General features: G+C 54.7%; 5 protein-coding genes, 2 long non-coding RNA genes and 1 pseudogene across 11 annotated transcripts; 5 read left to right on the top strand and 3 right to left on the bottom strand.

Moving 5' to 3' along the window:
- Positions 1-3,703: 3,703 nt before the first annotated feature.
- LOC114206277 (uncharacterized) lies at positions 3,704-8,884 on the top strand. Its single transcript, XR_003608589.2, has 3 exons — positions 3,704-3,823; positions 7,986-8,047; positions 8,369-8,884. It is a non-coding gene; the product is annotated as an uncharacterized LOC114206277 (long non-coding RNA).
- Positions 8,885-25,232: 16,348 nt separating this feature from the next.
- On the top strand, positions 25,233-26,094 carry LOC114206571 (ribosome production factor 1 pseudogene; annotated as a pseudogene).
- A 4,383-nt stretch (positions 26,095-30,477) lies between these two features.
- On the top strand, positions 30,478-42,220 carry CYP11A1 (cytochrome P450 family 11 subfamily A member 1). The gene is made up of 9 exons (XM_028099922.2): positions 30,478-30,746; positions 33,647-33,802; positions 35,416-35,615; positions 36,500-36,703; positions 37,353-37,510; positions 40,429-40,595; positions 40,836-40,914; positions 41,416-41,613; positions 42,089-42,220. Exons 1-9 carry the CDS (start codon positions 30,478-30,480, stop codon positions 42,218-42,220), a joined length of 1,563 nt encoding a protein of 520 aa, XP_027955723.2.
- A 1,957-nt stretch (positions 42,221-44,177) lies between these two features.
- On the bottom strand, positions 44,178-128,558 carry CCDC33 (coiled-coil domain containing 33). The gene is made up of 20 exons (XM_088025142.1): positions 128,538-128,558; positions 123,762-123,925; positions 112,029-112,162; positions 107,659-107,768; positions 105,979-106,095; positions 102,754-102,845; positions 101,477-101,597; positions 95,353-95,482; positions 94,590-94,723; positions 93,550-93,621; positions 81,585-81,779; positions 48,509-48,680; positions 48,175-48,263; positions 47,843-47,974; positions 47,643-47,733; positions 46,507-46,673; positions 46,007-46,108; positions 45,372-45,458; positions 44,939-45,052; positions 44,178-44,285 (listed from the first exon to the last, which is right to left on the bottom strand). Exons 1-20 carry the CDS (start codon positions 128,556-128,558, stop codon positions 44,178-44,180), a joined length of 2,352 nt encoding a protein of 783 aa, XP_087881268.1.
- On the top strand, positions 76,985-109,894 carry LOC148163963 (uncharacterized). The gene is made up of 4 exons (XR_015768641.1): positions 76,985-77,158; positions 106,309-106,431; positions 107,447-107,552; positions 109,441-109,894. It is a non-coding gene; the product is annotated as an uncharacterized LOC148163963 (long non-coding RNA).
- Positions 128,559-152,585: 24,027 nt separating the features above from the next.
- STRA6 (signaling receptor and transporter of retinol STRA6) lies at positions 152,586-179,118 on the top strand. 5 transcript variants are annotated; one of them, XM_028100347.2, is made up of 19 exons: positions 152,586-152,671; positions 159,327-159,448; positions 162,897-162,963; positions 163,276-163,373; positions 164,555-164,694; positions 165,288-165,311; positions 165,489-165,655; positions 167,002-167,124; positions 169,393-169,460; positions 169,574-169,650; positions 169,922-169,983; positions 170,904-171,066; positions 174,299-174,374; positions 175,446-175,579; positions 176,743-176,860; positions 176,944-177,045; positions 177,800-177,963; positions 178,197-178,346; positions 178,949-179,118. In XM_028100347.2, the coding sequence occupies exons 1-19, from the start codon at positions 152,666-152,668 to the stop codon at positions 179,116-179,118; spliced, it is 2,031 nt and encodes a 676-aa protein (XP_027956148.1). In that variant the 5' UTR covers positions 152,586-152,665. The 5 variants fall into 5 exon arrangements, with proteins under 5 accessions (XP_027956148.1, XP_027956149.1, XP_087881267.1 ...); XM_028100348.1 differs by lacking the exon at positions 152,586-152,671 and adding an exon at positions 159,150-159,188; XM_088025141.1 differs by lacking the exon at positions 152,586-152,671 and having other exon boundaries at positions 159,342-159,448.
- A 3,900-nt stretch (positions 179,119-183,018) lies between these two features.
- On the bottom strand, positions 183,019-184,349 carry ISLR (immunoglobulin superfamily containing leucine rich repeat). Its single transcript, XM_028100457.2, has one exon. The coding sequence runs from the start codon at positions 184,347-184,349 to the stop codon at positions 183,039-183,041; it is 1,311 nt and encodes a 436-aa protein (XP_027956258.1). The 3' UTR covers positions 183,019-183,038.
- Positions 184,350-211,946: 27,597 nt separating this feature from the next.
- On the bottom strand, positions 211,947-216,951 carry ISLR2 (immunoglobulin superfamily containing leucine rich repeat 2). The gene is made up of 2 exons (XM_028100307.2): positions 216,847-216,951; positions 211,947-215,443 (listed from the first exon to the last, which is right to left on the bottom strand). The coding sequence occupies exon 2, from the start codon at positions 215,433-215,435 to the stop codon at positions 213,192-213,194; it is 2,244 nt and encodes a 747-aa protein (XP_027956108.1). The 5' UTR covers positions 215,436-215,443; positions 216,847-216,951; the 3' UTR covers positions 211,947-213,191.
- Positions 216,952-228,598: the final 11,647 nt, after the last annotated feature.

Below are 228,598 nucleotides of genomic sequence, written 5' to 3'. Positions count from 1 at the left end.
CTCTTTTCTGAAAATTAGAACTACCTCTTAATTTGGGGGAAAAGGAACTAACCTTTGCTGTGTGGCCCTCCCCTACACACACACACACACACACACACACACACACACACACACACACACACACACACACACACACACACACACACACACACACACACAGCAGGTGCCAGGCCTGGAGTGTTATTATTCACCTGATAGGAAAAGGCCTCACAGGGAGGACATTGTTGTTTTTCCTTCTTGACAAGTGGGGACTCTGAGGCCGTGCGAGGCTGAGCGACTCACGCAAGGCCAAGCTGTGTGGTGATGCAGAGGGCACTGACAGGGCGGTGCGGAGAGGCCTGGCCGTGGTGTTATCTGTCCCCTGCACATGGCCGGCTGGACACTCCAGGTAGCCGGGTGAATCTCTAATCCTCCCTCTTATCTCGGGTGCTGGTTTCCTGGATGCCTGGGGTTCCTGACGCTCTCACGGACACATGAGAGAGTTCTGTCACCTCTGGTGAGAGGCCCAAGGGGCCTGAGAGGGTGCTTGGACCTCTCCCCTCAGTCCCTAGGGCACCCCACTGGGGACTGGGGATTGGCTTCTAAGGGGGCTGGTGGTCAGGGCTTGGGGTCCCCACATGCTGGCTAGATCTAGCTCTCCTGTTGTGACCCACAGAGGCTGGCTCTCTGCTTGTCCCTTGCCTCCCACAAATGCCCCCCACTTTTCTCTGCCTGTTCAAGTGCAAAGAGCACAGGCTCAGGGCTCAGAGGTGAGGATCTGTAGCACCTGTGTGACCTTGGGCAAGGTCTGTACACTCTTGGAACCTTTCTTTCCTCATCGGCAACAAAGGGGTGCTAACAATGACAATGTCCCCAGAGGGTTCCTGAGGATTAGGGGAGACGGTTCCAGAACCTAGCTCACAGGAGGTGCTCAGTAAGTACTACTTCCTTTCCCCAGGCCCCCAGTCTCCTGGGACGACTCCCACTGTCAGTTGCTAGGTGAGGGGCCCGAGGCAGCTCGGGAATGAAATAGGGAGTGGCGCTTTAGGACTTGGCCTCTGCTTCAGGGAGCTGATGGTCCAGCCTGGGAATTTGGGGTTCATGTCCCTTCCAGGGCATCCCGGAGGAAGGAGGCCGTGAGCTTCAGAGCAAGAATGAGGAAGCGCATGGTGGTGGTGTGGGACCCTGCATGTAGTGCCTCTGCTAGGCCCACCCCTAACAGCTGTGGGGCTCAGGGCAGACGTACAAGCAGAGGCCCACATAACGTATGTCTAGATAGTTCAGTTATAAATCCAGCTAACAAATTGATAAATAGGATACACTCTAGCCTCCCACGTGGATAAACATTCCTTGAGAACCACCTAGAAGGCCAGATTGCATTTGGAATTCTTGGACTCTTGGGGTCTGGTTGCTGGAATGTGGCGGCATGGGGAGAGCCCATCCTCAGCCCTCCGGCCATGTTTCATTCACAGATGAGGCAATAGCTGCCCTTGACCACCCCTTAGGCCCGGGATGTGCATACAAGCTGCAGGGCTGTGGGAAAGACCCATGCAGACTGTGGGGTGGGGAATTCTGGGGTTCTGCATTAGGAGAAGGGGCATGGGCCTTGGGTAGGCCTGAAGCCAGAGGAGGGACAGAGTGGGTTCCTCTAGAGTGTGGGGTCCAGGGTAGGGGCCCTTCTTGCCTGGGTCCAAGTTCGAGGCTGTCTTGGGGCACCCCCAGGATCCGGCTCCGGAGTGCATGTGCCCACCCTGCTTGCATCCCAGCACTTGAGCCGCACTGGACCAGGGTGATGCAGGCCACTGTGCTTTGCTGAGCTCTGGGTCTAGGGAGCTGACCCTCCCCCTCCCCCTGGACATCAGGGCTCCTCTCCAGCACCAGCCTCTCTCTTCCTACCTAGTGGGCCTCACTTTCCTCTTGCGGGATTGGGGAGGGGTGTCTGCTGTCACCTGTCCCCCACCTCTCTGGGACCATGATCTTAGGCTGCCTCATCTGGTTCTGCGGACCACTGCATCCTGGACCCTGCAGGCGGTTGGGCAGCCCTTCCTCGCTTGTGCCAGAAAGTGGGGCACCAACTCTACTTTAGCCCATGTTTCTCACTCACTCAGCTGAAAAGCCACAGCTTCCCTGAGGCTCCTAACCCTCACTTCTCTGAATCTATGTGACAGGCCCGACCGCCGGGCTCCCGCACCTGTCCTGCTGCCCTGATACCCGCTGCCTCCCTCACGGTGGGGTGGGAGCCGCAGGGTTCTCGGTGTCTAAGCACTACCCCCCAATGATGCTGCCTGCCTTTGGGGCTCAGCACGGCCCTTTCTGGGCTCCCTTGTTAATGAACATTCCCCCTCCCACCCCAGAGGGGGTGGTGGGGTGCCCAGAGAGGGCAAGAGACAGTGGCGGTGGCGAACACACCCTGCTATCAGGGTTCAGAGGCTATTCAGAGACCTGTTTCATTGGGAGAGGAGGGCCCTTGGCAGGGATTTTCCAGGAAGGCTGAAGTACACCCTGAGCTGTGGCCATGGGGGGCCTACACCAGCCCTGCTTCCCAGGCTGCGATCCAGAACACGCTGGACTGAATGCTCGGGGAGAGGCGATCTTGTGCCTCCTCCCCCAGATACGCAGCCGGTGATGCCGGCCACCAGCTCAGGAACTGTTCCTGCACACACAGCCCCCTTCCCGTCTCCCTTTGTTCAGCGATAGCCTTGTTCTTGCCGTGTCAGCATCATGCTGTCCTCGGCCAGACGAGCTGCTGTCCTGCAGCCAACGCAGCGCCCCTGGGGTGCGGGCTCCCTGTCGGTGGGGACCAGGTCTGGGGCTGGGTGAAGGGGGTGCCCACCTCATCCCACCAGGGAATGGAGGGAGGGAGAGGCACCCGTAGTCCCCAGGGCATCTGTGGTCCACCCTGGGAGGCCTCTACCTCTTTCTTATCCTGGTGGGACATACCTTCCTCCTCTGGGAAGGTCACAGGAAGCAACTGAGGATCTGACCTCATGTTTGCATTAACCCAGCCCTGTCTGGTGCCACCAGATGTGCCAGGAGCTTCTGCCGGGAAGGGGGGAGCGGGCAGGAGATGGGCCTGTGGAGATGAGAGGCTGGACCTGACCCCAGCCCCTCTTGGGATGAAGATGTCCTCCATTCTAGCAGGGGTCCCAAGTTGGGGAGCAGCCCTGGCTATACAGCTAGGCTGCCCGTGCCTCTTTGCCCAGAACTAGAGGTTTGCAGGGAAAACAAAAATCTACCCAGTGGAGACCAGCCCTCAAAGCCACCCGAAGCCCAGCAGCTGTGAGGAGGCGGGTTTGGGGCTGCAGCCAGCATGAGCAGGGGGCCGCCAACAGGAGGCTGACTTCAGCTGGGCCCCCTATGAGGACAGGACAGCAGGCCACCTGCGAGGCTCTGAGCCTCAGGCCCTGGAGACAGGAGCCTCTGGGGCATTGTGGCCTCTGGGAACATCACTAAACTGAGCTGGTGGGACAAGCGGAAGGACCAGTTACTTCCTCTTTCCTGACCACACCTTTCTAATGAGATCACCTTCTACTTCACTGCCTGGCATACCCGGCTGCTGCAGGAGCAAATGAGGTGATGCAGAGACTGAAAAGCATAAAGGTGGTATTATTATTAGCAGGAGTCATATTTGACTTGCTAATTAGCTTCCTAAAAATAGTCACATTTATTATAGTGCGGGGAGAACCCTAAGCCGGAGCTGGCACCCTGGATTCTTGGTGTAGCTCTGTGGCAGCCTTGCTGTGTGACCTTGGGCTGGGCCCTGACCCTCTCTGGGCAACTGATTCTAGCTGGGACTCCTCCAGTTGGGAGGCTGGGTTCTGGAGGACTGGCTTCCTCTGAGTCGGTAGGTCATGGCAATTGGTGTCACTGAGGCTCTCCCTGGCACCTGCTGGGGAATTTACAGGGGTCTTCAGTCTGACGTTGATCTTGGGGTCTGGGGGCACACTGCCCAGTCCCCACCCAGAGCCCAACCAGTAGGAGGCTCCAGGGATCGTGGATGACCAGGGTTACCGAGAGGAGCTGGGGCCTGGTGAGGTGGGAGGTGAGGGGCTGCAGATGCCCCATGGGACATCCCTTCATTCGGTGCATGTTCACTGAGTGCCTGGCACTCAGCCACATGCTATGGAGACAACGGAGGCCACACTAGACCCAGTTCTGACCTCGTGGCGGACACAGGTGCTCATCACGGACCATAGGATTAAACCTCGTAACATATACTCAGCTCCTGCCAGGGCTCCAGAGAAGGGTACATGGTGCCAGGAGGGCCTGACTTAGTTGGGGGGGGGGGGGTCAGGGAAGGCTTCTAGGAGGAGAACCTGAAGGCAAAGTATGGGGTGGGAGGGGCTGAGGAAGAGAGCGCTAGGGTGGGGGACAGACTCTGACAACAGCATGAGGCAGCAGGAGGGTCACCGTGATTCCCGGAAATGCTGGCCTGGATGTGCACCTGGGAGAACAAAGCTGCAGGATGTGTGTCCCTCCCTCCCGCGCTTCCCCGTCTGGGCGCTCCCTGTCTGGTTTCGCCTTGGGAGGAAATGCCCCTCTGGGTCCCTGTGAGTCACCAGCCCTTCTGTGGTGCAAGCCTGCCACCTGCCAGGACGCTGCCCCCCGCCCTGGTCCCCATCTCCATGTTTCTTGCCTGCTGTGGACCCACAGCCCCCCTGCCCACTTTTTGGGCAAAGGAGCCAGTCAGCTCATGAGGATTGTAGGGTTGGGGGTGAGACTCCTGGCCTTTATGGGAGGCTTCCCGCAGACTGTGCCTGGACGGGGGTATGTGGGAACAGCAGTGGGAACTCAAGGACCGTGATGCTGGAAGGGGCCCGAGAGACCATCTGGTCTGTCCCCCACCAGGCACAGCCAGGCTGGGTGCTGAAGACCAGAGAGGGTACGGCTTACCATAGGAAAGCACAGCTCACCTGGATGACATTCTCCAGCCTCCTAGGCATTTTAAATCTCAGTGGGGGGAGGCAGGGCTGGGGGTTCTTTCTGACCTGGGGATCTCAATATCCTCAGGGCCCCAGATCTCGCTTTGCCTTCTGTCCTGGGACTTTTGCCCCTAGAAGTTGGACCTCTGGGACTTTGAGAGGAGGCCTCAGGAGATATAGTGAGCTCTCAGTCAGAGCAGAGATTCCTGCTGTGACCAGATTCTAGAAGACTGGTCATAGGAAACCTCACCAGTGGGAAGGGTCGTAGGCTGTTGGGGGTAACATGGGGAGCCCTCTCACAATGGGCCGATTGCCCTGTACTGGGATCTCTTCTGGGGCCTGGATTGGCTTATCACCCCCACTGCCCTCCCTCAACTGTCCTGGGGAAAATTCTCTCCCCTCACCTAAGAGGGGCCGGAGACAGAGGCAGCAACATCTAGCGCCTCCCTCCCCACAGCAGTCTGATCATCCTTCTTGCCCCCCAGAGTAGGATTTCGGTAAAAGGACAGTTGGGGACACTCTGTGGAGACCTCCTTAGGTCTAGCCTCTTTTCAAGAGTTCTATACAGGGCTGCAGCCTAGGATGCATTCTCTTTTCCAGAGAGCAGAGGTTGGATGGAGCTGGGTATATTTCCAAAACCTTCTCTAAGCTGGTGGGCATGTAAGGAGGGGGAAAAAGTCTGATTTTCCCCCAGTGCACAGCTGGGGAAACTGGACCCTTTGGCGGGAAGCGACAGGTGTCAGGACTAGCCCAGGGATCCTGATTTTCAGCCCTGCATGCTCTTCCTGCTCCTGGGAACTCTGTTCACCCCTTCCCTGCCTCTGCCCTGGGACCTTGGGGTAGACCTGGAGAGGTGGCTGGGAGCCTGGGAGCTTTCACTGTGGGACAGCACCACCCTCTGCTGGCCACCCAGAGAGGCCAGAAAGTTCACCAGTGCCGGCTGGTCCGCCCACTGAGAGCTGCTGCGGCCCCAGAGGGGCTGCATCCTCAGTTCTCCCCAAGGCCAAGCTGGGCGTGCCCTGGGACAGGGCCTCAGTCAGGCCTGCCTCTCCACCAGCACCCCCCACTCCTCCGGCCAGTTCAGGATACCCTGGGTAGAGGTGGGGCCCCAGCCTAAAGGACAGGTCCCAGCTCAGCCTCTGACAGGCTGAGTGACCTTATTATGCAAGTTTTTATTCCTACCTGGGCCTCAGTTTCCCCATCTGTGCAATAATCAGGCGGGCCTCAAGGAGGTTTCCCGCAGACCTCAGCTTGAATAGCCTCTCTCTCAGCCTACCTCCCGGCCCTTCCCCGCCCCTCTTGTTGGCATCTGGCCGGCCTCGGCTCTGGGCACCCCTCCACCTGTCTGTGACCCCTCTCCCACCTGCAGGGCCCACTGGCTTCAGGAGCAACCCTTAGCCTCCCTCCTACCCAGGCACTAACTATCCGAACAGGGCCCTGACGGGGTGTGTAACAGGACCATTGCTTATTGTGCCTGTAAAATGGGATAATGACCCCCAACTCCCAGGGCTGTTATGAGAATTAATTAACAAGCTAATAATACGTTTGCGAAAGAGCTTCGTAGGTGGCGGATGTGAGGTCGCTCTTCCCCAGACCCCTGCCTCCAAGGCCATGCCCACACAACGGCACCCGCGGGCCGTGGGCCCACCCTCCCAGGTTGGGATTCAGCTTGTCCTGTCCCGGTCCCTTGTGGTGAGAGAGGCAGGGCTGTGCCCGGCAGAGCTCCATCACTTACTAGTTCTAGCGCCAATGCGGGGGCTGCGGCCAAGGCAGGGCAGGCTCTCAGCTTCTGCAGGAGAGGAGGTAGGACATCCCTTGGGCACCGTCTCAGATCAAAATCGGTGGGAGATTTTATTTTGAAGGCTCTCCACTCATCTCCGGAGCAAGTTCGTGGGCCTCTTAGTTGAACACAGACGTTTTCAGAGACCCGGTTCCTGTGCCCTCTGCCTCATTTTAGGCCTCCTTGTCCCCGTCCCCTACTGGCCACTCCGGATTCCTCGGGAACCATCCTGCTCACAGGCACCGAGGAGACAGATACCAGCACTAAGAGAAGGAAGCACAGAGATGCTAAGTAGCTCGCTCAAGGCCTGGGGCCCAGCTAGGAGCGGAGGAGCCAGTGATGGGACCCTCGGGGCCATGCACCTGATTTCCAGGCTCCGCTGCCTCTTGGGACTCAGCGGGGAGACCAGCTAGGGCCCTTGCGAGGTTCTAGGTGACCGAGGACGGTGGCCTGAGTGGGGCAGGACCAGGGGTCTTGGAGGAGAGGGATGGTATCTGGATATACTTGGGAGAAGGAAGCGCTGGAGTTTGAGGCTGTGAGGACTGAATACAAAGAGGGCAGGGCAGGGGAAGTTTGTGGGGTCAGCTTGGGGTGGGTGTGGGCCTGCGGGCCGCCCGGGATGGCCTCATTGTGGGAGGTGGCAGGAGGCAATGGTCAGGGACTCAAGCTGGGAGCCACTTGGGGGTTGTCCGCCCGATGCCAGGGACTGGATGTGGGCACCCAGGAGCACGTGTCCAGGGAGAAGCCCCGGGGAGCCACAAATCAGGGTCCTCTCAGAAACTGGTTGGGCGGAGTTGCCAGGCAAGGTTCAGGGGCAGACACCTGCCTGGGAGATGACCAGCCTCCATCGAGACCCCCAGGACGGAGGGAACAGCAGCCCCAAGGGGTTGAGTTGGGACCCGTGGGTAGGAATTGCACAGAAGGAGACTTCTCTTTCTCATATGTGGAGCTCTCAAAAAGAAGGCAGGCTTCTTCTTGGGGTCCTCTTGGGGTCCTGAGTTCCCTGTCAGAGCAGGCATGTGAGGCAGGGCTGCTCGGCCCCTCTGCAGGGGGAGGGCTGTTTCTGAGGGGGTTTTGCATTGGGTGGTGATGGCATGAGGCCAGAGAATCTGCATCTAGTCGAGGGGCCTTGCTTCCTAAACGTTCAACAGCCTCCTTCCCTGGCTCAGGCTCTGACTTGGCAGTGGTCGGGCCAACGCACCAGCTGCGTACATGGAGGCCTCCTGCCTCTGGCCCTGCCAGGGCCTCGAGCCCTGCTTTTGGGGGTGCTTCCCCTGCCTCCCCTCACCCTGCGCCCATTCCAGGGCAGGCCTCTGAACCAGCGCTTCCTGCGTGGTCTGGCGTGAAGGGAGCTGTGGAGGACGAGGTAAGTCCGGCAGCAGCTGCTAGCCTGCCCACCCCCCCATTTCTGGTTGGCCTGGGGCTGCAGCTGGTGGGCTGGCCCCGGGAAGGGGGCTCCTGAGACACCTCCTTAGACATGTAATTGGGGTTGCACGGCTTGGTAATTAGGAGACGCAGCACACTGTTCTCTAAATGACTATAATTAAAGCTACTTTCTGCAGCCAAACCAGGAGTTTCGGGCATCACCTGGGGGAACTGGGTGGAGGGGGGGGGAAGGGAAGAGAGGCAAAGACTTGGCTGCAGAGGGTGTCCTGCGGGCCGGCCCCTCTTCCTCACCCCTCTCTAGGCCCCTCCACAGACTCCTGGGGGCTCTAGACAGCCAACAGGCCTGGAGACCATCTGGCTCAAGGCCCCGGTCTGACAGAAGGAAGATGCCTGGAGAAGGGAGGACATTTGCTCCAAGTGACAGAGGTGTCAACGGCAGAACCTGCACAGGAGCCCAGCCTTCCCCTCAGCAGGACTAGCCTCCTGCACTGGTTTCTAGTGCATGCCAAGCACTTTCTCCTCTCCTGGTCTTTGGCCAGCACTCCCTTCAGCCTGGCACACTCCCCACCCCTCTCTGGGATCCTTACTCTTCCCTCAAGATTTCTGTGTGACAACACCTCCTCCAGGAAGCCCTCTTTGAACCCCTGGGTAGGGTCAGTGCCTCCTCAGGTTCTCCACGGCCCCGCTCTGGCCCCAGCTGATGACCCACCCTGGGTGGGCCCATCTTCCTTACTTAGCTAGTATGATCTCGGGGTCATGGACCACATCTGATTCCTAGTGGGGCACTGGGGCTGGCTGGCAGTGGCTTTTGAGAGCTGGTGGTTGAATTTTTAGGAATTTTCTGAACTGGTTGTTAAACTCAGCCATTGTTAATAATCAAATTTTATAAACTTACAATTAAACACATTTTTTTTAAAAGATTTTATTTATTTATTTGACAGAGAGACACAGCGAGAGAGGGAACACAAGCAGGGGGAGTGGGAGAGGGAGAAGCAGGCTTCCCGCAGAGCAGGGGGTCCAACGCAGGGCTCAATCCCAGGACCCTGGGACCATTACCTGAGCCAAAGGCAGACGCTTAACGATTGAGCCACCCAGGCGCCCTCTAAACACATTTTCTTAAAAAGGGAAATACACACTAAAAACGTTATCACTTCCCAATTATTTTTACTGTTATCTAAACTAAGCTTATTTACGGCTACTGTGTCTGGGGGTGGACACACTATATAAAGGTGGGCACCAACTCGGCAATCATCGACATCACACCGACGCCTTGATCCCCGCCACGGGAGGAATGCGGACGCCACAGACATAAGCAGGGCCTCTCACCCCAGCCCAAGGATCTGGGTGTAAAACATCTTGCGGCGCACCACTGAGCTCACCTCTGACCTGCTGGCCCTTCCAGCAGGGCGAGGGGCACAGCAGCGCTTCATGAAGGCCACCAAACAAGGAGAGAAAGAATGCAGTGTTTGCCTTGGGAAGCAGGATTATTGACTTGCAACAACTGCCACCAGGTGCCGGCTCTACCCCTGCCCCATTTTCGTCCTGGGGCTTTCATGGGGGCACGGGGAAGGCCCACGGCTGGGGCGTCTGTGGGCGCTGGGGTGGAGGGGAGCCAGCTCTCCCAGGCCAGGGCTGAGGGGCCCCGGAGAGGCGGTAGGTGTGGGCGGCCTTGGCAGGGCGCACAGAGAATGGGGCCCAGGGGAGATCCTGCTGCTTCCTCTCCCAAACGGTCCTGGGCAGCGTGCCACCCTCTTGCGCCCCTCCCAGCCTGGCCACCGCAGTGGGGTGGGGGTGGGGGTGGGGGGGCAGGCAGAAAGGCCATGCAGCTGGGCTGGCTTCAGAGAAGGTGCCTGAAGAGCTCCCCTCCCTTAGAACTTGGGGTAAGAATTGGCCTTTTCATGTTCTTTTTTTTTTTTTTTTAAGATTTTATTTATTTATTTGAGAGAGAGAATGAGATAGAGAGAGAGAGCATGAGAGGGGGGAGGGTCAGAGGGAGAAGCAGACTCCCTGCTGAGCAGGGAGCCTAATGCGGGACTCGATCCTGGGACTCCAGGATCATGACCTAAGCCAAAGGCAGTCGCTTAACCAACTGAGCCACCCAAGTGCCCTTTCAGGGTCTTTCTTAAAAGTGACATCCCCGTCCCCTCTGTGGGTAGCAGGCCCTTTAGAATCCCAGAAGGTCAGGGATGAGGAAGAAGATGGAGGCTGAGTGCTTCCTGCCCATTGCCTCATTTAACTGTACAGCAGGCAGCCCTGCTCTGCCCTCACGGGACAGGAGGGGACTCCGATGATTGCAGTTCACCTAGCCCAGGGACTTCCTGCAGCTCTTCTACAATGTTTCTCTTCTTTTTTGAGAGAGAATGTGTGCATGCGTGCGTGTGTGCTCGCGCGTGCAAGACAAGGAAGCAGCAGAGGGAGAGGGAGAGAATCTTAAGATCATGACCTGAGCTGAAATCAAGAGTCAGATGCCTAACCAACTGAGCCCCCCAGGCGCCCCTCTTCTGCAATATTTCTGAGCCCCCAGGGCACATTTGTCGATCTCTGGAGACATTATTTTACTGTCACAACCGGGAGTGGGGGCGCTACCGGCATCTAGTGGGGAGAGGCCATGGATGTTGATAAACATCCTACAGTGCCCACGACGGGCCCCCACAAGAAAGAACGATCCAGGCTAAAACATCAACAGTGCCACGGCTGAGAAACCCTGATCTAGAGAGATGTACTTGGACATACGAACACAATGTCTGTCCCCAGTTAAGAACCCCTGGTCTCCCAGCTGGTAGTTCATGGAAGAGGAGCGAACAGAAGGCAGGGTGGATAAATGGCTTGTTTCAGGGTACCCAGCGAGATCCCCTGGCAACCGGTGCGGTGAGCACAGCGCTTGCACACAGTGGCAGCTCAGCAGGGATGAAAACCAAGAAAGGCCCAGGTTCTGGGCTACAACGCCTCTCAAGGCTGTCCTGGACAAGATTCTCAGCAATGTCTTCTTGAGGTTTGTTGGACCCCAGCCTCTCTGACCAGCCCCTTCTTGACTGCAGTGAGGAGGCCTGAGCCGGGCCCATGGTGGGGGTGGGGGGGTGGGGGCTGCTTAAGGGATGAGGGAGACAGTGGGTTGAAGCCAACTTCACACGTCTAAGCCTGAGAGGCCATGGCGGTTGGAAAGGTACACCACGGTGGTGGGCACTGGAGGGCGGGGTCCAGGTGCTGGTGATGGGGTGGACTGGTGCCACTTCCCCATGGCTATATCCCTGGTGAGGCAGGTGGGGTATCTGTGGTGGGAAGCTCAGATGTTCTGACCTTACTTGACAGAGGACTTGAGGTCCTCGATTAGCTGAAAGCCCTTGTCTGGTGCCTGCTTCTGCAACTGGCCTTGAAGAGCCCACTGGGGTTATGTCTGCAAGGGCCTCAGCTGCCTCCTCCTGTTCTCCATCCTGTCCACCCTCTTCTCAGGAAGCAGAATTGCATGGTGTGAGGCATGCAGGCTCTACAGCTCCACTTCAGGGTTCATATGTGGCATGTACTTACTGGCTGTGTGTCCTTAGGCAAATTACTTAGCCTCTCTGTTCCCTCATCTGTTGAATGGACCCCCCTCCCCCGCATAGGGTTGGTGGGAGGATCAAATGAGGTAATTTTTTATAAAGCCTTTAGAAGGATGCCTGGCCTAAAGTAACTACTCAATAAATGTGAACTATTATTGGTATTGTTTCTATTCGGCTACTCATGCCCTCTGGAGTGGGTGTGAACTAATAATCCAGGGCTCTTCTCTCTAGCATCTCCAGCTCTCTGCCGCTCTCTAGTGGACGCTGGCTGCATTGTCCTGAGGGGACACTTGGTGTATCCACAGAGGTAATTTCTTCCTTCAGATTTCAAAGGAAATTTGCCATGTAAGGAAAGCTTATGGTTGATTCCTGGATAGAGTCAGACAACGAATTTCCTCCCCTTCCTCCCAAAGAGAAGTCACTTTTGGGTTGGTATTTGCATGTTGGTTTGATGGAGCTGCAGCACCCTGTTGTAGTGGAAAAGCTACACGGGGGCAATTTTTCTTCTTGATATCGATGTTAATTGATCATTTTCAGTTTTTACAGGTGTGATTACCTTTAACCCCAACACATTTCTGCAAACCTACTCATTCCACTGTTGAAGCCAAACATTATCACCCACACCCCAGCGTGGAGATAACCTGTCCGTTTTCTCAAGTTGTTTCTTCTTCTTCGTCCAACAGTCTGCGTGGACCCTGGGGTACAGCAGAGACTGTGTCTGTTTCGCTCACAGCTTTATCTCTGGTGCCCATTACAGGGTCTGGCACATGTACCTGTCTGTGGAATGAGGAATGCACTCATGACAACCATGTGGCCTTGTGGCTCCCTGCCCCTCCTTCCTCCTATTGAAAAGGCCACCACAGAAGGGTGGGGGATCTACTGAGGCATTACGGGGGGCGGGCGGGCTCTGTGCTGAGCGCTAATGGACTCTGGGAGGAGACTTATTTAAAGGGAAAGACGAAGGCATAGCTGTTGGTGAGAAGGGGCGAGGGAGTTGGAAAAGATCTGTACACCTACCTGGTTTGGCCGGAGGGAGGTCAGTTAGACCACGGGGAGGGGCAGCAAGAGTCCTGGATTCAGGCTGTCCCGGAGGCTCCCCAGGGGGGAGCCTGGAACTTGGTCTCCCGCCGCACACCTGTGCCTGGGGACAACATGGCCGACGCTTACCCCAGACGCCGCATCAGGTCTGTAGCTCACGCTCCGGCCGGAAAAGGAACGCGCCACACCTGCGCCAAGGTCTGCGCACTTTCCCCACGTATTCTTTATTCAGGTTTTTACGGCTCTCAGCTCCGCCCTTGGCCCCGCCCCTCACCCCCCAGCCAATCCGAGAACCCCAGCAACCCCCACGTCCAATGCGGAGCCTCCCGGCCCGAGCCCCGCCCCGCCGCCTCCACCTGCAGCAGCGGCGTGTGGACGCGTTCCGCGGCTGGGTCACCTGCGCTTGTCCGCGGAATCCTGGGCCCCCGCTCCGCTCTTGCAGGTGCTGGAAGGGACAGCGGCCCGGGTGCCTGTCCCGGGGCCAAGCGTGTACCTGGCCAGGGCCCGCTCCCGGGATCGCCCTATCCGGAGGCGGCACCTTCTTCACGTGCTCGCCCCCCCCCCCCCGCCACTGTCCTCTCTGAGACCGTTTAACCTTTACGGCTAAGGCAGACTTTGTAGGTCCAATAAGTCCACTCTGAGCTGGGGCCGGCTGTCCCGCCCCCTCCTGGCCCCGTTGTAGGGCCGAGACTTAGCCCATTTCTCCCTTAGTCCTCTGCCTCCCGAGCCCACCATCCTCTTCAACCCGGGCGGCCGATTGCCGTTGCTGTGGGCTTTGGCTCCACCTAGTGGCGCAATGTTTAACGTCCGAGGCCCAGGCAGGCTGGCGAAAGCGGCGGCAGGTATGCGGGCGGATACCTGGATACACCGCAGTGACCTTGAAGTGAGCCAAAAGTGGCCTTTCTCTGCCTCTGCCCAGCCCCTCCCTCTGGTTCCGAGGGGAGCCTGGGGTGCTGGGGAGTTACAGATGCCCGTTCGGACCCCTCTGCCTCCAGAAGGCTTTGGTGACTTAACTCTCAGAGGAATTGGTGCCCCTGAACTCCCATCCCTGGCCTGACCTTGACACCAGCTGTTGCCGCTGCTGTCCCAGGGTTCCCACAATCCCAAGAGATGCTTCCCTTCCCCTGAGTACTGGCACCCAGCCCCCTTCCCGCTTTACTCCCTGCCCTCATTTGGGCTTCTTCTCAGCCATTTGCTCTCCCCACCCCCTTGCTCGCCCTCCCTTCCTCCCTCTCTGCCCTGTCATCACCACCCTCTGTGTGTCCAACTGTGAGTCTGTCTGTGTCGCTGTGTCAGCCTTTCCCGCCCTCCTGGTGGGGCACTGCCCTGGTGACACGGAAAGCCTCTCCCAGCCCTCCAGCTGCCGTATCTACCCACCTCTGTTGTCCGCACGTAGGTTTGCACAACTGCTGTGAAAATCAGGGGAAGTGGTCCCTTCTGGGGACCTTCAGAGTCCCCTCCTTAGGAGGGAAGAAGTGTCTGTGCCAACCTCTGAGGCCGGCTTGTCTCAGACTCTGTGCCCTCAGCAGCTCCTGCCACTGGTTGCAGTAAAATGTCCTTTCTTACATGATGGGACATGACAGGACATCGCTTCCCTCCCTGCTCTTAACTGGCCCGATTGTCTTCCCCATCTGCAGCCGGGCTCTGCCTCCCCAGTCCAGCAAGGCGATGATTGTCCTTAGGCGTGCGTGTGCGTGTGCGTGCGCGTGCGTGTGCGTGCGTGTGTGTGTGTGAAGGTGTGTATGCTTTGGGTGGAAGATAGGGAAGACCTACGGGTCCAGGTTACTTCTGTGTTACCCATGAGAGGAACCCATGCCCCGAGCCCCCGAAGGGGACCATGTGAATATTTGACAGCTGAAACCAAATGATTGACTCTAAAATAAGAACACTGCGAAATTGAAATCAATAAATTCTTAATCAAAGGTCCGACTGTAACATTATATCAACCTCATTAATTGTTAAATTTAGGATTCATAAAATTTTCATTACATTTGAAGGAATGTGTGGGCTAGGTTTTACAAGAATTCCCAATTGTGATTTAAATCAGTTACTCCTAGCCAAATGATTTCAAGAGCAAAATTATAAATATCGTTTCAAAAATTTTACAGCAGATTTTTAATATTTTAATATGTTTGCACTGATATGGGGTGAAGCTGTCAAAAATAAAGATGCCAGGGCTTACAGAGGTCCTAAAAACAGCTCTTTGTCTTAGGGTGAGGCAGGAGGCAGGAAATCAGTGAGGATGAGGGGGTGGGGTTGGTGATGGGGCACAGGAAAGTCTCAGGGGACAGGGTGGAGACAGCGATGGTGAAGGGGAGAGGGAGGAGTCATGTACTTTTGCTTCTTCAGGGAGCTCTACTCAACCCCTCAAGTTGGGGTGTAGAGGCTCCTCTGGACGTACAGGGGTCTGGAGTCTTATTGGAGCAGGGAGGGGCCACAGGGTCGCTGAGTGAAGACTAGGGTTCAGGCTTACTCTCCCCCATGGGAAGTCCATATGGGGGCTTGGCCCAAGGGGAGCAAATTCTTATAGGAGGGCTGTGATGGGAGGCATCTGGGGCCAGCCCTCAGAGGTGCCTTTTGCAGGGACCCCCAAACTGGGAATGCTCCTTTGCTAAGGGCTCTGGGCCCTTGGCATCCAGGTCCTATCTTCTCCCCTCCCCCACCTGACTTTACTTCCATCCCCAAAAGTTCTGTCAACTCAGTCTCATATTCTCCTTCATTTCACTCTCTCTGGCTAGAAGGAATAGACAAGGATCCATTAAAAGTTCCCCAACTGGGATCCCCTTTCCTCCAGAGCACAAGCACTCAGGCTTTATAAACCCTGGTTATGTGATAGCCAGCCTGGGTGGGGGGGACAGATGTCATTTCTTCCTGGGAAGGTGTCGCCACTGGCAAATGGCCACATGACTTCCTGGCAGTCTGCCCCAGTCTGAAGTTGGGCATGTGAAAAGAAACAAGGAAAGAATCAGAATTTTCCTGTATGGTGTTTATATCCTAACCTAACGAGGGGGTGGCAGGGGGTGGGCATTAAATGCGGGGAAGTTGGCTAGGCTACTCTGAGAACCCACACATTTTCTGAGTGCCTCGTTATCTTCATCCTTGCAACAATCCTGAAAAGCAGGTGTGATGCCCTATTTTAAAGTCTCTGGTCTGCCCAATATTCTCTGCCTTTGGATACTGTCTTTCCCCCATCCTTTGTGGTTCCCGAGGCCCCCACCAACCCCAGAGGCTGCTGGCCCCTGGCTGCAGGGCTGGGTACCTGTCCACTCGGTACTGGACTGAAGGCTGGCCAGTCAGAATTCCTCTGTGAGATCTGCGGATGTTGGAAGGTGGGATGGAGGGACACTCCCTCTATCCTGAAAAGATGAGCTTCTGGGGCCCTGGAGTCTGGAGTGGCCTGGCTTCTTTCTTGCCATGCGCAGAGGACTGTAGGAACGTGTAGCCAGCGAGCAAGAAAGGAGAAGCAAGAGACAGGGAGAGTGACAGAGTGTGCGAGCCTTGGAACAGTATTCGATCGCCAGCCTTTAGCCTGACTTTTCAAATTTATGTCAATGAATTTTTACTTATTTCTGTATGTATTTTTGTTTCAGCCAATTTGAGCTGGGTTTTTGCCCTTTGCCCCTGCAAGAGTTCTGGTTGATATTACTCTGCAACATGAAGCTCTTCCCTCCTGGAAAGGAAGGGGCAACTGGGAGAGTTGTAGTTCTTGATGGAAAGCAACAGAAACCCAGCTGGAGTTGGGTGATACAGGGGGGTTTACCAGAGGCAAGGAGATGCCGCTGGGCCTCTGGGGGCTCTGGGAACAGGAGCGAAGTCCCGGCTGTGACTCGTGTGCTTTGTGGTGCTCTTCTCTGAGTTGCTCTGGCTCTGGCTCTGGCTTCCTTCTCTCTATTGGCTTTTTCCCTCTGGGTGGACAGAACATGGCCTTACATCTCAGCATTTGGTCGCCACAGAAGGACTGATGATGTCTCCTCACATGAATTTCAGAAGGTTCTGGAAGGGCCCATGAGTGGGCCAGTCTGGGTCAACTGATACTCAGGTAGAACCGTCATCTGTAGCCAGAGGGGAGGGTTACTTGCGACCCACCTCTGTGTTTTGAGGGTCTTTCCCAGAGAAGAGGGGCTTATCATGGGACAGAGAAATCCCTTCCAGAGTGTCTACCATAGGAATGAGAGTACTGTGTCCGGCACTGTACTAGAGGCTTTCTGGGGTCCCAGGTACATTCCTGCCCCCTGAAAATTTTGTAGGGATTGAATAATAGAGCCAGATGTCAGACAGGGTCAGATTCTCAGCTTCATTCTTGGTGAAACCAGATGGAAGGACTAGGCTCCCTTGCCATTCTTTTCTGACTTAGCCTAACTTACTGTGGCTAAGACTGCTAGCTGGCCATGTTGCCAGCAAAGTGAAAACTGCCTTTCCCAGTCTCCCCCTAGCTAGGTGCATGCATGCAGTCGGGTTCTGCCAATGAGATGTAACTGGGCCTGTGCGGCACCTTGAGGAAGACCCCTTCGGTGGAGCTCCTCAGCAGGGAGGGCCCTTTTTGTGTTCTTTAGCTCTTCTTTCTTCTTGCCTGTGGCACGGTTAGAGCTCCAGCAGCATCTTGGGCTGGGATGCGGCCAAGGAGATGCAAGCCAGGTACTGACATGAGTGGAGCAGGAAGACAGAACTTGAGTTTCAGTAGGGCTGACGCACCAGCTCCAGACTGCCCAGTTCTGAGCTCCCTTTCAGTTGGAGAGAATAGGCTCCTATCCTGGGTAGCCTGTACTTTGGATTTGCTGTTTATCCATCTGAATCTGATCCCAGTCAATCTGATCACCATCTCGGTCACAGGCAACATTCTAGATGGACCTAAGCATCTACTAGCTCCACTCTGAGAACTACAGGGTAGTTACGGAATGCAGGAGGCAAGAGGAGGAGAAGGGGATGTGGGCTTTGTAAGCACTGGCCAGCCCTCCTGAGAGAGCCAGAAAGGACCCAGGCATGCCCGCTCACTAGTCCAGCCTCATCCATCAGAGAAATAAAACCCTTTTCCATCATGAAGGGCTTGGTGAGGGTGGAACCTGACTGTGATCGCTTTTGAGAGGGCGAAAGCTTCAGTTTGGGCGCTGGCAAGAACAGAGAGAGGGGGAGGAAAAATTATATATGTACGTTTATTTATTTATTTAAAGATTTATTTATTTATTTTTGAGAGAGAGAGAAAGAGCGTGAGAAGGGCCAGAGGGAGAGAGAATCCCGAGCTGACTCCACGCTGAATTTGGAGCCCAGCATGGGGCTCGATCTCACGATCTTGAGATCACAACCCCAGCCGAAACCAAGAGTTGCATGCTCAGCTGATTATACCACCCAGGCGTCTCTAGGTATGTATATATTATGTGTATAGAGAGATAGGTAGATGAGAAAACAGTGTATGATTCCATTATTTCCTGCAATAGTCCGGTGAGGTGGGTGCTAATTTTTCCATGAGCAGATGAGGAGCCTGAGCATTTGTCGAGGGCCCCACAGCTAGTAGGGGGTAGATATGAAACTTGACCACAGATTTGTCAGATTCTTAAAATTGTTGATGCTTTTTCCACTGCCTGTGGGTGTTTGTCTGAGTTGGGGGTGGAAGGCTTAGGAAAGCGTATCCGGAACGACCTTTGGTAGTATGGAGGGTGTTAGGACCCATTAAAGCCTGAGTACACGGATCTGGTCTCATTTCTGGGACCCAACTCATGTGTCTCCTGGACTTTGGTTTGATCTCAAAAATCTGACATTTGAGCCTTCTCTCTGGGAAACAAAATGAGAAAATGCCAGATGTGTAACTGTCTTAGAGTGTGTTCTAAACTGAGTCTCCTCATCAGATGGAGGGCTCGCCTACACTGCTTGTCACTTAGGTAAGAGCCTGCTGGCCCCTCTGCTCAGGACAGCTTCATAAGCGGGTGGGCCGTGTCCTGGATCCCCCCCAGGCAGTGGGTACACTTGCCCTTATAATCCACCATGGGTTATTAGACCATGTGACTCAGTGCTATCTTCTTCATTTCAGAAGGGGATCAGAAGATATTTGATTCCAAGCAGCAGAAATCCCAACTCAAACTGGCTCAAACTAGGAAGAGGATTCATCAGCTTATGTACCAGAAAGTCTCACAGTAGGCCTGGTTTAGGGCTGCTTTAATCCAATATCTCTGCAGTAGCATCAAGGGCCTGGTTTCTTTACATCTTTCTAAAAACTGGCTCCCCTTTGTAATTGCAAGATGGCTGCCCCAAATCCCTGGGGCTGTAAGCTTCCTCAGTGCAGATGAAGATACGTCCGCAAATTCCTTGACACCTCCTTTAAAAGTTGGAGCCAAATTCCCTGCTCCTTGAATGTTCTTCCAAGTGATGGCACAGCTTCAGAGACTAGGGCATGAAAGAGAATGAAGCTTTCAGCTTGTTCTTGCTTGAATCACTTGCTCTGAGGAAAATCAGCTGCCATGTTATGAGGATGGTCAGGCAGCCTTGGAAGAGGCCCATGAGGTGAAACACTGAGGCCTCCAACCAACAGCCAGGGAGAACTGAGTCACCTGCAGGTAGCCACTGAAAGGTCTGGAAGTCGGGCCACTTTAATCCAATGAGCTCGGGAGTTGGTTCCCAGCACCAGCCAGACCTCAGGTGACAGCAGCCCCTCATGAGAAACCACGAGCTAGAGCCCCCCAGCAAAGCTGTCCCTGGATTCCTGACCCATAGAAACTGAAGTAAGGCACATTTGTTGTTTTAAGCCACTATTTTGGAATAATTTGTTAAGCAGCAATATTCAGTGTGTCCAGGGAAAACGATGTGCTTCTAGAAGATCTTCCAGAAAAGTGAAGAAGCCTCTGTCCCAGAAGCCTCCGCAAACCCTTCCTCATGTCTCATTGGCCCAGGCTTATCATAGGCCTGTCCTTCAACCAACAACTGGCCAGGGGGGCGGAATGAAGCTAATAACCTTGGCCTGGGCCTCTCCCCGGGGGTCAGTGCCCTGAGACACATGGGCTGAGGGGCAGGTGTGGAGGGAGGCCTGACTAAATTTGGGGTGCTGCCCAGAAGAGGACCACAGGTCTTCCATACCAGGCCAATCAGAGCTCCTCCCAGGGAGGAAGAAGTTTTGGTGGGGGGGGGGTGGTGGCGCTTAAAACCAAGTGCTTGGCTTTCAGTCAGGAATTTATGAATTTTACCTTGGTTCTGTGATTCTGTGAAGGAAAACAAGTTGACTGCTTTTCTCTGGGGAAGCTCATTGCCCCAGTACTGCCTGTGAGACATGGCCTTCCCCTGCTGATGTCATTCCAGCCTCGAGGTCAGCAGTGAGGCAAAACAGCTCCCTCCAAACTCTCTTTATCAGAAGGTCTGTGCCTGGAAGGGCCTGGAAGTGGTCACACCTCCAGCGAGAGCAATAATCACTCTGGAGAAGTGCAAATATGCGTATATATCTATTTTCCCCCCTAAAAAACTGCTGCTTTAAATTTTTTGGAAATGGTCCAACACTATTTGAATCCTGGGTCAGGTGGCTGTATGGGGACAGCATTCAGTATGGATGAATCTGTGGGCCGATAAACACAACAGAAGGGGTCAAGAGGTTGTCAGCTTGTGTGTGTGTGTGTGTGTGTGTGTGTGTGTGTGTGGTAACAGCTCTCTTGAGCTCTGATTCACATGCCACACGATTCACCCATTTAAACTGTACAATTCAATATTTTTTAGTACATTATAGACAACAGTCATCACAATCAATTCTAGAATATTTTCATGTTCATCATTCCAAAAAGAAACTCCATACCTTTTATTTATCTTTATTTTTGGTATTTTTAAAAAGATTTATTTATTTATTTGAGAGAGAGAGAGCACAAGAGGGGGAAGGGACAGGAGAGAGAGAGACAGAATCTCAAGCAGACTCCCCACTGAGCGCGGGGCTTGATCCCACGACCCCAAGATCATGACCTGAGCCAAAATCAAGAGTAAGACACCCAACCGACTGAGGCACCCAGGTGCCCTAAAACTCCGTAACTTTTAGATACCATCCCCTCAGCCCTAAGCAACCACCACTCTACTTTCTGTCTCTTATAGATGTGTTTTCAATATATCCTTTGTTTGCCAGCAGACAAGAGTCTGAAAAAAATGGAGAGAAATCATTTTGTCCAATGTGAAACATAAGGTGTAGTGTGGATTATTGTCATGAAATGTTCTCCATGGCGTGTGTGTGCTTTCTGACATACACACCTTTATCAAGTGAGCTGTAGTTTTGCCAAAATTCTGTTATGATTGATCTTTGTTGTCTGGGAAGGTGTTGGGGGTAGGAAGGATGTGTAGGGGGCTGACCTTGGCGGGGATGGGTTTGGGGGCGTGGTATAGTGGTAGGGGTATGGTGGTAGGGGTTGTGGAGACAGACCAGAGAGCTTGGTGTGGACAGGAGAAGGTGACTTCCCAGTTTGGGTGGTGACCTGATTTGCCAAGATCTTGGAGTAAGTCCAGAGTGGCCTGACCACAGACCTCACTCAAGGGACCCAGGGCTCCTTCTGAGTCAGCCATGTTGAATCTTGGCTCCAGATCAGGGCCAGCTGAGGAAGGATGACGAGGATTGGGGTTCAAGGTGAAATTCCTTTGTTTCAAGTTTCTTCAAGGCCTGGCGGATGAAGGTCTTCTCATTCCTCCTCTTCCTCCTCTGGACTTCCCATCTATCATCAGCCAGGTGCCAACGCTCTGCAAGTCTGCAGTGATTGCTGGGTTGGCCTCATGCAGGACAGGCTGTGGGGAGGAAATGGCTATGCCTCTCCAAATGGCCACTCTTGATTTGGGCCTCTGTGGCTCTTTGGGTCTCAAGGCCTGGCTTCAGGCCTGCCTCGGTTCCTGCTTTGCTCTAGTGACTCAGGGCAGATCTCTGCCCCTCTCTGGATCTCAGTATTCTCATCTATGTAATGGGAGACCGAAGAAGTGATACCTAAGGGCCTTTCCATGTCTCTCAGCCTGTGAGAACTAGCTCAGTTTAGGGGAATTGGTCATTGGCTTATAGTATGCAGAGTGTTCATTATTTGTCCTCCTTCGGTGCCCTCAGGCCTTCTCAACAGCATGGCAAGGGGACTGAGAGCTGAGGCCTGGGAGAGGGACCACCTGGGACTTTTTTTTTTTTTAAGTAGGCTCCACACCCAACATGGGGCTTGAACTTACCATCCTGAGATCAAGAGTCATATGCTCCACTGACTGAGCCAGCCAGGAGCCCCAAGGGACCACCTGGATTTTAATCCTAGATCTGTCACTGGTTAGTTCTGTGACTTCAGGCAAATGCCCATCCTGTCTACACCTTGGTTTCCTCATTTCTGAAACAGGGAAAGTATTAGGACCTACCTCGTGGCACGGTGACGATTAAGTGGAATAATGCATGTAAGGTCTCTTGCACATAGGAAATGTCCATTCTGTTTTAGGATGTGGACATGGGAAGTCATGGGGCTTGCCCAACGACAGAAATGGAAAACCAGGATCTTCTCAATGTTCCCAAATCCAGATGCTTGGGAGGCAGGTGGCCTGGAGCATACTTCTCTACTTCTGTTGAGGGCTGGTCAGGTTTGCCCCACTTTGGCAGTGTGTTGAAGGGGGCTGGGGTAGATTCTGGAGTAGTGGGCCAGGAGGCTGGCCTGAGCGAGGGATGCGGGTGGCCTGTGGACTGAGCTTCGGACATTGGACAAGGCCATATCCTGCTCACTGGGGGCCAAGTTCTTCACTCTTGTCGGGGTGGAGTGTGTTGAGGGTGGGGCCCCAGCTGGAGACACAATGCCCATTTTCCTTCTGTTTCTCCCCTCCCTCATCCCAAGCCCTGCTCATCATTGCCAGGCATGGTGTGACCCAGAAAGGACTTTTTGTGGAGCTGATTGCCCTCCTGTCCCCGCCGGCCTTGCCCCCGCTCCCTCAGTCCCCTTCTACCCAGGCTCTGGGCCTGCTCCTGTGCTCTCCTGGACCTGTCTCCTACCTGGCCTCTCCTTCTCCCTGCACAGGCCCCTCTAATTTTGCCCAGGAAGATGGAAATAAAAGGCATCCTGACTTGACCTGTCTGCCCCATCTGGGTACTGTCAAGGATCCTTCCCCCATCCCCGCGCTCCTCCTGGGGGAAGTCCACAGCCAGGATCCATGGAGTGCAAGATCTGTGCACAGGGTTCCAAGGACAGTGTCCTCCAACTTCCAGGGGCCTCTCGGATAACTCTTTGGACAGAGGTGAACTCTCAGAGAAGATGCATCAGTGTCTCAGGACCTCCAACTTGTAAGAGGCCGGTTTCCTTCCCAGGCCGTGGTCTAACTCCTCCTGTTCTGTGTCTCGTTTCTTCTCTGGAATTGCTCCTTCGACAGCTGCCTTGGGGAGGAGGGCATGGGCAAGAGACCAGCCGGCTGTTGCTGGTGCCCTCAGCTAGCCTCGGTGGAGCAGTTCAGTGCGCAGAACACAGACGGCACAGAAGCTCACGAGAGTGAGAAGGGCCAATGCCGGCTGACCCAGCGCCACGGCCTCTCCCTCGGAGGCTTTCAGAAGCTTATCTGCTCTCCTCTTGAAATTTGGCCCTCTCCTGGTCCTCGCCAGCCTCTGTGAGGGCTCCTTCTTTGTCCTCGAAGGAGTCTCATCTTCTTCTGCTCCCACCTGTGGGGACCACTGAGCCCCAGCCTACAAATCCTGCTTCATCCTTCCCCTCAGAGGCCAGAAGCCTCCTAGTGTCCTCAATTTCGGGCTGCTTCCCTGGACTGTGCCCTCCCCGAGGCCAGAGCCCATGTGTCCCTCCCCTCTATGCTGTCCCCTAGCCCAGTGCCTAGAATAGAGATGTGGAAGGCTGCAGGTGTGGGAATAAATCAATACACCTGTCCCCCCACCCCTTGGCTGTTACCCAGCATGGCCTGGACCTTCCTAACCACCCAAGGTGAACTCAGAACCTTAGAGTTTTGAACATAAAAGAATGAGGCAGAGATAAGCACAATCATAGAATGTGATATGGCTTTTCCAAGAGATAGTTCAGGAGCATTTCGTAATAAGAAAAATGTTTATGACAATTTGGGTGAAAACGCAGTAGCGCACAAAATTGCACGAACCCGATGACCTTGGCTGTGTGCACAGACCGCCTGAAGGGCTTCTGGGTCAACACGGTGGGGTCTGCTTTCTGGATTCATTGAACCATAGTGAGGCAAGTGAGGGGTCCCATACTGAAAATGTAGATTGTTCCTCAGGGAAGATGAGCAGCCGACGTGAAAACTCAGGTGGCTGCTGACCTTGGTGATCTGTCAGAGTCCTCCCTGATGAAACCCTGCACTGCCCCCACAGCTGGACAAGTCCCGCCAACATGCTCCAAGCTGGCCAGCTTCTTGGGTTCTGACTCCTAAATTTGGCAGGACGTCTAGCGGACTGCCCCAAATCTGTAGACACTTGTGGAAACCTCTAACACGAAAGGCAGGAACCAAAACAAACAGAAAAAGGATCTCAGAGGAACAGGGACAACATAGAGAGCAAAAGAAAACAAGCAAAACAACCCAAAGAACCCAAACAACTAAACAACTGTGTGATTAATATCTTGGAGAGTTTTGAGGAGCCGTTGTGTCTATATTGTGTCCATATCCAGATATGGGAAGGGGCCCGAGGAAATTAAAAAAGAAAAACCGTGGAAATAAAAATTGCAATAGAGAGGTTGGAAGCGGAAGTAGGGAATCTCTCAGTAGGTGGGATGAGAAGACAATGTAATATGGGAGATAAAGAAAAATGATCGGTACCAGATAGATCCAGGAGGTTCCTAGAAGAAAAGTAAGCATTCCAGAAATAGAGAAAAGAGGAGGTGGCGGGAGAAATTATGAAATAAATTATACAAGAAAGTGTCCAGAAGTTTGAGGCCTTGAGTTTCCAGATGAGAAGGGCTTACCAAGTACCCAGCCCAAGAACTGACACGGCAAGTTGGCGTGTGAAACATGAAGCAGCCAAAAGACAGAGCAGGTCCTGAGAGTGACTGGAGGTGGGGGGAAGCACAAATGCAAGGAAGGGTTCAGGAATCAGAGAGCCTTTGGATTTCTCAACAGCAGTTCCACAGAGTGGAAGACCATGGAGCTATGCTTTCAAACATTATTATTATTTTTTTTTATTTATTTATTTGAGAGAGAGAATAAGAGATAGAGAGCACGAGAGGGAAGAGGGTCAGAGGGAGAAGCAGACTCCCCGCCGAGCAGGGAGCCCGACGTGGGACTCGATCCCGAGACTCCAGGATCATGACCCGAGCCGAAGGCAGTCGCCCAACCAACTGAGCCACCCAGGCGCCCCTATTATTATTTTTTTTAATCAAAAATTGTTCCCAACCTAGGGGCGCCTGGATGGCTCAGTCGGTTGAGCATCTGACTCTTGGTTTTGGCTCAGGTCATGATCTCACGATTGTGAGATCGAGCCTGGGGTCAGGCTCTGCACTCAGTGGGGAGTCTGCTTGAGATTCTCTCTCCCTCTGCCCCTACCCCCACCCCTCTCTCTCAAATAAATAAATAAATCTTTAAAAAAATTATTCCCGACAGACGCCTAGAAGCAAACACCGTGGTGAAGGCCGGGGATAAGAGCGGCAACTGAGGGAAGAAAGGCCTGGAACGGAAGGTGACTGCCGAAGAACCTCAGGACACTTAATGTCCAAGCGGTGGAAACAGCAGCAGCGTGAGAAAAAGTTGGCAATTAAGAAAAAACTTAGGAGAGAGAAGCTCTTGGTGATAAGGCTCCACCAAAGCCTATTCCAAAGACCATCGACAACCAGAGGGTATATGATGAAACTGCAGTAGACCCTAATGATGAAGAGATTGCTTATGATGAAGCTACAGATGAATTTGCTTCTTACTTCAACAAGCTTCTCCTAAGATTCTCATCACAACATCAGATAGAGCTCCTGGCAGAACAGTACGACTCTGTGAACAGCTTCCACAGTTAACACCAAACTCACATGTTTATTACAGAAGAGGACTGGCTCTGAAAAAAATTATTCCACAGCACATTTCAAGAGATTTCACAGATCTGATCATTATTAATGAAGATCGTAAAACACCAAACGGATTAATTCTAAGTCACTTGCCCAATGACCCAACTGCTCATTTAAAAATGACCAGTGTTTGTTTGTGTAAAGAAATTAAGAGAAGAGGCAAGGACCCTACAGAACACATACCGGAAATAATTTTGAATAACTTTACAACAAGACTGAGTCATTCTGTTGGACGTATGTTTGCATCTCTCTTTCCCCATAATCCTCAGTTTATTGGGAGGCAAATTGCCACATTCCACGATCAATGGGACTACATCTTCCTCAGATTTCATAGGTATATATTCAAGAGTGAAAAGAAAGTGGGAATTCAGGAACTTGGACCACGTTTTACCTTAAAATTAAGATCTCTTCAGAAAGGAAACTTTGATTCTAAATATGGAGAATATGAATGGGTCTATAAGCCCCGGGAAATGGACACAAGTAGAAGAAAATTCCATTTATAAAATACTGAAGGAATAGTATTGAATTGTGCTAAACAGTCCTATCTTGGATTTATGACAGAAACCCTTTTCAAAATGTCATTTACTGGTTTCATAAACCTTTTCATGTCTGGATAAAATATCAAGTGCCATGAATTACCATTCATGGTATCATCTATTTGTATGTGGCACATACAAATGCTGAACTCTCAATCTGTGAGGGTAGAATAAAGAAACTGTTAGGCAAGCAAGCTCTTTAATTTTTTTCAAAGATTTTATTTATTTATTTGAGAGAGAGAGAATGAGAGATAGAGAGCACGAGAGGGAAGAGGGTCAAGGGAGAAGCAGACTCCCCGCCGAGCAGGGAGCCCGATGTGGGACTCGATTCTGGGACTCCAGGATCATGACCTGAGCCGGAGGCAGTCACCCAACCAACTGAGCCACCCAGGTGCCCCTAGGCAAGCAAGGTCTTAACATTTTACCTTTCATGCACTCTTTCTTTCTTTTTCTTAGAGAGAGAGAGAGAGAGAGAGCATGTGTGGCTGGGGAGCACGGGGTACGGGAGGCAGAGGGAGAGGTCCCTGGATGACAGATGTCATGGCTCAGAGATAAGCAGTGTGGATGGGGGAAAGTGAGCGCGTGTCAGGCCCCAGGAGGGATGCTTCCAAGAAGAAGCAGAGATGGATGGGAACCCAATGAGTTTGATTATGTTGAGAAGAGAGTTCGACCCCCCTCTGGGAAGTGGCATCAAGGGTCAGGAGGGCTGGAGCAGAGGGTTGCCATTTTTCCTTATAAGCTTAGTAGTAATGTGATAGTCACTTGGAGATGTTAGCTTAGCTAGGCTCCAGTCCTGTTATTCAAGCACTGAGCTGGGTGTTGCTGTGAAGGCAGTTTGTAGATGTGACGAATCCATAGTCAGTTGACTTGATTGAAGTAAAGAAGATTATTCCAGACAATCTGGGTGGGTCTGATTCAAGCAGTCCAAGGGCCTTAGGAGCAGAGCTGAGATTCCCCTGAAGGAGAAGAAATTGCACGTGGGAGGCGGCTTCCACTGGCGCCAAGCGTCCAGCCTACCCTTCTGACAGGTGGCCGGTGAACTTCACACTTGCCCAGCCGGCGGCCCCACGTTGCACAGCCAATCCCTAGAACCCCTCTAGTTCTGCTTCTCTGGTTGGACCCGGACTCGTACATCTGCTAATTGAATTTTTAAACCACTCTATGGATTATTTGGATAAAACTATACATTGAAGGAAAAATAAATACAATTTCAACCCCTCAGAAAAAGAAAGAGGAAAACAGAAAAGAACTCGAAAAGCACTGGAAGGAAACACAGGAACATGTTTTTAACCAGGGTTTGTGTTTATCTGAGGGTGGTGGGGTCACAGGCATTACAGTTGGTGGTCCCCATAACAAACCTTTGGCGTCCCCTCTTTCCAGGGAACACAGCTGTGCCATGAGACTTTCTCTCTTTGGTTCTCCGAATGTCCGCTTATTGAGTTCAAGCCTGTATGGGGCATAAATTAAAAGTAGAATGGTTCAAAATGTTCCAACTTGGCCATATTAATTTAGGTGCAGATGACTGAAATGTAGGAGTGTGACAGATTTTTAGCAATTTAATTGTTTACTCTTGTATCATTCAGAGTTCCTCATCATCGAGAACAGAGTTCACTCCAGCTAATATTTCCCAGGGAAGGGTTTATCGAGAGACACTACAGAGTTCACAAAATCTCCGGGAGGGTGGATAATCAGGCTTGGATGCCGAGGTGCCAGGAATGTCACCTGAATCACATCCCAGGGCTGCCTCCGTGGCCACCCACTGACCCCCACGGGGCTCCCCCGCTTCAGCTGGTCTGGGCCGGAGGTCCCTGCCACCACACTTGCCACAGTAGGGTTCATGTGGTGCTCGCCTCTTCCTGCCACCACCTTCTCAACCAATATTTCCTGAGGGGGCGTCTGATTGGGGGAGTCCAAGCTATCTTCCTGCATCCCAGTCACAAGGGACACTGGAAAAGGGAGTTTCTGGCTTCTGCCTTGAGACTGAGCATAGAGTCCTTCATTGGAGAGTCTCCAAAAAACCCAATCTAGGAGCATTTGTTTCTGGGCAGCCCCATTCTGGACACCCAGCAGGTGTTGATGGAAGCTGGGACCACATTCATCTGCCCCCTATACAGGGAGAGGCCACTGGCCGCCACCTGGGCCAGTGGGCGATGTTCGGGGGTGGTGATGCCGTCACCCTTGCTGGGACCCACTGGGCAAACTGCTGCCCCTTCCCAGCCAGGTGGCAGTGCCCCGCACAGCTTCTCGGGGCCAAGGCTTCTAGTACCCTTCTCTGTTCTCTGTGCGGGGGTCTGGGGGGCCCATGCTCTGCCCCTAGTGACTATTTGCTCTCCCTTGACCCAGGGGACTTCCCTCTCCTACCTTATTTTAGGAAGAGGGAGCGACACCAGAGCTTGAGCTGGGTTTAACTCCTACTTGGTGAGGCCGTGTCCTCTTTGTAAAGGTCCATTGTTTTTAATAGGAAAAAGAGTCTGTTAGAAAAAGAGGGATTTTTTTTTTTTTTCATTTTATTGCAGTAACTTATATTCCATAAAATGCAAATATTACAAGTGTATAGGTCAGGTGAATTTTTACATATGTAAACGCACAGATCAAGACAGAGAACATTTCCAGCACCCCAGTAAGTTCTCTCATGCCCTTCCCCCATCCATTACCCCACAAGAGAAAAGTTTCTTTTCTTTTTTTTTAAAGACATGGAGGAAACTTTTTGAAAAAGATTTATTTATTTATTTGAGAGAGAGAGAGAGCTCACATGAGCAGGGAGAGGGACAGAGGGAAAGAATCCCAAGCAGACTCCCCACTGGGCTCAATGCGGAGCCTCGATTTCAGGACCCTGAGATCATGACCTGAGCTCAAATCAAGAGTCAGACACCTAACCAACTGAGCCCCCCAGGAGCCCCAAGAGGAGCGCTTCTAACACCACACATTCATTTCACCAGTTCTCACACTTCACTGGAGCAGAGTCCGACAGCACCCGCTCTCCGATGTCGTGTTCTTTCACTCAATGTTAAAGTCTTGGGAGATTTTGATTTTTCTTGTTGGTCCTTTTCCTTAGTGTTCTATAATGAGCAACCTTGACTGTAATTTAGTTTATTTCTTATAATAGTAGCATCTTTAAAAATAATGGTAACAGTACCTGTCAATTATAACATTTTCAGAAAATACAGGTTTTTTTTTTTTCAAGCAGAAAAAGTAGAATCTTAAAAATTGGAGAACTGACCCTATGGCCCAGCAATTGTATTGTTGGGTATTTACCCCAAAGATACAAATGTAGTGATCCAAAAGGGCACCTGCACCCCAATGTTTATAGCAGCAATGTCCACAATAGCCAAACTGTGGAAAAAGCCTAGATGTCCATCAACAGATGAATGGGTAAAGAAGATATGGTATATATATACAATGGAATATTATGCAGCCATCAAAAGGAATGAAATCTTCCCATTTGCAACAATGTGGATGGAACTGGAGGGTATTATGCTGAGCAAAATAAGTCAGTCAGAGAAAGACAATTATCGTATGATCTCACTGATATATGGAATTTAAGAAACAAAACAGAGGAGCATGGGGGAAGAGAGGAAAAAATAAAACAAGCCGAAACCAGAGAGGGAGACAAACCATAAGAGACTCTTAATCATAGGAAACAAGCTGAGGGTTGTTGGAAGGGAGGGAGGTGGGGGGATGGGGTAACTGGGTGACGGACGTTAAGGAGGGCACATGATGTGATGAGCACTGGGTGTTATATAAGACTGATGAATCACTGAACTCTACTTCTGAAACCAATAATACATTATATGTTAATTAATTGAATTTAAATTTAAAAAAATCGGGGAACTGTACAAAAACAGTTTATAATTATCTCTATCTCTATCTCTATGTATCTATGTATCTATCATCTATTATAAATAAGGGCTGCAGGGTGGCTCTCACCTCCTCCTGGGTCCCTCATAAGCACCCCCAACCCCAGGTTGTCCACATGTCCTGAGCGTTGTCTGCCAGGGGCTGGGTCCCACTGCAGGGGGCAGCAGGAGGTCCCAGCAGAGGAAAGGCACAAACCTGGCCATTTCAGGGGCCTGTTAGGGCTGATAGTGAGGACACAGACAGGGGGGTCTCCTTGTGTCTTGGGAAGACTTTCTGGCTGCAGAAATCCCAGACTGAGACTTGGCACCCCAAGTCTGGGAGGGGCTGTGTGTGGGTTGGAGCCAATAAGAGAAGGAGGGAGGCTGACCACTCTGTCAGCTCGCTTAGCCTTGAGCTGTTGCTTATAAGCTGGACGGCAGGGGCCCAGGGCCGGAGTCATTCTGGCAGGCCCACGGCAGTGCGAGCAGGGACCGTAGCCGCCGTGGGGACAGCATGCTGGCCAAAGGGCTTCCTCTTCGCTCAGTCCTGGTCAAAGGCTGCCAGCCCGTCCTGACCACCGTGCGGGAGGGTCCTGGGCATCTCAGGGCGCCCACTGGGGAGGGGGCCAGTATCTCCACTCAGATTCCTCGCCCCTTCAGTGAGATCCCCACCCCTGGAAACAATGGCTGGCTAAATCTGTACAATTTCTGGAGGGGGATGGGCTCACAGAAAATCCACTACCACCAGGTCCAGAACTTCCAGAAGTATGGCCCCATTTACAGGTAAGCCTGGCAGTGTGGGGCTGGTGGGATAGGGAGGTAGAGGGGCCTGGGAAGCTTGCCGGACTTCCCTTCCCCAAAAGTTCTATCCTCCATTCCAGGCGCTTATCTACTTTTTTTTTTTTTTTTTTACAGGGGGGTGGGTAGGGGCAGAGGCAGAGGGAGAATCTTAAGCAGGCTCTGTGCCCAGCATGGAGCCCAACGCAGGGCTCGGTCTCACGACCTGAGCCGAAATCAAGAGTTGGACACTTAACTGACGGCGCCACCCAGGTGCCCCTGCTCTTATCTACTTCTGACTTTACTCCTTCCATGCCTGAGGATGGTGGCAGAAGGGAGAATGCTTCCCAGACAGTGGGTTCTGTTCCCAGCCCTGAGGCCTCAATGCGGCTCAGGTCCTACACACTTTGAAACTTTCCTGGGGGCAGGTGGTAAGGGAGCAAGCTCTGTTAACTGCCTCCCTACAGCCATTATCCTCGAGACACCTTGGAAGGTCAAGCTCTCATCCCCATTGTCGGAGGCAACTGAAGCTCAGAGGGGTGAGCATTCTTGTCCTGGTCACCCAGTAAGAGCCCTGTCCCGCTGGGTTGCTGGCCTCCCCCCTCAGCCCTGTGCAGATCTGGAGCAGCTGATTTTGTCCCCTCCTGGCTAGAGTTTCTCAGTCTCCAAGCATCTGCCTTGGTTTCTGCCAGGAGGAAGGGTCTTTGGTCTTTTAGCCTCTGAATGTGCTCCGCCCTGCCCCTAGGGGCTGCCCTTGGTGGGAGGCCTCGCCTGTTCTGATTTGACAGCTTCTAAGGTGCATAGCCTTCCAGCCACACCTGGGTTCTGTTCTGAGCAGATACTTAAGGGGGATAGGGGGTTGTGGAGGTGCCAGTTGGGGGCCAGGAGGGGACACCAGGGGGGACAGTGCATTTTACTTTAAGTGAAAAGGTCAAAGTGGGAAAGGGCATTGATAGGATGTGTTGGCTGGCTTGATGGTGGGCTTGGGGTGGGAGGGCAGGTGTGTTTGCCTAGGGGTCCAGCTGCTCATTCCTCAGCGTTCCTGACTCCCCTTCCCACAAAGGCTTTTGAAGTCCAAAGCGCTTTCTATAGCTGGTTGGAGGCAGGGAGCCCCGGGGCTGAGTGCCAGGTTTGGGAGAAGGTTGCTCCTCACTTCGGGGAGATGGTTCGTTATTCCTGCTTCCTTCCTTCCGCCTCTTGCCTTGCTTCCTCTCCCTCTGGTAGGAACTCCTTCTTTTATCAAGCCCCTTTCTGTTTTCTGAGTCGCTATCATCTGAGCCCCTTGACACATCCTTGAATTTGATGTTACTACTCAAGTTTTACAGGTAAAGAAACTGAGGCCGGGAAGGAGAAGGGTCTTGCCAAGGTCACACAGCTCATCAGGGCAAAGCCAGGACTGTCTTTGGAACCCCAGTTGTCTGAATCCTAGTTTGGTGTCCCCGTTCTGTTCTAACTTATGGCCCAGAAATGATAAACTTCTGAATACATGTGATTCAACAATTCAAAAAATATAGGCAAGCACAAATGGAAATTGCAATCAGATATAATCCCAATGTTAATAATATTTATGTAGTATTAACAATGTGAATATATTATGTATGCTGTTGGGTGGCGTACCACAACAACATCTGGATGACTTCTTTCCTCTTTTTTCTCTTTAATAAGATTTTAAAAGGCAGCACAGTAGTCCATAGTGTGGATAAGCCACTTGATTGAAGCCAGTTCTGTAAAGTGGGCATCTAGTCCTCTCTGGGCTATTTTGCTATTAGATGCAATGCTTATCCATTAGGCATCATTGTCACGCATCAGATCACTGCCTTGGGCTCGATTCCCAGAGTTGGAATTGGTAATAATAATAGCAGTTCAAGGATTTTGCTGAGCTGGGGTGGGGGGATGGAGATAGTGGTGTGAGGACACTTGGTAGCTGGAAAAACACTGAGGGGGTTTTCTGGGAGGCCAGGGACAAAGCCCAAGGAGCCTTGGGAAGGTAGGCTGGGGCTTAAATGGGTCAGTGGTTAAAGAGCACTCTCCCTCTCCCCTCCTCCCCTCCCCTCTCCTCCCTTCCCCTCTTCCCGCCTCCCTCCCTCCCTCCCTTTGAGGAAGGGGGAGGGGAGAGAACTTGGCTTGTACCTGTGTGTTTTTATATTTTGCCTTATAATATATCTTGAATTAACTTTCTTATGCAAAAAGCAGATGCACATGAGAAGTGGACTTTTCTGCTGCTTCCCCACAGAGACCACCTACTTTGTGACATATATCTGCCCTTGAGGCCTGGTGTTTTTCCCTGATTTTATTTGAATAGAGACAAAGTGCTTTGTTGGAATCCAAGGAGAGGCAGGGTGGCCACTCCCAGCATTCCAATCCTAGAGCCTCAAAGGGACTGGCTGGCCAGGTGTCTGGGCTGCCTACCCAGCAGGCTACACTCCAGTGATGACGTGACCATGCTGTTTCTGAGCTCTGCAGTGGGGGTGATGGGGGGACAGTGCTGAGGGTGTGGACACGCAGGAAGAAAAGCATGGCAGCGAGGACTTGATGGTCCTGGGGGGGGCAGGACATGCCCTGGTATGGCAGCTACTACTGTGATGATGAGCATAAAGCTGTCACTTACAGAATGCCTAGCAGGATCACATGCATAGACTTTATCTAATCTAGTCCTTCAGCAACCCTGTGAGACAGGTACTGTATCCCTATTTTATAAAAAAGGGAACTGGGACTCAGAGAGGGTGAGCGCCTTGCCTCAGGTCACACAGCCGAGGAGGTTGTGGAATGGGGATCCACTCCCAGGACTGTTTGCTCTGTGCTCGAGGCCCCGAGGCGGTTATAGATGAGCTGAGCCCCGTCTGATTGCCCAGGGCCCCCTTGGCTTTCCTGGAATCCTCTATAGCCCGTCTCATCCGTTCCTCCAGGGAGAAGCTGGGCAGCATGGAATCGGTTTATATCATCGACCCCGAAGATGTGGCCCTTCTCTTTAAGTTCGAGGGTCCTACTCCAGAACGATTTTGCATCCCGCCCTGGGTGGCCTATCGCCAGTATTACCAGAGACCCCTTGGCGTCCTGTTAAAGTGAGTCCTGGGCCGTCTGCCGGGGGCTGGAGGGAGATGACAGAGAGCTGTGGCAGGGCCACAGCTGGGCCATGCTTGCCCTGCCCTTCCTGGCTGGGGCCTCCAGGCAAATCCCTGGCATCTTCCTGTCTACATAAAGCAGCTGATGGCGAGAACCACACTGCCAGCCTTCAGGGAAGTGCTCAGGTTGAAGATCGGAACGAGTAAATAAAGCCCTAGAGAAGTCCTCACTGATTGGTTCATTCATTAAGTCCCATCTTACTGAGCACCTACTATGTACCAGGCTCTGGGGTACAGTGACACGTGGGGCAGGGACCCGCCACCGTGAGTCTACAGGGAGAAACATTGAAAGAAACAATACTTGTCCTACAGTGAGAAACGCAGACAAGTCAGTGTATTTAAGTGTAATGGACACCATATTCCACCAAATCGCTCATCAAAAATTTAAAGTGTGCATGTCTGGTGTTGCTGAGGATACAGAGACGAGAGCTCTCGTAGCTTGCTGATGGGAGTGAACACTTGGTGCCACCATTTCAGAGAATGGTTGGCCATTCCCTCCTGCACTTGGATGTTCACCTACCTATGAGACAGCAGTTCCGTGCTCAGGGATAGACTCCAAAGAATGGAGTCCCGAGGGGACGTGAGCTAGAATGTTTGCAGCAGTGCTGTTCCTAACAACCAAGCCCAGGAAACCAATTAAATGCCCAACGGGAGTGAGAATGAGTGGGCAGGGGCCCACACCAGTCAAAGTGGATGGACTCAGTGACCAGCAACAATCCAGATAATAGTTAGAAATGTAAAGTGGAGTGGATAAAGCAAATCATGACAGCCTTTTTACGAAGTTGAAAACAAATGTAGTTTTTTTAAAAGTACGTGTTGGAATAGCTTTAGATGGAATAAAACTATATACAAAACAAGCAAGGGCGTCAGGCTGGTAGCCCTCTTAGCCAGGGAGGGGGGCAGCAGGTGAGAAGACCTGGCGGGGGGCGCACATCTAAGTTACTGTCAAGTTCTAGTTTTCGTGTTGCCTGGTGAGTTTGTAATAACACCCTTATAAACAAGCAAAGCCCTAAAACTATAAAAAGGGTTTTGCATGGATCTATTTTTGAGTATGGGCCACAAGCTGAGGTTTATTATTAACCCAATTTTCAGGACACCTGAGATCCTCCACCAACGTTAGTAATGGGACACGTTGGGGGTGGGGAGGAGGAGAGCTTGGTCACTTGCGTCTGTGCAGAGGTCAGAAAAGGTAACATAGAGGGGCACTTGAATAGCAGGAGTTGAGCATCGGCCAGGAGGAAGGGGAGGGCATGCCTGCAGTGAGGCAAACAGTAGAGGATTTGGAAGTTACTTTGAGGCTCTAAGCATAGGAGTTGCTGGCCACAGCAGCAACAGAGGGAGTGGAGGAGGGTGGGGGTTTTGTTCTCCTTTGCCCTCTTTCTTCCTATCCCCTCCCCCAGGCCAGGCAGCAGCTGGGAGATGGGAGGCCCAGGGTGTTGGGGGTGGAAGTGAGTGCGGGGCTCTGAGCTGTGGCTCAGCCACGTCAGCCCCCTCTGGTTCTGCCAGGCGTGGGTTTTGTGACCATCAGGGCCTGAGGGCCTGTGTTTTCCCAGGAAGTCAGGAGCTTGGAAGAAAGACCGGCTGGCCCTGAACCAGGAGGTGATGGCTCCAGAGGCCATAAAGAACTTCATTCCCCTGCTGGACCCAGTGTCTCAGGACTTTGTCAAAGTCCTACACAGGCGCATCAAGCAGCAGGGCTCTGGAAAGTTCTCAGGGGACATCAGTGACGACCTGTTTCGCTTCGCCTTTGAGTGTAAGGGGCTTGTATCTACCTGGCGATGGTCCCCTGGGTGGGAGAACCCAGCCTCCTACCTTAAGACCCAGCATAGACCTTGAAGAAGCATTGGGATTGGCTTCTGGGATGAGCTGCTGGACACATCCTCTACCTCTCTCTCTCCTGGGACATTCACCTTCGAGGTCTGGGAGGGGATGGGAGGGTTGGGTGGTTAATCTAAACTGGGTATTTGAGGATGTGTAGGAGTTTTACAGATAGGGTAAGGAGGTCAGGCAGCAAGGGCAGAGGGAACAGTGCATGCAAAGGCCTCATGGCTTGATGGGGACCATGTGATCACTGAAGGGGATTTGGGATGCCCAGAGTTTGGAATGAAATCAACATTCAAATTCCTGACCCAGTAGGCAGGAAACATTGGGGTGGTTGTGACTTCTTAGGTCCAGCCAGGTGGTCGTGAATGGTCAATTACCAGGGATTTGTGTCCCCTAGTCTCTTGTCTGACCCGTTTCAGGAAATAGCCAATTTGGTCAATTATGGATGAGAAATCTATCTTTCTTCCCAGGAGGAAAGCCCGGAGGCTGCTTAGGGTGCTGGTGGAGGGTTGGGGGGAGTAGTCTCAGTCCCTCTCTGGCCCTTTCCCCACTCTGCTGGAGACTCTGCTTCCCACCACGCTTTGTAGGGTCTTCCACGTGCCCCTCTGAAGGATCCCAGTGGTTGCCAGAAGGCAGTTTTCCTCAGCCCTGCAATTTCAGCCTTTGGGGACTCAGGCCTCAGTTTCTTTACTGAAGGATTCTGAGGCTGGGTGCGGGAGATCCTATGTGTTGGCGGGGGTGGTGGTGGGGTTCCTGGGGCCTGAGGCCCTCATATGGCCCGGTTGGAAGGGGCTCTCCTGCATCCCTCTGCAGCCATCACCAACGTCATATTCGGGGAGCGCCTGGGGATGCTGGAAGAGAGAGTGGACCCTGAGGCCCAGCGGTTCATCGACGCCGTCTACCAGATGTTCCACACCAGTGTCCCCATGCTCAACTTCCCCCCAGACCTGTTCCGTCTATTCAAGACCAAGACCTGGAGAGACCACGTGGCTGCATGGGATGTGATTTTCAATAAAGGTGAAGGCTGCGTCCTGGGTAGCCAAGTCTGGGGGCCAGAAGAGCCCTGTCCACTTCAGAGGGTGGGAAACTGAGGCCTGGGATTGGGGAGAGACAGAGGTAAGTCCTCTAGTGGGCAGGGAGGGGAGGCAGGGAGGCTCCAGAACCCCTGGCCATGGTGGGCTAAAGGCTAGCTATTGGAGATGGTTAGGTTTTTCTCAAGATGGAGGATCAGAGACGTTCCTCATATTCTTCCAGAGGAGCCCAGGATCCCCAGAGGGTTAAGGACCCGTGCTTCAGACACAGCTGTGCTCAGTGACAGATTAGGACTTCGGTGGGAGAGATGGGTAAGGCAGGGTGGAGAAGGATGACTGGGTGTGGTGCTGACGCCAGACCTGGAGTCAAGTCCACTCTGCCCCTGACACCCCCATGACCTTGGGCAAGTCACTACCCTCTAGGACTTCTGTTTCCTTATCTGTAAATGGGGATGGCATCACTCACCCCCTAGAGCTGTGGTCAGGAATTAGCTGGCTGTGAGGAGCTCCGTGGAGAGCGTGTGCTCAGTACAGGGGCCGCTAGAACACTGGGCTCCTGAACCCCCAGCCCTCGGTACCGCCTCTCACCTCCCCTCCCACCTGCAGAGAGCTCACTTCTTTTCCCTCCTGCACAGCCGAGGTCTACACCCAGAACTTCTACTGGGACCTGAGGCAGAAGAGAGACGTCAACCATTACCTGGGCATCCTCCACTGCCTCCTAAAAAATAACAAGCTGCTCTTTGAGGATGTCAAGGCCAATATTACGGAGATGTTGGCGGGGGGTGTGGACACGGTGAGGAGGACCTCAGCACGTCCTGTCTCTTCCTGGGCCCCGTGCCCCTTCCCTGCCACTCCACCCTGTCGCCTGAAACCCTACCCACGTGGGGTGGGTCTCCCTTTCCTGGCTGCATTTCTTAAATACTGATCTCCTAGAAGGGTGAGGTCATATCCGGCCCCCGTGGAGCATGCCTTGAGGCCGATCCGCCATTTTTTCTTTGCCTGTGAGAAGGGAGGGACTAGGTGTAGGTGGCGGGGTTGTGCGTGGGGTCTGTAAGGGAGAAGCCCTCCAATCACAGGTGGAGGGCACAGCACACTGGATTCAGGAAGGCAGGCGGGGCCCCCCCCGCCCCCAAGAGCTGGGAGCCAGTGGAATTTGCCCCGGGGTCTGTTGCTGTCTCCCATCCTCCCCCTTCCAGACCTCAGTCCCCCAAGGCACCCCTAATGCCTGAAGGCATGCTCTGTGGTGCCTCCCTCAGGTCCTCCCCCCCAGCAGGACAGTACCCCAGAAACTTCTGGAATGTCAAAATGTCTCTGGCCTGTGTACCTCTCTTTCCCCAATATCATGTTGCTGTGAGAGTGAGGGTTAATTATTTAGTTTATTGATTATTAGTTGGGATTCAGGCACCGAGACTATAAAGATGAATATGAGAGACCTCGAATGTCCCAAATGGCTCAGAGAGGAAGGGCATATTAGTGCGCTGGGGCTGTCATAACAAAGTACCACACACCAGGTGGCTTAAAAAACAGAAGTTTATTCTCTTGAAGTTCTGGAGCTGGAAGCCAAGATCCAGGTGGTTGGGTGGGTTCCTTCTGAGGCCTCTCCATGGCTTGTGGATGGCTGTCTTCTCCGTGTCTTCACAGGGTCTGTGTCCGAATCTCTCCTTCTTATACACATACCAGTCCTATTCATTAGGGCCCCCCCGTAGCGCCTCATTTTACCTTACTTTGCTCTGTAACGGGTCCTATCTCCTGATACAGTCACGTTGTGAGGTCCTGGGGTGGGTAGGACTTCAACATGTGAGCTTGGTGGGGACATGACTCATCCCGTGACAAGGAGGCAGCACGTGCACAGAGGACCACTGCATGATGGTGTAGGGCCAGACAGCCAGGCAAGGGCCGGGGACCAAGGGCTCTGAGAAGAGGGGAGAGAGAACGTGGCCGTGTAGGACAGGGAGAGTGCGCCATACAGGAACTGAAATTCAGCTTGTGTCTTGAAGGCTGTTGCTGGGAGGAGAGAGGAGCTGGAGAGTTTCGGGACCAGGAAGAAGCGGGTGTCAAAGCCCCCATTTTTTTTTTTTTTTAAAGATTTTATTTATTTATTTGAGAGAGAGAATGAGAGAGAGCACGAGAGGGAAGAGGGTCAGAGGGAGAAGCGGACTCCCCGCTGAGCAGGGAGCCCGATGCAGGACTCGATCCCGGGACTCCAGGATCATGACCTGAGCCGAAGGCAGTCGCTCAACCAACTGAGCCACCCAGGCGCCCCAAAGCCCCCATGTTAATAACGTTCCTTCCCGGGTGTCATCTTTATGCTGTGCTCCAATAGAGGAGGGTTGGTCTACGGGACAGGCTGTAGACGAGCCTTTGAGCATATTTTAAACATTGGCAGTTATGTAGAAGACATGTCCCAAACCACTCGCCTGCACCAAATCACCTATCCTTAGGTGACATTTATTAAGCCTGTCCTATATGGCAGGCAGGGGCCTAAGCTTTTCACATGTATTAACTCATTGAGTATTCACAAACAACACTGGGAGATATGCTACTATTATCCCTCAATTTTAGGTGAGGAAACTGGGACACAGAGAGGTTAAGTCACTTGGTCAAGGTCACACAGCCAGAAACTTATTTGACTACTTTATTAAACAAATATCTCCTGAGTACCCACTCTGTGTCAGGCCTTGGAGGTAATAGGACAAATATACAGGTGTGCTCCGAGCCTTAAAGAAAGAGTACACCCTTGCTTCTTAGTTTGGGGAGGAGGATTCTAGAAAGAGGAAACAGCGTGAGGAAGATTTCTGGGCTTCAGGAGCTGCATGTAGCTTGGTGCAGCTAGAGCTTGAGGTGCATGTTGGAAAGAGGTAGCAGTGGGGCTGGGAATGGTAGGCAGGTGTTGGGGGGCACTGTGGGTCAGGCATGAGCTTCTGGGGCCAGGTAAGGGTTTTAAGCTGAGAGGTGACTACATGGCATTTTTTTCCCAAGTGCTCCTGCTGGGAGGAAGAAGGAGAGTGTCCAAACCTCTTGGACAAAAAAATGATCCTTGGTAAGAGGACATGTCCTGACCATAGGAGGGAGGCAGCTTCAGCCCGGGGTCCCACCACTGAAGAATCTGGGGCTGTGGGGCTTGATGAGTGACCCTCATACCTCCAGCATAGGGCTGATGGTCACTGCCTCTGGCTAATAGCCAGATGACCTGGTTCGTCTCGGGATATGCACACGCTAATTGCGACACTGTTGGGAAACAGGTGTGGCTGTTCTGGTTTCAGTATCTTTGGGCCTCACTTTATTTTATGCTCCCACAGGCAAATGCTGAGGTTTGGGGAAGGGCTAGAGGGAGGGGGTGGAATGGCAGTCGTTTGGGAGTACCACCGTTACAGAAGTAGGGTTTGGCTTCCAAAGCCCTCTGGGTCTTCTGGAAGAAGGCATTGGCTGTATAGGTGACTCTCCTGGCTGGGGAAACAGGTGGGCTCTGGTGACATCAGGGACGAGGACAGGGACAAGTGCTGCCCCAGACATGCCTGCCCTCGGGGGCTGAGGAAGGCTTTTTTGGACCTTTGCCTTTAGAACTGTGTTTTGCTTTTGCAGATAGTGGTCTCTGGATACAGGGATAAGGGTGGGCAGAGATTCTTGGAAATGAAAATTTAGCCTGGGTTTAGAGGCCTCAGGAGTGATAGGTCCTCCTTGTCTTCTGCTGCCCCCCCCACCCCCTGCCAGACGTCCATGACTCTGCAGTGGCACCTCTACGAGATGGCACGCAGCCTGAGGGTGCAGGAGATGCTACGGGAGGAGGTCCTGGCGGCCCGGCGCCAGGCCCAGGGAAACTTGAGCACGATGCTGCAGCTGGTCCCGCTCCTCAAAGCTAGCATCAAGGAGACACTGAGGCAAGCCCGACCCTCCCTGCCCTGCCCGCCTCATCCCCCAGATCCCTGGCCAGGGCACGAAGGAGGGGCTTGGTAGCAGGAAGCGAGAAGTCCAGGCAGACAGCTGGGAATGGGGAGGGAGGAAATAAGAGTTCGGGTCCTGTCTCCAGAATCCCCCTGGGGTGCAGTAGCTGGGGCTGAGCCACCATGTGAGGTGTCCAGGTCTCAGGGCATCAGCTCCTGAATGCCTTCCTCTGGCAGACTCCACCCCATCTCCGTGACCCTGCAGAGATACCTTGAAAATGACTTGGTTCTTCGGAATTACAGGATTCCTGCCAAGGTAGGTGCAGCGTGGGGCGGGGGAGGGCTGCCAGCTCTGCCAGTCAGACAGAGGAGGCTGGGGGCGGACTGTAGTTGCACACAGACGGTGGCAATGGGGGTTTCTGTCCCATCTTTCTTCCTGGAGCTGGCTGGTATGGTCCTTGACAGCACCAGTCCAAGTGTGAACGAAGGGCATAGTGGGTGACGATCTCTGGAAGGTTGCCTGAGTCCAGGGTTAGGAGGGAGGCCCCACGGCCTGCCTGGGTCTCGGGAGCCCCCTGGGACTGAGCAAAAGGCAGACAATCCCGGGGGCCATCCCCGGCCTTGAGTCTTCAGTCATGTCCACATGATGGGCGAGGCTCAGGGAGGGCTGGGGCCTTTTTCAAAGTCGAGCAGCAGGGAGTGTCCCGTGCCGGGAGGCGGGACAGCCTGGCTGCGGGTGGGAGCGGGGAGCTGAGTCATGCTCCAGGCTGTGAATAGATGAGGCCTATACTCAGGCCTCTGCCCACCTTGTTGCCAGACGTTGGTGCAGGTGTCCACCTATGCCATGGGCCAGGACCCCACCTTCTTCTTCAATCCGGGCAAGTTTGACCCAACCCGATGGCTGGGTAAAGATAAGGACCTCATCCACTTCCGGAACCTGGGCTTTGGCTGGGGTGTGCGGCAGTGTGTGGGCCGGCGGATCGCTGAGCTCGAGATGACGCTCTTCCTCATCCACGTGAGTCCAGCCGGGGACATCGGGGCAGCCCGGGCTGGCCGTGGACCGAATGAAGGCACTGACCCTCCGACCCCTACTTCTGTCCGCAGCCCGGGGAGTACAGGGCTGGGGACATCTGTCTCCCATGACTTGCCCTCCTCCTCCTCCACAATTTTGGGCTAATCTGCTGTCTCCTTTTTTGGGCTAATTTGCTTATTACCCATTGGTGTCCCCTGGCCATCTGTTCCCTCCAAGTGGTGCCAGGATGGGTGTGGGGTTCCCGGGATGAGGTTTTGTAGAAGCTAAGGTGAATTAAGGGGACAAAACACTAGGGGTGTATTTTCACACACTGTGCCAGGTAAATAGGAGCTGGCTGTTGACACCTTGGAACTCCTTGAGTCAGGTGAAACAGGCAAGACCTACAGGTGAATGAGCCTGGCCCCGGGGGAGACAGCCCCTCCCCATCTCTCCCCTAAGCCCACCACCTCTTTCTCAGATTCTGGAGAACTTCAGAGTTGAAATGCAACATCTCAGTGACGTGGGCACCACATTCAACCTCATCCTGACGCCCGACAAGCCCATCTTCTTCACCTTCAGGCCCTTCAACCAGGACCCACCCCAGGTGTGATTAGAGAGGGTGGACACTGCCTCTGCCACCCATCAAGCCAGCAGGGGTGCTGGAGGGAGGCCCGAGGGGGTGGCACCCCTGGTGGTGTCTGCTTGTCAGCCCTCGGTCCCCCTCCCCTGCTCCTTTTGGACTAGCTCTGAGAAGAGAGAGTTGGTGCTCCGTGGTCAGCTGCCCCAGCTCAGCCAGGGCACCCCTCTTTCCTGCCACCTCTTTCCCCTCTCCGCCTGCCCCAGGGAGGCAATAAATGGCTGAACTACGTGAAGTGTTTTCATTTCTATCTGACCCCCAAGGTAGCCATCGCTCCTGTGGAGATGCTCCCTGGCCTGGGTCAACAGTGGGATCTGAGCATGAATGGGGGACCCGAGGCAGCTGCGCTTGAAGCTCTCTCTGCTGGGACCCCCCCACACACACCTACAGCAGCTCAGGGGCCAGTAGGGTCGCCCTCCTTGCTGCCTGGGGTGGGGGTGAGGCAGAGAAGGCAGGCGGCGGGCTATTGCCACGGTGCGGGGAGCTACTCAAGCAGTAGGCAGAGGGATAAAGGACCTGGTTTCTGTTGAGGAAACAGGGTGGCCTGAGAGGTGTGGGCCAATCCTGACTTCTGGGCCACCTAGCAGAAGTGAGGCTCTTGCCAGGCTCTGACTGGCTGATCCCTGGGTGGGAGTTCCCGATGGGGTCTTGAGGACTCCCTGCTAAGGCCCAGCGAGAGATTTGGGGGAAGCTAGGGCCGAAGCCTGTGAGTGAGGGTCTGGTGTGAGGTGACTGACCTAGAGAATAAGAGGCCAGCATGCTTTCTTTATCCCACCTGACCTTTCTCTGGGCTTCCCCAGGCCTCAGCTTCCTGTTCTAGGGGGATGTGTCCACTTGCCCAGGCTCTAGGCAAGAAGACTGTGGCTGAGTTTGGTACATTATTTGGACTGTCGGACACTGGTCCCAATTTCAGCCCTCTTAACCCCTTCTGAGTCCATAATTCCTGATCTGACCGGGTGCCTGATCCTTCCTGGCCCTCTGCTAGCCAGGTCTAAGTCCTGCAGGCAGACAGGGGAGCTAATCCTGCTCAGGACAGTGGCCCTGCAGCCTTGGTCTCTTCTACCAGCACCTGTAGGCTCTGAGTCCACTTTTGGAGACTTTCTGCTTTTCCCTACCATACAATCCTCTTTCTTGTTGGCTTTCTCTCTCCTTCCTGCTTCCTTTCTCTTCTCTGGGCCCAAGTTTTCTTTGACTCAGAAGTGTTAGAGCTGGAAAGGGGCTTACCATCAAAGAAGGCAAGCTCTGCATGGGATAGATGGGGAAATGGAAGCCCAGAGAGGTTGCTAGAGTCACTCAAGGTCACACAGCATGCTTGCAGCTAGAATTCAGGCCTCCTGATTCTCAGCGGAGGGCTCCTTCCCTGGGCCCCATCTGCTTTCCTGTCCCTGGCTGTATTTGGACACAACATTGCCAGCTCAGCCTAGCCCGGTAAATGGGGGTATTTCACACTAATATGTAATTGATTGCCACGGGCAGGCTTTAAGTCTTTCCTTTCCTGAGAAACAGATAAACCAAACTTGGAAGAAGGGATTTCAGATATGAGATGTTTGGGGGCAAGTGGAAAGTCCCAGCCTCCCTCACATTTTCCAACAGAGCTGGACTCTGGTCATCTCATTTCTTCTGGAGGTCTGGAAGGGTTCCTGCTTTGGAAGGCCTCTTCTCCCCCACCTTCCTGGGTCCACTATGGCCCCTGACTCTCCCAAAATGGTAGTTTCTGGGATAGGCAGGAGACTATAGGGCTGCAGTGGAGGGCCTGGGTTCAGAGTGGGGTCTGGCAGGAGGAAGCTGGGTCCCCTTGGCTGCCCTATTCCAGGAAAGAGGTAAATGCTCACTGACCTATGGCATTTAATACAGTCATCTGGGGGGTGGAATGAGACTCCCCAGCACACAGAGAGGGAGGCCTGCTCCAGCTACTCAGGTCTGCTAAGACTCAGGTCTTTCCGGAGTTTGAGGGCTTGTTGAGCTTAGTCTCCGAGCTGGGCATCAGAGGGTCCAGCTTCGAGGGTCGCCTGTGGTCCTTGGCGTGGGCCAAGGAGTCCTGTGGTATGCAAAGCAAAGGGTGGTGAGTATGCCCCTGCCCCCGGTGAGGGGACCCATCAGAGAGCGCATCTTGCCTGGCAAGCCAGGCCTCAGAGGATCCAAATACAGCGGGCCCTGCCTTCACAAAGGATTCCAAACGTGTTTCGCCTGGGGCCGAGCTTGAGGGGCAGTTGTGAACAGGCCTGTTTGTGCGGACGAAGCCAGCAGCCTTTCTCTCTGGCACCGTGTGCCCCCACCACCAGAAGGTGGGCAGCGTTGAAGGGCCCAAGAGGATGCGCTCCCGGGAGAGCCTTCGGGGCTCTGGACTTGGGTGGGGGCCACAGCTACTCTGCCTGGGCGCAAACCCAGTGCTAAAGTACAGCCAGTGCCAAAACATTCCAGAAATGCCTGCAGGGGCAACCCTCATCCATGGCCATGTCCCCTTGATTCTCACCACCACCCTTGGGAAAGGGTGGTCTCGGGGGGCTCTCTATTCCCCTTGGGCAAGTGGGGCATGGTGACCAGGCCAGGGCTCCTGATGGTAACAGGGCAGGAGCTGAGCGCAGGTCTTCTGGACAGTCCTTCTCAGGGCCCAGGAACTCGGGGTCGGGGGTGGCAGCTGCCAGCCGCGCTGCCTGCACCCCACGGATCTTGTCCAGAGAGATCACTCACAGGCAGGTCAGTGACGACGGAGTTTGAGGGGCGGCCCAAGCCATATTCTTGCTCCTGCAGCCGTGTGGCCAAGTCCTGCCTCTCACGTCCCCAGCGTCGGGCCGAGTCCTCTAACTGCAGCCATGGAGAGGGACAGATAGGGACCTGCTGGGCAGCAGGGCCCATCCCTGCAAGCAGGACAACCAGAGCCCGGGCAACGTGGGCCCACTACCTTCTGGAGACAGCGGGCATGCCAGGGGTGGGTGGGGAGGGGCCAAATGACAGTCCGATTAAGGCAAGGATGGGCCCTCCTTGAGTTCCAACAACATACTGGGCCCTGCCCTTGGGCACACACTGAGCCACAACCCTGGTCACACTTGGAGCCTGACTCTGGTCAAGGGTTGCTGAGTGGTGAGCCTGCGCAGGCTGACTGACGCCAGCCTGGCTCGCCTACCTGGCTTTCCAGGGATAGGATCCGGCTCTGAGCTCGTTCTAGCTTGGCCAGAAGGTTGAACTTGTCTGAGGTACTGGCAAGGAGATCCTGTGGGCAAAACAGAAGCTCACACCTGGCTCCCACTGGGGACTGCAGCCACGTGGGCTCAGGAGGCCGTGAGCTACTGAGGCAGAAACCAGCCAGGTGTGAGTTCCCAGCTCAGCTCCCCGACGCAGAGCCTCAGACCCAGGGCCAAACCCTCTTTCCCAAGGTTGACCTGAGATGGCAGCTGCTTTTTTCACCGCTGTTCTCCCCACAGATTTTGGTTATATGGAGTTTCTATACATCACTTTCTAAATGTAAAATGTACTAGGCAGAGTAGCGCACAGAAAGGACTCTTGAACAGGGAGTCTTTGTAAAGTGAGGGCTCCCCGTCCCCGCACTTTACCCAGACGTCCACGCACCAGGGGAATGTTCAAACAGAACTCATCTCCTGTAAGTCCTGGGATGAAGAGAAAAACCCTCCTGTGTCCCCTGCCCACCCCTCTTCTGTAATTCCAAATGTCTTGTCTTTGGGTTTGCGTAAAGCAGGGGTGCCTGCAGCAGCCTTGGAGATGGAGCGGGGCCGGGGCACTTCCGGGGCCAGGGGCACCCACCTGTGCGGGCAGGGCCTCTGTGCCCTTGGAGTGGCCTGGGCCATCTGCCTCTTGTAGTCTCTCTGCCAGGTCTCCTCCTGCTCCCAACTCCCTGGGGTCCACCTGGGATGGGGGGAAAAGGGCTCTCTCTCCAAGGCTGTACCAATCCCAGGAAATGTTCCAGGACGGAACTCAGAGAGGCTTGTGTGGAGTCCCAAGTGCAGGCCAGCCAGGTGGCAGAAAGGGGTCAGGGATCAAAGGTCAAGGGCCATTAGGGGCTTGCTTTCTCCCAGGCTGCAAGAGGAGGGCAAAGGCGGAGCTTTCAGACCCATGTGTGTCCCCCAGGAGGAAAGAGGCGGGCCTGAGAGTTGGCACTCCAGGAGTCTCCAGGCACATGGGGGACCCTGGGAAGCCTCGCTCGGCATCATGGTCTTCAGCTTGGATTGGGCTGGGCACGGTTGCCGAGTGCCCGGCGGCCGGCACAGACAGGCCCAGGCCCCCCGCGTGGGGGCGGCTCTTACCGGCAGCGCCTGCTGCTGCAGGATGATGGGCGCCGACTGGTGGCGGTTCTTCTCCAGCTCTGCCCGCAGCCTGGAGTTTTCCGCCAGCAGGACTGAGTACAGGTCCACAGGCAGGTTCTCTCCTGTCGGCCCCGGGGGAAGACCAGAGGCGGAGAGCACGGGGAAGGCTGCAGACGTGGCCACAGCTCTTCGTGAGACAGGCTTTCCTGTCGGCCTGTCCCCAGCCTGATCTGCCCCAGCATTTTGCTCCATTCTGCCCCTCCTCTGCTCCCAAGCCTTCAATGGCTCCCTGCTGCCAGGGGAATCAGATCCACATGCCTCAGCCCATCATTCTAGGCTCTTTTAGAATCTGACCCCCGTGTTCTCCATAACCACTCCCCGGCCTTTGGTCCTGGGTCGATTTTAGCTCTTCACCTCTCTCTCTCCTCCCTTCTCTGCTCCTGCCATTGTCACTCCCTGGGCCTTTGCCCGCCCTAGACTGCCTTCCCCTCTCTCATCCCACTCTGGGATGACCTCGGGGTTCCTGAAAGGCAGCCCCAGCTTGCACAGTTTTCCAAAGGCCTTCTGAAATGCAGCCGCCCCCCGCCCCCCCACACACACCCCCTTGCAGTGAAGGCTGCCACAGGGCTGGGCACATGGGGCTTCCCGGCTGGCAAGGCTGCACACATGGCTCAGGGAAATCCTCTGCCCGGGGCCGGCCCAGTACGGCTGGACCTGGTTCTCCCCCACCTCCCCCAGAGCCACCTCAGACTGGCCCTTCTAGGTGGCTCTGGTTAACGTCAGCGGAGGAAACAAACAAGGGCCGTTTGTTTTGTAGAAGCAGACTCTGAAGACAATGGGGAGATGAGGAAGTTCCAGAAGGGCCCGGGCAGCCCCTGCCTGCTCACTCCAGTCTGCGGGGCCTCTCTGTGGCTCTGAGCAGGGCCCGCTGTCTTTCTAGCCTGGGTCACACACTGTCCCCATGTGTCCCGAGGGGCTTCTTGGCAGGAGAACGGAGCCCAGGGGACCTTTGGGAGCCCCTCACTGCCTGCCTCAGTAGCGGGGTAGCATCCTTTGCCCCAGTTCTGCTCCTGAAGCCGATGCTCCAGGAAGGCTGGGCCCCCAGGGATGGGACAAAAGCTGTGGAGCGGACTCACCCATGGTAGGCTTTCCCTGTAGCCTGTTGAGCAGGGGGTCCTTCCTGTCCCGCAGCTTGTCCTCCAGCACCCGCTCCATCTTCTCGATCACCTGGAGGGCAAAGCACAAAGGCTGGGCTGGCCGCGGGGTTGGGGGTGGGGGGTGGCGCACCTCCCCGCCCAGGGCTGGCGCCTGGCGGGCTGGTCCCTGTGGCACCTGCCTTCTCCTGGTGCCGCACGGTCTCCTCCAGCGCCTTCATCTTCTGTAGCTTGTCCTGGTACCGCTTCAGCAGCGCCGCCTGTGGCTGCTGAGCCTGGTGCAGGAGGAGCAGCTCCTTCTCTCGATCATTCTTCTGATGGTGGGGGAGGGAAGGGGGGAAAGAAGGGGTGCCCGGGGTCACGCTTGGCCCCTCTGCTGAGTCTCCCATTGCAGTGCCCCCTTCCCTCCACGCCTCTCTCCCTTCTGCTCCCAGACACTGCTCTGGACACCCCCCAGCTCCCTTCCTCTCTGCTTCCCCTGCCCTATGCCCCCCAACCCCCAGCCCCAGCTCACTCGAATCAGCTCATTCTGCAAATGCTGCACTTTGTCCCTCAGTTTCTTCAGATCCAGCTCACTCAGCAGCAGTTTCTGCTTCATGGACACTGGTGGGGTGGGGGAGCTGTCTCAGGGAAGAGGCATCTCCCAGCTCAGCAGAGCTGGGGGGCAGGGACAGATGTCTCTCAGTCCTGGAGCTCGAGACAGGACTGGAGTCTCCAGTCCCCATCCCGGAGAGGACCCCACTAGTGTCCAGGAGCAGGCACGGCTGGGAAAGTGTCCCCACCACCCCGGTCTGCAATCCAGAGCTGGGCTCGGGCAGGCACCCAGATGCTCTCAGTGGCCCGTATACCCTCATCCAGCTTCTGGGCTTTGTTGGCGTTGTCCTGCTCCTCTTCCGCCTCCTCCTGGGTCAGCTGGCTCCTCAGCATGCGGTTCTCGGCCTCCAGCATGCTGGTGTGTTTCCGCAGCGACAGGATGTCCTCTGCCATCTTCTGCATGGCCCGCTGGTAGTTGTTCATCTCCTGTGGGTCCCAGAGCTCAAAACCAGGTCCCCAGCCCCACTGGGGCCCCCACCCCACATCTGCACCCCCACTTGGAATTCAGTGGGCCAATGAGCAGAGTGAACCCCAAGCTGTACCCTTGAGTCTTAGCAACTCCTTAACGGGGTGGTAATGACACGACCCCCACCTCTCCTGGCCATGGGAGAGCAGTCATGCCAATGGTCTCTCCCAAGGGCCATGTCTCTTCTCGTGATGCCAACGAGGAGGGACCTGGGGCTCGCACCCCTGTTGAGGGAGCTCATGAGTGGCAGAGACTCGAAAGGCTCCGGGGCTGGGTTTCCAGGGCCTGGCTAACTCCAAGCCTTCTTGGACTTCTCTGCCTTCTCCTTCACCCTTTTCTAATCCCTGTCCTTACTCATATCACTGAGAACCTGGAGAAGAACCTTCAGAATTCCCAGTGAATGCTACTTGGGAGTTGAGCCCAGGCCCCATTCCCCCCGACCACCCCGGGGTGCAGGAAGAGACATCCGGTAGGCCCAGGAGACCCAGATAAAGACTTGAGGTCAGGACTGGGATCCAGCTACAAGATCTAGGGTATGAGGTGGGGCCAGGCTGCCGGGCTCTGTCTTTGATTAGGAGTAACAATAGTCCTAATATCTGGGGCTCACTGAGCACCAAGTGTGCCTCTGGGTTAGGCCCTCCCTCACTTAGTCCCCACACTGAGCCTCACATCCAGCCTGTCATCATCCTCATTGCACTGAAGGGGAAACCAAGGTCCAGAGAGGCGTGTAACTTGCTCAGTCACAAAACTAGTGAGTGGCGGAGAGAGGGTCTGAGACCCAGGCCTGCTGGTCCTCGCTCGAGTCTGTGTTCTTAAGTGCTATGCAATCCTGCCCAATGCCCCCATCCAGGGAAACTGCACAGCATGCTGAGAAGTGCTAGGAGCAGCTTCCCGAAAAGGATGGTTGGTGTAATCTCAGTTTGGGAAAAAAATTAACGTCTGCCTTCATGTGTGCATAGGAGATGAATGGGCTACACTAATGGCATTTGCTTTGTAGTAAAAAAAAAATTCCCTACTGTTATTTATAAAAAAGTTTTTAAAAGGGAATTTCTTAAATATAAATATAAAAGAGGCACTCAAAATGTGAGGCCAGGAAGGTTGATAGAGGGGGAGGAGGTGGGAGGGGGGGAAGTGAGGCGGGCAGAGTTTGCTAAGCCCTGGCAGCCGGTGGCCCTTCTGAAGCTGTGGAGACCTGGCATGTGGGAGTGGGGCTCCTCGGCCGGGCCAGACCCCCAAGTTTCCAGGAAGCAGAGTTCGGCCCCCAACTCCCTCCTGGGCCCCCTGCTGACTGGGGCTGTGGCCTGGCTCCCAGCCACTGCCTCCAACCTGCTGCATGTGGGCCACTGGTTCCTTGGAGAAGGGTTCCCAGACAGCGGGGACTCATCAGACACCACTTGTCACCTGCCACTGTCTAGCTTTCTGGCCGGACTCCCTCTAACTGGTGCCAGTGCAGGGTCCATCTCCCCAGCACCTGCCCCAGTTGAGTTCCAGGCCTTGGCGCCTCTAGATCGGCCCATCTGGTGTCCTTGGGCAGCATCGTTAACTAAGCGACTCGGCCTAGAGACTGCACACGCACACACAGGGCCTTGTGGTCAGGCCTTGGTCAGAAGCCCGGTGTGGCCACTGACTCACTGAGCCTAGACAGGCCCCTCCAGCTTTCTGAGCCTCAGAGCCCTCTGAAAGGCTAAGCACAGGTTGCCTCGGAGCTTAGAGTCAGCGCGTGCGGCAGCTGGCTCAGGCCTTGCGCAGGACAGGTAGGCCCTGGATTCTCATCCCATTCTCATCCTGCCCCATTTCTGCTCAGCAGCTGCTTTAATCATCAGGTCAGACCCCTTCCTCCTCATCCTTGTTTCCCAACATGCATGACAGACAGTGCCCACCCCTCTGCTGGGCCCTGCATCTTCCATCTATGGCAGCCCTGAGACTGACACGGGTGTGGGAGGCCCAGGAGACTGTCAAGAGGAAGCACGTGTTATTTTGGAAAAGGAAATTTGTCCCCCTTCTCCTTCCCTAGCCCCGTTTCGGCTTTCATTATGTCATCTCTGAATAATTACAGCAGTATCCAAATGGGTTTCTTTGCTTATAGGATTAAATCTCCTAGAGGAACACACACACACGTGCAAGAGTAGTGTTCCAGGATGCTCAGTGAGTTCAGGCCACAGACTTCTGCCGGGGCTGCATGGAGTACTCATAGAGAGCGACCTCGGTAGATTGTTCTGACACAGAGAGATGTCGGCACAATATTGTTAAATAAAAAAAGCATGTGGCAAATTGCTATGATCCCATCCAAAATGTGTGTGTGTGTGCGCACGCGTGTGTGGGCGTGCATTGCATACAGCTATATAAGAACAGTGGTTGCTGCTCTGTTTGGGAGGGGAAAGGAATACTTGTTTCCTTTCTAATCATATATATTTTTAATATAATATATAAAAGTATATATATTTGAGAGAGAGAGGGAGAGAGTGTGTGAATTTGGGGGGGGTGGACAGGCAGAGGGAGAGGGAGAGAGAGAATCTTAAGCAGGCTCCACGTCCAGCGTGGAGTCCAACATGGGACTTGATTTCAAGACTCTGAGATTGTGACCTGAGCCGAAACTAAGAGTTGGGCACTTAACCAACTGAGCCACCCAGGTGTCCCTCATTTTATATTTCTAATAAGAATATATCCATATATTATTCATCTAATTTAAAATAATTTTAATCTAAACACAGTGGGGGTCATACCATGTTCATGGATTGAAAGATGCAATATTTGAAGGATTAGTTCTTTCCAAAATTGATTTATAGACTTAATGCACTTCTGATCAAAATCATAACGTGTGTGTATGTGTAGAAATAGACAAGCTGATTCTATAATAGGTGAGAAATAAAAAGGGCAATATAACTAAAATATTTTTGAAGAGGAACAGTGGGGAAGACTTACTTTATCAGCTATCAAGACTTATGATAAAGTAACAGTAATTAAGACAGGGTAATATTAGTGCAAAGATTGATAAGTAGGTCAAAGAAGTAGAATAGAGAGTCTTGAAACAGACCCACATATATATGGACTCTGAACTCATGACAAGGATGGTATTCAAGGACTGCAGGGATAAGACTGTGATTGTAGCAGATGATACTGTGTCAGTATGATACCTATATAGGAAAGGGGAAACTTGGCTGCCATCACATATCATAAACAACAATAAATTCCAGAAAGATGGAGATCTAAGTATAAAAGGTAAAACAGTAAGGATTCTAAAAGACAAGGATAAGAATATCATTAAGAACTTCAGGGAGGAAAAGCTTTTGAACAACAGGACATGAAAAAGCACAAGTCAGAATAGAAAAGATTGATAAATTTGGTCCATTTAAGTTAAGAACCTCTAGGGACGCCTGAGTGGCTCAGTAGTTAGGTGTCTGCCTTTGGCTCAGGTCATGATCCCAGGGTCCTGGGATCGAGCCCCGCATCGGGCTCCCTGCTCCGCGGGAAGCCTGCTTCTCCCTCTCCCACTCCCCCTGCTTGTGTTCCCTCTCTCTCTGTCAAATAAATAAAAAGTCTTAAAAAAAAAAAAGCAACAAAAAAAAAAGTTAAGAACCTCTATTCATGAAAAGACATTACTAAGGGAGTGAGTAGGCAAGACCAGTAGGAGATATTTGCAACACGCATAACAGACCGTCGGCTCATATTCAGATATAAAAATAACTCCTACAAATAAGGAAGAAAAAGACAGACCCCTCAAGGGAATAATGGACAAAAGATTGAACTGGCACTTGACAGAATAAGTCAATAAGCATGTGAATTGGTGCCCACCATCTTTAGTCATTTAAAACCACAACGAGGTATTACTATACGCCCACTAGAATGACAAAAACAGAACAAAACAATCCCAACCGTGTCAAATGTGGGTGAGGGTGTGGAACACGTGGAACACTTCTTCACTGTTGGGGGACCTGAAGGGCCACCACCACTTTGGAGAACCCTCTGCTTACAGGATGCCATTCAGGTTGAATGTAGGCATAGCCTACGATCCTGCAATTATACACCTGGGTGTATACCCAGCACAAACGCATGCATCCACGCATCAAGAAGCAGGTGTGAGAACATTCCTCGCAGCATTATTTGTATTAATCCCAACTGGAAATCACACAAATGTCCATCACAGTCGAACAGAGACATACAATGGAATATAAACAGCAGTAAAAATAAATGAGTGCCAACTACATGAAACCACGGGCAGGAAGCTCTCACACATAATCTCAAGCAAAAGAAGTCGGACACAAAGTACCTACCCAATGATTCCATAGAGATTTGGCTCAAATTGAGCCCCCCCCAACGTTGGATCCCTGCTGTTTGAGCAGTCTGCTTCTCCCTCTCCCTTTGCCCTTACCCCCGGTCCCGCCCTCTCTTCCACACGCACGGGAACACAAGCAGGGGGAGAGGGAGAGGGAGAAGCAGGCTTCCCGCGGAGCAGGGAGCCCGATGCAGGGCTCGATCCCAGGACCCTGGGATCATGACCTGAGCCGAAGGCTGATGCTTAACGACTGAGCCACCCAGGCGCCCTAAATGAATAAAAAACAAAACAAAACAAAAAAACCCCAGGCAAACTGAAGCACTAGAATTAGAAGTCAGGGTGTGAGATCTATGCGGGGAGCTGGGGTGGGCGTGACTGGGAGGTGTGGGGGGAGTTTTTGAGGTGCCAACAGTGCCGCACCTCTTGACCTGTGGGACACGCGGGGCTGACACATGTATGTTCACTTTGTGATAAATCACTGAGGAGAAGACATTTATGTTTTGTGCATTTGTCTGAATGTGTGTACTCCACATAAAAGAGTTAAAAACATTTAATGAATTAAAAAATAAATGAATCCTGGCTCAAGTCTGCTTAAGTCCACGAAGCTTCCACACCACAGTTCTGCTCTGGGGACCCTCCAGCTCTCAGCGACACTAGGTTCCTCTCAGCCCTGAGTTTTGGATGCTCCTGGAGGGGCGCTGCTCCCAGGCGCTCCTGGCAGCGTCTTCAGGCCGTGAGGCCCTCTCCAGGCCTATGGCGGAGGGCCTGGCGGAGTCTGCTCCGCCTGCAAGCAGGGACCTCTGAGGACCAGCAGGGGTGCACACTGATCCTTGGCAGGGGCCTACACAATGCCTCAGAAGATCCTGTGAGACTGATGGCTTCGGTGACACATCCAAGGTCAACTGGCCTGCAAATATGGGTCTAGCACTGGAACCCAACTCTACTCGAAAAACTATGCTCCTTGCACCTCTTTGATTGAGGAAGGCTGGGGCTTCACCCAGAGAGAAGAAGAAAGAATGAGTCCTGGCTTGGTTTGGAGCTCAATCAATCTACAGAAATTGAGTGGCACTGATCGGGGAGTAGCCAGTGTCCCCCTGATGTCCCAAGGCCCCATTCTGCCCTTTGTCCCTGAGGTCAAGTCTGCCTCCGGGTGGAGGTGGAAGAAAGGGTTCCCGTATCTGCTCTTCAGGGAGCCAAACGTGCCCAGGCCTCCCTGTGTCAGAAGAGGTGGCCATGTGGCCTCTTCTTACTGTCCCCACCCCAGCTGGCCCCGGCTGGGAAGAAGACCGCAAATTTGAATGCGCCTGCCTGATCCCACTGCCAGCTTCTCCTCCGGATGCGCCCTGCCCGAGGTAGGGGTAAGGGGCCAGGGGCCCCGGGCAGGGAAGAGCTCTGCTTGATGCGGGAGCCCTGGGCAAGGCAGTCTGGGTGTTGGGGGGGATGCGGAGGGCTGAGATCGTCACAGCCGGCCGTGGTTCCGAGTGAGCTCCTAAGGTTTGGATCAGCTTCCTCCCAGCTCCGTGTCAACTCAGAGGCCTGGCATCGAGGCCTCTCGCAGGTACGCAAGCCACCCTGCCCCTCCAGCACACGCTCTCACACCCTCATGCATGCTGAGCACTGTGCCCAGAACCCCCATTCCCACGCCTGACCTTCGTCTTTCTACAGTCCACGGGGCAGGGTGCGTGTGTGTATGCACGTACACCCGAGCGCGTGGAGGGAGTGGGGGGGGCGGGGGACAGCCCCCCTCCTCTCATCCAGGGCCCCACTCTTTCTAAGGGCCCATTGTTCTCGAACTCTGAACAGTCCTGGGGGTGAGTGAGGCTCTCTTTCTAACACACACATGAAAAGAGCTGAGGCTCAGAGCGAGGGAAAGAGAGGTGGAGGGAGCATGACTCCTGGTGAAGTTGGGGTGTCCTAGCCTCGGCCAGATGGCCCCTTCTCAGGGGAGGGCCGTGGGTCGTTTGGGACTTTGCCCCGTGGAGATGAGCCCTATAGACCTTCCATAGGCCTCTCTGCCACCCTGGCCTGGCTGTTGTCTGCTAGTGGGCTCTCCCAGGGAGGAGGGAGGGGGACCCTGGCTTACCTCCCTCAGTCTCCGCCCTGGCCAGTGCCCCCATCCATGGGACCCAGAGGGGTGGCTGCCCGGCGGCCCACCCTCCCTCCTCAGCTTCACCCACCTCCACCGCTGAGCAGCGACCTTGGGCAGTGAGGCCAGGCTGGGGAGCTGCGGCCTGCAGGCGGGTAGCCCTGACCTCTCCCCACAGCCTGGGCGAGGCTCTCCACTCAGGGCCACACTCTGCGTCACAGCCTAGCCTTGAGAACATGCAGGACACCATGGCCCGGATTCCCACTGTGGTTCTGCCTCTCTGCTCCCTCCTTCCCCGCAGTTCCTGGCCTGTTCTGGGGGTGGTGGACAGGCTATCAGCCTCTTCCCTGTCTCCTCCCTGGGCTAACACATCCTCTGGGGACGTTGCTTTACCCATGCCTGACCCCAAGTGCCCACCCACTGGTCCCCCACAGGACCCTGGCTCTCAGAGCCTGTGGAGGTGAGAAGCATCAGGTCGCCCTAGATTCAAATAATCCCTCTGCCCCTCTGTGATGGTGGCGGCCGCGCTCTGAGCCTCAGGGTCCTCAGCCGTGTGGTACGAAAATAGCCCTAAGACAAGGGGTGGCTGGGGGGTGAGTGGGTGTGAGGAGGGCCAGCGCAGGCCCTGGCCCAGAGGATGACACTGACTACTGTCCCCATACCACCTTCTGAGTGCTTTAAAAAAATTATTCTTACAATAGCCCCGGGTACCAGGCACAGGAGGTAGGATTATCTGACTCCCCCCATTTTACAGAAACTGAGGCCCAGCCCCCGCCTCAAGCCTGAAGGGGGCAATGCTTACTGCACCCCTCCCCCTCAAGAAGTTCTTATGGGGGAACCTGAGGTTACCTCATCCAAGTGGGGGCGTTCCAATATACCTGGAACCACTACCAACTTGGTTGACCAGAAACGCTTTTAGACCCTCGTTGTCTAAATGCCCAAAGTCACAGCGACCCAGTTATAAAACTGAGGCTGGAAGCAGCTCAATAAACAAGCAGTCAGCCACCCTTTGCTGAGCCCCACTGTGTCCCAGGTCTGTTCCATGCTGGGGCCAGGGAACAGAGAAGCCCCCCCGCTGTCCCTCCCTGCCTGCCTTGGTCCCCTATCTACACAGAGGAGATGGCAGGAAGTGCCTGAGACAGAGGGGCGCTCAGAGGAGGTTCCTAACCCAGGCGGGGGTGGGGGGGGCGGCGGTTGGGAAGGCTTCCTGGAGAAACTGATAATCTGAGTTGACTCTTGAAGATGAGTAGGTGTTACCTGGGGATGGGGGTAGGGGCTCTCAGGGCAGAGGAGATGCTGTGGCAAAGGCAGGACGGTGAGTGTGTGATGAGAAACAGAGCAGGGGAATTTCTGGAAAGCAGGGGACAGGGAGGAGAGCGTAGGGGTATGGCTGGAGAGGGGGCAGGGCAAACAGAAGAGGATCTTGAAGGCTCGTCTCAGGGGCTTGGACTTGTCCTGTAGGGTCACCGGGGCTTGGACTTGTCCTGTAGGGTCACCGAAGGGCCTAAGCGGCAAGGCAGGTGTGTGTGTGTGTGTGTGTGTGTGTGAGAGAGAGAGAGAGAGAGAGAGAGAGAGAGAGAGATAAGAACCCTCTGGCTGCCCAGCACAGAGGGAATGCCGGGCAGGTGCAGTGAGCCAGGCAGCAAGGGCGGCAGAGGCAGCGGGCATAGAGGTGAGGGCAGGAGCTGCAGGAGGGAGGAAGGGGAGGGGGAGGAGGGGGAAGGGGAGGAGGGGAGGGGGAGGAGGGGGAGGAGGAGGGAGAGGAGGAGGAGGAGTCATCATCTGTGGTCTTGGGGGACAGGGAAGAGGTGCAGGCACCCAGTGGGGAGGAGGAGGAGATGTTGGACTTGGGGAGGGGTGAGGCATGTGGGGTACGGCGCGGTCACAGGCAGTTGATGATGGTCGAGCTTGGGGAGCATCCTGGTTGGAGATGGGGTGAGGAGGGCAGCCCATGGAGGTCTAAGGGAGGCCTTGGCAGGAAGGAGATTTTCCAGAGTTAGGGAAGTGTAGCATGAGGAAGGGGGCTCCAGGATGAAGGTGATAGTGGGAGAGGAGCCCTCAAGTTCAAGGGAAGTGCCAGAAAGGTGGGAGAGAGAAGGGTGGGGCAGCTGGCAAAGCCAAGGCCACAGAGCTTCAGAGAGGAGGGTCTTTGGGTCACGGTTCATTGGGTAAGACAGCCTCTCCCCCTGCCGCCTGCACATAACCTGAACACCTGGATACAGAGTAAAAACCACCTCCTCAAAGCGTCCAAGAACTGGCGAGCCACTGAGGACCCCCGGGACAGAGCTGAGGGACACGGGACCACCACACGGCCACGAGAAACGGGAACCACAGGACGGAGCAAGCTTACAGACGCAGCTCACACACAGAGTGCAACAAGGGAACCACACGCAAAACGACGTGATGCCCTTTAGAGAAAGGTCAGCCCTGGGCTGTTAGGACGCAGGGCCCGGGGAGGCACACTTAGGCGGTGACAGGATAAAGCAGCAAAGCCAGACGAGAAGGCACCGCCGACGTGGTCATGCCAGGGGAGGAGGGGGACAAGGGGCTTCTGGGTGCCGGCGCCGTTCTGGTCCGGGCCCTGGGTGGTGGTGGCAGGGACATTTGCTTTCTAAGAATTTGGTTGTGATGTGTTTCTTTTGTTTTTGTTTTTGTTTTTTTACGTCCAATGCAACCCATGTGGGTTACATTTCACCATTTAAAGATTTTTGAATAAAGGCAAGAAGGGGGCGCCTGAGCAGCTCAGTCGGTTAAGCGTCTGCCTTCAGCTCAGGTCATGATCCCAGGGTCCTGGGATCGAGCCCCACATCGGGCTCCCTGCTCAGTGGGGAGCCTGCTTCTCCCTCTGCCTCTGCCGCTCTGCCTCTCTGTGCTCTCTCTCTGTCAAATAAATAAATAAAATCTTAAAAAAAAAAAAGCGAAAAGGCGAGAAGGCTCAACAGCTTCTGATCTGCCGAGGGAGCCTCTGGGCGCGGCCTTGAGGAGGTGACCCCTGGTGACCTTGGCCCTTGCTCTGAATGCCAGAAGGCGGTGAGGGGGACAGTGAGGTTGAGAAGGGACAGAGGGAGGGGGAGAGGCGTGGGGGTGGACAGAGAAAGGACTTTCGGGAGAATGAGGAGATAGGCAGGGAGGGGGTGTATGGGAGTCCCGGGCTGGAGCGGGGGTAAGAGCAGGGAGGGACTTCACTCTCCGAGGGGGAGGAAGAAGCTTGAGGCCGGGGCAGGTGTAGACAGGTGTCCGGATCAGAGGCAGTGTGGGTGGCAGGGCACGGCAGCGGGTGGGGTGGGTGCAGAGGGTGGGCGGTGAGCCTGAACCAGGGCGGCAGGTCTGCTGGGCCTGGCACCCACCGTTCCCCTCCTTGCCCGGCCCTGGGCAGCCATCCACCCTCTGGGTTGCCAGGCCAAGGCCCCGTTGCGGGCAGGCCCAGGCTCCTGTCCTGTGGTTTGCCTCCGTAGCCGGCAGAGGGCAGCCGCCTCCCACAGATGCTCTGCCTTCAGGCCTCGGACTAAGGCTGGCCTGAGCAGGCCAGCTCAGGGGTGGGGGGGGGGGGAGGCATAGGGGGCTGTCTTGCTGTCCAGCCACACACACGTCCTTCCTCCAAAAGGTCCTGCCCATCTTCCTACACCTGCCTGTGAACTCCCATCTCGGAGGTTCTGAAGGGTGTCCTCTCCCAAAAATTACCCATGGGGGCCAGAGAGGTGCGGTGCTTTGTCCAAGGTAACACAGCAAATCCCAAACCTCACTGGACCTGGATGTAGTTTAGAAAGTGTACCAAACACACACATGAACACACACACACCCCACCTAAATCTTTGCAAATCAGACAGGATTCTTCTATCTACCTGGGAAGCCACACTATGGACACATTCACAGGCAGGGCCTGCGGCGGTCATGGGGCCCAATAACTGGAGCTCCCCCTTGTTGAACGCCTACCACTGGCCAGGCCCTTTCTACACTTTTCCTCTAATTCACACAATGAGCCTGCAGGGGAGGCATTTCCACTCCTACTTCCCAAGGAGGAAGCAGAGGCCCATAGGGGCAGGGCTGGGTGATTTGTTTGAGGCTGCCCCACCCATAGGGCCCGAGCCGCAGGCTGACTTGGGTCTCGCTGAACGTTGTTGAAGGACTGTCCTACAGGCCCAGGGAGCGAAGCCTGGGCTGGCGAATCGGAGCTACGGTCTTCCGGGGGACCGGGTAAGATGCCACTCTGCCCTTGACTTTCTCCCTTCCCCAGGGACTGGGGGTGTTTGTCCTTGGCCAGGTGTCTACTGGGGGAAGGGAGGTATACACATCACCCAGGCCTGTCTGAGCGCCTTCAAGCTTGTAAGGTGCTCTTAGGGCCCATCTGGGCTGCTTTTCTGAGTCAGAGAGAGAAAGATTCCCAACCCCCTACTCCCCACCCCCACACCTCCCTGCCCCAGGCCTGGCCAGGCCTATTTCCTGGTGTCGCTGCACCCCTACACCAGGCTGAGAGGGGCCAGTTTTACTCCCTTAGTACATCCCTCTGCCAATAATGAAACCAGACAATAATGTAGTGTTTCTACCCCCACCCATGGGATTTCCTCTGCCCAGAAGGGGCATCTCCTGGTGGCATTCCCCCTCCTGGCAAACTGGTCTGATCTCTGTAGCCTCCTCCTACAGGCAGACCTCCTGGTTCTCTGCTTCTTTGGGCTCTCTTTGTGCTGCCTCAAAACACAACCTTCCTCTCCAGAAGATGAGGAAGATGGTTTAAAATGCTGTGTTCCTCCTCTCAGGGAGAGGTGGGGTCTAGACCCTGCCTTATAACTGGATGGGTCTTAGAGAATTGCAAAGGCAGCACTGTGAGGTTCCAGGACTTCCCTGCAGCTGCCACCTCCCTCCGGGGACACTTGCTGTCCCCCCAGGGAAGAAGCCCCTGAGATGGCCAAGCTGTGAGGAAGCCCCAACTGATGGTGTGGGAGGAGCTGTGTCCGCCCAGCCCCCGGGGATCCAGCCCCCTGCCCTCCCCTGTCAGCCGAGGACCCAGCCGCCATGGATGGAGACCAGCCCTCTCTGCTATGCTCAGCCTAGCTCCTGACACAAAGAACAGAGAGAGAATAATACAAGAAAAATGATCACTTTAAGTCACAATGTTTGGGGTGGTTTGTTATGCAGCAGTAGATAAATGGCACCTTCTCTCTGGCCTCTGGAGCCCTTCAGTGGCTCCCACATGCCCTGGTGATAAACTGCCAGTTGGAATTTCAAGGCCATCTCTCCCAGCAAAATTAGACTCCCTTCAGAAACTGGCCATGGCCACTCTGATCATGGGCCCGCCTTCCTGAGCCCCTCTCTATCTCTGAAGCCTTGTTCCCTCTGTCAGGAAGCCATCCCTGATCCTCTTCCCCCCTAGACTGGGACTCCCCTTCCCACCAGGGACCAGCAACACACTCTCCCTCTAGCTCCTGGGAGACCCTGGCAGCATGGAAGGGCCTCCCATCCTCTCTGCAGGCTCTGGTGGCTGTCCTGAGATGGGGAAGGAGGGCCAGGCAGGGCCCCCAGGACTGTTGGCCAAGGACACTGCTCCAGCCAGATTTGCCATCCTTTGATGGCAGAGCTCCCGCAGCTCCCCTTAGGATGTCTGAGAGGCTACTCTGGGCCAATCTAAGCTATCCAATACCTTTAATGGGAATTAGCCTCATTTCTTTAAAATAAAATGGATACACTCAGCCTGTACAAATTGGCGCTGGCCTTCCCCAGTTCCTGAGATCAGAGCTCTGAGCAAGGACCCAGTGCTAGGGGCTGTCACCAGGAGGCGTGGCCTGAAGCGGGGGGGAGGGGGAATTGTGCTAAGCATCTGCTGACCGGGACAGCCCTCTCCCAGGGCTCAGGGCTCATGCTGACCAAATAGCCCCTCCCTTACAGGGTACACCCAGGGTCACACCTGTAAACCCATGACCTCTCCACCCTTGGCCACTGCCCACCCAGCGGAGTGGGTGTGGGACAAGTGTGACAGCAGAACCCTGTGGCCACCAGAATAGGCTCTTCCTCTCCCTCATTCTTTCTTGAACTTCATCACCACCGGAAGGAGGAGGGTCAGGGAGGCCTGAGAGCTGGAGGGCACATGAGGCCGGGGCTGGCCCACCTGAGGTCAGGCAGCAAGGGCATGGCCAAGTGGGAGGGGCTGGACTCCAGGCCGCCCAGGGCGGGGCTTGGCAGAGGCAGGGTGCCTCAGGGGTGGGCGTCTGTGGGTGCTGCGAGTCTGGATGATCACTTTACCTGCCACCACTCTTGAGGCAGCCGGGGCGGGGGGTGGGGGGGTGGGGGGGGGGAGGTGGGCTCTGCTTCTGGATCAAAGGCAGTCCAGAGCTACAGAAGGTCCTAGAGCCAGGGCCCAGCTCACCCCAGATCCCTGCTCCCCATTCCCCTTGAATGCCTGCTGAGTCTGTGCAAATTGCTGTTTAAAACAGGTTCCTGAGGGGGAGGCAGTTGCTTCTTTGTTCAGCTCAAGGTTATAGCGAAGAAACAAAAGGAGTGCATTTTCTCTTTCTTCTGTTCCTTATTTTCCTTTCTGCCGCCTCAGAGACAGTGCCTTTTGTTAAGTGAAGCTCACAGGGGTGGTGAGGCCTTGGCCAGAGCTGACCCCAGCCCCAGCCTAATTGGCCCCTGCAGGAGCCAGGGGGGCTAATTGGGCTGGGTCCAGACAATGGGGCTGGGGGTGGGGCTGGCTTGGGGGAGGAGCTTCCAGGAGGATGCTCGGTCTTTCCATTCCCATTTCCCTTCCCAAGCTTCCCAGAATCCTGCCCCACCTTCAAGGCTCTACCTACCCTGGGCCCTCCTCCTCCAGGAAGACCCTCTGGACCACCCCACGCCCAGCCATCGATCACTCCTTCTCAGGTCTGTGGCTCAGAGTCCTGCCTCTCCTGGACTCAGCTTGGGGCTGGCCCTTGCCTCCGGCCCAAGGAACTACAGGGCCAGGCACTCAGGGGGCTGTTGAGGAGCTAGACCCCAGCTCTGGCCTCTGCTTATTCTTCCATAAAGAATCTCTGTTCGCACTGGTCACCTCCTGCCATAATCCTCTCTGGGTAGAGCTTTGCTGCCTTTGAATGTCCCTTGTGGGCGGGGCGGGGGAGAGCCCTGGCTAGAGTCTAGAATCCTGAGTTCTAATCCAGCCTCTGCCCACAGCTGGTGTATAACCTTAAGCAAGGCCCTTGCCCACTCGGTGCCTCCTCATCTGCAAGCTGGCGTGTTGGTCCCGGCTAGGGGTATGCTACCAGCTTCTTGCTTTGGCGACTGGGGTGTAGTCACTGACCCATGCGGTGCAGGGCCCCTGGCCAGGGGCTGATCCACTTCCTCTCCCATGACTCCATCTACCTCACCCCCTCTCCCTCACAGCCCTCGTGAGCTGTGCCCAACCCACAAGCCTTCTCTGTCTGATTGCCCCGAGCTAGCCCAGGCCCAGCCACTTTCTAGGACGTAGGGCTGGACCTCCAAGAGGCCAGAGCCGGGGCCTGGGTTAGCAGGAGACAGTGGTCACTTTAAGGCCCTCCTCTCTTCCCTTTCTGGGTTCCTGGGTGTGAGCGCAGGTGGCCGGGGCTGGGGCCGGGGCCCTGTGGAAGATTCCCCTGGCCACGGGCCTGTGGGGGCCACCGCCTGCAGGCCTGATCTACTGGTCCTCCCTGCCCCTTGCTCTGGGATCACCTCTACTGGTTGCCAGGCAACACACCCCAACACACTGCCTGCTAGGTGAGCCAGCCCCTCCTCCTGGGACCAGTGGGTGTGGAGGCGGACTTACAGAGCGGCTGTTCCTGAGGCCTGGGGCAGCCTTGGAGGCTGGAGGGGACGGGGACTCTGGCTCCCCCATCTTTCTTGCTGGCCGTGTCCTGTTCCCCGGCACAGGTCCCTAGGGACTGTTGCTACAACAAGTGCCTGCCTGGTGACGGAGCCCAACCCTGAACTGGAGCAGGCCGACTGGAGGGGCCACTTTCCCTTTGTTCCAGGGTGGGGAGCCTCTGGGTGGGGTAGCTGGCGTCAGGCTAGGCTCATTCCTTGGCCAGGGAACTGCAAGGAGATGGCAGGGCCTGGGGAGGGAAAGGGCAGGGCCCCCAGGGCTCTGGCCTTCTGTCTCCCCCAGCCCCAGTCTCGGCAGCCCTCTGCCCCTAGCCTGCCCCGAGGCTATACCTCAGTCTCTCTCTTCTTCTCCCAGTCCGTCGCCCCTCTCTCTGCTCCTCCAGCGCCACCCCCTCAGCAATCTTTCCCTACCACAGCCCGGGCTGGGCTCCTCTCACAGCTGGACAGCACGGCCTGGGGTCCCCCGCCTGCCCCTCAGGGCCTTCCCATCTCTGCTTTCCTGATGGTCTGGACAAATTCCTTTCCCTTTAGTTCAGCCGAGACATGGGTGGATGTTTTTAAAAGGAACTCACTGGGAAGCAAAGGGAAAACAAACCCAAACAGAGCAGCCCACCACCTAGAAACGGCCTTGGTCACTAAGGCAGACATCTGTTTTAGCCACCCTTGGCTTGGGTTGCAGAGACCCCCGCCGAGGGCACGGAGGGGTCTGTCTGGCCTTTTCCCCGACTGTGTTGGATCCAGACGGTCCGTCTCAGGCAAGCCTGGCCCTGAAGCCTTTCCTGATAGGCACCCCATCTACACCCAGCTAAGTGCCTGCGCAGAGCTGGGACTCCATAAATACTTGTTCACCTACTTAATGAACAGATGAGTGAATGCCAGGGGTCTCTGGGGCCTCAGTGGTGGCACAATAATCATCCCTGATTGGACAATCCAGGACAGACAGCTTGACCCGTTTCAAGGGCTCCACCCTGGCCTAAGGAACCCCCCAGCCCTGGCGGCCGGGTGCTAGCTCAGGACTCTGCATGCGTGGGGGCCTCTGGCCTCAGTTAGTGGTGCAGGGGGGCCCTTACTCTTCTCATGTGCAGGCCTCCGTTTTCACTTAATTCATTTGGAGATCCTGGGGAGATCCTTGTTCTTAACGGTGTTTCTTCCTCTATGTAATAGGGACAGGGCAGGGGAGTTGGACAGGACAAGCCCGGCGCTGCTCTGTGGCTCAGATCGGAGCTGGCTGGGAGCAGGGAAAGGCAGTGGGCCCGGAGTTTGCTCAGTGCTGGGTTCCAGCCCCCGCTCGGCTACTCATTATCTGTGTGGTGTTTGGTCAGGGCGGTCCCGAACCTCTCTGAGTCAGTTTCGTGGTCTGTAAGACTAAGAGCCTGACCTTCCCCATCTCCAGAGCTGTGGGAAATTTAACGAGCTTGTGCGTGCAAAGCTCCAAGCAGAATACCTGGCACATGAGTAGCTCTGGGAATGTCACTCCTGCCTCTGTGTGACTCCTGGGGGCTCTGGAGGGTCGAATCCTCCTCTAAAATGAAAATGAGGCTCATGATGGAGATTGGCCATCCTCTGTGGAAGGCAACAGCCACCCAGATGGCATCCCCGATGTGCGCCTACACCTTCCTGATCCTGCCCCCGGGAAACGGGCGGCTGTATCCTGCTGTACATGCCCCTCCCATCCCAAGACCTGGGGCCAGAAGCCTGCGGATCAAGGCAACGCCACCCGATGCCCCCTCCCCACCCGCCTGCAGCCACCACCTCACTGAGAGGGGCCCAGCGCTCCTGCACCCGCTAAGCTGCCAATCGATTGAATCTGCTCCCATCCTCAGGCGTGCCATGAATTTTTCATCAAAGGCCTGTAGACTTTGGGAAACGCACAATTAGAAGCACCATCAATAATGTACCACGTGGAGGCATCGGCCGTGCTCAGCCAGGCCCCAGACATGGGCTTCTTCCAGCCCTGCTCTGGTGGGAGGCAGGAGGGGCACCAAGACCCCTCAGGGGGTCTATCACTGGACACAGAGCAAGTGTGGGATGCTGACAGGGAGAGGACGCCATTCCCGAAGGGTTGAGCCTGTCCCTTGAAATCCCAGGGGGACCTGCCTGATCTCAAGACACTTCATCTATAAAATGGGTGCTAAGGAGCCCCCCACCCCTGAAAGTGTACTGAGACACAGCAGATAGCTGCTATGTCAAGATTAGTGTTCTTTGTGGGGTGGGGGGCCACCTTCTGTGGGGTCCAGGAAGCAGGGCAGGCATCAGGTTCGGTGGGGAGCAGGAAGAGGGGAGCACAGAGCCTCCTGGTGGCATTGGAGGGGGACTTTATTCACCCAGCTTGGCGGTCAAGGTCCACCGTGATCCCAGCCCCACCCTCCAGCCCCAGAGCTCAGGGTGGGGGTAAAGAGTAGAGGTTATGCAGTTCCTCCACCGACCGAATGGAGGCGCCCTCACCCTGTCTCTGCAGATCCATTCTTCAGAGCTGCCTCAGACAAAAGCTTTTCTCACCCTCCTTGGCTAGAAGGGATGGCCGCTTCCTTTTCTGATTTTCTGGAGCCTGCATCAGTCGGGTAGTGACACAAGAGCTGGTGCTCTTCTAAATACGTTATACACATCCATCTAACTTCATGCCTCTGGTAACTCAACCAGGCAGCCGCCACTGTACCCATTCTACAGAGGTGGGGACTGAGGCAGGAAGGGGTCAGAGCACTTGCCTCAGTGGGAGAGCTGGTTCCTGAGTCCACAGTCTTCACTCCCTGTTCAGAGCCCGGGGCAGGCCCTCCTGTCCCCAACTGGCCTTCCAGCCTGTGAGGGCAGGGCTCAGGCTCTCTGCTGCCTCACTAAGGCTGGACCTCTCAGCTCAGTGGAACTCAGGGCAGGGCACACAGCCATTGGTCCCCATTGGCCGTTGGGCTCCCCCCGCCACACACACATACACACACACACACACACACACACACAGGGTCCGGGCCTGGCTCCTACATTTTGAGGCTGTCCTGAACACAGCTCCTCAGGGCAAGAGACCTCTGGCACCCGGGAGGGGAGCAGAGATGGACTGAGATGGTCCATAGCATTGCTTCTGGCATGCTGTGGGATTTCTGCACCCTGCCTAGCTGTGAGCCCCTGCTCCAGCTGAGGACGGGGCTTTTGGGCACCCAGGGCTCTAGGTCCCTGCACATGGGCCATGGGGCCTGAGACACCAGTACCTGGAGGCCCAGCATGTGCCAAGTGAGCATGAGTCCTCATTTCTAAGACCCTCTCCTAGCAGAGATGCCAACAGTGGGCCTGAGCCCACCCCCCTCCCCTCCCACCCCTGCCAAATCCCAGCCCCTGGTGCCTGGGCCGGATATGTGGAACTGTCTGTGGCTGAGGACTCACGGGTTCTGGGATGGGCCCAGGGCAGGGGCCGATTGGGGGCGGGTGGGCAGGGAGGTGGGTAAAGCCCCCTCCTTGTGTGCCTCCCCAGTAGTGTGCTGCATGTGGTCCTAATGAGTCTACCGCCCACCTGAGACCTCCATGACCCTATCGGCGGGGGGCACCTTCCATTTACGGGGGACTGAGAGTACTGCCCTTCCCTCAACCCAGGCCAAGGGTGCTGGGGGCCCTCCGGTTCAACACACAGTCTCTAGTAGCTCCATCTGGGCACTGGGGGTACAGATGTGACCAAGGCTTGGAGAAACTTGTGTTGTAGTGGATGTGGTAGCAGGCACAGGGTGATGTGATCCATCAGTACGGTAAGGGAGCCCCTCGGCCAGGCCCCTTCACACCCTGGGGTGTCGGCAGAGGGGTAAAGGAGGCCATCCCAAAATGAGTTTGGGAATGGGTTTTGAAGGACGAGCAAGAGTTTTCCAGGTGATAAAGGAGTGAAGAAGGGGTTGCGTTCCTGGCAGGGGCAAAGGCGTGACAGTTAGAAGCAGCCTGGCACCTGGGGGAAGTGTAGACAGACTGTGAGGACATGTGGTGAGGCGGGGTGGTGGGAGATGAAGCTGGCGTGGCTGCAGGGCCTAGTCATGGGGCATTGAATGCCAGGCCAAGGCCCAAATGTGGAACCTGTTATAGTTAGGTGAGGTGGGCTGGGCTGGAGCTAGATACTATGAATTTCCAAAGATAACTTCCAGGAGAAGGCCTGGTTTCCTTGTGAACATGCCCAGCGGGCTTCACAGGTCCCCAAAGCCCAGAGAGGGTGAGAGGTTGCCCAGCAACCCCCCCCCAACACTGTCATAGCAGAGCCAGCTCAGCAGTCATCCCCCCGGGTCAGGAAAGCCAGGCCATCTCGAGAATCTATGCTGAGGGCTGGAGGCACAGACCAGCAGAGCTGGAAAGTGCTGTGACCCTTCTGGAGGCTAGAGTAGCCCCGAGAGGAGTAGGGTTGGGATGCCGGCCGCCAAGAGCATTGGGATGGGGAGACAGCCAAGGGCAGATGTCGTTAGGATGCTGCCTTTTCTCAGTTGTCTGGGTGGGCCATCTGCCTGGCATCCTGGGGCCACCAGGCCATGCCCACCCTGCTCTGGGGGCTGCCCAAGTCTGGACCTCTGGACCCTACCCCTTGACCCTTGCTACTCAAGAGAAACAGAGACTTGGCAGGGACTTCTCAGCCCCCTCCAGTCCTGTGACTCAGTGATGTCACTGTTCTTGGAACAGGCACCTTCCCAACCTCAGGCTGTGGGAGCCAAAGCCGGGACAAGACCCAGAGCCCTGCCTCTCAGCCCCCAGGGGCAGCCAGTCTGCCAGCGGATGGCTTGACTGGGGTCTGGGAACTTTCTCTGGAGGGCAAGGGCCTGCCCGGTGGGGTCAGGCTCAGGGGGATTCTGCCAGGGCCTCAACCATAGCTCCCCAGGGTGAGGAGGAAGGGGTGTGGAAGGGAGGTGAAGGAAGACAAAGTCTTGGCTGCACCTTCAGGAGGCCTAGACTGAGGGAAGAGACAGTAGCCCACCCTGAGGAGCCCCAGTCTGAGGGGGGTGCCATGTCCCTGCTCTGGAGCACAGCTGAGAAGGAGGCAGGACCCATACACGCCTGATAAGGACACATGAAAAGAACAGATGGTGCCAACAAGTGCAAATTAATTGAGCGAAGCCTGTGTACATAGGCGCTGTGAACAGGCGGCCTGACAGGCCCAGGAGAGGTTTGGGGGGGCAGGGCAGGGGAGAAGCTGTAACGAGCACTTATCGATGTCTCTCTGGATCTGCAGCCGGAGCATGGTTATTGACAAAGCCTGTCTATAAATCTCCCGGCCATGGCTCCAGGAACCTTAATTACGGGGCCTCATTACCCCTCACACCTCTAGGCACAGGGGAGCAGCCGGGCGGCTGCTGACACCGTGGCTGGCCTGTGACAGCCGGGCTGAACCCCTGCAGCAAGAGATGCCCTGCTGGGATGCGTGGGGGCGGGGGGGAAGGTTTAGAGTCCTGTGCCCTGTGGAGCCGAAGGAGCTCAGCCTCCAGGCGAAGGGCACAGGGGTGAAGACTTTGGAGCCAAGGAGCTCAGGGGTTACATTCTGGTTTTCCCAGTTAGTGTTGACTCTGGAGAGCACTTTGCCCCTCTGGGCCTCAGTTTCATCGTCTGTACAATGGGGAGAGGGCTGCGGTGAAGCTTAAGCAGGTCAAGTCTGTCCAGGGTAGAGCACAATGTCTGGCTCCGGTGTGTGTGTAACGCACACCCCTTCCCTCTCTCTCTGCTCACCCCGCCTGAAGCTCCTGGGAGAGCAAAGCAGCCCTGGGGGCCAGGAGCTGGCCTGGATATCACTTCACAGCATCATATAAAGCCACTTTCTTCTTCTTCTTCCTTTATTGTTTTTATTTAAGTAGGTCCCACACCCAGCACGGAGCCCAACGTGGGGCCTGAACTCACAACCCTGAGATCAAGACCTAAGCTGAGATTAAGAGGTGGAAGCTCAACGGACTAAGCCACCCAGGTGCCCCTCATATAAAGCCACTTTCCGACCAGGATGGAGCAAGACAAAAACAAGGCCACTCTGTAGTCAAGTCTCAACACAGATAAAACAGAAACATTGTTCAAAGCACAAAAATGACCAGACAGCAGCCTTTCCAGGCCAAATTGAGTGCCTGCCGCTTCTTCACCAAGGACAGTTTTAGCCCTGTTTTGTCCCCCCTGCCTTCTGGCTGAGAATTAGCTCACCTCCTGAGCACACCCTACCAAAGCCGAACGCTGTGTCCTCGAAACCTCCCCCGAATCACCTAACTTGAGCCTAATCCTTTTCTTCCTTTCCAACACACCCTTCCTGATGCCTCCCCCTCACCCCACCCCTTGGCTCCAACGAATCAATAAACCCAACTCAGTTTGATTATAGGTGTGTTCTTGGCTGTCTTTGGCTGGAGGGGATTGGGATTCTAGCATAGAGCGCCGTCTCTTTAGATTCTTGTGTTCTCCAGGTGTGAATTCTAAGCTATTTTCAACCTCCGCCCTTTCCATCATTTCTGTGAAGGTGTGTGTGTCCCCTGCTTCCCATTCTTTGTCCTCTCCTCAAGCCCCAGAGCTGGGCTGCAGGGTAAGGGGAGAGGTCCAGGGGACCACCTGCCAGGTCTCTGGTGTGGGGGAAGGAGCCCCAGGCAGGACATCTGAGTATCTGGAGGGATCCAAGGAGGCTGACGCAATCTTGAGCTGAGGGAGGACAGTGGACGGAAGAGGGACTTGGGGGGCTAGAGCTCCCTCTTTCTCAGCGCTCACCTTAGCCCCTGGAAAGCTAGCCCTGGGAAAGTCAATGGAAAGGGAGGGTCTTCTGCTCCAAAAGTGCAGGCCTGGTGAGCTGGAAGGAGCAGACTCCCAGGGGCTTTCTGGAGGGGAAGCTGGCGTGGCTGGGCAATCCTGTAAGGTACTTGCGGTTTGGGCATGTGTAGCTCCCTGTCCCTGGGGGCACACCTACTTTGTCCCTGCTGCTCCAACCCCATCTAGATCCTTTCTTAGGCGCCACTCTGTCCTCTCCTCACCCCCCTTCCTCACTGGCTGGACATTTTCTGGCTTGTTTGTCCCTCCCACCTCTAGCCCAGGCGAGACCATTCTCCCAGCCCTGAGTTGCTAGAAACTATACTCCATTTCTGCCAGGCTTCACAAAGTGTTTCTGCTTTCAGACTCTTGGGCAACGCTTCTGGAACCCCATGTGTTACCCTTTGCCCTTGGAGACTAGAGCCTCATGGCGGTTGGTCCCCTCAGGGACCCTTCTCACCTGGCTTGTCACACGGCCTCTCCTGGCTACTTTCCTCCTCATGACCCACCCTCTCCCTTGAATTCTCCTGGGCCCAGACATTCACAACACAGGCAGCAGTGAGGGAAGGGGGCTCTCCCAATACCTGGGCTCCCCCACTCCCACTCAGTCTCCTGGGATGCCTGTGTCCCTGCCCACCCTAGGCCCAGGCTTTGGTCTCAGAATCTAAACACTGATTAGCCAGACCTTCTGCGCTAAAGCCCATCTTCACTCCTGCCTCAGGACCCGCCTCCCAGAGTTTTTAAGCTCCCCTCCCACTTTTAAGGCCCAGGCCCCAGGCCCCTCCTGCTGAGATGGCAGTGAAATTCTCAGCTGGGCAGAGGACTTGGAGAGGTAGGGCAGAGACCCATACAGAGTGGGAATGGATTCCCCGAGGGGGGCTGTCTGACAGGAGGGTCTTGGAAGGGTTAAGAGAGATGGAATCTGGCCTCTGACTGCCCTCTCCCCGACACTGTCCTCTTCACCTTGACATGAACGGTAAGACTCGCCAGAGGCCCTTCACAACTCATAGAGCCCCCTCCAGGCACCTCGGGATTTTTGCAACCAGCCTACATCATCCCATTTCATAGCTGGAAAGACTGAGCTTCCTGTAGGTGCTGGCTGGGAGCTGAGCGGAAAGCAAGCTTCCTGTCTCTGATCCAGACCTGTCATCTCCCTGGGTTATGTGGCTGCCTAGGAAGGGGCCCTTTATGCATTTCTTGGACACATTTACTGAGCACCTACTGTGTGCCAGGAACCTGGAGTGGGGGTGTGGGAGGGGACATAAGGCAGGCAGAGGGGAGGAATCAAGGCTTGAAACTGTGAGCGGATACCATTAGAGTTAGGCGTGGGTAGAATATTCTGGGTTGCGGCATAAGCTTCAGAGGTCACGGAGGCCACCAGGCTGAGGGACTCATGCTGCAGGTGAGTGAGCCATGGACAGGTTTAGGGTAAGGGCCACACCTAGATTTGTGCCTTGGATAGGCTACCTGCTGCCTATGTCCTAGACCGGAGGGGGCAAGTGTGCAGGAGGGCCCCGTCGGGGCTGTCAGCTCCTGGTCTCTGAGCCAGCTTGCGGAGGGAGCACCCCCTCCATAAAGGAGAGGGAGGGACTTTCTTCTTGGCCTCCATAAGGCTCTCCCCCACTGTGAGGCAGGGCTCCCCACACAGCCAGAGGAGGAACAGTGAGATGCCTCTAGTCTCCCCCAACTGTCCTTGGAGAGGGTCCAGCCGCCAGGCCCTTGCCCTTGCTGGCCCTTCCAACTCCCTAGACCACTATTCAGCCATCCCTAGGGTCCGCCCTGCCGAGGTAGATTTGCATATCTGAGAGTGAAAAGCTGCTGCAGAAGCTTAGCACGTTGGGGCTGCTGAGCCCCCCTTTTGTCTGTTTGAGTAAGAGTTGGCTAAAGGCTGAAGGATAATTAGTCCCCTGTGGGCAATGCTGTCCCCCCTCCTTGAAGATTTAAAGGCACAGCCCACCTACTCAGCCCGTTTCTCCTCCCCAAGGTCCCCGTCTGCTCCAGCCCCTCTCCTGCAGCCGCTCCCGCCCCCTCCACTCGGTCCTGGCCGCTGAGGAGGGGACGTCTGCCACTGGCAGGAGCCGATGAATGGGCATTTTATCTGATTAAACTGGGAGTGAACTGGCCCTTCTCTATTATCTTTGGGCCTGATTGGATATTTAACACCAAATGTATTGTGTGTGTGTGTGTGTATGTGTGTGCGTGCACACGTGCGTGCACAGACTGCGTTTTTCTAGTCCATGTCAGGAGGAAATTGGATTGTACTGAAAAGCATTTAATCGGAACTCAGGAGCACAGCCTAATAGAGTCACCGCGCTGGGGGAGGGGCTGTTCAGCCCTTCGCCTTGGACAAGCAGGGCCCCTGCTTTGGGCCCTGTGTGTTAGAGGGTCCTGCTCTGGCCATCCAGGGCTGCCAACTTCCCCATGGGCTGAGAGTTGGTAAGGCCAAGGAGCTGCGTCCACCCAGAGCCTAAGCACCCTTCCAGACCACAGCACCGCCCCCCCCCCCCCCCCCCCCCGTACCTGGGACCCTGGAATTCCCTCCTATCCCAGGGCCTGTTCTCCTGAGGGCAACATGAAAGGTCTCACATGGTCATTGGGCCCTTAGGGTATGGGACTGAAACAGCTTGGTTAGAGGTAAAGGGGACATCTCCTAGGATATGCGTGACTAGGGGCAGGGCCTGGTAGCTGCTCTCCCCATGTTGCCAGGGTCCAGTGTGGAATCTGGGGATTCTCAGAGGTGGTTAATAAGGTGTATTTGTGAAGGAAGAATAGAAGTTATTTAATAGTTTGTTAGCTACAGCTTAACTGATGACTTATCGTTCTTTGGAGTTCGGACTTACAGCGTATAGACCTCTCTGCCTAGACTCCCAAAGGTTTGGGGTGGGCCTGGGGAGGGGACCTGCAGCCCCAGAGTTCTGTTTTGGTGTTTAACCAGCAAACAGAGGCAGCCCTCCCACCCAGACAGATGGACTGGGAACGTGGTGAGTCGAGCTCACCAGGCTGTTGACTTCTGGGTCACGAGGCCAAGGCGGCGGCAGGAGCAGGCACGGGGCCGCAGACCCCAGACCTGTGCTGGACCAATGAACGCTCTCCCTCAGCCTTGCCCTAGGGTCCTGGGAGGGTTACTGAGTTTCTCACACCTCCCCAACTGTAGAGTGGGGATGATAACTGTCCGTCCTTCATCAGGTTGGTGCAAGGGGGCAACGAGATTATGGTGAAAGTTCTGGGAGCAGAGTAAGAGCTCAATAAAGATTGATGGATACAATTGGTTTTATTAAAAGGAGGGCTAGGCTGGCAGTTTGCAGAAGGAACGGGCCCCATTTCCCAGGTGTCACCCCTGGTTCTGCAGTCCCTCCCACCCTCACCAATCGATGCTTCAAGCCCTCAGCAATTTACGGCCTCATCATCTTGGCTTTATTTACCAAGAGAGCTGCGCCTCTGCCCCCCCCCCCCCCAGTGCTTAATCAGGAGCTGAGACGGGCAGTGATAGAGCGCAGCGCCAGCCGTCTTGTGAGGAGCCCAGCCAGGGGTCGTCCTACCTCCCTCCGCCTTGTTTGCCCAACGAAAGAGGAAACCATCAAGACCAGGCCCCTCGCTCCACAGAGGGGAGGCTGGGGCCCAGAGAGGGGAGGGGTGCGGCCAGGGCAACTGCTCACATCGGTGGCAGAGTCAGAACCCGACCCAGGTCTCCAGGTGCCCCTCCCAGCCCAGGCACCCTTGGCTGGTGGTTTTCTCGCTCGTCTGGGGAGCCTCCGCTCCAGTGTGCCCCTTACCCACATCTCCTCTCAGCCTGGTCTTTGGGTGCTGGGGGCAGGCCCTGATTTGGCCAACCCTCTGTGCCATGTTCCCCTTCAGTTCTCGCCTCCACGCCCTAAGACCTCCTCATCTCTCACTGCAGGAATATTCTCCTCTTTTTACGGAAAAAGAAACTGAGGTCTTAGCTTGAGGACTAGCCTGGAAGGAAGGGACTAGCTTGAGGGCCCCATAGTGCCTCTTGGTGAGACCTCAGGCCAGGGCCCCACCTGGAAGAGAGATGTGGAGACAGACAGACACACGACATAAACACACAGGTAATCTCAACTCAACAGATTCCTCTTACAGGAACAAGTTCACTAACCTAGACTTCTTTTCTCCAGCAAACCAAAGATCTGTCATAGTTTTCATACTAACAACCACTGATGACTGATATCTGGGGCAGGTGGGATGGGGGTTGGGGTTAGGTACACTCCCCCTGTGCCCCCACAATCCCCTGAGCAGACTGCACCCCAGTCCTGGCCACCCTCCTGCACGGATCCCTGATGTGTTTCTCCTGCTGAACTGGGGCTTCCTGAGGACAGGGACTTGTGTAGGGAGTTATCTTTATGTCATTGTCACTGAGCTTAGGGATGTGCTTCCAGAGAAGGGTCAGCGGGGAAGGCCTGGGTGAGGTGTGCTGCTCCCCCCTTCCCCACCCTTCCCTGGCTCGAAGGGCCCATGAACACAGTGACTATTAATATGCCTCCTGCATAGTGAAGGCCCCCCTCAGTTTCCTCTGCAATGCCATCCACTCTCTTGGTAATCCTCTCCAAGGCCTCAACGGTTGGTACCGGGAGAGTATTCCCTCCACTCAATAGAAGAGACAGGCCCAGAGAGGTGGAGTGATTTACCCAAGGTCACGCAGTTCTTGAGTGGTGGAGACGGGACTCAACTCTGGTTCACCTGCACAGATGAGAGGGCTCTGCAGGGCAAGGTAACAGGGTATGGTACACAGAACATGCCCAAAAAGCTGGCCAAATGAATGAATGAATGAATGAATGCCTGTGTCTGACTATAAAGTCAACAGGGGAGGAGAGAGGCAGCTTGGGGTCCGTGGGCGTGGGGGAGCACTTGACAGTTGTTCTCTGTGTCCCCTTCTTGGCCCCTCAAGCACTCTCGTTCTTGGGGCAGCCCCTGGGGCCGGTGCCCCTTTTCCCACCAGCCTCCCCATGCTGTTTCACCCCTGGGGTGGGAGGCTTTCTCATCAGAAGTGTGCCTCCCCTTCAAGATCCAGTCCCTAATGTCTGTGGGGCCTGTGACAGAGACATAAGGGGAGGCTCTCAGCATGTGCCACCCTCCCTCCCCAAAGGGCCATCCCCTGGGCCTAGCTGGGCTTCTCCCTGAAAGTACTCCACTCTGGGGAGGATGGACTTTGGGAAGAGGCCTGCATCGTTCTCCAGAGCAGGCTCAGGTCCATCTGAATAAGGAATCCTGGGGTCTTGGATACCCAGAAAGTGATCTAGAATTGTGGGTCTTGGGATCTAGGGCACATTTACCCAGCCCCACAGGCCCTTGCCCTTTGGGGAGAGATGAGTATGGGGGAAGGCCAGGAAGGACCCGATGAATCGTCAAAGGAGGGTACCCCCCATCTTGTCTAATAACCCTGTTCCAGGGGCCCAGGGGCCATCTCCTGGGGCCAAGGTCACTTGCCCCTCTGGTCAAGTTGATCAGAAAGACAAATCCACTCCAGCGGCCAGTGGCTTTCCCTGGCTGGGCAGCACCGGGCTCCCCACCTGCTCTAGGGACCAGGCAGGGGATGGTGCGCCCACAAGTGTGTGAGTATGCGGAGTGGGGGAGGGCAGCTGGCCTGCGGGGGGCCTTGCTCAGCTCTCACACACACCAAGAGACAATAAATCGACAAACACTTAATCTCTCTGCAAATTGAAACGGAGCCGTAAATATCTGCTGCATCCCAGCAGCTGAGTTATGAGTCTTGTTTATTAATCTCTTTAGTCCCAGGTGATGGATGGGGGAGGAGAATGGCCCACCAGAGACTCAGAGGGCGGGGGCACGGAGGGGAGAGGAGTGCGCCAGGGTTCTGGGAACGGCCCGTCTGGAGAAAGGGTCAGAGGGCGGAGGTCTGCAGGATTCGTGCCTCCCCCCACCCCCCACCCCCACCTCCCCCTCCTTCTCGAAGGGCCCATGAACACAGTGACCAGTCCTAAGCCTCCCACACAGTGGACAGCCCTTCGGTTTCCAGCACACTGCCATCTGCTCTTGTTAATCCTCCTTGCAGTCTTAAGAGGGGGACAGGGGAAAGTATTCCTTCCACTTAACAATGAGGAGACAGGCCCAGAGAGGTGGTGTGACTTTTCCAAGGTCACACAGCTCTTGAGTGGTGGGGACCGAAGTCTGCTAGGGCTCTATGGAGAGAAAGGGAGGAGGCGCTGTGTGTGTGTCGGGGGGGGAGAACAGAACACCTGTACGATGGTCTTATTGCTTCCTTCTCCCCTTCCTCCTTTCCCTCCCTTCCTCAAACGCTTGTGAGCTCACCCTCTCTCTCTCTGTGTGTGTGCATGTGTAGGAACTGGTGGACGAAGAGAAGGACAGAGTCAGGAGCTGGTGAGGGGCTCAGCTGAGCCCGGGAGCTGTGACGGTTGCACACTCCAAGATCTGTGTTTAGGAACCCCTGCCCCCAGTGCCAGCCGCTAGGCTCTCAGCTGAGGGGGCCGCAGGAGTGCAGGGGAGGAGCTGGGGAGGGCTGGTGTGGGGTGGGTGTGATAAGGTGCTCGTGTGATGAACATATGCCCCTTCCTGGGCCTCTGGCCAGCTGGACAGGACAGGGGTGCTTGCAGAAGCGACGGGACAGAAGACAGAGCTGGCAAACTGGGGCCGTGGGCACTGTGCTGTGGAGCTGGGGGCTACAGACAGTGGGGGGCTGGAGCGAGAGGGAGAAGGTGCCAGCCATGTTTCGGGAATGCGTCAGGTGGTTTGTGTGGCGTGGCTGGGAGGGGACACCCAGTCAGGTGCATCCGGTTGGAGGCTATTGAGGTAGGTGCCAGATGGCTGTATGTTCTCTCTCCCTGTCTCACTGATTGTCTTGTGTTTTCTCTGCCCCTGTGCCCCAAAGTATCGGAGCCCCCTGATGGGGTTCTGCCTCCCAGGTTGGGCTCAGTGTCTCTCTGGCTCCTGGGGGCCAACCCCAGGCTCCTGGGCTTTGTGACCCCTTCACCCCAGTCGGCCATTCCTGTAAGTCACCGTCGCGTGCAGTGTCATACTCAGGTAACCACCAGGTGGTGCCTTGGGAGCGGGGCGGCTTTGAGCTTCTCAGCCTCACCAGCCTGCAGACCTCATCCTGGTGGGGGGCGGGTGGTGAGAGGCTCTGGTCACAGCCCCAGGGGGGACCCGGAACTTCTGCTCCAACCTCCTCTGCTGACAGAGGAAGGAACTGGGGCCCAGAGAGGGGAAGGGAGTTCAAGGTCACTTCAAGGAGGTGGTGAGAGCTCTGTGAGAGCAGGGGACAGTGTGGAGTCGGGCAGGATGGGCAGAGGGTGTGTGCCCTGTTGCTGCAGGGCTGAAGGGGAGGGCCCATGCCACGCAGGGTGACTCTCTTCCTGGTTTGACTGAGTCTGTCTCTGGGTTAGCACTGCAAGTCTTACTGCTCAGGGACTCCTTGGTCCTGGGCAAACAGGGATGGCTGAGCACCCTCAGGCCACTCCCGGCAGCCACGCAGGACCACGCTCCCAGGAATCTCTGCTACACCGCCAGGCTCCCCTTATGAAGGTCCCTCCTCTGTCCCACCTGGCCCTATGGAGCTGTTAGAGCAGGTAAGCAGCTCTCCTGTGTTACAGATGGAGAAATCAAAGCTCAGGGACACAGTGCTCAGAACCACACTGGGAAGGCATGGCAGAGCCAGCCCCTCTCCACCTGCCTGGTGGGGGAGGGGGGGTCCCTGGGCTAGGAGGCCTGCACTCCAGTGGTCTGAACCCCACCTCTGCTGCTGTGTGATCTGAGAGAGGTCACAGTTCCTTGGGCCTTCCTTCTTCTCCTCGCCCATGAAATGGGACTCTCTTTCTTGGGGAAATGGTGTCCCGAGGAGCTGAAGTCAACCTACCACTCTTAAGAGAGGTCAAATGGGGTGGTAACAGTGGGGGAAGTGAAGTTAAGGAAATGAGGATGAAGGGATCATTCTGGGGTCCAGCAGACTTTAGAAAGGGAGAGAGACAAAAGCTGTGCTCAGAGGGGGGCTGGCGTGTGGGGACCGGGAAGGGGAGAGATGGAGGGAGGGGGAAAGGCTTTCAAAGAGAGAATGAAAGAAATGAGTTATTCCAGTGTGGTGAGGTTGGAAAAACTCCACTGAATCTTTAAACAACCCTTGTCAATTATTCATCTGCTGGTATGAGGGCCTCTGGTCTGCCACAAATCTCTGAGCACAGGAGGGAGGGGGGGAAGGAGGGAGGGAAACGGAGAGAGTCAGAGAGAGAGAGAAAGCCAGAGAATCAGAAAGAAATTGAGAAAACCAAAGAAAGGCAGCAGCAGGGAGAGGCAGCAATGGGGGTGGGGAGAGAGACAGAGGGAAAAGGAGGTGTGTGGGGGGCGAATGGAGGAAGGGAGCCAGAGAGAGGATGATAAAGACCCTGTGCTAGAATTTCTGCACTACAACAACACTGAACACACACTTCTTGAATAGCAACCGAGTACTTCTTCCTCCTCCAGGAAGCCTTCCTTGCTCCCCTCTCTCTTTCCTGAGGACTCACTCGGTGTGCCCAGCAATGCTGGGTAAGCGTGACACTTAAGAAGATAAATGGTCTTGGCCATGCCCCTTTGCCATTTATCCCTCACCAAATATTTCCTGTGTGTCTGCTCGGTGTCACCCTGTTGTTTCCTGGAGTGTGGCTCGCTCCTGCCTGCTGAGAAAGTCCAGGGCTCTGGGTCTTGGCCTCTTCCTCCCCGACGCTTCCCCCTGCACAGCTGGACACAGCACTGGGTACCTGGCCGGGGTGGGGGCTTCTGGTTTTTGGGCAGGCTGGAGGAATTGCTGAGGTTACTGCCCAGGGAATGGGGAATCCTGGCACAGGCAGGTGCTTGATAAGCCCTCTGTGAATGGAACCAGCCCCTCATCTTCCCTGCTCTTGACATTGCCTGGCTCAGCATGAGGTGGGCTCGGGGAGGGTGGGGTATGGGGGTGAAGGGGAATGCTTGCAAGTTGTTTAATGTTTGGGAGTTACCATATTCAAGACGACGCTTTAATGTCGCATTCTTCACACTCAAAAGCCCACCTCTTCCAAAAAAGACTCCCTGGGCTGCTCAGAAGGGAGGTGGAGGCTTCCTCCAGCCCTGCCAAGCCCTACATCTGCCTTGAGACCACATCCGCGGGACCCTGGTCCCAGGAGGTCCACTCGGGACAGGAGCTTTGCACCATGTGGACAAAGTGGCACCTGAAAGGCGTGTGTTAAAACCAGTCTGAGATGGAAGAACTGGCTGGACCTCAGCTGGGAACAAAGGCGGTCCCAAGGGTGCATTAGGGGGAGGGAGCCTTGTGGGGCTCATGGCGGCTACAGAGTTGGGACTGGCCCCTGGGGCAGAGAGGGTACAGACCCCGCGTCCCCTCCACTCCCTTCTCCCTTCCCAAGGTGCTCCTTTCTCCAGGAAATGCTCAATTTCCTATTAAGCCAGAGTAGGCTCTGGAGGGACTCAGAGGTAAAATTGTCTCTTGGACTCTGGGCACCAGGCTACAAGACTAGACCGACAAACACACTCTAGAAATCTGGTGCCGCTGAGAGGCTCACAGCCTGAACTCAGAGGCGGGGAGAAGAGGGAAGCAGGTCATCGCTGGCTCCCTACTCAACCACGGCCATGTCACCGGGGCCCCACTGCCCTGCCCCCAGGCTCTGCTGCTGACCACACGCCCAGGAGTCACACGCTGTGAAGGCGCCCTTGCCACCCAGATGTTCCAGTGGTGGCTGAGTATCTTCTGCTCTATGACTGTCTGCAGCTTACCCGCTGTGTGTTCACTCCCATGTTCTGTGTTTGCGGGTCCTATCATCCAGTGCTGTGGAATAGTGTTGTATGGTGGGGCTCTATTGATATGCAACTATACTCCACCACTCCCTGCCTGCATTCTAGTGCTTGTCACTGTGTCTCTCGTTTGCATGAGCTCGTCTATTGCTATATAATTTTGTGTGGTTGCTATGGAACGGTGACCCGTTGCTACATGGCTACCTGTGATTTCACGGAGCTGCACATTGTTGGTACCCACCCACGTTCTATTGCTTGGGATAGGGCTCTGCGGGCCATGTGGATGTCTGGGTCCTGCCCTGGTCCTTGCAGGCTCTGGCGAGCGGGTATGAGCTGGAGCTGGGGGCTGGCTCTCCAGGACCTAACTTGGGCAAAGGATCAGAGGTGGGAAAAGCCAGATGGTAAATCTGAGCTGAGAGAGAGAGAGAGGGAGAGAGAGGAAGGGACAAATGATGGGTTGGGGGACTGAAGGCAGAGTTGGGAGGGAAAATGGAGTGGAACCAAGAGTCAGGCGACAGGGTGGGCCTGACACAGGCTGTGATGGGCAAGGGATAAGGGCAGGCCCAGTGTACTGAATACTGCATGAGTGTCTGAGGGACCCAGTGGTGTCAGGTTGGCTCAACAGTGCAGGGCTGGGCATGCAGGCCTCCGCAGCTACCTGTTTTCATTTATAAGCAAGGCAGCATGGGAGAGTGGCTTCAGGAAGCCTTGGGCAGGGTTACCCCACCTTAGGGCTTCCTCATTGCCACCCTTCATCAAATTAGGAGACTGAACTAGACGCCCTCTAAAGTTCTTTCTGATGGCCTTGCTGTCTAGCCAGGCGTTTCATCACATGGCCCAGTAAGTATTTACCACCATCTTGCCAGGTGCCCATCAAGAGGGAGGGTAGAGGGACCAGCCCACTGACAGGAGTGCTAAGTGATTTCCAGAGGGGGCATGCTTCTCTGGACGCATGAACCCAACTCAGAGCTGCTCTGATAGCCTGTGAGTATAAAGGATCCCTAAGCCCCCTTGTACGCATTCAGAGCCTTCCAGAATCTTGTCTTAGTGTTCTTGGGCCACTTATTTCTCCTCCTCCCCTCCATTGCTCAGAATGGTTATTTGGCCTCTTGCTCAAGAACAGTTCCTGTTCTTGGCTAACCTGCTGCAGGTTAGTGCCATCTTTTACGGTTGAATCCTTATGAAAAGACAAAGACTGACCACAGGCTCTATTCATGCTGCCAAAGTCTCCAAAGACAAAGTCTGCATGTTTATTTTTAATGCAGTTGAGAGCTAAGCTCGCAAATCAGCCCTGAGCTCTGTTTTCCCAAGGGGCAGAGGTGAGAGAAGGGGGTGTAGAAGGTGGCCCATGGGTGCTCTGGCACCTGCTCCGGGGTGGGCAGGGGAAGTCCATGTGGGAGCATCCTGGGCACACCCAGCAGACAGCAACCCTTCCTATTAATCTGATGGCACGTGTTCCAGAAAGGTGCAGAAGTGCCAGGGGAAGATGCGGAGGCCGTCGGTGGAGAGGGGCAGATCCTGAGAAGGGGAGCCCCAGGGCTTCCCTAGGGGCCAGTGGCCTTGGCTGGGGCCTTTCCTCAGGATCTTTCTGAGCAGCGTTCCCCATGGGACCCGCTGTGGAAGAAGGGAGGAAGCCACGCATGAATTCACCCCTGGTACCCAAGTGGGGACTTTGACTGGACTGTCTTTTGGTGGTCTGTTCTTTATCTCTCTGCATTAAGGGGCCAGGACTCAGCACTGACCCCTCACCAAATTAAGCCACCACCTTGGCCACCTTCACCAACCGTTTCCCAGCATCTGGTCAACTGCAGCTCCCATGACCAAGGACAGAGACCCTGGGACCAAAGACGGTGTCCTCTTTTCTTTGAGCCCCAATCTCCTCTTTGAGAAATTGAAATTATTGACTCAGAGGGGCTTCCCCTTACCCATGGGATGTGCTCCTGAGAAAGTGCTGGGTTGATCTCTACTTGAGTCAATGGATCCCTGTCTTACAAGTGTTGCAAGGGTTTGCTTTGAAGGAGATTGTGTGGGAGTTCCATTCGAAAGGTGAGGAAACTCTGTAAAATGAAGAATCCATACCTTCCACCAGTTTAGCTTGGGGGTAAGTCACATACAGAGTGTGCCTGAAGGGAGGTCTCCTTGCCACCTGGGGAGTGAACTTGGTGACAGTCAAACCCTTTCCCTGTGACCCCTGTTGCCACTCTTCCTTTCCTAGCACTGGGTGGAGACACTTACCATTTCATGGGACATCTTGGGTGCCTGAGGCTCTATCTCTGTTTCCTGAGAGGTAGATGTGCTGGAATCCATTGTAGAGCTCACTGTGGCCTTGGACCAGGACTCACGGATGGTACCCAGTTTCTCATCTAAGATCTTGGGGTCCAGGATGGGCAGAACCTGGCTGTTGTTTGGTGTCAAGAAGTTTTCCGGCTTCTGGGAAGAGAAGGTGCAAAGAAATTTCTGTCTTTCTACCACAAATGTCTTTTCCAGACCCCCGAAGCCTCTCCTCTTCATGGCTCAGGAGGCCCTGAATGCCTGGCTCCTGTCTACCGCCTACCACCTGCCCCCTTGCTCCCTGGGGCCTTACCACACTGTCCTGGGCATTCCTCCAACAAGCTAGCCTTTCCTGCCTCAGGGCCTTTGCCCCTGCTGTGCTCTCTGCCCAGATGGCCTCATGGGTCTTTACATAGCTGTCCTCTTCTCATCATTCAGATTTCAGCCCAGACGAGAGACCCTGGCCTTCAAGAGAGAGGCCCATCCTCTCTAAAGTCACCCCTCCTCCAATATACGCTGTATTCACATTATCCCATTTTACTGTTCATAGTACTTAACTCTACTAGAAAATTAAACTTGCAAAAACTGATTTTGCTTGTTTACTGTCTGCCTCCCTCTGATCCCCACACTACAGCGCAAGCGACATGTAAGTAGAGACTTTGTCCCCAGACACTGCCTCATTGTAGTGCTCAATATCTATTTGTCGCAGGAATAAACAAACCATGCCATCCAGGACTCTCACATTTGGTGCAGTAACAACAGCTTCAAACATCGCCATGCTCCTTTGACACCCTTTGCTGGGAAGATTCCTTTTCCATTCCATGTCTGCCGTTAGCCTCCCATCTATCACCTGTCAAACAGTCTCCTCTCTCTCTGCTCCGCTGGGCCTCCTTCTTGTGCTGTCAGGTACTTTTTCCTCTTCTCTGCTCCCCTTGACATGACTGCAGCTCTCATCTCTGCTGGTCTAGAACTCAACCTCACTCAGATCCCAACTTCTCTAGGAAATCTTGATGGCCTCCACTCACACTTGCTCAAAGCTTTTCTGGGATCTTCCAGCCCAGAAGCTGGCTCTCTCTGCTCTCACACTGTTCTCTAATTCCAGGCTCATTTGCCATTTTTGTTTTTCTGCCCAAAGTTTAAGTTCCCTGGGCTTAGGGACATGTGTGATGCTCCCTTTGAGGAGAGGTTACTTTAAAGCTCTCTTGGAAATCCATGGTTAACCCTAACAGGTGTATGTTGTTCAAAGGCTGTAGGGACCTCAGAGATGACCAGCTTCTACCCTAGGAATTCTGTCTTGGCCACATAGCAGATAAATATGCCACCATCTGTGCTAGAAGCAAGTAAAACAATGGGCACAGTGCCAACCAGCACAGGATGTGCTCAGGGTTAGAGGTGCCTGAATGTCTGACCCTGAACAAACAGAGGAAGAACAAAGTATGGGTCGGCCTCCCTTGAAGTGGATATTCTATATAAAAACCCACACATATGAACCAGATGAATCAGGATAAGGACCCTTCACTTTACCACTTGGATCCTTTAAATAATGATTCCTTTATCCCCTTTTAAAATAAAATTTTGTATGCAGAAGTTCCTGGGGCGCCTAGGTGGCTCAGTTGGTTAAGTGTCTGACTCTTGGTTTTGGCTCAGGTCATGATCTTAGGATTGTGAGCTCAAGCCCCTCGTCAGGCTCTGTGCTAGGTGGGGAGTCTGCTTGAGATTCTCTCCCTCTCCCTCTGCCTCTCCTCCCCCTGCTCTCTCTCTCTCTCTAATTTTAAAAATTAAAAAAAAATTTGGTATGCACAAATTCATTAACATGAAGTCTTTTCAGGCTTATGTCAGTAGAGTAAGGGATAGTAATGCAAGGATAGAGGCATCTAGTCCAGTCTGGGCCTCATCTCCCACCTATCCTGTCAGAGGGGTACAAGGACAGATGATTCCAAAGAGAAAGCAGCTATATAAAGATTCTTAGAATGAGAAGAGGAAGCATTGGGTGACCTTGAGGCTGATTTTGGCACCTATTGTACTTTATAACCAAAACTCCTGAGCCTGTTTTGTCCCTGGGCTTTAGGCCTGGCTATCTCTCTCACCTGCCTCTCCCAGTGACTATGGTTTAGGGAGGGCGAGATTCATCGAGAGTTTCCCCACTGAACACACCAGTGGCTCTGTATAGCATCTGAGTCAGGTGGTTTGGGGTTGTCTTGTTGTCTCTGCGTTTTAGATAGGAAAAAGCACCACATGCTGTCTCCTGCTCAGAACAGCTGAACACCAGACTGGCTGGAGCAGGAGAACTATAGAATGCATACCGGATGGATGCGTGGGTAGATGGATACAGGAGAGAATGAAGGAAAGAACAGCTAGTCGGGGCAAAGATGAACTCCCTATTGACCAGGTGGCCCCTGGGACCGGGGCGAGATGCTGATTCAGGACCTGTAATGACATCTCTCCTCATTTCCAGGCAGAAAGCCAATCTCGCTGCCCTGGATTTCATAGACTGCCATCTAATCCAGTTAAGGGAGGAAGTGGAAGTAATGAAATCAAGGGAGAGGTCTCCAGAGGTGCCCCATCAGCTCTGAAAGCAGGGACACACTGCAGAAGGAGTCCCTTCCCCCACTGCCTGTCTCCCTCACATCTATCCTGTGTGGGCCCAGCACCAGCTGGATAAACTCAGCGACCCAGAGCTGACATGTCCTGGGCCCCTGATGGGAGCTGGGCACTTACCAGTACTTAAAAAAAATTTTTTTTCAAAAGAAAGGCAGTTCATCACATGTGGTGCCTCATTTAGATGTGTCTGGTGTCTTGGAAGCTTGACTAGTCTACGTTCTCCCACAACTGGACCTTGAGAGGTTATTTGGAGGTTCTAGCTGGGGAGAGCAGCTACTCGTACACCCTTGATGGAAGAACAATCTTCTTCTATCTACAGAGCACAGCTTCAGGAGGGATGCATGCAGAGCAGTAAGGGAGAAAGGGGACACCTGCTTAGCCAGTCAGACCAGCTGAATCAACCCTGGTGATCAATGGGGTGAGAGATGTTGCAGCTAGATTACCCTCACATACACTCACCAGGCACTTTAACGTGGATTCTGAAATTTATTATGTGTAATTCATTTAATTTTTCATCACAAAGATAAGATTAAAATGACACTGACCCCTGAGTCCAGACCAGTGACTTCACCTTGTCAATCTCTGGTAGGCAGGTTGTGGGAGAGGATGTTCTCAGGAGGAGGGAAGGAAAGGCAGAGTATTTATGGATGTCAACTCTTCTGCTCCTTCTGACACCTAGCTGCTCTTCTTGGGGCCCCTGCAAGACTCAGTGGATCTACTCTGCTCTGCCCTCTCCATGGCTGGCCCTGGACCGTATCTGTTTCCACAGCTGCTTCATGCTAGTACCTCCCCACCTCCCACACCCATCCTTGCAGGACTCCTGCCCACAATTCTAATCCCCTGCTCTAATCAACTTTGCCAGGATCCATCCTGGTCTGGGAGTTGGGGGCAAGTGAGCGGGTGACTTTTATAGAAAAATCTTTAGATTCCCATACAGTAGAAGCCCCAAAGGGAGGGCCAGAGGCAGTTGCTCTTGTCATATGAGGTAAGGAGGCTCACAATACCCCACACAGTGCCTAAATTCTCCTTAACATTGCCTATTCAGACTGCCCAGCTTCAGTCTGCCCACGTTGTGGGGAGGCAATTGTGCCCTCTCTTCCTTGCTTCTCATGGGAAAGGAGCTTGTCTGGGGCTACAAGAAGGGGCAAGGCTGATCAAAATGGTGGGTAGTCAGGGTGGAAGATGGGGGAGGGGGATAATGCTAAAATGAGGATGAAGAGAGGGTAGGGCCTTGGGGACTAACTCCTCCCTATTTAAGCCCAGGCTTACCTAGCTCTCCTCCTTTTTTCTAGGTGAGGGTGGAGGCTGCTATCCCACCCCACAGGCCTGCTTGTTTGCTTTTCTACTTGGCAGGCCTTGCCCTGATGGCTGAGGCAGCTTGGGGCTGACAAGTGGCCCCTCCACTCTGTGGTTCCGTGGCTGCAGCATGTCCTGCTTCATTAGGGCTGAAATTGGAGACCTACCTTGAAAGCTCAAAGCAATGCACAGCCATGTGCTGGCTCAGACTCGCTGCGCAGCCCACTACTCCTTGTGCTGCCGCAGCTGCCCCACACCACGTGTGTCATGGTAGAAAGCAGACTCCCCTTCCTCATGCCTCAGCCCTTTGCTGTTGCCTGCAGAGGAGGGTCTGTTGAGACAGACCAGGCCAATAGCATCACAGGCTCGAGGCTTCCTGGGTCACCTGTTTCCTCCTCTTCCCCTAACATCTTCTGCCTCCCTCCTACCCACTCCATCCCCTAGATCCCTGATCATGCAAAATGCAACAGTTCCAGCCTGCCCCGGCAATTACAGACTAGCCAGGATGCAGCTGCTGTCCTTGGTGCTGAAAGAGCCCGCCTTCCGGCCTGCCCGCCTCTCGCCCCGCCCTGAGCCTTCTCGCGGGAGCGCACATGCTCTTAATTCAATTAGCTGGCCCTGAACCCTCCCCAGGGAACCCGGAGCGGAAACTGACAAATTCTGTTTAACAAAGACATTTGTCCCCCGCCCCACCGGCCTTGGGCTCTGCCCGCCTGTATCCCGCTCATTAGGTATCTAACAAAGTGCGTCCCAAGAAATCTGCTTCCAATCGCTAGTAATTCAGGAGGCCTGATGCAATTTTCTCCCTGATAAGGGTGTCTCGCCCGCTGGCAAGAACCATAATGAGCCCTGTGTAGCAGCTCCCCGATCAGTCACTGCTTTGTCATTTCCTGTGGCCCCAGTTGTAGGTTCTTATCTCTTCAGCTGAAGGCGAGGCTCAGAAAATGGGGGCCCTGCAAGAGGGCTTGCTGCCTCCCATGCATATCGCAAGCCTCATTATGGCATCCTGCATGGTCTTGCAGCTGCAGTGGGACTTGAAGCTCTGAGTCTGTCTGTGAGCAAAGGAGGGTCTGAGTGTTAATCCTCATTGGGGCCATAATTCATTCTCCAGAAAATGGTTTCAGAGGGTTAATCTGAAAGCAAGTTGCAGGGTCAGGGGAGGGGTGCCGGTGATAAGGATATTTAAAAATTCTGGCAAGGATTTTAGTATTAAATAGAGCCCTGCCCATAGCTCACTGGACAGTCTGTGGGCTCACTCTTGTTAGTTTGGAATCTGGGCTTTCTGCATTTAATCTTTCCAATTGGGTCCCCCCATTTACATCTAGAGAGAGATTTCCAACATATAGGTCAGATCACATCTTACTGCTGCCCAAAGACCTTCCTTAGCTTCGAACCACTTTGAACCACTGCCAAAGTCTAAACCCTAAATCCTGGCATCCAGGCCCTCCATGGTATAGGCCCCAACTAACTCTCCAGTCTCACTGCCTACCACAGCCTCCATATGTCCCATGTGCTTCAGATACCTTCATGCCTCCATTTCTTTGCATCTATGATTCCTTCTGCCTGAATCACCCTTGCTTTGCCAATTTTCAAGCCACTCTTTGAGGCAGAGTTCAAACCATTTTTCTCTGTGACTCTTCTCCTGACCTTTGTATGCCCAAAGCACTTCAAACAGAACCCTTAGCAAGATGGGTGGCAACGATCTGTCAGGGTGCTTTACTGCTTTGGCACAGGTTAGGGATCCAAAGAATGGCTAATGAATTCATGCCTGAATGAACTTGGGTGGAGCTGGGGGTGCATCTGGTTTGGCTGAAGAGAGGTCTAGGCTATGGTAGGGTGGCTTTGAGATGGGGAGAAACTCAAGCCCCCACTTTCTGAATAGTTTGGTCTGGAAGTTTTGCCCTCTCTCCTCCCCTCCCCCTTCTTCAATCCACCAATTGTGCATTGGGCTCACGGGAGAACAGAGCAGGCCAGGGGAGGGCCCAGATGTCCAGCTTCCTTAGCCATCTCTGTATCCTGACTCAGGACATTCCATCTCTGGCTGGGAGTCCCGGGCTCACATTCTCAAGGCAGTGGAGTCCTGTGGTTGGTGAGGCATCTGGAATGAGCCTGCAGTATGGCTCTTGGTCCAGCCCTGCCCACTCCCAGGGCAGGAAGCAGGTCTTCACTTCTCCTCCACAGCCCCCAGCTCAAGGCATGGTACACTGGGGACTTCAGCAAATCTGGCCTCTAGAGAGATGATTGTCTGTCTTGTCTCCATTTCTTCATTCCCTGAAAGATTGCTGTGAGACCAAATGTGGGGCTGGTGATGTTTATCTTCAGCACTTGACAAGGCCTCCTGATGTCCTTATGGATGTGAATCTGGTGGAACGGCTGTCATGAGGGATGGGGGCCGAGTGATGGATTAGCAAGGCTCCATTGTTCCCCTCCCCCAGGAGCCCTGTCCTCATCTCTGATGAGTTCAGCACTTTTGTCAGCAACTACACTGGGCTAGGCACTTACACATGCTCCTTCATTCCATTTTCACTGCATTCCTGGCTGGTAGGGATCACAGCTTCCTTCTGTGGATGAGGAAGGTGGAACTCAGGGTGGCTAAGGTCAGGACCCAGGATTCAAACCCAGACCTGAGGACGCACACTGTTTGTGTAGGGGGTGTGGAGTGGGAAGGAAGACAGGCAGGGTGTTGTGAGGTTGTGGGAGGGGAAAGGGCCTTTTCTGTCTGGATCCATCATCGTCCTTGCGGTGGCGTTTTCAGAGCTGGGGTCTTGGGGGTGGGGACAGAACCCTACAGAGGACAGAACCAGCCAGGGAGATTCTCGTGCCATCCTGAATGCTGGGCCCTCCAGGCAGCTGTGCTTGGTGGGGAAACGGAGGCAGGTTTGTGTTGGGGCTTCTCTAAAGACCAGCCCAGGGCTTTCATATGTGGCTTTCAAAGAAATTTATAAAAATTCATCAAAAGCCAGCATGATTTTGCCTATCCCCTGCCCTCCCCTCCACATCTGTTAAACAGCCACTTGTCCCCACTTTGGTCTGGTCTCCAGAGAGCTTTGTAACTGATTTGAATAAAAACACCAGGGTAGCCCTCTGCATGGCGTTGAAGACCTGCCCCCGCCCTCCCTGTGAGAACAGGGAAGGGGGAGGGTCAGACAGGACTATGGGAGCTGCCCCTTCCCTCAGGGGGCAGCAGCAGGTGCCACCTCCTTCTCTCCTCAAAGGCACCCACCCTATGCCAAAATCCAAGGAAACCCATGGGTTTCAAGTCCTCAGGATTGTGGGCTAAGAAGGAGGCAGCCACCCATGTGAGTGGCCCCATCTCTCCCTGGTGTCCTGGTACTCTGCCAGGATTCCAAATCCCAGCCTGAGAAGGCACGCTGTTGCCAAACACCCAGACAACTGCATAGACTTGTCCCACCTTGCAGGAGGCACGTTTCCATGTGAGGAGGCAGGGACTGGCACAGTGAGCACCTGTCATGTGCACGCTGGGCTCCAATACACGTGGGTCAGCCTAGGAAACCTGCTCAGTGTGGGCCTCACTTCAAAGAAGTTGCCTGCAAGCTGGAGGGCACCCAGGATGCTGTGGGATCTTGACACCAGTTCATCAAAAGAGGCAGACTGCTTAGCCTGGAGAAGCACAGACTCCTGGGCGACCAGATCTCACTCTTCAAAGAGCAGAGGCCCACATCAGAGGGAGAATGGAGGAGAGATAGGGTTATTTGTATATAGATCTGTGGAGTGGCCACAGGCTTATGGATTCTTAGAGCTGACTGGACCCCCAAGGCCAACCCCCACTGTACGTACAATAAAGGGAAGTTGGCTGCCTATAGGCAGGTGTCCATTTTTTTAGTTTTTGTGAATCTATGTGTAGTTATTCACGTGCTCATCTACACACACAACTCTAGCTTCAAGCAGATCACTCTAAGTAGCAGGTGCCTGTAGAGAAGTCCCATCAGAGGAAAAACCTTAATCCATCACCAGCAGAACCAGCTTCAAGCACAATATCCCAAACCAGGAGACCACTTCATCCCACCATTCACAGAAACTGCAGGCTTGCTGGCTAGTGGGCCAGCCAGCATGCTGGATGCCTGACCACGTGCCAGTCTCCCCACAACCAGCAGGGGAGGCTTGCTAAGGTCGCATCGCAGCCCCAGATGGAGGAGCCAGGAGCCTGGGGGCACAGAGAGGGTGGGCTCAGTGTGAGGTGGTCATTTCTATCTGTTGTGGCCACAGAGCCATGGGACAGGGTATGTCTGGTGGTAGTGAGCTTCCTGTTATGGCAGAGCAAGAGTAAGACCACCTGTGGTGGACATTGTCAAGGACAATCCTGTCCAGGGTGGGCTGTTGAGAGACACCTCTGTGGTCTCTATTTGGAAATTCCACAATGCTCTTGTTCCCAGAGCTTTGAGAATGGGTGATGTGGAAGCAGTGGGTGGGGGAGAAAGTGTTCACGCAAACCTCAGTTAGTCAGGATACCTGTCTGCCCTCGAGGCTCAGGAGAAAGAGGATGTGTCCTCAGGAAGGAGGTACTCAAACAGGGCATGCGTATTTATTTCTCCCGAAGCATCACCTTTCAGTAGCCCATCTGACCACGGGCAAGGAATTGTTAGTCACATGGATAAGGGGCCCCGAGAGGCCCGTTATCCAAGCCTCCCCCACAGCCAGAGTATCCACGGGACTCTAAGATCCCAGGCTTCCGGCGGCGGTGGCTCATGGAGCTTTGAGCAGTGTTTGATTTAAAAGATTCCCCAGGGGCACCTGGGTGGCTCAGTTGGTTAAGCGACTGCCTTCGGCTCAGGTCATGATCCTGGAGTCCCGGGATCAAGTCCCACGTCAGGCTCTCTGCTCAGCGGGGAGTCTGCCTCTCCCTCTGACCCTCTTCCCTCTCGTGCTCTCTATCTCTCATTCTCTCTCTCTCAAATAAATAAATAAAATCTTTAAAAATAAATAAATAAATAAATAAATAAATAAATAAATAAATAAATAAATAAATAAAAGATTCCCCAGGCTGGAATGCAGACATGAAGGCCAGGTACCTTCCACCATGAGCTTGGAAACAGCATCTTAGGTGGAACCGTAAGGGGGAAAGAATTCAGAACCTGTCGGGTGTTTGCTCTCACTGGGTTTCCTCAGGCCTCTTACCAGGTGCTGCTGTCCGCTCATGAACTGACTGGCTCGCTGTCTGGTCCGCACTCCCTGCCCTCTAAGAATGCGTCCTATGAAGACGTGTAAGATCCCTAAAACCGGTACAGTATCTGCTACATAACAGGTGCCCAATGTCTGCGGTGGCACAGAGGACATGGGTGCTATGACAGTGAGGGTGGTGGTGAGTGATGGAGCCGGGGATGGACCCTCTGCACTCAGCTGCCAGGCCATCCACCTGTTCATCAATTCTCAACACGCTCTCACTAACCCGCAGAGAGAAGGATGCCAAAAGGGCTCAGATGTGAGCAGAGAGCCATGTCCAAGCCAAGCCATGTCCAAGATGAGGGTGAATTCAAGGCAGATGGACTCCATGGCTGCCGGCCCCTCCCTCTCCTCATTGAAATCCACAAGGGTGGCCAAAATTCTAGTCCTCATCACATATATGTGGAATAAAAGAATGAATGGCTGGGTGCCCTGGCTGCAAGAACCTATGCCGAGCCCACCACATTAGCTCCAAAATTGGAGTTCAGGATTCTAGAATCAAAGTGAGTCAGTTATTGGCCAACTCACAGATAGTGTCACCAAGGAACAGTTGGGCCACAAAGAGATGTAGCTTCTGTGTATGCCAATGCAGGTGTGAAAACATCTGTGTGTCAGTCTGCATGTGTGTGTGTGAGCATGTGTGTGCGTATTAAATGCGTGTGCCCATGCAAAGGGGTGTGTGTGTGCCCGCATGTTCACGTCTGTACATATGGGACTGTCTGCGTGTGGGTATTCGCACGCGATGGTGTGAGAGAGCGTGCGTGTGTGGAACTGTGTGTGTGGTGAATGCTTGGCTGCAGAATCTGAATTTCCTCTAGTACTATTTTCCTGGTACACACCCAATCTTGATCCCTTTCTTTTCCTTTCTTCTCGGAAATCCATTACTGAAAGGTTTTTTACCCGCCTCCAGGGGGAGGGGGGCTGGGGGAAGGGGAAGCTAAAATCACAAGGCCCAGATCAAAACACTCAGCCGCTAAATGAATTCGGCAGCGTTTTCCCGCATGACTTGGAGGGATAATTTAGTGAGGCCGCCAGCTGGAAGGAAAGGGATTAATTTTGCACTTAGCACAGCTCCGGTGAATAATTCATCACTGAGACCTTTGTGCCTAGCCCCTGGGCAACTGGGGAAGTGTCCTGTCCACCTGCCTGTTGCCTGCCTGGGCCCCCCAGTGGCTTGACCAGGGGCACTTGATGCTCCTTTCGGTTCTCAGGACACATGTGTCCCTGTGAAGGGACAGGGGGAGGTAAGGAAGGGACAGGAGGGGCCACTGATAGACTCTAGACCCCGAGAAGAGGCCGTGGAGGAGTGAGCTCTGATCTGGGAAATTGGTGACATTTTCTCCAAGGACCCTGCTTCTTTCTTGGGGTCTTTTGCTGCTTCTGTGTCTTCCCCTCTCAGTACCTTCTTGGTCCTACACCTGGTGTGGTGGTGGGGATGGGGGTGAGGGTGGGGTGTCAGGCTGTCTCTAACAAACTCTCTTTCACCAGGAAATAGAGGAATCAGGAATTAGAAGACAATGCAGAACATTCCACAGGGGAAAGTGCTGATGGGAGGTCCCAGGTACTCACCAGAGGCCTTAGGGACACATTTTCAGGTGGCTATGTTTCCAGATACATGCCTCTTACCCCACACCATATAATTCCCCGTGTTCTCCATGGGTAAGGTCACAGGGCCAAGTATTACCCCAGTGCTGGTGGCGATTTCTCCTGGTGTGGGAAGCCGGCGGGAGGGGGCTGACCCAGGCATCCATGGTCCTGAACTGCCCACCTCCCGGCTTTGTGCCTGTCTTAGCACCACCCACCAAAAAGGGGAAGAATTCCAGAAGGTGCTGGCCAGGTGCACTGGAGCCAAAGGACCAGGGTTCAACTGGGACCCAGAGTCCAGGGAGAGTTGGCTAGAGGAAGAGACCCCATCCATCAGGCAGGGCTGAGCCAGTGGTATCTTTCCACTTGGATCAACCAAGCTGTGGTAGGCAGGATTCCAAAAACAGGCCCCCAAGATTCCACACCCTAATCCCCAGGACCCATGTCTATGATGAGCTGTGACCCCTGTGATTATGTTACATGGCATGGCTGATCTTAAGATGGGGACATTCTCAGAGTGGGCCTCTCCTAATCACATGAGCCCCTTTAAAAGCAGAGGGTTTTCTCTGGCTGCTGACAAAGAAGAAAGTCAGAGAGTTCTGAAGTGTGGGGGGGATTTGACATGCCTGCTGGCTGAAAGATGGAGGGGGCCATTGTGAGAGGAATGTAGGTGACCTTTAGCAGCTGAGGGGCCCCTTGGTTGGCAGTCAACGAGGAAACAGGGACCTTGGACCCCACGACTATGGGGAACTGGATTCTGATGACCACCTAAATGAGCCTGGAAGCACACTCTTTCCCAGAGCCTCCAGAAAGGAGTGTGACTTGCCAACATCTTGATTTGAGCCATGCCAGGTCAGGCTGCCTACCCACAGAAGTGCAAGCCCATAAATGGGCATTGTTTTAAGCTGCTAGGTTTGTGGTAGTTTGTTACATAGCAACAGAAGCTGAAATTCTAGCTCACCCTTGTAGAACCTTGATCCCAGTGAGCCAGGCTTGGCTTGGGCTGGGTTAGAGGCTGACTGCCAGGTCTGGGTGGCCCTCTGCTCTCAACTCTCCTCTTCCTAATCTCGGCTTTGTTTCATTTTCTGGAGCTTCAAATCACCCTCAGACATTTCTCTCCAAAGCAGTAGTCCCCTCCTTCCAGAAGCCCCTGGCCCCAGCCCCTGAACGAGGCCAGCAATTGTGAAGGAGGTTGGAACACACTGCAGGGCTACAGGAGCTGACACGTGGCTGCCAGGCCCTGCCCTTCCCGTCCCCACAGCCTTACCTCAGAGGAAAGCAGCTGGAAGGAGATATCCACTGTGGGGGCCTCACCATTTATGGTTTTCAGCTTGGTGTCCTGGGGAGGAGAGGGGAGCTGTCAGCCCATGCTGGCCAGGGTGGCTTCTGCCTCTGATCTGCCCACTGCTCCGGATTCCCCAAGAAGGGGCCTACTAGGGGCTCTGCCTGGGGAGTGAGAGGGAGGCAGAATGATCTGCCTCTGCTCACCCTCACTGCCTCGAACCTCCCTTCTCAACTTCACTGAAGACTTGACTGGCACTTTCAGACCTGTGTCCTGGCAGAGTGGGGAAACTCCCATTTACTGACATCTATTATGTCAGGATGGCCAGAAGCATTTTAGGGGGAAAGGTGGCATAGATATAAATGGTGATATAATAATGTATTAAATATTATTGAGAATTTATTCTGTTCTAAGTACTTCACACATATTTCCTCAAAAAAAAAAAATCTCACAGCAACCCTATAAGAAAAATTCTATTACTATGAACCCATTTAACAGACAAGGAAACTGAGGCACCCAGACTTTAATTTTCCCATGGTCATGTAATCTGGTAAGGGGTGGAACCAGCATTTGGACCCAGACAGTCAGGCTCTAGAGCCTGGGCTCTTGGTTCTCTTGTCATACAGAGAGATCCTATACAGGTATGTTGTTCCCATTTTAGAGACGGGCACTCTGAGGTTCAGAAAGTCTAAGAAACTTGCCCCAAATTGCCCAGTGAGGACTAGGCAAGGACAAGGACAAGGCACTAGGGCAAGTCAGGATTTAAACCCAGGTCTCTCTGGTTAAAGGCCTGAACTCTCGCCACCATCTCGTGGGGCCTCCCTGTGTTTCTCCTCACGTTGCTCGGGGCAGGAGCTGGGGGGAGCTCCTTATACCTGATGGTGGTTGGCTTCCATGGGGAGGGTCCTGGTGGAAGCTGCTGGAGAAGCCAGAGTCACTGGCGTCAGTGGGGCAGGGTGAAACAGGGTAGGCTGGGGCGGGAGCAGGCCACCTGGCGCAGGCTCTGGTCAGGGCGGGGCACTCACGGTGATGGGGAGCCTCTCCACACGCAGCCCATTCAGACCCTTCCCTGCCAGCATCTTGCGGTACAAACGGCTCTTTAGCGGCAACACGGAGACGCCCAGGGGCTTGCTGAGGGTCCATGGCTCACTGCCTTTCACTGTAGGGGGAGGACCAGCTGGGATTCCCACCAAAGCCCACACCCCAAGCCCCTCGGATCCCAGCATTTGAGGCCCCACCAGGGGCCCCATCCTTTGGTACCCAACATCCAGTTCTCCCACACCTCATGTTCCTGCCCCTGGCCTTGCCCTGCACAAGTCTCCTCCTCCTCTGCTCTTTAGGGCTCTCTGAATTCAAGACCAACTCTCAACATATTCTGTGCTTCTGGGTATGTATACGGATCTCCCCTGTCTCTGCCCTTGGGGGCTTTACTCTCTCCATGTGGATCTAAGACCGTGTATCAGCTGGTCTCTGAATCCGGTTTCCCCTCTATGCTGTGAGCCCTGGGGGAATCTGTCCCTCCCTCCTCCCTGACAGGTACATGGGGAGGGGGTAGTGGTGCGATAAAAGTGCACGGGTCTAATATGGACATAGGACCCACGTGTGCTGGCCCGTGCCAAGGAACAAGGACAAGGAAGCCAGCCAGGTGCTCCTCCACCTGTCTGCATGCACTGGGAACCGGGTCCCCTTCACCTATCCCCTCAGGGGGCAGAGGCAGGTGGCCTGAGCACCTTTCATACATATGTCCTGACGCATGGCTGCCCCCGCACGGCACCAAGGGGCACTCACTGGAAGCCGAGGAGTAGTACTCCAGCACCAGGGCTGTGTCTTCCGAGAAGTTGGTGGCTCCGTCTCGGCCTTGGAAGAGGAAGGATTGGTTCCATAAGGGCAGCTCCGGGGGGCCCCCAGGCTTGGACAGCTGAAAGGAGACAGTGGGAGTAGGCAGTGGGGCCACAGCTTCTCCCAAATCAAGGGATGTCCAGATATATCCATCTGTGTGTGTCTACACATGTCGCAAACGTTTGTCCCAATTGTAAAAGTGATATACGTGTAATGAATGAATTTTGGAAAATACAGAAAAGTAGAAAGATTAAAAAGAAAAACCCTAGGGGTGCCTGAGTGGCTCAGTCAGTTAAATGTCTGGTTCTTGATCTCTGTTCAGGTCTTGATATCAGGGTCATGAGTTCAGGCCCCAAGTTGGGCTCTGCACTGGGTGTAGAGCCTACTTAAAACCAAAAACAAACACCCCCCCAAAACACCCTAAATTCCTACACTAAAGACAACTGTCCTAAGACTGTGTGTTTCTTTCTAGTTTTTTCCTAGATAATTGTCATCCTAACATCTTATATTTTTCATTTACTGTGAGATTTTGTAGATAATTGTCATCCTAACATCTTATATTTTTCATTTACTGTGAGAACCTAAGCATATCCAGAGTCACAAGTAACTCTTGGTGTCTGTGACCTTTGTAGTGCTGTAGGATACTTTGTCACGTCCAGGTGCCCAGCTTCCTCCCTTCTCATGTTTTCCTGGAATAGCACTGCATTGAATATTCTTTGACATGGATCTCTGTGTCTCAGATTATTTCCTAAGTACCCGACATGAAAATGCTAAATTAAAGGACATACATTTTAAGGCACTTGACTGACCATGGGTAAACGGTTTTCCTAAAGAGCTGCACTAGTATTCACCTCCACGGCTGGGGGTGTCATCGATGCCAAAGGAGACACGCCCTCCGCCCTGTCCCCCGCCCCTCTCTGCCCCACACAGGATGCAGAGGCCACAGCGGGTCTTCGGAAACCTGAGCCTTGGTGTGTCTGAAGTGCAGGCCATTGGGCATTCGGGGGACTTGGTAGCACACTAAGCCAGCAGCTGGGGCACACACGTGAGTGATATTTAAACAGTGAAACAAGACAGCATTGCCCAGAGCCCCCGAATAAGGGGCTACAGGAGACATTGCTGAGGACGGCCACAAAAGCCATCTTGCAGGAAGCAGGACCAGAGGAAGGCTCTGAAGTAAGATTTGGCAGGGCAAAGGGGAAGAGGGAGGTCTTCTGGCTGGGAAAACCACCCAAGAAAAAGGTGGAAGGTGACTCCAAGCATGGCAAGGGTGGAGGATGCCTGGAACAAGGGGGGACTGCAGGTGGAGGAGGCTGAGCATCTGCAAAGGCTGGAAGGTGAGGAGTGGGGAATGGAACATGAGGGCATCAGCCTATAACACACAGCCGGCAGCCCTGCACGGTCCCAACACACGGAGGGGCTGGGGCCATCAGTGCAGACTCCCCCAGCGGCTGCCTTGCCTCTGTCCCCAGCCAGGGGCTGTCAGCAACAGTGGCAGCCGCTCCCACCTCCCGCTCCCCTGCGGGAACCAGTCATTGCTCAGAAAGGTCAACACAAATGCACCACTGGCTCCAGAAGTTATTGATGCAGGATCTCGAAATATCAGTGTGGGTCCACTCCCCCCGCGGTGGCAGGGCTCTGATGCCTGTCACACTAATGTGCCTGCTCTGGTTCGCTGAGGCCCCTCCCGAGGCTCAGCTGTGTCGGCCTCGGCCCCGGCCCCTGGGGACGTGGGCTGCAGTCACTTTGGGGGCCAGGGGTCCTGAGCACAGGGACAGGGGCTGGGGTGATGGACTGTTTCTGAGAATGGGCTCTGGAGGGAGCTCAGGGACAGCCACTTGGCCACCAGGCCAGGCTAGAGAAGCTGCTTCCAGGTTCTGTGGGCCTTGGGAATGGTCTTTCAGGATTGATCCCCAAACCATGCCCATCCCGGAGCCACCCCATTGAGTGCCAGAGGGGCTGCCCCATAGCCTGGACCATCTGCCAGGCCCTGAGGCACTCAAGGAGGACCTGTGACTCAGTCCCTTGCTGCCCCCATCTCTTGCTCCCACCCTGGAAGGGGGGTTATTTAATGGATGCTAGCTGTCCTCTCGGGGGCCTATTAATGTGTCTAAATGGAGTCTACTAAACAAGAAATAGTGTCTGACTGCTCAGGAAGGACAGGTCTTTCCCTGAATGGTTTCCCAGGATGAGTCCTCCAAGAAAGATCCCTTCAGACCTACAACTGGGGAGAGAGGGTCAGCCTCTCTTGTGGAGTGGGGAGGGGCAAGGAATCAAGGTTAAACCACCTCTGGAGTCTGATGCCAGGGCCCTGGTGAAGGTGTTGGTGGCATGTGTGTGTGGGGGGGAGTGGGGGACAGGGCGTGGGGCGGGGAAGCCATTGACCACAGAGGCTAATGGGAAAGGCCATGGCCGGCTGTGGAATTAAGGGATGTGATTAACCCTCAGCTGTGATCTTCAGCAAAGCCATTAACCCCTGGCCACTGAGGCAGACCTGCCTTCCCTAGGGATAGAGCTTTCATTACATGGGCCCATGGGGCCCTCCTTCCATTTCCCCTGGGCCCACCACGTCCACACCAGACCCACCACTGTCTGTTCTGCCCTCCTGGGAAGGGTAGCTGCTGGTGGCTGATGCTGGGGGCCTCGAGGGAGTTAGGACACCTTGGCTCTGGGCCCAGGTTTGCCTCAACCTTGCTGCGTGACCTCTGGCAAGTCCCTTCCCCTCCCTGGAACCCAAGAAGTCACTGTCCGCTGGGAAATGTCTTACGCTCTATGCCTTGGAGGCTGTCGTGTGGGCTGAAGGACAGAATGGATACCTTGCCGTCAAGACAAAAGTTGAATTGAACTCAGCCAATGCTGACTGGGGGCTTCTCCTTGCTCTACACTTCAGGGGTGCTGCGGGGCATATGGAGGAGCTAGAGTCAGACCCTGTCCCCTCTGGAGCTCACCGTCTTCCCAAGTGATAGGACACACACACACACACACACACACACACACACACACACACATGTCTGTGATCCATGCGGAGGTCTAAGCAAGTTGTGGGTTGTGGGAGCTGGGATGTTGGAGAAGAAAGCAATGACTCTTGACTGGGGGAAGGGAGGACCCAAGGGAGGGGGCATGCTAGGCTGAGGGCAGCAGAGAGGAAGGCTGGCAGACCAGAGAGGATAGCATGCGTGTGCAGGAGAGCCGCACATCCAGAGTGCCTGCAGAAAGCCTGTCAGGGTTGGGGCCGCGAGCCAGGGGGCTCCGGGGCATGAGGCCTTGTGTACCTGGCTGCCAGCGAGGGCTTCGTCCTGTCCGTGAAAGGGTTAGGGGTCAGGCTGAATGGGAGGGGCCTGAGTGGAGGCCGCCACGGTGGTCCACGCAAGAGATGAGGCCAGCACCAGGGCAAGGTCTGTAGGACGGAAAGGGGCCCCGTGAGAGCCCGGGGACCGACCGGCGTGGGGACTGAGACAGGGCAGATGACGGTGGGCATAGACAATTTCTTTCTCCTCTGCTTCTGTTTCATCAGCCAGGAACTCTGCCTCAGTTCTCTAAGGAGGGCAGGCCAGCAGGAGCAGCCTGTTGCGCAATGGCCCCCGACAAAGGTGCGGGAGGCAGGGTAGGAGTAATTCCTAAGTCCCACCCTATTTCGGGCCCCTACGGCCCAACTCTCCCTTCACTGACCAGGTTTGCCATCATCACCAGGCTCCCAGAGGGGTGACGCAGACACTAATACCCCTCAACCATTCCCCTCCCTCCCTCGTAGCTAACAGAACCCTCTTTGGTCCCGGTGCCCCACCCCCTTCTCCACACCTGTGCGCATTAGCTACCGCACGGTGATGCCACGCCCCTCCTCAGTGATTGGCTGAGAGAAGTGCATGTGACCCAATTCTGGCCAATGAGACGAGAAGGGAGGTCTGCGGAGGGGCTGCGGGTGGGAGGTTTCCAGTCCTTCAGAAAAGCCACAGGTGAGAAGGGGAGGCTCCCTCTCTCTTGGGTCCTGGTCATGTCTGGATGGGGTGCCCCGAACATTTTGCCTCCACGAGCTGGCAGACAGCTGAAGATGGCAATTCAGGGGTGTTGGAAAGATCCTGAGTCCTGAGGACGCTGTTGAGATGGTGCATCAACAAATTCCGGCAGCATCCTATGTGGGGACCCCTCGCCAAGTGTAACAATAAATATGCTTAGAGCTCAAGTCCATGGGGTTACTTGTAGCCAAATGTAATGAGGGCTGGCCTCAGGGGCCATCTGACACTAGGGGAGGGGCAGCTCTGAAAGGGACAGAGCCCATTGAGCCTCCACCCTGGGCTTGGACGCTGTGCACAAGTGAGTCCCTCGAGTGCTAACAGCACAGTAAAGGTAGGAATCTGGAATTGGAGAAACTGAGAAGGCTGCCAAAGGTCACGCAGCTAGTAAGTCACAGAGCAGGGGTCAAACCCAGCTGTGCCAGGCCCTCAAATCCCTGGCCGCAGTGCTTTAGCATGGTGGGCAGCTGGTGGGAAATCACAGCGACTCCAGATGTCCTAGAAATTACCTGGTCCAACCGCCACCCCTCAACTGAAGTGAGGAGGCTGAAGCGCAGAAAGGGGAGGGGGGAGGGGAGTATGGAAGCTGCTGACTGGTATCCTTCCAGGTAGGGCTCTGCCCACCCCTACCTTGTACCACAGAAGCTTGCCCCTGTCCCTCACTCCTGGGAGTTCTCAACCTGGCCCAACTGCCATGTTGTCTAGTGAACATCAACAAGTGTCCTGCCATCACCAGACCGCTGGCCTTGAGTCCCACACATGCACAAGGCACTGGAGGCAAGTCTCTGTAGCTGGGGGCACCTCTGCTACCAAGACTGGTTAGGCAGCAAAGGCAGCCTGAGAGGGCCTGGGGATGGGGAGGGGGCTCCCTCATTAAAGCAGCCCGTGCCTCCTGCCCCTCGGGACCGCCTGCTGATTGGTTCATAATTTTCTGGGCAAATGCAGGGCCATGTGTGAGATGACTCTGGGGAAATCAGGCCAAGGATTGGTTTGGGTTTGAAGCCTCTGTCCCCAGGGTCCCCCTTCGTCCCACCCCTCCCTGCCACCATCACTCTTGTCTGTGTCTGAGCCTTCAAATGTCCTTGCCTTTAAATGAAGGCTGGGGCTCCAAACGGGTGCCCTCCCATTCTGTATTTGCTGTGCTAGACATGAACTGCGGTGGGCAGACAACAGGAAGGACTTCCCAGGCACCCCTGTGTTCTTCAAGGCCTCTAGGAATGTTGGGACCATCATGTGGGGCAAACTCCAGGTGAACTATGGGAACTGACTGATCTGGCCATTCCTTGGCACCCGGCCACAATCTGCACAGCCCTCCCCAACATATTCAATGTCCTGTGCATATTCATGTCCTGTGCATTGCCTCTCCACTCCTGTGCTCTGTTGCCCTGAACCATCCCTCCCCTCTTAAAAACTCAAGAGTCTTGTGTCTGGGTACCCACCCTAATCACCCAGGCTTCACATCCTTCTGGCCTCAAATTAAAAAAAAAATTTTTTTTTTTATTGTGGTAAAATATCTACAACATGAACTGTCCTATTTTTATCGTCTTTAGATGCACAATTCACAATGTTGTATAACCATCACCACTGTCTATTTCTGGAACTTTCTCATCAACCCAAACAGGAAACTCTGTACCTATTAAACAAGGACAGTCTACTGTCCCCTTCCCCCAGTCCCTGGCAACCACCATTCTCCTTTCTGTCTCTATGAATTTGCTTACTCTAGGAACCTCATCGAAGTGGCTTCAGACCATATTTGTCCTTTGTGTTTTCTCTCCTCTGATTTTTACAGCTCTGACAGTCCCTCCCGCTTCATTATTAGATTACACATTCTCTTGTGTTGATGTGTGACCTTTTCATGCGTGTAATGCCTATCTTCACCAGACCAAGAGCGCCCTGAGGACTGCTCCTCCATAGCACTGAGAGGCTTGGCTCTGGGTGCACAGCCGTGTTCAGTAAACGCCTTAATAGTCCAGGGACTAGCCGACTGAGGGAGTGAATCGACACGTGGGTGAGACACTAGAGGTACGAGCCAGTGACAGGGTGTGTGCGGGAAGGAGCCATACCTGAGGGCACCCGTTCTGGCTGACCCGAGGAACATCGAAGTGCATCCCAGATGAGATAGGGAAGGAGAGTCGGGTGATGGGCAGCCCCGTGAACGCCGGGTCCTGCTTTACCTGATTGACCCTGGGGAGGCAAGGAGACAGGGGTCAGCCCTGGAGTGCTGCAGGTGCCTGGTGCTCTTGGCTCTGTGCCCCAGCCCGGCAACCAAGGGCTCCCATGCAGATGGACTCTGATGTGAGAGAGGAGGAGGGGGCAGGGACCTGGACACCAGGACAGGGGATGGACCCTGGTCCTTCTGATCACTGGCCCAAGCCTTGGGAAAGCTCATCCGGGTCAGGAGATGGGCTGCAGCTCCCAGGTTCCCTGCCGCATGACCTGCTGTGGCCTGGGCCTCATCTGAACGCACCAGCTGCCCTCATCTTTAAAAAGCCTCGCCTTTGGAAGTCCTTGCCAGAATGACCCACCCCCGTGCTGGCAGTTCTAGTTTAGGCTTTGCGGGGCACGGAGGCTGCAAGGGCAGGATTCAGGAGGTGTGTGTGTGAGCGTGTGCGCATGTGCTGAGCTCTTAGGAGGGCTGGGAGTGAGTGAATCAGTCAGCTTCATTCCTCCAACAAGGAAGGAGTGTTCACAGGTCATCAGAACTCAACAGATGGTGTAGTGGAGTCCTGTTGGGCCATCAGAGTCAGTGGAAGTGACAGAGGCAGACAGCTGACCCCCAGGAGATGGTGCTGTGACCTCCAGTGGCCAAACTAGCCTGAATACCCTTCCTGAGAGTCCTCAAATCCACCCAACCCCAAAGGTTGTCTGGGGGGGTGGGACATGAGTTTCAGCTGGGGCCAGGGAGACCCTCAGGAGGGTAAGGGAGGAGACTCATGGGCAGGGTTAAAGGGAAGTTCTGAGCTGACCCACAGGCTGCCTTCTTCGGGGACAACCACTGGCTGGAGCCTTGGTCCTGCACTAGAGTAGGAGGGGGAACTGTGGATGTGGTGGGTATGGGATGGGGAGGCAGGTTTGGAGGGGCTGAGGACCTCCTGTCCTCCTCCACATGCTGGTTCCTCTGCAGCCTGCTCTCCAGAGAGTTCTAAGCCACCCCTTTCCAGGGACCGTGGGCAACTTCCTGGGACCTCAGACCCAATGGGAGGTTTGAAAGGCCTTGAAGAGGGCAGGTTTCTAGGGCTCCTGGAATCATGGCCTGTGGTGGCAATGACAATCTTTCCCCTCCTCTGTCCTCTGCCCTTCCCGCCCTCCCCTTGCCCACACCCACCTGGGCCCCACTCACTTAAAATCATTGTAGTTGGGAACCACCCTGGCAATGACCACCATGGGGTCTGGGTTGTTGACCAGAGGCTCATTGACTCCCCGGAGAAAGACCTGGGGAAGAGAGGAGGCAGGTGAACCTTGGATGGCTTTGGGCCCTCTTGGGGACAAGGCCAACCCACCTGCCATCTTTCTCCCCAGTAATGAGCTCATCCCTGCCTCCATCTGTCTCGCTTGGTTCTTTCGCTGCTCAAGGCTGCCCTCCTTCAGGCCCTGGGCGAGGCAATGGGAAGGCAGAGGGAGAAGGCACAGATTATGTCCCCATATATCTCCACTGCCATCCCAAGCAACTCCTGATCTGGCTCCTGGCTCTCACCCCTTACCCACCAGATGGGCTCCCACTCACCCCTCAGCCCTCACCCTGACTCCCCCAGCTGCGGTTCCTTTTACTTCTCTGACTCCCATCACTGGACTCTATTCTGCCCCCAACCCATCCCCTTTCCCAGGCAATTTGATATATGATGGCAAAAACTGCTTTTGTAAAAATGAATTGGACCATGTCATTCCGCAGCTTGAGACCAGCAAGGACCGTCCTCCCAGTGCCCTTAGAGTGAATTCATGGCCAAAACCTGCATGTTTGGCCTGTCTGCCCTTGGCCTGCATCTCCACCAATCCCCAAGTCTTCCTTTGCTCCGGCCTCTTTTGTCTCACCTCTCCAACATGCTTACTTGTTTCTGCCTCAGGGTCTTTGCACATGCTGATCCCTCTGCCTAGACTCCCCATCCCCACCCCCAGCAACTCAGTGGCTGGCTCCTTCTCTTCCTTTAGAGCTTAAATGTCACCACCTCCAGCAGACCTTCTCTGACCACTCTTACTAAAGCAGCCCACCCCATTCTCAGCCCCTGGATTGCCTCTTCTGTAGCACTCATCATAACCTGTGTTCAGTCTCATTTCTTTCTTGTTCATGTTCTGTCCGTCTGACTAGAACCCAGGCTCCACAGGGGCGTGGACCATGTCTACCTCATTCACTGCTGTTAGCAAACGCCCCTGGCACAGAGTAGGACCTCAGTGTGTGTTTCAGGAAGAAATGAGCTCCACTGATGAAGGAGAAAAGTGGAGGACAGGGGAGGGAGAGGCTGAGTGTATTTCTGAGTGAGAGAGAGACAGAACCTCTGATGCCTGGGGGGTGGTGGGGTGGTGGAGGAGGGGCCAGGCAATGGCCTCAGGGTGGGGCTGGGCTTGAGCCCAGGCTTGGAGGGTGGATGGGGGTCCTAACTACAGGGTGCACAGGGGAAGAAAAGCAGAAAGACAAGGGGCTGTGAACACAGCTGAGGGCCCCCTCACAACAGCTGGGTCACTATGTCACCGTGGCCAGTCCTCGCTCCACTCTGGGCCTTAGGGTCCCAGCTCATACACTGAGGGGTGGGTCCACACTGTCCCCAGTCCTCCTAGTCCTGACCTTCAATGGGAGGAGAGTGCCTGGGAGTAGGGGCTTGTTCTGGCTCCTCTCTCTTTCCTCCTCCCTGAGCTCTCCCTCCTGGGTCCCTCTGCCAGGACCCATCTGAGCTGGTGGCCCGCAACTCCACACAGGTGTGAACTAGTAAGGCCTTAAAATAATAGTGCTTAGGGCCTTTCAGCGCTCGCTGGGGCCCCTGGAGACTGAATCCCTGCCCCAGATTCAAAGGACTGGATCTGCTGAGGGTATTACAAACTTTGGGTGGGGGCAGGAGTCTGGGCTGAGGGAGTCAGCTGCAGATCTGTCAGACCCTAGTGCTCACAGGGACGCCAACAGGTGTAGGGGCTGAGAGCAGGTCTCTGAGAAGTGGGGGGTGCTGGCTAATTTACACCTGGTCCACGCTGAATGGTCAGGTGTGAATGAAATAGGCACACCTGCTCATGACAGCCGGTGAGTGACAGAAGCAATTTCTCTGTGCACTGTGCTCTCCAGTCTGCTCTCAGGACTGGAACGGGGGACATCTGTGCTGGGGCCAGGGAGTAGGCGGAGTGCTGGAGACTCTACCAGGTAAGTCTGGGGGCTGGGGTGGGTGTAGGGCAGATCCTCGGTGGAGATACCTGCAGGCCAGGGTTCTGCTGGGTCTTAAGGATGTGGCCTTCTCCCTGTGGGGTGTGGCGTGGGGACAGCAAGGTCAAGCTGTGGCCACTCTTCCTACTTCTGTGTGTGTGTGTGTGTGTGTGTGTGTGTGTGTGTGTGTGTGTGTGTGTGTGAATTGCTGGCAGGTCCCAGGAAAGGGCATGATATAAAAGGGAGGGAGATTGGACCAGAGGGACCCTGCAGGTCACACACACTGGCATCCAAGGTGGCTGTGGGGAAGCAGAGATGGGGGCCAGGAGCTCTGGACTTCCATTCCCAGGCTCTCCTTGGGTCTCGGTGTCCCCAGCTGTGAAATGAGACTCAAGAACAGGTCTTGTCCTGCCAGGCTTACAGTGCTGTGGGGTGCATCAGATCAGCCAGGCTGGGGCAGGGGAAGCCCAGAGCTTGGGCCTTCTTGGCTACTCCCTCGCCCCCCTATCATACTCAGACCAATGCTGCATTTGAATCTGTTAGCCCTGGGCAGTTTGAAGGCTGTGGGGGAAAGAGAGGGGGTAGGTTCTTGGACATCTTTCTGGGGCACTGCCCATCCTCCTGAAGCTGCTGAAAGGCTGAGGGGTAGAAGGTTGGGGATGGCATGTGTGGAAGCTAGGTCCAAGCTGGGCCAGGCCTGGAGGAGGCTATGTAAACAGTTGTCGAATGGATGAATGAATGCCTAATTGGAAGGCCAGCCAAACCTCTTCAGAAATAGGACTCAAAGAAGAGGCGGGAGGCCCTAAAATTTGGGGGCTTGTAAGCCCTAGATCAGGGGTCACTACTGCAAGAGGGAGAGAACATGAGAGAAAATAGGAAGGGACTATGGGCCAAAGTGGGGGGTCACCCCCATGAGATTCAGGCAGACATAGGCTTTGGTATCCTCCCCTTCTCCATCCTGCCTGCATGGTGTGTGGAGCAGAGCAAGAGACGGCCAGGTTAGGGCAGGACTGTGTGCCTGGAAGTGCTGGGAAAGGTTAGGCATCCCAGGGCTTGTCCTTCACAAAGTCCTTTGGCTATTCTTGAAAGGCCCTGTTGGTTTCTTCCCCAGACACCCTTCCCTGCCTCATAAAGTCAAGCCAATTGGAGGTGGTGAAGGGCAGGGTCTGGGGGCTGCTCAAAGCTTGTCTCCTCCCACCCCCACCCCGGGCCCCAGTCTGGCACCTCCAGAGCTGTGTGTTTGCTGCCGACATAGCGGGGGAAGAAGCTGCCCTTCCGAACGATGGTCGCGTACAGTTGGGTCTTGGCAGTGGCTTCTTCAGCTTTTCCAGACTGGGCGGGCTTGGGTCAGGGGGAAGGAAGAAGACACACAAGAAGGCGAGTGACTAAGGGGAAGCCCCTGGCCATAAATCCAGCCCTCTGCAGACAATCACTTGGCATTGCTCCACCGGGGCTCCGAGCTGATAATTAAAGCTCATGGTCCCCGCGAGCCCTTCCAAGATCAATATAATAAATCTTCCCTTTTCTATTTGAATATTTCATCGCCCTCACAAGGACCACTGCCTGCCTGCTCTCTTTGTGAAGATGTGATAACAAGGCCTGGGTTGTAAGTGGCCAGAGAGCCAGAAGGCCTGGGTGATGATCGCAGAATCACAGCTAAAGTGCTGAGCCTTCCAGGTGAGTCACTCATCTCTCTGGACCTTCCTGTCCCTGCCTGCTCCAGGTACCTCATCCAGGCTTAGGGAAGGGGCTTAAGGAAGGTAAAGACCCTTAGGTCATGGTTGAGGAGGTGCTTGGAAAGAAGATCAGGGCAGGGCTTGGTGGGAAGAAAGGAGAGGAACCAACTGAGCACCCACCACGTGGCAGGTACTTTGCCAGGGGCTTTATGCCCATTGTTGCAATTGATTATCCAAATGCTTGCTCGGTGTCTCTCTATTTTGCCAATGAGAAGTGGAGGCCTAGTGGGCTAAGCAGCTTCCCATGGGTACACAGTTAGCAAGAGGCAGACCAGGGATAGGAATCCAGGCAATCTTGCATCACATTGTTCTTTACTCCAAGCCACAGTAGGGGTCTGGAGGGCACATTGAGGGGAAAGTAATGCTCTGTTCATCTTGGCCCAGTGCCTAGCACATAGTGGGTACTTACTAAGTGCTTGAGCCATGAAAGAATGAGTTCTCCCTTCCACCAGTCAGCACTGGGGAGAGGGAGCCGATGGGGGAGTTGTCCTGGGAAGTTCAGGCCATGGACGGAGACACCTGAGGCTCCCCACTCCAGGCTCCTGCCCAGTTGCCTACTTGAGGGGTGCACTCCAGGGAGCACTTTCTCTCCCACCTGTCCCAAATCTTCTGGGCCTTCCTCCTGCCAAGGCAGTGTGTGGCAGCACAGAAAGAACTGACCTGGGAGACAGGTGACCTGGGCTCACCCTCCACTCTGCTACTCATTTGCTCTGTCACCCAGGTTGGGAGGATTCCTCTCTCTGGGTCCCAGTCCTATGTATGCAAAATGTAATTCACCTGGAGGATTAGAGATGGTGTCTGGCCCGGGAGCTGGGACATAGATATTCTGTAAATACTGTATTTCTTTGCTTTTTAGATACAGTCCCACTTTTAACATACATGAAATCAGAATATATCTTTCATTGGCATATTTATTTAATGTAGTAGATGTTCCATGCTATTGGGCTCTTTTACAGAGATGAATTTGGAGAATTCCAAATTCTCATGGAAATCATTCATGTCTACCTGCCAGGAGCTGGGTTTCCGGAGCCCCATATGGTCCAAGAATTGTCATACTGCAAGGTGAGCATGGGAAGCTCTGAGGGAATAGCTGGGGGCATCAAGGTGGTTCCCACCTGCTCTCCCCTTACCCATCCCAGGCCCTCATGGGCTCAGGGCTCTGACTCACCTTCACTAGCTCAAAGTGGTAGGGGTGGAAGACACGCAAGTACTTGATAGGGATTTGGTAGGACAACAGTTCCTCTTTCTTTTTATTGTCCATCACCTTGAGGACCACATCTTAATAGAGAAAAAAGATCACAAGGTCAAAACAGGGCTTAGCTGATCAACATCCCACCCAGTGAGGTGAGCCAGTAGGAGGTGAGACATTGCCCAGAGCAGGGAGCAGGGGCCCTGCTGAGGAACCAACATGCACATGTATACATGTGACACACACACACACACACACACACACACATTCACACACATTCACAAGTGCTGTTTGAGCCCCGGGCCCAGGACAAGTCTCCGTGCCAGGTGCTGTTAGAATCCAAAGATGTAATTCTGTCCTATGGTCCAGAAACTCCCAGCCCAGAGGTGGACACACCCAGAATGGAGCCCCCATGTCAAGAGACACACATATGCTGGCACAGAGACACACACACACACAAGCAGGAATAGTACCCCTTCCTAGGAGCCACTTCCCTTAGTCACAGACACTCTCACCAGCTCTTCAGGCAGGGAAGGGAGGGCTTACCTCCCACATGTTGCAAATGGGGAAACTGAGTCTCAGTAAGGAAACAGGATCTGCTCAAGAAATCTTTCAATACAAATATCAACAAAAGTTTACTCCAAGGAAATGAAAACTAGACTAACACTATGAACAATGTAACACTTAGAAAACTCCCTCCATGGGGTGCCTGGGTGGCTCAGTCATTAAGTGTCTGCCTTCGGCTCAGGTCATGATCCTGGAGTCCTGGGATCGAGCCCCACATCGGGCCCCCTGCTCAGCAGGAAGTCTGCTTCTCCCTCTCCCACTCCCCCTGCTTGTGTTCCCTCTCTCGCTGTCTCTCTCTGTCAAATAAATAAATAAATAAAATCTTTAAAAAAGAAAAAAAGAAAACTCCCTCCAAAGAGACTACATTTTGTCATAAAATGCATGAACTTCAGGATGAACTCTGGGGAGAATACCAATGACCTGGAAAAAATCATGGCAATCCTGCTTAGTGAGCACATGCTGTGTGCCAGATACAGGGATGGTTGCTCCTGAGTCACTATTCCAACAAATCCCCACCACAACCCCTCAAGTAGGAATCACCATCTCTGTTTTTAAAATGTGATTAGTGGAGCTGAGAGTGGTTAAATAACTTGATCACCATCACAGAGATAGTAAATGGCTGATGGGAGAGGCTGAGCTTGTGATCCTGGGGGCATCTCTCCACTCTGGAAGTCTGTGGTTTGAGGAAGAAGAGGAGATGGGGAAGGAGGAAAAGAAGGAGGGAAGAGGGGGAGAGAGAATAAGAGATATGGAGGAGGAAGGCTCTAAAAGATTTAGAGAAAAACGGGAAAGAGAGGATGGGAAAGACAGGTGTACCTGATAGAGACTGGAGTAGACCAAGTGTACTTGAGATAAGGACACATCAGCACCACGGACAGCTGCCGGCTGTGTAGGTTCAGCAGTGGCTCTCAGTCACTTGGAGTTGGGTGGGTCATTTGCATTTTTAAAAAGATTTTATTTATTCATTTGAGAGAGAGAGAGCACAAACAGAGGGAGAGAGAGTAGCAGGCACCCCACTGAGCAGGGAGTCCGATGTGGGGCTAGATTCTAGGACCGTGAGATCATGACCCTAGCTGAAGGCAGTCACTTAACCGACTGAGCCACCCAGGTGCCCCTGGGTGGGTCATTTGGATGAGTGTGTGGAGGAGGAGGAGCCTTTGCTAATTACTCTTCCGTTCTTCCTCCTCCCCACAGCTACTCTGGATACATAAAGGGAAAGACACTTGCCGAAGTCCCTCAAGAGCTGGCCATATGGGATCTGTGCTAAAAGGAAAGAAAGGGAAATGGGTACCCAGAAGACTCGAGGTTGTCTTGAAAGAAGTAGAGTAAGACAAAGGATTTGAAGTGAGCAGACCTGGGTTCTAGTACTAACACACCAACTTGCTCTGTGACCTTTGGTCAGTCACTTAACCTCTCTGAGCTTCATGTTCCTGCTCTGCAAAATGTTAATATTTTAAAAAGGAAAAACCTTGTCCCTCTCCTACTATTGTTGTAAGGAGGGAAATGTGTTTTTCAAGTTATGAAATTCTAAGCAAATGCTCCTTGTAGTTGTCACTATTTTCCTCCTCATTAACCATCTGTAGTGCTCCGTATACTCACCCAGCCCTGAGCAGAACTGAAAAAACTCAGCTGGAGGATTCCAGTGCTCCCAGCCAAAGCTTCAACAGTAGCTGTGGAAGCTGTAGCCCCTCATGGCCACTATCCATGGGCCCTAAGTCCCCAAATCTGGTTGGAATTTGCTGAGGCTGAAAGAAGGGGTGAACATCTTGCATTTTTCCCCCCTACCCCAATCTTCGGAGCTCTGTGTGGGCAGCCAGCAGATGAGCTGTAATTGGGGGAATGGACAGCCATCCCTCCCTGTTCCTGTCTCCATGCTGCAAACACGCTTCATCAGCTTCTTCTCTGGGCATTGTGCCCCTCTGGCCTCCCACGGTTCCCTTTGTGTGGCCAACAAGCCATTTCTGCCACCCCCCTGCTTTGGCCCTGACATGGGTCTGCAACTCCCCTTTGCTTTTCATTAACACCTCCTTGAGCTACCTCCTCCCCTCCCCGCCACCTCTTGGCTTGGCCCCCATCTCCCCCACCCCCACCACAGACATCACCACAGCAACCGGTTCCAACCAGGTTCCAACAAGCATCCAGCTACTTCAATCTGCAAAGAGGAGCCTGCCAATATTCCCTGCCTATCCAGGAGGCCTTCCCTACCCTCTTGTTCTTTCCGCAGTGAGTCCGGTCCCCTCTCTGCTGCACAGATGGGCCCCAAGGCCACTGACTCATCATGTCCTTTCCTATAGTCACTCCGAATATGCAGAGCTCAAGGTGGGATGGGATCCCAGGTCCACTCACCACAACCCCTAACTTCCTGTCAGCCACAGAGATGCATGCACACACGCACATATACATACACACACTATACACACACGTACTGCCAGGCGCACGCCACCTCCCAGATAAATCTAGGCACACACACAACACACTGTTGCAGCACACACACACGCACACGACACACGGGCAAGCCTATGGCACAGTCACAAGCACGGACTCACACATACTACTTTCACACATACATGTGGGCCAGCAGGCAGGCATTCACAAACAAAATACATGTGCATGAAATCCTAGGTCAGTTTCTCCTCCTCTTCCACATATTCTTAATTCACCCCAGCAGCCCCACCTATCCCTTTATAGGCAGAAAAATATCCTTTGGCTTGACCCAGAACTAGCTTCTTCCCCTTTTATTGATGTGTCTCCTTGTGCTTTGCTTCTCTTCTCTTCCCCTGCCCTTAGCAGCTGGCTTTCTGTTCTTTGTGAGGCCGACAGGAGTTCTAAGTCCCTAGTGAGATTTCAAGGGGAGAAGTAAAGCCAGTCCTCTGAGGGGAGGACCACCTGCAAGACGGGAGCCTGAGGTTCTTCTGACTTGATAAGAGCAGAGATATCGTGGGCACCTGTGGTCTGTGCTGACTAAGCCTGATGCCAGTGCCCACAGCTGTCCTGGCACCTGCGAGTCGATACTCCTGTGTGCCCAGCCTGAGCTCGCCCAAGAGCAGAAACCACGAGCACACACACATGTATGCACACCTGTACCTGGAGATTTCGGGATGAGTCCTGCCTTGAAAAAGTTAAATTACCTACAGTGCTAGAATTTGCTGAAACGCAGGGACTGGAAAGGCTTCCGGGGGTGGAGGAGCAAGAACTAGTAGGCAGTTTCTACAAAAGTGCACCGTGGCCCTCAGGAACACTGCTATCTGACTGTGGGCAGTACCAGGGAGCCAGGGCAGGATAAGGAGCCGTTCTAGGGAAGCAGTTAGAACCCTGGAGCTGCAGTGAGAGCATGTACGCTAATCCTAGGTCCTCCACTTACTGACTGCATGAGCTTGAGCCAGTTATTTAAGTTCCCCGAATCTCAGTGTTCCCACCTAAGCAATGGGAGCAGCATGGCTTCTCGCAGGAGGTGTGACTCCAATGAGCGATGTGTGGGGATGTGCCAGGAAGCTGCAATGTGCTATTTCAGTGGGAGGCGGTAGTAATAACAACCATGAAAATGATAACAGGGGCATAAAAAGATAAGCTTTCATTGTCTGGCAAATTCATTTATGTGGAACAACTCATTTTTCGAGCAGACCGAGGAGATGAGGCATGACAGTATTATGATTTTTTTTCTTTAAAGCGCTTTTAACTGAGCCCAAAGAGGTGTTCAGGTGGCTTCCAGCTGAGTTGAGAGGGAGGCTGCTTCTGCCTCACACCCTTCCCCTGCACACCAGCCCCCTTCGCCCCTGCCTCACCTTCTCGTTCCACATCCTCAGCTTGAAGCTCCACTTTGACCGTGTCCCCCCAGATAGGGGCTTTGGTGGGCTCTGAGGTCACAGATGTGACTGCCTTAGCATTCTGGTTCTTCGTGTCCTCAGATGTGGTTTTCCTGGGGAGGGGAGGAGCAGGCTGAGTCAGAGGAAGGGTGTCCGGCCCGCTGCTCAGCCCTCCTGGACACGCTGTCCATAAATCTGAGTAAAGGGTGGACGGAGCATAACGAGCTCCCTCCTAGGCAGACACACTCGTGTCATCCGAGGCCCAGGGGACGCTGGGCCTCTCTCCTCAGTTGCTCTGACTGCTCAGGTGACCACACTGTCTTGCTGACCACCCCTGAGGCCTTCACATGGACCCAGGCACCAGAGGCCGGGGCTGGGGATGGGAGCAGGGATAGACGGCTTGCCTGTCTGACTTCCTGCCCCCTGCCTGGGCAGGGCTCCCCAGCAGGCGCCTGTGTGCACAGACTCCCCATCCTGACTCTCTTCTCTAGGTTCTGTCCCCTGGGAGGAAGTCTCTGGGCAGGGCGGCTGTGTGGTGCCTGCCTGGCTGGCTCCTCCTTTGAGCTTCATTTCCCTAAGCTGCTGGCCCAGATTCCTGAGGCTCAGGCCAGCTCCCCGGGCTCTGAACCTTTACAATGGAGCACACTCGGGCTCCTGCCTTCTACAGCACCCACTGTGTGCAGGGCCCTGGGTTGGACACTGGGAGCAGGGCATGGGACAGGGCAGAGGGCGGTGAGGGGTTGTGCAAGGCCAGGGTGTCCAAGGTGAGGCCGAAGCTTGGGCCCTCTGCAACCCAGTGCATCCCACAGGTATCTGAGTTAAGTGTCCCTGAGCTCCCGAGCCATCAAACAGTTCAGCGAGAGAGTTAATACTTCTTCTGTTGAGGAGGTTATTATGTTGGGGCTGTAAATGGTACTGCTACATTAACTGCAGCAATCATGGGTGAGGAATCATCCCAGAGCCTGGAGCAGGGGAGTCGCACCACGTACTCGGGAGGGGGAGGCACCGCCGATGGTTCCCCAAGCAGAAGCACAGATGGTGTCCTCACCAGCCTCGGAACCACCCCCGGAGGCCCCCAGAGGGAGTGTGGGGCAGGCGAGTTGGCCCAGAATCTCTGAGCCAATGTGCCCCACATGGTAGCTAAACCAGCCTGTGGCCTTCCCAGCTCATCCTACTGTCCTCCAGGAAGCCTTCTGGCTCCCCCCCACCCCCCAGGTCCTCATTCTGTCTTCTGGACCTGAGTGACATAGCAGCCTGGATCTTTGCTCCCCAGTTGTCTATAGGACTCCCATGGACAACCATTCTTATGAGAGTCCTGTCGCCAAGCTCTAGTGGTCAACTGAAAACTCCCCTCTGCTTCGGCTGAGAGGCAGTGTGGCATGGTGATGACAGCAGGGTCCCTGGAGTTCCAAATCCTAGCTCTGCCCCTTCATAGCTGCATGATTTTGGCAAGGTACATAATCTTGCTGTGCTCTACTTCCTTCATCTGTGAAAGGGGGTTGATAATGCAGGGCCGTTGTGGGCATGAAATGAATTAATATGTGTAAAGCACTTGACACATTGTTAAGCACCACGACGGTGTTGAATAGTAATAATCATAATCATTTTAATTGCCCTTGGCCTGGGGTTCCCCCAGCTTGACTCCAACTCTGGGTCTACAACCGGGGGTCTCTGGCTGCTGTGACCAAGGTGTGGGGTCCTGGAGGGAGTACCGGCTTCAGAGCGACACACAACCGGGTCTGAGCCCACTGTTACCTCTTGACCAGGCACCTGCCCTCTCTGAGCCTCAGTGTTCTGCTCTGTAGGTTGGCCCTCCCTCCCAGGGCGGTTATAAGGACCAGGAAGAAAGCGTGTTAAGCTCCCGGCACTCAGAGGGCCCCCTGGGGGCTTGCCGGCACCCAGAGAGGAGACCTGAGCCAGGGGACCTGGGTCACACGCAGTGCAGTGACAGACCTCAGCTGGAACCCATGGCCTGTTCTTGCCAGCCTGTCTTCCACCCTCCTGAGAGGTCTTCAGCCCCTTGTCCCCTCCCTTTCTCATAAGCTCCTGGTGGGAGGCACTCCAGGTGGAAAGAGATGGGGACAGGCGAGGGACAAGGCCATGGGAGCCTGCTGGTGCTGACTCCGCTCAGGCGTAGAAGGGGTTAAGCAAGACTCCCTTCCCTCCCTTCCCTCAACACACACCAAAGAGGTCTGTCAGGGCTAGGTGAGTGGAGGCTGAATAACTCAGGAGGGGTGAGGCCCCCCGGGGAAGGAGGGAGGCTTTTAGCAGGTGGAGGGAGGCTGTCAGGATAATGGCTTTTCCTGGCACAGCTGACTCCTTCAGGCCTTGATGCTATTCTAGAAACTGGAGATCTAGAGGGGTGAAGGGGGCCAGCTCACTCCTTGCTCCTAGTCCCCGCTCTGCACCCCCAGCTGGGCACATGGGAGGCTGGGTTCTAGGACCCCCAGCCCCTGATGGGGCTCAGGTCTCCCAGTGCAGTTTCAGAGCCAGGGAGCCTCTTCAGGACCCGCCCACACACGGCCCAGCTGCAAGAGCAAGATCCTCCCTCTGGTCCCTAAAGCCCCAGCCTGGTTCTAGCACACAGACCCCGGGGGTGTTGCCGGGTGCTGCCTGCTGTCCTGGGGCTCCGACTTAATCCAGCCATGGGGGACAGTCACACCAGGATGGAACTGGGGTTCGGTTCAGAGGCACAGTTTAGCAATCCTGGGTCTCAAGCTTCCCAGAAAAGGAAACCCCTCTCTGCCAGCCCCCACCTCCACCCCCCAGCGCCCTGGAGGGATAGGTGGATGTTTGGCAAACCAGCCAGAAGGCTCCAGGGCTCCCACCCAAGCCGGGGCTAGGGGTGAGGCATAAGCACATCTGTGAGTGGGAAGGAAGAAGATGGATTTTGCTTTCCTTGTCCGAGGCTGTAACTAAGGGAGATGCGTGGTCTGGTCCCCAGGGGCTGCAGCTACCAGGGAGGTGAGCAGTGGGGTGGGTAGCGGGGGGCACTGATGGGGAGGGGGAGTGCAAGCTCCTGAGCTGCTCCCCCACCTGCCACCCAGCCTTTGAAATGCCCTCTAGAGCATACACCTCTAGGGGTGGGACCTGTGTGTGTCATTGTCCCTGCCTCCAGGAAGTCTCCCCTGACCGGCCTCTCCTCTGCTTCCCCTCCCTCAGCGCAAGCGCACAAGCATGTGCGTGCATGCATGGACACATGCATACACAGACACACAGGCTTCCCTGGGGAGGTTTGTGTGCCACACCATACCCCATCTCCCACCTCCCAGGCCTCTAAGTCGCCCCCTTGCACTTGCCCGGCCTGTCCGCTTGGTCTCCCACACTCCTCAAGGTATCAGAGCATGAACAACTGTCAAGGTCTGTCCTCCTCCAGGGCAGGGCTTTGGAAGCCCAGGATGCAGACCACCTGGCTTGTCCTGAGTGTCGCTCCCAGGGCAGCCCCTAGGAGATCAAGGGGAAGGGGAGGATCCCAATTTGAGTCTGTTTGGGTTGCTGGGGTCCTGGCTCGGCAGGACCCTGAATCCTGAAAGACCAGAGAGATGTTCCCAGAAGCCCCGAGGAAGGAGATGGTCAGGCAGAATAAGAATGGACAAAGGGCAGAACCTTCAGGTGGATGGATAGTAGAACAAGGTTCTTGCAATCTTTTGACCTGGTCCTGCACAGTCCTGTTGCTTGCTCACCTGGGAAACTTAGAGGTAGGTTCCTCCAGGCCAGGTGCCAGGTGTGTCGTGATTGGGCCCCATTCTGTCCTGAGAAGGCAGGGCAATTCCCCTCTACCTGCACCCTCCATGCCGGCCTCTGAACCAGGAAGTCCAGCCTCCCCATCCTTCCAAAGTTGAAGAGGCAGCCAGACTCCCAGAAACAGGCCTACTTCCATCTCAGGAAGGCACAGAAAAACCCAATGATGTGTCTCATGCCCAGAAGCCCAGCCGTATGCAACAGGGGTAGGAGGGGTAAATTGGCCCCTGCAGAGATGGTCACCCGAATGGGGTGGTCAAAGGCTGGATTTTTGGGGTTTTGATCCTGCCTGGGCTGGACTGGAGAGGCAAGGTTTTCTGGAGGTTGCAGGGCTTGAATAGATGGAGAGGAGGCCCTTCCCACTTGGAGGATGGAGCCTGAGGCATGAACAGTCTCATGGGCAGGTCCGTGGTGAGGGCATGGTTGGTTGATTCAGGGTCAGTGTGCTGGGAACATGGGTAGTCAGAAGAGTGAGTCTTGTGGTCCTCCCTGACCCCGTTCCTTCTCCAGCTCTCTTCTCTCCATACCCATGTCCTCTGAGGCCAGAGAGGAAGGAGCGCAAAGCCCTGCCCTCATACCTCTGGCCTTGGCCAAGCTCCCCTGGGATTGCTGGGCCAGAAGATGCAGCCAGGGCTCCGCAAAAGAGGAGCTAAGATCCCAGGCAGGGATGTCGGGGTTGAAGCTCCCCTCTCTCCTCCCACTTTACCGGGCCAGAGCCCATCAACATCAATGCCCTCCACCCCGAGTGTGCCCCACCGCTAGCCGCCAGTGCAGCTGGTTCTTGTGGGTTCTGAGCTCTTGGGAGTCTGCCACTTCAGGCATGGAGCAGGGCTATTATTCTTAGCAAAGCAATGGCTCTCATCCTGGGTTTCATTTATTAATTGGACTCTAATGAACCATCACTAATTGCTGATGGTGCTACACCACTACAGGTGGGCCTCGATGGAAGGAGTAACCGCCCCTGGAGCACTGGAGGCCAGCCAAACCCCCAGCCTCCCATCCATGTGGGTGTGGCTGCTCTCCTCTGCACCTTCAGGCAGGGAGTGGGGACTGCTCTGGAAATCAGAAATGGGTGGGTCTAGACACTCCTGGGCCTTCAGGATGGGGACTGAGGGTAGCCTGGGATGAGGGAGATCTCCCAGGGGGCGGACAGATACAGGGAGAAGACAAGGACTGAGCAGGGAGCACCAGCATGTCTGGGTTATAGAGAGAAAGGCTGCCACAGAGGAGGGGCCAGAGAGAGAAGAGGGAATCAGGGGCGGCTTGTCCTGGAAGCAAGGAAAGAGGGGGCTTCAGGAAGGGGGGGTGTGCCTCTGAGACGCGAACAGAGAACGGGCATCCAAGGGAAGGCCACGGGCCCCAGGTGGAAGAGGACACTGGAGAAGCCGGATGCGGAGGCTGAGTCCGAGGGGCTGGGGGGTTCAGGAGGGGCAGACACAGGGCAAGGCCCAGAGATTCAACTGAGCAGAGGTGTTTGGTCTGCACATAAAAACCGGCTGATTTCACACAACGATCTGGATTTCTGGCTTCTCGCGAAATAGAGAGAGCTGACAACCTGAGCCCGCGTTCCTCCAAGGTAGGCACCGGAGGGGCTGATGAAGGAGCTCTGTGCTCCTGTTTGTCTCATACACCCGGCTGCTTTCAGCATCCTTGGAGCCGGCTCCTCCCGCCTGAAGGCACCGACTTTGTCACCCCTGGTGCCACTCCCTCTGATGGAAGTTCAGTGTGTGTCAGGGATGGGAGGTGACAGAAAGGGGCACAGCACGAGGGCAGGAGGAGCCTGCCACTCTCTTGGATGGATGCCAAACCATGCGGCCCCTGACCTGGAAGCCTGTGTGGGAGGCAAGGGGGACAGGAGCCAGACCGAGCCCAGAGGGAGGACCCAGCCTCCTGGGGCTGGGGTCTGGGGCAGGAGGAGGGGCCCTGTCAGCAGCTGTGCCCGTGCTCAGAAATAAGCAGACAGGACAGCCTGTGCATAATGCAGTGAGGACACCAGGAGGGTCCCCACTGGCCTGCCTCATTGCCTGAAATCTTCCCATTAAAACTTGCTTCTCTTAGTAAGCACTGCCTCCCTTGGGCTGCTCTCCAGGATTCCGGTGCCTCTGGGGAAGAACTCAGGCTTTTTGGGTCTGAATAAGTGTTTCAGGCATGAGAAAACCTCAGAGGCCCTGCACGGTGGTGATAGGGAACATCTGGAGAGATCCTTGTGGCTGCAGTCTGGCTGGGGGTTCTCAGGCAACCCCCCTTTTAACCACTGATACCAGCTGTGTTTACAGCTCTGGGTTACAGGGACGTTCTCACTGAACAAAAATTCTGAGGCGCTGAGCCTCAAAGGACTGACATCATTCGGAGCAGGTGCAGATGGGCCAGGTCACACCATAGGCTGGGGGCCCTGCAGGGGAGATAAGACCCAAGATTCTTAGGCCTCCCCTGGGCCTTCTCCCCCATACTGTGCCTTTTTTCCACAAGCATCCTGCTAGGAGGGGAGGAACCTTGGCCTCTACCACAGTGAGTTGTTAGTGACCAAATGGAGACACTTCTCTTCATCTGCTCCACTCTCACTGGCCAGCCCTGTGACCTCAGACAAGTCCCTTCGCGCCCCTGGGTCTTGGCCTCTTCGGCCATCACATGGGGCTCATGCAACCTGCCTGTCAGGGTGGCTGGATTAAAGCCAGAGTGTAAGGAGAACCGAGCTCTGTGAGAGCTCAGCATGGGCCACCAGCAGCAAATGAGGGCTGCTTTATTCCTGGGACTGTCCCGTGATCCCTGTCACTGTGTATTACTGCTGTATTTGCTGAGCCCAACCCTCTGGCAGCTGAGACAAGCTCCCAGGTCATCTGTGAGTTATGCCAGGCCTCTGCCCACTTGGCCCAAATCCCTGCCCTCTGGGGCCTTTGGTCAAGGTGCACAACCAGTTGGGGGAAGATGTGGGCAATCCAGATCCCAGGAGAGCTCTTCAGACTGGTCCCTGGATCTTCTCTGGAAGTCTGGGTTAGGACCCTGGTGCCAGCAGTCCCCTTCTAAGAGGGGTGACCACTGCATGAAGATCAAGTCAGGGAGTGAGGATGAAAAAGCTTTTAGATTTTGGAATCCTGGATCCTGGCTTCGGTACCCTCTAGTTCTGTGATACTGGACAAGTCACAGAAATGCACCGAGCCCTTAGTAACCTCATCTGTAAAATGGAGACCATATTTTACCTAACTCAAAGGACTAAGTGATGATGAAATTATGAAACACATACACATCACACACACACACGCACACACACACACACGTACGCACACACACGCGAGAACACGCACGCACTCCTAGCATATCTGCCGGGTACATGGTAGGCACTGAGTAAATGTACCCTTCTTTAACCTTCTCTTACCAGGAACTTATACAATTGTCCTACTTTCAGTACTTTCTTTCTTCATTCAATTAGTCATCAGGGTCGAGCTCAGTCTGGAGCTCGGTGTGTGATTAGGGCTCAGTCTATGACCAGAGTCAGGGCTCAATGCATGACCAAGGTCAGTCTCAGTCAGGGGCCAGGGTCAGGGCTCTCAGGCTGATCCGAGAAAACCAAAGATCCTCTGAGTGTGACTGACTGGCCCTGCCTGATCTGTGCTCTGCCCTGCCCACTGTGCCCGGGGCCAAGCCTTCCCCAGGCACCTGGAGGAAGCAGCACTTCCCCTGCAGGCCCTGGCTCCGGCCCTGTTCCTTAGCTGAGGGCAGCCAGCAGTCAGAGAAGTAGCTGCCAACTGGCAGCCCAGCCATCAACCCTTTGGCCAAGGGTCCGAACCCTACAGGCTGTCTCCCAGCTGGCCCCGTCCCCACACCCAGCCTGCTGGGGCACCCCCAGACTGTCAGGGCCACTGCCTTCCTGGTCCCTGCTGTGCTCTGATTGGCAGGCCTCTCCGTGCCAGGCTGCGAGGCAGGTGCTGGGCACTGCTCAGGCCCAGATCAGTCAGGGGAGACCCGGGACCTGGGCACCGGCCCAGCAGACCTGGGCGTGGAATCCGTCTTGCATGTAAAGCTGGGGCTCTTATAATCTCTAAAGCACTGAGACTGATTCCCAGGTCAGAGCACAAACCAGCCTGGCAAGCCAGGAACAGCATGGAGACCAGAACCGACATGCTGGCCACAGGAAGACGGGAGACTCAGAGAGGGGCAGGGACTGGCCTGAGGTCACACCGGGAGTCAGGGGCAGTGGGCCGGATTCTGGGTTTTCCTAACCCCATTTTGGCTTCTCTCCACCGCCCCATGGCTTTCTTCTGATCGACCTTGTGTGCCCACTGTGGGCGCTAAGGATACCCCTCACTCCGTGTCATGCTTTACACCTGTCAGCGTCTCCCACGGGGCTCCGCCCTCTGCACAGCCCTCCCAGGCAGGTTCCCAGGTGAGGTACTGGGGCTCTGAGGCGAGAAGTAACTTTTCCAAAGTCACAGAGCAAGCTAGAAACGAGGCCGGATTCATTCAACAATTATTTGCTGACAGCTTTCTATGTTCCAGGTACTTTGTTAAACAGTGGGGGTAGGATGGGGAGCAAAACAGACCTGGTGGTCGCTTGTGGAACTAGAGGGGCACCATGGGGGTGGGCACTGAGGAAGAATATGCCAGTGATCCCATAAAAGCACATCAAACACGTGGATCTGCATCTGTGGCCTGCAGAAGCGTGCAGTCCTAGGAAAGTACCGAATGCGGGAAACTTTGGCCTGGTCTGGGAGGTCAGGGAGGGCTTCCTTGAGGAGGTGATGAGAGCTGGGATCCAAAGAGGGGAGGGGAAGGGAGAATGTTCTGGGGGAGGGAGCGTGAAAGGCCTAGGGTGGGAGGGAATGGGGTCTGCTCAGAGAATGGAGAAACACCTGGTATGGCTGGAGCCCAGAAAGGGAGGGGCGGGCAAGGATCCAACCATGCTGGGCCTGGAATCCTCTTTACCCTGGGAGCAATGAGAACCCTGGGGGTTTGAAAAGGGGCAAGATCAGATGTGCTAAGAAGAAAACAGTGCAGTAGCCTAAGGTCAGGGAGATGGCAGAGAGAGGCAGTCAGATTTCAGAGATAGGAGACGCACTGACAAGCCAGGGATGGAGTGGAGGGGGGCTGCGGGGTGAAAGAATGTGGTCACCCACACCAGGATGAGGATGAGGTCACGCAGAGCGTACAGAGGAAAAGGAGTGACTAGGGTTGAAAGCGGGGACAGGCCAGCATCACTAAAGATGAGACGCCCAGTGGACATAGGGTGAGGCATGGCCGTCACCTTAGAGAAAGCGATTTCAGTGGAGTAGCGGGGGCCAGATTGGAAGCAAGGTGATGGCCCCGATGGAAAGAGGCAGAATCACAAGATGAGCCACAGGGACTTCTTGGTCTGGGACAGTCGCCAACTAGAGGTGTGCCCTATTACTAGGCGGGCTGGAGCCTGCACAAGGAGGGACATGATCCGGCCCCCAGCTAGGGAGTCCCCATCGTTAGACCTGGAACTCTCTTCAGCTCCCCACTCGTGGGTGGAATGAGTAAATGGCTCTGGGGTACACTCAGGCCTAGGCTTTAACTCCTACCCCACCACTGTCCCCATAGGTCTGCCTGCTGGGGATGCAGCAGGGCCCAGGCAGAGGGGAAGGAGGCTGGGACAGGAATCCCCGCAGGTGAGACACCTCGGGAGGGCAGAGAGCAGGAAGCTCAGCCGGGACACCAAGCTGAGGGAACCAGAAACACAGGCAAGAGAGAGATGAGAAAAAGTGTTTTGAAAGAAGATGAAAGATTAATAATATTAATCTATATTCGATACACTTGAAGCATTGCAATATTCATCATGAGAAAAAGGAGCATGGGTGGGACTGGCTTCATCTGTGCTTGTGGTCTGCTTTGTTACCGGGCATGTGGAATCAGGACATCCAGGGCATGCCAGATCTTTCCCCTGGCTTCTGGCTTCCGAGGGTCTGGGTCCTCCCTCTAGGGTTCCTGCCCGGGGCTGGGGGCTCGCTGTGAAAGCCCCTTTCAGGTCCCTGACAGCTGGGCCTGCATTCTCCGAAGCCCTCCCTTCTGCTGTCATTTGCATCTCATTAGCACCCCCGGGGGCTGGTGGCCCCTGAGCCGCCTGGAGCCCAGGAACGCGGGCTGCAGGCTGAGCCGGGCCCTGCAACCGGCCCCCTCCCCGGGGTGGAGATGGGTGCGGCCATGCGCTCGCCCCGCCGCCCCCACACCCCTCACCCAGGCTCGGGCCGGCTGGGCTCCCGCTGCGCGTTCCCATGGCAACCGGGGGGGGGGGCCGGCGCGGGTCCGGGTGCCTGCCGTGGAGCAACCCGGCGCGCCTCGCTCCCCGCCCCGCCGCCCAGGCTGGCTTGGTGATAGGCAGGGCCTCAATCTCCCGAGATGATCGGCGATAATTGGTTTATGGAAATAGCTGAGGGGAGAAGGCGAGCTCCCTGCCAAGCCCACTCTCGGCCACCTGTCCCTCCTCACCGGGGACATGGAGTTGGGGGAGGGGAGGGCCAAAGAACTGGGTGGTGGAAATGGGGCTTTTGAGACAAACAAGTGTCCCACCTGTTGGTCTCCAGCACACCATCTAGCCTCCTTTCAACCGTGTGGGGGTGCCGGGGTTGTCGTCCTAGTGACTGGCTGTCTCAGTGGCTCAGCCCGGCTCCTTAAGCCACTCCTTATGCCTCAGTGGCACCCCTAAGCTTGGGCTCAGGCCTATGCCGGGAGTCTTGTGGGGGAAATGGAGGAGCGGGGTCTGTGCTCTGGAACCCCACCCAGTTTGGGCACAGAAGAGCAGCGCATGACTGTATCTATGTAAAGTGCATCAGCCCTCAGAGTTGTCCCTGCTGTGTGGCTCCAGAGGAGGGAGAGCTCAACTCTGGTGGCTGCCTGGAGGAGGAGGAGCCTTCGAGGCTTTGGAGGTGAGATTTCAGCAGGTGTTGGGAGAGGGCAGGGGCAGGCACTCCCCCAAAAGGAAATGTGGGCCAAAGCCCGAGGCGGGCACTGAATGACTGCTGGAATTCGTAGAGGCGGGGAGGTGTAGAGTAGCTTGTGGGGGGGCTTCCACTGTTCACAGAGGGGCTCAGCTTGTGGGAGGGCTTACCGCACAGTGCCTTGTCATCAAGATCGAACGCATGTCCGGCATCCCTACCGAAGGCTGGCTGGCTGGACACCGTGTCGCCCCTTGCTGCCCTTCCGTCGGACTGAGGCCCGTGAAGTGGGCAGCAGACACGGGACACGGCAGGGCAGGCCTCACTCAGGCACCAGGCTGTGAGAAGTGTGCTCCCTGACTGCGGCTGGCCGGCGGTGGGCGTGGGGTGCATTAAAGGACCAGAGCTAGCGAATCCCGCATGAGAGAAATGACCCAAGAAATGGCGGGGGCCGAGGACGAGGGCGATCGTGAGGACCTACCGCAGAAGTGGACTTGGCGGGGGTGCTGGGTGGCTCAGTTGGTTAAGCGACTGCCTTCGGCTCAGGTCATGATCCTGGAGTCCCGGGATGGAGTCCTGCATTGGGCTCCCTGCTCAGCGAGGAGCCTGCTTCTCCCTGTAACCCTCCCCCCTCTCATGTACTCTCATTCTCGTCTCTCAAATAAATAAATAAATCTTAAAAAAAAAAAAAAAGAACTGGACTTGGCGGGATCGGGCACCCAGAGGCCAGGAGAGGCAGGCTCGGGTCTTCTTCCTCTGACCACCATCCCACTGGGAGCCCAGCCCAGGCCTCTGTATACAGAGGCCGTGCGTCCCTAAGGTCAAACTGTGGCCAAGCTGTGGGATCAAGGAGTGGCTCTTCCTTCCTTCCCCAGCCCTGGTGAGCAGCTCCCACGCAGCGGGGAAGATGTCAGGCCTCACATGTACAGAGCTTACAGCCCCTGTGTGATTTACACTTGGCTTTCCCCTCTAGGTATCACAGTCCCGCCTCCAAACTTTGGCTGCTGCAATTCCAAATATCCAGACACTGGTTCCTGCTCACAGCCCGACAGCAGCCCCGGCCCTTGCTCCCAGCACTACTTACACTACCACATAGGGCCACGGCTCAGAGTCATCCTTGCAGGTGGGTAGGTTGATGGCCCCGTGGAGAGTGACCATGATGGTCTCCTTATTAGAGGGGGACAGGTGGCTTGTGACAGATTCCATACTCCTGAAGGTGTTCAGGGGCTCCCCTGGGCTCTCAGTGACCTGTGGAGAGAGCCAGGGCTGAGTGGCCTCCTCTGGGGTGGTCAGCTGTCCTTACTGCCTCCCTATTAACTTCGGTCCCTCACTGCTCCCCTCCAAGTACCTTTCCCTCTGTCATCCCCCCACCCAGCTTGGAACTACAGGGCACTTGCCTTTGGCCCCATTTTCTCCCTGCCTTTGTCCCACACCCCATGTCCGCCCCAACCCTGTGTCACTTCTTGCGGAGACAGGCTCTCACCTCTCAAGTCCAGTCTCACCGCTGAGCCTTTGCTTTTGCAGGTGTTTGCCTCTAATTCCTAAGTCCTGACTGCTTCCGAGGTCCTAGCAGCTGGCCTTCTTCGGTCTCTGTAACCTCAGCCCAGTCCACCTGTCATTTCAGGTCCTTCCCACGCACAGCCCTTTACAAAGTTTATCTATATCCATGGAGTCACCCGGTGCATTAACGAAAAGGGCTGAAGGCGTCTGTCCCAGTTGCCCCTCTATCTTCCACCCAGAGAACCCTACAGACCGGGAAGACGGAGTGGCGCCTGCCTGCACATGGGGTCTCTAGGCTGGTGGCCCCAAGCACACACACAAGCAGGAGCTCAATAGCTCAACAGCTTGGGGATTCAGGGCCCAAAGGGCCATGGTATTGAGAGCTGCCGAGAGGAGACAGAAGCAGCAGTCAGGGGGAAGTCAGGGAAGGCAGCTGGGAAGAGGAGGCCTTAAAGTGTTGGGAAGACATGCACGGCTGGAAGCACAGGCTGGAAGCTAGAGCAAGGCTGCGAAGCGGGGAGGGAACTTCCCACAACTCAGGGCAGGCTCATTTTGATTCTGGAGGCAGGACGAGTCAGGGAGGATGGCAGAGCCAACAGTTTGTGCGTAAACACTGTGGGTTGGGGAGGGGTGTGGACATGTGGCTACTGTGGCTTGGGCTGGTCTTCTGCACTGGCTGGCTGACTCTCACTCCCCGTGCCTGGACTTGACACGGAAAACCCAGATTTACCCTTGCGAGGCCTCATCTGGCAGGAGGGTCCCCCCATCCTTGTCCCTCCTGCTGATTAATCAGCACTAGCTGATGTGAGGGGCCACAGAGGGGCCCTTCTGGCCTGGTGAGGGAAGCAAGGGACCTCCTCAGCTTGGAGATGGGGCCTCGAAGGGTGACTAAGGGTTGCCCTTTTATCTAGAAAGTTAGGCCTGTCAGAACCTGCATTCCAGGGCAGGCCCTGGTAGGGGGAGTCCTCAAAGTGGGAAGTGTCCATGGAGACCGAGAACAAAGTCCTGTGACATGGAGGGGAGACAGAGGCCAGGAAGAGTGAGGACCTGGTTCTGGGGGGCCGGCTTTGGTGCTGGCAGCAACGCCAGCAGACTGGATCCTCTGGCTCAGGCGTGATGAGCACTGAGTGTCAGGAGAGCCGGGTTTAAACCACCTCTGCTCCTCACCATCATGGGACCTGAAGCCAGTCATGCTCCGAGAGTCAGTTTCCCCAACGGGAGGCTGTGGGCTTGGAGCAGCTGGTCTGGAACCTGCCCTGCTCCCTGTGTGAGGGCCCAGGTTCCCCACACATTGTCTGCTCCCACCCTGAGCCTGGGGGTTCTGGGCACAGTGGATCCGTCCCTGTGGCTTGCTCCCTCACTTACCACAGGTCTGACGTTATCAGAAAGGCCTTCTCTGTACAAGCTGTGGTCCTTGCCTAACAAGATGACTAATTAGGAGGTGAGAACCCCACCTCCCAGCCCCAGAAGTGCCAGCCCTACAAGAGAGACCCCCCCCGACTGAGGAGCGCCCCCTCCCCAAGACCCAGTGGGGCCTGTCACCATCTGCAGAGGTGTTGAGACTTATCCCTCCCCCTCTCCTCTGTTCCCCTGCCAGGCCAGGGTGGAAGGAGGAGAGGGAGGTCAGTGCTCAGAAGGAACCCCTACCGGATGGGATGGAGGGGGACGGGGTGGGGGTAAGGGAGGGGAAGCAGGCACAGAGCCACCCCTCCCCCTCACAGGTCAGAGATGCTCACTACTCATCCCCCATAACCCACTCCACTCTCCTGCAGGTTTAGTCTCTTGGTTTAGTGGTATAGGAGCAAGACCAGTAGCCTGCGGTGTCGAGAGATATAGGTTTCAGGCGAGCTCTGCCCTAACTCCCTGTGGGGTCTTAATATTCCCGCCTGGTCAGTGGGAATATCTGGGATGGTTTGTAATTCAGTCTTTCCGGTAACAGGCCTAAGGTTCCTGCAGTGAGGCCAGGAGAGGCGACTCATGTCTCCCCCGTGCCCCAATTCCCAGGAGCAGCCTAAGATGGTGGGCCCATGCCCCTGTTGCTATGGGGGTACAGGGCCTGTCCTCAGCTTCCGAGGGCCCCAGAAGTGAGGGCCCAGCAGCGCGGCAGCTGCCCAAGGGCTTTCACTGACTCCCTGGTAAACCCAGAGCCCAACTGGTGATTTTGAAGACCGGGCCCATGAATTGTGCCCCCTCTCTGTCCCCTAGCTGCTCTGTGCCTCCCCTTGTGGGACAGCCTTCTGGGAAATAAAGTTTCCAGGGGGGCTGACAAAGACTGCTCATGCTTCAGTTCTGGGCATGAGGCCAGCTGCCAGGCTGGTGCCTCCCGGTGAGGCCTGCAGGCATGTGCCCACTGGGGGGCCAGGGGGGCCCCAAGTGGGAGGCCTGGAGCCGGGGCCATGGGCCAACCTGTCTGCCTCCCCTTTCTGCCTTCCTACGTCTGGATGAGAATCTGCAGGCTTCCCTCAGAGAAGTGCCTGCATCGGGACCAATGCCCGCCCCCGCCCCTTCAGTTTCCCAGCTGCATCACAAAGGTTTTGAGTTAAAAAATGGTCCTTCATGTTCCTTCTAGTGTCAGCATCTGAACTTGGTTGGGAGTTACGATGGTCATGGTGGGGCCCTTTCCTAGGTGGGGAAACAGGCTCAGGGAGGCAAAAGCCCTTGTATCCGGGGCACTGGGCTTAGCTAGCAGGCAGAGCCGGAAGGGGGATGGGGTCCATGTCTCCCTCCACTTTGTGTGGTCTCTGCTCTGCTCTAGTAGTGTTCTCTGGATGTGCCAAGCTTTCTATGGTCACAACGTACATGCCCTTGGGCTCATGAGCTGGGTAGCTAATACTTGTCAGGACTAGCAGTGGGAGTTGTGGTAGTTGGAGGAGAAGAGGCTTTTCCAAAGATGACACAAAAGTCAGAACTCATAAAGGAAAGGATTGATCGCTTTGATTGCATTAAATATCCATACCAACTTCTATAATAACCCCCAATTCACCAGAATATGAAGAAAAGACGAACAGGAGAAAATATTTGCAATATATATAAAAGAATGAATATCCCTTACACACAGAGAACACTGAAATCTATAGGCATCACCACAATAAGAGACATGGAAGATTCACCAAAGAAATATGAATATGTACTACTCTGTCCACGATACGAACATCCTTCTAGGGGATTCTACTCAGTCATTAAAAATGTTCTGCAAAGTTATGAATGAAATAAAACAAATCTGTCTCCTTCTCAGGGCTCCCATGCATGCTCCTGGGATCCCCAAATCCAGCTTGAGTGGGCAGGTAGGACCAGCTGGCTGCTTAGGGCCTCTAGGTCAGGCAAGTGGGAGGGCCTGGTCCTGAGTGTGTGGCATTCCAGAAAGTAGCTGAAAGGGGGAGGGTGGACTCAAGGGGAGGAGCCAGCTGTGGGTAGAGAACACCAGGAACCAAAGACACCAAAGTCAAGGGTAATAAAGTAGAAACCGCAATGGGGGCCCCCGTAGCTATTTGGTTTGAGTCTAACTGCAAAGAGGCTGTCCCCAAGTTAGCAAGTACCTGGTGCCTTTGGTCTTAGCTCATTCTGCCATCCCTGTTGGTACTTGGCACAGTCGAGGGCATAGGCTCAGCCTTGCCAGTTAGCAGAGGATAAGGGAGGCCTCATATTGAACTATTTGCACTTTTCTCTTGAAGATTTATTTATTTATTTATTTGAACTGTTTGCATTTCACTGCGCTGAGATTTTAGTCCCCTCCTGGCAGGGTCTTGCTGCTCTGTCCTAGCTATTTATTAAGCACCTACTATGTGTCAGGCATTGTGCTGAGTGCTGGGGATACAGCAGTGATCACAACCGACAAGAACCCCTTCTTTCTAGGAGTTGAGCATCTGTGACCTGGGGCAAGGGTCTGGGCCAGGGCTGGAAGGACGTAGGACAGTGGAGCATTGGCAGTCCTAGGGCGGCAGCCTGGGAATCTCCTAGAAGATCTTGGAGAGTGATGGTGAGCCATCTCAGTGGGGTCTCTGAGCCTCTGTGACAAGAGGGCAAAAACTCCTTTCCAGGCTATGGTTGGGGGGAGGCACTATACGCAGTTCAAGCTACATTTTTCTCCGGGCTATGGGGATCCCAGGCAGAAGCAACCAGGTAAGGGTAGTAGGAGCTGATCTGCAAGCATGCCAAATTTCTGCTCCCACGTGGCCCAAGAGTATAGCATGCCTGGAACCTGGAAGCACCACAGAGACCACCTCGCTCTCCATTTAGCAGCTGTGAAAACTGAGACCCAGAGAAGGGGAGCTTTTGTCATGACTTAGAAGCAAATAAAACAAGGGACTTTGAAGGAGAGATGAGCTCATGCAGGTGCATGACCCATGCCCCTAGGCCTCACCTTTTTCTTTTTCCGTCCCATCCTCTCGGGGGCAGGAGTGTTTGGCCTTGTTTAACTTGGGGACCAGTACCTGATATTGGTGGGTGGTCAGGCATCGGGCCTGCCCAGACAGCTGGCCTGAGCACCTTGGAGTCTTTGGGGCTTGGCAAACAGTATGGACGTCAGTGTTGTGTCTGGGCTGCCGTACACTGGCTCTGGGACCTCGACAGGGGAAATGGGTGGGGGGGCTGGGCAGATGGGGGCAGCCTGGAGCTTTCTCAGTAGTGAGACATTCTTCCAGTGGAGTTGTCCTCAGGGCTTGGAGCCATGACCAGCTGCGTAGGGGTCAGCAGCTGAAACCACTGGCTCTTGGTACCCCCAAGAAGGTAAAGACGGGGTGTGTCTCTCTCTGTCCAGTCCTGGAAAAGCCCAGCGGGGTCACCTGGGCAACACTGTGTGACATCATAGGGGAGGGCAGAAGTCACATAGGTAGAGTCCAGGTATCATGGGGCGGGGGCTCAGAAGCCCTTCTCCCTGTTTTTGGAGCTGGGTCCTGCCTGCTCTCTGGCATACTCGGTCCTCACCCTCCCTGCTCTTGGCACCGCAAACAGCTCATCAACCAAGACTCTGGTGGTTCTGTATGCCCAGCCTCACTGAGGTGACCTAGACACTACTCACAGGAAGTTACAACTTGGTTAATAACAACTATTTCTGTTAAAGAATCCTACCTCTTTGGGTGCCTATAGTCTCTCACTTGTTTAATAATAATAAACACAAAGTTCGAGAAAATGGTTTCCTCTTAGAGGCTGGGTGGGAAGAGGGCAGAGAGAATGGGGAGTAAGGAGGTATGTTATTGTAACATCTCTTAGATTGGGTGGTCGGTTAATGGGTGTTCATTATATTATCAAAAATAAATTATAGGGCGCCTGGGTGGCTCAGTCATTTCAGTGTCTGTCTTCGGCTCAGGTCATGATCCCAGGGTCCTGGAATCGAGTCCCGCATCAGACTCCCTGCTCAGTGGGGAGCCTGCTTCTCCCTCTGCCCCTCCGCCCCCCGCTCTCTCAAATAAATAAATAAAATCTTTAAAAAATAACAATAATAAATAACCAAAGAGGGCCAACAATGATTCTGGGGTATGGACCCAATATCATGACTAATTCATTTCCGAGCTCCACAAGAAATTATTACAAAGATAACGGTTCTTTTTACTGAGCACTTATTATGTGCCAGACGTGGTTCTAAGTGCTTTTCTGAACAGTAAGAGGGCAGAATGAGGAGTGATTGGCCCTTGGCCTGGGGTCAGGTCTGCTCCGAGGGGAGGCTTGGTATGAACTGGACCTGGAGGCATGGTCAGGAATCCTGGGCTAGCAAACGTGAGATTTGGGATACTGGGTGGGGTTGAGAGGTGTCTGGAAGACTCCCGTGGCCTGCCTCATTCTTCTGCCAGCAGTTTTCGACCCCATATTGAGGGTTCTTCCCATTTTCCTGGGTCTGGGGACCAAGCGCTGGCCCATCCTGGCAGCAAGAGGCAGGAGCTTATGGCTTTGTGGAGGCCTGCTCCTTCCCCCTCTACCCCTAGTCTAGAGAAAGGCAGGGAGGATGTGGCTCTCCCCAGTTTAGAGACAGAAAAACTGAGGCCTCACCTATGATTGGAACTGGAAAGACCAGCCAAGGTCATCCAGATGGCTGGGGATGAAAGCCCCTACCCTCCTAGGGTACTTCCTCCTTCCTGTTAGTTCCCAAGACTGCAGCAGCAGACTGGGGGAGTGGGGGGGGGGGTCAGTGCTGCCCCAGGGCCCACATGAACCATTCATGGCACAGTTCAGGGTTCTGCAGCAGGGCTGGAGAGGCCCGCAGGGCACTTCCAGAGCCAAGTTTAAAGAGGAGCTGTGGCTCCACACCTCCTCAAATTCTGTACCCTCCCTGCCTCACCGTGGCCCCTAGGGCTGCCCCGCCTGGGCTCTGGCCTCTGGGTTCTCATCCAGCTGCCCTAGCAGGCATCTGAGCTTGTGTCCCTGGAGCCCCAGCCTGTTGGCCTTCCTGCCTGGGAAGAAGATCATGCAATTGGATGCTGGTTCCAGGCGGTCTGGCTCCAGAGTGCTAGCAAGCCCTGTGCACTCAGCAGCCACCAGAAGGGCCTTCCTACCACCTCACTTGAGGGCTGCCCAGCTCTCTGGGCCAAGGGCCCCTGGGACACTCACTCCTGTGCCACAAGAACCTTCCCCCCAGAACTGTTTCCTCCTGGCCAGTGAGCTAGCCATCAGCCCGGGACTGCATGTGGCTTTCCTACTTAACAATACCGTGAACCCCACCTCTCTCCCTGCCTCCCCAGCTCCTTCTCTTGCCTCATCACCCTTCCCTGGTAAGGGGAGCTTTGCCTCCCCCAGCCAAGGGAAACGAGCTTGCTCCCCAAATGCCCAGGGGCCAGCGCCAAGCTTGATGACTCAGAGAGGTTCCAGTGTGAGCAGAAGAAGGTAATGAATGAGTGATCTCATAGCTAATAGGTAACCCTCCCCGCCTACCTCCAGGAGAGAGCACTTGGAGTGGCCTCATGGCTGGGCTGGGGGTTAAACACAGCCTTTTAGGGAGCCCACAGCTGTGGAGGGCACGCCGTTGGGCTGGCTCTGGGGCTGGCTCTTGGGGAAGGAGGGGTCCTGCTCCCCCCGATGGCTGTGCACTGGGCTTGCTGGGCAGCAGGAAGAGTCTGTGGGCACGTGGTTCACAGCTGTCCACACTCCCTCATTCTCTGTCCCAGGTGTCCCTTGGGGCCTAAATATCCCTGCAGCAAGTCCACAGAAGTGTGTCCCCCAGAGCCCCCAAACTTGGCCTTCTGTTCCCCTTTTCCCATAGTCCTGTCCCACACGCCTTGACACCCCCCACTATTCCCCTCTTCCACTCTTCCCTACCCCCATCACTCTCTCTGTATTTTGTTTGGGCTGTTGCACTGCGCTTCCCAAAAAGGCAAAGGATGATGGGAAACTGAGCGTGATTCTGTAGCAAACGGTAGCTTATAGCTGTGTGATCTTAGTTCAAAATACTAACCCTCTCTGAGCTTTGGCGTCCCTCCTTATACAGTGGGGAAATCAGTGCTGCTATGAGGACCGAAAGACGCAATGCAGGTACCACAACTTAGCACCAATTCTCAGCTGAGTGTTCCAAAATTGCTCCTTCTTTCCCTTGCTGAACAAACTGGAACCTGGCAGGTTTTCCACAGCAGACATGGGCCAGAGAAGCAAAACCTGTCTGTAGAGGGAAGTGTGCACACCTCCACCAGTGCTCGAGCCTTCCCACCCTGCCCACCCTGCCCCCCCCCCCCAGTATTCCAGCCCCTGTCTCCCCTCTTCTGCCAACCCACTCCATGCCCGGCTTCCTGGCCCGTTCCTACAGCCACGCCTTTCTTCAGGCAGCCCCCTCGCCAGAAATGGCTCCTGCTTTCCTACCTCAGGTCAATTTGTCCTTAGGGACTGGCTCAAGACACTGCCTCCAGGAAGCCTCCCTGACTCCCTTCATCCCCTGCTCTCAACGGTCCTCTTGGTGGATGGTGACACCGGCCTGTGTCTGTGCTGAGCTCACCCTTCACAGGTATTAAGCCTGAGGCAGGAGCGTGGGACCCAGCCAAATCCCTGCCCCTGCCCTGCCATTTGACAGTTGTCAGCTGAAGCCGTTCTCTTCGAGGGTCTCTATTCTCCAAATGCCACATCATGTCCCCTCAGCCGGAGTGGTATATACAGCAGGGGCTCGCTTGTTGGCTGAAGGATGGCCGACTTCAGGAGGGCCCCCTCCTGTCCTTACAGTGGTGAATCCACAGCCTGCCTCACCTTACCCTGGGCTCAGCTCAGCCCTGCAGCGGGCATCTGGGCAAGTCCCTGGACTCATCAGGGCTGCAGTTCCTCATTTGCAAAGCAGCAAGGCTATCCCTCCTCGCAGGGGCCTGGTGGGGGTCAGGTGCTTGGCACACAGCAGGCAGCGCTGAACCCAGCTTCCTCCACGTGCACACGGGGGTGTGCTGACCTGAGCCCCTGTGGCCCCAGCTTTGCAACAGGGGACTTGGGGTGCCTGTCACAGGCGTGCTGTTCTCTTTCCTGGCTCAGCATGCACATTTATTGACTGCCTTGTTGAAGGAGGCCTCTCAGCATTTGGTAACCAGAGTTCTCGTTGGGGGCCACCCGGGGCCCATCCTCACTTCATGAATCACTTTGCTAAAGATGCAATGTGGCTTTGGGGCATTTTTCTTTTGAAAAAATCAATAACTCGTTAACAAAGAACTAAATAAAGGGGTAAGCAATGAAGGCCACCTGCCATTCCCTTCCTTCAGAGAGAGCTGAAGCCAGATCTGCCAAGATGGAGTAGGGGTCCACTCAGGGTCCACTCAGGCTTGGGGGTGGCAGTAGGCTCACCCCTCACGCCGACTCTTCCAACCCACAAATCTGACCAAGGTCCTCCTCTGCCTCAGTAAACACTTCACAAGGGCCCCACTGCTTTCAGGAGAGGTTCAAACTCTCCCACGAGACCCCTGAAGGCCTCACGGTCTGCTCACCCAGGCCTCTCCAGTCCTGTGGCAGCTGATCCCTGCCTCACACCCATGCTTCAGCCACATTGTACTCCTGTAGTCCCCTGAATGGGCTCTGATCTCTCCAGCTTCTTGACCTTCAATATATGCTGTTCCATCTGCCTGGACTGTCCTTGTCCCTCTGCCAGCCTGAATAATTCATGATGCTTCTTCAAGACACAAATGAAACAACCTCCAGCAAATCCCTGAAACCTGCCCCCAGGGCCCCCATCCCCAACCAGGGGCATTGGATCCACAGCCCATAGGCCTCCCTGTGCCCAGGCTCATACCCACTATTCTTTTCTGGGAGAGGGTCTGTCTCCTCTGAGGACAGGGACTATGCCTGGTGGTCCCTCCTTGGGGCCCAGGCTGTTGCCTGGCACAAAGCTGGTGCCAGGTGGGGTGCTCACTGGATGAGTGAGGGATGACATTAACATCCGATGCCTTCCTCCTCCCCTGTGGTTCCTCAGAAGCCCCCACTTCAGCCTAGGATAATGGTGCCTGCCCCCCAGATAACCCTCCTTCCTCCTGAGTCCAAGCTCTCCGTGGCCTTCTCCCCGCTACTAGGGCACAAAGAGTTGGTGTGTGGACCTCATAGTAAAAGCTGACAATTAACAAGCACTTGCTATGTGGCAGGCCCTCCTCTACACATTTTACACACATTAACTCGGTTGTCACAACTACTCATGAAGTAGGTACTACTCTAGTCCCCATTTTACAGATGAGAACACAGAGGCAGAGCCTGGAGCAGAAGAGCCGAACTTCAGACCCTGGCCATCTGGCTGCACAGTGTGTTCGTGACCACAGCCCTCGTCCTTGCCCTTATTGAGGTGCTTGTAGGGAGTCTGGGGGGCCTGCCTTGCAGCTGCGATAAGCCAGCAGGCCTGAGGAGCTCGGGTTACAGGAAACTGCTTATTCAGGCCTAGTGGGCCTGGGAGCCCTGATTCCCTCCCTCTCAGATTCCCTGCTCAGCGCCAGGCCCCTCGCCCACACCGCCCGCCCACCGTCTCTACAAGGAGCGCAGCCTCTGGCCCTAATCTCATTTGAGGCCATGAAATCACATTTGCAGCATATTAATGCAGCGCCGAGCTGGCCCAGCCCTGCCTGTCTCCTGGAGGACAGGAGCCTGCAAAGCAATCTCTCGGGGAGGCCGCTCCCGGAACACCCGCCGACAAAAAGCAATTATGCTTTAAGAGGAAGATTAAAATAATATCTCCCCCCACCACCCCCATGCCCGCCGGAGGAGGGCCTCAGCTCCGGGAGGCCCCCACCGCCTGCCAGCAGTGATTGAAGGGCAGGCTTCCTGCGGGGTGAGGGCTGGGGGCAGACTCAGCCTTCTCTGTCCCACGTGTGCCTCCATGGCTAGCCCCTCACCTGACCCGATGCTCCCCACCCTCTATCTCCCCCAAGTTCCCAAAGGAAACCACAGCTCTCTCAAGCCTCTGGGCCTTTGCCTAAGTTGTTCCCTCCCTCCCCCTGGAATGCGGCCCGCCCACCCTTGTCTATCTGGCAAGCTGCCATTCACCATGCACAAGGATCATAGCTAATGTTCTGTGGGCATTTAGTATATTCTTTCAATTTACTGCATATTCAAGTCCACGATCCTGTCAGGGGAGTACTGTCATCCCCCATTTGACAGAGGAAGTTAAGTCCCAGGGCTGGAAGGTGGCAGAGCAGGGGTTTAAGGACAAATCTTCACCCTTTCCCCCAGGGTAGGTCCTGTGGCTTCCCCTCCGACTTCCAATGACCACAGTGGCCTCGCTGTGGTCTCTTGTCTCCCAGACAGCTCTGAGAGGCCAGGCCTGGCACAGAATCAGGGTTTAACACACATTTCTTGTGCGGAAGAATCATGCACTTCCCCACAGCAGCAGAAGGCCTGCGGATGTGTGTCCCGCCCGCCCCTGCCTCCGAGGCTGGATCCACTGTGCTTTCCAGTCTGTCTCCATTCTGGAAGTCTTTGGAATCTCCTCTCCTCCAGGAAGGGCTCCTGAATTACAGTCAGGCTAGCAGATGATTTAATCCTTATAATCAATGCTGCAAAATCACAACGTTACCCCCGTTTCACAGAGGAAAAAACAAAGGGTCAGAGAAGTGACTTGGTCAGGAACACCCAGTATGGGGCAGAGACTGGGATCCGAGTCCAAAGGCCGTGTTTATCCACTGCACCTTCTTGGCTGTAACTCTCTCTCACCCCTCAGGTTGGGAAAGGGCTGGATTCTGCCCTGAGACTATTTATGCAACAGTTTTTTCTCAGTGTCATCTGCCAACTCCAGTGGGCCAGGAGGGTTGCCTAGGGACTCTAAGCCATTGACAGTCCTGCTCTCAAACCACCCAGCACCATGAGCACAGTGACTCGTTGGGGTCAACTTAAGACTCCATCTGTGGGGCGCCTGGGTGGCTCAGTCGGTGAAGCATCTGCCTTCGGCTCAGGTAATGATCTTGGGGTCCTGGGATTGAGCCCCACGTCGGGTTCCCTGCTCGGCTTGGAGTCTGCTTCCCCCTCTCCTTCTGCCCCTCCCACCACTTGTGTGCTCGCTCTCTCTCAAATAAATAAATAAAATTAAAAAAAAAAGACTCAGTAATCTGTCTTGGCTGGACTTGGTGTCATATGGGGCCACTGGGAAGAAAGAAATCTCTTTCCCCAAACTGCTTCCCCTTGATCCTGTCACATCGCCTAGAAAGCCCATCAATGTAGGAGTCTCCCTGGGAAAGAATGCTGCAAGTCAGTCCCACCTCTGTGCTGATTACTGTGCCTGAGAAACCAAAATACACAGGGGCCCCTGGATTCCAGCCTGGCTTTGCTCCTGACTCAGTGGGAAGGGTTAGATAAGCCAGCCACCTCCTCTAAGGGCTGTTTCTTGCTCCAGAAAATGGACATTATGAAAGCTACCTGTCCCCCTCCCAAGACCTTTATGATGCTTCAGTGGGCTTCACAGGTTCCCCCTTTGCCAGCCTGGCTCAGAGCAGCAGAAGTGATGGCAGAAGGCTCGGGGTCCACGGAGCCAGCACACCCGCCCTCCGTTCCCGTGGCATCCCTGCAACTCCCCATCCCACAAAGGTGCTCTCTCCACTTCTCCCTGCTTGCTGTTCCCTCACCCACCTCCACGTTCCTGCTGCCACACCTTTGCTCACACTGTCCTCTCCACTTGAAAAACCACTCTTCTCAATCTCTCTCGGAATCCCACCCATTCCTTGAGGCAGGGATCAGAGGTCCCCCTGACACTTGTGAGGTGGGTTTTCGCGAACCAAGCAATATCCCACTCTCTTCCTCACCTGACTTCACAACCTCATTATCAGTAGGCAGTGCTCTGCCCATTGTACAGAGGAGGAACTTCAGGCCCAGTGAGGTCAAATGATTTGCTCCAAGTTACCCTGCAACTAAGAAATAGGGTCCTAGACCGAGGTCTTCTGACTCCTGGCCAGAACCTGTTTTCCTACAGCAGACCGAGTCCTTGATGACCACCCAGTCATGCCATCACTTCCTCCCCAGGTCCCAGCAGCCCTCACAGTCAGCTTGGAGGGTCACTGTCCTCCATCTCCTCCTATTGCCTCTCCCTGCCCAGCCTGGTGGCTCCCCAAGGGCTGAAGGGATACAGCTACCTTGTTTACTGCTGGGGAATGGATGAACAGACAGATGGATGGATGGACAGATGGATGAACACCCTGGGCCCAGGGAGGCTGGACCACTGGACTCTAGGTCAGGCTGTCAGACCCAGATCTGTCTGAGGAGGGAAGGCCCCACTCATTCTCCATCTGTCTGCAGAAGGGGCTGGGCCCTGCTGGCCGCAGCTGCTCCTGAGCCCAGGACCTCTGCAGAGCCAGGCCAGGACCAGGCTGGGGTGTCTCAGTTGACTCCTGACAGGCCAACCCCTGACCCAACCCAGGTCAGGCTGGGCTGGGTCCCGTCATTGTTCCCTCCCCGCAGCCCTCCTCCATCCACTGTTCCATTAAAGATCAATTCTGAAAGATTGGTTTCACATGCGGTTTTAATTTCACCTCATACATCATACATGCCGCGTCCCCAAGTCTCTTTCTTCTCTGGTAGAGGCTGCACTTGAGGGGGTCTGTATAGGGATGGAGTCAGGAATGTCCCAAGGAGGTGCAGATCTGTGTGTGGGAGGGTGTGTGTCCCATGTGTGTCCACCAGTGAGTTGGTGTGAATCTCTCTTTGTGATGGGGAGGGTCTCTGTGTGTCCAGGATGTGACGTGGGGGGGGGTCTGTGTACACCCACACATCCACGAGGGTGGCTGTGTTCAGGAGGGTCTGCTGGGGGGCACATCCACCTTCCAGGGGTGTAGGTGAAGGAGCAAAGAGGAAGATGACATAAAAGGCCAGATAACTGGATCCTCCCGCCCCTCCTCCCTCCTTATTTCACTGGGAAGGTAATTTCTGGAAATGAGAAGCCCACCACAGTTTCCTCCCAGGGGCTGGCTGGAAGGACATCAGAGGCAGGCACCCCCTTCCGCTCCATCTCCCCCTCACCAGACACATATCTCACACACACACACACACACACACACACACACACACACAGCCTCCAGGAGGTGTGAGTCAGCAGTAGCCCCTGGCTGGAGTGGGGGAAGGCAGAGATGGGGGAGGGCAGGGCCATCTGGCATGCTCGGTACAACAATCTGCTAATGGAGCTTCTTCCTAGACTAGCGCCCAGGCTAGGCCAGCCTTCTCCACTCCGAAACCTGGTATTCAGGTCCCAGAGAGGGGGGCTCACAAGTTCCCATCACCCCTCCCCCCGGGAGGCCAGCTAGGCAAGAAGGAGCAACCCTATTTTCGAGATGCAGAAACTGAGGCCCAGACACGGCAGTTTTGCCCAATATGGATATCACTTATTCCACACTTCCTGCAGGGCAGGGCCAACTGTAAGCTAGCTCATTTAACTTCCCAGCAACAGAGGACACCGGAACAGCTCTCCTCCATTTTGCAGATGTGGAAATGGAGGCCGGGGGAAGTTATGTAACCTGCACAAGGCCACACAGCTACCAGATAGATGCCGGAGACTGATCTGAACCCAGGTCCCCCTGACCCCAGTGCACCTGCCTCCCACTGTAAGCTGCCTGAACCCCAAACCTCTTCGATGTCCACCCTGCTGAGCTCCAGGCACCCAGATAGGACTCCACAGGCCTACAGAGATGACTTGGAAATCAGGCCGGGCGGGGCTGAGGGACGGGCTTGGCAAGGACATAAATATGGGACCCCCCCCCATTTTCAGGTCTTATCCACTGTGTCCAGGGAGCTCTGGGGTCTCCTTCAGAGGCCCCTGCGGGCACAGCCTTTCAGCGCCACAGAGGGAGAAGCGGGGCATCAGGAGGCCTGCAGGGCAATTGTGGTACATTTAGCTAATGGCCTTTCTCTTCCTGAGGGGGCTGGTCATGTCCTTGTCCCTGGGCCAGCCCCAGTCAGCCTCGGCCAGCCCGCCTCTCCTGCCAGCCTCAGCCCCCCATCACTGGCGATGGGCCTGCACCCCTCCCAGCGCTGTGGGTGACAGCGCTCTGGGAACGCCTTGACAGAGGCTTTGTTCCACTGAAATAAAAGAAAATCGAGCTACAAAGGGAAACCTCAGGTAGCTTTTAGCGGGGGCTCAGCTGCCTGAGGCAGAGTGTGTTTAAGCTGGAGGCAGTTGTCACAGGAGCAGAAGGGGGAGCTGCCTGCCATCCCCCTTTCACTCCCCTTGCCCCTGTGATCAAGTTTACTCAAGGAAAAGGCTCTTCCAAATAGCCGCAAAGGAGGAAATCAATGAAAATTGATAGAGAAACGTAGAGCAGCTCTCCGCCGGGGGTGGGTGTGTGTGTGTGTGTGTGTGTGTGTGTGTGTGTGTGTGTGTGTGTGTGTGTGTGTGTGTGTGTGTGTGTGTGTGTGTGTGTGTGTGTGTGTGTGTGTGTGTGTGTGTGTGTGTGTGTGTGTGTGTGTGTGTGTGTGTGTGTGTGTGTGTGTGTGTGTGTGCAGCAAAAGCATGCTGCCTGGACCCAGGCTGACCTGCCCAGGGCCAGGAAGGCCAGGGGCTGGGAGTCACTCTAGCCGAGCTCTAGAAGGGTGCTGGTGGCTGGGGGAGGGGCGGCAGCCAAGTCTCACTCGAGTTAAGAGAGAGATTAATATATTCAATCCGCTCGGAGTAATTGAGGGAACAATCGGAGTGTTTTTCTAAAGCCCATAAAACTGCCTCATTTGCAAGAAAGAGCTGACCTGCTCCAATCCTCTGTATTTGATGGAGCTCAGGAGGCGAGGGAGGAGGAGGGGCGACAGTGGGGTCCCTGTACAGAGGGACTAGGGACGTTAGCCTGGGAGGGAGCCAGCAGGCCCGGTCTAGCCTGTTCTCACCTTTCCCACCTCTTAGTAGCAGCCCGAGCCCTGCCTTTTGGAGCCTTTGTTTCCCCACCTGTGAAATGGGTCATGGGCGTCCTCCTCCGACAGGAAAGTGGGAGTGAGTAGCACTCAGTGGAGGTTTCTCTAGGTGAGGAACACCACAGGTTTGGCACTGAGGCGAAGGGGCTTGAGCAAAGAGGTGCCCAGCTCCCCAGCCAGGCCAGCTCCCCACCCCCACCCTGAGATGAACCGGGCGGTAAAGTTAATGAAATCCACATTGTGCGCCTATCTCCGCTTGAACTATTTTTAGTCTCCAGGGCAATAGAAACCTCGTGTGCAATAGCGAGCAATAAAAGGCACAATGAATTTAAAGGAGTAAAGAGGAAAGGAGAGTGAAGACGTGGAGTGCGCACTGGCCAGAGGGGAGCCGCTGGGGCCGCTGGGGCCACTGGGGCCGGGAGTGTGCAGGCCTGGAGCTCCGAATGGGGACCGGAGGGGGTGGGGGCGGGGAGGAGGGAAAGGAAAGGGGGAGAGGGACTGGGAGGGAGGGAACAAAGGGAGACAGTGGAGCCAGAGGTTTAGGGACAGAGGGCAGAGGGGCCTGACCAGCCGCTGCCAGCTCCCCTCCCCTCCATGGCTCCTTAACGAAAGCCCCCCGCCTGTTGGTGCCAAGCCACAATCAGAAGCCACAGGCTGCGAGCCAGGTGCTCAGCATTTGGTGATTGCTTTATTAGCTTTTTCTTCTTTTTCCCCCTCCAGGGCAAAAAGAAAAAAAATGGTGTTTTAAATGGAAAGACTACGAAAAAAAGACCCTTGAAAGCGTCATTTAAAAGGCTCCTGGGGAACGGAATAGTTTCCATGAAACAAAACTGCGATTGTTTGGAAGAGGTAAATGCAGGGCAGGGGTGGGGGAGGGAGCCCCCCCCCCCCGCGCCCTCCCCTCCCCAGCTCCCGCACCAGTGGGAGGATGCTCGCTTGCAGAGTGAAGGAGCCCCCAGGATGGCTCCCAGAGCTACAAGCAAGGCGTTTTTAAGTTCATGTTTCCAGAAATTTCATCACTGGGAATTTCCAGCCCAAGGTTTCTCTCTTAAACAGCTCTGCCTGTGGGAGTTTGTCCTCAAGCCTTCAGGATCTCCTAGGAGGGGTCGAGTGAGGTGCCAGGAGGGATGTGGTCCCTGAGGGCTGTGGTGTCCTCCCCCTGCCCTCCAACCCCCAGGAGGCATCGCTCCCCCTTAAAAGAATTGAGCCGGAGTCACCACCTGACTGTGGCCTGCACCTTGCTGCTTTCCTCACCTCCGGGACACCCTCTGCCCAGCCCTGGACAGACCACCCTCATTCTGGTCAGATAAACTCCCTCTTACTCTGGGGGAGGGCGGGCCTTGGGGTGCCGGGGTGGCACAGCCATGTGGTCTTAAACCTGCCAAGAGGATAAGGAGGTAGCGTCAGGGACAGGATGAGCCTGGTGGAATTCTGCCCGGAAAGGAAGCCACTGAGCACCCCAAGCAGCTGAGGGCAGGAAACCTGGAGCTAGCTTGGTCCCATGCACGGAAAACTACCCCCCCGCCCCACCGTGGCCTCCGCCTGTGCACCCCAGTCCCCCATCCGTGGGTCAGGGGCCTAGGGAGTGATCTCTCTCCTGGAGTCGGGCTATACCCGCTGGAAATATTCGCAGGCGCTATGCCCTCACCCCTCAACACACACACACACACACACACACACACACGGGGAAACTTGACGACTGAAGAAGGGAAGGTGTTCACTGCCCACATGATGTTAGTGTGGGGGGATTGACTGTCCTGGTGGAGTCTCAGGATTGTGGAAATGTTGTGGCCCGCACTGGTGTGTCATTTAGTGCCGTGGCTGAGGAGCAGAGTGGTTCAGATTCAAAGTCAGTCACTAACACTCCCTTGGAGCCCCGCCTCCTCCTGCCTACTCACTCTTGACATTGCATTCCCAACCCCCTGCCCTCTGCTCCCCACTTGTCCCATGACCATCATCAGTTCCGGTTTAAAAACTGACACACAGGTTGGAGAACAGTGGATTCAATGGTTGAAATGCCTGATGCAGACAGGACTGAAGATAGTTTGGAAGGAACAAAATCAATGCAGAGAAGGCTTCCTGGAGGAGGTGACCTTGAGCTCAGAAATCCATTCCTGGCCCTGAACTGAATGCAATGAATAAAGTCTCCTCTCTCCATCCTTCCGGATCACTGCCTCTTCTCACCACCTCACCTTATCCCCCTTTCAGCTGTTTCTCTCCTCTTCAGTTGAGAGCCCAAGAGAGCTGGGTGAAGTCCTTCCCTCCTGGGCTCCATTTTCCCCATCTGCTAAGAGGGGAGGGCGGAGGGTTTCAAGGGTCCCTGTGGTTCTAGGCCACAACCGCTTCCCCAGGGAGCTGGCCACAGGCAGGAGGGACGGCGGCCCCAGCCCCAGTCTTGCCGCTGTCCTTCCTGCTGTGTCTTTGAGCTTCCAAGTCCCAGCTCCAGAAAGGTGCCCACCTTCCTTGTCCACTTGAGCTGAGAGAAGGCAGCCCCTCTATCCTCTGAAGGACCCCGTGGCATTGTCTGTCCCCCATCGGTTTCCTGGCCTTGTTGTCAGGGTTGTGATTGCTGACCCCCCAGGAGGGAAGCTATTTTCCTCTCCCTTGAAAGCCATTTTCTTGTCTTGGTAGAAGCAGACATCTGACACTTTAAGAGGGAGAACGGTAGGAAGATGATGGCATTAAATAACAGAAATTAGAGCTGCTGAGGATGGCTCCGCCACCCAAGGCCCCCCTTCCCTGCAGCCTGCAAGCTGTCTGCGGGGCCTTGGCTCAGGCTGGTCACAGAGAGCAGGGGACCGCTTCTCCTTGCGCTCTGAGCCTCTGGTGTGTGTATCTAGCCCTGTGACAAACTAGGACAGAGGGGCCAGGGCCCCAAAGTCATGGAGCTTGCAGCCTGAGGCAGTGGAATGTCACATAGGAACCCAGAGACGCTCCAACTCCCTCACAATCGGGGTTGTCAGCCCCCAGCATACAGTAGGTGGTCAAAAGTATTTGTTGATTTTTTTAAAAGTATTCGTTAATGGATTGACGGATGAATGAATGAATGAATGAACGAACAGAGGCCAAAGTGGTCCATGTAACAAGCTGAGACCTGGCAAGAGAAACCGGCCCCTGGGTCCCTTCCCAGTTCTCCTGGCCGTGCTGCCAGATTGCTATCTGAACCACCGTTCATGGTGTACCTTTCTCCCACAAGAACTTTCTCCCCATTTGCCTCCTTTCTCCTGCGGCCAGCTAAACCCTTTCCTTCGCCTCAGCCAGCTTATTCTTGTCCCTCCTCCTGGAATACCTTCCCCAGAGCCCGGAGCTAGCACACCAAAATCTTACCCACCTAGTATAGGTTCTGACAGAGTCAGCACTTAACAAATGCCTGATGGATGAATGAATGAATGAAAGATTCATCTCAAATGACAGCTCTTCTGAGGAGCGTGACCTGCACACTCCCTCACCAGAGCGCCCCTTCCAGCACATGACTTACAGGACTATATAATGCTCACACTGTATCCGCTGTCTTCAAGCTAGGTGGCACTGTGAGCTCCGGGACTGACCTAGCTTTGGATCCCACGCACCAGTGTAAAGTTCCCCAGGAAATATCATTGGTATTAAATGGAACCAAGCATCCTGGGGCATGATCCTGTTTCACTGCCTAGGAAATGGGCAGCTACTTGCTCTATTAGCTTCCACCTGTGCTGGCTTCGAGGCTCACCAAACACACGGCCGGGCTGCAGAACACAACCACACCGGGAAACCCTCCTTCAGCTTGGACAAGGACAGGAGTCTCTTACTTGGGTCTGAGGCTGCCAGGGTCCCGATTCGGGGCTGAGTCCCTCCTGGCCATGGTGGGAGCTGGAGCGTTTGGAGGTGGGCGCACACAGACTTCTGTCTCGTGGTCACTTCGGCCTCCCTCAAAACATGGTGACAATGCATGAGACTGTGTTTGGGGACTAAAGGCTCTCGGGGGACACTCACTCATTGGGCAAAAAAAACTCTACCCAGTGGTGTCCCTGCTCTGTGGGCTTTGCTCCATATTTCTGTCACCCCCTGGGACTCCCTGCCTCCATTCTCAGACTGCAGGTTCTCCAGAACTGAATGAGGCCACCCTAGGAAGGTCTGCTGCTCTGCTCAGTGAGGATTTGGGGACAGCCAGGCTTATCAGAGACTCTGGATCTGGGGGCCGGTGTGTGTGGGGGTGGTGGTGATGCCAGAACCTGAGCCGGTCCCAGGGAACACCCACCTGCAGCCCGGGCAGCTGGGGCTCTGGGCCTGGTGACACGGGTCCTGGGGGGCCGGCCCCCGGGGAGCAGTTGGGGGCTGGAGGCTGAGGGCCCCGGTGCTCCCGGAAGGCCACGCTGTAGGCCAGGCCCCCGCAGTGGCGGGCCGTGGGGTCGGCGCTGGCACGCAGCAGGGCCAGGCTGCCGCAGTAGCTGTACAGGTCCTCGTGCTCCCGCGCCCACAGGTTCATGCGGGGTTGGTCCGGGCGCGGGAAGACCGGGAAGATGGCCTCGCCCACCCGCTGGGCGGTGCGTCCTGAGGCCCCGCCCAGCCGCAGCGCCTCCACCCGCAGCTGCGCGTCGTGCTGCCCGTCGTTCTTGCAGAACCCTGGAGAGGGGAGGCGTGGGCTCAGGGGCCGTGTCTGGGGGCTCCCTGCCTCCCCCCGGGGGGAGGAATGATTGGTAGGGCCCTGGGGGGGGGAGGGGAAACCTGGGCGGCCGGCCTTCTGAGTGGGACTGGGCTTGGCTAAGCTTTCCCAGCGGATGACGGCTTGACACCTCTCGGACCCCCCCTCTGAGCCCTCCCTCTACCGATGTGGGGTTTGGGAGGGCTCTCAGCCGGTGACATGGTCCTGAGTATCACTACTTGGAGGGAAGAGTTCAACCTGTCCCTGATCTCTGGTCACCTGAAGGCCTGGGACTTGGTTTCCCCATTCCCTCACATCCCTCCTCCTCCTGGAAGCCTGCCTACGTGGCCTCGCAGTCGAGGCATGGATCTTCTGCTCCTTCTGGACCACTTAACTATTCTCTGTTGAGATTCCCGCCTCTCTACCTAATCTGGAAACTTCCCGAAGCCCAGATCCAGATCTCCACCTCTCCGTCCACCCCCATGCCCACAGTCCAGTGGTGCTCAGGGCTGGGCACCCAGGGCACTGGCTCCAATGTTACTCAGTGTGACAGCCGGTGGGACTGGCCCCAAACCTGCTGTGTACTCAGCTTTTGTAAATTTACAAAGCCATTCCTCATCTGTCCTTTTATTTCCTCCTCACCCGACCCGTGTGACCAGCATCAGTGTCCCCCTGTCACACTGAAGGAGGCAGGGGCTCACGGAGGACCAGCATTTGCCCAAGATCACACAGACAGAGCTTTGGGATCCAGTCTAAAGTTCTGACCCTCCCAGTTGCCCCGAAGCTCCCGGGGGTCCCTGACAGGGGCTGGGGCAGGACTTACAGGAGCCTTCTCTTTCCCCAACCACCACCCTCACTTCATACCTTTGGGCAAAATAAAGACAAACTTGTTCCCGGTGAGGGCGAGGCTCTGGCCAGGATCCTGCTGCTCAATGACATCGGTGACAGCAGAGCAGGTAGGGAGGGGGTCCCCATTATTTACCTGCAACAGTACCCCAGCCCCAGATCCAGCCTGCAGGGGGTTCTCAGCTGTCAGCCGCAGGGCGTATCTGCCCTCCTCGTTAAACCCCACACTTAAGACTTCAAATTCTAGATCCAGTATCTTCTCCTCTGCCTTCAGCCTCTGGCTCTGCAGGGATGCAGGGACCCAGGGTTCAGGCCCCCTGAAGGCCATGAACTTTCCCGGGGACTGACCCCCAGGCTGAGCGCTGCCCCCTCCCTCCCAGAGCCCCAGCCTGGGCCCAGTCTGAAAGCCTGTACACTGGGCGCTCAGGGCCATACCCCACCCCTCTCTGTTTGTTTGAGAAGAAACCAGGTAACAAGCCAGGAAGCTGGGTCTGTCATGGGAAACAAAGGCCGCCACTGATCCCTCCCTTTTAGCATTTGTTCATTCAACAAATATTTATTGAGCATCTAATGTGTGCCAGGCATTATTTTAGGCATTTGGAATACAGCAGTGAAACAAATGAAGGTTCCTGCCCTCCTGAAGCTTCTCGTCTAGTGGGAGAGGGAGGTTGGGACAGATAGAAACAGGCACAAAATATAGAAAATGAATAAATTATAATATGTGTTAGAAGATGATAATTCTATGGGAAAATTAGTGCAGGGTCAGGGATGAGGAGTACTGGTGTGGGGAGCACAGGGTATGGGGTTCTCAGGACTTTCCATTTCTGGGAGAGCCTGTCTCTATATGCCTATTCATTCCCAAAAGTTGGTGAGTTGGGGGGGGGGTCTCAAGGGAAGAGGGACAGTGCTTTTTCTCTGGGAGCATGGCCTTAGCACCTGCTTCTGGAACCAGTTTGCCTTTGTAATCAAAACTCACAATATCGGGCAGAGAACCCAGAGCTTCTTACACTAAAGAGTTGTCAAGCTGGAATCCATCCTTCCTGAGCCTGGGTCTTGCTGATACCCAACAGGAGAGGGAAAATTCTGAACATTCTTCAGTAAGAACCATCTCTACCATCACCATCACCACCAACATTATTACCACCACCATCATCACTATTACCATCACCATCATCACCATCACCATTACCATCATCACCGTCACCACCATCTCTGTCACCACCAACATCATTACCATCACCTTTACCATCATCACCATCACCATTACCATTACCATCATCACCATCACCACCACCACTATCACCATCAACACCATCACTACCATCACCACCACCACTCTCATCATCACCACCATCACAACCACTATCATCACTACCATCACTACCATCATTATATTACTATCACCATCACCACCATCACTATCATTGTCACCATCAACACCATCATCACCATCTTCACGTCCAGTATCATCATCACCATCATTTATGATACTCTTCATTGAGTGGCTACTGCATACCAGGCATACTACATGGCTCTGTGATGTAGATATAATCATTCCCATTTTACAGATGAAGAATCTGAGGCTAAGAGAATCTCAGATTACACAGCTAGTAAGAAGCTGAGCTGAGATCTGTACCTATCACTATACTTTCTCCTATTAAGTCTGTCCTAGGACTGGCTCGAAGATTGAAATTCATATTATCAGGGACTTCTGTATCCTAAAATTGACAAGTACAGTTCTGAGTCCAAAAAGCACATGTATGGGTAGCATAGATTTCATTCAAGAGTTCATTTGAAGTCACTTTGACTGGAATGCATTATTTCCACAAATAAGAGATAAACCAGTCTAAAGATAGTATTGGCCAGCCCTGCTAAGGGTCCCAAGGTATGTGGTAGGCTTCCTCTGCAATGATTAGAATCCGGTTCCTTCAGATTCCCCCAAGGAGAAATTGAGGCAAAGAGGGTCTAGCCACCTGACTTGCACGTGAACTTGGGCAGATCCCTTTCCCTCTCTGGGTGTCAGTGGCTCCATTTGTATTATAAGTGTGAGTTGGGTGATAAGCCTTCCCATAGCTCTGGCGGGGTCTGCAACTCTGTAAGTCAGAGTGGGAAAGGCCAGAGTCTGGCCATCTGGGGAAGAGAGGCCACCTGGAAACCTTTGCCTCAACAGTTGGGCCTGACCAACCAACCTGGGTCTGGAAGCCATAGTTTGCCCCCGCTAGGTCTAAGGTCTTGGAGATCCAGTGATTCAGTTGAAGCAGCTCTCTTCCCTTGCATGTTTGAAGTGACCTCCAGAGATGTCACAAGATGGGAGTCACTCCCTTCTGCCCTGGGGCCAACCTCTGAGCTGCACCCAGCCCCATGACCCTATAAGCAGATCCCATGCACACAACAGTTCTTTCTAGTCGGTTTACCCTGAGCCGTGCCACACTTCCCTCTTCCTGCTTTCCTCTCTTCTTTCCCTCCCTCCCACTTTCTATAAAAGGTCTGAGGTGACCATGTTGGTCTCAGCATGGTTGGAGGGCCCTGCACCCCTTCCATTTCCTGCTTCCCCTCCCCAACTCAGTCTCTAGGAAAGGCTCATTTTGTGTGTTTGTGATAGTTATCCTTTAAAATTATGGTAAAATAGATATAATGTAAAACTTACCATCTTAATCATTTCTAGGTATGCAGTTCAGTAAATGTTAAGTACATTCACATTATTGCACAACCCATCTCCAGAACTCTTCTCATCTTATAAAACTGAAACTCTATACCTATGAAACAACTCCCTATTCCTCCCTCCCCCCAGCTCCTGGCAACCGGCCCTTCTACTTTCTGTCTTTATGAATGTGACTGACTGCTCCTCATCTAAGTGGAGTCACACAGTATTTGTCCTTTTGTGACTAGCTTATTTCACTTAACATAATGCCCTGGGGAGGCTTACTTTTGCCCTGCGCCCCGGGCCTGCCCTGCCCTGTCTCCCCTCCCCTGCCTTTGCTGGTGCTCTTCCTTCTGCCCCAACTGCCCAGCCACACCCGGTATCATCCTATGCAGCCTGCAGACTAGCTAAAAGCCTCTTCCTCTGGAACCAGGTCAGTGACTCCCACCTCTGCCCCACTCTGCATCTTCCTCCTTCTGTCTCAAATGATGACTTGCCGTACGCGACTGAGTATTCCGTCAGGGATCATGTCTGTATGTCCAGGCCAGGGCCAAGCAAGGGATAGGTACCTGGGGGACCATTAAAGCATTATTGAAGGAATGAATGAGTGAGGGGATGAATGAATGAGTGAATGAATAAAAGGGTAAATGAGTGGATGGACAAACCCGATCCAGCTTTTGCTTGTACAGAAAAGAATAAGAAATGGTTCTTTGGCTACTTCAACTGGATTCCATCTGAGAGAAGAGAAGACCATTTTGGGCTCTTGATTCATGCTTAGACTCAGAGATGCATCCTGGTGCCTCACTGGGCAGGCTGGTGCCTCGGAGAGGGGGCAGGGTTAAGTGGCAGGGCAGGAGGTAGTGGTCTCTTTTTTGTTCTTTTTTCATCAAGATTTTTTTAAAATTTATTTATTTATTTTAGAGAGAGAGAGAGAGAGAGCAGAGGGACAGGGAGAAGAAGAGAAGCAGATTCCCACTGAGCACAGAGCCTGACACGGGGCTTGATCCCACGAACGCTGAGATCATGACCTGAGCCGAAATCATGAGTTGGGCACTTAACCAACTGAGCCACCCAGGCGCCCCAGGAGGTAGTGGTTCCTAATGCTCAGGCTTCTCTGGGCCTGGCCTCAGTTCCACAGAGAAAGCCTGGAAACCTCAGTGAATGTTAGCAGGTCAGGCCTGGATAGCGCTCCCACTTTACAGATGGAAAAACTGAGCCCAGGGTAGCAGACCAGGACTGGCTCCCTACTCCCTTTGCAGTAATCTCTCTACTCCTAGCTGCCTCCCTGATTCAGCTTTCTGTGGTTTTCAAAAGACTGAACCTGCCGGCAGAGGCCTGGTTCCCGCAGAAGGAGTCAGGAAGGGGCAGGATGTGGGGTGAGGAGGGAGGGCAGCAGTGCTGACTTCCAAGCCGCCCTCCTGGGCCCCAGCATGAAAGGCCTTAATGGAGCCCTCCAGGCTTCTTTCTTCTCTGGAAGAATGGCCACTCAGAGGCTGCTGGCTTTGTCTGGAAGAGCCTGGCCTGTAATTAGCCCATCCCAGAGGGCCCCTTCCTGCTTCCCACAATGGCTCCTTTTAGCCTCCTCTGTTGACACCTGTGGGCCCTCAGACCCCCTTCCTCATCCCCAAGGAGCCATCTCCAGCTCTCCCTCAACCCCTGGTCTCAGCTCAGAGCTGAATCCTCCCAGCAGGGACATGTGTGAGTTCCTGGATCCTCCTAATAGTGCTGGCACAATTATCCCCTTCTACAGACAGGGAAACAGAGGTTCAGAGAGATCAGGCAGGGGAGTGAAGGGAGGGACCTGGACCTCAGGCCTCCTGATTCCCAGGCCAGTGTGGTGATTTCGGTAGCCAGCCTCCTCCCTCCAGCAGCCTCTCCCCTCCTAGCCCTGTTCCCCACGCCCCGCCATGGAATAGTCCCAGGCCCTCTCCCTTCAAGTCCACAGCGCCAGAAGCCTTCGGGGTGATAGAATCATAGACTCAGCACTGGTAAAGTGAGGCATGGCAGCCAGCCTGTCTCCATTGCACAGATAGGAGAACAGGCGGAGAGCAGGAAAGAGCCTCTGTGGTCACTCAGTAACTGGTAAAGGCAAAATTAGAAGTCTGGGAGAGTGGCGGTTAGGGTTGGGGCCTGGCTACCTTGAGACTCTTCCCTCTGAGTGGTAACTCTGATCCAATCTCCATGTCTCTGGCACCATTGGGCTGCATATCCTCCCCTTCCTGGCCTCCTGCTCTGGGCTTTGGCACGGAGCACTGTCAGGAGAGTCGAGGGTCATGCCTGCAGCCCTCTGGCTGGCCTTCGGCTACGCAGGAGCTGGGGCTGCACCCGTGACCCCTGGGCTCACCTGACAGCCCCTCTCTGCCAGCCGTAGCTTAGAAGGGATAAAGTTCCTGAGGTAGTGGAAGGGAGAGGGTGCTGCACTCGGGCAGCATCAGCAGCACCGACCTTTGCCTCCCATGGTCGCTCAGCTGTTCTACCGGCTCCAAGGACTCAAACTCCCGAGCCCCACGTCTGGCCTGCCTGGGGGCCCTGCAGACTCTGGGGGTTCAGAGACCGGCCCCAGTCCTCCTCTGCACCGGACACAGGCAGGGCAGGTAAGCGGGGAGGGAGACAGGGGAGCTGGCTGGTGCAGCACTAAGTTAGCACACAAGAAGGCCCGAGAAAAGGTGCTGCCTAGAACCTTTAGGTGGAGAGACCAACTTCACAGTCAGGCTCAGAGAGACAGAGAGAAAAACAAAACAAAGAGCAGGAGGGGCGCCTGGGTGGCTCAGTCGTTAAGCGTCTGCCTTCGGCTCAGGTCATGGTCCCAGGGTCCTGGGATCGAGCCCCGCTTTGAGATTCCTGTTCGGAAGGAAGCCTGCTTCTCCCTCTCCCACTCCCCCTGCTTGTGTTCCCTCTCTCGCTGTGTCTCTAAATAAATAAATAAATAAATAAAATCTTAAAAAAAAAAACCCACAAAAAACGAAGAGCAGGAGAGAGGAATGGAAAGGGAGAGACAGGTTAGAGAGAGAGAGAGACACACACAGAAATTGGCAGAGAGTGAGACAGAGACAGAGAGATAGAAGGAGAGGCAGAAAGGTGGGGGCCAGGCAGACTGAGCCAGACCGGGGGGGGGGGTAGAGAGAGAGACAGTAACAGGGACGGAAAGAGAGACCGACGGACTGGGACGGACAGGCAGCCGAAGGACAGGACACAGAAAGAGAGAAAGGAGCCAGATGGGAGATACTGACAGACAGACCCACCCGTAGGCACCAGTGGGCAAAGCTCCCACTGTGCTCTCATCAGACAGAATGCTGAGAGGTATGTCTCAGGCGGGCCACTTGACCAACTCTGGGGGCCTTTGCCCAACTCCAGGGATTGGGTCTCAGACAGGGTCCCCAACCACAGAAGGGAGCAGAGTCCAAGCCCTGGGAAGGGAGGTTTCTGGGCAAAGAGCTGTGAGCTCTGTGTGTGTGTAGCGGGTGGAAGGAGGGAGGATCTCTGGCAAAACTTCTCCTAGCTCAGTCACTGCCCTGGCATGTCATGTGGCCTCTATAGGCCTCAGTTTCCTCTGAGGTGATGGTGAATATGGGTAAAACAGGGGTCTCTGAGATCTCCTTCTGCCCTAAGATCTGGCCTTAGCTTGGGCTCTTTCTTTGCAGCTAATTTGCTGCTCTATCCTACTTAATTCGTGACCTCTACCTCATAGGCCAATATGGCTGCCTGAGATCCAGCCATCATTTCAGCCATCGGGAAGGAGGAAGGAGTAAAGAAAACATCGCTCTTTTAACGAACACCCCTTTTCAGAAGTTATAGTCAATGCTTCTTTTTCCATCTCATTGGCCAATACCTAGTCTCAGGGCTGTATGTAAGCTTCAGGAGAGTCTGGGGGATGTGCAATACTAGTCTGGGGACCGAATCTGTTTCACACAGCTCAGTGATGCCTGCACAGCGTCTCTCACACAGCAGGCTTCAATACAGCCTTACAGTATTTTCCTTTGATTTACCAGATGGAGAAATAGATAGACAGACAGATAGATTTTAAATATACATTTCAAGCAAATGAAAATCCCCCTTCATTTTCCCAAACTCATTCCTTCCCCAAGTGTGACCACTATGAACAATTTGCTGTGTGTCTGCTCAGTTCATTTTCTAATGTATTTACACACGCGCGCGCACACACACGTGCATGCCCACACATACCTAGCTTAAAGGAACATTTATGTATTGCTCAGCAACTTGCATTCGTGTTTATTATACTTGACACTATGTCTTGTAAGTTTTACCATGCCAGGCCATGAGCAAGTACCTTACTGTACAGACTTATCAAAGCTGAGCCATGGATTTTGGGCTTGTTGCCAAGTTTTGCATTACCAATGGCCTTGGAGATGCAGGGCATCTTCCCTGCATATGTATGCAAATGTTCTAGATTTCCTGAAAAGAGGCCAAAGGTGAATTTTCTCTTTGAGTTGTGGGTTTACCCCTTTCTATGTAAAATCTCTTCTCATGGCTTTGCCCTCTGTCTGGAGTCTTCACCATCATGGGGAACTGATCTCACATCCTAAAGCCTGTGTTCCTTAGGCTGCCCCACCCTTTTGTTGACTGTTCCCCGTTTCTCCTTGGAGGAGGAGGAAGGTGCCTCCCCCCGTATCCGTCTCCTGGGGATTTAGGGCTCTGCTTCTGGTCCCCATCTTTATCTCTTCCCTCCCCCTCCCTGCCTGCCAGAGCACGACACCTTCTGAGCCCCCTTCTCCTTCCCCAGTGCTGTTTACCCCTCCAGGGCACCCTCTCTAGGAGGAGGAGGGGAGAGCATGGTGAGCCCAAGCCCGCCTCCAGCCGACAGAGACGGGCGCACTGTCCCTGCAGCCTTGGGGGTTGCAGGAATGTGCTTGGGACGAACAGCAGGCCCCAGAACCCCAGCCTTCTCCTGGACAGGACTGGGCCACGAAGAGTTGAGGAGAAGGCTCTCCCCCTTGAATGGATCATTCCTGAAATTCAAGCCCCAAAGCCCCATGAAAGTGTGACAGAGCCCCTTCCCGTGGTCAGGGCCCTCAGCCCAGCTGGGCAGCAGCGGGTTATTAAAAGCTTAGCTGGTGGTTCCCCTCTGGCTTGGAGCAATTCATCAGGCCACGGCCCCCCCGGGAGTGATGGATGGTGACAAATGAGAGTAGGTAGGGGGTTCCTGAGCCCTTCCAGGGCCACAGCTGGGGAAACTCAGCCATCAAAGCCCTGTGCAGGCTTCTCCACCAGAGGTGACTCTGAGGGCCAGGGAGATCAAGTTTCGGGCAAATGGTTTCGGGAGGTGGAGAGGCTTCTCTGGAGACAAGCCGTCCTGTGTGCTATGTGGGGCCCAGCCTGGCTGAGGGCCTGAGCTGGAGAGATGGGGGTGGGGTGGGCTTCTCTGATTCTGCACAGGCGGGAGGCCTGGGGTGGGGGGCAGGAGGCCTGAGGGGTGGGAGGAGGGGCAGGGCCAGAGCCGGTGGGAAGGAGGGAGCTGCTTTTCTGGGAGAAGGAGATCAAACACCTTCTAAAGCAGGTGCTGGGGACCCTGCTCGGGACCATCTGCTGAGACTGCACAAGCAGCCAGCCCTCCGGGATCCTAGCCAGGGCTGGCACTAGCACTCAGAGGAGGAGGCCTCAGTTGCTGGGGAGCACCCCGGGGCTGGAGCCAAGCCTTGCGGGCCAGGTAGGACCGGACGAGGAGAGGACACAGGGGCAAGGCACTTCGGCGGGGACAGGGCCCCAACAAAGGCTTGGAGGCGGGAAGGTGGCAGGACGGTAGCAGGGAGCAATTCTGAGGGATGAAGTTGGAGACCTGGAGATGGCTGTACTTGGGGGACACTGGGGAGCTAGTGCCGGCTCCAAAGACAGGGAGACAGACGTCCGAAGAGTCAGGTCTGAGTACGGTTTGCTGAGGGAGAGCCCTATTCTGCAGCCAGGAGGGAACAAGGAGAGAGAACTCAGAGAAAGAGAAAGAGAGAACTCAGGGGATCTAACTGTCAGTTCCTCAGTGAGGAGGGAGGGCAGCATAAAGGCTACATCTCAAGGCCGGACCATGGTGACACCACGCCAGGAAGGACATGCCAGGAGGGGAGAATCTGGGGCTCCTGTAGCTGGGGGAATCTTCATGGCCTTCCTGCCAGTCCTCCTTTGAAGGCAGGAAACCCTCTGTAGCATCTTGACGTTACCACCCTCTTCTTGATTGCCTCCCCTGATTCGGGGCTCACTCCTCTGTGAGAGTAAGAAAGCTACCTTTGTCCCGGGCTGAAATCTGCCTCCCTAGCTTCCCTCCTCTGAGTCAGTTCTAGCCCAGCTCTCTGGGAGGGGAGGGACATGCTGCTCCCTGACACAGATGGCCACCTTCCTCCTACCCCTCACCAGGGTCTACACTCACGCCAGAGCCGTCTGGCCCAAATCCCTCATGTCCGATGATGTTGGTGGTGCGGGGGACAGGAGAATTCCAGAAAGGGCATGTCAGGTGATGCTTCCGACGCGCCCTCGTGGCAAGGGAGATAGGAGGTAGAGAGCTAAGAGGTAGAGAGCCATCCACACTCTCCCCTCACGACCTTGGCAGCCAACAACATGCCACTGAGAGGGGTCAATCTGTGTCTGGGGACAGGTTAGGCACCCGTGTCAGTCGGATACAAGGGCGCCCTGTCGATGGGGGCGGACCCGGAGCTCACTGGCCTGCATGGGGTTGCACCTGACTTGGCTGCCTCTCCACGGGAGACCCCATGGGCAGGACCCAGCTGTATAGGCAGGCACATGGGCCATCGCCCCGCCCCCCGCCACCCCCCCCCCCCCCGCCACCCCACTTCTGGACCTAACATCCCTTGGCAATTCTCTGCTGCAAAGCTGGGGATTAGGGATGGTGCTGAGACTCTCTGAGGTGTCACTGAAGTTTGGGTGTTGTGCAACTTTTGGGGGGATGTGTCGGACTCAGAGAGCCCAGGGCTGGGGTGGGAGCATGGCAAGCAATGGGGGTCTCTGGACCTTCTGCGACTGCTCACTGTGGTTCCGACCATCATGCTCCAACCTGTGCTTGATTTGTCTATGTCTGAGGGTCCTTGGAATGGGACCAAGGTTCTGAGCTGTTTCAGAGGTTCTGGTACGATATTGACGTTCTGGGGGCTCATGGGGGTGACAGTGAGGTTCCAGGAGTTCTTGTGGTATTACTATAATTCTGGGGATATTGCTGAGATTCTGGAGGTGCTCTGGGGGATCGGGGAACCCTTGGGGGTGTTTCTGAGATTTGGGGGATGCTGCTGGCCTCTGGCCCACTGTTAGCTCCTTTTAAGCCTAGCACTTTGCCCTTTGAAGATTTTGATAACCACAGGCTGCTGAAGGCGCACACGTGGGCCTCTGTTCCTGGACGCAAACATTCCTCAGATTTATTCAACTTGAACAAAAACATGGGGAGGAAGGAAGCCCTGTCCCAAAGCTTTCATGGGCCAGCTCCAGCCCTAGGGGCAGAGCAGAGCAGCTCAGTGCCAGGCCCAGGTAGCAGATGGCCTTTGTCTTCTCAGGACCCAGAAGCTTTTTGTGACCCCTTCTTACAGTGAGCAGGGCTTAGGCAGCCCCCAATCTATGCCCCACTGGGAGCCCCTCAGGTATTGCTACTAGCCTCTTCTGAATGTACCCCACATGGGCTCACGCAGACCACACCAGACCCGCACCCCTGCCCTGTCTTCTTGCCTTCCAGACTCCCCTTCTTAGCTCTCCTAAGGCACCTCATTCTTACTACCATGGCTGACCCTGTCTGACCTTGGGGTCCTGCTCCAGGCCCCCTCCTCCAGGAAGCCTCCAAGACCGCCCAAGACGTCTCCTTATAAATCCCCCTCCCCACCTCTCTTCTCGGAACTTCTGCAGTCTGTCTCTGAAGTCCCTCCACTCTCCAGATGGCAGGTACCAGTCTCCGATTCTTCTGGGTATCAGTCACCCTATAAAGCCAACTCCCGTGGGTCAGCTGTGGACTCTGCTGCCAGGTGGAGAAATTAGTCAGGAGCACATCATTCGCATCTTTCTCTTCTCAGTACATTTCCTGGCCTGCCTGCAGCCTGGCCGGGTGGCATCTCTCCTAACACCTTGGCACCAACCCTCCCATTTTCCAGATGCAAGCACCAAGCCATTCCGGCTCCGAGCTGAGGAGGTACTTTGGACTCAAGAAGTGGGGTCCCCCTCCCAGGCTGAGCTATGTAGCCCCCCAGTATCCATGGCTCTTCCACCTGGCCTGCCTCCCTCCCTGCCCCCACCAGCGTGGATGGGGGAGCAGCGGGGGGGTGGGGGGGTGGGCAGGAGGGTGGGTAGAAGACGATAGGGGACACCTGGGTCGTCACAGCCTCTGTGGCTTTGACCTTCTCGCTACAGCCAGTGCCTGGTGTGCTGGCTCCACATTCTTGGGCCATGAAGTCATTGAGGTCAGGGAGTAGGGGCCTCAGGGAGAGCAGAGCCCATAGTCAAAGCTAGGCTGGAAGCCCCACCCCTCCTGGGACAGAGGAGGGGTTGAGACCCAGAGAGGCCGAGGGAATCCCTCACAGTCACACAGCCAGCCCCAGCGTTCAAACCCAGGTAAGGCTGCGTCCCTGACCAGGGCACTTCCCACTGCCATATAGGAACTATGTTCTTTCCCCCTGGGCCTGCTCCTGCCTCTTGCCAGTGTGGCCTCCATCAAGGTGCTGCCTTCTGTCCCCTGTGCCCACACCCAAGCAGAGGGACAAAGCTCACATTTTCTTCACCTCTGGTTGGGGCCTCCCTGAAGGCAGCCTCTGCATCTCCCCAGTGAGGAGGGAGGTGATCTCATGGGCCCTGGGATGTCCCCGGGGGCGGCCGCTAGAAGGCATCCACTGCAAGTCCCTTCGGGGGTGGAGCGGGGTTTGGTGGGGGGAGAGGTGCTGTGGGGAAGGGATTGGGTCAGGGACTGGGTCTGGGCTCAGCTGGGCCCCTTCCTGCCAGCCTGGCTCAGCCCCTGAGGCTGATGGAGCCTTCTTCAGGCAGCCTGAATGTCTTTCCTCAGTGCCCAGCTGGGTACCCCTCTCTCCCTCCAGGTCTCTGCTCACACGTCACCTCCTCTGCGAGGCCTTCCCTGACCATCCAGCCTAACGCAGCCACCTCCTGTCTTTCTGTCTCTTCTCTCGCCCCACTTTATTTTCCCTCCCAGCGCCATGACACGTTTGCCTCCTCACTGCCCCCAGCACCTCTCTTGCTCATTGCTACATTCTCAGCATGTAGAACCTTGCCTGGCGCATAATTGGGATGCAATCAACACTTGTTGCGTAAATGAATGAATGAACAAACCAGACTGGGGAGGCTTCCTCCAGGGAAGGAAGCAGTTTCTGACAGGCAGAGTTGCCAAGCGATGGACATCGCTGCCTTGTGTAGAGGGAGTGAGCTCTCCATCACAGACTGGACTCTTAATTGTTGGAGATATCACCAGGGGGATTTAAGATCAGATAGAAGTTAATTGCTCTCTAGGCTGGAGGTCCAAAACTCCTGAGCAGAGAAGTGGATGCGGGGCTCTGGTGTTGGAGCAGAGGGCTCTGAAATGCCTGGCTGGAGACATACACAGTAGCCTGCACAGGGCAGGCCTGTGGAGGAGTGGTGGTCACTAGAACGAGCAATGGCTTGGCCAAACCCAGTTCATAAAGTCCTCGTCACCCGAGAGCCCCATACTGTGTGTGCACCAGCGGAATAAGGGAGGAAGAAGAGAAGAGGCAGAGTTCTGCCCCCCGGACATCACAGCCAGGCTTAGGAGGCTGGATTCACCCCAAGTTCCTGGGAACAGATGGGCAGTGTGGGCTCCTGCATTGCATCACAGAGAGCTCAGGTTCAGTTCTGAGTCAGCTGCCACTGACAACTCTGTGGGGGTGGGGGGCTGGGGAGGGGTGTTCTGAGCCGTCTTCCTGGAAGAGGGTCATTTGGGAAGGAGCGGGGAGAAGCCAAGGCCGACAGAGCACTCAGGCCCTAATCCTGGAAGGCCTCGTGGGCCTGGCTACGAAGTTTGCATGGGGAGCTTTTAGCATTTCAAGCTCAGTCTCCATTGAGCACCCCCTCACCCCAGGGGGCTGTTCCCTCTATCAGGATACACACTTCCTTCTCTCCAACTCCCATCCTCAAGACCCCCACCCTCTGCACAGCTGACTTTTCCTTGCCCTCAGATCTCCATGAAAAGATTTCTTTTTTCGAGAACCCCCCATTTTTTTTTGGACCAAATTCAGCTTTCTATGGTATACATCATCCCTTTGTAGACAGGAAGACTCAGACTCGTGGTTATTTACCTCCTCGTCTGTGTCCCCACCAAAGCATAAACTCTCACATCCCAGGGCCCAGAATAGTGCCTGCAACTTAGTAGTTGTTCAGTGAATTTATGCTAAAAGAATAAATGGATGAATGCCTTTAGAAAAAACACTTGTGGAATGAGTGCCTTAGCTGGGGGGGGGGGAGGTGTGTGTGGCCCAGGGCTCCCTGGGGTATTGGAAGGCAGGGACCCTCAAATGTTCAGGGGGCCTGACCCCCACCCAGGGACAGGTGCCTGAGAAGGGATCACTGTCTTTATCTGCATCTTGTCTCCCTTCCAGAGCTGGGGCCAGGAGGGGGAAGGGAGCCAGCTAGGGGTACAGCTTGGGGGGGGGTGATGGAGAGGGATCCCCAGCCCCTGCCTGGGCCCTGCCTTCCTCACCCTCACCCCATAGCATGGGAGGAGCCATGGATAGGAGGGGATCTTCTTGCTTACCCGTGGGTCTGGTTTGTGTTTAGAGGACTAATCTCCGCCTCATGAGGGTGAGTTACCTCCTTGTGAAATCAAGTTGGAGAAACTAGAAGTTTTTACCAGTGAGACGCATGTTGCCTCCTTCATGGAAACCCAGGAGAAGGAGTGGACAGGCTCCCCCTCCCTGCCTCCGCCCCTGGTCCAGCCCCAGCTGCCTCCTTGGGTTGCCGAATGCTGGACTGTGTGTGCGGCGCCCTGCAGATGCAGAGGGCAGGGGTGTGGGTGCTTGGGGGAGGCACAGGGGGCAGGTATGTGTGCGCAGCCTGGTGCCGGACCCTCCTGGCCACACGCCTGCAGGGCTCAGGCCACCAGTGGAGCTGGGGCCTCCTACCCTAGGGGGGGACACTTTGTCAGGACCATGATGTGATCCCATCACTGAGGGCCAAAGGAGGCAGAGAGGGGCAGGCTAAGGCTGGGGGTGGGGTGGGTTGGGGGGTTGTCTTGGGGGAGCCGAACAAAGAGGGGGATTGGGCTGACCCCTGAGGGCAGGAGGGACCTGGAGCCCAGCTGGGAGGGTCCAGCTGTGTTGGGCCCGCCTGCTGCCCGCCCACCCTTTCATCTCTGCAGCTCCTTCCTCCCTGCCCTTCCTTAAGTGTGTGTCTGTGGGTCGTTTTGGGTGGCTTTGGAGAGGGGGGAAGGAAGGGGGGGTTCTCTGTGGGCAGCTTGGATTGGACAAACTTTCTTTGAAAATGGGCCTTTGCACAGAGGCTGGTGGTCAGACGAACAGGCAGGTGCTCTGGCAAGAGCCCCAAAGACCCCGAGGGCCGCCCTCTTCCCAAGGGGAGAACTCCCTGCAGGAGCGGGCAAGACGGGGCGGGAAGGGACGGGAAGGGACTCGAGAAGCCCTTCCCCTTTTCCCTGTGCCAGCGGGTCGGCCCAGGCCCTCTCTCCCAGTCGGGCTTTTCCCAGAAAGCTAAAAGCAAGAAAGTAACCTTTAGGATTAAACAGAAACGTTTCTTTGTTTGGGTTTCTTTCTTTCTTTCTTTTTTTTCTCCCTAAGCCTCTTTTCACATCTGTAGTGGTTTTTCCCCACTTGTCCAGGGGAGGGGGGGCAGAGGAGAAAGGCCGGAGAATGTCGTCCCAGGCAGTGGGCAACCAGACCTCCTCCGGGGCCACAGATGACTACTCCAACTGGTACATCGATGAGCCCCAGGGGGACCAGGAGCTCCAGCCAGAGGGGTAAGTCTGTCTGCCAAGCAGAGTGGGGTGTGGCAGAGGTTACTGTTGGGGGGATGGGGAAGGCCCTGGGCAAGGACTGCTAAGATGAATCGTGCGGCCCTTTGCTGTGTGACCCCCGGCAAGTCACAGCCTCTCTGGGCTTCAGACTCCTGTTACTGGAGAATAATGGCCCTGGCCCCAGTGTTGATACTTGAGGTGGGGGTCCTGGGCCAGACTGTCCCTTCAAAAGCACCTATGTGGTTTGTTAAAAATACAACCTCCTGGGCCTTCTCCTTGCAAATTCAGATCCGTCCGGTCTGGGGCGGCTCTGGCCGGTAGCTGGGATGCAGCGTGCTGGCTGAGTGGTTGAGGGAAACTGGGCCTGCCTTCAAGGGGTTCCTGGTCCCTGTGGTGACCACCTGGGGTGCGGTGGTCACCAGCTGTCAGGCTTTCTGGGTAGCCCGGGGCAGGGGGAGGCCTGAGGAAGAAAGCCTGGGCGGAGGGTCCTTGAGGAAAGATGCCCAATGCCTTTGGCCAGCTCTGAGTCTCCATGAAGATGAGGAGGCCCTTTCTCTTTTGCAGGAGTGCTCAGGTGAGCCCAGGGGAGGGAGGCAGCCTCGGCCCAGTCCAGTGTGGCCAGAGGGCTCGGCCCACGGCTCCCTTTGCCAGACCATATCTTTGTCTAGTCTGGGCACCCCGGCCGCGGGGCTGGGCCTCCCTGGGCCCCACATGCTGCCAAGGACGCCTGGCCTGTGCAGGCCGCAGAGCCCGGTTCTCCTCTTATTGTTCCCGGCCCTCGCCCCATCCCCCACCCCCCTGCTCTGTCTGAGGGTTTGGGGAGCTGGAAAGGTGAGGCTGGGGGGTGGGGGTGGCCGAGCCAGATGTGCACACATCTGCTCTCCATCAACAACCGAAACTAGAAAAGGAGAAACGCTGGTGCGCCCCTCCAGGGGCTGGGGCTGGGGCCTGGCCAGGCCTGGGTCACCGGCAGGGACAGAGACCCCAGCTGGGCCTCATGCTGGGAGGACTCAGGGCGCTGGCCACCTGGTCGGCAGCTCTGTGTCGGCAAGGCTTTTCGCCGTGCCCTTCTCTGGTTGCTCCGGACAGCCCACAGGCTGCGCTTGTCCCTGCTGCATAGTTCTGGAGTGGGAGAAGCAGCAGAATGGGGAGGGGCCCAGGACCCCATGAGGATATGGATCCTGACCTGGGGTCAGACCTTAATCTGTAGCTGTGTCTTCGGGAGCCTCGGGGCCCGGGCATTGGCTGGGGCCGGGCTCTTCAGATATGGCCTCAGAATGAAGCTGGGTACGTGGCAGGGCCCGGGCCATGGGGAGCACTGACTCTAATGTGTGAGGCATCTGGAATCTGCAGCTGTCTTCCCCCACTGCAGGGAACAACAAGGTTTGTTTTTGACTCTACTTACTTGGCCAATCCAAGTGGCCTTGCTTGTCCCCTCAGTGCCACCCCCAAAAGTGGAAGCTCAAGGGGAATCCCAAGGAGCTGAACTTGGGCCCACCTCTCCCTGAGTGAGTCAGACACCCCAGGGAGATGGTGCACTGAAGCTCCGAGCGCTCTTGATGGGGGCCCCCCCCCCGCACCTCGGTGTGCCCCCAGCAGGCTGGTCCGGGCTGGTGGGCACCAGTGCTAGTGGCCGGCCGGACTCTGTCTCCTGGTCACACTTGTCCGGGTGCCCTCATGGTGGGAAGACCTGGTTGAAAAGATTGGGAAGGGAGTGAGTCTGATGGGGGTGGGCTGTGTCATGTGGGGTCTTCTGTGGGCACGGGACTGATCCATGGAAGCCCAGCTGGCCCTTTCCTACCGCCAGAGCCCCCCGACCCGGTCATGTACCCAGCCTGACATCTGCCCACATGGTGTCCACTTATCACTAACAGCCAGAGCCTGGGGACACGAATGCCTATGGCAGCCGTCCAGGATGACAGCCACCTCCCCACCACTTCACGGGGCTGCCTGGGGAATTGGAGGCTTCCCTCCTGGTCTGCCCTCCCAGCATGAGGCCAGCACCAGGGTCACTGGCAGGCCCTTCTGCTGGGGGGGGGGGGTGGCATGGGGGTGGGTATCAGGGCCCACACCCCAGACAGTCGGCCTTTTCCCTCTGAGTGGGGCCCTCTGTAGGCTCCCGCTCAAAGACTAACTTCTAGAAACAGTTGTCCCGCTCCTTCTTTGTCTCAGTGTCCTCACCACTCTGCAGTCCGGCCTCTGTCTCTGAGTGTCTGAGACCGAGCCTCGCTTCCTTGGCTACGTGTGATTCTGGTCCTCACCTCTCCTCTTGGAATAAGGCCTAAAACTCTGCAGTCATTCTGGAAACCCCCTTCCCTCTGCTCTTCCATCTCCAGGCATCTACATTCTTCCTGCTATACACGTCTGAGGTGCAGCCTGTCATCTCCCTTCCCCAGTCGTTGCTTACATTGAACTCCTTGAAAATGAATTTTCAACCGTTTTTGATGTACAGAAATGACACTTTCATATGGTTCAACTTAAAACTTCCTTCCATACTCCTTACCTCTTCCCTCCTGGTCAGAGGAAGGAAGCCAGATGACCTTAGTTCAAATCCTTACTCTGCTGCTTGCCTGTGTGATTTGGGCAAGATACTTAGCCTCCCTGAGCTTTGGTCTCCTTGTCTACACAACGGGGACAATAATAGCATCCACCTCGTCAGTAATACCTGAGTTAATACAAGGAACAAACAGCGTCTGGCACGTAGTCAATCCTTAGTAAGTACTAGTTACTGCTGTTATTATTCAAAATCTCCCCAGATCCAGAACACCGGCCTGTTCCAACACCCTCAATGGCTCCCTAGTGCCTCCCATGCCTTCTGTGACCTGCTCCCGGCCTGCCCGCAACCTTATAGACTGCAGGCAAACGGAAAGCCTTGCCTGGCCCCAGCCATACCGTCAGCTGCCTGTCACTTCACTTCTTCGTGTTCCTCCCTCTGCACGCAGATCCTTTTGCCCTTCTTTGCCTCAAAAGATGCTAACCATCTTTTAAACTCACATCAAATGCCACAGGGCAAATCGTAGGACCAAACACTCGATTGCTCCACCCGGGCAAGAGGCTCCGCCACGATTCTGAGAAAGAGAGGTCTGTGAGGCCTAGAGCAGTCAGAGGCTTCCTGGAAGAGGGGGGAATGAAGTGGCCTTGAAGGCTAGGAAGAATGGGTGAGAAAGAAGAGGGGCCGGGTTGAGCTGGCCCACTCTGTTTCTGCCATGCCTTCTCCTGGGAGCCCCCCGTCTCCTTCAGCCCTGTAACCTCAGAGCGTGGCATGGGGCTTGGCGCACCATGAGGGGCATGGAAACCCTGGAACGAGCCCTAGAAGGTGGAGCTGGGCCAGCTTGCAGAGGAGAGATCGGAGTCTGGAGGGAGGTGGCGGGCAGAGCTCCAGGGTAGACAGCCTGGAACCCCAAATCCGGCTACACACCCAGGCCTGAGCCAACCTTCCCTTGCTCTGCAGAGTGCTGCCCACCTGCCACCCCAGCCTGCTGACGGGCCTCCTCCATGCCGGCCTGGCCCTGCTGTCGGTGAGTCTACCCTGAGGCCGACCACCTCTTGCCAGACTGGGCAGGGGGACTTGAGCTCCCTGCTGGGGCTGGCGAGGGGGGACCCCGGGAGCCCCAACTCTGGGAGTTCGCCCAGGGTGGGGACCCAAACCAGGATGCGGGCCAAGTCCAACCTCTCTGACTTTTGTCACCCTTCTCTTGGCCAGTCGGCAGTCTGCCGCGTGATTGTGCCCGGGGAGGTAGGGCTGTCCTGGGTGCTGAGGCCGAGCCCTCAGACTCGGCCCCTCGGGGAAGGACTGGACACCCAAGGCCTGCTCTGTGCTCTCCTTTCAGATCCTTGCGCTGCTGTTGCTGGCTGTGCTCGTGAGGTGCCGCCGGCTCCGACCCCACCACGGGCCCGGCAGGCTTGGACTGTCCAGCTTGGTGCCGAGGCTGGGGCGCCCCCACTCAGGTGGCCCGGCTGATGGGGCCACTCTGGGACGGTGGGGGTTTGTTAGGTACCTAGAAGCCAGCTGTGGCCTCAGTGACATCCCCACTTCTCTCAACCCGGGGCTCTCGCTGCCCCTACCTGGATCCCCAGGTTTAGGCGGGAGCCCCAGAGGGAAGGGGAGGGCCGCACTCAGGCCCACCTGCTCCTGTCCCAGACCCAGGAGACACCAGCCCAACAGGGCCTGGCTCCAGGACGCATTTCCTCAGGTGGCCCATGGTCTGGACAGGCGATGGCCATCCTGTGCCATCTTGACCCTCATTTCCCTTGAGGGCATCACTCGGACCCTGATGCTTAATGGCAGATTATGAGGGACTGATCTCCAGTCCCCATGGCTAGAACTTTCTTCCCCTGTCTCCTTCAGTCCTATAACCCCAGAGCCTGGGACAGGGATGACCCTGAGATGGAACTGGGCAGGCTCATATGGGAGAGATCCAAGGGTTGGGGGAGGTGGCAGTTGGAGCCCCAGTGTAGACAGCCTTGCCTCCCAGGCCCAGGCCATACACCAAGGTGAGTCCTGCCATGATGGTTTTGTGGAGAACTAGCCTGGGTTTCTGTCACTGGTGGGCCCAGGTAAGAGTTTGCCCTGCCTGGGGGTGGGGGGGAGGAGGGGGAGAAGGAAGCGGATGACCTCAGGGCATGAGGTCAAGCTGGACAGACACAGAGGGTCTGAGTGGCCTGCCCAGAGGGCCGATGCCTGGGACAGCTGTGCCCGCAGTCTGCCCTCTGCCTTGGGCCACACCCAAGCCAGGGCCGTGGCTATAGCGTAAGGATGTTGTGGCTCTCCGAGCTCTCTGAAGATTTGCCAGCCCAGTCAGACTGATTTGTGTGGAGGCAGCTGCTTCCTGGGGCTTCCAGGGTGGGCGGAGGGAGCAGCGCTTGGGCCTGTTCCTGCTGTGTGAGGGTGGGGGCCGCATAGTTCTTGAGTCACTTTGCCCCAGGGCCCAGAACTTGGGACACAGGAGGCACTCCACAGATAGTTGTGGAATGAATGGGTAACGGGGCCTTGGTTTCCTTCTGGAAAGTTTCCATCTTTACCTCCCTGACAAACGGAACACGGCATGGGTTCGTGGGGGTGCAGGGCCCGAGCAATGCCCCTCTGTCCTGCCCCTGTCTCTGCACCAGCCCCGTGGATTTCTTGGCGGGGGACACGGCCTGGACAGTGCCTGCAGCTGTCTTCGTGGTCCTCTTCAGCTCCCTGTGTTTGCTGCTCACCACCAAGGACCCGCTGCCCTTCTTGCCCTTGGCTTCACCCCCCAGCCGAGGTACCCAGCACAGCTGAGGCCCTGGGGCTGGACTGGTGGGCTGGGCTGGGTGGGCGTCCAGAGCATGGGGCAGGCTCTTCCGTAGTGAGTCAGGTATCTCCCATCCCCGTCGTGAGCCACCGCCAAGAAGATGCTGTCCCGCGGACCTCCCAGCCGCACCACACGACACCTGCCCTTCGTTGGTCCCAGCTATCGGGTCACGGCTGCCCTCTCCACCCCCTCTGTTCTTGTGCCAACCCCTCTCCCAGAACAGCTCAGGTCCCTGAGAGTGAAGGAGGGTGGGCAGGAAGTAGGAGGGGTTCTGGACAATTGAGCTGGGCTCAAGGAAGTGACGGTACAAGGACAGTTGCCACCAAGAGGAGCCACTGTCCTCAACATGACCTCTTTAGATCAACCAGCCCTCACAATGACTCACGGTGTGGGTGTTGGCTCCATTTCACGCCGGAGGAGGCTGAGTGTCAGGGGAGGGAACAATAGGAAAGTCGGAGCTCAGTTTCCTGACAACAGACTAAGCACTGTGCTAAGCCCTGTACGTCTGTCTACCTTCTCGTTTTGCCTTGGCTAATGGTAGTACCATTATTTCCATTTTACAGATGGAGAAACTGAGAGTCCAAGAGGTAACTTGCCCGAGATCACAAACGCTGGTACTAAGTCAGAACCTGAATGTGAATGTGGGGCTCTTGCTCCCTGAACCAGCCGAGGGGCTCAGAAGCGGGAGGCAGGAGAGGGGCCTGCGGGGGGCCCCACATCTGCCTCTCCATCACGTGGCTCCCTCTGCCCATCTTGCCCTCCAGGGTCTTGGAAGATCATCGCCCTGCTCTATTACCCTGCCCTCTACTACCCTCTGGCCGCCTGTGCCACAGTCAGGCAAGGAACCGCACAGCTGCTCGGCAGCATGCTGTCCTGGGCTCACCTTGGGGTCCAGGTCTGGCAGAACGCAGAGTGTCCTCAGGCACCCAAGGTAACCACTGACTCACAATGGCCTGAGGCAGAGGGGCATGAAGGAACTGCATAAACCGGTCAGGCTCCTTTCCTCTTATTTATGTGCTGGACGTCTGTGCTGCCTTCTACTCTGCACCGAATTCCCCTCCTGTGAACGCGGGCCCTTCCAACCTTGGGCACTCTGTGGCAAGAGCAGGGGACAAGGGAGCTGGGCCTGCCCTCAGGAGCTTCCGGTCTGGGAGGGGGCGGGGAGGAGGAAGGGGAAGCCTGGAACCCCTCCATGATTGATTCCCCAGCCTTCCTTTGGCCAGGCTGGGGTGGGAGTGAAGAGATGGAGGAAGGCGAGCCCTGAATTGGGGGGATGGACTGGGAGGGCTGAAAAGAGAATTCTAGAACCTCAGAACCTGGTTCACTGACTGCTGGCTGGGAGTGCCCAAAGGGTAGAGGCATAGGCCTCAGCCAGACAACCTGAGTTTGAACCCAGCTTCTTCCTCCCTCCCTCCTTCCCTCCCACCCTCCCTTCCTCCCTTCCTCCCACAAACGTATCTGAAGCACATACTCTGTACAGGGACATTTCCCAGCACGGTGGGAATATAGCTGTGAACAGGACAGATGAAGTCCCTAGCATCCCAAGAGCTGCCTTTCCAGAAGGGAAGAAACAATAAATAAATAAATATACAGAAAGATGCCAGGCGATGCTAAGTGCTTTGAGGGAACCGTGTCACCATTCTGAGACTCAGTTTCCCTCCCTGTAAATGGAGTGGATACCACCAATCCTCCAGGGTAGAGATGAGGATTAGTTGGTTTCTTTGAGAGCAGAGACTGGGTGGGTCTTTTTCACCATCCAGAACCTGGCACATACTAAGCTCTCAGTAAAAATGTATTGAATTAACAAATAAATGAGTGAAAGCAGAAGGAGCCCAACCCTGGGAAGGACTCAGTGCCAGGAGGTAGGGCTTGCACTTCCCTGATGCCCAGGTCACAACTGTACACAGTCAATATTTGGCCTTTGTCTAATTTTCAGGGGCCTGTGCCCAGAGCCCAGGGACAAAGGAACATAGCAAGGGGGTAGCCCCGGTTTCAGACCCCACGGTAGCCCCCTGGAGCAGGGAGGAGGGGATTTCTTCTAAGGGCTGTGGGAGTCCAAGAGCCCGGGAGAGGGGGAAGCAGGTCCGCAGGGCCTCAGAAGGGGAGCGGGAGTGTTTGTGCTGAGTGACCCCGGTAGGGGGGAGCATGAGGGGACCGGAAGCCTCAGAGCACCGTCAGCCAGGTGGGAGAGAAGTGGGAAGGGAACTGGGTCCTGGTCTTCTGTCAGGGGAGGAAGGCAGAAGGTAGGTGTGTCTGGGTGTCTGTCTGTCTGTCTAGATCTACAAGTACTACTCCCTGCTGGCTTCCCTGCCTCTGCTTCTGGGCCTCGGATTCCTGAGCCTTTGGTACCCGGTGCAGCTGGTGAGAAGCTTCAGGAACACGGCAGGAGCGGGCTCTGAGGTAAAGGGGCAGGGCTGGCCTGGGCTCCTATTCAGCCCCCAGGATGCCCTGAACTCCTGCACGGCTGTTGGCTCCCTGTGCACGGGCACAGCACATAGTAGGTGCTCAAAAATATTTGCCGGGTCACCAAGTGACAGGCTAGTCCTCCCTCCTGGAGCGCAGGTTAGGCCAGGCCCTCAGCTGGCACCCGGGATACCTGGGGCACCCAGCTGCATGCACAGCGGGGAATCAACGGGGGGGTGGACCAGAGGACAGGGCAGTCTGAGGTCTTCTTCTGAAACACCGAGGCTCCAGCTGGAGAAATGAGACAGGCCGGGAGCCTGGTGCCTCCGAGGAGCTCTGCAGATGCCCATGAGCTCCAGGAAGCTCCCAGGGCAGAGTCGCATTATGAATCAGTTCTAGGCTGCGTATGGTTTGATAAAGTCGGATAAAGGGGTGGGCTGGGAGAACTGAGGCAGGCTGGGGGGGCCTTCCTGGAGGAGGTTGACTTCAATAGGGACCCTGAAGGACAGGGAGGATCTGGAGCAGGGAGAGAATAAGGAGAAGGTGTTGCAGGTGTAGGAAAGAGGAGTAAAGGGGCAGACACGGGTTGTGTCTGTTTTGTTCGCGTGTAATTTGTAGCACTGGGTGGGTCTTAGCACATGTTAGATAATCAGCAGCTATTTCTGAAGTTTTAGATAGATGGGTGGGTAAATCATAGCAAGAGAGAATTCTTACAAGACAAGGCAATCTTATTAAGAAGCCTTCTAAGTGCCTACCAAGTGTCAGGCCCTGAGCAAGGGACAGTGGACTCAGAGCTGCCGACCCCCAGGGGCTCCCAGGGCACTGGGGGAGATGCGGGCAGCAACAGATAGTCCCGGTGCAACGTGAGAAGTGCAGCTGGGGTCCAGCCCATGGCCATGGGTGAGGGCGGAGACAGGGGCAAGTACTCTTCTTGGTGGGAGAGGAGGAAGAAGAAAACCACCCTACAGAGGCCCTCAAAGGGAGGGGGACAGCCTCAGGAGAGGCTGAGGACCCAGGTGCCAAGGGGCTCGGTTACTCTTCAGTCAGGGAGGGTGAAGGCATGGCTCGCAGTGTGGCCTAGAGGACAGAGCAGCGAGCTGCTGGTGCCAGGTGCTGAGAGACAAACACTGGAGGTGGGCAGGTGTGCGGGGGGCGCACGCGCAGTCGTGGGGATGTGGTGGGTGGCTGGACCGAGCGCCTGGGGCTCAGGAGGGGGGCTGGGGTGGAAGCCAGAGGGGTCCCCTGACGAGGGAAGGGGACCGAGGGGAGAGAGGCTTGGGGGCTCAGGTCCTCCAGCGGCCGCCCTGGGTCTTCCATGCGCCCACCCGACTCTGGGTTTGGTAGCAGTAGGACCACAAGTGCAGTCACTACTGGCCTCCTGACATTCACACTCCTCTGGGGAAGCCTGATGTCCCCTCATTTTTACAGTTGGCTCAGAAGAGGGGAGCGGCTACCCCAGGGTCTCCAGTGCACTGGTCACATCTCTACCCCCTGGGCCCTCTCCCTCCTCCTCCAGGGATCTTCGCTGCCTCACCTCTCCCTCCAGGCATGCCTCTCCTCCCGAGAAGTCCTAGAAGAAATAGAATCCTCTTTGGCCCTGGGGCAGAGAGGTTTAAGCCTCAGAGGCCCCAGTCAAGCTTTGAGCTGACCCACACCTACCCTGGGTGGTGTGCGCGTGTTGCCATGGCAACAGGTGACAGGCTTGTATTCTCCTAATGATCAGGGGCAAGGGCTCACCCCACCTTACCACGGGCCTCTGGCACTTAGCAGGCAGCTTACGGCCTGGAATGTGGCTTAGACAAACCCGGCCACCCTTGTGATCTCCCTGGAGTGTAGCAAGAGAGGCCTGGGGGATGTGACCTGGAACGGCCCCATCCTGTGTCCTGCTCAGGGATGTGCCCATGGGACCTAGGCTTCCTTCTGCCCCAGTCTCAGCTAGCCGAGGCCAGGGGGCTGGGGCGGGGGGCGGGGGAAGCAGTGAGCAGATGTGACTAAGTGAAGCAGGAGAGAACTGGACACAGCCCTTAGGATGAACCGCTCAGTGCTGAGTGTTCTTAGGAGACTGATTAGTCTCCTAGTTGTGGAGGAGAAAGGGCAGCTTTGGGAGGCATGGACCTCATCCCCACAGGCTGGCTCTTCTCTGCACCCTGCCACAGCCAAGAGGTTTTTATGGAGCACCATGGGCTCACTGTGACACCCTGACCAGGGCCCCAGGGATGGCTCCAGGCAGGTCTCATCTGCTCGTCCATCTGTCTGTCTCCACAGGGGCTGCAGAGCAGCTACTGTGAGGAATATCTGAGGACCCTCCTTTGCCGGAAGAAGCTGGAAAGCAGGTGAGGTCCTAGGCAGCTGGTGGGGCAGAGTGACAAAGAAACCAAACTCTGGGGCTCGGGCCCAGGGCGGGGGCTTCTCCTGAGGGCACCTGCCTGCCTCTGTCTTTCTGCAGCTCCCACACCTCCAAGCATGGCTTCCTATCCTGGGCCTGGATCTGTTACCGAAACTACATCTACACTCCACAGCGAGGTATGGAGCTGTGGTTAAGAGTGGCAGGTGACCTCACCCACGCCTCGTGCAGAACAGCTGCCGTGGAAGGCCAGCTCCCGTCCCCCAGAACCCCCAGAACCCCTCAGGAGGAACAGCCCCAGCTGGGGACAAGGGGAAGCCCCTGGCCCGGCTTTGGTGGTCCAGGGTCCTGCAAGCCCCAGCCCTTTACCTGGGCCCTTTGGGAGGGAATGGGGCTCCCAGGCCTGGGTGGGGCTGGGGCTTACCACATCCCTCCTTTTGGGGACTGCAGGATTCCGACTCCCTCTGAAGCTGGTGCTTTCAGCCACCTTGACAGGGACAGCCATCTACCAGGTAGGTCCTGCCCCTGTCGTGCCATTTGCCTCTGGACCCCCGCCCCCACTGCCAAGCGTGGGACAGCGTAGGCCCAGCCCCACTCTCCAAAAGCCTCAACAACAGTCCCGTCCAGCTGCTTCTGGCCTGCCCAGAAGAGAGGGGGGGTCAACTCTCACGGGGCTCATGTAGAGTCAGAACATGAGCTTTGGAGTCATACAAACACGGGTCTAAATCCTTGCTCCATTATTTACCTCCTGTGTGACCCTGGGCAAGTTATTCAACATCCCATTAGCTCAGCTGTAAAACAGAGGAAATAGAATTACTTTCCTCTTTGAGCAGTTTGGGAAGGTTTAGGCAGATTTGGCTAGTTCGGAAATAATATGCGGTTGAGAAATAGTCCCCTCCATTGCCACCCCCAGAAAACCGAAAAGCCCAAATCCTGGGAGGTGGGTATAATTTGTCTCCATTTTACAGATGGGGGAAATTGAGGCTCCAACAGGTGAATTTGACTCGGCTAAGTTCCTCTAGCTAATACCTCAAGGTAGTCAAGATGTGAACCCAGGTCCATCTAGCTTCAATGCCTGAGATAATCTATAGGATACTTGGCTTTTGCCAACGTGGGAAATTGGAAATCTTCTATTCCACAGCTTAGATAGATGACTGATAGGTAGACAAAGGTGTAGATGGACAGTTGTGCCGTTTGGAAGCGCAGCTGGGGCCTGTTAGGCTGAAGTCCTATCTCTTTGCAATGTGCTGGGGAGGACACTGCTTCGGGGCCGCGAACTCTGATGGGTGCTGGGCATGGGGACGCAGCCTGTGCGCTGCCGGAGTTTCTGCCCTGAAGTCTCCCTGGGAGCTGAGGAAACACTTCCTCTGGGATGGGGGCCTGGTGTGAGCACAGCCAGGTCCTGGCACCTTCCTTGTGGGGGCTCTTCCAGGTGGCTCTGCTGCTGCTGGTGGCCGTGGTACCCACCATCCAGAAGGTGAGGGCGGGCATCACCACGGACATCTCCTACCTTCTGGCCGGCTTCGGGATCATGCTCTCAGAGGACAGGCAGGAGGTGGTGGGGCTGGTGAAGCATCACCTGTGGGCTCTGGAAGGTGAGGCCTCCTGGGAGCCCTGGAGGGCGCCCAGTGGGGACATGAGCCGGATACCCCAGCTCAGTTCCAGCCTGCCAGGGACATGCGGGGTGCTCTTGGGCATGTCCCTTCCTCTCTCTCTGGGTCTCGACTGCCTCCCCTCCAAACTGGGGTGGTCACAGCTTCCAATTCCAGGTCTCTGAGACCTGAAGGAGTCATCTGAGCGGCCCCTCAGCTCATGTGGTGTCTCCCACCCCCAGCTCCAGTGTCTTTGCTCAGCTCTCAGGGGCAGGGGAATGGGCAAGGCCTCGGGTTGTGTGAGCTGAGGGGACAGCCCCTTGAGCCTTGCTGAGGGGAGGGAAGGAGGGAAGGAGGCAGTGGTGTGGGACACTGGGCTGGATTCTGAGCTGATCACCATGGCAGGGGGCGTGGGGTTGGGCAGGGAGATGCTTCCTGTCCCCAGTCCCTGTCCTCCTGGGCCATCTCTATTCTCCTTCCTTCCCTTGACAATGAGCCCCCGGGCTAGGAAACCATACCAGCCTCCACTTCTGGGGTCTGATGCCTCCTTTAGCCCTTAGTCCGGTCATCCACCTACACCACCTCCCAGGTCCTCCCAGTGGCCCCTGTGGAGGAGGTTGAGAAATATCCACACCTGACATGCGGGGAAGGATTCACTTGGGGTTGTACAGCTGGGCAGAGTGGAGTGAAGAGAGGAACACGGTCTCCTGACACCTTGCTGGGGCTCTCTCCACCATCCTGAGACAAGGCCTGGTGGTCAGGAATCCTGGGGCCTGCAGCATCTGCTGACTTGGAGTCCCCAGGAGATTTCTCTAAGTTGGCCGCAAGCCGGACCACAGGCAGGAGCCCACATGGCCCACCTCCGCCCAGGGTCAGCCTCCTGCTTACAGCAGCCCTGTTTGTCATCAGTCCTCACTCGCGTCACAGGAAATGAGGCTCAGAGCGGGAAGTGACCTGTTCAGGATGGTGGGCTTTGCTTCTACCCCCCCACACCAACATTTAACATCACATGCTGCAGTTTCCAAGCCTCAAGGCCTCCACTTTGGATCTTCTTGGATTCAGGCACCAAACAGAGCAAGCAGTGTTTACTTTCCTAGTCCACAGATGAGGAAAACTGAGGCCCAGCGGGATTAGATCTATGCCCAAAGCCACTCAGCAAGCCAGGGTCTGAACTGAGATTATATCTGGGCCCAGGGGCCCTTTGATGTCTCCTGAGCTTAAGGAGCTAATGTCTTCTGAACACTGAGAGCTGTTTTAGGCTGCCCACTGGGCACCTGGGCCATAAGCCTGGCACCGCTCACAGAGGGCTCAGCCTCTCAGTCAGGCAGACTAGATTAGAACTCCTGTTCCATCACTTATAAGCGGTGTGACCTTGGGCATGCCACTTCACTTCTCTGGGCTTCAACTTCCCTACTGCAAAAGGTGTCAAAGCTACAAAGGCAGCCTTGTCCCTGAGGCCCTCCATCCCGTGGGGGAAGTCAGGTCTACCTACCAAGCAGGGTCCCAGAGGAAGCAAAGAGCAGGAAGATTTTATGCGTACCGGGGTTTGGAGAGATCCAAGTTTGGAACCCATCGAGGGAGAGAAGAGCAGGAGGTAGATGGATGAAGATCAAAAGCCAGGCCTGGCACCAGGGGGGCTTGCTCACCCTTCACCCTGTGTTAACCCGTTCACTCACCTGTGCAGGCTCAGCAGGAAGTCCCCTCACCTGGCAGGAAATGTCCAGGACGCCCTCCTGCTGCTGCTGAGCTCGCTCCCGAAGGGCAAGTGGGGCCGAGCAGAGCTGCACATGCCCAGTGCTCTCTTCTGTAGCATTGTTCTCGACCCTGGCTGTGCCTGAGAATCGCCTGGTAACTTCTTTAAAATCCCGAGGCTCAAGCTTCTTGCTGGACTCCAGAAGCGCTGAGGGTGGGTCCCCACCTTTAGGATCCAAACAAGCCCGCCTTGTGATTCCCATGCAAGCCTAACTTTGAGAACCGCTGCAGCAAGCACTCGACACCTGCCTGTGGGTTGGTTGATTTCAGTCAATTGCTGATTGAAATGAGTCCTGAAGCCTCTGTCTTTGGAAAGCCCCCAGTGCAGTGATTCTCAACCCAGGCTGCACGCAAAACTACAAAAGCTAGGGACTGGGTCCCACACCCAGAAATTCTGACTGAATTGGCCTGGGGTGCTGCCTGGGCCATGAGGGGTTTTCACAGCCCCAGGGGGCCCCGCTGTGCTGCCAGCGCCGAGACCCCGCTCTCCAGCACTGAGGCTACGTGGGACTAGTGCGTGCCTCTCCCCGTGGGTTTGCACCCACTCCCGAGGCTCTGGATGGGACGCGGGCACCAGCAACACTTCCCCTGGATGACTGATGAGATCAGGGGCAGGCACCCGGGGGCTGATTCTGGGTCTGCTTGGGAATAGTCGCAGGTCTCTCAGCCCATCGCTTGCCAGCAGTGTGACTGGTGGGTCAGGCTCTCTCGCTGAGCCTCCCTTCCGGGTTGGCCCAGGGCCTCTTCGGTGGGGTTGTTGTGGGGGTGCAGACCGAGGCGGGGTGTGGATGGAGGGCGGGAGAGCTGCAGCCTCAAATCCCTGCGAGGCCTCAATACCTCGGCTGCTCACAACGCCCTGTGCATTCTCCCCTGTTGCTGAGGATGCAGCAAACTCATTATGTGTGCGCATGGCAGGGGGGCAGGGAGCTGGGCAGGAGGGGCCACCGCTGGAGGAGATGGGTAGCAGTGGTCACCTCCCTCCTTCTGAAGGACACAGGCCACACTGACGTGGACTCACACCCTCTGTGGGCCCACACATGACATGGGGTTTATGGCCCATGTCATGCTGGGAGCTGGGCAGCCAGGCATGAGCAAGCCGAGGCTGGCAGACCAAGGGGTCCCCTGAAGGCCACACGGCCAGGAACCCAAGGAGATGGAGGCAGTTGCCAGGTTGGATGGCATCTCTCTCTGGGGATCACACAGCAATGGAAGCAGCGAGACAAGGGTGGAGACCAGGTCTGCAGCCTCGGAGCTGGCCTCTCCCTGTCCTGGACACCACGTCACTGGGCAGGAGGGGAGGGCTGAGATTGTTGGGTTGTACTGCATCGGAGAACGAGGTGGGCAGGGGGGGGGGAGGTGGCAAGGGGCCTCCGCTCAGGGCGGAGGGTGGGTATGGGGCAGGACTAACTCCCACCCAGGCACGCCCCCTGGGGGCAGTTCAGGGGCTCCCACCTCCTGCTTCGCTCCCTCTCTACCCCTCCAGTTTGCTACATCTCGGCCTTGGTCCTGTCCTGCTCGCTCAGCTCCCTTATGCTGATCCGCTCACTGGTGACCCACAGGTCAGTGGCAGGGTCTGACCCCCGGTGCAGATGTGGGGAAGCGGTGTGGGAGCCCTGAGCCAGGAGGCCTGTGGGGCAGGGCCTGGGGCTGGACGAAGGGAGAGCCACTGCAGGCCCAGGTTGTCCCTGTGTCCCCCGCCCAGCTGCCCCGTGGTGGGTGGGGAAGGTGGGGCCTTCCTGTCTGGTGGGAGTGATACAGGGCTCAGCTGAGCAGGGCTGTGGGGTGGACTTGGCCCTCTGAGAAGGGACCGCTGGGCGGACTGATTCAATGGGGAAGGCAGCCTGGAAAGCCAGCCCTCCACTGGGATCCGAAGAAGAGGCAAGAGCTGAGGGAGGGAGAGGGCACTCCGGGGCCGGAGGGACTGTGTAAGACGCAGCAGCAGGGGTGAGGCTGCCACACGCCAGGGTGGGTGTGGTGGTGACCTGGCTGGCGCTGGGGCACCGAAGAGGTTGTGATGGGCCACTGAATGCCAAACTGTCTCGCTTGCCCTTTCACGGGGAGTGATATGGAGTTGAGTTGTGAGTGGAGAGGGAAAGAAGGTTCTAGTTGTGAGCAGGGTGCATGGGAAGGGGAGCAATGTCAGAGAGTGTACTTGCCAGGCCCCAGGGTTTTTGCGCAGGGATCTCTTCCCCCAGGGTTGGCCCTCCTTTGGCTGGCACTCAGGCCCTCAGGCCTCTGCCTGCCTGGAACCTTGCCTCCTGCCCTGGTAGCTGATCTCCGAGTCACTTTCCATCCCTACTGTTGTTTCCTCACTTTTCTGACTTGGCTCAGGTTTGAGCCTTCGCCTGAACTTGTCTCCCTTGATCCCGGCCTTGCCCCTTACCTTGCTCTGAAACTTACTCTTATCATCCCTTAAGACTCTACTCAGATACCACCTCCTCCAGGAAGCCCTACCTGACCTCCTAGGCTGGGTTAGTAACCTCTGCAGGGCTCCCACAGCCCTTGGCTTTCCTGTCCGTGGCCACAGGTTGTAAGTAGACAGGGAGTTCCACCAGAGGAGGAATCTAGGGAGTGTGTGTGGTCTCTGAGATCCCTGCCTTCCTCTCCCCTCCCCCCCATCCCCCAACCAGGGCCAATCTGCAAGCTCTGCACCGAGGGGCCGCCTTCGACCTGGGCCCCCTGCCCCAGAGTCCCCACCCCTCCCGCGAGGCCATATTCTGTTGGATGAGCTTCAGCGCCTACCAGACGGCTTTTACCTGCCTTGGTGAGCCCCCCTTGCCACCCCACCTGGCTGCAGCTGGCCCCAGAAACTGGCCCTAGTTGGGGAGGGGAGAACACCCAGCAGGTGTTGGCTGTCCCTGGGTGTCTGCCTGTGCTGGGGCAAACTCTGGGGCGAGAGTAAGAAGAGGGGCCCACCTTGCCTTCTCTGCCTTTAGGAGGCTCGCTCAGGTTCGGGAAGGGGGGTGCAGATGCAGAAGCCCCTGGGGAAAGGATGCCCCTCACGTGAGGATAGCCCCTCACGGCCACCAGCCGTTTACACAGAGGGTGGACCCAGGGCTGCAAGGTGGGAACTTCAAAGAGGCATATTCCTGCCTATATAAGAGAGTGTTATGCCGCAGTGGGCTGCCTCGGTGGCAATGAGATCCCCATCACCGGGGATATGCAAGCAAGGTTCTGTGGTCACTGTTGGGGCTGCAAAGCGGATCCTGCCCTGAGAGAGTTAGGTTAGATCAATTTCCAGGACCCCTCCTACCTCCAAGTTTCTGATTCTTCCCAGGGGCCGTACAGTGAATAAAGCCCTCTGAAATGTGAGGGGCCTGGGGTCAGTGTTGCAAAAAGTGAGGGCCAGATTCCCCTCCCTGACGGTTCCTTCAGTTCTCACCTCCCTGGGGGAAGAGGAGAAGAATGATAAAGGAGAAGAGGAATGACTAGTACAAAAAGTTGTAATTCCTCATCTTGGTAGATTTTATACCTCCCAAGCTCTTTTATGTGCATTACGCCGTGTAAACAACTAGCCAGTTGTTTCAATAGACGGCTTTCTGGGGTCAACTCTGTGTCAGTCTCTGGTCAGTAGGAATGCAAACATTAATCTAAAATGCAATCTTGTCCCCAAGGACTCAGGGGCAATTGGGGGAAAATAACGTTTGCAGAGCACTTTGTGGTTTTCAAAGAGTTGCCACAGACATTACATTGGATCGTCCCAACAAGCCTTCTGAGGTAGGGGCCACTACCCCATTCGACAGAGGACGAACCGGAGTTCAGAGAGGTAGAGGAACTTGCTCCAGCTGGCACAGCTAGGCAGTGGGAGAGCAGGGATCTGCATCCGGGCTTGCGCCATTCCTAAGCCCTTGGGTTCCTGGGAGTGCCAGGGTGGGCTGGGTCCCGCAGAGCCTAATGTCCGTCCCCCTGCACCTCCCCATCCTGCAGGGCTCCTGGTGCAGCAGATCATCTTCTTCCTGGGGACCATGATCCTTGCCTTCCTGGTGTTCATGCCTGTCCTCCATGGCAGGAACCTTCTGCTCCTCCGATCCTTGGAGTCCTCATGGTGAGAGAGGCAAAGAGTTGAGGGCTCTGGGACCACTGCCCAGAGGGCTACTAATACTGACATCCTCCCCACCCCACCTGCAGGCCCTTCTGGCTGACCTTGGCCCTGGCTGTGGTCCTACAGAAAATGGCAGCCCACTGGGTCTTCCTGGAGACTCACCATGGACACCCAGAGCTTACCAACCGGTGAGGAGGCTCCCCCCTGGGCTGTGGTTCCCCCCAGGACCTCAGCCTCTCCTTCGGTGTCTTTCTTGTTGTGTCTTTCTCCCTCCACTGCCATCTCTCCCTTTCCTCTCTCTCGGGAAGCCCAGTGGGGAGTAGGAGAGCTTGCCTTACCCAGACGGAAAGGGAACAGTGGCCCAGCCTACTCGGGAATACTTCTCTGTTCACCTGTTACCGTATCAGAAATATGAGCCACGGGCCTTTCCTGCTTTGGGGGTCAGCACTGCTCTCCCCTGGATCCTCTGTGTCTTCCAAAACCCTGTGCCTCTCCCTTTACAGGAAGGAGGTTAATCGAAACATGATTTCCATGATAGGTGGAAAGGCTGTGGGAGGACCTCAGCGCCAGGAGGGACTCAGAGTCGGTGGACAAAGGACCTAGAGGAGGGAGGTGGGAGACAAAGATCCGGGCCATAAGCCCCAGGTCTGCCACTGACTAGCTAGACAGCCTTAGCTAAGCCACCCGATCTCTCTGGGGCTCGGTTTCCCTTCTATAGAGGAGAGAGTACCACACCCGCTCCCAGGTTGGTGGGGGGCAAGCTGGCTTGAGAGAGCAGGCCCAGCACAGGGCAGGGTGCTTTGAAGGTGTACTCGATAAATGGTAGGTCGTCAATAAACACACAGCAGCTGTGCTCATCCACGTCTGACCCTGACCCTGAGGAAGGCTCTGTGTGTGTGTGGGAGTGGGGGCAGCCTCGGCCTTTTCTCTCCCCACCTCCAGGCGAGTGCTCTACGCAGCCACCTTCTTCCTCTTCCTCATCAACGTGCTGGTGGGCACCATGGTGGCCGCTGGGCGCGTGCTCCTCTCCGCCGTCTACAATGCCGTCCACCTTGGCCAGATGGATCTCAGCCTGCTGCCGCCTCGAGCAGCCACTCTCGACCCCGGTAAGGTCACTGGGCAGGGGCCAGGAGCAACGGTGGCTCAGGCCGTTCAAGCATCGAGGGAGGGTCTGTCCTGACCTGGGCCACGTGGCACTGTCCCAGAGCCTGTCTGTGACCCCGTGGGGCGGGTGTGGGCAGTGGGCCCACGTGCGGTGCATGCGCCATCTGCTCGGGGGCAGGGTGCATGGGAGGGGGGCCCTGCTCCCCCCAGCACCGTCGTCCTCCACCCCTCCCAGGCTACCACACATACTGCAGCTTCCTGAAGATGGAGGCCAGCCAGTCACATCCGGCCACGACTGCCTTCTGCGCCCTGCTCCTGCAGACCCAGCAGCCCCGGCCTCCCCGGGCCCCCCAGGATGGCCTCAGACAGGGGGAGGAAGAAGAAGGTGCACCTTGCCCCCGGGGGATGGTGGGAATTGAGACCACCCCCTTCTCTAAGGGACGAGGCACGCCTCCTCCCCACCACATGGGATGCATGTCCAACGTACAACAACGTAGGAGTGGCAGGAAAATGCTTACTTCCTCTCTCCCTCTGAGGCCTGTGGGAGAAAGGAAGTGAGAAGTTTCCTGGTCCCTGTCAGGGTGATTTTTTCCCATGATACAAACACACCCTGTCTCCCTCTCCCCATTCCACAAGCGTGCACACACACCCCCTTCTCACACACAGAATAGATGTCTCCCCGCTTCCTCCCTGCCTGGAAAGTGTGTAGTAGGGAGGGGGGCACTGGGCTGGCTGTCCCAGCCCTTCCTCCAGTCCCTTCCATAGAGCTGTCCCCTCCCTTTTCTGTCTGCCACCAGCAAGATGACATCCTGAGCCCTTACAAACACCCCTCTGCAGCCCACGTTTCTCCCCACCTCCTGCTCAGTGAGCAGGCCCCTGGAACACCAGACCCCCCAGCCTCCCCAGCACTACGCGTGGGATTTTCAGACTGCTTGGGGCGTGGCTGGGTGTTTGCTGAGTGACTCACAGAAAGTCTCTCCTTCTCAGGGATGCAGCTGCTGCAGACCAAGGACCCCGTGGCCAGGGGATCAGGGCCCAGGGCCCGCCAAGGCAGGGCCCGCTGGGGGCTGGCCTACACGCTGCTGCACAATCCGGCTCTGCAGGCCTTCCGGAAGAGGACCCTGTCGGGTGCCCAGGTCAACGGAGCCCAGCCCTGAGGGTGGGGAAGCCACTGTGTCCTTGTCTGTGCTGGGGTGCTTCCCCCCCCCTCCAGCCCCCTCCCTCCAGCCCCCTCCCTCCCAGCTTCCCCAGCATCCTCCCAGCCACGGGAGCCTCTGGGCCCGCGAGTTCCCGGGATCGGCATCAGCTGCCAGCACCAGAAGCCAGGGGGCGCTGTGGTTGGGTGGAGGTCTGTCCCGCAGCCGCAGCCTCCGAAGCGCTCTGGTCTGCCCCCTTGGTCTTGGGAAGCCCGCGCGCGCGAGGGCTCTGGAGGAAGTAATCAGTGGTTTCGGCCATGGTCTGGGAGGCAATGGAACTGGGGTGGCCACCTCCAGGCCCCTCCCCAGGCTGGCTCTGCCACCAGCCTGAGCTCACGCAACCTTCTCCTGACTGGGGTCGGTGAGTCAGGCCAGAACAGCCTCACATTCCAGCTCAGCCCCACCTCAGCCTTGGATGCACCACCACGGAACCAGACACAGAGCTTCCTCTCTCCTCCAGCTTCCCCCTCTCCTCTCTGGGGCCTCGTGCCTTCCTGTGAGGCAGCCCAGGAGGAAGCCATGGGCTCCTACCGGGCAGCAAAGTCATGGCTCCAACCAGGCCCCACACTGAGCTGGCCACACTTGAGAGCCCGATATTTTTGCAGTTGGTATGCCTTTAGATATTATGAAAGAGGTTAGTGTGCTCTCTGTAATAAACTTGTCCCTGAGAAACAGTCCTCCTCTGGGGCGGGGTACTTGGGGGAAAACTGCCAGTAAATCAGCACTGCATTTATGGGGCTTGGGGTGGGGTGGGGTATTCTGCTCCCATGTGGGGCTGGCCATGCGGTGTGGGACAGAGGAGGACCCATAGCCATATCCCTTTGGGGTGGTAGAGGGCCTGGGGACCCTATGGCGCCACCCCTGAGCTATGTGGACATTGCCTTTGGAGGTAGAACTTTTTCTGGGTCGTCAAGAATGGGCAGGACTTGGGGAGGGGGGATTTCAGGAAGACGGGGAGCATTATGAATAAAGGTGTGGAGGCGGTGGGGAGGCACAGGGCGGAGCTGTCCTAAAAGGAATGGACCCCATGCGTTGCGAGGGGGGGTCCCTTCCCTTGCTGGGGACTGGTGGAGGCGGGGGATGTGTGACTCAGGGTGTGGGCTCCACTGTGGGCCTGGGGGCTACAGAGGGTGGGGAAAACATGGCCACTCCACAGATCTGGGTCAGTGGGGCCTTGAGAAACGTCTACACAAGTCGTGGAGATCAACCTCTCTCCTTGCCCCCATACCTGCGCCCCCACCACAGCCTCAGATACACAGGAAGCAAGGGGTAGGGCCAGGGAGCTCACACCCACCTTTAAGGCTGCCCATGAGGAGAGCAAAGAGGGCAGGCTCTGATCCCACTGCAGTCCGCTGAAAAATGTCTTCCTGGCCCCGTGTTGGTGACAGGGTCACAGGGATGAGAAGGCAAACTGGCTCTCTGCCCTTAACAGGGAAACAGACAGAGTAGAGTGTGGTCAGGCTGGGACACCGGATGCCCAGGGCTGTGTGAGCCAGAGGTGTGGACCTCATCCACACTGGGAAGTAGTGGGAACGGCATCCAGGAAGGCTTTCTGGAGGAGGTGGTGCTTGAACCGACTTAGCCAAGGGAGAAAGAGGGGAAGTGCATCCAGACCAAAGGAACGACATATGTAAAGGTGCAGAGGGTAACACATCACAGACGGTTAAGGGGACAATTAATCAGCAGGCCCAGCAGAGGCACGGAACAGTGATTCTCATCAGAGAATCAGGCACAGGGGTGATGCATGGCTGGCTGGGGAACTCGGGCTTCACCCTGAGGGCTGGGGGAGCCACGGAGGACTTTAAAGCAGGGAAGTGGCTAGTTCATTCAGAGCACAGTGTTCCCCAGCTGCCCCTCACTCAGGTCTTGGGCCCAGGTCCCACTTCCAGAAGACAAGCCTGCTGTGCTGTGAATGGAGCCAGAGAAGTCAGGGGTCCGAGCTGGGTTAAGATATCAAGCCTTAGATAATCAGAGTCAATCGGACACTTAAGCATCCTACCCGTCCTTTGTTTTCTGAGGAAACCAAAGCCCGGAGGTGGGCAGTGATTTGCCCAAGGCGGCACAGGGAACTTGGGTCCATCCTGCTCTTTCCACCAGATGCGCAGTCACCCTTGACATGTGCTGCTGGTGACATCAGCTCAGCCGAAGCCACAAGCTGCTGAGGGGGATGGGGGAGGTTCTGCCTGGGGACCAGGAGGAGGGGGATGGGGAGCTGGCCAGCCTCCAAGGCTCACAGCTGCAACCCCAGGCTCCTTGGCCTCCCTGCCTCCACTTTGCTGGGCTCAACAGTCTCGAGCGCAGAGCTTGGGAGGCCGCAGAGCCTCTCCCGGGGGGGAGGGGGTGGTGTCTTGTCCCTGTGGGCAGCACCCTTCAGTCTGGAAAGGGGTGGGGACGGAGACACATCTCGGACTGGGCACAGATACGGGGATCAGTCTCCAGGTTCCGACTCCATGTATGTGCTCCCCACTCTAAGAGACCCGCAAGATGCTGCCAGGACCTCACTCCCGCCCCACGTCAATCAGTGATCCACCTGCTGTGTGGGAAAGTCTCCAAGGCAAGGCCAGACTTTCCTCCAGGAACACCGTTTCCTCTTCCTGGAAAGCACTGTTCGTCTCCTCCCCCTCGAAGCTGCTCTCTTATTCTCTGAGTCCTTCTCTCTCCACCTTCTCTCTCCACTGCCCTGTGTCCCCAGCTCCTCCTTGCTCTTTCCTCTCCATCTTGTCTTGTCTGTGCCTCATCTCCTCCCATCTCTTCCAGGAGCTGGACCCGGAAGAACGGCCACAAGCCAGGGACTCCCATTCCCCGTCCCCCTCCACGAGGCCTCCCCAGGCCACTGCTGGCAGGAAGCCCTGCTCAGGGCCACCAGGACCCCAGGGAAGCCTCTGTAATGGTTATCAGGCCCGCACCCCCATTTGTCCTGTGGGCTAGTTTGAAGAGAGAGAACATCTGCCGTTCAGCTCAGCTCGAGGCCCAGTCCCCGGCCCACCGGCCCGCCCCTCTCGTGCTGCCTGCTGCACAGTCTGTGTGCCTCGCGGGCCCCGCCACGTGTGCACAGGCAGCCTGGGCGTCCTGACTCTCCAGCGCCCTGTCCTATCCCAACCGGGCTGGTAAGGAGGGGTCCTAGATTCAGACAAAATGCCAGGGAGAAACACAAAGCGAGCATCAGAAATGCTGTTTATTTCTCGGCCGCCCCTGGGATGGCTAGCCTCTTTGGAGGGGCAGGCTACAGATGCATACTTGGAGAAAAGGTAGGACAGCTGTCCAGGGTGGAGGGGCCCAGGGCGGGAAAAGATGCAGGCCATCCTGGATCCTCCAGTCCTGTCTGAGATGAGGGCGCTGATTCCCGAGCCCCCAGATCATCAGAGAATGCCAAGAGGCAGCAGGAGCTCAAGCAGGTCACCAAGAGCCCAGAGCCATGCCAACCACTGCCCCTAGACCCTATTCCTCCCCCCTGTGCCCTGTCTGCTTCAGGGTCCCTCCCTGCCAAGCCCCCAACCCCAGCCCCGTGCCCCCAGCCGTTGCCAGCTTGTCGGTCCCAGTGCCTGGAATGCCATTGGTGAGGCTTCGCCCAGTTGGTTAGGGCATCGCCCTGATAGGGGAGCATGGGCAGGGTGGTTAGCAGCAATCAGCACCGTAGACGGTGAGTATGGAATCAGGTCCTGTTGTAGTCACTAGCTTCGAGCAAGTTTAGAAGTTGGGAGTGGTGAGTATTCCAGAAGAGATGAGAAGGGAGGTAGGAAGACGCGAAGTCCCCCATGCAGGCTTGGGAGTTGCCACCCTCAGCGCCCTGTGACACTTTTAAGGGACATCTGTGATGGCGGGGGGGGGGGCAGTCAGGGAGGCCTTGGCGTTGCGGCCCAGGGTGGGGGTGTGGGAGCAGGCTAGAAGGAAGTGAGGAAGGTGAGGAGGAGGCTCTGGCCTAGCAGGAGCAGGCCAGGGGGTTGCTGCCCAGGGCCCCCTTCTCCTGCTGCTGCAGCCTCGGGGCCCCCAGCGCGGCTGAGGTAGATGATGACAACGTTGTCCTCTGGACCCGAGGGCTGCACCTCGTTGTCCACCGTGTAGCAGCCCTTCCCCTCAGCCGCTTTGCCGTGGAACCTGCGCCCCAGCACATCCTCGCCGCCCTCCCCAGGTGTGGCCAGTGCCACGTTCACCGAGCTCTCCGCACTGCCCAGCTCGTTGGTGGCGAGGCAGCTGTAGGTGCCCTCCTCCAGCTTGCCGAAGTCGGGGATGAGCAGGCTGCCGTTGGCAAAGGCCCGGAAGCGCGGCCGGCTGCCGGCCGCCAGGGCGCCGGGCAGGGCCTGCCCGTCAGCAGCCACGTTGGGGCTGGCGATCTCCACGGTGCCGCCCGGTGTCTGGATGTGCCAGTGAAGCTGGGGCGCCGGTTGCCCATCCACGTCGCAGTGGAGGGCCAGCACGAAGCCAGGCCGCAGCTCGGCGCCGTCCTGGCTGGGCTGGTAGGTGAGCTGCACGGAGGGCGCCGAGCAGGGCAACGGCAGCAGGCGGCTCAGTGGTGTGCCCTTGAGCACGTGGGGCGACGCGCAGGTGATGTTGTCCTGCTCCGGGATGGACACGGCCGTGGTCAGGGCCCACGTCTTGAACCACACGATGCTGCAGGTGCAGTCGAAGGGGTTATCGTTGATCTGCAGGTGGGACAGCGCGGTGAGCGGCGCGAAAGTGCCCTCAGCCAGCGTCTGCAGGCGGTTGTGGTTGAGCTGCAGCGAGCGCAGGGCGCGGAGGCTGCGGAAGGCATCCCGGGGGATGAAGGTCAGCTCGTTGCTGTCCATCTTGAGCAACTGGAGGGCACTGAGGTTGTGCAGGTCGCTCCAGGCAAAGTCAGAGATGAGGTTGTGGCTGAGGTCCAGGCTCTTGAGATGGCCCAGCGGGGCCAGGGCGCCGGCGGCCACCGCGCGAATCTCGTTGTGCGCCAGCCACAGTGACTGCAGCAGGGGCACCTCCCTGAAGGCCCCCTCTGGCAAGCTCGGCAGCCGGTTGGCTGACAGGCTCAGCGTGGTCACATTGGCGGGGAAGCCGGGTGGCACGGCCTCCAGGTCACGGTAGGCGCAGTCGGCGATCTGGAAGCCGTACTTCTCCCCGCAGTCGCAGGGCTCAGGACAGGCCTGCGCCAGGCCCAGGAGGACCGCCCAGCACAGCAGACGTAGCTCCTGCATCCCACCTCCTGCAGAGAAGGGCATGCCGCCAAGGTGACCCTAAGGACCCACGCAAGGCACTCGTCCCTCTCAGGACCCCAGCCAGATAGGGCTCTTCCCCATCAGAAGGTCCTGCCCCACAGAATCCAGCTAAGACCCAGCACCACCTTAGCCCGCAGCCCATTCTACAGAGGGGGAAACCGAGGCCCAAAGAAGGGCTAGGACTTGCCGGAGGTCATGCAGCCAGAAGAGGCGAAGACCGGACGGAAGAGGACCCCAGCGCCTCCTCTGAGCAGAGAGCGCTCCCTGCCTCGGCCAGCTCCGGAGCTGACTTTATGACTTGAAATCCGTTTTCAGCCACCCCCTCCCCCAGCACTCAGCAGAACCTCCCTCCTACCCTCCCACATCCTGGCCACAGTCCCTCCCACCGGAGCCCCCCATAGGTTTGCTTTGCCCCGGCCCAGACAGGGCCCCTTGTGCAGTGCACACCACCCCCATCCACCCCATCTGCCCCCCTCCTGCTCCTACGGGCTATGACCACGGCAGACACCAAACCCTTTCTACAGAATCACACCCATGGCCTGTTCGGTTCAAACTGCGCCAGGCAGCTGCCTAAATAAAGCCCCGCCAGGACCTCTCAGCTGGCTTGGGCGAGGCCAGTGGCTCAGCCCAAATGCTGTTGGGATTTCCGGGGATACGGTTGCTGGCGGGGCAGATGCCCCGTGCCCAGATCCAAACAAGGGATTGTCCGCAGCACCCCGAACCGACAGGAAAGTACCGGGCAGTCCAGCCCCTGTGCCCAGCAGGCCTCCCCCTTTCCCGCTGGCTTACCTTCAAACTACTCTTTCTTAGCCAAGTGGCTCCTCTCCTAAGATGGAACCAAAGAGCAACAAAGGACAGAGTCAGCTCAGGACAGGCTGCAGGGCCCAGGGTGCCCGAGGGAGGATGAGGAGGCTGGAGGAAGGGGCAGCCTGGTTCCTGTCCCACCGTCAAGTTGCTCGCCTGTGCCCGCCCTTCCCTGGACAGGGTGCCTGGGGCCCCGCTGAGAGGAGGCTGCAGGAAGGGAGCCCAAGGCAGCCTGGACACTCCCTCCTTCTAGCAAAACAACTTCTCTGCAGCAGCAAGGACCCGTGTTTCATAAGTGACACCAGAAACTTGAGGGGGAAAAGATGCCAATTTTTTTCTTTTTTTTCCCTCTCTCTCACTTTTAGCAGCTTCAACTTCCTTAAAGACACAGCACTAGCTGTACAGGACCCAACAGAAGATGGGGCTGGAAAGATTTTTATGGAGCGAAGAGTAAAAATCAAATCCCATGGAAGGTGGGAAACTTTTAACCGCACTTCAAACGAGAAAAGGGGGGGGCGGGGGGAAACTTCTCCTAGCTGGGTCCGTATGAGTGATCACGTATGCACATTGTGTGACGTTTCGATGTGTGGATGAGTTTGTGTGTTTGTGTGGATGTAGGTGTAAGACCGTGTGTGTAAATTTGTGTGTTTGTGAATGTTTGAGTTGTGTTTGTGTAGGCGTGAGACTGTGTCTCTGGGTGTTGTCTCTGCGTTCGTCCGGGTAGATTGAGTCTGTGTGCGTATGTGGGGGGGGGGTGTGTTGGTGTGTAGAAGTGTGTGTCTTTGTGTCCATGTGTTTGTGGGGGTGATGGTGTGTTTCAATGAAAAGCTGAGAAGGCCAGAGTGTGTGAAAAGCCCGCCAGGCTCCAACACCTCAGTAAGAAACCAAGATGTTAGTCCTGTTTTTGTAAGAAAACACATCTTCCTCGTCTGTGTCAGGCCTGCCTGCTGGCTCCGAGGCCAGGCTGCTCTAAACACATGTTGTCCAGAGAGGTGCTAAGGCACCCAGGCCCCAGACTCGGCTCCCCACTGCGCCAGGTGGGGAGGGGTCAGGGAAGCAGGCAGAGGGGTGACAAGGTTCTGAACCCCATAGCAGGAAACTCAGGACAGGGCTGGGTCAGGCTTCAGTTTCTCTGGCTGGGATTCTGAGATACCCAGGCTCACAGACAAAGTTCCATTACCCAGGACTGCCCACCTGACAGGCAGGGGTGAGGTTGAGGGCCGCACTCCTTCCAGAATATTCTCTCCGTGTCCTCACAGTGCTTGAAATCCCACCACTGGTGTTGCACGTCCTGGGGTGGGGGGCCACCGTTTTCTTTCTGGGCTGCACTGTTCCCACACTAACTGTGTGGAAGGGACATATGCCTCCAGGGCGAGGGTATCTGATCTTTCTCCCCACCGAGGAGGGCCCAGAGAGTGGGAATGGGGAGGAGAAAGGGGCCCAAAACAAGAGAGCCAGAGGAGAAACCAAAAGATGGGAGAGTTCCCGAAAAGCACTTTGTAGACTACATAATTTTGCCCTCTACACCATAAGCCTGCTCATAACCCCTCAGCCCCTCTCCTGCAACCTTCCTTCTCCTCCTGTCTGTACATCTGGCTGAATTCTGCTCAGGACTCAACTTACCCTCCTGGCAGGGCCAAGACAAACAGTATCGTCTTCGGCCAAAAGCATCCCCGGGGAGCCCTCATCGAAGCTCATCACACCCCCATTCCCCTGTCACCAAGTGAGGCTGCAGAAGTCCTGGCAAACACAGTGTGCCCCCTGCAAAACACCCCAGTCTGGTACCCAACTCAGAGAATATTCTCGAAGTCTGAGTTCCGTCCCACTGCAGGCAAAGCCTTGTCTGGCATCATTGTTATTGTGCTGGAGAATTTGGGGGGATCCACTAGAGGCTGGACGCACACACATCCAGAGTTCAATATACCAGAGGGGAGAATCTGCAACCTCAGTGTCAGTCACGGAGGGTTTCCCGGTGGAGGGGCTTCACTGTGCTTTTGTATAGCCCCTACACCACCTCACTCACACAAGGGCCGTGCCACCTCCGAGGGACTCTAAGGAGCTCACGGTCTCCATCCGGCCCAGAGTGCAAAGATCCTCCTCGCCCTCAGACCCTCCTGCTGTGGTTGGAACCTTTTGGCATTTCAGGCTTCCATTAAACATCATCTCATTGGAGCAGCCCCTTCTGAGACCACTAAAGCTGCTGAGACCCCCATTAATTGTCCTCATAGACCTCCCTGGTTTTTCTGCAGAGCTCTTACTGTCTTTCTTGATGACTCTTGTTTTCCTTGGAGTTAATTGTCTTTATCTGGGTGGGGGGAGGGGGCTTGGTTTTTTGTTTTTCATGCTTATCACTAGTTCAATTGCCTACTCTCCCCCAGTTGGGTAAATATGAAGTACTCAACATAAGTAAACACATAAAGTACTCTATCAGCTTTATCTTGGAGCATCTCTCCCTGAGCCTTCTGACCTGCTCCCATTCAGTTTATTTGGATGCTGGCTATGCCGCGGGCACAGGGGATGGCCCACCTCCATTGTTCAGGGGTTCGTTCCTCAGCTCTCGGGGCTGGGACCTCTTGCTTCCTGGGTCCCACGTCTTCCCCTTCTTAGTTTACACTTTTCCTTTGGCAGAACCCGCCCTCCAACACCTTCCAGAGAAGGTGTGTGGGAGGGGTGTTGGGAGCCGGGCTGTCTGAAGACTCTGGTGCCGCCTCCCACCAGTGACAGTCGGGCTGGGTATAGAACTCCAGAGGGAGCTCTCTTCCCCAGAATGTTAATGGGGGCCCTCCCTTTGAAGTCATCACTTTGCTGTTGCTTCCAGGGCTGGTGTGGGGGGCTCCACAGCTGGTGGGGCATCGATTCTGTGCCCGCCACCTGGGATATGTCTTTGCGGAAGCCTGTGGGACCTGCTCTCTCTCCATGAGCAGATAATCCACCCTGCTGTGCCTTGCTGAGGGCCTACCCTTTCAAATCGGAAATTCATGTTCTCCAGCTCTGGGAAGGTTTTTGATTTACTCCTTTAAGATTTCCTGACCTCCATTTTGTCTGTTTTCTCTTTCTGGAACCCCAGTTAACGAGACGTGGTTCTTCCCAGAGGGACCCCTGACTTGCTGGTCCCTCCTTTGTCACATCTCTGTGCCTTCCTGCGCCTGTTTCGAGGAGGTCTCCTCTCTGTTACCATTCTACCCTTCTCATAGAGTGTTTGCTGTATACATGTTAAATCTCAAGGATTCCTTTCCATTTGCTGAATGTTCTCTTTAAAACATGCTGTACCCCGTTCTTGTTGCAAGGATACTATATTTGATTTCTGTGCATATAGTAATAGCTTTCCCGTTTTTCCGTTTAGGCTTCCTTCTGTCTGCATGGCCTGTTCCCTTGCTGGCTGGCTTGTTTGGGACTCTGTCTTTCCTACTGGAGCTTTCCTCAGTTACTTCACTTGGCAGAAATCTATTCTTACATGTTTAATGTGAGAGTCCTCTGCTAGAGAGGAAGCCCGTTGAAGGCAGACAACTTGTCCTCCCGGTTTCTGTTAACCCCTGGCACAGAAAAGATGTTCAATAAATATTCCTTGACTTGATGAACAGGCGAATTGCATGGCCATCAAATGCCAGAAATAAAATACTGTAGAGGTCACTTTCTCTACCTCGTTTTCAGATAGGCACTCAGGGTCCAGACTGGGACAGGGATGTGCCCAGGGTCACACAGTGCCTGGGATGTACCCAGAGTCACACTGGGACAGGGACAGGGTCACATGGTGCCTTAGGATAGGACATTCTAAGAATGTCCATCCCACCCTGTCTTCCCTCCCCAGCTCGTGGGGTTCATTGTGAGGAAGCTCAGGAGCTCCTGGCAGACCTGGTTGAAGTTTCCTGGGGGTTTCCTGGGATGGAGAGGCCCGCCTGGGCTCTTGACAAGACGGGGCTAGGGAGGGAACTCAATGTGGGTGTGTGTACATGTGTGTGCTTGTGGAAGGGACTGAGATCTGTCCACCACCATCAGACTGTGGGATTTGAGAAAGTCCCTTCCTTTTCTGGGCCTCAGTTTCTCTGTCTGTGTGGGAGTTGGATGAGACGATCTAATGTCCTAGAGCCCTGATATTCTAATGAGTGAGGAGTCCGCACGCATGCGTGTGTTCCTGTGCAGTCGATTCTACTCGTATGCATGGGAGCCTTGCTGGGTGTGCGTGTGGGACTGTGGGTGCAGGCACACATGTGGGTCCAGGGGCGGTGTGTGCATACTCTCACGAGTGCACCTGAGCAGTGGGTGGCGGGGCAGGGCGGGCCCCATCCCCTCCTCTGCATCAGCTGCTGCCCAGAGGCCCAGCCCGGGCAGAGGCGGCCTGGCCCCAGGCTGACCTCCAGCAGACGCCTCCCATTCCCATTTCCTTTCCCGCTCCCCACCTTCCTCTCCACACACCCTCCCTGACACACAAACTGCCTCAGTGATCTGACCCTGGCTCCGCCTCCAGCCTCATCTCCACCCAGCTCACCGCGTCCGGCCCCCCCTTCAGCAGCTCGCACCTCGGGGCTGCCCTTATTGCTCTTTTCTCGAACTGGACTCTGTCCCCTTGTATTTGCGGGGCTCATTCCCTCTTGTTTTTGGAGACTTTGTTCAAATGCCAGCTCCCCAGAAGGACCTTCCCAGACCAGCTTATATATATATATATATATATATAAATAAAGGCCTTGTCACTCTCTGTCTCCTCACGGGGCTTTAGTTGTCCCTCTTCCTAAGACCTACCCCTGCCATATGTGGGAGTGTTTCCTGTCCATCTTCCCAATCTGAATGTGAGCTCCATACGGGTGGGCACTTGGTTCTGAGTGGGTGCTCAATAAAGTGTTGTTGAACGGATGGATGAAGAATGGCCTTTGCCCGTCCAGCAGGAAGTCTCTGCCCCCAGCCCTCCTCACCCTGCCCAGGGGCTCATCAGCTCCTCCCTTCTGTGTGGCTCTGCCCTCCCTCTCACCGGCCCCTCTCCAGCCAGTATTTCTGGTCCCCCTCCCGGAACCATCCTGGCTGCCCTCTCCTGACCTTCCCCTTAGTCTGCAGGGCCATTTTTAGCAGCCGCACTAACTGGGGCATATTTCATGAGAATTATTTTTGTTCTTCCCCAGGCCGATCCCACAATTTCCAGGAATCCAGACCTTGGCCACAGCCCAGGGCACACAGCAGATTCCAGTTTTCCACCCCCGCCCCTCTCAAAGGCGAGGGGTAGGATCGGGAGTGTTATGAATGACAGTGTTTGAATTAAGGTTCTATTTAGACTGGGGCCAGAGTTACAGGGTCAGGATTTCAGTCCCTACATTAGCTGTGGGATGCTCGGCATGTGCCAAGGTCCATTTGTTAGCTTGAAGGACCAGGACTCGATGTGGGTGCAGGTGTAGCTGGCGGGGCGGGGGCGGGGGGGGGATGTAGTGCAACCCTGTGGGAGAAGCAGGCTCTGGGGTGTGGAATGGGAGAGTGGCAATAGCCCCTGTGGCCCGTAGCAAACGTGGAAATGAGGCAGTGGGCAGAGCGCAAAGACAGGCAAGAGGAGTGGCGGGGAGACAGGGCAGAGAGAGGAGAAGGCAGAGACTGAGCAGGAAGAGAAGGGGGCGGGGCGAGGCCAGGGACAGCCAGGAGCAAGGCTGAGCCTTGGGCTGACAGCGGAGCCATTTGGCACAGCGGTCACTGCTTCTCATCAACAGGTCAGTCTGCAGCAAGATTTCCCTGCCACCAACCAGAAAGAGGCTGCAGACAGGGCCCTGGGCTTCTCCCAGCCCTGAGGGGCTGGCTCAGGGGTGCGAGCCAGAGCCCCACCTAGAGACAGAGGGAGGGGAGGTGGTCCAGCCAGGACTGCTGACCACAGGAAGGGCAGGCAACAGGCCATGCTGACCGCAGCCCAAGGCCACCTCTTGGGAGAGACAAGAAGAGGAGACAAGCGGCCAGTCGGCCCGGGGAAGTGACATCCGCTGCAGAGGCCTCTGGGAGAGCAGTCCAGACAGAATGCTGCACAACCAGCGAGGTTTATAGAAGCTCCTAGAAGAGAGGTGAGCGTTGGGGTTAGGAAGCCTCAGGGAAAGGTTGGGAACTTGAATAATTTTCAAAACAAAGTAAAGAATGCAAATGTTAATACAGGAAATCAAACTCCCCCTCTGTCCTTTTCCCCCATCCATTCCCCAGAGGCAACAGTTTGGGATGGTTTCTGTTTTTAGTTCTGCTGTGGTTACATATCAGGCCTGCCCATAACATTTGCAGGGCCTGGGGCAAAGGACATTTGGAGGCACACATACCATGTGTCTAAATATTTAACAGTTATAAATCCTACAAACTGTGAAATACGTTTTATTCCCCTACCTTGACAAATGTCCTTCATAAGAACTTGAAGGCCAAGTTCAATTGAGAGTTTTTGGATTTCTCAGAGGCCCTCACCAGAACTAAACAGGCAGCCCCAAGCCCCAGCCCCCAACCTGCAGCTGTCTTATTTCTCTTCCGACCCCCGGCTCCATCCTGCACCCTGCGGGGCCTTGTGCATACAGGTGGGCCGGCAGGTAGGTAGACACCCACGCTCTGTCCACATCCTCAAGCTCCCTCAAACTGACACACACCTTGGTAGAGTCCTCCCTGGGGAGGAGTGGTCAGGGTGAAAGGCTTACAGAGGCCCTGGAAGCAGGCTCAGGCTGTTTCATTTAGGCAGAGAATTCCAGGGTCCCAGATCCTCCAAGGTTGGTCCAGAAGCAAGAATGAAAGCTCTAGGCTTAGTATTTGGTGGAGGCATATTGTTCTTTTGATAATAATAATAAAGAAAGCAATTAGAAACTCCAGGAAAATCAAAAGCTGCACAAAAAGCCATGGCATACAAACGAAATGCGGTATGCCTTTTGAAATGGCCTTTCAGAGGCCTCTGGAAGCAGGCTCAGGCTGTTTCATTTAGGCAGAGAATTCCAGGGTCCCAGATCCTCCAAGGTTGGTCCAGAAGCAAGAATGAAAGCTCTAGGCTTAGTATTTGGTAGAGGCATATTGTTCTTTTGATAATAATAATAAAGAAAGCAATTAGAAACTCCAGGAAAATCAAAAGCTGCACAAAAAGCCATGGCATACAAACGAAATGCGGTATGCCTTTTGAAATGGCCTTTCAGAGGCCTCTGGAAGCAGGCTCAGGCTGTTTCATTTAGGGGGCTGGGGCTTGGGGCTGCCTGTCTAGCTCTGGTGAGGGCCTCTGAGAAATCCAAGAACTCTCAATTGAACTAGCCTTAGAAAGGCATGACCAGGGTGGGATTGTCAGATAAAAATCAGAACACCCAGTTAAATTTGAATTTCAGATAAAGAGCAATAATTTTTTAGTATAAGTATGTCCCAAATATTACATGGGACATGTTCATGCTAAAAACAAACTAATAAACAAAAAGCCCTATTCATCGTTTACCTGAAACTCTATTAAATCTGGCAACTCTAGGTCAAAGGAGGGCCAGAGCAGAACCCTCTAAAGCACGGGGCTCCGGGAGCAAAGTGATATTGACCTGCGTAAGTCTAAATGATATGCATAGACTACCATGTCTTAGTGTAGAAACTTTAGACAATATCTAATGACTCCCTGTTGTGGGTTGAATTGCATTCCCTTCAAAAAGGTATGTTGAAGTCCTAAACCCCAGTACTTCAGAATGTGACCCTACTTGGAAACAGAGTCTTTAAAAGAGGAATCAGTTTCTGTTAAGTCACCCAGTTTTTGGTACTTTGTTATGGCAGACCTAGGAAACTCATACACACGTCTACAAAATAAGCTCTTAGCTCACTTACATACTCCTATTCTTCCCTCTGTTCATCCTTCTGGTTTTTCCTAGTTAAAATATTCTTGATTCTTCTATTGGTAACATTTGTGCTATAAACAATGCCCCTTACTTCCTGCTCTGTACAGGGAGATGCTATCTAATGACTTCCCACTGTAGAACATGGGAAATCTTCCACTCCCATCTTTCCTCTTCCCTCCAACTCTTCTGCCTCTCAGCCTGTCTGTAATAGTCTTACCTTCACATTTTAGAAGATGATAATGTTTAAGCAAGTTTTGAAGTCAAAATTACAAGTTGCATTTTGTCCATATGTTGATTTTAAAAGTAGAAAAACCCCAGTAAATCAATATTACATTCTCATGCCTGTGTGAGTACCAAGCCAAGGAGTATGTACCTCAGGATTACATTTCCTGTCCTTCTGATCATTACATTTCCTGTCCTTCTGATGTCATGATGCCCAGGCTACTTGAAAGGTGACTAAGAACACATCAAGGTCAAATGTACCCAATTTTCCTTTGCTCCATCAATTGCTCAAAGGCTTACCACATTTTGTTTGTATGCCATGGCTTTTTGTGCAGCTTTTGATTTTCCTGGAGTTTCTAATTGCTTTCTTTATTATTATTATTATCAAAAGAACAATATGCCTCCACCAAATACTAAAAATGACCCAGCTTTGAACACATCTACTTACACTGACATTGCCTGGTATTTATAGCCCCTGCTTTCCTTAATTACTTGCTATTGACGTATGAGTGTCTTCTGTTTATTTTTGCTTTTCAAGCAGCTGAAAGGCTTTTGAAACCCCAAAGCTTTCTCAGTTGTAGGACTCAGAATGAGAATGGGTTTGCCAGGGCATCTAATCAAAGAGCCCATTTGAAGCTTCATGTACCTCCCCAGTGCATGATCAGAATATTCCTTCTAGAATGCTATCAATGCTGGGGAACTTCTACCTCAAGGAGGCCCATTGCTTTGGAAAAGTTTTGAGGTCCCCTTCTTGGAAGATGTCTAACCATCATTTGTCTTTTGTGGTCCCCCCTCTGGCCATTCCTGGCTCAGCAACTGCCCTCAGGGAGCTCCTCTTAATCAGGATCACATTCTGTTTGTTTATCTTCTTTTTTTTTTTAAGATTTTATTTATTTATTTGTGGGGTGGGGGGAGAGAGAGAGAGGGCACGCACAAACAGGGGGAGTGGCAGACAGAGGGAGAAGCAAGCTCCCTGCTGAGCAAGGAGCCTGATGTAGGACTTGATCCCAGGACCCTGAGGTCACGACCTGAGCTGAAGGCAGATGCTTAACCGACTGAGCCACCCAGGCATCCGGTGTTGGTTTATCTTTATCTTCTTCCTTGGTGAGGCTCACACCTGAGATGATCCCTATTGCCCACACTGGAGAATGAGAGTTCTCCTTCACTGGCTGGTCTTCCTATTCTTTCCATTGTGCACTTGGTCTTTTATCTCATCTCTTTCCCAAGGAGGAAGGCTGGCCAATGGGTAGGGAAGGAGTAGAAGCGAGTAGTGGAGAGCATCTTGACTGACCAGCTCCTGAGGTATGGGAGCTATTTGGTTGGGTGGGGGACCCCAAATGCCAGGGTGAGAGGCAGCAGCAACCACACCTAAAATCTTATCTCTTCCAGGCAGTTCCTCAGATGTTTTTAGGGAAGTACCCCCCAGGGTTTTGGCTGGAAGAGGATTAAAAAAACCCACCTTAATTATCCTTGTTTTCAGCCCTTTTTTCTTTCTTACTCAAGGCAGAAATTAACAAAAATATTATCTACCATTCTTTAAATACCTACTATGTGCCAGACCCTTGATACATTGCATCTCCTTGCAACCACACAAAAGGTAGGTATTTTTCTTGCCCATTTGGAGAAGAGAACATTGAGGCTCAGGTTAAGGACATAAGGGGAGCGGAGTTCAAACTCATGTCTGTCTGATTCTCCAGCCTGAGTTCTTCCATTCCATTGAGGGGCCTCACAGGCTGGATAGGAAGGGGCTCCAGCAGAAAAGGGCAGGATGGAAGACGTGAAAAGTGGCATGTGACGAAAATCCCCAGGCTGCAAGAGGGCCAGGGGGAGCTGGGATATAGGATGGGAACAGGACTTTTCTCCTGCGGGCACCGAGGGGCCAGTGCGCACGCGTGGATGGGAGGCTGCCCCGGAGGGCTGGGAATGATGACTTCGCACCGCTGCGGGTAGGGCGGGACAGAAAGTGGGGGCACGGGGAGGGCTGTGAGGCTGCTTGTCAGTGGCCCCAGAGGAGGAGCAGCAGGGCGGTTACGTGTGACAGGTGTGAGGAAGTGACCAGATGGGCCACAGACTGGGCCTAGGGTGAGCAGAGGGGGCTTTCCCCCTGGCTGGCAGGAAGCCTGGTCGCTGCTCTGGGACCATGTCCGCAAAGGGCGGGGGAGAGGTGGCAAGGCTGGTGGTCTAGCGACACTCCTTCATTCATTCCGCTGTCTCTCTTGGGCTCCCGGCATGAGGCAGGCAGCAAGCCAGGTTCTGGGGACAGAGCAGGGGACAAGACTGACCACGGATGGATGGGCAGCTCGTGGATGCCCCCCTCTGAGAATGAACTTTTGAGCAAGCATCGCCCCTCCCCCCTCCATTCCTTCCTTCCTCTTGGGAACTTTCAGGGCTCTGGTGTGAGCTTCTGGGGGGAGGGGAGAGTCTGGGTGATCCCCCCACTCCTACACCAGCTCAGCCAAAACTGGATTCCTTACCCGGAATAAGCTCAGCGTCACACGCATTCCTAGGCCCCTTGCCGCACCTGCCCCGTTCTCCAGCTCCACAGGAAGAATTCTCTGTTTTCTTTCTATCGCTGTTCCATTTGAGACAGTTGTGAATGTCAATCAAAATAGCTGCGGTGGAATTTTTAAATAATGAAGTACCGCCGAGCATCTATCAGAACGGCTGAAAAAGGGAAAACATTTAAACTCAAATTATCCAACGCTCTCGGGTGTAGAGCAACTCATCTTGCTGGTGCGGGGAACGCAAAATGGCGCAGCCACCTTGGGAAAAACCTTGAGAGTTTCTCACGAAGTGAAGCATACATTTACCATTCAACATACCAATTTCTGCCTAGGTAGTTACTCAAGAAAAGGAAAAACATATGCTCATACAGAACCTTACATGCACATAATCACCAAAAAACGAACATGGCAAGAAAGGCCATCAGCTAGTGAATGGATTTAAAAAAAAAATAACAGTGGTATATTCATCCTACAAAATACTCCTCAGTGTAATAAAAAAAATAGATCTGTTGATAAACACAACTCGGATGACTCTCAGCATAATACTGAGTGACAAACAGGGTGACCACCCTTTAGAAAAACAACCCAAGGGGCACCTGGGTAGCTCAGTTGATCAAAGCGACCGACTCTTGATTTCAGCTCAGGGCATGAACTCGGGCTCTGCGTGTCTCCCTCTCCCTCTGCCCCTCCCCACGCGCGCGCGCTCTCTCAAATAAATAAATAAATAAATATTTTTTAAAAAGAAAGACAACCCAAGACACAGCCATGCCATGCCAGACCACAAAAATCCCTAATATAATATATAATAAATAGTTATACATGTATGTGCTATTACTTTAATACAAATATACTATACAAATATGAAAATAAGTATTTATTTGAAATTACATATTATTCTTTATTTTTACTTTCTGTTACATAAATGCTATTATTTAAACAAAACAACAGTGGCAATTGGTACTAATTAATAGCAGAACTAATTAATATATAATACATGTGAGAAAAATATAACAATATTTATATATTCTATCCTCTAATACTGTAATATATTTTAACTTTTTAAACTGTATTGGATATTTACATTTTACAGACTAATAATGTATATGCTTAAGATACGTAGATCTAAGACTTCTAAAAAGGAAAATGTAAGTATTGTAGTATTAATTAAACAGACATTAGCTATATTTAACAAGAAATGACAAAGACAAGGGCTCCTTAGTCGGCTAAGCATCGACTCTTGAATGTGGCTCAGGTCATAATCTCAGGGTTGTGAGATCGAACCCCACGTCAGGCTCAGGGTGTGGAGCCTGCTTAAGATGCTCTCTTTCCTTCTCCCTCTCCCTCTGCCCCTCTGCCTGCTGGCTCGTGCTCTCTCTCTCAAATAAATAAATCTTAAAAAAAAAAGGAGAAATGACAATGACGTGTTTCCTTCCATCCTATGTTGCAGGTGGGTATTTTTACTCTTTCAGTTTCCTCATTCAGTAACGCTTCTCTGAATCTCCTGCAGCCTTTAGAATATCCTTTTCTTTCATGTCGTGGTAAAACCCAAATAGAGACAAATGTAAAATTCACTCTGCTCTTCTCGAGCCCACATTACACGTGCTCCTCGTGTCAGTTCAATGTGATGACACCATGCAAACATCCTCTCAACCAAAGGGTTTGATCATGGAATACTTAAGATTTTACTTCAGCAAGAGCAGCTTTTTAGAACTGTAGGGATTAAATTCCACCTCTCCACAAATGCCCATCCTCTCTGTGCCCACAGGCTTGCTTTGATAGACCAACGGTTTGTCAGTCAGGTCCTTACATCCATAAATTCTTCATAGAAGCTATCCGTGTCTAAAATGGGCCTCATTTTAAATTCAAAGCACATCAAATGTCTTCAGAGGTTAAACTTCTTTTCTCAGGAAAAATGGTTTTAAAACACAGAGGTAATCTGAACTTGTGAAATTGAAGTTGGATTTCAGATAAGTTATAGTTTTGTAAAGAAACAGAAAGTTCCGTTAACTTGGCTGTCCTTTACTGGTGATAATTTTTTGAGTTCTGAAGCAGTCTTATTTCCAAGAAATGAGTCATTTTTTTTTCCCCACTGGGTGGGGTGTTGTCACACCTAAACCTAAATGGAATTAGTCAGGTGCACTTGGTTCATCCTTTTGCATGGCCTCTCCGAAGGTCATCAAATGGTTTTGGGGAAACACCATGTAAATTTCCATTTTTACAGTAACCCCCTTCTCCTGTCTCCTCCTCAGTGTATTTCCAAATTAGAGAAATTTCCACACTTTGAAAATACCATTTTACAGCAGGCCAACGTTTTCACGTCTTTTCTACAAGACATCTTGTAGGCATATGTCTAAGGAGGCTATCTCCTTCCACTTCTATAAATAAGAAATCTCATTAAGTGCTTCTGTAAGCTTTGAGGAAACTGAAAAGTGACCAAAAATTTTGTTATGAAAGTCTCAATATCACAGGTAAACAAATCACGCCTTTTTTTTTTTTTAATGCAATGTTATTTAAAAGGTAAGCAGGACATTCGGCTCTAAGATTTGTAAAAAAATTTTTTGATAAGAAGTTCACAGACTGAAAAGAATTTTCCAAAACTTATTTTTGCACCATTTGCCACATATGCAGATAGATGAGCAAAGTCTAGTTTGCATTTGGAAAAGATAGCAACAATCTTTGATTTCATATATGCTGTGATTTCCTTAAGATCTTCCTAAAAGTCAGGAAAACAATTTGAAGCTCCATTTTTCAGATCAAAATACCCAAGAGCTAGGGAGAGCATGTTTTTGTTGCCATGTTCAACGCATTGCTTGGAATAGTTTAGAATGTCTGCTTGCTAGAGTAGCTCACAGAATCAGCTCTGCATTGTGAAGTGCTACAGCATCCATTAGCAAAACTGCCCCTTCTGGGGCACCTGGGTGGCTCCATTGGTTAAGCATCCGGCTCTTGGTTTAGGCTCAGGTCATGATCTCATAGGTGGTGAGATGGAGCCCTGCACTGGGCTCTGTGCTCAGCGGGGAGTCTGCTTGAGGAGTCTTTCCCTCTGCCCCTCCCCTAACCCTCACACATTCTCTCTCTCTCTCAAGTAAATAAATAAATCTTAAAAAAAAGAAAGAAAGAAAGAAAGAAAGAAAGAAAGAAAGAAAGAAAGAAAAGAAAGAAAGAAAGAAAGAAAGAAAGTCCTGCCCCTTCTGTTTCCCTACAGGACATTTTACTTGCAACCCCCGAATCAGGAAACATAATTTTGCTTATGTCTCATAAAGCAATCAAGGACACAACATGATGAGAGTTTGTGTGATGTGCCTGGGGTTAATTCAGTGGCTACCATGGTTCAACTGAGCATTAGTGTTTCGGGGGAGGAGATGAAAAATCTTGATTGATTTAGAAATACCTGTCTCATCTGGATTTGTGAGAGATTCAGCCTCCATAGGTGGTGACCAGATCCCTCACTGGTCGGCCAGGTTGCTGCATGCAGCGCAGGAGGCATGCCCCCCATGGCAAAGAGAGCAGAAGAACATCTCTTGGAACAAAACAAGAGTGTGTCACCTCCCCAAACTAGAGCTGGTTTTCAGGGTGACTTTTCTAGACCAGTGCACAGCTCCTCCACGAGCTGGAAAGGCAGGAGGCGATGCCGTAATCATCAGGCCTGCTTCCAGGCCTTCTAGTGACTGGGCGGTGTGGGGGAGGGGCGAGTGCTGGGCACTGTGAGCTAGGGGAGGATTTCACTACCATAATATCCTCCCTTCTCGGCGCTGGGGAGGGGCAGGGAGAGCGAGCGGATGCAGCTCCTGGGATACAGCTGAATTCCTGGCAGAGGGAGCACGCTGGGTGCACAGATCAGACAGACCTTTGTCATCAGTTATCCACGGGCGGGACCTCGGCTCCATTCAGCCCCCTCCCCGGGAACAGACAGGCACTCTGTCACACTGGGATGGACCAGGCAGAGGTCAGCTGGTCGGAAAAGATTCCTGGGGAAGACAGAGGGCCACGCCACCAGACCACAAGTTAGCTACAAGCGGGGCCAGAGGAGGAGATAAGTAGGGCTTGGCCTGCACCCTGAGCCCCAGAGAGCACGCACCGGGGCCAGGCGGAATGTCTCTCACTGTTGGATAATTACATTGTTTCTGAGCTTGTGGCTCGGAGAAGGAATCATCAGCTAAAAATGGACTTCAGTGATTTTTTTTTTTAAGTAAAAGGGAGAAAGAGAAGGAGCCGTCAGAATTAAAATCAGTCCATAAAAATGCTTAAACATGGACCTCTCGCCACGGGGAAAACCAGGGCTGTTCAGTGACTGGGGACATTCATGTGTGCCCAAATTGCTTTTGACGAGTCTATTTTTGCCACGGTGGGATGCTGGTTCTGTTGGACAATGTCGTTTTTCCATGCCTCTCCGAGTTATACACACCAGGAAGCTGGCAGGGATGTGGGATTTGTCAGGGGACAGATATAGGATCCAGAAATAATCCAGAGCCGGTCAAGAGTGATGAAAAGCTAAACAAGGCTGACAAAGCCACCAGGGGATGGGGATGGGCCTTAGCAGCCGCTTCAAGGGAAGGGTGAACAGATTTTAGTCGACTCAGCTTTGTCAGGAGCAGCTGAGCTGAACAGATCGACTTCCTGCCTCAGTCACGCGGGCGGGCCAGGCTGTTGCTGAGACACGTGTAGACATCCAGTTGCAAGAAGCTGGAGAAGTAAACCTGGGGGAAAGCAAGGCAAGCGTCGGCAGGGAACTCAAGTCACTGGCAAAATGTTTTGTCTTTCTTTCCTTTCTTTCCTTTTGCGTGAGACTGTCACAGGTAACCGTGTGAACTCCATTGCTGTTGCCCATTCACGGATTCCTGCAGAAGAAAGGACTTCTAGTGATCAGGTTCTAAATGAGAAGTAACTCAAAGCTTCCTGCTTTCGACTGAACATATTTCCAAGGCAGAAGGATGTGTTTCCAGAATCCTTGGTAACTGGAACTATAAATGGGGAGAACCTAGCTTCTGGGGCAAAGAGGGGCAAGTCTCCCAGCTTCCTTCTCCATCTCCTGAGTTGTGCAACTTTCCGTTCACTCATTCATTCATTCATTCATTCATGAAACACATAGTTAGCACCTGTTACGCTTCAAATGCGGCCTATGTTCCAGCGAAGAGGTGAGTAAGGTCCTCCTGCCTGCAAGGAGTCTACCCTCCTGGTTTCTGCTGTTATCCAAGTTTTCAATCCCAGCAAATGAGGATTATATCTTGTCATACAAATGCAAATCCAGGTTTAGATAGGGAGAGACTTTCATTAGAAACAGAGATTATTGCAATAGGGAGAAAGAACACTCCCATCTCAGAAATGTGCAAGCATTTTAAAATCGAACTGCGGCAGTGAGGGGGGCGCGGTGCCTGGGTTGGCTCAGTAGGCTAAGGAGCCTTGGTTTCCACTTAGGTCATGACCTCGGGGTCCCGGGATCCATCCCTGCATCGGGGTCCGCGTTTGGCAGGGAGTCTGTGGATTTTCTCTGTCCCTCATTCATGCTCTCTCTCAAATAAATAAATTAATAAATCTTTAAAAATAAATAAACAAAATAAAACGGAAAAGGGCTTTTCTTTCATAGGGTAGAGGGGAAGCAAGCAAAGATGAGCAGAAACTTTGGAGGGGAAGCCAGTGAGGTCTGACCAAAAAAGTGTCTCCTGGTCAGCCGGTTTCCAGGAGAGGCTAGTAAGGGGGATACATTCCCCTTTTCTTGTGCTTGCTCAGGCATGGGGTAAAGCAGAGTTCAAGGTCTGTAGGAAAGATGGAAGTCTGCCTAAAATGTGGTTGAGACCAAGCAAAGAGTAAGCAATGGGCTTTTGTGGACACTTGGTCAATCTCTAGAAACTGACGCTTTTGATAAGTGTCAGACGGGTGAGCAGGAGGCCACTGCTGGTGAGTTGCATCCCTCAACTATTTCCCAGTAAACAGCCACACATACCCCCACGCACACACAGACCATAGGATTCCTATCCTGTGGTGATTCTGATTGCTTTACTCTGTATTTTATATTTTTCCAGGCCACAAATAGTAGCTTCCCTTCCGTTGGGTAAAATTCAATCTAATTACACCCAGAGCACACCCTATAGCCAAAGAAAAATGAAGAGACAGGTTCAGATATATTCCTTTGTTTCCTCAATAGAAAAGCCAGAAGAATGAAACAGAATTTGTACTTTCCAGACCCCAAGAGGAGAACTACAATAAATCAAACTTGACTTATCTAACAAAAGGCAAGAAACAGGAGGAAAAAAAAGAAAACCAAAAGTATGGTAGATAGGAAACTCAAAATAAGGTGATAGGAAGAGATCCAAACATATCATTCAGTACAATAAATTGTGAATACGTTGTTATCAATGGAAAGAAAGGCATTCAGACTGGATTTTTGAAAATCCAGTTATATGTGATATATAAGCGTTTTCACTTACCTATTGCTCCATGGCAATTCATTCCAAAGCTTAGTGGTTAAAGACAAAAAGTGATTTCTCATTTTTCACAATCTTGTGGGTTGGTGGTCTGAGCAGTTCTTCTGCTGGTCTTCCCTGGGATCACTCATGAGGCTGATGTCAGCTGGTGGCTTGACTGGGGCGGGAGAGTCCAGGATGTCCTCAGTGTATGTATGGCAGCTGGTGATGGCTGTTGGCTGGTGTGCCTCTGTTCTCTTCCATGTGGTGGCTCATCCTGCAGGAGATTAGTCAGGCTTCTTCACAGCCTGGTAATCAGGGTGAGAGGGAGAAAGAGGGAGCTAGAGGCCTCCTAAGACCCAATTTCTAAAGTCACATGGCACTTCTGCTACATTCTATTGGCTAAGGCAGTCACAATAATCCATACAGTCTAGTATTGGTGGAGGGACAAATCAATGGGAGAGAATAGAGAACCCAGAAATAGACCCATACAAATATGCGCAACTGATTTTCAACAAAAGTGCAAAGCAAGTCCATGGAAGAAGAACAGCCTTTGCAACAAAAGGTGTCAGAGCAAGTGGACATCTGTAGGCAAAGCGCTCTCCATCTAAACCTCACGTCTTTCACAAACATTAATTCAAAATGGATCACAAAATGGATCACAGATGCAAGTGTAGAACCTATAACTACAAAATTTGTAGGAAAAAATAGGAGAAAATCTTCAGGATCTAGGGCTAGGCAAAGAGTTCTCTGACCTGACACCAAAAGCATGATCCATAAAAGGAAAATTTGAAAACTGGATTTCATCAAAAATGAAACCTTCTGCTCTGTGGAAGACCTTTTGAGAGGATGAAAAGACAAGACACAGAGTGGGAGAAAATACTTGCCAACCATGTATCCAACAAAGGACTAGTACCTAAGATATATAAAGAACTTCAAAACTCAACAGTAAGAAAAAAAAAACCCAATGAGAAAATGGGCAAAAGACATGAACACACATTTTGCTGAAAAGGATATTCAGGTGGTGTATAAACATGAAAAGATGCTCAATGTCGTTAGCCACTAGGGAAATGCAAACGAAAATCACAATGAGATATCACCACACACCTATTAGAATGGCTAAAATAAAAAATAGTAATGTTGCCAAATGCTGGTGAGGATTCAGAAAAACTGGGTCACTCATTGTGGTCAGAAGGTTAATAGCCTTCCAAAGATATATATGTCCTAATCCCCAGAACCTGTGACAATGTTACAGGCAGAGGGGAATTAAAGTTATAGACAGGATCCAAATTGTTAATCAGTTGACTTTAAAATGGGGAGATTATCCTTGATTGTCTGGGTGGCCTCAATGTGATTGCAAAGATCCTTAAAAGTAGAATAGGGATACAGGAAAGTCACAGAAGGAGACATGATGACAGAAGCAGGGTCAGAGAGTCCAGAAAAAAGGAAAAAAATCCCACACATATATGGTCACCTAACTAATGACAAAGGTGCTAAGGCTTTATAGTGAGGGGAAAAGATCATCTTTTCAATAAAAGGTGTAGGGTCAACTGGATATCCACATGGAAAAAAAAAAAACGAATCTTGATCCCACCTTACTCCATACACAAAAGGAATTTCCAGATGGCTTGTAGACTAAGTGTAAAAGGTAAAATAATAATGCTTTTAGAAGAAAACATAGGAGAATAATCTCATGACCTTGGGATAGGCAAAAATTTCTTAAACATGGTCCAAAAAAGTTCTAACCATAGAGAAAAAAATCAGTAAGCTGGAATGTGTTAAAATTAAGAACAGCTTTTTATTTAAAAAAAAAAAAAAGCCACCATTAAGTGTGAAAATAGGGGCGCCTGGGTGGCTCAGTTGGTTAAGTATCAGACTTACGATTTTGGCTCAGGTCATGATCTCGGGGTGGTGAGGTGGAGTGGGGCTCCACGCTCAGTGGGAAATCTGCTTGGGTTCTCTCTCCCTCCTCCCTCTGTCCCTCCCCCTGCTCATGTGTGTGTTTGCGTGCTCTCTCTCAAATAAATAAATTTTTTTTTTAAAGAGTGAAAATAGAAGAAAACTATAGCAAGGGAAAAGACATTTTAAATACAAAGGACTCACATTCCAGAAAATATAAAAAGCTCCTATGAATCAATAAGAAAAGGATTCTTATTCCAAATGGAAGAAGTAAAAGACACTACTACTACATAGGAGGCTATCCAGATGGACAGTAAACAACAGCATTCAATGTATGAATCAGCGAAACGTCAATTATAACCACAGTGCAATGCTGTTCCACACCCAGCAGGATGTCCACAACCCAAGGCAGACAATGCTGAGTGTTGATTGAAGACTCTCACTGCTGGTGCAAGGGTCAGCTGGTACATATTGCAAGACTGTTTGGCAGTATCTGCCAAAGCTAACCATATGTATACTACACTGCCTTGTAATTCCAGTCCCTCAAAAATGTGTAAGTTCCCCAAAAGACAGATACAGAAATGTTTACAACAGCATTATTTCTCTTTTTTTTTAAAGATTTTATTTATTTATTTATTTGAGAGAGAGAGAGAGAGAGAAAGTGAGCACAAAGGTGGGGGAGGGGCAGAGGGAGAGGGAGAAGCAGGGACCCCCCCCGACGAGGGGCTCTATCCCAGGACCCTAGGATCAAGACCTGAGCAGAAGGCAGATGCTTAACCAACTGAGCCTCCTAGGCGCCCCAACAGCATGATTGCTAATGGCCCAAAACTGGAAACAGCATAAATGTCCAAAAACAGTAGTATGAATAAATGAAATTGGTATATTCACACAATGGAACATTATATAATAGTGAGAAAGAACAACATATGCAATAACACGATGCAATGTGCTGTATGCAATAACACGGATGAATCTCACAAGCAGAATGTTAGTACAGGCAAAACTAATCGATGCTGTTAGAAGACAGGAGAGAGGAGGCAGGGGAGTGAGGGAAGAGAAAAAGGGGAGGCCTCTGCTAGGGCCTCATCATTCTCTTTTTGTTGATCTGAGGGCTGTTTGTACATGCTTTCTCTTCGTGAAAATACTTCTCTGTGTGTATGTTATATTCCAATAAAAATTTAACTGGAAAAGGATACACCTTAGGACATTGCCTCAAAAATATACAGTGCAAAATGAGCAACATGACAAAGAAAAATTGACAAATCCATAATCACGGAAGGAGATTTGGACACATCTTCAGAAATTAATAGAGCAAGCCGAACAAAACATTGGTGAGGAAATAGAAGACATAAACAATAAAATTAGCAGACTTGACCTAATGAACACATAATCACAAACCCAATTCAAGAACGAACATTTTTTTTCAAACATACATAAACCTTCACAAAAATTCACTACATACTATTCCTCAGAGCAAGATTTAATAACCAATAACCAATACCATACAGTCTAAATTCTGACGATACAACTGAATCAGTACCAAAAAAACAAAAGTGGCAGGGAAAAAAAAAACACATACATTTGGAAATGTAAAAGCATGTGTCTAAATAATTCATGAACCAAAGAACAATTCTCACGAAATAAAATATTTAAAACTAAATGACAATGCAAACACTACCTATCAAAACTTGGGGCCTGCTGTTAAAATGGCACTTAGGGGGACATTAATAGCTCTAAAGGCATACATTAAAATGAATAAAGTTTAAAAATTGATGAATTAAGAACTGAACTCCAAAAGTAAACACGGAGAGTTTTATTGGTCTGAGTCAGAAGAAGCCCGTGCCAGAAGTTGCTGCAGTGCTACCCAGAGAGAAAATTATTATGTTGGGACCAGCAGGATTCTGGGCAACCTTGCAAAAGAGTTACGGGCTCCACTGCGGTGTGAAAGCAGCACAAGACCTTTGTGAGAGTGTCCAGTGGGAGCTGAGTCATATCTACGGATCTCCCAGGCTTCCCCCTAGCAAGCGTCACCAGCAGGCTGGCCCTGGGCCACAGGCTAGCTCTCCATACAGTCCTTACCGGGTAAACCTCCATTTAATTTACAGTCAGGAATAGCACCTCTCAGCTCTGCCCTGAGGCTGTGCTTAGCCCCCTGTCTGACTTGGCCCAGGTGATGTCAGTTCTTACGCTTTCCCAGGACCACCATTGCTCAAGATGAAGGGGTGTAAAGCCCTAGACCCCTGGTGGGGTGTGGAGGGTGGAGATAACACCCTACACCTACACATTCCCTTGAGGAGACTGAACTGAACCAGATGGGAAGCTCCCTGGTCAGTACGTTCCAACACTATTCTGACTTCTTTCCCCCAAAATTAGTTTTGCCTGCCTTGAACTTCATATGAATGAAATCACACATTACACATTCTTTTGTGCCTGGCTTGTTTCCCTCAACATCATGGCGTCCGTGCTGTTGTGTGTAGTTGCAGCTTGTTTTTTGTTTTTTTTCATTGCTGTGTGCTATTCTATTATATGAATATACCACAGTTTTTTTCCCATTCTACTCTTGGTGGATATGTGGGTTATTGTCAGTTTGGCGTATTACAAATAAAGCTACTACAAACATTCTTGCACTTGTGTCCACCGAAAGACCCGTTTGTCTTTTGATGGGCTTAAGTGCTCACTTCTATTGGATAGATGCCTGTGAAATTGCTAAGTCACAAGCTATAATGTATCTTTTCACCTTTGTATACTGTCAAATATTTTTCCAAAGTAGCTATACCCATTTGCATTTAATCATGCATAACTTTTACAATTGGGAAAAAAATTGCGATTTTGAGAAATAAGAGAGACAGCAAGAGAAACTCTTTTTCTAGACAAACTTCATAATCAGGCAAATTTAACAATATATAAAATGTATTATCCTTCACTTAAACTGATTTATAGAGGTATCAGAAGGAGGTTTGGCTTTGTGGCTAAGAGCTCTGTTGCAAAGCACAAACCTCAACCCTGCAAATCACCAGCTATGTGACCTTCAGCAAATTTCTAACCCTCTCTGCTTTTTGTTTTCTTTGCCTAAGTTGAAATAATATTATCACCATGCAAGATTATCATAAGGATTAATAAAATAACTCTTATAAATTCCACAGAGTGTATGTGCATGAAATATGGTAAGAGTTCAATAGATGTTAGCTACTGTTGGTAGTATTAATAAGTCATTTTAATTTCATTTAATTTACTTATTTTAATATTTATTAGGCAACCATTAGCATTTTTAGTCTGTCTAAATACACAGTAAGCCACTTGTACTAAAAAAAAGCGTTGATAATTAATTCTCCATTCCCATTCTTTCCCTATTTCAACACTGATCAATTCTTAGGAAGTTCCTCTCTGATGTTTATGATTGCGGCAGTTTTTCTCTCAAATGGTTGGACGCCTTGAATGGCTTTTCGACTCAATTTAAGGACCAGTTTGCTAGAGTGTTGCTAAGAGAAAGTGCATCTAATTTGCCAAAACCAAATTAACTCCTAATACACAAGGGGACATGTTTAAGCAGTAAACAGTTGATAAAAATATAAACATTTATTTTCCTTATTCCATGTGGACTAAAACTTAATTATTAAACTTACATTCACATGTCCAGACAAAGCATGTGCAATTAGCACAATTTAAAAAATCATATCATCTTCAAATTACCTAAATTACTTACTCAACCAAGGGATGGTACAAAGTCTTTCCAACTGATTTAACCCAATGAGTTGGTTTTATTTTCTGCCCATCATGGGGTCTCTGGATGGCTTTTTCAAAAAATCCATATCAAGTCTCATTAGGAAAACTGGCCATATTTTGAATTAAATGCTAATACTGCAAGACATTTTCTAATTCAATCTCTTTTATATGCCAGTCACAGCAGATCTTCCATTTTCAGTATATTATTCTCTATTGAGTCCTAAGGCAAAATCTTGTCATTGAACACATATGTGTAGGTGGGTGTGTTACAAATGCAAACAATTGACACATTACAACTGAATTGGCTCTGCTTGCTCCACCCCCAATTTTCCAAAAGAATTGCTCTTGTCACAATCTTTGTGTTGGCGATTTACAAGGCAAGGGTATTTGTTAGGTCAGACTTCACAATTTATGTCCTCTACAAGGGGCCTTTCTTAGGTCCCAGTCCCTGAGGTTGGTTTTTTTGGCAGAGAAGGCACCTGATCCCTGAAAGGTAAGGGTCCCCCAGTTTCTCTTGCTCAGTTGCTCAGACATCATGGTTCTTTCCCTGTGGATAATGCCTCCTGTTGTGCAGAGGGTCCTTCTTTCCCTGTGGAGTATATCATAACTGGTGCTCGGATATTAACAAATCTGGGGCAAGACATCTGCTGCAAAATGCCACCCCCTTTCCTTTACCTACCAAAATGCTTTGCCCTGAGATCAAGGAGAGAAAAATCAAGATTAGCATCACCTCGAGGGATTAACTGTCCAAACATTTACCGACTCAAGTAATCTTTAGAAATGTTAGCTTTAGTTGTGGTTGTTATTCCAATGTCATGGGTGGAGGGCTGCATTCTAAACACAAGATCAAGAAGCCCTGGACCCGGTCCAGATGCTTCTTCTCAAAGAAGCCCTGCATCCCTTTGTCCTTTTGTATTAATGGACTTTCTCTAATGATCTTCAAGATGGTTCTCATTCCAGCTGATCTTTAGGAGACACTTGGGCAGGGGCGGTGGCGGGGGGCACTCTTTCAAATCACCTTTCTGCAGACAGGTTTCCAATCTGATTCAAGGCCATATCCTGGGCATCTGGTTTCTGTAGCTCAAAGAATTACTACTCCTGATAAATTGCTCTGAGTTCCAAGGCTACTGCTGTCATATTGCATTCTCTGACCATTTACCAGGTCCCCTCAAGACGTGCTTACAACACACACACACACACACACACACACACACACACACACACTCCTCAACCCATTGGACTCCATTCCCTTGCTGCATCCAGGTAAGTTTTATGACAAAATACACAGGAGAGAGAGCTAAGTTAGCACAGGACCTGGAGACACAGAAAAAAATCTGCTTTGAATGGGAAGCTTTACAGCCCTGGAGTGAGGGATGGGGGTGGGTACACACTTGGCAGACCTCTGTGGGTTCCCATAGAGATGTGCCAGGGGCAGAGTCAGGCCTAAGGGGTGGAAGAGAGGGAGAGACATGCTTTAAACTGCTCAACAGTTGGTTTCCTGGGGGGACAGAGTGAATAGTGAGCTCCCCATAATAGAGGCACACAGGCTTGAGCAATGGAATGTAGAAAGGGCCCACAGGGCCCCCCTGGCTGAATACGGATGGCCCATCAGGGTTCCCACCTCAAAATATCCATAGGCTCTAACTGACCAATGGGCTACTTACAACCAGGCACAGTTATCAAAAAGGGGAAATTCCATAGTCACCATACCTGCTCACCTTCCCCCTTTAAAAACAGTGCCCACCCACTGACTTGGCTGCAGACAACCTTTCCTCTGGGGCCCTGCCCCCCTGCTCCCTTGCGATGGATTCAGTAAGCTTTGATCGCCTTTGTTCTGCCTCTGGTGAATTCTTTCCCCTCCCTTGCCACCGGCTTCCACCCAATCAACGCCCCACGTTTGGGGACCCTCATCTGATCTGGACAAACACCCCACGTAGACAGCACACCCATCCCTGGAGAACACAATGGAGGTCCTACAACCACCTGATGAAGGCTCTGTAGAAAAGATTGAGGCCTCAGCTAGGCAAGGCTTCAGGGTTCCTTCCGACCCTGGGATTTTAAGAGATTCTTTGAGGAACAAATAAGGGAGATGCAGAAAGAAAAAGAGAAGAGAGAGGAGAGAAGGGGAGGAAATGAAAGAATAAAATTTAAAAAGAGACAGAAGGAAGGCCAGAGGCTGGAGCCCATTTTGTGCATGTGCCAATCATCCATTTCATGCAGAAGCTGGTAAGGGCCTGAGGGGACTGGTATCCCAACGGAGAGTCAACAGACTGTCACGGCGCCCTGGTCCTCCACCTCCAGCACCTACCTGTTCCTGTCCTGTGAGCCGAGCCTTTGGGCCTAGCTGTGCCCCCAGAGCACTAGGCCAGCTCAGATGTGTATGTTCATCCATTAGGAAGCCTGGCCTAGGATAAAGGAGGGGCAGAACTCTCAGAACACACATCCCCCCGGGGCACTCAGGATTCTAGGGGTTCTCCAGGAAAAACCCCCAATTCCTAGGGCAGGGAGGACAGGAAGGATCCCTTCTTTCCCCCCTCCCTGCATATCCATGACCAGAGAATTGGGTTAGGCCCAAACTGCTAAGCACTCACCAGCCCAGCCAGGCCTCTGCCAAATGCAATCATGTGGGTGGATTCCTGAACCAGTTATAGAAATTGAGCCAGCCCCTGCCCCCTGCTCAAAGGCAGCATTTTCAAGTGAAACAAAGCTTTTATAATAAAAGATTATATTTCTGAGCTGTGTCCCTGGCAGTGAGGTGAGCTGCAGGGGCAGGGCTTGAGCTGTGATTCTCAGAAGAGACTTTTTCTTTGACACAGATCTGCTGGTCTGAGCCTGGAACCAGGGCTCTGCCCATGAGAAGAATCACTGCTATGGCCTCTGTTAGAAGACAGGCCAGGATAGAAAGCCAGGTACCTGGACCTGGGCCCAGTCCCCAGCCTGGATTGGTCCAGTTAGGAAGGCTTGGTACCTACAGACAGGGTGAGGGAGAAGAGATTGGAGGCTGGAGAGTAAGGATGGAATTTTATCTGCTCCCCTATTTCTATACCTTTCCTCTTATAGCTCCCTTCCCCGCCACTCCCTATTTTGGGGGGCGGGGTTCAGCTGAAACACACAGCCAGCCCAACCCCAGCACTCTAAGCTGGTCAGGACCACAGCACCCACTCTTGATCCGGTCCTTTCTTTCTCCTGTTCTCCTCCACACAAGAAGCCTCACTTCTAGGCCAATTAAATCTGTGCTTTCAACCCTGCTTCTGCAGGTGCACCCACCTCAACCCACCCAAGAGTCTCACAGACCTTGTCAGTTGTCCATCATTCACTGAACACCCCCCTCCCAAACACACACACACACACACACACACACACGCCCAGGCACACGCTTGGATATGCACACACAACTCCTCCACTGAAAGTGTCAGCTTGTTCTGTGGAACCAACCTTACAGGCTGGTTTTCTGCCCTCCGTCATTTGCCTGCTCTGTAGTTTGTGTTATTTGTGACTTCTTTTGTGCAAGCCGCAGAAGTCTTGCCCCCATGAATCACCCCACTGGTTTCTCAGAGAACGGAGGGACTGGAGTTGAAACAGAAACGAGGCAGTCCACACACACACACAACCACACCCCATCATAGCGGCTGTGTCAACCCACGGAGGATTTGACACCTACACAACACACTCACGCACGCATCCCGGAGCTCTCGGCGTTCAATCTGCAGAGACCCACCCCACCCTCCCTGCAAGCCCTCCACACTCATTTCCAGCCTCCCCAATCCCACGTGGTTTCTCCCCCTGCATCCCGGAGTTGGAGGCGCCAAGAAAGAGCAGGCGCCGGGTGTAAACACCTGGCAAAATCACAGGACAGTCAAACCAACACGAAATCACACAAAGGATCCCAATGGGAGGATCCTGGGGGCTCCTTCCTTCTGCGGTTTCCTCCAGCAACCCCCAGGCTTCCTTCCTCTGTCCCCCGACAAAGAGTCACCGAGCCCAGTTCAAATCGATTGTTTTATTGACTGTTTACATACAGACGCCTTTAGAAAAGGGCGCGGGCTCCGGGGAGGGGGGACTACTCCGCCCCGGGCCGCGCTTGTGCTGCGCTTCTCGGACTGGCAGGTCCCGGCGCCCGAACCCCCTCCCACCCCTATCCCGAAGTTTACTTTAAAAAATGAAAAAAAGTCCCCGCCCCAGCCGCCGCGCCGCGTCCACCCTCCCGCCCCCTCCCTCCCCGCCCACCTGCCTGCCCGCCCGCCCCCCTACACTACACGGTCACACTTTACAGAACACAGACTTCTCCTACAGAGCACGCTCGTCTAGGACTACACGCCAGGCAAATACTGTTCTCGTGGAAGGAGGGGCGGGGCGGAGAGACGCGAGGACCGAGGCGCTTTTCTCCATCCGGATCCCGCGGCACCGGCACGCGAAGGCTTTTGTGCGAACCAGGGCGCAAGCCCTTACGCGAGACGCGGCCCGGGGAGACCCGGGTTGGCTTCCTTTGCTCCCCCCTCCCCCGCGCACCTCGAACGCAGGTCTGGGCCACGTGCAGCAGCGGAAGCGGAGCTGTGGAGTGCTTCGAACTCCGGAAACCCCAAGTCACCCACAGCGAAACTCACCCAGGACCAAGGCCACGCTCTCCGCATTAAAACGGAGCGCGGTTCCGCGGCGCTTTAAGTTAGAAGAGAGGGAGAGAGAAAACGCCCTACCCCCTCACACACATCCAGTTTTCCCAGAGCCTGGAAGGGGGTGTTAGAACCAGACACGGAGTATCGCTGTCTTTGAAAAAGAAAAAGAAAAAACAAAACAAAACAAAACCTCCCCAAACCCCGCGAAAATATGAAAATCGGAGCGCGGAGCTGAAAGGCGCCCCAGGCACCGGGCTTGGCTCCAGCTGATCAGAAGCGGATTGGGGGTGGGGGGACAGAAGGGTTTGTTTCCCACTCGGAAGGGGACTTTGAAACTAAAACTAGGGAGTTGCCACCGAGTCCTGGCTTCTGGGACGTGCACCCCAGAAAGGATGGAGTAGGGGTCCAGGCGGGACCCTACAGCGCTCCACGCAAGGGACAGCTGCTCCGGGTCCCGGGCTGACCCCGGGCCACAGCGTTACCACCAGATATTTCCAACGTCTTCTCCGTTTCCTCTGGTTCCAGAGCCCACGGTGGGGCAGGTTGCAGAGCAGATTTCGCAGATAACAATTACGGTGGGAATGGAGAGGCGTGGATTTCCCTTCACGGTCAGCGGGTGGTGTATTATAGGGAGAGAGAAGAGCGAGTAACTGTGCTTGCCGTGGAGGGGAATTGAGCCCACAAAGACAATGACGACAATGGGTGGCCGGGGACTGGTGCAGTCGTCCCACTCCCCTCTGGAAGTCCCCAGTAGTGAAGGTTGGGGCTGGTAAAGGGGCGGAGTAAGTGAAGGTTGCGGGTGGGGTGGTGGGCGTATGTCCTGCCAGCCCTAGGCTTCTGCTCCCAGGCACCCAAGGTGGGGGATGGGAATGGGCGGGCCAGTCGGGCGGGGGGTTCAGCCTGCCGTCTGCCTGTAATTGCCATTAATTTCCTGGGCGATGTTGACCGCCTCGGCGCCCAGGGGCAGTCGATCACTGTACTCAGATCCCGCCTCAAACTCCTCTTGGTTGGCCTTGGACTGGGACTCCGCCAGTGAGCAGGCCGCCAGACTCTCCTCCCTCTGCAGGTCCCCACCTGGGTCCCCCTGCTCCGCGTCTTCGTCGAGGCCCTCCCCGGGAGCCTCCTCTGGCTCCACGACGTCTGCCTCGCCGCCTGCCGGGTAGCTTTTCTCGGACTCGAGGTAGGAGGCACGCGGGTCGAAGTCGGCGGCGATGCGTTTCTCCATGGGGTCAGGGGCCTGTGGCCGCAGTATAAGACGATAAGGCTTACCTGGGTGTTTGGCCAAAAGATGGCAGCAGGCGGCGCCCAGCAGGGGCACGGTGGCCAGCACCAGGAGGAACACGCTCACCGCCACGATAACCAGCAGCGAGGGCAATTCCTTCTTGGTGGCAAACACCACTTGCACGTGGCAGGCCTCACCTGCCAGCGCCAGGCACACTGAGTAGTTAGTGCCGGGCCTCAGGCCGCGGAACCAATAGGCGTTGACGCCCTCTTCCACGCGTGACCACTGCACCGCTGCGCCACCCCCCGCAGGGCACAGATAGAGCAGGCGCAGCGGCCGCCGCCCGGGCCGCCCGGCTCCAGCCGCCCCGCCGGGCCCGGATCCCCAGCGCGCCGCCAGCGGCGTCAGCTGCACCCGAGCCTCGCGCTCCGCCACGTCCAGCGCGATGACACCCAGCTCAAAGACGTGCTGTTTGAGCTCTGCGCTCTGGTTGAAGGCGTGGTTGGACACGTACCGCGACGGGTCCCCGTGGCCACAGTGTTGCTCCTTCACCGGATCCGCAGACACCTGGTCTTCTGCTTCCTCTCCCTCACCTGCCTCCTCCTCCTCCTCCGGCCCCGCTTCCGTCTCCCCGAGGGCGCTCACCCGGGCCAGGCCTTGGCCTTTGATTTTGCCCTCGGGCTTGGAGGGTAGAACGCTGTTGCCCCGGCCTTTGGCTGTGAACTTGCGCTCAGAAGTAGGGACCTGCCCTTCAGAGTCTCCGCCAGCGCCAGGAGCGTGCTTTGGGGGCCCAGCGGCCGCCACTGCCACGCGCAGTGACGTGGAGTTGGCGCCCAGCTCATTGTGGGCACGGCAGGTGTAGACACCTGCTTCCTTGGCACTCAGGAGGGGCACCAACAGGGAACCGTTTGTGAGGGCCAGGAAGCGCGGGTTGGCTGGGGGCGCGGGCCAAGCGGGTGCTGGAGTCGGGGTTGGGGCCTCCGTCTGCGTGGGCCCGGTCCCATCTCCTTCCTCCTCTCCGTCTTCCTCTCCATCCCCGTTGTCCTCCCCGCTCAGGACGGGAGGCTCTAAGACTATGGTGCCGCCAGGGAGCTGAAGTCGCCATTGCAGGCGGGGTGTGGGGTGTCCTTCGGCGACGCAGTGTAGCCTGAGAGCCAGGCCGGCGGGCCAGGGGCTGCCCGGAGCCTCAGGCGGCGGCTCAGCACTCAGACGCACGCTGGGTGGTACACAGGACAGGGCAGGCAGGCGGTGCACCGGCACCCCCTGCAGCGCGGGCGGCGAGGCGCACGCGATGGAGTCGGGCTCCGGTAAGGAGACCCTGGTGCTTGCGGCCCAGGCCTGCAGCCACACAAGGCTGCAACCGCAGTGGAAGGGGTTGTGATAGAGTTGCAGATGTGACAGCGCGCTTAACGCGTCGAAGGTGCCAGGAGCCAGCGTGCGCAGGCGGTTGTTGTTGATACGCAGGGAGCGCAGGTCGGGCAGCGCACCGAGTGCGTCCCGGGGCAGCGAGCCCAAACGATTATGGTTCATTTTGAGCAGCTGCAGCGCGCTCAGGTTACGAAGGTCACTCCACGGAAAGCTGGATATGAGGTTGTGGCTCAGATCGAGGTTCTTGAGCTGGCTCAGCACCGCTAGGGCGCCCGGCTCCACGGTGCGCACCTCATTGTGCGCCAGCCACAGCGACGTGACCTGCGTGACGTCGGCGAAGGCCCCACGCCGCAGCACGGTGATCTTGTTGGCCGACAGACTAAGTGTGGTCACATTGGCCGGCAGTCCTTCCGGCACCTCGCGCAACTCCTTGTACGCGCAGTCGGCAAACTGGTGCGCGTACTTGTCCACGCAGGCGCATGGCTCTGGGCACGCTCCGGCCACTCCTAGCAGAGCCCAGGCCAGCCACAGAGCCCACAAGGGCATCATCGCGGATCCTGCGGATGGAAGCGGGGGGGGGGGGGGGGGGGGGGGAGAGGGGAAAAGGTCGTGACTTATGAGCCCTAGCTTCCCTCCCCCTATCTCCCCCTATTAAGCTCTGCCTCTGCCAACCCATCTAGGGCAGGCCCTAGGGCCCCAGGAACCATCTCCTCTGTGCCCAGGAGTCTCTCTTGGACACGAGTGGGGCTCAATAAAAAAGTCTCAGGATTCAATACTTGCCCTCTCTCGGGGCCTTGACTTCCTTTTCTAGCGGACTTGTACCGATTCCCCCCCCACACACACCTACCCCTTCAATCTGGCACTGGCCCCTCCAGAGGCTCGGCCGCTGACCTCTCAGTCCGCTCTGAGCTCTGCCCTGACACCTAGTGTGTTTCTAAGCCTTCGTTTAACTCCGTGACAAGGATACACAGACAAAGTATTTTTGTCCCTGACCTGTTGTCCTTCCTCGAACTGTTTGTCCCACGCACAGCATTCACACACGCGCCCATACAGTCACACAATACAAACACACGCTGGGCGCCGCCATCAAACTGCCAACTTCGGCAGGGGTTTAGAGGTTCACAGCACATTTCCTAGCACACAAACACAAAGACACCCAGACATGGACACACTGGAGACCTCATTGTTCTTTCAGCTGAACCCAGCATCCGTACAGCGTTCTCCCTCTCCTGTTCATTGTGCGAGCTGACAGACACGAGGACACGAGTCCTCACACGAACCGACCCGCACACAGGCACACAGGCGCGCGAGGGCGCATGCACAAAAGCCCTCCACCGAGACGGAAATCCCAGCGGATCGGCAATGCCGAGAACTTGCGGCGGGAGGCGGGCCCCGGGGCAGTAGACTCGCAGGAACCCCTCCCTCAGACCCCGAAACAGCCTGCCCTGGGCTGCAACTCCCTCGAGGGGAGAACCAAGGTTGCTGTGTCAACTTCCGTCTGAGGAAGGAGGTCCTGCCCCATGCATGGACTGGGAGCATTGAGGGGGATGTCACTAAAGATCTCCCCTCCCATCCCCGAAGATCCCAGGAGGCTCCCAGAGGGTATAGGAGTCCCCAACCGGCAGGTCAAGGTGCAGGATTCTGCCCCTTTTCTGCAGCTCCACGATGCCTTAGCACACCTCCCCCCCCCCACTGCCCCCGCCCAATAAAACCTTATCCCCAGCCACACAAACGCGCTTACATGCAGACTCGCCGCTCCCACCTAGGGCTCCCCGCTGGCTGGTTCGGCAGAGCCCCTCCCACACGCCCGTCTTTGGGAACCCGGGTTCCCCACGCTGCCTTTGCTTCCGGGGGAGGGACCCTCCCCACCCCTCTGTGGTCTCCCCCCGACAGCACCAGCGGGTTATGGTACCCCATGTGGGACCTGGGTCAAGGTTGTGGGGCGGTCCCCGCGGCTTACCCGCTGCTCGCTGACTCTCCGCGCACTGCCCTCGGACTGCAACCCCTTCGCCAGACTTGAGGTCTCAGCGCCAGGATACTGCCCAAGGGCGCTTTCCACATCTGTTGCTGGCTGTGGAAAAGACAGGGGTGGGGCAGAGAAAGGGACAGGTAAGTATGGGGACCTCCCTGGCCTTGAGGTCCCGCTTCAGTTTTTCCTTTCGCGTCTGTTCCCCCCACGTCTGGCTGGCGGCAGACTGAAGAGAGTCCTGGCGCGCTCCCGGCGCTGCAGGGACGCGCACAGCCTCTCCCACCTCCCGCATCATCCACATTTGTTAAAGCCGTAGAGGCTCTCCCTGAGGCTGAGACACGTTGGTCTCAAGGGGCGCCCCCCACACCCACCGCCCCCGGTCTGGGCTCTTCCCAGTTCAACGCACACCCATACCCCACGTCCCCCCACATTTACACATCTGAAGACGTTGTCACTATGCCTAATCACACCGCCGCCCCCGCTCCCCGCCCCTCGCCTGCCACGTTCAAACACATTGGTACAGACACACACACAGACCTTCACACCCTCCACACAGTCGACCTTAGCATGTTAGAATTATCCATCATCGTGTAATAATAACCGAGTCAATGTGTTGAGGCCCCCCTACGTTCACGCACATTTTCAAAGGCACACCTTCACCCGGGACACTCACCATTTTCCCCCTCCCGCACGCAGCACACACATTCACGCTCACTCACCCTCACGCTCGGGTCCTGCCAGGGCCGGGGAGCTTCGCTGCTAATTGAATGCGAGCAGCTTTTACGCCCCGCAACACGTGAGACAAACCATCTTTGAGGAATTTGGGGGAAGGCAAGGCCCACGAAGGAAGGGGGGGCGTGTCTTTGCCTTTAAACTCTTTTTGCAAATGCGGGCTGTGGCACAAACAGACCTGAAGTAGGACCTGCTGAGCTGCGCGCAGCCGGGCTCGCGCGGACCCTTCCTTCCCGCACCCCCCTCCCCACTAGCAGCCTCCTCCCCGAAGCCACGTTCAACACGATGCATAATTGATAGTGTTAGCAGAGCGCCTCACCCTCCCTGCTATTTTTGCTTGGATCTGGGTAGATGCAAGCCCTGGTCTCCCCTGCCCCCCACCCCCGCCAGTCCAACCCCAAGACGAAGAGGAGAGCGCACGACCCCGCTGGGTGCGCGGGGAAGCGACGCCTGCACCCCAGCCCACAGCCGCCCCTGCCCAGCCTCTTAAGCCCTACTCTTAAAGTCTTGTTTTTTGTAGCTAAACCAGCGCTTGAAACCCACGGCCCAACAGGCCGACCTGCGCGCATCGCCGGGTGCGGTGCGTGCGCAGTGTCAGCCTCTGCCTCCCCAGTGGGCCGGCCTGGGCGCACCCAAGCGCCTCACCCTCGGGTCTTGCCAGCTACGGGAGAATGGGTGCACGGGGGCTGCAGCAGACAACAGCACCCAAAGGGATGGTTACAAAACGTCTGCTCCTCCAGAGCAGTGTGGGCTGGGAACTTAAGGCCCGAGCATCTCTCTCCCTGTCCCTCCCTCACCAACGTCTTCACAGCCTCACCAGCAAACGCACCGTCAACCCCACACACTTAGCCCCCAAAGCCTCCGCGGCCCGTCGCCGCCAGCATGTCTCACACCCTCACACAACAGCCGGCCTCAGCAGATTCGAATACTCGCTGTTCCCGACTCCCGCTCCCTGTCTCTGGCGAAACCCCGACATTTCTTTTAGCGACGAGGAGGTGGAGGCGCAGGAATGTCGAGGCATTTGGCTAAAACTCTCCTGCACTGCCCATTGCAGCCCTGGAAACAGAGTTGCTGGCCAGAATCGGGAAGGGGATACAGGCTCCGGGAGAGCCCCGGAGAGCCCCCCCACCTTCCCTGGTCCTTTCCGTAGACATTGAGCTCTCAGGGCACGCGCGGCCCCCAAGCCCTCACCCCGGGCCGGGTGGTGGGGGGGTGTTCTCTGGCGGTGGGTCGATGGCCCGGGTTTGGGAACTCAGAGGAGATCAATCTCCCGATTTGAGTGTTGAGCATTTTAATTAGCTGGGGAGGTGGGGAAGAGAGACGGGCGAGGAGCGCAGCAGCTAGACTACGACCAGGCGTTCTGAGGAGCCTTTGTAAATTAAGTATGAACCCCCACCGCGCTTGCACACTCCGCATCCTTCCCTCTGTCCTACCCCTGCGGTCGCTGCAGGTGGCCCAGCGGGCTGAGACCAGCACCTCTCGTTCGGACCAGAATTGAGAACCCAGAACTTCACTCCACCTGCCTGGGCCTGTGGTCCCCCCAGACGACGTCGGGGGAGGGCACAGGGGTGCCCTGAGAGGGATGGTGTCTTCAAGGAGGGTGAAAGGGCCAGAGTCCCTCTGCAGTGGGACAGCGGCGAGCAGCCCCCTAGCTCTGGGAATAAGTCCCTGCGACAGGGCCAGGGAGTGGCGCCGCTGGTGTGTCTGCTTTGTCCGTGAAGCAAGGGGGGCGTATTGGGAACGCGGAGGGGGGCGGTTCCGCGAGCCTCGGTCCTGGAAGAGGGGTCTGGGAGGCGAGGGCCCAATGGCGAGAATGGACAGTCAGGTCCCGGAGACTTCCCTGGGCGCGGGGGAGGGGCGCCGGCCATAGAGGCGGGGAGCGAAGCTCGGCCGGTGAGGCGCACAGCTTGTGGACCCTCCACCCAGTTTTCACCTTTTCTCTGGTTCTTTTGCCTTCGTCGTGGAGGCGGACAGGTAGACAAGCCGGCGAGGGACAACTTGGAAGCGTTGATGGACTAGAAGACAGAGGCTGGGGAGTAGAAGGGAGAATGGGCTCGCTCATTCTCCGCGGAGATCTTCCCAGGCCCGCAGTGACCCGCCCCGCCAGCGTCCCGGGAACCTCCGGGGCCAAGTAAGACCCCTTTTCCTTGGCTCGCTTTGTCAAGGATGCAGAAGCCAGGGGAATTCGGCAGGGAGACAGGGCTCCGGGGGCCAGGAGGGCGGCTAAGGATGTGGTGGCTACCCAGGCGAGGGCTCGGACTCCCGGGGCCCCCTGCAACTCCCGCCCAGTCTCCAGCAAGCGCTTTTGTTCCCCGAGCCTGCCCCTGGGGAAAGACAACCCTTACCCCCGCCTTCGACCCCGGAGCGCCCAGTGCCTGCCCTGGCAGAGTCCGCGGATGCCTGCGGTGGGAGCCACGACACCGGGATCAGCCTCCGGACTCAGCTAGGAGAGCACAGCACGTTTCGCCCAGCGCCGCCAGGGCGCGCAGGAGCAGGTCTGATGTCTATAATGTTAATAATGGTACAGTTACTGAGGGGCTGGGGAGCCGAGAGCGAACACACCACCCCCGCCGCCGCCCACGTCTTTGATCGTTAAAGAAACAGGCATCTAATCAGGTGCGTGGAAGTAGGTGAGGGGAGAAAATGGATTCAAGGTTCTAAGCCGCCAGAGTGGGGGGGGTCCCAGAATCTGAATCTGTAGGATCCGGGCTCAGATTTTTGACCAGGCTGGCGTCCAGACCCTAGACAGACGCAGGAGCCCAGGGCTGTGGCTCGGGGCAGATTATTGCGGATTGACTTCTAACTTCGACTTCTCGGACCCCGACGGTCCGGAAGGTGGGGTTAAGTTGAAACCCAGTGGACCCCCCGCAGTCCTTTCCGTGGCTGTGAGGACTCAAGGTCTCGGTCCCAGGCCTGGTTCGTGAGCGCCCCCTGCTGGACACCGCTTGCCGGGCGCAGAGGCTGGGGCAATGGCTGCAGGAGGCTGGAGCCCCGCACTAAGCCGTGCGCTGTCCGCGGCTCTGGGGTCCAGCGGCGCAATGTTCCCGAGAGGGGGACGCTTACCCAGGCACGGAAGCTTTCCTTCTCATGCCCACCCAGTCTCCGTCCCGGGAATCTGCAACCTCTTCTCCCCTGCCCAACACAGGCACAGCCCCCGCTTCGCACCCCATTGTGTTCCCTGCACCCAGGGCACAATAGGCACCCTCTGAATCCCCGTTGAACGAACAGTCCCTGGCGCGATCCAATGGGCTTAGTTCTCCAGGGAGGAAACCTTCCTGTATGCCTTCCTCACCAACATCCAGCACCCACCCCGGGCGGGGTGAGCAATTTCTCTTTGAGTCCTGTAGGAGGGTTCTAGAACACAGACCCTAAGTCTTATGACTTTGTCAGCGACCTAAAATGTCCGAGATCTGAAAAAGAAAATCTGTTGGCTCTAAGAGGGGCAAGAAAACAAAAAACAAAACAAAACAAAACAAAAAAACAAACCCTGCGAGATCGGAAGTAATAGATGTTTAATGAAAAGTTCAGGACATGTAACTTTGTGCAAATGATTCAGTTGCAACTAGCACATGGGTGATTTAAGGGATGGGGGAAGGCTTCAGAAAGTCAGAAAGCCAGGGCCCAGATGGGCATCAAATACTGGCTGCATTGCAGCCAGCTCAGGAGATAATTCGCGCAGATGCACTCCGGCAGGATCTCCAAAACCCTCACTGCTCCCACCTTGAAGCTCTGCAGTCTGTCCCCCTGCCTCCCAACACACATTCACACTGTGTTCCTACCTCTCTCCCCAAGAAGCTGCTTTCTTTTTCCAATTTCCAGCAGAAAGCTTCTGGGAAGCCAGTCCCCGTTTATGATAACCCCTCCAACCTTCCATCTCTCATTCCCCTCATACACACTCAATGGAGTGGTTAGGAGGAAAGGTTTTATCATCAGACTCCACCAGGTACTAGCTGTGTGACCTTGGACAAGTTACTTAACGTCTCTGTGCCTCAGGGGGAAAAAGGGCGTAAATAAGAATATCTATTTTATTAGGTTGCTGTGAGGATTAAATGAGTCAATGCATGCAAAGCACCTGGTACCTAGCACTTAGTGCTCAGAATTTAGTTATTTTTTTCAACAATAGCCAGTATTAGCCGTTATTACTGCCTTCCAGAGTTGGGTACAGGTATGATGAGATGTTCTGCTACAAGGCCCACATGCTTGTGTCCTGCCTCCCCCACAGGGAGAAGGACCTTGGCCCTGCCCCAGTATGTCTCTCCTTACTCCCTCCCCACCTCACTCCTTAGGACATAGGCAGCAATCAGAATTACTATTACGACTGGTAAAGATCTCTAGTCTCAGATACTGAAGCTCAAATTCTCATGCCTGTAGCTGTCACCAGTGGGCCTGTTTGGAAAGAGAGACCTGCAGCTGCAGCCCTGGTGGAAGGTTTTTAATTAAAACCACAATCTGTTTAAGTATTTATTGGGCTCTGTGACTTTAATTATTTTCCAGGGAAAAACAACAACAAAAAAATCCACATTTGCATATGGGAAGACTGTTGATTTCAGAGGAAAGTAGCAACCTGTGGCAGTTTGCTGGAGGCAACGGGAGGAATTTCCTGAGTGGTTCAAATGAAGCTCGACATTATTAATAATCTGGGATCCAGTCCACAACCTTCCTCCTAGTGCTTTCATGAAATTAGCTTAACGTGCTGGCAAGGCCCTTTATTGCCATCAAAATTAACGACAGCTCTTCCAGTGGCATCTCATGTAATTATCTGCGTCTGCACTTGTCTCGCTGAAGCTGGGGAACTCCTGCCTGGAACAGGCAACACTCCTGCCTGGGAGGGGCAACATGCTTAGCTGTTCTACTCGGCCCAGGCAAGACTGGATCTCCCCAGAGGGGGGTGTCGGGCCGCCTGCACAATAGGGTGAAGCAGGTGAAGGAGGCTTTCAGTCCGCAGACAACAAAATTCCCATCTTGACGGGAGGAAAGGAAGCAGGGCTGGCTTCAGGGCTGGTTGGTTCAGTGGCCCAGTGACATCAGCAGGCCGATTCTGTCTCTCTCCTCTGCCACCCTTAACGGAGCTTCTGCCTGAGACTCGTGTCCCTTGATGTCACTGGAGGGCTTCAGCAGCAGCTGAGGTGACAGACTCATAGTGGAACAGAGAGACTGGATTCTCTTTCTAGAAGCCACAGCCTCTCCTTAGGTCTTATCGACACCTATTGGCTTAGGACTTCTCATCTCTGAGCCAATCAGTGGTAAAGGGGATCGAATTGGTTGGCTGAGAGTAATCATCTAGCCCTGAAGTGGATGTTGAAGAGTCAATCCCAAAATTATCGACAAGCAAGAAATCCCCTTTAAAGAAAAGTTGGTGGTATGATCAGAGCAATCTACTATTGTGTCAAAATGAACTGAAATGAAACTGACCAAATTATAATCAACCATACTAGACACCATATTAGACAGTAAACCATATGAGACACCTTATCTGGAGATTAGACCAGTCTATGTCCACCATCTGTGACTAGGATCCGGGCGCAGTGTGTGGCCAGGATTAGGGAGCTCTCTGGGGTAGGTATCCATACAAGCTAGAGAATTCTCTGCTTTCACAGAATTCTTGAAATGATAAAAATTTGTTCTTGGAAATGCCTGTGCTGGGATCCAAAGCTATTTTGGGAGCCGTGGAAGCTTGAGTCTTCAGTTGGATATTTATGAACAGGAGATGTTTATGAACTCAAAGATGTTCCTACATGACTTCCAATCCTGAGCACATCGCCGGGTCCCATGGCAGGGAAGAGAGGCACTTTGCTGTCGAGGTGGAAGACAGGAGGAAGAATTGTCCCCAGGTCTTCTGGAGAATGTGGAGGAGCGCAAAGCTGCCAGGTTCACAAAATCCTTGTGTGACCTTAAGCGACTCCTGTCCTCTCTCCTTCTAGGTCTCCATGCTTGCAAAGATAGGAGCGCGGGCTGGGTGAGCTCGGAGGGCCTTCCAGTGCTGCTGATCTCTGAGACCCTGGCTCTGGGGTGCTGTGGATTTAGAAGGAGCCAGTTTGCAGGTTGAGTTGGAGCATCTAGGGGGCCTGTGCCCAGGCTTCCTGCAGGAGGAAGTCTTTGGAAAGTCTGGCAACCATTGCTTGCCTTCTTCCTCATGTCCCTGGACAGTTTCTTTGTTTTCCCTCCCACCGCACTGCACCTGCCTCATCTCTCAAGATCATCAGCGCACCTGAGCCAGGAGCTAACCGCCCCCTGCCCCCCAAAACTGTTCTGCATTGCTCTGAGGGCAGGGGGAGTCCTCTGGCTACAAAACACATCTTGAAGGCCCTTCACATAGTAGGATTCAGGGTGCACGCGCGCGCGCGTGTGTGTGTGTGTGTGAGACATCATTAGAAATTAAATCTGATCCCTGCATATTCAGGAGCCTGGTGTGTAGGCCCAGGAAGAAATGCCAAGGCTGCCAGGGGCTCCCTGACCGGTGGGGGCATGCAGAAGCAAGACACAACTCTTCTTCAGTTCCGGCCACTCCTCTCTGCTCTGTGACCCTCTGTTCTCCATTGCCTGGTGTCATCAGGGAAGAGAGGTCACAGTAAACACGTATTCTGAGACCCTCCTGAGCTCCCCATGTGGCCCCTGTCAGAGACCACAAGGGCAGGGCCCAGGGGCATGGGGGACTCCTCCTCTTTCATACTCCAGGCTGAAAGCTCCTGGAGGGTCACCCGGAGCCTTCTCATCCACTGTCCCCATCAAAGCCAGAACAGCGCAGGATGGGGCACTTGGCAGCACAGCATAAACTAAATTTCCTCCGGGGTATCTTTAGTCTCTCACTGTCAACAGGCTCTTCCTTTGTTTTTGAAAAAGGTTTCCCAGAAGCAGAGCTGTGACAAGGATTCATGCACAAGCCATGTATGAGGAAATTTCTTAGCAGAAACCGGCAGGGTTCGAGAAGGGAAGTAGGAGAAGAAGAGGAAGAAGCCAAGGCAGCGTGTGATTTCAGGAAGTCTCAGCCTAGGCCTGATCCCGGGGAGTTCTAGGCATAAATCACACCTCAGAGTTTGTACTGATTTAGGCAGGAAAGTTCAGCCTCCAGAGATGCACAGCAGTCAGACATTGGCTAGGGCTGCCCCCGGGGTTGGAAACACCAGGCACTTGCCCCTCTCTGTGCCGGTGGGGGACAGTCAGCTCCAGTAGCCGAAGGGCAGGCCTAGGAAGAAAGCCACAGATGTGAGCTGTCAGAAGCCAAGCCCACGGAAGCCAAGGGATGGGCATGCAGAAATGGGTCTGCTATGTCCTTCATTCTACAAACCAGAATCAAGCCTCCCCCATGTTGCCAGGTGCTATGCTTGGCATGGGGGCAGCTGTGAACCAGGCGGATGCTGTCTGTCTCTGCCCTCCCCCACCCAGCATGTTCAGGTCTCCTCAGGTGTGTGAACCTTGGGGCTTCTGGCATCCCAGGACAGGCTCCATCTGCTCCAGCGGGTCACCTGGGACCAAGACTGGGTCTGTGGGCCTGCACCTGCCTCAGAGGGAGGACAGACGGAGCTGTCCAGCGTCACAGGGCACCAGAGCTTGGGGCCCGGGTGCAGGTCCCCTTATCCCTACCCCTTCACTTTATTGGAAGGAAGACAGGCCAAGAGGGGGGTCCCAGCAGCATGCAGTTTCTCTGAGATGCTCTCCCAGGGTAATCTGGTCAAGGACAGGCCGAGCTTGGTGGCCAGCACTGGTTAAGAGGCCCTTGAGACTCTCAAGCAGAGGTGGCCTCTCTGACGGCTGTTTCTGGGTGGGAAATGTGCCCCCCCCTCAGGTCTCTTGTACCCCGCTCCAGTGCTCTTGGGCTCCAGAAGCAGAGCCCTACTGTGCCTGGGAAAGACTGAGGCTGTGCCCTCAACTGGAGCATGTCCCAATTACTAACAGCATGTCCCAGAGAGAGAGAACACCTCCTGCCAGGCAGCTGGCTGGGGCAGAGATTTGGAGGAAGGACAGCCCTCCCTCTGGTGGCTCTTGGCACATCCACTTCTGTACTCAGATGAGACCAATTCTAATGGCCATGTCTTGGGGACAGCCAGGTGCAATTCAGTATAAGGGGATCCAGAGCACGAGGCCAGGGAGTAGGGGGCTGACCCTGCTTTTCCACTGACTTTCTGTGAGACTTTCGGAAAGTCTCTTGCCCTTCTTTGCCTCAGTTTCCCTTCCTGTGCCATGGTGCTAGACATCCCTCTCCACCTGCCTGTCTCAGCTGGGACAGGAGCTTAGATCAGTCACATTCTTGCTCTCAGGCCTGTCCCTACCAAACCTAAAAGGCAGAAGCATCCTTCCAGAACAGCGACCTCCCAGGAGGGACAGCCCCCTCCCCTAGTTCTCTGCAGCGTCCTCTTTGAAGTGCTCCAAATAGGTTTTCCCTGCGTGTGAACCAGTGAATGCCTCAGCCCCATCTCCCTGAGCCCTTATCTCCAGCCCCAGCTGGAAACTTGATGTATTTATTTGCTTCTCCCAGGACCTCTTCCGTCCAACCCACATCTCCGCTGGTGCTGCAAAAGTGACCTTCCTGCAGATGGCTGTGTCTGGTAGCTAGGTGGGGGCTGAGCAGGGAAGGGAGGGCAGTAAATCCCTCCAGCCTCTAGCCTGCAGGGTGACTTCACTGTCATCACTGTTGTAGGGGTAGAGGAGACAGCTGAGGCTTGGAGAGGTGGGGACAGAAGTACCGAGAGAAGTAGTTGGGGATAGGATCTCTCAGATCTTAAATGGGCTGGAATCAGGAGAGGGAGAAAGGGAGAGAAAGGGGGGACGTGAAAGAGAAGGGATTGGTTGGGGTGCCTGTGTGGCTCAGTCGGTTAAGCGTCTGCCTTCGGCTCAGGTCATGATTCCGGGGTCCTGGGATCGAGCCCCGCATCGGGCTCCCTGCTCAGTGGGGAGCCTGCCTCTGCCTCTGCTGCTTCCCCTGCTTGTGTGCTCACTCTGGCTTGCTCTCTCTCTGTCAAATAAATAAATAAAATCTTTAAAAAAAAAAAAGGAGAGGGGATGGGGAGGACAGGGGAGAGGGAAGGGAGGAGGGGAGGGGAGGGAGGAGGGGAAAAGGAAGGAGGAGGGAGGGGGGAGGGCAATGGAGGGGAAAGAAAGGAGGAGAGGGAGGAGAAAAAGAGAGGGGAGGGGAGGGGAGGGGAGGAGGAGCAGAGGGCAATGAAGGGAAGAAGCCCATAGGGCTTTCTGGGGGTCAGCACAGTGCTTTCTTTAGAGTACCGGAGGTATAGACTTATTTTTTATCCAGCGTTGCCAATTCACAAAGTTTAGGGCTTTATGTATGTTATCTCATTAGTCCTCATCATTTCTGAAGTATGTACTACCACCCCCAATTTGCATATGAGACCACAGAGGCTAAGTAGTTTGTCCAAGGTCACACATAGGATTACGAATCAGGTCTCTCCAAAGCCCGTGTCCTAACCACCCGGCACCCTTCCCCACTCGCAAGCAGACTCAACAAGGACCCCACCACAGGCCCAGCCTCACCTGCCCTCTGCCTCCTCCTTGGTTCATCTGATTGTAGAATCAGTTGGCTCTGGTTTCAGCCAGGCCTGTATAGCTATTGAACTCCAGGAGAGAGTCTGCCAGGAAAATTCGATCCCCAGGCCCTCTGCACTCAATCTGGTCAACAGTTTCAGACAATCAGACAGGTGACACTGGATTTCACTGTTATGTCCTCTCACACTTGTTTGGCTGGCTAGCTTTGTGGAAAATTTCTGAGGTTAGCTAGCTAGCTTTTGTAATCTGCTTGGCTATCAAGTTTGTGTATTTATATTTATAAACTGACTCTAGCACATTCCAGGCAGCTGGTCTTTAAAGAATTCCTCAGGGCTGAGTTTAAGGAAGTTCCCTGAGCCAAGAATGAAGGAATTTTCCCTCCACTTGTCAGCAAATGCATTTTCTAAGGGTGGGTAGAGACTTCCAAACTTTCTGGTTTTTTGTTTTGTTTTGTTTTGTTTGAGAAGGGGTGTCTCAGCTGAAATTCTAGACCCTTCTCTCAAAAGAGTCACTTCAGTTATCCGCTTTAATCAAATCTGAAGGGTCTGGAGCTGACACCTGGATTTGGATACAAAATTAAATGATGGCCCTGTCTCCATCTCTCCCCAAGCCCCAGCCTCAGCCACCAGGCTCAGCCCAGGACCAAGGCTCCAGGCAAGTGTGTCCTTACAGACGTCTGCTCCTGTTCCCTACCAGCTCCCTGCAGCCCCTTCCCATCTCATTCCCATCCAGGAACTAAGCCATGTGGAGGGGTTAATACCCACCAAGGACTCTTCTTACTTGCATTGTAACTGGGGATGGGGCCTTACCCTAGGTCATACATTCTCAGCAGAGACAATATTACCCCATAGAGGATGAAAATAGGTTTAAGGGGTCCCACTAACAACCTTAGATATTTCGATGGTTTCTGACCCTCCAAAGGACCACAGTACATAAACAGACATAGAGTACATGTGTGTAAGGAAGAAGTAAAATGACCTCTATTTGCAGATGACACGATTTTGTACGTAGAGAATCCTAAGGAATCTACAGGGTATATGTAGTATTGAAATTACATTGGAGGGGGGGGTCATGACTAGGTAAAAATATGTCTAAAGAGGCTCCTTATGGGGGTAATAAAAATAAAAAGGTTGGAGAAGCACTGCTCTAAAAGAAAAAAAAAATAGAATTAGTAGAAATTCAAGTGCTGGAACCAGAATGTTGGGATGTTAGCTTTCTAAAGCTTGAATTTCACCTCTTGTGAGACCAACAGACCAGGAGGGTGCGGGAAGGAGAGGGCAGAGGGCCGCCCCCGCTCCCCTCCCCCACCCCCTCCCCCAACCCCCACCCCTCATCGGCATGGCAGTGCACCTGGCAGCTGTGGGCCACAGATGGCTCCAGTCTAGACACAGGCGCCCTGCTGGGTAGACCCCAACCCTGCCATGTACAAGTTTAATGACCTTGAGCAAGGTGCGCGACCTTCCTGCTCCCCACCCCCACCCTGCGTTCATCTGCAGAAAGAGAGTGATGACGTAAC

The sequence above is a fragment of the Eumetopias jubatus genome, unplaced genomic scaffold, assembly GCF_037043125.1.
Source record: "Eumetopias jubatus isolate StellerSeaLion01/CBP00866 unplaced genomic scaffold, mEumJub1_p1.0 scaffold_7, whole genome shotgun sequence".
In the NCBI taxonomy this organism is placed as follows: domain Eukaryota; kingdom Metazoa; phylum Chordata; class Mammalia; order Carnivora; family Otariidae; genus Eumetopias; species Eumetopias jubatus.
The sequence above is the reverse complement of the archived record's forward strand: the minus strand, read 5'-3'. Positions and strand labels throughout refer to the sequence as shown.

Bases quoted from the DNA above. Each gene is read 5' to 3' on its own strand.
- CYP11A1 (XM_028099922.2), top strand. From the start codon at position 30,478: ATGCTGGCCAAAGGGCTTCCTCTTCGCTCAGTCCTGGTCAAAGGCTGC. The intron at 33,803-35,415 runs GTGAGTCCTGGG...GTGTTTTCCCAG, and splicing joins CCCCTTGGCGTCCTGTTAAA to GAAGTCAGGAGCTTGGAAGA. The intron at 41,614-42,088 runs GTGAGTCCAGCC...CCTCTTTCTCAG, and splicing joins TGACGCTCTTCCTCATCCAC to ATTCTGGAGAACTTCAGAGT.
- CCDC33 (XM_088025142.1), bottom strand. From the start codon at position 128,558: ATGGGACGGAAAAAGAAAAAG. The intron at 107,769-112,028 runs GTGAGGCAGGGG...TTCTCTATTAAG, and splicing joins TGAGGATGTGGAACGAGAAG to ATGTGGTCCTCAAGGTGATG. The intron at 47,975-48,174 runs GTGAGCTGGGGC...CCCCACCATCAG, and splicing joins TGCAGAATGAGCTGATTCGA to AAGAATGATCGAGAGAAGGA.
- STRA6 (XM_028100347.2), top strand. The intron at 169,984-170,903 runs GTAGGTCCTGCC...GGGCTCTTCCAG, and splicing joins CAGGGACAGCCATCTACCAG to GTGGCTCTGCTGCTGCTGGT. The intron at 178,347-178,948 runs GTGCACCTTGCC...TCTCCTTCTCAG, and splicing joins ACAGGGGGAGGAAGAAGAAG to GGATGCAGCTGCTGCAGACC.
- ISLR (XM_028100457.2), bottom strand. From the start codon at position 184,349: ATGCCCTTCTCTGCAGGAGGTGGGATGCAGGAGCTACGTCTGCTGTGC.
- ISLR2 (XM_028100307.2), bottom strand. From the start codon at position 215,435: ATGATGCCCTTGTGGGCTCTGTGGCTGGCCTGGGCTCTGCTAGGAGTG.